A 254,230-nucleotide genomic window follows, 5' to 3' on the forward strand; every position below is an offset into this window, starting at 1 on the left:
ACAGCTGTTGTCAACTGTGTAGCAGTTGAAAAACCATGACTCCTACTGGTCCATGTCTTATGAAGAGACAAGGAGTAAGAAAAGGAAAATGAACTCCAGAAATGGAAACAAGTATTCAGGATTTGGGGCAATTAGTGTTGTGATTGTTGGAAAACTAGATGGCCAGGAAACCAGTAGGTCTAAATTAGTGGCACTTTCTGCCTGATAACCCATATGGATATTAATCCTAATGGTAGACCATTTGATAATGCTGTGAAAGCAGCAGTGTAGTTACCAGATTAAACATCTCAATTCTGCTCTAAGAAATTGCCATGTAATCATTAATTTGTGTGAGCTTCAGCTTCCTTGTCAATCTTCTTCAAAAGTGGAGACAAAGGACCTGATAATGGAGTAAAGAATGATGGCAAGGAGGGGATGGAGAGATGGCTTAGCAGGTAAAGTGCTTGTCTGCAAAGCCAAAGACCTCATGTTCGATTTCCCAGAACCCACGTAAGCTAGATGCACAAGGTGGCACATGCATCTGGAGTTCGTTTGCAGTGGCTGGAGGCCCTGGTGTGCCCATTCTCTCTCTCTCTCTCTCTCTCTCTCACTCTGCCTCTTTCCCTGTTTCAAATAAATAAATAAATAAAAATTAAATTAAAAAAAAGAAACATGGCAAAGAGATGATAACTACATGACAGTTGGACCAGAAATGGGCATGGTAGTTCTGGGGAATTTAATTGAAATAAAGACATTTGGAAATTAAATGGAAAAAAAATGAAATTAAATATTAAAATTGATGGATATGATTATATTTTTTAAATTTTTTCATTTTTTCGGGCTGGAGAGATGGCTTAGCTGTTAAGTGCTTGCTTGGAAAGCCTAAGGACCCCGGTTCGAGGCTCGGTTCCCCAGGTCCCACGTTAGCCAGATGCACAAGGGGGCGCACGCGTCTGGAGTTTGTTTGCAGTGGCTGGAAGCCCTGGCGCGCCCATTCTCTCTCTCTCCCTCTATCTGTCTTTCTCTCTATGTCTGTCGCTCTCAAATAAATAAATTTAAAAAAAATTTTGTTTTTCATGGTAGGATTTTACTCTAGCCCAGGTTGACCTGGAATTCACTGTGTAGTCTCAGGCTGGCCTTGAACTCATGGCAGTCCTCCTACCTTTGCCTCCCGAGTGCTGGGATTAAAGGCGTGTGCCACTATGCCCCACTGATCATGTTTTCTTTCTTTCTTTTTTTTTTTTTTTTTGGTTTTTCGAGGTAGGGTCTCACTCTGGTCCAGGCTGACCTGGAAGTAACTCTGTAGTCTCAGGGTGGCCTTGAACTCACGGTGATCCTCCTACCTCTGCCTCCCGAGTGCTGGGATTAAAGGCGTGCGCCACCACGCCCGGCTTGATCATGTTTTCTTTAAAAAAGTTATTTATCTGGGCTGGAGAGATGGCTTAGTGTTTAAGTGCTTGCCTGTGAAGCCTAAGGACCGTGGTTCGAGACTTTATTTCCCAGGACCCACGTTAGCCAGATGCACAAGGGGGCATACGCATCTGGAGTGGCTGGAGGCCCTGGCGTGCCCATTCTCTCTCTCTCTCTGCATCTGCATCTTTCTCTCTCTGTCTGTTGCTCTCAAATTAATAAATTTTTAAAAAATGAACAAAAATTATTTATGTATTTTTATTTGCAAGGAGAGAGAGAGAGTGAGAATGAGTGGGTGTACTGGGGCCTCTTGCCACTACAGGTGAACTGCAGCTGCATGCTCCACTTTGTGCCTCTGGATTCACATGGGTAATGGGGAATCAAGCCCAGGCCAGCAGGCTTTGCAAGGAAGCACTTTAACTGCTAACCCATCTCTCTGACCCATGATTATCTTTTTGATTTTCTTTTCTTTTTGTCATTTCTAATTCCTTGCTTTAGTGAATTCTTTATTTATTTGGTGGATGTAATATCTCCATTTCTTTAAAAATTAAGAACATACTTTGTATGGATACATCATGTGTTGGTGCCATCTTTTCCCTCCTCCCTGCCTCCATTCAGCAGGGGGATTTCCTCAGTGGGATTGCTGGTATTTTCCATGGGGTTGTGGGTTATGTGGTGTGGGAGCTGTACTCAGTTATTGGGGGAAGGGAATGCCTCTGGGCATGACATCCCAACCTGTGGCTCTTACAATCTTTCCACCCTCTCTTCTGCAAATTCCCTGAGCCTTGGTGGGTGTGTTTTAAGTCTACTTGAGTGATGAGCTCCAAGGAGCCTCTGGATGTAGGTGTTTAGTATCTTCAGCATCTGTCTCCTTCACCCTGGCACTAATTGTCAGGCTCGCCATGGAAGCAGCACTCTTGTTTCCCCACTTCCACTGTGGTTTCGCCTGGACCTTGACTGAGATTCCAGGGGTGGTTTATCTCCTCTGGCACTACTTTTGAAAAAGAAAAAGATTTCTGTATGTGCACCCTCCAGAGAAGCTTTGATTTTTTTTTTTATGTGAATTAAAGACCCTTCCTCTTATCTGACTCTTAGTTGAGCCTCCCTCCGTTGAGTGACTTTTCATAGAGAGATGTGAACAAATGACTACTCTCCCCAGATAAGACATTAAGGATAGATAAAAGAAATGGTTCCACTGAAGACCAGCTTGGTAGGCCAATGAGTTTATGGAGTTACATACAGGAGTATGGGCGAGGGGTTAACAGAACAGCTATATCACCAACAAGCCCCACACTAGTATGGGCGAGAACACGCAAGAGCTGCGTCACTGGGCTCCGCTGCATGCAGCTGTTACATCACTGGCGAGGCTTCTCTCCCCCCTCCACTGTATACTGCTGACATAACCTCAGGAAGGCTTCTCTGGAGTGTTTTTTGTTTTTGTTTTTTTAATTTCTTGAGCCTCACAAACCTCCATGTTCAGTCCAGGAGAGAATGTTTCAGTTTGGAAGAAATAGCTCTCCCCCTTCTCTATACCGCTCTCCCTCTTTCTTCCTCTCCTCTCGCCACTCTAACTTTTATAGATATAAACGAGAAAATGGGCTTGGGAGCTCAACAATGTTTACAATAGCTCAAAATCCTCTTAATTTGGAATGCTCCTTGGAGTCCTCTTCCTGCCCCAGCAACCTCCAGAACGCCCTCTTTACCTCCCTATTCCTCCAGGTATCTACAAGAGGGTTGAGTGTAGGAGTGCCCACTGCATAGACGAGACCAAAGAACTTGCCCCTCTCTCCAGCATAAGGGTTTTGGGGCTGCAGATAAACAGCAATGACTGAGCTGTAGAGGAGGGTGAGCACAATAAGATGGGAGGAGCAAGTTCCGGAAGCTTTTTTGCGCCCTGTTGCAGAGTCAATCCTCAGCACCGCCCGCCAGGGCAATTGCGCCTTAAGAGAGAAGGACGGGCTCAGAGGCACAACGAGTATGAGGCCACTTGCGACAGCCATCTGGATCTCGGTGCAGGTTGTGTCTCCACAGGAGATTCGAATTAGTGAAGGGACCCCACACACAAAGTCATCCACCTGATGGTGGGGGCAGAAGGGCAGGCGGAGGGTGGGAGGCGTCTGGACCATGGAGTGGACCAACCCCATGACCCAGGCCACAGCTGCCAGCTGCCAGCACAAGCGGGGACGGACGACGGCACCGTGCAGGGGTGGGCAGACGGCACGTAGCGGTCAAAGGCCATCGCTGCCAGGAGGACGCACTCGGCGGTCCCCAGGGACAGGAAGATGAAGAGCTGGGCCGAGCAGCCCAGGAAGCTGATGGTCTTTGTGGGGCCCCAGAGGTTGACCAGCATCTGAGGGGCACAGCCTGTGGTGAAGCAGAGGTCCAAGAAGGAGAGGTTGCAGAGGAAGAAGTACATTGGAGAATGGAGCCTGGAGTCCAGCGTGGACAGCAGTATAATGGGTGTGTTGCCTGCCAGGGTCAGGAGGTAGGAACACAAGACAACCACAGAGAGAATCTTTGCCAGGTCTGGATGTTCAGAGAAGCCCAGAAGTATGAAGCCCACTGGGGAGCTTTGATTGTTTATGGTCTGTTTTGAAGGAATCAGGCTGTCAGATCAGTGTGATCTAATGGTCCAGACAAAAACTTACTCTGCGTGCTTGTCAGGACACACCAGGTGTTTCTCCTCTGACTCTACTCTTCTAGAGTCCATTTCCAGGTATATTTGCATTCAGCAGCACCTTCTCTTTCCTGCTTCATCTGGTCAGACTTTGTCTAGTGCCAGTGAGGAATGCAGATAGGTGTGGAAAACAGATGGATTCTAGTATTCATGCCTCTGGCTTCCTGGTTGAGGGCAAAGGAGGCTGATGTAAAGCATGGATTTATTATTTTAAAATATTTTTTTATTTATTTGAGAGAATGAGTGAGTGAGCATGGGCTCAGCAGGGCCTTCTGTCACTACAAAGGAACTCCAGACCCCTGCACGGCTAATGGTAGACTGATGCTATGTGAGTACTGGGGAATTAAACCCAAGCCATCAGGAATTGTAAGCAAGTGCCTTTCACCACTGAGAAACATCTCCAGCCTAATTCATTACTTTTTTTTATTATTACAAAGGACATTTATTAAGCATCTATTGTGATTTGAGAACTGGGCTACTATTGAATTTCTTCTTTATGGGTGTCAAGAATTATAAAGAATGATGTGGTTGGCTTAATGACCTGGTCATAAATATTCGTGTAGAATTGGTCTCATTGTTTAACAGTAGGCATACATCTTATGGGGGCATTGGTATTCTATCTCCAGTACTGTTTTGCAGGAGATTCAACCAGAGATTGAAATGCAGTTTACGGGGCTGGAAAGATGGCTTAGCAATTAAGGTGCTTGCCTGTGAAGCCTAAAGACCCATGTTTGATTCCTCGGTACCCATTTACGTCAGATACACAAGGAGGAACCTTGAGTTTGTTTGTAGTGGACAGAGGTCCTGGATTTGCCATTCTCTTTATCTGCCACATTCTCTTTCCCTCAAGTAAATAACTAAAAATAAAATATTTGAAATGCAGCTTATATAGAAGGGTTTGGGAGAGAGCTCAGTGTGTAAGGTGCTTGCCATGCAAGCATGAGAATTTGAGTTCAGATCTCCTGCACCCACATAAAAGTCAGGCACTGTGGTATGTGCTTGTAACCCCAACACTAGGGAGGCAAAGGCAGGAGGATCTTTAGGCTAGCCAAATTGGTAAGCTCCAGGTTCAGCAAGAGATCCTGTCTCAAAAGCAAAATAATAATAAAAAGAAGGTGGAAAGTGTCTGAAGAACACACTTGACAAGATCCTCTGGCCTCATACACACATGTATACCACACGCACATACGCCCGAAACAAACAGCCTATGGAGGGTATTGAACATCATCATAAGACATAAGGACTTGAAGGCAAATGAAGTAAAAGGACAAATAAAGAGATCTGAAAAGAGATCTGTGCATGAATCAGGAAATGCTTCTTGCAACTGGTAGCTGTATTGCAAAAGAAAGGAGAGTTGGGGCATGGAAACCACACTGGATGTAATGTAGGTTCTCTACAGGCTTGTGGGTGAAACCTGGCCCAGTCTCGTGTGTCTAGAGGCTGCATGCCATCTTTTACTTCTACAGCTTACCTCTTCTTGTATCTTTCCTCCCTCCCTCTTCCCTCCTTCCCTTCCTCCTTTTTTCTCTCCCTTCCCTTCCCTTTTCTTCCCCTCCCTTCCTCCCTCCTTCCTTCCATTTTCTTCTCATTCTGAAGAAAGATTGTTCCTCTTTAATTAAAAAAGTAATTAATTTTTTGAGAGAGAAAGAGAGAGAATGAATGGGTGTGCCAGGGCCTTTAGCCACTGCAAACAAACTCCAGACACATGCGCCACCTTGAACATCTGGCTTACATGATCCTGGGGAATTGAACCTGGGTCTTTTGGTTTTGCCAACAAGTGCTTTAACAGCTAAGTCATCTCTCCAGTCCTTTCCCTTTAATTTTTAGTGTTTTAAATTTTTAAAAAGAATTATTAAGTTCATTGAGGGGAAAATCACGTATTCAGGGGGTTCAGGAAAGTCCTTGAACCTCAAACCCTAGGTTCATTTCTTTTATCTTTCCTTTTTTTTTTTTTTTTGAGGTAGGGTTTCACCCTAGCTCAGGCTGACCTGGAATTCATTATGTAGTCTCAGCGTGGCTTTGAACTCACAGTGATCCTCCTACTTCTGCCTCCCAAGTGCTAGGATTAAAGGCGTGTGCCACACCAGGCCCAGCTCATTTCTAATTTTAATCAAAGAATTGAATAATAATAAAAAAAGACTGAGGGGTTGGAGAGATGGCGTAGCCATTAAAGTGCTTACCTGCAAAGCCAAAGGACCCAGGTTTGATTCCCCAGGACCCACGTAAGCCAGATGTACAAGGTGGCCCATGCGTCTGGAGTTTGCAGTGGCTGGAAGCCCTAGTTGTGCCCATTCTCTCTCTCTCTCCCCCAAATAATCAAAAAAATTTTTAAAAAATTAAAAAAATTAAAAAGACTGAGAAGGATAATTATTAAATTATTATATTTATTGAGGGAAGTACAGAGCCAAGGAAAAATACCCATATGGCTAGAGATCCCACATGGAGGGCCTGGAAACACTGTGGAAAGAAGAGAGAGAAGAAAGTTCAAGGAGCTCTTGCCATGTGGGGAGCTGGTAGGGGAAAAAGGAGCCCGTATGAAGAGTAAAGGCTAGGGGTTTCACTGTCATTTCTCAATCTTCAATTTCTGTCATCCATTGACTTTCTGTTCTCTTTTGTGCTGTTTTAAAAATCTCTTTTATCTTATTTCCCTGTTAGCTGGTGTTCTATTTTGTGAGACACCAATACTCAAGTATTACTTTACTCTCTTCCAATTAATTCTATAGTCATGGATGTATTTGTTTCTTTTGTGATCATGAAAGACCTCATTGCATATTTGAAGGTATAGGGAAGGAGATACCACATCAGCTCTTTCATCCAACAATGATGGCCATGATACAACTGTGTCTGTCACCATCTGCTGAGCTCTTTGTCTACACCAGACCCAGTGCTACACATTTCCAGAAGATTTAGCTAGTATCATCCTCCCTTACAGAATAAGGCACAGTATTAGAAAGTCAAAATAACAGTCAATAATACCAGGCCTGGATTCTGAGCCCTGTTTAAGTCTCAATCTGGTGCTCCAGGTAGCTCCACTGCTAAAGACTGTAGACCAGGTGTGGTGGTATATGCCTTTAATCCCAGCACTATGGAGGCAGAGGTAGTAGAATTCCAGGTCAGCCTGGGCTTGAGTGAGACCCTATCTCAGAAAACAAAACAAAACAAAACAAGACATTCAGGCTTTGATGAATTATACAAGAAAAGTCTCAGGACTTACCATGATCATGTCAGAATCTTCTCATCTTTTGCCAACAAGGCTTCTCCATGCTGAGGAGCTTCTGGCCTGGTCTTAGTGTCTCTTTGCTCCTCACAATGAAAACTAAAAGCAAATGGAGCTACTTGGGCTCTTTTGAAAGAACTGGAGTTAGGGCTCAGCAGCAGTGGAGCTGCTATTGCTACTGCCACACTTCCTGAAGCACTCTGCAGCAACTGTATGACCTGGATATGACTTCTATATTCCTTATTTTCAGATGAAGAGACAGAAAATAAACTGAATACAATCAGGAGAATACAATGCAGGCTGAGATTTGAGGTAAAGGAAGCAGGTTGTACTGTCATGAACTCACATCTCACCACTATCTTGCACTGCAGTGAAGAAAATTAACTTCCCTTTTGTTGGTACTGCAGATAGAAAGGAGAGCGTGGTGGGAGAGGTCCCAGGATTCCCATCCCATCGAAACACATGCTCATTAACTGTGCCAGGACTCTGGGGTCTTTGCCCATAGACAATTAATTAGCCACTGGCTCTAATATTAAGAGTGAAGAAGAGGGTTCATGCTTGTGCCTGTGTTAAATAACAAGGTTACTTGTACTTCTGTGTGTCATTATGGGAGTAGATGACACTGTTTTGTCAATGCCATATCTTTAGGTGTCCCATCCTTTTTTATTTGCAAGTCTCATTCAACTCATTCAATACTCAGGTTTTATAGTCTAGTTCTATTAAAAAATTTTTATGAGTTAGGGTTTTACTCTGCAGTCTCAGGGTGGCCTTGAACTCACAAGGATCCTCCTACTTCTGCCTCTTGAGTGGTGGGACTGAAGGTGTGCACCACCACACCTGGCCTTTAATTTGAGGTGGTGGGGCAGATAGAGAGAGAATTGGTGTTCCAGGGCCTCAGCCATTGCAATTGAACTCCAGATGCTTGTGTCACCTAGTAGGCATATGTGACATTGTGCTTGCCTCACCTTTATGCATCTGGCTTACATGGGATCTAGAGAACATGGGTCATTAGACTTTACAGCTAGTGCCTTAACCACTAAGCCATCTCTCCACCCTGGCTCTTATAATATTTCCTCTACCTCTTCCACAATGGACCCTGAGCCTTGGAGGGTGTGATATAAATGTTTCAGTGCAGAGCTCTCCTCTGTCACTTTTTCTCAGCACTATGGTGCCTTTTAAGTCATCCCAGGGGTCACCTACAACTGAAAAGAGAAGCTTCTCTAACCCAAAAGAAAGAGTAGCATTAATATATGAGTATGAACATTAAGAGAAGTGCTTACTCAGGCAATTTGGTGAGCATAATATATGCATTTAGCCAGAAACCAGTAGGCATTACACCCTTAGAGCTCATGACCTCCCCTTTCATAGTTTTTTTTCAGTACCCTCCTGTGGAACTTTTTTCCAGCTTTCTGTCAGCTGATCTACAGGGAAGAGATTTTCAACTCAGCTCCAGCAAGATTTCTCAGTGCCCTTACAGACCAAGTATGTGGAGTCATAAGCAATAGGGTCTTACCATCTATTCCTGGTGGGAAACCAAGAGCCTTGGCAATGGCCTGTAATGTTTTGGGGGCATCATGGACCTCCCTGACCAAAACCTCACTGGAAAGTATCCCATCTCTGGCACTATCATTTTTCTAGAAACAACTTATGGCTTCTTGGCATGCCATTGTCCAAAAAAGAGGTTTTCCATTTGGCTTATTCATACCCTTTAAAATTTTGATCAACCCCCCCCACCCTTTTTTTATATTTTATTTTTATTTCTTTATTAGAGAGAGAGGGAGAGAGAGAGGGAGGGAAGGAGAGAAAGAGAGAGCGAGAGAGAGAGAGAGAGAGAGAATGGGCACTCTAAGGCCTCTAGCCACTGCAAACGAACTCCAGATGCATATGCCACTATGTATACCGAGCTTATGTGGGATCTGGAGAATTGAACCTGGGTCCTTAGGCTTCACTGGAAAATGCCTGAACCACTAAGTCATCTCTCCAGCCTGATCACCACATTTTTCAAGCCAATTAAGAGTCCTTTTATTAAGCTGGAAATTGAGAGGGGCTCACATTAGGAAGACCTCTTAGTGAGGAAGCTCAAGGGTACAGCATTTTTAATGTCAAAAAACAAAACAAAACATAAAAATCACAGTAACATTGGTGCCAGGCATAGGTCAGGGTATCCTTGGAATTACAGGTATTTCACTCATATATCCTGGAGTTATCATGAGTATACACACCTGGGTCAACGTATACTCTGAAATCATGTTGTGTTTATACATCCATGTCATGCTCAGGGTCAAGGGAAACTACGAGAATGCTATAAATGCAGATGTGACTGTCTCGGGGGAGGATGGGGGAGTTAGTGGTTGAAAGGTGCCTGAGCAGGCATGCAAGCATGCACAGGGCCTAATTAGGACAGGATGGCATTATCTTAGCTATTTCAGTTAGTTATTGATTTTGCATTGGTACAGTCTTCCTTTTTTATGCCTTATAGCACTGAAAATATTTACACTGTGCCATTATATGTTGGAATAAGTCTACTGGGGGTCAGGGGTAGACTGTTGTAGTTTGAATGTATGTGCCCCATAAACTCATGTGTTTTATTAATGCTAGAAACTTGGGTCTCCAGCCTCTTGGCTGGAGGAAGTGTCACTGAAGACAGATCCTAGGGTCCAGCCTAAAGGTGGGTTTGTTTGGGGGTGGATCTGATTTCCAGCCCAAAGGTATACGGAGCAGTATGAGCTTTGGGGTCCTGCCTGATGTTGGTTTGTGGCTGGTTGTTTTGTTTTTACTTCTGTCTGCTTGAATGTGTGGAAGCCGCTTCTTCCACCATGGACGGAAATTCCTCTGGATCTGTAAACTTGAAATAAATTCCTTCCTCTCATAAACTGTGCCTTGGTTGGATATTCATCCCCACATTGTAGAGCTGTCTACATTTGGCTACTGCTTTTAAGACTTTTTATTGCCAATTTCCATAATTCCCTCCCACCACCCCTATTTTCCCCCTCCCAAATACACCCTTCATTGAATTCCTTCTTCTTTCCAATTAATCTCTCTTCTACTGCGATGTCATTATTTTTTCCCTCCTATTATGAGGTCTTGAGTAGCTAGTGTTAGACTTGATGAATAACAAGACCATTTTGTATCTGGGAGACAGCCTTGTAAGCAGACCTACCCTTCCTTTTGGCTCTTAAATTCTTTCTTCCACCTCTTCCACAATGGACTCTGAGCCTAGGAGGGTGTGATAGAGATGTCTCACTTAGTGCTCAACACTTCACTGTCACTTCTCAGAACTAGGGTGAATTTTGAGTAACCCCAGTGGTCACTGACATCTGAAAAGAAGCTTCTCTAACCCAAAGTGAGATTAACATTAATATATGGGTATAAACATAAGCGTTTAGAGGGCAGTTAGGTGGGCATAATATATCAATTTTGGCTACTCTTTTAATTGTAAATTCTCAGATTCTCTGTAATTCTTTTCCAGTGCAGTGAATCATATTTATTTGTTCTTTCTTTGTTTCTTTCTTTGCTTCTTTCTTTCTTTCTTTTTTGAGCTGGGGCCTCACTCTAGCTGGAACTCTCTGTATAGTCCCAGGTTGTCCTCAAACTTGCAACAATTCTTCTGCCTGTACCTCCTGAGTGCTTGGATTAAAGGCATGTGCCACCATGCCTGGCCACATTTATTTTCTTATTCAATTTTATGTTTGCTTGTTTTTTGTTTTTTCAAGGTAGGATCTCACTCTAGTCCAGGCTGACCCGGATGGAATTCACTATGTCTCAGGGTGGACTTGAACTCACAATGAACCTCCTACTTCTGCCTCACGAGTGCTGGGATTAAAGGAATGTGTCACTACACCTGGCTTCTTATTCAATTTTTTTTCCTATTCAGTTTATAGTTCTTTTAGTTTATTCTGTGTTATCATGTGTTTTGAGGTTATTCTGTTCTACTTCCTGGTCTAAAGTGTGTAAGACAAGTAATGGCCTTACCAGTCATGATATTGTGCTTATTCATGACAAATCATTTAATGTAGATGCTTTCCCCCATTGTAACAGACTACTCATGGTTTCCCTAGAAACATTTCTGCTCCTCACATACTGTTTCCTATTGTTTTGACAGAATTGCCTCCTTTTACTATCAGACCTAAGTACCAGGCTCAGTGATTCTCCTAGATTTATTTTTCTTTTGGTCAGGTTTTGCCTTTGATTTTAGTTAACTTTAGAGTTTGCTTTCACATAACATTATACAACAGATGATCAATTTTTCCTTTTTTGGTATGTAAAATATCAGTAGGACATTCTTATTTAGGGGTAGGGAAGGCACAAAATTACAACAGCTAACAATACAGCCATTAACTTTACATGGTCATATGCCTGATAAGAAATGATAAGCACTGTAGCTAGTTCCTGTTGGTGGAGAGCTCTGTCCTCAGCCAACAATAGCGAGAAAAAAAGATACATATCTTCTCTTCTTTCTCTTCTCTTCTCTCCTCTCTTCTCCTTTCTCTCATTTTTTCTCACCTCTTCTCCTCCTTCCTCATCTTCTTTCAACTTCTCCCTCCTGTTGTAGTTACCTTCTCATTGCTGGGATAAAGCACCTGACCAAAAGCAGCTGATGGGAAGAAAGCTTGTATTTTGGCTTACAAGTCTCAAGGAGAAGCTCCATGATGGCAGGTGAATGCATGGCATGAGCAGAGGTTAGGCATCAGCACTGCTTTCAGTGCAAAACAGCAACTGGGGGCTAATAAGCCTCAAGGTTCACCCACACCCAGCAACTCCCCTCCTCCAATAAGGCTCCACCTCCCAAGTTGCCATTATTTGGGGAACAAGAATTCAGAGCACTTGAGTTTATGGGGTACATCTGAATCAAAGCACCACACCTCCCTTCTTCCCTCCACTCTTCTCCTTCCCTTACTTCCTTTCATCCTTTTGGTCTTTCTTCCCATACATCATCTTTTTTTTAAATTTTTTTGTTAATTTTTATTTATTTATTTGAGAGTGACAGAGAGAGAAAGAGGCAGATAGACAGAGAGAATGGACACGCCAGGGCTTCGAGCCACTGCAGACAAAATCCAGACGCGTGTGCCCCCTTGTGCATCTGGCTAACGTGGGTCCTGGGGAATCGAGCCTCGAACCGGGGTCCTTAGGCTTCACAGGCAAGCACTTAACCACTAAAGCCAACTCTCCAGCCCGCCATACATCATCTTTAAAAGAATTTATTTATTTGTTTTCATGTGTGTATGTGTGCTCCAGTCTTTTGAAGCTGCAATTTAATGCCTGTCTTGCTTTATGTGTGTGGCTGGGGAATTCACTGCCAACTGGGCTTTGCAAGCAAGCACCTTTAAGCTCTGAGCTGTCTCCCCAGGCTCCACCTATCCATCTAATTTAGGTAAAGCACGTATAAGTTGCAAAAAAAAAAAAAAAAAAAGACAAGACATAACAATGATCAGACTCTTTCCAATTCTCATACCTCAGGCAATTCATAGGCAATATCTTCTCCTTGGAGTTTTATATGCAAGTTTCAGCATACATTCACATTTTTCTTCATTTCTTAAATAAGAATATTTGTTACTGGAGTTTTAGAATAAAGGCCTCAGCTCTGAAAGTCTCCATTCTGGAGGGCTGCCGGTGCGGGCCGCTCCGGAGCAGCGAGCGCTCCAACGTGCCGCAGGGGGTGTCGCAGTACCCGACCCCGAACCCGCGGCTGGCCGCCACCGCCGCGCGCTTCTGCCCGGAGGGCCGGGGCCCTTGCTCCCGCCGCGGGCGCAGAGCGGGACGCGCCACCGCGGCTGCAGCAGCTCGTCGCCTTCTCCATGGCCCAGGCGAGCCACGGCTTCCTAGGGCGCCGGTACCCTCAAAAAGTTATGGATAAAACTCTTAGTATGGCTGAAGGCATCAAAATGACCGAGGCAGCAATCCGTACAAGAGACAAACTGGTTGCCAAGAAGGGGTAGAAGAGCCATCCAAAAACACAGTCCTAGAAGGAGGAAACAGTTCTTCAGTTGAGCGAGATCATGGACAAGTGTTTACCAGAACAGGCCGAAGTCAGCTCGGCAGGAAAACCGTTCACGTCTGCAGGTCCCCCGCAAATCCGAGCCGCCGAGCTCAGCGGGGAGCTGCGGAAGCTCCAGTCGGAGCGCGCTGCAAGCGATGGAGGTCTGGCTGCCACCGCAGCGGCCGAAGGTTTCCTCCCGGGCGCCTGCGCCGCGGCAGGACCTGGGAAAGCTTCCCACCCAGCAGCCCCGGGCGCACGTGGCTCGGCGTGATTTGTCGCAGCGTTGTTGAAACCGAGTGTGGCCAGCCACGCGACCCGGTCCACTGATTGCCGAAGCAAAGCGGACCACCTAAATAAAGTGAGCGCTCTGGAAGGGTCTTCAGTCCCAGCTTCGCAGAGCAGCTCCGACATTGAAGCGCCCCCGCTGGGTTCTTCTGGAAGCTCGGAAGGAGAGTTGCCATTGTTGTCTTCTAGATCCAGTTCAGAGACAGCGCCAAGTGGGTTAGCTTCCAAAAGTAGTTCAGAGGCAAACACTTCCTCATCGGGTACTAAGAACTGTTCCTCACCAGGCACACGTTTACTAACTCCCAAGAGCAGTTCAAGTGCATCCCTGCTAACTTCCGAAAGCCCTTCCCAGGCAGCTGCCTCACTGTTGGCTCGAGGAGCAGCTCCCAGAGCAGCGGACCTCTGGTTCCAAAAGCACTTCCTTAGCGAGCACGTCTCAGCTAGCTTCTGAGAGGAGTAGCACTTCGCAGTTGCCTTCTAACAGCACTTCACAGCCAAGGGAGAGTCCCCTCAAATGCTCTTAGCTCCAGTTAACTAAGGAAGATGTGAAGCAGAAGCAACCTTTCTTTCTTCAATAGACTGTACAAAACAGTGGCATGAAAGTTAGTGGCTGTTGATGGCTTTAGTCCCAGTGTGAATTATGGAGGGCTCCAAAACGCAGCTATTGAAGCTCTGAAAGCAACACTGGATGTGTTTTTTTGTCCCACTAAAAGAACCGGCAGACCTGCCTCAAAATAAGAGCTCTCAAGAAAGTCTTGTTTGTGAATTGAGATGTAAGTCTGTATATTTGGGCACTGGCTGTGGAAAAGGCAAAGAAAATGCAAAAGCATTTGCATCAAGAGAAGCATTAAAGTTATTTCTCAAGAAAAAGGTTGTGGTTAAAATATGTAAAAGGAACTACAGAGGCAGTGAGATAGAAGATCTAGTACTCTCTGATGAAGAATCAAGACCTGTAAACTTACGACCACCTTTCAAACATCCTCAAGAACTGCTATGATTTGTCCAAACTGTCACTGCATTACAGTATCTGGCATGTGAAGAGAAAAAATGGCTCACTTTTGTTAGGTCAGGACAAAATGGAGTCACTGAGGACAGCAGGAGGGCAACAGAGACTTAAGAAGTGGGTCATCCACATGCCTCAGGGAACTGCCCAGCCATCTTCCCTTCCCTGCCTAAAATCGCCAGGCCCAGGCTTCCTGCCCCCCACCTCCCACCTGGGCACTGCTCTGCGCTCACACCTCAGCCATGTGAAATGGCGAATGTAAAGAGCAGAGGAGTTTCTTTGCCCTTCCTCACCTTCCCCCAACTGACAGAGTGGTCTCCGTGGTCCTGGTCACTCCTGAACCTTACACTGGTGCTGTGACTTGGATAGGAAGGCTTCTGGTGGCCCTCTTGGGTGGCCAGACCTCCTTTCCCCCATCAGAACACAGAGCTGCCATTTGACCCTCTGAAGGCCTTGGACCATCTCTGTGTGACACAGGCTCTCACACTCACCATGATTTGGCCTCACTGTTCTTCCCTTCTCCGTCTCCTCCCTCCTTCTTGGTAAGTGTCCCTCTTGGGTTGGCCTGCTTTCAGGTTTCGCCCTCCTTGTGGAAGCCTTGCTGGCATGCCAGGCTACACCCCTCGGCTGCTAGGCCCCAAACCCAGGTCTCGAGAAAGATGCACTTTTGAAACCCTGGGTCTATTGCTTTCTGGTCTACTGTACCCTATGGGGCAGGTTCTGTTGCACCATCTTGGGACACCCCCTCTCCCTCCCTCCTCTTCCTCTCCCTCCTGAGCTCTCATCTTCCACAGCCAGCAGCTTTCGCCAGCAGAGCACAGTCTCCCTCCTCACCCACTAACAGGCTAAAAGCCGACAGCTGTGACCTGGACAGCCTCTGCCCACATGGGAGGTGCAGCCCCATTCACACTAACAGGCCAGGGGGGTCATATTGGTGTTCTGTGTAAACCCAACTTAAGCTCTGGTTTACTTTTCTCTCACCCTTGTTTGACTATTTCCCTGTCTCCTTAAGAACTTAAAGCCTCTAGAACTCTTGGACGACATCTTGTCTTTCTCTGAAACTCTGCTTGGCCACATCCATACGCTGGACAATGGATCCAAATGGCCTGAGAATGATACTTTTGATTTCCAAATTCTCACTGATTAAAAGAACTTCTGAGCTGGGCGTGGTGGCGCACGCCTTTAATCCCAGCACTCAGGAGGTAGAGGTAGGAGGATTGCCATGAGTTAGAGGCCACCCTGAGACTCCATAGTGAATTCCAGGTCAGCCTGGGCTAGAGTGAGACCCTACCTTGGGAAAAACAAAACAAAACAAAACAAAACAAAAACCCACAAAAAAATCCTGCCATTGTATAGGCAAATGGTCCAAAATACTCTATTTTTCACTCCACGTGTTTGGCTTTCTGTGTGCTCTACCTGCTTTTCTCACCAGGTCCTTCTAGCCTCTTCACCCCCATAGCTCTTTGGGCTTCTCCAGCTCCCTCAGCCTCTCCTGCCAGGTAACAAGGTTTGATTTTAGTCTCCAGAGTTGTAAATAGAATAGAAATTTAAAATGGGAATGCATAACTTCTGAATAAGTGAATGGATGAATGAACAAATGTGTGAAGGGGAGATGGTTGTCTAGAGTCTATGTGGAAAGTGCACTTGAATGTGTGCGTGAGTATGTGCATTGTTCACCGCCCTAAGGCAGCAGAATGACTTCTGTTCTGAGCAGTGCCACTTCATCGTGGGGTTGTTTTCTGCTAAGCCCACTGTACTAGATGGCATAGCCATTTTTTACTGTTGAGTGCCCCCCAGAAGGAACGCTAAAAATAATTAAGATCATAGAAAAAAATGCAAGATTCTCCTACTCTTAAAAGATTTGTAAAATGGCAGGATCAAAAAGCTGCCTTGTACCCCTGAGGGAAGACCAAACCTCTCCCTGGAATTTAAAAGGGGAAAAAAAAAAGGTTCTTTCTTAAGCTTCCTTGCCTTGCAGAGCCAGGGGCCTGCAAGCACAGGGAATCTCAGGATCCTGGCCCAGCACGATGATAGGAAAATGCCAGCCACGTCACTATAAACAGATGGGACTTCTTATAAGAAATATGTAACTGTTTTACGCTCACTTTATCTTTCTATGCTTCTCTGGAGCTACTGACAAACAACAGCCTCAAAAGTTATGCTTAAAGTTTGAAGTACCCAAGACAGTTTGTAAAACATTTTCTAAAGTTTCTAATAATGTTTAAATCTGCTTTCATATTTTTTAAAAAGTGTTTCAGGAAAGTCATAAGAAACAAAGTTCCCAAATCTATATATTTATTCTGGGTAAATAGCATAAGTCAAATCTGATCTACTCTTTCTTTAAAAAAGTTATTTCAGGAGGCCTTTTGAGGAAAAATAAAATGTTATGGTAAGAACAATAAAAGTTTTTGTGGGTAATTATGAGATGAACTGACTGAAAAGATAAACTGGAGAGAAAACATTTATTTTTATTTTTTTCTTTTCACAATTTTTATTAACATTTTCCATGATTATAAAAAATATCCCATGGCAATACCTTCCCTTCCGCCCCCCCCACAGAGAAAACTTTATATGTTGGATGTTAAATGTTTGATGAAAAAAATTGTTACAGAGTGGTTCCATGGATTGTAAAGTAAAAGTATGTAGATGAAGTTATGAGTATTTAGATGAAGATATGAATAAGCTTAAACAGGTTAAAGACAAAGTACTTAATCAGATTACAGATATGACATGACTTAGCCTGGGGCTTACATCACATTAACAGAGCATGGCCCTGGCTGGTAGCAGGTTGCTATGGTATTCAGGTTGTAAGCTTAACTTTAACTCATCGATGTTAATCTGGTCATAATAATGGTTATAAAAGACTGAATTTAGAGTACCCAACCAAGGTAACTAGGTTCCTCTATTTGTCAACCCTTTAACCAAGTCTTAAGGTTAAAATGGACTCATTAGTATTCTCTCCTAAGGTTATTATATCGAAAACTGTGCCTCAAAACAAAAAAAAAAAAAAAAACTCACAGAGGAACTGTTTACTTCCCCCCTCCATTTTATAAAGTAAATAGACTACATTTAAAACATTAAACAGTATTTATCTTCCACACACTTGAAAACTATTTACTTCATGGTGAACAGTAAAAGGAAATTCTAAACAAAGTTTTGTTGTGTCTTAAGATGTAATTCCTCAATTCTTCCAACAATCAGTCTTAATACTTTAATTTTAGCTTACATCATTACTGAATGAGTTTACCAAATTATCACAGACAGAATTATAGAGTTGGTTAAGGTTCAAATAGTTAAAGATTGTATCATAAAATTTTATGTATGTTGAGAGATTAAAAATATTTCATTTTGGCTCAGCAGTTAAAGGTGCTTATTTACAAAGCCATATGCACATAGTGAAGCATACATTTGGGAATTGTTTGCAATAACAAGTGGCTCTGGCATGCCTATTCCATTCCCTCTTTTCCATGAGACTTGTCTCCTTTTTTTTTTTTTTTTTTTTAATCAGATCATGGCAGTTTAATCCAATTCTTCTACTGGGTATGTTAAATATAGCTAAATTAATTTCAAAAGCTGACATAGATTAGATGGACATCTTATTTAGCTTTTAAGAGCGCTAAATCTTCTCAAATATATGTATGTGTGTGTGTGTCTCAATTCTGATAACCTTTAAAAGTTATATAATTTTTCATGTGTTCATATTTAAGCCAAAATGTTACTACATAATAGAGATTTCTTGTTTATTTTAAATTCTGTCAGCAGATCTTTTGTTCATAGTTCACTCTCTATAGCCTCGTGTGCCTTAAATATGTAAACTCTGCTTCTTGTTAATATCAGACTTTTTCAGATATCAGAATATTGTAATTTGGTTTATACGAAGTCCATGATGTTTAGCTATCAATAAGCATGTATCACCATGCCTGTTTAAAACTGTAATTTTAAGATAGTTCTTAAAATGCTGGTTTTGCTAGATGGTTATCATTGAGGTTATTATATAAGTCTTATAAAAAGTGACTTCATTTCTCAGCCTTTTGGCCAAGATCAAATGTGTAAGTGACTTTTTGTGATTTTGTTCTTAGAAAAACTAAAAAAGCTCCCTGTATCTTAGAAAAATCCACTATATACAAACAATATTAACATAGTTTGCCTAAGATTCATAGAACAGCCATAAATATTTCTTTAGTTAAGCCTTAAAGTTGTTCGGTGGTAACAAGATATTTATTTAAGAAATTGCTTTGTGTCTGTCATATTGTCTCTAATGCATGTTAAAATCAGGCTTGCTTAACTCAACAATGACCAAGTTTTATTTTATTCTTGAGCTATATATAATCAGTCTCAGTCAAGGTTTCACTTAATTAATTGTTTCATTTCTGGTATAAGTTCATTGCTTATAGAGGCATCAGTACTTAAAACATGTTTCCTGCCCTAGAAACATAATCTTAAATTGCTGTTCTACTTCCAGTTTGGGAGGTAATTGGTACTTGCATTGATATACAGACTAGCCAAAGATGTTTTCAAACACAGATTCCAAGTTTTTATACTGTCTTGTCTTTTTCCTGGCACACAATTTCTAGATTAAATCAATTGCCTTAAAGTTATTGATAAAGTATTGTTTTCAGGGCTACTAAAATGTTCTACCTATACTTATAACTGAGAGATACTTAAAAGATAGAATGTGTGTGCTTTCTATGGCTCAGATATAGCTTATACTGTCACCTAACAACTACACTTAAATATTAATCAGAACAACTTTAAACTATTGTGTCATTCTCTAACCAGATCTGCTTTGCTAACCAGATATGTTCTGCACCCTTTTAACTAATCTGTTTTGCTAATTGTTATGCCCAGTTCTCGGCACCCCCAGTGACCACCAAGGAGATCCAAACACGTATGCAAGGTCAAGGAGCTTTATTTTGGGCTTAAGCTTGGTCTCTTGACTTCACCAACGCAGTGGATCCATACAAGAGCCTCGAGTAATGGGAGGGCAGGGTTTTTATAGGGATTTGAACATAGAAGAAGGGGATGGGTACATGATTGGCTGATTTAAACAGTCTACTCTTCTGGTTGGCTTAGGATTTTGGCCGGCAAAGTTGGCGGGCTGGAGCTAGGGGAATTGAACTTATCTATGACTACAGGAATGTATGGCATAATCAGTTTCCAGTGCTAAACCCACCCTTACCAGAAAATTAAAAGAAACTTAGATCTTGCCAGGAAACAGAAACTTAGGCCTACTGAGGACTCTGAAACCTGTCATGGCGTCCATCTGGTTCCTGAGTCCTTCACTAATCAGATATGTACAGTCTCTCTGAGTGATTAATAACCATATGTAGAAACCAAAATGAATTGGAAAAGTTGGAGTTAAAAGGATAACCAATGTTTTGGTTCCTGCTCCCAGGTCAAAAGACCACAGGAGATGATGGGACACTTGAACTTCTAGCCCCTGGTAAGTTACCTGTCTTCTTGATCAGAGAGGATGTGGAGACCCAGAAATGAATTCCAAGTCAGTGTATCTGCAACAGGAGAGTCACATTGGAGGAAAATCAGTCCTCCAGGCTTTCCAAAAGAGGGAGGGCCACTTGGTCAGCACAGCCTTGACTTATCCTAGCAGATGATAATGCTGAGGGTCACAGAACTCTTCACAGGTCCCTGAAGGTCTCTCCTACAAACCCATTCTTGGCCTCCAAAGTATACAGTTAATTCTGGCAGCTTATATGGTCTTAATCACCCAGTAAGAAAAATATAACTACAATATAAACAATAATTCAGACTAATAGGCTCCTCTGTCTGATGCTGACTTACAATATTAGACTCTAACATTAACTCAAGTCTTCTGCCTCTGCCTGTCTCTGATTAACTTCACCTACCCTGACCTCATGTCCTTCTACATGCCTTAGCCAAAATCAGAGCTATTGCTCAGGCCCTCTCCTTCCTTAGCCCGTACCCCTTCTCATCCAGGGATAAGTACACTGCCACCCCAATGGGCACTTTCAAACTTAAACTCTCGTGTTCCTACTCTTCCCTGATCCCAAAATGCCCCTTTGCCTCCTCTTGGCCCAAGCCCTCTATCTCTCACCTCTGAATGCTCATCCTCCCTTTACACCTGGCGTTTTCATATCATAGCTGTTGACAAGAGTAACGAGCTCCTTTATTCTCCCTTCTGCCTTCTCACGAGGTGCACAGGGCCCATCACAGGTGTCTGCTAGTGACTGCCCTGAAGCCAGAGTAGTACAGGGGTGGAATGAGAGAAGTCTCTGCTTCACTCAGGACCAAGTTGTAACATGCTAAACTGGTGCTGTTGATCTCACCACTCTGCCACCTCTACCCACCATGAAACTGCCTCCTTGTCAACCTGCCCTGAAGAGAGACCCATCGACTGCATTATTTAACCTCTCCCACAAGAACTCATCACCCTTATGGTCAGCATGAAAAAATTAACCTTCATCTCTTTTTTTAAAATAAGTTTTTTTGTTGACTTTTGTTTGTTTATTTGAGAGTGACAGACACAGAGAGAGACAGGTATATATATATAGAGAGAGAGAATGGGCAAGCCAGGGCCTCCAGCCACTGCAAACGAACTCCAGATGCATGCACCACCTTGTGCATCTGGCTTACATAGGTCCTGGGGGGTTGAACCAGGTCCTTTGGCTTTGCAGGTAAATGCCTTAATCACTAAGCCATCTCTCCAGGCCCCTTGAAGTTCTCTCTTTCCTTGCCTCCTGAGTGCTGGGATTATAAGTGTGCACTACCACACCTGGGTTTTTTTTTTTTTTTCTTGATTTTTCAAAGTAGGGCCTTACTCTAGCCCAAGCTGACCTGGAATTCACTCTTGTCTCAGGGTGACCTTGAACTCACAGTGATGATCCTCCTACCTTGGGCTCCCAAGTGGTGGGAGATTAAAAGCATGAGCCACCATGCCCAGCACTCCTGTCCCCCCCCCCCCCACCACCACCAAGGTAGGGTCTCACTCTAGCCCAGGCTGACCTGGAATTCACTGTGTAGTCTCAGGGTGGCCTCGAACTCATTGTGATCCTCCTACCTCTGCTTCCCAAGTGCTGGGATTAAAGACATGTGCCAGCTCAGGGGCTCAGGTTAAAGGAGATGATTGAGAGAGTGACTTCTGGGACCCCCAAGACCAAATTGTGACTTACAATGGAAAGAGACTGGAAGGTGGGAAGATCATGGCTGATTACAACATCAGAAAGCGCAATTTGCTCTTCTTGGCAAGGCATTGCATTGGAGGGTGGCCATGGGGATGGGTGATGACAGCAGCAAGAGCTTATTTCATTTTGCTTCTTACCAATCACATCCTTGCTGATTTCTAAAAGCTATGAGAATGGGATTGAGTAGACAAAGATTTGGATGGGATGGATGAGATGAACATTTGTCAAGTCTACCATTCTTTGTTTCTATAAGAGCTGATTAGGCAGGATTATTTATGTTATGGAGAAGATAAGATGAAAATTTAAGATAGAGACAAAATTCATAGCTTGAAATTCAATCATTTCTTTATGTCTTCCAATAAAACACTACTTCATTTTCTACAGGATTATACAGTACATCTTGGGTTGGAATTTGTGTTCTACCGATTTTCTTTTTTTTCTTGAAGTATTTTTTTAAATTTATTTATTAGAGACAGAGAGAGAGAGAGAGAATGAGAGTGAATGCACCAGGGCCTCTAGCCACTGCAAACAAACTCCAGATGCATGTGCCACATTCTTCATCTGGCTTATTGGGACTGGAGAATTGAACCTGGGTCCTTAGGCTTCACAGGCAAGCACCTTAGCCACTAAGCCATCTCTCCAGCCCATTTTTTTAAAAAATAACTTTTATTTTTATTTATTTATTTGAGAGTAACAGAGAGAGAAAGAGGCAGATAGAAAAAGAAAGAGTGAGAGAATGGGTGTGCCAGGGCCTCCAGCCACTGCAAACGAACTCCAGATGTGTGCGTCCCCTTGTGCATCTGGCTAAGGTGGGTCCTGGAGAATTGAGCTTCGAACCTGGGTCCTTAGGCTTCACAGGCAAGTGCTTAAAGGCTAAGTCATCTCTCCAGCCCTAATTTTCTTTTGTAAAAATTATTTACAAGAGAAAGAGAGAGAGTGGGGAGGGAGGGAGGAAGGGAGCAGCAGAGAGAGAAAGAGGTAGAGAGAGGAAGAGAGAGAGAATGGGTGCACCAGAGCCTTCAGTCACTGCAAATGAATTCCAGATGCATGTGCCCCCTTGTGCATCTAGGTCCTGGGGAATCAAACTGGGATCCTTTGGCTTTGCAGGCAAATGCCTTTACTGCTAAGCCATCTCTCCAGCCCTGTTTTACCAATTTTCAATTTACTATATTAAGCTCAGTACTTCATGAAGAATATCATAGAATAATTGTCAAGCCAAATGAATTCTATTTATGGAGAACAGTGAGGTGATGTATAAAGAAACGAGTGTTTTACTACAACAGGGTCACAATCTAATTAATAAATCGGTTAAAAATTCATTCAAATGTTTCTCTGTCTCCTTATGTAAAGCTATTTGGTATAAAATAATATCCATCACCTTGCCCCTCTCATTCTCTATGTCTCATGTCCCATTGAATTGTTCTTATTTTTGAGGGTGGGCATGGAAAGATTCTTCCCTTGAAGATGTAGGCATTTTGGTCTTTAGAGGGGCTCCTTTGGGCAGTTGTGCTTCAGGAGGGAGCAGACTCTCTGGAAGTAGGGACTGTAGCTCAGCTCCTGCTTTGCCTTTGGGTCTAGCAGTTCTTTCTGGGTGAGGGGAGGAAGGAGCTGGGTTCCTGGCTTGCCCTGATCTGCACTGACTCTGACTGACAAAGATTTTTTTCCTCTGCTTCCTTCATCATTAGAACCCTACTTCTCTCTAAGAAACTAGAGTCTCTTTCTCCACCTTCCTTTGTCTAGTTACTCCTCTGTCTCACCGCTCTCCTGTCTTGCTCCTGGTCCCATGTAGGCTGCTTCTAACAGCCTGAAACATGGCTGCCTTCTTCCTCACCACTTGGGGTCTCCTTGTTAAAACGTGTTCGGGGGCGGGAGAGATAGCACAGCGGTTAAGACTCCTGCCTGCAAAGCCTAACAACTCCAGTCCGACACCCAGTACCCATGTAAAGTCAGATGCACAAAGTGGTGCATGCATTTAGAGTTTGTTTGCAGTGGCTGGAGATCCTGGTACACCCATTCTCTCTGCCTCTCTTCTCTCTATCACTCTGCTTGCAAATGCATAATTTTTTTTTTAAATCGTGTTCAAGAACCATCTCTTGCAGGCTGGATTCCCAACTGAAGCCCTCTCAACACACATTGGACATTCCTTGTACAGTTATGGGCCAATGTCTTGTGATGGACACTCTAGGTCTGTGTTGGGCTGGACTGACTGCTGTTTCTGGAAGAAGATTCTGAAGGGCTGGGCTACTACTTCCCTGTTAACTTGTGAGAGCCCAGAAAGTCGTGACCATAGATTTTCCCATGGTCTTTTGTCAGTGTGAACAAAGGTAAAGGTGAGCATCAGGTTGCCTATCATCCGTGTGGATTCTTTAGGTGTGGTCAGTGTTTCCTTCTTCAAGTTTCTCTTCTTCATTAGCTTAGGACAAAGCACAAGAACCACTTACTGTCGAGAGAGAGAGAGAGAGAGAGAGAGAGAGAGAGAGAGAGAGAGAGAGAGAAGAGAAGAGAAGAGGAGAGGAGAGGAGAGGAGAGGAGAGGGGAGAGGGAGAGGGGAGAGAGGAGAGAGGAGAGAGGAGAGAGGAGAGAGGAGAGAGGGATATTGAGATTTCCCCTCAATAATCTGAACCCCACCTGATGAGAGAAAGGAATTCATACAGAAACGAACGGCCTAAAGGCTAGATTGACTACTGCCCAAATGGGTATCCTCGTCCCGGTGCTCTGCGCCCTCCCCAGCCTCTCGCTGTCTCCCCAAGACTCCGCAGAAGCCTCCTGGCTGCCTCCTTCACCTCCTTATTCCGAAGAGTGTAGATGAGCGGGTTGAGAGCGGGCGTAACCACGGTGTAGAACAGCGACACGAACTTGCCCCGGCCCTGGTTGTAGCTGTGCGTGGGTTGCAGGTAGGTGTAGGTGGCCGAGCCATAGAACAGGCAGACGGCGGTCAGGTGCGAGCCACAGGTGCCCGCTGCTTTCCTCCGGCCCGCGCGGGAGCGCATGCCCCAGACCGCGCGGCCCACCGCGCCGTAGCAGGCCAGGATGACGGCGGAGGGCACGAGCAGGATGACCACGCGCGCCGCGAACATCTGGCGCTCGGTGGCGCCCCGCCCGCCGCGGCAGGCCAGCTGCAGCAGCGCGGGCAGCTCACAGATGAAGTGGTCCAGCCGGCGGGCCGAGCACAGCGGCCGGGCGGCCAGCAGCGCGGTCTGCGCGGCGGCGTTGGCCAGGCCGCCCAGCCAGCAGGCGGCGGCCAGCGCGCGGCACCGGGGCGGCGAGGCGAGCGCGGCGTAGCGCAGCGGGCGGCACACGGCGGCCGCGCGGTCCAGGGCCATCACCGCCAGCAGCACGCACTCGGCCGAGCCCAGCGCCAGCGACGCGCACAGCTGCGCCGCGCAGCCGCCCCGGGACAGCCGCAGCGCCAGGCCGCTCAGGCTGGCCAGCAGCGCGGGCACCACGCTCGCGGTGAAGCCCGCGTCCACCAGGGCCAGGTGGCAGAGGAAGTAGTACATGGGCGTGTGCAGGCGCGGGTCGCGCACCGCCAGCAGCACGAGCGCCGCGTTGCCCGTCAGGGTCAGCAGGTAGCAAAGCAGGACCAGCGCGAAGAGGACTGGCTGCAGCGAGGGCCAGTCGGAGAAACCCAGGAGCAGGAAGAGATCCTCGGAGCTGTGATTTGCCTGAGAGGAGAAACTCCAAGAAGGTTTGGAAGTACGAGACAAAAAAGGGTAACGCTACCCATGGCTAGCAAGGAAGGACCCAGAGTGTGGGATGGACTGGGAAAGAAACGAAAGCGCATAATTTACGGTTGGCATCCAATATACAGAACTACTGGGCATTCAAATAGCCACAGGCCATTCTTTTTTGTCCATAAAATTATTTGAGAGAATCAGAGACTGCCTAATTGATGAACCAAGGCTCACAAAGTTAAGTTGTCCTAAGGTCTTAGCCAATCAGGCCTGTCTGATTCCCAAACTAGCGTTCTCTCCACTATCTCCCTGGTTCCGATTGTACTCCCAGGGGTCAAAGAAGAAACGCAATGTCTGTCTTAATGACAATCCTTCAGATACTGGAAGAGGTTCCACTCTGGGCCTCGTTCCTCCACTTTTCCTTGAAAAGTTAACACAATACCCCAACCCTGTCCTGACTGACACTCGATGGACTAGAATCATAACATTTTTGTTTTAGGTGGTGCCACTTTTATCTATTTATCTATTAAATTCACAGGACTATGGCCAGGAGGATCTCTGAGCAAAGCCTGTAAGGCCTTAATCTTGCTCCATGTGTAAATCGAAATGAGATTCCTTTGAGTGGTGTCTTGTAATGCCTACATTACAGAAAAATAGTACATAACGTCAACCACGTATGAGCAACCAATGATACATAACCAGGGAATTCCGGGGCTTTAGATGAATGGCAGTTGTATAACTGAAGCTAATCAAGTTCTCTCCTCTCTCTCTTTTGCTTTTTAATTTTTTGGTTTTTTGAAGTAGGGCCTTGCTCTAGCCCGGCTAACCTGGAATTCACTATGGAGTCTCAGGGTGGCCTCAAACTCACACCAGGCCTCCTGCTTCTGCCTCCTGAGTGCTGGGCTCAAAGGTGTGTGCCAGTGCTCTGTTTCTGAGACAGGCCTCAGATTTATTATGCAGAATAGAATGACTTTGAGCTCGATCTTCTTGCTTCTACCTCCCAGTGCTGGAATTGTATGTGAGTTCCACCATGCCTGACCTCCAATCACGTGTTTTCTTTGCTTTACTTCTATGCTTGTCCTGTACAAATCTCCCTCTGTGGCTCACCCCAGCTACTTCTGCCTGATGTATGAATAGTTGTTTTCTAAACTAGATTCCTTAAAATTTTGTTGTGCCTGTTTAATTGTTTTTTGTTTGTTTTTTGAGGTAGGGTCTCACTCTAGCTCAAGCTGACCTGGAATTCACTACGTAGTCTCATGGTGGCCTTGAGCTCACAGTGATCCTCTTACTTCTGCCTTCCGAGTGCTGGGATTAAAGGTGTGTGCCACCACACCCGGCTCTCAGTTTATTTTTTATTGAATTCTAGGTCTTGTGCTCTACCACTGAACAACATGCTCAGTCCAGACAGTGATTTTGTTTTTCAAGACAGGGTCTCACAATGTAGCCCAAGCTGGCCTCTAGCTCCTGCACTTCCTGCTTTAATCTCCTGAGCCATGACTTGCAGGTGTGTGCTACTACACCTGGTCTGGGAAACATGTTTTTCAGAGGTTCCTATATGAGGGGGTGACAGAAATGATGTAAAAATCCATTTATCTTTTATGCATTATCTTTAATATTTACTTGTTTGGAAATTAGACAATAGTCTTACTGTACAGAGCAGGACAGGGAGGTAGTGAAAATAAAACAATTTGTCCACAGTCACATTGTTTGTAAATGCTTAACAGAATTTTGATTTAAACCTAACTCCAAGGATTTCGGATGTTTAAAAACATGAAACTAGGGTCTGTTATGTTAGAGACTGTGGAGAATTAAAAGGACATGCAAACCCTAATCTTTATTTCTAAGGAACTTTATAGCACTGTGGTCATAGTGGACATGGATTAAATATAAGATCTGGCATTTAAGTTCATTCAACAATGGTGGCTAGAAATACTAAATTCATTCACATTTTGAATACATAGCCACACACCAGCTCAGCCAAGCAAGTCTTAGAGCATTCACTTTTAAACACGCCACAGCATGAATACAGGCACACACACAAAACTACACAGGCAACATCTTCATTATCTATGTGCACAAATCCCCAAAACATAGCTACAAAGCTCCAATCCCCCCCCCCCCACTATTATTCCTCAGAAGGCAAATCTTATGCAAAATATATAACATGCTATGTTCCCAAACCTCATTTGCTATTCTAGAACATGACCCTCAGCTGTACAACTATTTCTTCCTAGGCCAATATAATAATAAACATACCTTCATATTTAACCATTGGCACCAGCATTTAAGGCTTGAGTTTTTAGATGATATACTGGTCTCTTGCCCCTTCTTTGGATTCTCTGGGTTTGAAATGACAGGGGGAAAGATTAACAAAAGACAAAGTTATTTGACCATGTCCAGTTCTGACATGAGTACCTGTGATCAGAGGCAGGAACCTCAGGAAGAAAATGGTGGGTGGGTGCTGTCCTGCTGGTCAGTAGAAGAATGAAGACTGTCTGCAAATAAGGTGCCTAAGTGTTTGAAATGCAGGGCCCAAGGCAGATGTGGAGTCCATCTCTGGAGACCTTTGTGAGAGGACATAGACAGGGCAAGGATTTTAGCCTTGTAGTGGAATCCAGTCATCATTAGGTGGTAATGACCTCAAACATATCCTTCCTGAATCTAAGGAGAGAGGAAAGGAAAGGTGCTGATGAGTCCGCTTGCTAAAGAGGAAACAGAGGAATCAGTTTCCCCTCTTCCTTAGAAAAGTGGTTGCTACTCTGGGGAATCTATGTCTCACTCCCATAATTAGCACTTTCCATAGCAGTGTCCAGAGAGAATCCCCCCCACCCCAGGGAAGAAGGGAGAATTATGGAGAGAAAGTCCTTCTAGGCTATTGTGTCTCTTGCTCAGTGTGGAGGCCAGAAGCAGCATAATTTCAAGCCTTTCAAAACAGGATCTTGCTATGTAGCACAGGCTGGCAATGAACTCGTGATATCCCTGCTTATCTCCCCAGGTGATAGGTATAAAAGTAGTAAGAGAAAGATTAAACTAAAAGGTCAGTTTGGTAGAAAGAACCATAGAGATGGATTTCTTTGGAGGGGAAAAGGTTTAGTAGGCCTTAATGATAGCATCCATGCTCCATCATGCCCGGCCGACTCATGCCATAGGCTGTTGCCCACCACTATACTGTTGTCACCCCCACCTGTCCTCCATATTCTTGAATATTTTGTGTCTGCTCCACTACCTTCTCATGTCATAATTCTTGGGAAAATAATTATCCATTCAAATTATACTTCTATCCTTCCAAGTCTTTCCTTACTACTATGGACGTTTATCGCTGTTCCCTACCCCTCTCCTGCCTTCACTTTTCTCTCTACCCGCTCAGATTGCTTCCAGCTATTATAATTACTTCTTTGTATACTCTCAATGCTGTTTTTGCTTTGTTGTGCCCAAGAGGCTGAACTGCCTTCTCATTTTAATCCAACTCTAATTTGATTCCCTACTGTGGTGGTTTTAATGTAAAATATCCCATATAAACTTATGTGTCTCCATACTCAATCCCCAGTTGTTTGGGAAGTTTGTGGAACCTTGCTGGAAGAAGTGTGTCACTGGCCATGAGGTGTTACAGCCCATGCTCCCAGCTGATGTGAAGATGTGACTTTTTATTTATTTATTTATTTCTGGTTTTTTGACGTAGGGCTTTGCACTAGCCCAGGCCAACCTGGAATTCACTCTGTAGTCTCAGGGTGGCCTTCAACTCATGGCAGTCCTCCTACCTCTGCCTCCTGAGTGCTGGGATTAAAGGAGTGTGCCACACCACACCCAGATAGATGTGACCTTTTAAAAAAAATTGTTTGGTTTTTCGAGGTAGGGTCTCACTCTAGCCCAGGCTGACCTGGAATTCACTCTGTATTCTCAGGGTGGCCTTGAACTCATGGCAATCCTCCTACCTATGCCTCCTGAGTGCTGGAATTAAAGGCATGTTCCACCACCCCTGACAGGTGTGACAGTTTTTTTAAAAAAATATTTTTATTTATTTATTTGAAAGCAGGGGGAAGAGAGAGGGGAGAGAGAGAGAGAGAGAGAGAGAGAGAGAGAATGAATGAGCATGCCAGGGCCTCTAGCCACTACAAACTAACTCCATATGCTACTTTGTGCATCTGGCTTATGTGGGTACTGGGGAATCAAACCTGGATCCTTAGGCTTTGCAGGCAAGTGCCTTTGTAAGGGTTCAAGAATCACTGAAGAAAGACCCCAGACTCAAATAGTATGTAAAAGCAAAGAGCATTTATTGTGCAGAATCAGCCAGCATGCAGATGTCAACCATTCACACAAAATGGTGACCCTAAGAGGAGCTTGCAGGCTCCTTTGAAGCACAGCTAGAGGAATTTTGGCAGGCTTAGTCTTTTCTAACATGATTGGCTAATTTGAACAGTAGCTGTACTTGCACTCTTTTGATTGGTCCTAAGGTTTTGGCGGGCGAGGTCTAGGGGAATTTCAGGCGGGTAGGCAATTTTTAAAATGATTGGCTAGGCAAGCAGCAATTAGAGTTGTGCATCTCTGATTGGTTGGGCCAGAAAGGTTGTGAAAGGTGTGAAAAGGGACATGTCTCCAGGAACTGACTCAGCCTCTGGGCAGTTATCTTTTCCAGCCATATGTCAGGATCAGGGCCCGCCCTTTCTCAGAAGTCTTGCTTGCCTCTGGGAACTGGAACTTTGGCCTAGTTAGGGTGGCACCTTACTGAAGCCTGCCACTGTGTCAGTTTGGTCCCTTCATTCCTCCCTTGAGTATGGTCCCATCTCGAATCCTTGAGATGTATCTAAAGGTTGGTATTGGTGTCTCAGAACCATTAGTTGTACTGTGGCTATGCGATCCTTAACAAATTTGACCAAAGCATTAATGATACGAGGTCCACAGGCAAGCAGTAAAAGGATAAGGGGACCAGTTAGGGCAGAAAGTAAAGTCGTTAACTGCCGGAACCTGCCAGCTGAAAAGGTTCGAGCCTGATAGGGAGTGAGGATTAAAGAAAGACAGGAGAAAGAATGAAAGCAAGGACTCCAGTCCAGGACTGAAGCACTGTTTATTTCTCAGTAGTCCTCTTTAATATCTTCTTGCAAACAGTTTGCCCATGTATAAAAATTCCATGACCTTCACACAGGTTTCTATCAAAACAACTTCTTTCTGTTACAGAGTTTTGCATCTTGACCACTTCTCAGTACAAAAGATTATTTCAAGGTTGGGAGAGAAACAAACCTTCTCTGTTCCCAGCAATACAAGCACAAAGGTTCAAGGAATGGCCAGCTCTTGCCAGTAACACTGGATGTACACAATCTTGCTTACTTGCAGGTGCAAAAGTCTTGTTGCCAAACAGCCCAAGGCTATGGATTAAAGGCCAGCCCAATGGCCCCCAACAGTTAACCAAGGGACCAATTGAACATGGACTCATACCATCCTTGAGATTGTTCTCTTTCCAATATTCTTTCATTGTAGTCTTTTTCTAAGTGTGGCCACAGATTCTTTCATAACCCAAGAGTGATTAACATAGAAATGATGTTCTTCCTTTGAGGTGGCACAGGGACCACCTTGCAGGAGGAACAGCAGGTCCAGTTCCTGTCTGTGCTGTAGTGCTTCCTCAGCTGAGGAGGAGAGAGAGTCCTGTAAGAGGGTGATTGATTTTTCTAATTGTTCTAAATCTGCATCGATGGCTGACCTTAGGTATTTGTAGTTTTTGTCTTGAAGCACCAGAGCGGAGGTGCCAGTGCCTATTGCCCCAGCTACACCAAGGCCTAGAAGAGAAGACAATAAAACAGCAGTAACGATTTCTCATTTTTTCTCATCCCACTGGTGCTAATTGTGAAGGAACGTTTTGGTCGGGGCAGTAGACTATCCAGGGGATCATCTGTCTTCTGGGGGAGTTAAGTACCCAGAGGCAGTGGGACATTGGGTTTAGTTATATAGGTAGAATTAGGCTTGGGGAATCTGATCTCCAATGCAGAGTCCCTTCCTGTCTCTGACTGAACGGTTATTTTTCCTTTTCCCTATTGTTGCCAATGACAGGCATTGCCTGTGCAGCCATGGAGTAATTTTCTGGTATTGCTATGCCTTCGTAGAAAGGGGGCTGTGGGTTGAGACACAACCAGCAGGTCTTAGAGGAGTTGAGGACCTTATAAGTTTGCCTCTCAGTGTTGGCCCAATGCCGAGTGGAGGGACGACATGAGTTGCTGGTTCAGTGTTGGGGAATGGGGATGGGGCTCTAGAAGCTTGAGTGATTAGGGAGGGGGCTGAGGTTCTTTGAGGTGGCCTTTGTGGTGGGGTCAACACTTTCTTGGGCTTTAGGGGTCTGGGGGGGCATTGGGTCAACTGCCAGTCTAATAGTGAAAAGAGCACCAGGATCTGTCCCTATTACATATAATTTGAGTCCCAATGTCCTACCATAGGTCCAATTTTGAGTCCTCCCCCCCCCTGCGAATCTGATGGTTAGGGGGTTGCATTGTTTTTTCTTACATGCCCTGTTTATAAGGTGTTCTCCTGTATCCTTCCTCCATGTGGCCCTCTGTGTCTTTGTTGGCAGATGCCCATGTAAAGGTGCCAGTTGTTTCACATCCCCAGGAGGCACAGTAGTACTGCCTAGGGTCCCCACATATTGGTTTTTGTTCCCTTGTCAGGCTATGCCCAGGGCAAACATAGATAGTTAAGACTCTATTTCATTGCCTCCTAGCCAGGTAGGTGCACCCAAAAGGGGAAAGGGTTGTTGGTCACTGGGTTCCCATTCCCCTTCAAAAATATTACATAAGTGTACCTTGAGTTCTGGCCACCATGTATATGGTGAGGCCAGTCGGGAGGTGGAGTTAAAGAATAGTCCCAGTGGTGGGGTTGGAGATTATCCAGGTGAGATTATAAGGCTCATGTGGGGTGTGGCGATGGGCGGCGAGGTTCATGGGGCATGCCTAAAGTTCTGAACAGCAAGCAAACATAGTAAGAAACATAACCATAAACATTTTTAGTATCATTGTTGAGTCTCTAGCTTATGAGTCCTCAGTTTGAGTGGATCCTACACGTGTGCAATGGCTTGCCACAGGCCTGCCTTCTCTTGAGGTGTGTGGTCATCTGGATCTGCTGTGGATCAGCAGGCTTCACATGGGAGTGAGGTATCCAAGTGGGGATGCCATCCATCTTAACAGCAGTTGGGGTGGTCAGGATCATGGTGAAAGGTCCCTTCCAGCTGGGTTCAAGAGTCTCTTTTCAGTGTTTTTTGATGAGCACTAGATCTCCCCTCCTGAACCTGTGGGGTGTAGGTGGAGGTGCCTTCTCATAGATGACCTGTAGCTGAGGCCAGAGATGTTCTTGCACCTGAAATAAAGCTTGTAGGGAGGAGAGAAATGTTTCATCATCAAATTCAGTTAACATTTCTGCTTTTATATTGGGCAACAAGGGTGGGGACCTTGCATACATGATTTCAAAAGGGGTCAGCCCCATGGTATATGGGGAGTTTTGAACTCGGAAGAGGGCAAAGGGAAGGAGAGACACCCAGTCACTGCCAGTTTCAAGGATTAATTTAGTTAGGTTCTCCTTTAGGGTCCAATTAATCCTTTCTACCTGTCCTGAACTCTGGGGACGATATACACAATGAAGTTTCCAATTTGTCACCACAATTTTAACTATGGCTTGGGTTACCTGTGAGATGAAGGCTGGTCCATTGTTTACCCCAAAAGAACAGGTAAACCATACTTTGGGATGATGTCATCCAATAGTTTCATGGCCACAGTTGTGGCAGTCTCATTCTTAGTTGGAAAAGCCTCAGTTCATCCTGAAAAGGTGGCTATAAATACTAGTAAATACCTGCATCCACATAAACCAGGTTTTATCTCTGTAAAGTCAATTTCCCAATTTACTCCTGGTCGGGTTCCTCTTTTCCTGATTCCCGACTGAGAAATTCCGCTTTTTACATTTACCAGGCGGCAGGCATGGCATTGGGCTATGGCTTCTGCTGCCTTTTGTCTTAAGTCAAAAACTTTAAGGTGGGCCTGTGTAAGGAAGACCTCAATCTTCTGTTGTCCTGGATGAGTGCCCCGGTGCATTTGTCTGATGCGTTGGTTAGCAAAGTCCGATGGGTGGGTGATCCTTCCGTCAGGAGTCTTGTACCGTCCTTGTTCCTTATAGGCTGCTGTGCAGGTCTTAAGCCTCTGTAGTTCTGAATCAGTGTAGTTTGGTGTCTCTGGCAAGGTTGGTGCCACCATTGGAGGCAATTTTGCCACCAGGGTAGTAGCGAGCTGGAGGGCTGCCTCTCATGCTGCCTTGTCAGCCCTGTTGTTCCCTTTAGAAGTAGGATCCTCCCCTTTCTGGTGACCAGGGCAGTGAATGATTGCTATCTTTTTGGGGAGACATACAGCCTGCAGGAGGTCCAAAATCTCCCACTTATTTTTAATGGTTTTTCCTTCTGCTGTCAATAGTCCCCTTTCTTTATAAATGACCCCATGAACATGTACCATTGCAAAAGCATAATGGCTGTCAGTATAGATATTAAGTCTCTTTCTTTGGCCTAGTTGCAAGGCCTTGGTCAGGGCTATCAGTCATCTTTCTGGGCAGACATACCTGGAGGGAGGGCTTCTGACCATACAGTTGTTTCTTCCATTGTCACTGCATTATGGACACTCCTGCATACTGGACACCATCCTTAAGGAAGCTGCTTCCATCTGTATACCAGGTCAGCTCTGCCCCTTTAAGGGGAACATCATTGAGATCTGGTCAGGTCCCTTGTAAACTGCTCAAGATCTCCAAGCAGTCATGTATGGGACTGTCCAGATCCGGGTCAGGTAACAGTGTTGTGGGATTGAGGGACTGACAGGCTAAATAAATAATAAATGATAAATTGGACCTATGGGGGATTGAGAAGAAAGGCCTGAAAATGAGTCAGTCTGGCATTGGTTAGCCAGCCACCTGTCAGGGGGCTGCTTTAGCATTCTTTCAATAGCATGAGGAGTAGTCACTCTCAGGGTTTAGCCCAAAGTCAGATTATCTGAGTCTTTGACCAATAAGGTGGTGGCTGCTATTATTCGGAGGCGTGGGGACCATTCCACTGCCACTGGGTCTAATTTCTTTGATAGGTAAGCAGTCAGCTTCTTCCAAGGGCTGAGAGTTTGAGTCAGTACCCCTTTAACTATGCCTTTGTTTTCATCAACATAAAGAGGGAAAGGTTTGTGGATGTCTGGCAAAGCTAATGCCAGGGCTACAAGGAGGGCCTTTTTCAACTGGAGGAAGGCCCTATCCCTTTATTGGGTCCATTCAAGGAAATTTTCCTTGTGGTCCCCTCGTGGCCTCATAGAGAGGCTTGGCAATCTCTGTTTCTGAGTATCCAGAGTCTACAAAACCCCACCAACCCCAAGAACTCACATACCTGTCACTGGGTCCTGGGGTGGGGAATGTTAAGGACTGTCTCCTTGTGGGCTTGAGACAACAGGTGTTGGCCCTCCTTGAGTATGTACCCAAGGTAAGTTACTTCTCTCTGGCAGAGCTGACCTTTTCTGGCTGAAACTCGGTATCCCATGAGGTCCAGTTCTCTCAGCAAGGCCTCTGTGGCTGAGCGGCAGGCTTCTTCATCTGAGGCTGCCATAAAAGGGTCATCTACATATTGCAAGAGGGTTATTTGGGGATGGGCCTGGTGGTACTCACCCAGGTCCTCATGGGGTGCCTCATCAAAGATGGTGGGTGAGTTTTTATTTATTTAATTTTTTGCTTGATTTATCTATTAACGTATTTTTTTAAGATTATATGTGGGGCTGGAGAGATGGCTTAGCAGTTAAGCGCTTGCCTGTGAAGCCTAAGGACCCCGGTTTGAGGCTCGGTTCCCTAGGTCCCACGTTAGCCAGATGCACAAGGGGGCGCATGCGTCTGGAGTTCGTTTGCAGAGGCTGGAAGCCCTGGTGCGCCCATTCTCTCTCTCTCCCTCTATCTGTCTTTCTCTCTGTGTCTGTCGCTCTCAAATAAATAAATAAATAAATGAAAATTAAAAAAATATTAAAAAAAAGATTACATGTGACTTTATTTCCTTTTTTCTCAATTTTATTAAACATTTTCCATGATTACCAAAAATATCCCATGGTAATACCCTCCATCCCCCCCCCTTTTCCCCTTTGAAATTCCATTCTCCATCACATCCACTCCCCATCTCAATAAGTCTCTCCTCTGTTCGGATGCCATGATCCTTCTCTCCTCTTATGATGGTCTTGTGTAGGTAGTGTCAGGTACTATGAGGTCATGGATATTGAGGCCAATTTTTTGTCTGGAGGGAGCATGTTGTAAGGAGTCCAACCCTTCCTTTGGCTCTTACATTCTTTCCACCACCTCTTCTGCATTAGATCCTGAGCCTTGGAAGGTGGGATCGAGATGTTGCTCAGTACTCTAGTTACTTCTTTCCAGCACCATGATACCTTTTGAGTTGTCGGTGGGTGAGGTTTTAAATCCTTGTGGCAGTTTGGTCCAAGTCAACTGTTTGTTGAATCCACGTTCTGGATCACTCCATTCAAAGGCAGACAGAGGTTGACTGGCTGGGGCCAGCGGCAGACTGAAGAATGTGTCCTTGAGGACCAGCATTGTGTACACATTGCATTCAGGTGACAGAGTGCTTAGCAGAGTGTATGGGTTCGGCACCATGGGGTGGATGTCCTCCACCCATTTATTAATTTCCCTCAGATCCTGCACAAGCTGGTAGTCATTGGAGTGGGGCTTCTAACTGGCAGGAGAGGAGTATTCCAGGTGGACTGACCAGGTACTAACATCCCTTGTTCCCAAAGTCGGTTTATGTGAGGTGTTATTCCCAATTTGGCCTCTTGGGGCATAGGGTATTGGTGGACTAGGATTGGGCTGGCATTAGCTCTCAGTTGGACCATGACTGGGGCCCAGTGTTTGGCCATCCCAGTCTGATTTCTTCTGCCCATACACCTGGAATCCTTTCCCATAGTTCCCTTAGATATGGGTTTTCAGGGGTGGCTTGTGAGGGAGAGGTATACAGTTTATATTATTCCTCCAGGGACACAGTCAATACATGTACAGGACCATTCTGATTGAGAACTTATACTCCCTTGGGACAGAAATGGATTTGTGCTGCCATTTTAGTCAAAAGGACTCACCACAAGAGGGGATATGGGCACCCAGGGATGACCACGAACGAATGGGTTACCTGTCCCATACCTAAGTCCACTTCGGGTAGTCCATGAATATTGATTTGTCTCAGTGGCTCCCTGGACCAATGTCCTTTTGGTGGACAGGGGTCCCATGGGCTATTTCAGGATTGAATGCTGAGCCCCAGTATCAACTAGAAAGTCTACTGGTTTCCCCTTCACCTTCAAGGTTACCCAGGGCTCATGGAGGGAACATGAACCCTGATGCCCTCAGTCACTGAGTTCTCCTATCTCCAGGATTTTAGGATTTTTGTCCCTTTGTCTTTGCATATATTCATTTTTTCAGTGTCCCATCTCTTTGCAATAAACACATTGGTCTTTTTGGAGATGGGGTTGGTGTTCCCTTCCCCTTTCAATTGTGGGGCTAGTTTGCCTGGTTCTCCCATAAGCCATGTTTTTTTAATTCCCTTGGATCAGATTTTCCTGTGGCAGCCAGTAGTATTTTGGTGAAGCCTCTACTTTGTTTATCTTCTGGAGTCTCTCTATCATTATAAACTTTTCCAGCTATTGTTACAAGTTCTGACATCTGCTTATCCATGAAACAGTCCAGTCGTTGGAGCTTTCTGCGGATGTCTGGCACTGCCTGGTTGACAAAAGCCATGTTCATTGCAGACTGGCTTTCTCTTGCTTCTGGGTCCAGAATCAGAAAAGGACAAATAAGACACAGACATACAGACACAAAAACAAATTTCCCAGGAAGTGAAAGAGAAACCAAAATGCTACAGATGGAGGCCTATCTCGTAAACGGGCTCTGCCAGATGGGCACAACTCATCAGCATTTACCAAAACCAGAGTCAGACTAGAGCTTTCAAGCTCGGCCAGATTGGAGCTTTCCAACTCCACCAGATGGCAGCTATCCCATGAATGGGCTTAGCCAAACTGGAATTCTCTGGCTCCACCAGAAGGGGCTCCAGAATGTCCTCAGAATTTCCCGGCCCCGAGGTAATTACTGGCTCGTCAGCCTCACCTCCATGGGCCTCCAGACCATGCCTGGACACCAGATTTACTGAAAACGAAACAAAGAACAGAGAAGATCAAAGACACACAGTACAGAGGTGTGCCCTGACTCACTGATCTGTGGAGAACCAAATGCTCTCCTGGAAATGCTCCACTATTGAACCTGAGGGTCCCTAGAGATCCAAGATAAGCCCCCAAATCTAAGGGTTTGAGAATCACAGACTCAAATAGTATGTAAAAGCAAAGAACATTTATTCTGCAGAATCAGCCAGCACGCGGGTGTCAACCATTCATACAAAATGGTAACCCTGTGAGGAGCTTGCAGGCTCCTTTTAAGCACAGCTAGAGGAATTTTGGTGGGCTTTCCTAACATGATTGGCTAATTTGAACAGTAGCTGTACTTTCACTCTTTTGATTGGTCCTAAGGTTTTGGCAGGCTAGGTCTAGGGGAATTTCAGGTGGGTTAGGTAATTTTTAAAATGATTGACTAGGCAAGCAGCAATTACAGTTGTGCATCTCTGATTGGTTGGGGCAGAAGGGGTATGAAAGGCGCAAAAAGGGTCATGTCTCCAGGAACTGACTCAGCCCCTGGGTGGATATCTTTTCCAGTCACATGTCAGGATCACTGTTGATTAACAGCCTGCCCTTTCTCAGAAGTCTTGCTTGCCTCTCTGGGAAACTGGAACTTAGGCCTAGTTAGGGTGACACCTTACTGAAGCCTGTCATGGTGTCAGTTTGGTCCCTTCACCTTAATTGCTAAGTCACCTCTTCAGCTCAAGATGTGACATTTTTAGTATTTGTAGGGTTCCGTTGGTCACTGTGTGTGGCAGGTAGGTTCACTAATTTAGTATACAATGATTGTGTTGAGATCCTCTTTCTTTCTTTTTGGTTTTTCAAGGTAGGGTCTCACTCTAGCCCAGAGTGACCTGGAATTCACTACATAGTCTCAGGCTGGCCTCGAACTCATGGTGATCCTCCTACCTCAGCCTCCCAAGTGCTGAGGTTAAAGGTATGTGCCACTATGCCAAATTGAGAGACTAGTAAGCATGCAGACGATCCTCCTATACAGAGCATGTGTGCCTGATTTTTTTTTTTTTTTTTTTTTTTTTTTGGTGCTGGTGTTTGTGCCTCATGATAAGGACTAGAAAACCATGCATTTGAGGCCTTTTTAGTTTTAGGCAGTTAAAAATGGTTCCAAAGTGACAGCATTACTCCTAGCCTACTAAGAACACACTAGATGTCCTTACTTATAGAAGTCATCTGTAGGGCTGGAGAGATGGCTTAGCGGTTAAGCGCTTGCCTGTGAAGCCTAAGGACACCGGTTCGAGGCTTGATTCCCCAGGACCCACGTTAGCCAGATGCATGAGGGGGTGCACGCATCTGGAGTTCGTTTGCAGTGGCTAGAAGCCCTGGCGCACCCACTCTCCTCTCTCTCTCTCTCTCTCTCTCTCTGACTCTTTCTCTCTGCCTGTCGCTCTCAAATATATAAATAAAAATAAACAAAAAAAATTTTAAAAAAAAGAAGTCATCTGTATATATGTAGGTTATTGGTATGTATAGTGCAATGAATGTTTCTGTTAGTTGTTTTTCTGTCAGTCAGGGTGTATACACACACACACACACACACACACACACACATCCCAGTTTCCCACCACCTCCTGATAGAAAAGGCAGAGTACAAATATAATATAATGTCCATGCCCTGTATCACTGAAGTGCAGAATAATATGATATATATATATTCTGAACTCAAAGTCATAGAGGAACTAAAAACTAACTATATATGTGTAAGATATGGTTAATGGAGCCACTTTCTTGCTCCTTATGTTGATGGAAGGAAATAATTACAAAGACAGCCCAAGACATGGGTAAGATAAAGTAATAGTTTCTATTTGGCTTTGGAATGTGGTTCATCATGCCTTCAAAAGGGAACAAGGTGGGGCTGGAGAGATGGCTTAGCAGTTAAGCGCTTGCCCATGAAGCCTAAGGACCCGGGTTCAAGGCTCGATTTCCCAGGACCCATGTTAGCCAGATGCATAAGGGTGCGCATGCGTCTGGAGTTTTGTTTGCAGTGGCCAGAGGCCCTGGCGTGCCCATTCTCTCTCTCTCTCTCTCTCTCTCTCTCTCTCTGCCTCTTTGTCTCTCTGTCTGTCACTCTCGAATAAATAAATAAAAATAAAAATAAATTAAGAAAAAAAGGGAACAAGGTGGATCAATACTTTTTCCACTGGGTTTGGTAACAGACGTCTGTACTAGCAGGTGGCTGAGACAGGAGGATCATGAGTTGGAGACAAACTTGGATTAGAAAATGAGACCCTGCCTGAAACACCTCCCCTCAAACAGAGAAAGTTTCATATAACTATACACACCAGTAATGCTCATATACAGATGACCTCCATAAGTAGACTATCCCAATAACCACTGAGCTAAGAAGCTCAGGGTTTGTATTTGGATCAGCTTTGCTTTTTGCTGTCCACTCAGACTTTTAACTTTCAGTTAAGAATCCAGAATATTCTACACTTCAGTGACACAGGGCATGGACTTTACATTATATATATATTAAAATTTTATTTATTTATTTGAGAGAGCAAGAGAGGTAAAGAGGGAGAGAGAGAAAAAGACAGAAAGAGAGAGAGAGAAAGAGAGAGAGAGAGAAAGAGAGAGAGAGAGAGAGAATATGGGCGCACCAGAACCTCCAGCTACTGCAAACAAACTGCAGATGCATGCACCACCTTCTGTATCTGGCTTAAGTGGGTCCTGGGGGAACTGAACTGAGGTCCTTTGGCTTTGCAGACAAATACCTCAACCACTAAGCTATTCCTCTAGCCCTTGGATGTATTTGAAGTTATCATTTACAGAAACTTTGACTTTGTATTTCTCCTGAACTTTCAGAAGCCTTACCAATTTCCATCTGAAATCCTCTTTTGCAATGCTTTGCGGCCAAATGTCAGGATAGCGGTCCTGTCCTGCCACCTCGTGGTCAGCCTGTGAAACTGCCTGTTCCACAGGACTGGCAAGGTACTCATCCTGAACTGTGGCGACATTCCTGTGAATTCAGTGAGACCTAGGGCAGAAGTTCTCAGATTTTTATTTGGTCCTGCTCACAGGATTCCGGATTTATCTGGTCATTTTCATTCCTAAGTTCCCTGGTGATGTTGTGGTCGTTGATCAGAGATGGCGTTTTGAGAACCACAGACCTAGTATCCTGACAGGTCAGTAGGTAGCTTTGAACTCTGCTCAAACACCACAGACTCTCAACTCACTCCAGATAAGCAGTGATCATAGTGTTAGAGTTGTGCACACTGTTGAAGAAGTGGCCCATCCCACTATGGGGCGATGAGTCAAGTTGCCTATCTCTCCTCTAGGTTATCAAGAAAGCTTAGCAACCTTGGCAAATAAAGAGAGGAGGTGAGGCCACCCAGGGGCTATTGTATTGTTCACTGGGCACAACTGTGGAATTGAGAGACTTGGACTTGCCTCCCTTTTCATTTTGTAAGACCCTTTCTGTCTTTGGCATCCTTCTAGCCATTCCTTCCTTGCAAATCTAGGGTACAAGTCCTGTAAATATTGGTGCCCAGATATCCCCCCAAGCTCTAAATAATAATGGCTCAGGTAATCCACCTTCTCAGAAATACCTTAAGTAAAACATTATCTGTGACCCAAAGGCAGAAGCCTGTGTGGATAAAGAAAACAGGTCTCGTGTCAAAGCTGTGAGTTGACAATCTTCTTGCCTATTTTTTTTTCTTTTTTTCTTCTTTTTCTTGCCTATTTTGACAAGCATTTGCCATGGCAACTAAGTGGCTCAGGATCAGTGGAGTTCTAGATCTCTACATGGTGGTAATGGCGGTGAAGGACCATTCACTACACTCTTCGGTTTGGTTCTTGGTGAGATAATCAGCCTCAAGAAACAGAGGATAAGCATAGAACCAGTGCAGCTCCTTTAGATCAGCTTTCTGTTTGCTTATGATGAAGCAAAGAACCAATGGGAGTTTGACTTGAAATGCTAGTCACAGTGGAACTTATAACCCAGGGCTTCAGGCCCCACTCGTTTTTTGAAACAGTGTCTCTTGCAGCCTATGCCATCCTGGAACTTGAGGCCATCCTACCTCAGCATCCTGAATGCTGGAATTTCAGACCTAAGTCAACGAATCATCATACCTGACTCCAGGTCTTTAGTCATAACTTTTTTTTTTTTTTTTTTTTGAGGTAGGATCTTGCTCTAGCCCAGGCTGATCTGGGATTCACTATTCAGTATGTAGTTTCAGGGTAGCCTTGGACTCATGGCACTCTTCCTATCTCTGCCTCCCAAGTGTTGGGATTACAGGTATGTGCCACCTGCCCAGCTAATCTTAACTCTTACCCCAGGGCTTTCCCCATTTGAAACTACCATGTGCCCTAATAATAAATACATGTTTATCTGCTGATGGCTTTAAACCTTTGTTGCAATTGGGTTCACATTGCTGGCAGAAATCACCCGACCAAGAGCAGCTTTTGGGAAAAATAAATAGTTTATTTTGGCTTACAGACTCAAGGGGACACTCCACGATGGCAGGGAAAACATTGTCATGAGCAGAGAGTGGACATCACCCCCTGGCTAATATAAGGTGGACAATAGCAATAGGAGAGTATGCCAAACACTGGCATGGGGAAACTGGCTATAATAGCCATAAAGCCCACCCTCAACAATGCATGCCTCCAGGAGGTGTTGATTCCCAAACCTTCATCAGCTGGAAACTTAGCATTCAGAACACCTAAGTTTATGGGGGACACCTGAATCAAACCACCATATTCTACCCTTGGCCCCCATAAACTGACAATCATCCATGATGTAAAATGCAATGCATTCAGTCCCACTTTAAAGGTCCCCATAGTCTGAGTTTTTTTTTTTTTTTGTGGTCATTATGCTTTTAATGAAGTTATAAAACTCATCAATGCAAAAGGATGTTTTTCATTAGCATAGTGATTGATGTAAATTACATTTTAATTATAATGCAAGATACAGTGTTAGACCTAAAAAAAAAAAAAGCACAGTTTCGTGCAACCCTAAGCCCTAAGATGTTGGGAAGGGTCCCTAACTTGGTGCCCACTTCTCCTCTAGAGTGGCCTCAGTGGTGCTGGGGCGGGGGCACGAAGGCCAGGTCTTTTCTTTTTTTTTTTTTTTTTTTGGTTTTCGAGGCAGGGTCTCACTGTAGCCCAGGCTGACCTGGAATTCACTATGGAGTCTCAGGGTGGCCTCGAGCTCACAACGATCCTCCTACCTCTGCCTCCCGAGTGCTGGGATTAAAGGCGTGCGCCACCACGCCCGGCAATGAAGGTCTTTTGAACTGTGGTCCGAACATTCTAGTGAAGATGTATGACAGTGTCATTGTATGGCAAGGAGTTTCCTTGGAACTATTTCTGATAACATGGGAGTTAGGTTTAATAGTTTCAAAGCCTGAAAACTAACTAAGATCCTTACCCTGGAGAATTTTCAAGCATTATAAATCCCACTTCTCTACAGAGAAACTTCTTACAACGTGAACATTACTAAGGATAGCAGTACCTTATGAAGTTTCAGTAAACACCCCAAGGCACAAATATTGAACACAGTCTGTTCACTAAGATGGCACGGCATTGTACTTCTCGAGGTCCGTGAATGCTGTGCAGGGGGACAAGACGGTGACTTTATCCCTAGTTAAGAGCACCAGATGTCAAGCTCAGCCTCCGTTTACACAGGATGCACCAGTAACCCCTAGGACAGTGAGTGGTTGAGTACTGTATTTCCTATACATCTCACCTTTTCTGCTCTTTAAGCCTGGAGGTCTGCAGGATAGCAAGGCTATTACTGCCCTGAAAGTGTTCTTAAAGCAACAGAATCCTTTTCAGAGCACTCACAGCATACCTTAACACTCAGAAATAAAGGCAAAATTTGTGGTGGCTTAATTTTCAGATGTGGAAAAATACAACGTAAGCTAAAATATCTAATGACTAATGTCAAAAACTACAGGATAGCTAATACACACTTTGGTGAGGAGAAAGTACACTGTATTGGTAAAGTTAATTATGTGTGTGAAATGTCCTACATATGAACTCCACAGAAGCCTTTCAGAGCACTAGAAGAAAGCCCACAGCAAGAGAACATCTAGAGTAACCCAAAGGTCAGGGAAGTGACTAGTTTGAAACACATTAACACACTCTGATTATAGAAAATTTCACTTTTGTAACTACAGTGTTTAATTTACCATGGAAGGAGGTGAAGGCCTATGCACCAAGATGCTATTTCTAGTGTGAGAGTAATCAAGTCAGTACTTCCGTAAGAAGGAAATGAATCACGTTAGCATCAAAAGCCTCTTACAAAATAACTCATAAGTTGGTGATTGTTCTTCTAGTTCAGAGTGAGGCAGGACAGGAACAGAGCCCACTAATCAGACCCAGAATACACAATGATTTGGCAGGTTGCGGTTGCTCAGCTCAAGGACGCATATGATCATCTGCAAAGGCTGCCGAGTCTAATGGTCCTTCTCTTTACATCTGTAGAGGAGTTCGATATAACCACTTGTCTTTATCAACTTGAAGCTGCATACAGGCAAAGAGATCACAAACTGCTGGGAGGCCGTAACAGTCTGGGGGAAAGTTACGTTCTTCTTTTAGGGGTGAATTAAGAAATACTTCCTGGGCCTTCTTCCGAAGTAGCCACTTGTCCTCTCCAGGGCAGAACTGGCTGAGGTTTCCCATCTTCTTTCCTGGCAGGACCCAGTCGGCACCAGGAAGGGGCACCAGGAAGCAGTCACAGGGCTCTTGGGCTTGTCTTTGGCAGCTCTGCCCTCAGCACCAAGCACTTCCTTGGGACTTCCTTTGCAGAAAGGCCTGATGAGCCACTGTGGCAAGGAACTGTTCCGGATGACTTGGAAGGAGTCAGAGACTCCAGCAGGAGCCACTGCCTTTGGGGCCTTAGTTGGGTCTGTGAGCGCTCTCCTGTCAGGATGCAGCCACTTAGCCAGGGACTCTCTGTGTCTCTCGGGCTCAGATTTGGGCTCCACGGGCACGCCATTCTTATCCTTTCCTTCTTTCCTCAGAAGCCATCTGCACAGAGCTTCCTTCTCACAGTTCTCGTCACACACACACTCTGCAAAGCTTGTGCAGGGCTCGTTGGCTTTGCAGACTTCCTCGACTTTACATGGGTCCTGATGGTTCTGGACAAGCCAGTCCTCAGCAGCCATGCTGGGGAGGGAGAGTGGTTTCTTGGCCTCCAAGTGCTCATTCAGACACTTCAGATTGCCCAGGTTTTCGATCTCCACACCCTTGGGTTGGTTACCCCGACAGTTGGTACAGGAGTCGGACTTTACGAGCCACTCACTCACACTGTAGGGCTCCCTGAACACCTGAAATAGGAGTTTCCACTTCTCACTGGCTTCAGGGTCGCCATTCTCAGGCTTCTCCACTTTGAGGGGATCCTGAGGCGTCACCAGCCAGTCTGACAGGCGCAGCTCATCTTGATCCAGGAACTCCATGTCTTCTGCCTTTTCAACTTCACTGGAGAAAGTACTGGTGGTAGAACTGCTGTTACACTTTGGGGAACTTGATTTTCCAGGAAATTCTTTTTTGCTGACTCACGAGGAGCCAGTTTTCTAAGCCCTTTAAGTTGCCCCAGACATTACTGAAGAAACTGCAGGCTCTGGCAGGAGTCTGACTACTCTCGGAGGTCCGCTTTGGGGTGAGCCAGTCCTGGGGGTTGGTGCTGGGTACATATGGAGACTGATGCCCAGTGGCAGGTTTGCTTCCAAGAAGCCATTCGCTGAGAGGAACAGCTGTGCCTCTGCATGCTGACTTCTGCTCTGGCACTGGGATATAACCCTTTTCTCTAGGAAAGGGCCAACATTTGATGAACTAGCATGAGACATCAGGTGCTCTGGAACTTGAATGGTCTTGAGGGAGCCAAATGTGGTGATAGTCTGGTGCAGAGCAGCCGTGTCGGCTTCAAAGAGGAGAACAGTTGAATCTTCAGGCTTAAGGGTCAAACTGCCTAATCTCTCCAGGCAAACAGAAACCTGATTGGCAAGGTCTTTGTTCTGGGTGCACTCCAGTTGATGAATGAGACAATTGAATTGGCCCAGTAACCAGTAGAGCTGCTGAGCCTGCTGCTGGAGCGTCTCCTCTTTGAGCTGGTAGATGAGATCCACCTGCTCATACAGCCACACCTCACGGCTTCGGAGACATTCCAGGTGACGACTTATGCAACTGTGAATCTGAGCTTTCACCTCTTGCAGGTTGTCTTTAATTTGCTTATCGGCCCGGAGCACTCCGCCAGTAGCAAGCTCCAGCTCCCTGCGGGCGTCAGTGCATCTCTGGAGCGGTTCTCGGTTATTGCAGCCACCACTCTGTTCCAGGGAGGGATTCATCCTGCTCACTGTCCTCGGACGGGATCCGCCAGCCTGAGTTTTTTTTTAACTGAGCTCTAATACTAGAAGGATTTTAACATGGCTTACATAAATAGGCACAATAAGGATAAAGGACACAATAAAAGACAAAATAAGGTGGAGCAGTAAATGTGGTATTTTGAAAGTTTCCTGTGTCTTTATTGACATGGATAATATAACACATTGTTATAACATGCTTTGTAAAAATTAACAATTAAAAATATTTTATTTATTTATTAGAAAGAAAGAGGGAGGGAGGGGGGAAGAGGCAGATAGAGAGAATGGGTGCGCCAGGGCCTCTAGTCATAGCAAATGAACTCTAGACACATGTGCTACCTTGTGCATCTGGCTTACGTGGGTACTGGGGAATTGAATCTGGGTCCTTAGGCTTCACAGTCAAGCACCTTAGCCACTAAGCAAACTCTTCAGACAAAAAGTATCAATTTTATACCTGCTATTTTGGCAACAGTCTGGATATAAGTAAGCTACCATGGTATCTAGTTAATGGATTACTAATAGTTTTTTTTTAATCATTTATCCCACTTTATTTATTTTTTCTTTTCTTTTTATTTTTTGGAAGCAGGGTCTTGCTCTAGCCCAGGCTGACCTGGAATTCATTGTGTAGGCTCAGGCTGGCCTTGAACTCACGGCGATCCTCCTACCTCTGCCTCCTGAGTGCTGGGGATTAAAAGAGTGTGCCATCAGGCTCGGCATTTGGCCACTTTCCAATTATGTAATAAAATTATTTGTGTGTGTGGTATGTATGCATGTGTGTATGTGTTCATGTGTGTGTGGATGCACTTATGTTCAGGTGTGTGTGGAGGCTAGAGATTGACATTGGTTGTCTTCCTTGATTATTCTCTACTTTACTTACTGAAGCAGGGCCTTCCACTTAAACCCAGAGCATGATTTGGCTAGTCTAGCTAGCCAGCTTGCCCTGGGGATCCTACCTTTGCCTCCTGAGTGCTGGGATAACAGTTTGGCTACCAGGCCCGTTTATGTGGGTGCTGAGGATATCACCTCTTACCCTCACACTTGCATGGCAAGTGCTTTATCCATAGAGCCATCTTCCCAGCCTTGTAAAAATTCTCTTTAACACACAAACAAAAAGTATACAGCAAGAAGTTGCCAATTTCTTGACACAAATTAGGAATTAGGAGGAAGTGCCCTTGTTTTCATGCACAGGAAAAAGTGACAACTCTGTTTCTTAAATGATTAAACATATGCCACCTTTCAAGTTATGTAGCCAGTCCACACGTGTACTTGTATATGATAATCAAGAGCAATGAACACATGCCATAATTATACACAAATGTTCACAGACTTCCTATGCAAGAAAGCATGGGACACATCCCACATTTCCATCAGCCAGTGGATGGACAAATTGCAGTCTATCTATCTGCTGGAATACCACTCATGTTCATCTAACATGAATGAGCTGTTACACACCACAGCCTGGATGAGTCCAGAAATAATTATACTAGATAAAAGAAGACCAGAAAGTACAGGTTGCAGAGATGGCTTAACAGTTTAGGTGCTTGAAGCCTAGGGTCCCAGGTTTGATTTCTTAGTGCCCATGTAAGCCAGATGCACAAGGTGGCATATGCATCCAGAGTTTGTTTGCAGTGGCTAGTGGCCATAATGTACCTATTCTCTCCTTCTTTGCTCCCTCTCTCAAACAAACAAACAAGTAAATAATTTACAAAAGAAAACAGATAGTTGTTTGGGAAAGAGAAATGCAGGGTAGGGTGGAAGGAATCTGATATAGTGGGGCATGAAGAAACCTTTGAGTGATGGAGATTTTCTTTCATGATTGTGGTGATGGTTTCATGGTGCATACATATGTCAACATCAAATTGTACACTTCAGTATGTACAACTTATCATAAAACATCCATAAAATGAGAAAAAATCATCACTAGCTGGGCATAGTGGTACATGACTCTAATCCTAGCATTCAAGAGGTTGAAGCAGGAGGATCTTGAATTCTAGGCCAGTCTGAGCTATATAGCAAGACCATGTCTCAAAAAAAGAAGGTATTGCTTATATGATAGGAAGAGTATTGTTGTTCCTATCATGGAGATATGGGGTAAGTTTTCCTTTGGGTTTCATAAAGCTACATCTTGTGAACTTCCCAGTGGAAACCAATGGCAGAATGCCAAAGCACGGGCTAGAAGAACAAGCCTCTCTGAAGGATGAGTAGGTGGAGATAATTAGGAGATAAAAAAAGATGCATTTTAAATGTGCAGATTTTTGCCATTTTGCTTTATCCTGGGAATAGGATCTTCAATGATCTGAGGATAAGTTGTTCTGGTGATCCTTTAGACAGCTCTTCCTAAATGCTCTTCTTCTCTCTAGAAGTTCTCATAGGTGCTGAAAAAACAACAGTGCTGAGGTTTCACTCATTGATAAAATACATGTGGTGACTGGCCATGTTGTCCTCTGGGGAGTGGGGAAGTAATTATCCACGCGAAAACTTCGTTGTTTAGTTATGCGAATTGCACCAGGACCTTAGGCTTGCTAGGCAAGCACTTTTCCACTGAGCCTGGACCCCAGCCCTACTTTAACGTCCTGAGTACAGTATTTCTTTACTGTTTTCATCGTTTGCTGACAGTTTCTTGGGAATCAGTGTTTTCTGTCCAAACTGTCTAGACAAAATCACCTTGTGTTTACTTGGTATTCATCAGTGTCAAGCAGAGCAATGAGTACATAGAAAATCCTGAATAAATGTTGGTTAATAATAAAAAGTACATGACCGGGCATGGTGGCACATGCCTTTAATGCCTTGAATTTGAGGCCAGCCTGAGACTACAGAGTGAATTCGAGGTCAGCACGGGTTAGAGTGAGACCCTACCTTGAAAAAAGCATACAAACAAAAAAAGTATATGGACTATATTTTTACCTTTTAATGGGTTCCATTTTTCCCTAAATTAAATATATATATATATTTATTTATTTATTTGGGAGAGAGAGAGAGATACAGAAATAGGAAGGTAGACAGAGAGAATGGGCACGCCAGGGCTTCCAGCCACTGTAAACGAACTTCAGACACGTGTGCCCCCTTGTGCATCTGGCTAACGTGGGTCCTGGGGAATCAAGCCTCGAACTGGGGACCTTAGGCTTCATGACAAGTGCTTAACTGCTAAACCATCTCTTCAGCCCATAAATTATATATATATATATATATATATATATATATATATATATATATATATGGTGGTTTTTTTAAGGTAGGGTGTTGCTCTAGCCTAGGCTGACCTGGAATTCACTCTCAAGGTGGCCTTGAACTTATGGCAATCCTCCTATATCTCTGCTTTCTGAGTGCTGGGATTAAAGGTAAGTGCCACCAGACCCTGCTTTAAATTCAATTTTATTTTTGAGGTAGGGTCTTACTGACCTGGAATTCACTATGTAGTCTTAGGGTGGCCTTGAACTCATGGTGCTCCTCCTACCTCTGCCTCCTGAGAGCTGGGATTAAAGGCATGCTCCACCACACCTGGCTTTAAATTCAATATTTAAAAAATATATTTATTCATTAAGACAGAGAGAGAAAGAGAGACTGATTATGGGTGTACCAGGGCCTCTTGCCACTGCAAATGAACTACAGAAACATGTGTCACTTTGTGAATCTGGCTTTATGTGGGTACTGGGGTATTGAACTTTGCTGATTAGGCTTTACAAGCAAGTACCTTTAACTGCTGATCAATCTCTCCTATGCATTCCTTTTAAAAAGTCTTTGTGTGGGCATGGGTGTCACATATCACATTGCCTGTGTGGAGGTCAGAGAATAACTTCAAGTGTTGGGTCTCTTGTTCACTGTGGTCTGTGTGCCAGCCTAGTTGGCCTGAAGCCTCCCAGGGATTCTCTTGTCTTCTCCTCTCATCCCATTGTAGCAGCACTGGGATTATAGACAGGCCGGCTTTGCATGAGTTCCTGAGAGGGAGGTACAGTTAGGGTGTCTGGACTCCTGAAAGTAAAAGAGACTGAAAAGTTTGCACTTGCTAGAAATCAAAGATGATTTGACTTAACTCTTGCCTAGTTCCCTAGACCTGTTTTTCCACAAAAAATCTGGATCCCTCCTGGGAGGGAGGTTTTTCATACCATTTAAACATTGTGGTTGATCAAATTTAGCTCCCAGAACTTGGTGTCAGGGCTAACCTCTTCCTGAGACAGCCCCTAGCCCTAACCAGCTAGCTGTCCCTCTGGTTCACCTGAGCCAGAAGACAGCCCACCACATGACGTTATAAATACCTTTACAAGGGGAGGGCAGATTCTCTGACCACTTGGAAACTTCCAGCTGTGGGTGAGTTTTTCCCTCAGCTGGGCCTAGGCCCAGCCAGGTTGAATGAAGGAGAAGTGCCTCAGCCCTTACTCTTTATCCCCTCCAGCTCCCCACATGGGAGGAGCCCCTTGAACTTTTTTTTTTTCTCTATACTTTCTATGGTTTTTCCAGGCCCTCCACATAGGATCTCTAGCTTTGTGGGTGCCTTTCCTTGGCTCTGTACTTCCTTCAATAAATATAATAATTTAATAATTATCCTTCCCACTCTTTTTTATTCAATTCTTTGATTAAAATTAGAAATGAACCTAGGGTTTGAGGTTCAAGGTCATTCCTGGACTCCAAGCACCCAGTTACATTCTGAGTAACTGAACTCAGGTCCTTATGCTTGTACAACAAGCAGCTTATCCACCAGGCCATTTCTCTAGGCCTCTATTAGTGATTCAGTGCTCATTTGACTGACTCACTAATAAAAACCCAAGATGCTTGCTTTGTGTCAGGTAATAAGCCTGGTGACTTGCAAGTCAATGAGTCCTCATAAAGCCCCCAAAGAAATAAACTTTGTTGTTACCTTGGCTTTGTGGATAAGGACATGAAGGCTCACAGAGATCACACAGCTAATTAAGTTGAAGAATTAAGATTTGAATTCAAGCCTGGTGTGGAGGTATATACCTGAGAGATAAAGGAAGCAGGGTTAGCAGTTTAAGACCAACTTTACCTATGTAGTGAGTTTGAGACCAATCTGGGCTACATCAGACCTTGTCTGTTTTCTAAAAAAAAACAATTTTATTTTATTGTATTTATTTATTTATTTAACAGAAAAAAGGGAGGGGGTGGAGAGGGAGACAGAGGAAGAGAATGGGCATGGCAGGGCCTCCAGCCGCTGCAAATGAACTCCAGATGCATGTGCCATCTTGTACAGCTGGCTTACATGGGTACTGGAAAATTGAACCTGGGACCTTTGGCTTTGCAAGCAAATGCCTTAGCCACTAAGCCATTCCTCCGGCCTCGACCTCGTTTTATAAGCCCCAAACCACAACCATCAACACCACCAACAAAAAGGTTTGAATACAAGTCTCTCTGAAATCACAATCTGTTGTCTCAGTGTTATATTGTTTTCAATAAGAATTTCTATCCATGATTCTGTTTTGGTCTCTCTTCACCTCTTAAGAGCTTTGTTGCTTTCACTTAGAGACAAGTTTATTAGGTACAGGAGTACATGCTGCCGTGTTAACAAGGAGCAACTATCCATGAAACAGATTTTCCCTGCTCTAGCCAAATATCAAAGAAATGTAAGATAATTGCTGTGGTTACAGTTTTATTACCTTGATGGGGTTGATAGTTTATAACTTTGCTCCTAATTGTCAAATTGACCCTCCGTCCTGGATTTCTTTGTATTTGTAATAGCAGGCACAACAGAATGTTGGGGCAGGTTGAGGGGATTTGAGGGAGTTGGCTCCAGTAAGCACAGTCTGGTCCTCTCCATGACTCCTCCACTTTAATTTGGAGCGGATTGGGTGCTTTACAGGAATCACTATCCACTCCCCTTTTAAGTCTCTGCAGACCCCATTTTCTGGATGCTTCTCTTTAGAGCAACCTTAAAGTCGGTGTTCCTCAGGCTGTAGATGATGGGATTGAGGAGGGGGGTGACCACAGCATAGAAAAGGGGAGGAGGGGGTCTGCGGCTGAGTCATAGCTGGCCTTAGGGCGGATATAGATTAAGATGGCAGTTCCACAGAAGAGGAGACGTCGACCAGGTGGGAGGAGCAGGTGGAGAAGGCCTTGCGGCGGCCAGCTGCAGATGGGATCCAGAAGACGTATGAGCTGAGGATGAGGGCGGCCAGCATGATCTGTAGCTCACTGAGCGAGGTGTCCACACACCAGCCGCAGCACGGCTGGATCTCACAGAAGTGCGGGCTGGCGTTGGGGCCGCACAAGGGCAGGGAGAGGATGACGGCGGACACCCGCGTGGGCTCAGCGGCAGCGGGCAGCGCAGGGGCGCGCAGACGGCGGCCGGCAGCACAGGAAGAAGGACGTCTGGACCGCGCAGCCCGGGCGCGGAGCGCGGCGCTGCCCGGTGAGCAGGTGGCGAGGCAGCAGGGGACCCGGAGGGACGTGTAGCCAGTCTCCAGGCCCGAGAGCATGCGGAGGATGAAGTACTTGGGGGACTGGAGAGCAGCGTGGGTGGAGACCAGCGCCACGATGAGGAGGTTGCCAGCCGCGGCGAGCAGATAGACGGCCAGGAAGAGCGAGAAGAGCGGGCCCGGAAGGTGAGCCAGCCCGGAGAATCCCAGCAGCACGAACTCGGTCACCTGGGAGACATTGGTACCCATCTTGCCACAGCCCGGAGTGCAGGAGGATTGGCAAGAAAGAGAGCCCCCTTTTCCTCCTAGAGGATCAGGGATCAAGGCCTTTGGTTGGAGGCTCCCAACCTTGAGCCCATGTTGCACCCTGGTCATCCTAGGGAACCTGGGCATGCGTGGGTCTCACTGAACCTGGTCCGGCTTTTTGTCATTGTGCTCATCCATCAAAACGCAGACTAAATTCTATTTTCAGATCCTCTTGCCTGGGAAAGTCTTCCTCGGACTTTATTTTTTTCTTTCTTTCCCTTTTTAACGGTCTCATCTTGTATCCCAGGCTGGCCTTTACTCATCACAACCCTTTTGCCTCAGCTGCTGGAGTGCTGGGATTACAGGCAGGAGCCACTAGTCCAGCCTTTCACTCTGCCTGTCCTAGGGTGGAGGGTGGAAATTTCCCTTTCAGCAGATGTTTTGCTGTTCAGAGCCAGGATCTGATCTATGTTCGAGGCAGGAAAAACTCAATTCTAAGTCAAGAGGCTTTCCTTCCCTGCTCCCTCCAAATCCTCTACTGCTTTCTTTCTTTTGTTCTTGAACTTGTTTTTTTGTCTTTTCCTTTCAATGTGAACCTTCGCTCACCCAATTTTCACATTTCCCCCCTTTTCATCTGTCAGGCAACCTGTCTTCATCGTCTATCGCGCTAACATTTTGCTAGGGAAGACATCTGATCATCTCTTCCAAGTCTCTGTTGGTGGTTAAGCTGTTAGGTGTCCAGAGAAGAAAGGATCTCACGAATAAGGTAAATGCTGCGGAAGGAGATGACAAGGCGTTGCTCAGCTGATCACTTCTGTATCTTAATGCTTTTCAGACCTCATTCGTTCACACCATAAAATAGGTACAGAAAACCCGTGTACATCAGCCACACAGATGCATATACTAACCCCTGTACATCAGCCACACAGATGCATGTACTAACATAAATGCTGCATTTCTAATGCCCTCAGAAGCCAGTGGGTAAATCTTGTATTATACATATGCAAGCATCACTGCAATTAGCAATGAAAGTCTATAGAGCAATGCAAATACCCGAAGATACAATAAACAGATACATAAATCCAAATTCTGCAAAAAAAAAAATGTAATTGCACATTAGAAACACAAGCCCACATATCAGTCCTGCTGTGGTCCAGGCCTTGCTTCATCCCACCTTGAGGGCTCCTACAAGTGTCTTCCAGGCTATACTACTTAGAAATTTTGCAAGATAACACTGCACCAGGGACACTGTTCAGGCTATCCTACTTGGAAAAATGATCACTGATAAAGGCAGGTGGCATTTGATGATTTCCTTCTTTATTCTTCCCTCTGCATTGTGAGTCCCTTATGAAGAACATTATTAGGTTTGTGTCTCTGAGGACCTGAGTATCCCAGGATATTCTGTCCTCCAATGGGGAATGTTTTCAGACAACTAATTAATCTGTTATGTTGGAGTCTGTTCCTTAGATCATAAGAAGCAAAGGGTGCACTGTAGAGAACATTTCAGAGGCAATGTCCAGCGCTTTGGACCTTTCTTAGCTCTCCCATACTACTTCTGTTAATCCATTTTTATTTTCTCCTCTTATAATTTTCTTCTATTGCTATAGATGTCCTATCTCACTTACAAAAACTAGTAATTCAGGGCTGGAGAGATGGCTTAGTAGTTAAGCACTTGCCTGTGAAGCCTAAGGACCCTGGTTTGAGGCTCAATTCCCCAGTACCCACATAAGCCAGATGCACAAGATGGCGCATGTATTGAGATTGTTTGTAGTGATTGGAGGTCCTGGTGTGCCCATTCTCTCTCTCTGTCTGTCACGTCACTCTCAAATAAATAAATAAATAAAAATTAAAAACCCCCAAACAAATAAATATTTTAAAAAACTACCAATCAACTTGTTATTGACTATCTTATTGATATAGTTCAATAATAAATTAATTTTTATTTATTCTTTTTTATTGACAACTTCCATAATTAGACAATAAACCATAACTCCCTCCCCCTGCACTTTCCCCTGCACGACTCTATTCTCTATCATATCCTACCCCCAGTTAGTCTCTCTTTTGTTTTGATGCCATCATTTTTTCATCCTATTATGAGGGTCTTGTGTAGGTAGTGCCAGGCACTGTGAGGTAATGGGTATCCAGGCCATTTTGTGTCTGGAAGAGTGCATTGTAAGGAGTCATATTCTTCTTTTGGCTCTTATATTCTTTCCTCCCCCTCTTCCCCAGTGGACCCTGAGCCTTGGAAGGTGTGATAGAGATGTTTCAGTGCTGAGCACTCCTCTGTCACTACTCAGCACTATGGTGCCTTCTGAGTCATCCCAGAGGTCAACACCATTTGAAAAGAGATGCTTCTCTAACAAAAAGTGAGAGTAACATTAATATATAGGTATGAACATTAAGAGAAGTGCTTGCTGGGCTGTTTGGTGAGCATAACATATGTATTTAGCCAGACACCAGCAGATGTTACACCCTTAGGGCTCATGACTATGAAGTTGTAGGTTTTCAGTGTCAGGCATGTATTCCCTCCCATGGAGTGGGCCTCCAGTCCAATTAGAGAGCAGTTGGCTTTCCCATAACAGGCGTGCCACTATTGCACCCGTTGGCTCATTTGGCCTGGACAGCTGTATCAGTCAGGGTTCTCTACGGGAACAGAACCGCTACAATGAATTATATTACAAAGGGAATTTATTGGATTATTTTACCGTAGTCTAATAGCAGTTGCAGGCCCAGGAATCAAGGAACCTGGTAGCTGCTCAGTCCATGTGGCTAGATGCCTCAGTGGTGCCAATCCAGCACTGAAGGCCTGTCGGCTTCCTGAGGAGCTGCTGGTCTTCAGTCCACATGAGTCTTCAGTTGATGCTGGTCTTCAGTCTGCACCAGTCTTCAATCCATGCTGGAAGACAGCAAGCAGCTCTAGCAGCCAAATGGAAGGAAGGGAGCTATTTTCTCCCAGAGCTTCCTTATATAAAGTTCCCATCTGAAACGGGCCACCCACTCTGGTGGAAGGGCTCACTCTAGGGGAAGGGCTTCCTCCTTCAATTAATCCTTCCTGGAAAGGAATTTCTGTGGATTACTAAACAGATCAAGTTAACAACACCTTAACCATCACAAGTCCACCCTTGTCAACTTCACACCAAACCATATCTCCTTACATCATACTTAATTTCCAAATGAAAACAGTAACAAGCTCATAATTCTGCCTGACATGGTATAACGATCCTACATACAACTGGCAATGCAAAATCTTTCCCCCAACATAAAGCAAAGTTCCTTGATGAATGCTTACTCTCTAATATAACAGGTCAAATGTAAATTTAATAACAGTTAGGTAGTGATAAAATCTTAATATTGGTGTAGATATGCACAAGAACTTTGTATCAAGGTAGGACAGAAACATGGAAATTATAGTCCTCATTTTTATAACTGGTCACATGGCCTTAGCTGGTATTTATAACTACCTTCTTCTACTGCCCATTCTATATTTCCTTCACCTTCAGCAAGCACCTCAGCAGGTCTTGGTTCTTTACCTGGATGGGTGACCCATACCTTCATTCCTGAAGGATTTGGGCCATTTATCACACTGTGTAGATTGGGTTGTCGCAGTTTTCCATTGACTTTGATTACAGGACATGGTAACACTAAGAGGTGTCCTAAAGGATCTCCTGCACTCCAGACACTCTTCCTTACCTCCATTGTGGAGGAACAGAAAAATTTCCCCTGGTAGTGTGTATCAATCACCCCTGCTAACACTGTAACTCCTCTCTTAGCCTGTTGACTAGAGGCCATCAGGAGCCCAAAGTGGCCAGGGGAAAGTCTTAGCTTCTAGTTCAATGGCATGTTCTTTGTGTCTCCTGGCAAAAGCACTCCCTGCTCTGGCACCAAGACCTATAGGCCAGCAGAGTGTAAGGTTGTAAGAACAGGAAGCAAAAATTTGGCTAACGGGTCACTTGGGGTAATGGTAAGTAGGATCATTCCTTTTTCTACCCCTTGATTCCTGGACCTGTGAATCTGGGCTATGGGAGAAACTGCACCATATGTAACATGCTGATTCAGAGCATATAGAGCCAACTGGAGGACATTCCCCCAGCCCTCCAAGCTATTGCCACCTAGTTGGTGCTGTAGTTATTTCTTCAAAATGCTATTCCACTGTTCGATCAAGCCAGCTCCTTTAGGGTGGAGGGGCACATGGTAAGACCAGTGAATTTCATGATCATGAGCTCACTGCCATACTTCCTTGGCTGTGAAGTGAGTTCCTGGGTCAGAAACAATGCCATATGGAATGCCATGATGATGGATAAGGTATTCTGTAAGCCCTGAGCTCTAGAATAATTGGCTGCCTTTGTTTCCCATGCTGGCTGGACATGAGAAGGAAGGCAGCCCCTGCGCTAGGATGATAACCTGCTCTTTCAGTGTGTTGACTCTATGAATAAAGCACAGCCCTAACCCTAACTAACTGAAAAATGGAATGTGAAGGGACACAATAGACCTGGCGAAACATCCTCCTGTGCAGCCCTGGCCTTTAGGCACACATAACGGAGGCCACTACCCAAGTTGATCTTCCTGACAGATAAAGGAGTTTTAGGAATCATTACCACAGGCCTTATTGCAAAATGTGGGTGTTTTCTGTTATCTAAGAAATGGGATGACTCCTCTGTGCAATGTACCATGACCTTTCTGCACCTCTCTGTTCCTAAATACCTTTATGATTACATAGCATAGAATGGTTCTTGTCTCAGTTCTGCCTAACTTTGTATTTTAACTCCCATCCTGTTTTTACAATGAACACCTTCTGGTTTTCTCCAATAAAAGCTGACGCTTCCAGCAGGTCATGGCTGCATCCTGAGATCTTGAACTCTGGGATGAAGACCTAGAGCACCAGCTTTCTTCTTTTTCTTTCATTTTACCCAATACCACTTTGCCTCACAGTCCGTGAGTCGACGGTCTTACCTGTGTGGCACAGGGCCCCATGGCGCCAACATCTGTGTCTTCTCTGGTCCAGGCTTGTGCACAGTGCAGATAGTTCACACATGAGCAGCTTTGCTTCTCTTCGCTTTCTTATGCAAGGTGTTCCGCTGTCTGAAATGTTAACTTCCTACTGCAATGTTTTTAAATGAAATGGGTTAACATAATAGAAGCTAAAAACTACAAGTACAAACAGGCCAATAAAAACACTGTGGGATCTTACTTTTATGTGAATGATTTAAAAAAAATTAGGGGTGGGAGAGATGGCTCAGTGGCTAAGGTACTTGTCTGCAGAGCCTGATGACCTGGGTTTGATTCCCCAGTATTCACATAAAGCCAGGAGGCCCTGGTGTACCCATTCTCTCTCTTTTCTCTCACTTTCCCTCTCTCTTAAATAAGTAACCCCTATAAACTCGTTTGTTCACCAAACTAGTATTGGTGCAATTGTAAATTGGTCTGTTACCTGGGCCTTATCTGGGATGAATAGATGTGTGTTTGCATCTTCCCAGGGAAAAAGTGTCCCATGACAATTTAATTTCCCAGTATTTTACGATGAGTATATAGAACTGTGTTTACATCTTAAGGGGCTGGGTGATGGTTCAGTCAGTAAAGTAATGACATGCAAAAAGACATATATTTAAGTCTTACATTTTAAGTAGTATACCACTTTGCTATAATTTGTTAGTTCTCATGAGTTTTTGCTTTTATTGATTCCCTAGGAGTTTTCTACATACACAATGTTAATATCTGTCAATAAACCTTTTTATTTTTAAACTGAGGTAAGGTCTCACTCATTCCCAGGCTGACCTGGAACTCTCTTTATAGTACCAGGCTGGCCTCAAACTGACAGTGATCCTCCTACCTCTGCCTCCCAAGTGCTGGGATTAAAGGCACGTGCCACTGCACCCAATTCAAATAAACTTTTTGCAATGATGTTTTATTCCTTTTTCTTGTCCTAATTCTTTTGTTATAATTGTAGAGCAACGTGGCTGTAAATGGAGTGGGCATTTTAATTTTTTTTTTCCTGGAACCAATGTCTAAGTCCTATAGCTGCTGTCAAATACCCTGTTGAGATGATGTAGACAAGAGCTGATGGGAGAATGAAGCCATTTCTGTTTTTCTGCTTTCCTTTCTCCTTCTAGTGCCCTTTGTTGGTAGAAAAAGTCAGAAACATAGAAATTTAGTTACCAGCATCCAGGTTTACCCAGCAACACAAATCAGAGTGTGGAAGAGTGTTTCATATAGGCAATAGATCAATAACTGTCAAATATGTACATGCTGGAAAGTCAGAGTCAATGAAGTGAGAAGGCTTTAATCCTGTGGATGATGTCAGTGATAGACTTAGCTGATTTTAAGGAAGACATATAGAATCTAAACATACAAAAAGTATAAAAAGGAAGGTGACAAAGTAAGACCCATTTTAGATAAAAAGTTACAAGAAACAGAAGTCAATAAATCTATTACCACAGGATGAGGAAACTTTAAGACCAGATTAACTAATAAATACAAATGACACCATACTGTTAAATAGAAAACATGCTCCATGTAGAGGTAAGTGCATCATATGACATAAATTTCCAATAAGCTTTTAAAACTTTATTTAGAAAGATTACCATACATGTGTTTTAAGAGTAAGAATACAAAAACATTTATTTACCCTTTACCCAAATTCATCTATAATTAACAGTTCACCTGATTTATTTTATTACTGAAATTGACCTTTAATTCTTGAGTGTTATTGCTAATGTTGGCAAGAAGCCACCACATACCATTTATTTCTAAACTGAATAGCTATCCAATATTATTTATCCAATCATAGACAATATTACAGTTCAAGACAAATAAAATTTGAAGGTTGCGGTTTTCTCTCCTACAGCCCTCAGGGCATTTCTGATGTCCTTATTCCTCAACGTGTAGATCAGTGGGTTTAGCATTGGGGTAACGATGCTGTACAATACTGAGATGAGCCGGTCTTTTGCCAATGAATAAGTGGAGATGGGCCGCACATATGTGAAGATGGAGCTGCCATAGTAGAGAAGGACAATGAGCAGATGGGAAGCACATGTAGAAAAGGCCTTCTGCCTCCCCTCTGAAGAGTGAATTCTCAAGATGGTAGAGATGATGCACAGGTAGGAAAGGATGATACCCAGGAAAGGAGCCCACCCGATGAAGACCCCAATGACAAGTAACACCAATTCATTGATGGACGTATCTCCACAAGACAAGATCAGCAGAGGGGGGATATCACAGAAGAAATAATTAATCTGATTGTTTCCACAGAAGGGCAGGCGGAAGGTTAGAACTGTGTGCACCACTGAGTTGAGGAAACCACAAACCCAGCAGGTGGCTGCTAACCAGCTGCACAAAGCCTTGTTCATGATGACTGGATATCTTAAAGGCTTACAGATAGCAGTGTATCGGTCATAGGCCATTGCTGCAAGCAAAAGACATTCTACCCCCACAAAGAAAAGGAATGCAGAGAGTTGGACCACACAGCCCCCATAAGAAATACTTTTCCTTTCGGATAGAAGATGCACCATCATCTGGGGGACATTGGTGGTGGTGTAACAGATGTCAAGAAAGGCCAGATTCCTTAGAAAAAAATACATGGGAGTGTGTAGTCGAGAATCAGCCAATGTTATCACAATAATGAATATATTTCCTCCTAGGGTACAGAGATAGATTATAAGAAAAATGGTGAAGAGTAAAAATTGGAAATCATTTAGGTTGGAAAATCCCAAGATGATGAATTCAGACAGAACTGTTTGGTTTTCTCCTCCCATGATGTTTTCTCTTGAGAATTATAAAAGAGGCAGAACAAACTGCAGTATTCATATGCTGCAAGCGGAAAAATCTACAAAATAAGAAAATACAGCTGTTGTATGTAACATAACCATTGTCTGTAGGAGGAAACATACATGAATTTGTAACCCATGACCAATTATGCTGGTGCCAATAATCATCACATTGGAAAAACATTTTCTATGGAGCACAACTCTTAGGGAAGATTAGCAGAACCTTTATGGGGCAAAGTAAGCATTGAAAAGTCTGCCTAGAGTGCCAGGTTCTTCATGGAGATGCGTAGTGATGGTTCCATCCCTCACACTCAATAGTCTTAGTAATAACAAAAGTGTTACAGTAGGTAAGAATCATGGAGTTATTTGAGTCTCTCCCATGACGTCATTGTGTCTTCCTTGCACAATTAAAGACTGTTTTTCATATTTACTGTAATGAATTATATTTTATGTTTATTAAGGAGAGAGAATATTAAAGACATGGAGCTATATCCTTTAATAAAATTCAAATATAGCCAGCATGGTGGCTTAATCCCAGCACTTGGGAGACAGAGTTAGGAGGACTGTGGTGAGTTCAAGACCACCCTGAGACTGCACAGTGAATTCAAGGTCAGCCTGGGCAAGAGAGAAACACTACATTGAAAACAATCAAATATAAACAATGTGGGAACTAGCCAGAGTCCTGGGACGCACGTCTGCAAATCTCTGACTGTGAGAGTTAAAGATGAGGTTGGCATCAGCAGCATTGTTTGTTGAAGCTGCTTCCCCGAGAAGGGACACTTAAGAATAGGAAAAAGAATGAAATCTTAAGCCAGGTATGGTGGTACATGGCTTTAATGCCAGTACTTAGGAGGCAGAGGGCAGAAGTAGGAGGATCATTGTGAGTTCAAGGCCACCCTGACACATAGTGAATTCCAGGTCAGCCTAGACCAAAGTGAAACCCTACCCTGAAAAACAAAAGACAAAAAGAAAAAATATGCCAGCTGGAGAGATGGCTTAGTGGTTAAGCGCTTGCCTGTGAAGCCTAAGGACCCCGGTTCAAGGCTCAATTCCCCAGGACCCACATTAACCAGATGCACAAGAAGGTGCACACATCTGGAGTTCGTTTGCAGTGGCTGGAGGCCCTGGCATGCCCATTCTCTCTCTCTCTCTCTCTCTCTGCCTCTTCCTCTCTCTGTCACTGTCAAATAAATAAATAAAAATAAACAAAATTTTTTAAAAAAATCTGGTAATCACAGGATCACAGGTTTTCCCAAAACATGTAAGTTATTTTCACATGTTTTAACCTCAATATCTTGGCCTGAATTCTTTCTGTTAGCAAAGACAGAAAAAAAACGTTTTATCTTGTCTACTAAGCATGATCAAAGTAGGCACTACCTAGAATATTGCTTAAAGAATTAGATAATCTTGTCTTGCAGAAAAACAGGTGTAAAGAAATAACTACCAGGAAAAATAAAGAAAACACTACCAAAAGGTATCTTATGTTTTCACCATTGTGCAATGTCATGATACTATTCTGCATTCAGGGTGCATACCTTGGAGGAGGTAACTTTAAAGTGAAGCTTCCTTCCCTCTCTAACTGATGTGGTCAGCAGCTCCTATTGGACTCTGTAGTGGTCAGTAATCATATGGTCAATATGTTTCTGCCTTTTGACTATGCTTTTCTAGTTCTTAGTAGTGTGGTTTCTGGTTCATTCAAAACAATTCCCAATTGGTCACAATCAATGGTCTGACTCAGATAAATATTCTGAATCACTGTCTGACACTAATCACTCTCATTGAAGATATTTATACTACCTTCCCAAGTACAAAAGTACAACCCTTGGTGGCAAAACAGTCAAAACTTAATGTGAATTTGTCCTGATTCAAACCCTTTGTTACATAGCACTTTAATAACAATTATGAAAATGTGTGAACATTTACATCTTTTTGTTTCTGGACATTCACTGTTGGTCATTTTTTTTTTTCCATTTTCTAAATCACCTGGTAGTCTCAGAGTCCCTGAAGCCTCATTTTTGATGATGGAGGGTATGAGAGAATTAAAAATTAAATTTACCAGTAGAAGATAAATCATCTTGGGTCTACAGGGATGGCTTTGTGGTTATGGCATTTGCCTGCAAAGCCAAAGGATCAGGTTCTATTCCCCAAGACCCATGTAAGACAGATGCACAAGGTGGTGCATGTGTCTGGAGTTCATTTGCAGTGGCTGGAGGCCCTGGCATGCCTATTCTCTCTGTCTTGCTCTCTATTTCTGACTCTCTCTCTCTTAAATAAATAAAAGCTTTTAAAAATCATCTGTAAATACATTTCTCCACTTTAAGAGAAACTGGACAAGTTTCACATTATTTTAAAAAATATTTTATTTATTTATTTATGAGAGAGGAAGAGGCAGATAGAAAGAGAGAATGGGCACACCAGAATCTCTGGCCACTGCAAATGAACACCAGATGCATGCAACCCCTTGTGCATCTGGCTCACGTGGGTCCTGGGGAATTGAACCAGGGTCCTGAGCTTTGCAGGCAAATGCCTTAACTATTAAGCCACTTCCCCAGCCCGCATTATTTTACATACCTATTTTTTTGTGTGTATCCTTTCTTTTCATAAAAGTAAACATGTAGATTATAGAATACATGAAAATAAGAAATATTTTAAAAAGTAAGTAAGTCCCAAACCAGTCTGAATCCTATGTTCATTTTTATGGACACCCTATAGTAATTTCCTGTGATATACAAAGAGATGTGATCATAAATTTGCACAATATTATTTTTTCTGACACTGAATTTCTACAATATGGTTTTTGGTAGGTATATCTGAATGCTTATGATTGATTATTATTTTTTAAAATTTTTGTTTATTTTTACTTATTTGTTTGATAGAGAGAGAATGGGCATACCAGGGCCTCTAGCCACTGCAAATGAACTCCAGATGGATGTGCCACCTTGTGCATCTGGCTTATGTGGGTCCTGGGGAATCGAGCCTCGAACCAGGGTCCTGAGGCTTCACAGGCAAGTTCTTAACTGCTAAGCCATCTCTCCAGCCCAAGTGATTATTTTTTTAAAGATCAAATCTTAGTGGTGCGAACATTTTTCTTTTTATTCCTCTTTGCCTTCCTCCCTCCCTCTCTTTCTTTCTTCCCTTCCTTCCTCCTTCCCTCTCTTCCTTATCTTCTTCTTTCTGTTCTCCATCCCTTCCTCCCTCCCTTTCTTTCTTTTTTATTCAGTTAAAAAAAAGGAAAAATGAATACTGTAAGTAATCTTATTAAAGTACAGATTAAGGCTCCCATTTTTCAACATAATTGGATAGTTAAGTATTTAATCAAATATCATTTTATTTCTAGTTTATGGAAGCCACATATGAGCTTTTAAGAATAAGCCCTCATGAGTTAGTTCACAGGGCACAGTACTTGGCTGTAGACATTTTAGTGAAGAACTGTGTGGAAAATAAAAAAGACATAGCCAGGAGTGGTGGAGCATGCTTTAAATCCCAAAACTAAAGAGGCAGAGGTAGAAGGATTGCTGAGTTCGAGGCCAGCCTAAGACTACATAGTGAATTCCAGGTCAGCCTGGGGTAGAGTGAGACCCTACTTCAAAATCCCTCCCCCCAAAAAAACCCTTTAAAAAAGAAATAAGACACAAAAATGTTAGGCCCAAAGCCAAGAAAAGTTATAAATTGGCTTTCAGAATGTCTGTTAATATTAAAGTGATAAATTTAACTAGAATTCACTTACATTGACTTTGTTTGAATCTGATTTTTTTTCATATATACAACACTGAAGTCCCACTTTGGAAAGTGGTTTGACTTCTATTGTTTGAATCATTGTATTGTTACAGAATATTCAGAGTAATAACAAAGTCAAAAATACCTTCATATCAGAGTACTTCTTAGTAATCAGAATTTATAACACTGAATATATAAATTGAAAAATCACAAATAAGACAAAAATTTAAATTTTTATCTGCATCACCCTATCTCTAACTCCTCTCCAATATTTGAAGACTGAGGCATACTAACCATGTATCTGTATATGTGTTTTTGTTTGGTTTTGGTTTTTCGAGGTAGGGTCTCACTCTAGCCCAGGCTGACCTGGGATTCACTATGGAGTCTCAGGGTAGCCTAGAACTCATGGAGATCCTCCTACCTCCACCTCCTGAGTGCTGGGATTAAAGGTGTGCACCACCACACCCAGCTTCATGTATATGTGTTTCATATGCATGTAATATACTGATCACCAGGTTTTGTGCATGACACTGAAAATTCAACAGCACATCTTAGACAACCTCTCATGGAATTTACATACGGAGAAGCTATGGTTTCAGTTTGGAAGAAGCCTGTAGAAAATGTCTAATCTGGACTGAAATACCCGGTGCACTTATGCTGACTGATAACCTACAATGCCACCGAACACTGCACTGATGGACAGTACAAAACAAGTATGGACAGCTTGCTCTATCTTTAGATGAATCCAACATTTGTAATTTCCCATTGTGCTGTTATCTTAATAATGGGTAGAATGGTTAAATTCAGATTCTTCCTGTAATCTGTGTGAACAATAAAAATTGTTAGTCTCTTTGACTCCCTATCAACTGTTGCTAAGTGATTAGTAAAAAGCTATTAAATTTCTGTTGCCTAAATGAAAATCACAAGCTTCCTCATGGAGAAGCTGTGAGTATTAAGTAGGGCGGGGCCATGTGTCCCTCTCCATCGTAAACTTAGTGATAAGGTGGTTGATATTATTTCACATATTTAGTCTTGGTCTGCCCTCTAAAACCATAAGTAAAATTTGTTTCCTGTTGCACATAAAAGACTTTACTGTGTTAAACTTTGACTGTTAAAGTACACAAATCCATTCAGTTTGTTTCTTACGTAATATTGATTTGATAAGCATCACTTATGCTAAAGCATATCAAAATATTCTATCATCTCATGGAACTTTTTATCTTTGTTAGCATGAGCTGGAAAGTTTGTTCCTTATTTTAAGAATCCCCAAATTTGACAGAGTGGATGAAGCAAACGTTTTGGGAAACCAAACCTCTTTCATGTAGGTAAAAGATAGCAAACGACGAAAGCCACACAATCTGCATTCACTTGGGCTGATCCCTATGCTCAGAGCCAGCACAGACACCTGCACATCTCTTCACCTAGAACTTCATGAGATTCTTAATTTCCTTTCTTCCTAAACATTCTCTACGATCCAAACAGCATGATTTAAGAAAGTCATAAATGTAAAAGATAAACCAGGAGAGGGCAACTTGCCTGAATAGAGAAGAGGGCATGGGGGTAGACGATAACTTCCAATTCTCAGAGCCAAGACCAGCCTATGGTAACGGCTGTTCTTATTTATAAGTAATCAAACCACTGTCCCTGGATGTCTACACTATTAGAAACATTTAATGAGAGTCAGGGACCCCTACCTGTGCGCAGTGCTCTGAGAGTCAGAGAGAGGGTGTGCAGCTTCAGGGAGTTGAAAAAGTCTCAAGTGGTGTCTGTACTTCTTCATAGAGACTAATTTGAAAGGCTTATAATCCTTTAGACATTCATATTCTGGACATATTTACTTAATAACATTATCTAATTGCTGATAAAAAACAAATTGAGTGAATTCAGTGAATACTCATTCATCTTTGTATGATCCAGATCATGTAGCTAACAAATAACGGTTTACCATCTTAGCAGTAGAAACTTAGCTTAGAGTTTAAATTTAAATAATACTGAAAAGGTAGTCAAGGATATTAATTCAAATACTATGTGATTTCTAGACAACGTATTCTAGAGGCAAAGAGCAGTCTTAGAATTTAAAGTAATGATGTAGTTTTGAAAAGCAGGAAGTTTGATGATGTGACATCTGGAGAGGGTGATTCAGGAAAGGAAAATATAAAAGTTAAAAATCACTGTCAAGAAAAAAATATCAAGTTTTGCTGTAATAATTAATTTTAGGCTAAAAGAAGAGAAGACCCAAAACAACAGTAGAAACAACAGAAGTTGAACATTAAATCTTGGATGATGATGGCTAGAGAATTGGAATAGCATTAACTTACAATGGCTTTCAGAGAGAGAGGGGATTTTGGCCAAGGAATGAATTTCAAATAAGACAGGTTTTGAAGTTGTCGCACACAGTGTATAAACAGAAAATAGTGTACATGATACAAGAATACTGTTATTATTATTATTATTTATTCAAGCAAAAGGCTCCAAGGGACATTTAGATACATAAGGTGAGATATAAGATTTAAGTAATAGTTTTATACACTCATGTTATTTGGAATGAAGATAATGTTGGATTCATGGGAATGAAGACACAAGAGCATGAAATTGAAGCATCTTTTTTAATCTACTAAAATCAAACACACGAAAAGATTTTAAGGGACTAGAGAGGTATCTCAGTTGGTGGAATGTTTGCCTACCATGCATAAAGCCTTGGGTTCAGTTCCTAACACTGCATAAGCCAGACCTGGAGGCACAGGCCTGTAATCCTGTAACTCTAGATGTGGAAGCAGGAGGATATGAAGAGCAAGATCATCCTCAATCACATAGTGAATTTGAGGCCATCGTGAGCTTGAAGGATACATGAGACCCTGTCTCAAAAAAAAAAAAAAAAGATTTGGTTTTTCTTAGGAATGTTGCTTTCTAAATAAACAGCTGTGTGATTCAGCCTAAACTGTAACATTTGGTTTTCAGGTTGGAGACATGGGAGAGTCAGTGCTCGTGAGCTCAGCTATGATTATTATTACCTCAGGGCCTTTCTACTTGGTTTTAGTTTTTTTATTTTTATTTATTTATTTGAGGGGGGGGGAGAAAGAGGCAGAGAGAGGGAGAGTGTGAATGGGTGTTCCAGGGCTTCCAGCTACTGCAAATGAGCTCCAGATGCATGTGCCCCCTTGTGCACCTGGTTTATGTGGGTCCTGGGGAATCGAACCAGGGTCCTTTGGCTTTGCAGGCAAATGCCTTAAGTGCTAAGCCATCTCTCCAGCCTCTCTTCTTGTTTTTAAAATCATCTAGGGAGAAGAGAGATACCAGAAACAGGAGATTGAGATAAGTGCTATCAGCAAATACTATAATTTTAAAGATTGTACTCTGGTGTAAATCATAGGCAACAGATAATTAGACAAAAAGGCACATAAATAATTAGAAGTTATATTATGGCTAAGAGGAAAACTTCTGAATTAGGTGTTCTTTTTTCCTCAGTGTGGCTTACAGTCATGCTATAAATATATTTTTTATTGTGTTACTTGCTGATGTAAAACTTAAAGAAATCTACTCATTGCTAGAATATAACCAAAATGTTCACAATGATCTGTAGAGATTTACTGATCTGGCTGTATTCATTCTAGTGATTCCTTATTTACCATGTCTCTTGCTGCCCATTTTTATTCATCAACTATAAAGGTCCATCTATACTGCTTTTGCTATTTCTTCAAACAAGCACCTTTGTGTCTATTTGGACTGTTTCAGTTAGGGTTTTATCTATCACCAAAGATGTTATGAAGACTATTGCATATATCTTAGTGAACTGTCATTTATTTGCATGTGTACTTCTGATGAATATCTATACATTTTAAATATCTAGTTTTATTTATTTATTTGAGAGAGAAATATATAAAGAAAGACAGAATGGGCATGCTGAGCCCTCTAGCAAATGCAAACAAACTCTAGATGCATGCACCACCTTGTGCATCTGGCTTACTCGGGTCCTGGGGAATCAAACCTGGGTCCTTTGGCTTTGTAGGCAAGGACCTTGGCCACTAAGCCATATCTCCAGCCTGAATACCTGTAAATTTTATATCACACACATGGGAGGAAAATTACTAGATGATAGAGATTCATCCATCAGCTATTACCAAATAGTTTTCCAAACTGACTATATACCAATTAGATTTTTGCTAGCAAAATATGAGAGTTGCAGTCATTCTATGCCTATACTACAGTTCCTCCTTTTCATTTTAGTTATATTAGTGATTGTGTAGTCAGATCCTGTTAAAAGATTAGTTTTAATTTCCCTTATCATTAAAGAACTTTTTTCATATGCTACATACACTGGCCACTTGTATGTTCCTACATCTTGCATGTTTAAGTGTTCTTCCTGATTTTCTTTTCAGTTATGTTCCCACTGAGTCAACCTGATGCAAGTCTAAATACTAACTCTTTTGTTTTTTTTTTCTGAGGTAGGGTCTCACTCTAGCCCAGGCTGACCTGGAATTTACTATGTAGTCTCAGGGTGGCAAACTCATGGTGATCCTTACTATCTCTGCCTCCTGAGTGCTGGGATAAAAGGCATGTGCCACCATGCCTGGCTAAGTACTAACTCTTGGTGAGACAAGTAGAATGACAAACAAATTGTCCACTATGTAATTGGCTTTTTGATGAAGAAAAATTTATGTTTTATATGAAAATACATAGTTATCCACATAATGTTTTTAAGGATTAAAGATGAACAAAAGTTAATAATAAATGAAGTCAATTCACTATAATGGAAAATTCAAGTATTGTGACTTGTTCAATTACAAAGATATTAAAGAAATAAAAATTTTCACATGTCAAAATTTTAGTAAACTTATTTCAGTTCAACAGGAGTTGGTAAAAGTTTTAGTCCCAATAACAGTATTCATGGTGCCAAAGGAATTTATTTATTATATCTGCAAGTCAACTATTGACTACCACTTTTAATTTCTCTTTGTTTTGGTCAGTGGAGAGAGGTTGACCAAATAGGTGGGGGCTGTCTCTAAAACCCTGGGGGAGGACAGTCCAGGTGAGTTGAGAGGCAGTATGAGTATCAGGGTCCTCCCAGGTAAAAATGAAGAGATCTTAGGAATCCGGATGCAAGGGAATGGAGAAGAAGGCATCTTTGAGGTCAAGAACTGAAAGTGAGTAGTGGAGGAGGGTATGTGAGAGAGGCGAGTGTGGGGCTGGGGACTACTGGGTGAATGGACGTAACGCAGCATTGATGGGTGCTAGTCTTGGAGTAAGTGGCAGGCAGGCCCCATCATAACAGGCAAGATCGGGATATTGTACGGGGATGAATGGAGTGAAGGAGGCCAGCTTGGAGCAAGTGAGAAATTAAGTGAGAGTAGGTATTGAGGATGGCAGTGAAAGGATGTGGGGTCTCTGATCTGATGATGGCAGGTGTGTGGAGAGAGGCTAGTGTCAGCGAGGAAGTGTCCCACATTGTGGGATCAACCTCGGAGACAGGGAGGGGGAAACTTGGATTCTTTGTAAGGAAGAAGCTGGTGTTAGGAAAAAGATAGAGTGTGAGTGGTGAGAAAGAGAGAGGAGAGGGAGGGAGGGAGGAAGAGAGAGAGAGAGGGATCGAGTGAGAGCGCTTTTGTATAAGGTCTTAGCCCAGGAGAGGAACAGGACAAGAGGGTATTATGAAAAACGAATAGGAGAGGGAAATGTCCCAGACTTCACAGGGTAAGGGGGGGTGATGCATGGGGAGTGGTTTCGGCACCACTTTGCTGTGACCTTCCTGACCAGGATAAAAATGACCAGCAAACAAAGATCCTTCTCGATCACACTTTATTGGAGAGCCTCTTGGTTAACAGAAAAGTTGATGGCGAGGGGGCCGGGGCACAGGAGTGTAGCTGCTTTTATAGGGTGTAATACTACTAGGCACCTACGGATTGGCCGCCACCTGCTCCCCCATCACCCAGGGCCACGGGATAGGCCCAGGATGCATTACATCATGTGCACGCGCAGCATCAAGCAAGACTGTCGCCAGGATATGACCAAGTAGGGGGTTGTTCGTCACCACTCTCAGCAGGAAGTCAGCGTCATCTTGTAATGGCGTCTGTAGCCGCTCCCTGCAGCGATTGGTCATCAATTCCCAGCACAGAAATCTGAGAGGGAAAAGTCTTATCAGAGCAGGATGGCAGGACTGACCAGCTGGCCCTCATAACAAATGAGACAGGCCTTCCTGCCAGCTGCACTGTGACCCTGGGCTCCTCCATTGTGATATAGAGTGCTGATGGGGGCCAAGGTCCCAGGGCACCATCAATCTTTGGCAGCCAGGCCCAGAAAATCAGTGTTTGGTTCTTGTGGGAAATGAGGGGAAGGGGCTGGACCACCTTGTTGAGGCAAAGAAGGACAGTCAACTTTCCAGTGATCAGCAAGTCTGCAGTGGGGACAGGGTCCTGGCGGCGGGTGTGGTTGTCCAGTGACTGGTGTGGCCATACTTGAAGCAAGGTTCTGGTAGTGAGCATTGTGGCACCATCATCTTCTTTGGAGGAGGCCTTAATGCCATGGCCAGGAATTGGAAACTCTGCCTGGCTCTGGCCACCCTCTCAGTCCTTTCCTGGTCCTCTCTGTTATTAAAAATTTAAATACCAGGTCAAGCAGATCTCCCTGAGGGGTTTGAGAGCCCTTTTTTAGGTATTTCAGTTTTTTGTTTTTTTTTTCCTGATGTCAGGGGCAGATTGGGACAGGAAATGGGTATTGAGAACTATCATGTTCTCTTGGGAATTGGGGTTGAGGCAAGTGTATTGGATGAGTGCCTCAGTTAGGTGTCCCATAAATCAACTGGATTTTCATTAGGCCTCTGGGTAAGTGTCTGGAGTTTGTCAAAAAATGACAAACTTGTGGGATGCCTTTTGGAGGCCAGCCAGGAGGCAAAGAACCATCCTGTCATGGGCCACCCATCTGGGGGAGTTAGTGGGAGCATGGTATTCCCGGTCAGGGTCCTGTCTGGGGATAGCAAGCATCCCCACTGGGAAAGTGTTATCAGTTAAGTGAGCCTCATCAGCTTGGGCTTGAGTGGCCACCCAGACACCTTCTTGTTCATCAGAAGTGAGAATGGAGGACAGAACTACAAAAAGATCATGTCAGATTAGGGCATAGCCCTGGGTGAGGTAACAAAATTCTTTGGTATAGTGTATTGGATCAGTGGAGAAAGACCCTAGACATTTCTCAATCTGGGTTAAATCAGACATGGACAAAGGAACATGAACATGAACAATTCCTTCAGCACCTGCGACTTCACGTAAAGAGAACATTTCATCCCTGTGAGAACAAGGATGTTGGATAGGAGGGGAAAGAGGAGGAGAGGAGATGGGAGGTGGTAGTGATGGGAGGCATGGAGACAGAACAGGAAACAGATGAAGCTGTTGGGGCCAGATCATCTGTGACATCTGGGTCAAATGCAGAGGGTGAGGACAAGTATGGGGGAGGGGTTGAGACCTTGGCTGGAAGGACCTGGTGAGAAGAGCAGGTAAAGGAGAGAGAGAGAGAGAAAGGGAGAGAGAAATGCGAGCACAGAGTGAAAAGTGCCTGAATATAGGGCATTTTTGGACCACCTGCCTATATGTTGGCAGAAGTTTTCTAAACCAGTGAGAATTTGGAAATCAAAAGTACCATTTTCAGACCATTTAGACCCATTGTTCAGTTTATATTGTAGCCAGGCAGTGTTGCAGAGAAAGAGAAGATGATGAGGTTTAATGTCATCCAAGAGTCATAGAGGCTTAAGTTCTTAAGGAGATAGGCCAGGGGAGTAGCAGAAATTGGTTTAGTGGTTTTATTTGCCATGGAAGCATAAGAGTTTAGTGAAAGGGCTAGTGAGAGGAAACAAAGAAAGAGCAAACCAAGGGTGAGAGAAAGGAGCCAGGGCTTAAGCTGGGTTTACACAGAACACCAATATGATCTCCTGGCCTGTTAGGGTGAACAGGGCCTGCACCTCCCATATGGGCAGAGGTTGTATGGGTTGCAACTGTCAGCTGTTTAGCCTCTTTTGGGGCAAGGCAGGCATCTGTGCTCCTGCTGGAGTAAGTGGCTGGCAGTGAAAGATGAGATCTCAGGAGGTAGAGGGAGAGGAAGGAGGGGAGATAGTACAACTGAACCAAAAGGCGCCCCTTAGGGTACAGTAGACTGTAGAGTGAGAGACTCAAGATGTTGGGAGTATGTCTTTCTTGAGGCCTGGGGTTGGGGTCCAAGAGCAGGTGAGAGATGTGGCCTGGCATGCTGGCATGGCTTCCATGAAGAGGGAACATCCTGAGAGCAGGCCAACCTGAGAGGGACGTTTACTGAGAAGGAGGGAGGAGACAAAGAAGGAAAGAAGAGTCTGATTGTGGTAGGTGTGAGAGCCGGTATCAGGCAGAGGTGGTCCGAAGTCTTCAGAGTGTCAGTGGCAGCTTAGTGGTCTGACCAGGGGAAAGGAGGTCTGGCTGCCCAAGAGGCAATTGGGAGCCTCCTATCTGAGTCACAGCACAAGATGTAAGGTTCGGGAGTGACCAAGACCATGCAAGCCCCTCTGAGGCAAAGAAGTAAGCTTTTATTCAGGAAAAGCACGAGCTGCCAGGGCCGACTCACAAGAGAGGAGAACAGCCAACCTGAGTGTTCAGGTTGTGGGCTTTATATGGCTTCACCAGAATGGGAGGGATCAAGGCCACACAAACCACTCTTAGGCAAAAATGAAAGCCTTTTTTTTTAAAAATTATTTATTTATTTATTTGAGAGTGACAGACAGAGAGAGAAAGACAGATAGAGGGAGAGAGAGAGAATGGGTGCGCCAGGGCTTCCAGCCTCTGCAAACGAACTCCAGACGCGTGCGCCCCCTTGTGCATCTGGCTAACGTGGGACCTGGGGAACTGAGCCTTGAACCGGGGTCCTTAGGCTTCACAGGCAAGCACTTAACCGCTAAGCCATCTCTCCAGCCCCAAAATGAAAGCTTTTATTTGGGAAAAGCACGAGCTGCTAGCGCTGACACAAGAAAGGAGCACAGCCGACCTGAGTTTTCAAGCAGTGGGCTTTATAGGGCTTTTTCAGTTGGCACATGGTGAGGAAGGAAAAAGAACTTGTTTGTTAAGTTGAACAGAAAAGTTCTTTTAGGGGAGATCATTACATTAGCCATTTAAAATAGCTAGGGTGTGGCACCAGAACAGTGACCATGTAACTTACAAGATAAGGGGAAGGAAACCACGACCTGGGACATTGTTAGGCAAAGAGGGGCAATGACCAGGTAGTTTCCTGAAGAATGTGGCTAATCCACTTCCTTCTACCTTTGTCACCATTCTGATGACCTTTGTGACTCTGTCTTGGGAGCTTGTCTTGACTTAACAAAAATAATGAAGACTGGCTGGACATGGTGGTGCACACCTTTAGTCCCAGCACTCGGGAGGCAGAGGTAGGAGCATTGCCATGAGTTCAAGACCACCCTGACTCTACATAGTGAATTCCACATTAGCCTGGGGAGAGCAAGACCCTACCTTGAAAAACCAACCAACCAAACCAAAAAAAAAAAAAAAAACAAAAAAACAAAAAACCCTGAAGATTGGCTTATGTGGTGACTACGCACTATCGAGTAACAAGAATGTAAACATAATAAAAGGTGGTCAAAATTTTTATATCTGTTATTTAAATCCCTCCATAGATGGCAGATCATGTGTATATACCTGTTGGATTAACAGACAGAAATTTCTCTTTATACAGAAGACATAGAGGAAGAGAGGATACAGATTAGAAAAGCCAACATCATATCCCTACACAGAGAAGTTAAGCTTTGGGATCTCAAAATTAGAGAAAAAAAAATCGCTACTACCAAAAGGGAAGAGTCAGATTTGAAAGAAACAACAACAAAAAAGGCAAACTTTTTGTCTCTCCTTGGTATCCATGAACCATAGATATAAATAGATGATCATTCTGTACTGATCAATTGGACATGGACAACAGGCTTATTTTCATTGTCAACTTTCTTTTCACTTTAAATTCTAGCATGCTTTCCAAGGTAGTCCTCAACAAAAGAAAGTGAAGTCCCTGCCTCATCTGAGGTAATGAAAGGATTTGACCAAGAACATTTTAACCATAGAGATTTGTGTTGTCTGTGGTTCTCAAGACAAGGATCAACCATAATTAGACAAGAGTAATCACAACAAAGCAAAGGAGCTCCACAGAGGCCTTCAGAAGTCAGCTTCCTTCACGCAGGTGTGTAAGAGTCCCCTGCCTAGCCCTAAAACTCTAGCACTGGGGGACAAGCTCCCTCAGGCTTTTTATGCTTAAAGACTCATTAGCTGTTAAAAAGCCTACAGGTCTTTAGAAGGCAAGAAAGAAGCTCAAGAAGGCAAGGTATTCTTCCTGTGAGCCCAACATAAACTATCATCCCAAGTAGTTTTCTATTGATTTTACTCACTAAAAGCATAAACCTGAAAATTCTTACTTGTAGTCAGGTAAGACAGTGAAATTGTAGAAAGACTGGGAAGTTGCCTATATTTTCTGTGTTGTGATCTGCCTGTTCCTTTCTGGATTTACAATGACCTGATTTAGAGCTGGTTTCATATTTTGTAACAGATGTTCTCTTGTGGCTGTGGTTATCAATAGCACTTCCCCACTTCTTTTTTTTTTTTTTTTTTTTTCTCGAGGTAGGGTCTCACTCTGGTCCAGGCTGACCTGGAATTAACTCTGTCATCTCAGGGTGGCCTTGAACTCATGGCAATCCTCCTACCTCTGCCTCCCAAGGGCTGGGATTAAAGGCGTGCGCCACCACACCCGGCCCACATTTTTTTTTTTTTACCCCATCTCATTCTCAATTCAACATGTTTTTTAGACATTTTCCAAGACAAATCTGAATCTGCAGTGAAAGAAATGTCAGAGAGAAATGTGACTATTGTTCTTTAGAAGTTAGGAAAGGTTGGTATGTTACTTGGTTTATACTTTTGGGGTTTTATTTTTTTCTCAGTGAATTTCTGGTACAATTATATTTTATGAGTAAGAAAATTAAAAATGTTTTGAAGATCATTTTGCTTGACAACAGACTTTCATGGGGGTGGATTAAGGATTAACTTCTCAAAATCTTCTCCAGGTATAAAGTGAAAACCCATGGGATCTCTGTAAGTTTTCCAGTTTATTCCTTTTTTCACTCTAGCCACATCAGGTTAGTTTTTTCTCCCCTCAGTCTGAACCCCTGCTTGAGGAAGCACCTCAGTGTGAGCGCCTCTCTCCAGACTTCCTGCAGTGCTTGTTCTCTACCAGGCTTCCCGCTGTGATTTTCCAGCACGACCTTGTTTCTTCCTCCATAAAAGGGGCAAGCAACCCACGGCATTGGTTTAAAAAGAGAAGCAATAACAAAACTAATTTACATAATCATATCTGCTATTGTCAATATAGCTAAAGGACGTGATATTAGGTACTTCTCAAATAATATAGGAGAAAAAACTCAAAAGAACTTTCTTTGCCAGTAAACAATAGAAATTTAGTCTAACATCATGTCTTAGTATAATGAACTTATTTATAATTGCTAAAGACTTTAAACATTCACTGAATAAAATGCTATTATTTTAATTCTATAAAAATGAAGATTCATGCATTTCTTTTTTTTTTTAGTATTTCTTTTTCTTTTTCTTTATTTGAGAGAGACATAGAGAGAAAGAGGCAGATATATAGAGAGAATGGGTACTCCAGCAACTGCAAACAAACTCCAGGTTGCATGTGCCATCTTGTGCATCTGGCTTACATAGGAATCAAGCCTTGAACCAGGGTCCCTAGGCTTCATGGGCAAGTGCTCAACCTCTAAGCCATCTCTCCAGCCCTTTTTTAAAATTTTCTTTAATGTATTTCTTAATTTTTTTGTTTATTTTTATTTATTTATTTGAGAGCAACAGATAGCAGACAGAGAGAGAGAAAACGGGCGCACCAGGGCCTCCAGCCACTGCAAACAACTCCAGATGCATGCGCCCCTTTGTGCATCTGGATAACGTGAGTCCTGGGAAATTGAGCCTTGAACCAGGGTCCTTAGGCTTCACAGGCAAGTATTTAACCGCTAAGCCACCTCTCTAGCCCCAGTGCATTTCTTTAATAGAAATGTGTGCTGTGAAAAGAAAGGCAAAACAGAGAAAACTTATTTTACAATTGAGAATAGCCAGCAACTTTGGAAAGACTGATACAAACCAGATAGATTTCTAGGGCAATGAACACAATATAACTGCCATGACTCATTAAAAAAACCGTAAGTGAAGAACGTGAGTTTGACTTAAGTAGAATTTGCTTTGCTAGTTGAGTAGTAGGGTTATTTCTGTAAAAATAAAATAACTAAAAATAACTCATAAGAGAAAAGAGGATTTTCAAGGGGCTAATGGCCTGGATACTTAAGAAATCAGTTTTTGGTGCAACAAGGGAGAAGTTTGAACTCAATGGAAGTAGAATTTTCTTATCCAGGGATTTAGAGATCTCAGAAAGCAATCTTAGCATAACTAGACATTAGAGGCACAATAACATTTGTAATCAAAGATGCCATTTGACACTCTGTTAGAACATGTTAGGGCTTAGGATTTAGTAAGAATCTATACCCACCATGTAACACAGCAATGATAACGTTTAAAAACTACTTCAGGTTTACACTGATTACGTGGTCTTGTTTCCTCTCTTAAAAGGGCTATGTGACTAATCTAATGATGTGGATCAGGAAGACATAAATAAGATAATACCCTGGCATTTATATTCTAAGGAAGAATGATTAAAAGTATTTTAGGAGTTTCCACTTTCTTAAGGACTTTATAATGGAATGGTTTCAGTCCTGACTCTTTTTCTTAAGTTAAAATTATTCAGGTGATATCCCACTAGGTCAATAGATAGTGATGTGTTGGAGTATTAAAAAATCATCATCTCCTGGAGCTAAAAGGAAATGAAAAGAAAATTGTATCAGGAAATAGTTGGTCATAGCCAGATAAAATGGCCCATGGACAACGTGCTCTGCATCTTTAAAAGAAAGGAAGTGTTAATGATTAATCTAATTTTTTGAACATGATTGAGTCATAGACCCCAGGTATTGATAGTTGTAGATCTAAATGCTCTACTATTACACAGCATCCGAGATGGGATTCTGTAAAACAGAAATACTGCCTTCAATTTCTTTTTTCTTTCTCCTCTTCCTTCTTTTTTAGTAAAAAAAAGTCATGTTTTGGAAAAAGTAATTAGCGCCCATTATGGATAGTAAATCACAAATAACTTAGTCTTTTCTTTTAGGTGATGTTGAACCAGACCTCTTTCTCTGAATTTTTCCTCCTGGGAGTGACAGACATACAAGACCCACAGCCTCTTCTCTTTGCAGTTTTCCTCAGCATCTACTTTGTCAATGTGACTGGGAATGGAGCCATCTTAATGATTATCATCTCTGATACAAGACTCCACTCACCTATGTATTTCTTCCTGGCAAACCTGGCATGTCTAGACATTAGCTTCTCTACTGTGACTATGCCAAAGATGCTGGAGAATTTCCTGTCTACCAGCAATGCCATTTCTTTCTTGGGATGCATAACTCAGCTTCATTTCTTCCACTTCCTGGGTAGCACAGAGGCCATGCTGTTGGCAGTGATGGCCTTTGACCGCTTTGCGGCGATATGCAAGCCGCTTCACTATCCTGTCATCATGAGCCGTCAGCTCTGTATCCGGTTGGTTATCACCATCTGGACTATGGCTTTTCTCCACGCCCTGCTTCACTCCATCATGACATCTCGGTTGAATTTCTGTGGTCCCACCCATATCCATCACTTTTTCTGTGATGTTAAGCCACTGCTGGAGCTAGCCTGTGGGAACACGGAACTCAACCAGTGGCTGCTCAATACTCTCACAGGGACCATTGCCTCAGCCTCCTTCTTTCTGACATTTCTCTCCTATTTCTACATCATCACCTATCTCTTCCTCAGGACCCATTCTTGCAGCATGCTTCACAAGGCACTGTCCACCTGTGCCTCTCACTTTATGGTAGTTCTTCTTTTCTATGCTCCTGTTCTCTTCATCTATATCCGTCCTGCTTCGGGGAGTTCTCTGGACCAGGACCGAATCATTGCCATCATGTACAGTGTGGTCACTCCAGCTCTCAACCCACTCATCTATACCTTGAGGAACAAAGAAGTGAGAGGTGCCTTGAACAGGACCATCAGAAGACAGCTCTGACTTGAATCTAAAGCATTCCTCTAAGGCAATGAGAAAGTTGAGATACCATTGTTTTTCAAATTGTGAGAATTACAGCAATAATGGAAAATATGGTCTAATTGTTTTAAATAGTATTTTTGCAAGTAATACAAGGAACTTGAGCATACGGAGCTCTAGCTACATATAGATCTTACTACCAAGTTTGTTTTTGGAACATCAGTTGAAAACACAGATTTGTGATGTATTCTAATGTACTCTTGTGAGTAATTAGATGTAGAAATATGGTTATATTCTCCATGTTTAGCATGGATGAAGAGTACTTATATTTGTTTATCTGTGTGATCCCTTTTGATTGATATGTATTAGTTAGACAAATAAAATTATTATGGTTTCATATGTTCATAGTTAACTGGAAAAGTTAATTCCAACTCACATGTGAACATGGAAAATTCAGAGGTAAATCATGATTTCTTTTTAATTTTTTTTTGTTCTTATTAAAGTTGGGTTTTTTTTTTTGGTAAATGGGGGTGGTTATTTGAGTTTTTACATTTTGGTTTTTTGAGAGGGTCCTATGTAGCCCAAGAGGGCCACAAACTTTTGATTGTCCTGCCTCCTTCTCCCAAGCTTTGGGTTTATAGTACCACTACACTAAGCCTCCTCTCTCTCTCTTAGTTTTGTTTAGTTTTGTGAGGTAGGGTCTCCCTCTAGCCCAGGTTGACCTGGAATTCACGGTGGAGTCTCAGGCTGGCCTCGAACTCACGGTGATCCTCTCACCTTGCACCATGCCTGGCTCTTTTTTTAGCTTTAACCACACATTATATCAAGTCAACATATCAAAAATGTACCAACATGTGATCATACAAGAATATTAAAGAGATTTTACAGCTGGACTCTCAAAGTCATTAGTATCCAGTTAGTATTTTCTCAATTCAGGCCACATTCTAAGTGGCAATAGCCACAGCTATTTGTAGAACACCCCTGAGCTGAAGAAATAAAAGTCCAAGGTGAGAATGTTTCCTTTGGTTCAATTTTCTGGAACCTTCCTGCACCTTCCAGAGCACTTGGCTTTACCCTTTCAAGGAAATGTTCGATTAAATAAACAACCAATAGTAGTAGAAGGGGAAAAAATAACTTTATGACTGAAGCAATCTTGTTTTTGTCCTAGTAAAGGTGAACCAAATTGTGAGAGGCAACGTCACACACAGAGAATTTTCCTCAGTTCCCAGTACAGGGCACAGAGACTACAGCGCCTATAGCCCAAGTCAGGGAGATGTGCGGGTGAGCAGCAATTGCTGTCACAGTTTGCTGTCCTCAGCCAGCAAATTCTTTCCTGCTGAGACCAGCCTTCCTATGGCTGCAGTTTTAAGACTTTAAGGGCATCAGTGAATCCTTATGTAAACACTGCTGTATACCCACCTTCATTCATTCCAGTTCTGATCTTGTCTGCACTGTATGACTGCTGCTTACCCTGAGATGGGATTATTAGACTTTTCTTTTTAAAGAAGTGCTCTCCATTTTCCATTTTTTTTTTCAAAAAGTTCATTTATTTATGTGTGTGTGTGTGTGTGTGAGAGAGAGAGAGAGAGAGAGAGAGAGAGAGAGAGAGAGAGAGAGAGGAAGAGAGAGAGAGAGAGAGAGAGAGAGAGGGAGAGAGAGAGAGATAATGGGCATGCCAGGACCTCTAGACAGTTCAAATGAGCTCTAGACACATGCACCACCATGTGCATTTGGCTTACATGGGTTCTGGGGAGTGGAACCTTACTCCTTAGGCTTCACGGGCAAGTGCCTTAACCACTAAGCCATCTCTCCAGCTCCATTTTCCATTTTTAAGTGTATAGAAACGTTTTTTTTTTTTTGAAGTAGGGTCTCATTCTAGCCAAACTGACTTGGAATTCACTATGTAGTCCCTGGCTAGTCTCAAACTCACAGCCATCCTCCTACCTCTGCCTCCCAAGTGCTGGGATTAAAGGTGTGTGTCACTATTCCCAGCTTAAAGGACTTTTTTGGTTATGTTTTCTTTCTCTTCTTAGTGGGATTATCTCATGATTTTGGGTGTCCTTACTCCCTTCTCTGAGAGTGAATGGATTCTGAACTTGGTCTTTCTTGGAAGACGAGCAAACTTTGTCCTTTGCAACTCTGTGCAGTTCTTCTGAGTGTGCTGTGACATAATTCTGGCAGGGGCGGTTCACTTGCAGGCTACAGGCTTCGTACATGTTGTGTGCCCTACAGGGAAAGAAGAGACATCCTCTGGAGGTTAATTAGATGTTATTTTTATTGCCTTTTTTTTATAGTTAACACACCAAGACAACATTTAATTCAATCAATAAATGGGCAAATGAACCAGCAGTTCTCAAAAGAGATCTAAATTATCTACAAATATATGAAAAATGTCCAATATCCTTAGCCATAAGAGAAATGCCAATGAAGAGTACATTGAGTTTCCATCTCATTGTGGTTAGAATGACTGTCATCAGGAGAATAAATGGTAACAAGTGTGCAAAGATTCAGAGAAAAGGGAACCCTTATATACTGTGGGTGGGAATGTAAATTAATCTAGCCATAGTGGAAATCATTATGGAGGTTTCTAAAAATAGAATTACCATATGATCCAGGTATACCATCCTTGGATATAGAGCCAAAGGAAACAAAGTCAGCACACCATGGAGATATTTGCACACACACGTTTATTGCAGAATTTAGAATAGTAATTTACATGTAATGAGTGTACAATAAATGTTATTTATTTGTGTTAGGACTGGAGAGATGACTCAGCAGTTAAGGCGCTTACCTGCAAAGCCTAATGACCTGAGTTTGGTTCCCCAGTACCCATGTAAAGTCAGATGCACAAAGTAGAGCATGCATCTGGAGTTTGTTTTCAATAGCTAGAGGCTTTGACATGCCCATTCTGTCTTGATCTCTGTCTGTCTCTCTCTGCTTGTAAATAAAATATTTGAAAAATTTGTGTCATTTTTGTAGCATATACAGTGACAAGGAGTAGTCAACATGATGAATATATAATGACCTCTTTTTATGCAATAATAAAAATGAAAATAGCAAAATGACAAAGTGCTTTGCACATGTAACTATTTTTATAATATTTGAATAGATGATAGATCACATTGGTATTTCTTGAAAACATCACAGAGGTCATCATTATGTACCTCAAAGATGTGAAAGCATATGCTTTGGAAAGACCAGTGTTTTTTTGTGATTTTGATCACAACATTACAGGAAATAGTTTTTTCATTACTAATGGTGAATTGTCAGATTCAGAAGGAAGAAAAGCAAACTGCATCTCTCTATTCCTTTTCTGTTGGCATGCACACACACACACAACTTCAATAATTGTGAATAGGCAAATGAGTAAGGCTGGTGTGATGTATGCTAGGCTTTTGGTTACTTAGAAGTGATAGGCACCTAGGGTGGCTACAATGAGGACCAGTGTTAACTTTAAAAAAGATGAGGGAATCCAGGCATGGTGGTGCACGCCTTTAATCCCAGCGCTCGGGAGGCAGAGGTAGGTGGATTACTGTGAATTCAAGGCCAGCCTGAGACTACATAGAGAATTCCAGGTCAGCCTGGCTAGAGTAAGACCCTACCTCAAAAAAACAAACCAACAAACAAACAAACAAAAAAAGATGAGGGAGAGGAAAATTAGGATACTGTTGAGGTCCACAGATTATAGAGGTTGTTAACACTATGGAAGGTTGTAGTTATGAAGAATAAAGAGGAGGCAATAAAGAGAAGAGAATATGGAAAAGAGGCTGGAAAGAGAGGGAAGTATCTGAGCTGTAAGTGGAAGAGTAATAGGAGAGAGAGAGAGAGAGGGAGATTTTTTTAAAAAGGCACTAAGCTGGGCATGGTGGCTGATGTAGGAGGAGCACCATGAATTGGAGGCTGGCCTGGGCTACAGAGTGAGTTCCTGGTCAGCCTGGGCTACAGTGATACCTGCCTCCAAGAAAGAAGATACTAAAAGATGATAAAATATCAAAATGACAATATTTGACCCTAACTTTCAAATGATTAAAAGAAGACAAAGCATAGTAAATGTACAGCAGATCTAACCAGTTGTATTTCTTCCCTGGTGGGATGGGTTCTGAATGGTTTTCCTCCCTAGGATTTTTATTTTTAAAAAAATTTTTGGAGGTAGGGTCTTGTTCTAGCCCAGGATTTTATTTTTATTTTTTAGCAACTGTCCCCAATACAGAAGATCAGTTAGTGTTAGGAAAAATTAGAAAAGAAACATGAGGGGAGACTCACCTTAACAGCAGAGACAGGCTTTATTAGGGGAAAGCCTGAAAAGGCCTATATGAATACTTATGGAGCTGTGGGGGTCACTGGAATTCCTTGGTTACAGAGCAGTCCACCTTGCCTCAGGGCTTGGGTGACTACAGGAAAGTGATAATGGGGATAGGTGGTTTGGATCATTTTAGGAATGTGATAATTGGGAGATTGGATCACTCTTGGGAAACACAGTTACAATGAACATGTTAGTCAGAGTCTAAAAATGGAGTCATTCTGGTCTAACATTCCTAACTCATTATATAGAAATCCCAGGGTAGGAATGTTGCAAGAGCTAGTTTTGGTCGCATGGTGCTAATTGTGGGGGTCAAGGTAGTTGTGTGGCCCAGTGGGACTGCAGAAGGAGCACGGATTCAGTCTTATCCCAGGAGGTGGCTCTGGAAGTAAAATATACTGGGAGCAGTGTATGAATCCCATGTAGAAAGAGGTATTCTGAAGCTATTTGGAACTGGAGCTGCTGAAATAAACTGTGTAAATAGTCAAATAAAAGATTGACTTATAATATTGGGAAGCAGAAAAATTTTAGTAAATGTGAGGGAGCCATAGCACAGCAAAGAATAAGTTTTATCCCAAAGAATAAGTTTTATCTCAGAGGAAATAAGCAAGGTCTCCTATATAGATCTATTTTAACAGGAATGTGTCTATAAAAAGACTATAACCCAGAACAGATATTCCAGCTGATCACAGAGTTGTCAAGTAATATACAGAAAAAGATAATAACTTGGCTCTTTTAAAATGATAATATAGCCCCAAATTATTTTGGCTTTGGAACGGTAACATTTACTTCTCCACAATTGCTGTAGTCATCCTTGAAATTCTAGTCACACAGCTGTGGCTTCTGGGAGCCTCAGCTTTTGGTTCCTCAGCTGCCAAGCTTCACTTTGCACTTTGTGAACATGGAAGGCTATTGTCCTACATGGCTCTTATGAGCATGCAAGGAGGCAGCTCTTCAAGAGAGTGAAACTTACCAGAGCCAGTAGGAAAGAAACTCCTAGATCATGTAAAATCTACCAGCCATTATTATCTGGCCATTATCTATATATGAATTTTCTTGTATGTGACCTGACATTTATAGGTGACACAAATATATCTAAGGTTGAAAATAATAACAATAGGTGGTAGGTAAGAAAACAAGGAGTGTTGTCTGCAAAAGTAAGGAAGAAGTTGTTAAATTAGATAAGGGAATTAATTAAAATTTCTGGAACTATGAAGATGTGGTTTAGGTAAGGTAAGAAGTATAAGAAATTAGTATTGAAGCAACATTTGAAATATCTTAAGCAATTTTAAGTTTAAACATGATAGAGATTAAGAAATTAACTAACTTTGATAATTTAGTTACTAAGTTTAAAAGTTCTTTATAAGTCTTTTATATAGAAGGCTTATAGTTTTTACTTACTTGGTCCAGAGATCAAAAGGTCTTAGTTTCAGAAGAAATAATGAAAGTATGTTAGGCTGAAAAAGCTAAAAGTTTGATTAATCTTGATAATCCATTATTATCAGTTGTTCATTTTATATACACATTGAAATTTTATAGTAGGTACAACTTTTAACTATTAGAATAAGTTTACAGCAAAAAAATTACCCAATGGGAAAACATATAAGAGCAGTATATTTTAGAAATCTATTATTGTAAATAGATGTTTTATCAAGCACAATAAAGGCTTTATCAGATGGAAAATATATAAGCTTAGTATTTAGATATAATTAATTATAGGTTTTAAGTATCTCATTTAACATAAAATTTCTTTTTGTAACCCATTTTGTGAACATAAGTAGAATAGTAACTATAAGGTCTGTTGTTGTAACAGAGTCCAACACTTTGTAAACTTTTTTTTTTCAAGGTAAGGTCTTACTAGCCCAGACTGACCTAGAATTTACTATGTAGTCTCCTGTTGGCCTTGAATTCAGATGAATCCTCCTACCCCAGTCTCCCAAGTACTGGGACTCAAGGCACGTGCTACCACACCCAGCTATAAACATTTTAAGAGTCGATTTATATTTAAGAAAGCTTGAATCTTCACCTTAGAGCCTTAACAATATATAATATACACATGTTATCTTTGTTTAACTTTCAAATATATCTCAGTCAAAAATTTAGTAAAAAAAAAAAAAATAGTAAAAAATTCAGTGCTCCCCTTGTGCATCTGGCTAATGTGGGTCCTGGGGAATCGAGCCTCGAACCGGGGTCCTTAGGTTTCACAGGCAAGCGCTTAACCACTAAGCCATCTCTCCAGCCCATAGATTTTTTTTTATATCCTTATTTATTTGCAAGTAGAGAGGATGGTGGGGACAGAGGGAGAACATGGGGCATGCCAGGGCCTTTTGCTACTATAAATGAATTCCAGATGCATGTGCCACTTTGTGCATCTGACTTCATGTGAGCACTGGGCAATCAAACCTGGGCCATCAGGCTTTGCAAGCAAATGCTTTTAACCACTGAACCATCTTCCCAACCCATAGCTAATGAGTTTTAAGTATTTTTTGTTTCATTCTCACAACATTATCAATATAATATTCTGCTTAATTAGTGATTTTTTTTCCAATTCCATCTTTTGGCAATTTTCTCAATGGAAGATTCATCCAGATTTGCCACTAATGAGTAATCTTGGGAACTGGGTCTCAAAGGAAAGAAAGATTTCTTCTACAACCAAACCCTTTCTGATCCCAAGAGAGACAAGATAGATAATATTAGGCTTCATCATCTTTACCTCATACATGGTGATGCAGGCAAAGGGCAGAGTGTTCTTCAGTCCTTCCAGGAACACTGGATAGAGTGGATATTTCTCAGATCATCACTCCTAAGGTGAAAATGAAGAAGTCATAAGGGAAGTGTGAAATGTGGGTAACATTTGGAATAATTGATATTTCAGATTTGAACATAGAGAATATAAATGAAAAGACATTCCATTTGCATTTTCATAGTTGTCAGTAAATCAACCCAGCTAAAGAAAATTCTTTCATGGTAAAATTGCTTCAGTGGAAATAGCAGGAAGACTAGAGATAGAGATAAAATAAGAGATAGGAAGAGAGAGAGAGAGAGAGATACAGTTAGAGTTAAGGAAAGAAGTTGGAATTGAAAATCTAATAACTCCACTAAAGTGATTTGTTTATATATATTCAACATATGAAACTGGAGCTAGAGGAGAGGTATAAAACTGAATTCAAAGAGGATAATGTAGCCAAGGAGACTGAAGTGAGTCAGTGAAGCTGGTAGAGACCAGGAAAGTGTATGGTTGTCCTAAAAACAAGAACAGGAATGTGTTTGAGGTTGAGCAAGAAGGATCAACTGTATTAAATCCTGTTTAGAGATAAAGTAATAGTTTAAGAACTGAAATTGCAATTTGAAATTGATGAGAGTTCTTTTGTAGATTATAAGCACAAAAGTTTGATTTTAAAAGGTTAAGAAAACACAGAGGTAAAAATAATTGGATTATTAAGCAAAGAGATGAATCTTTTAATACGTTTGTCAGAAAAGCAGAAAAAGCAATAGCTTCTATAAGTAAGGGGATATATCAAGTAGTATGATGTAGTCCATCTGAGGCTAAAATTTAAAAAAATGGATAAATAAAAGATCATTTTAGAGATGCTGAACTATTTTTCAGACAACCTCAGGGATGAGACACAGATGTCATGGGATTGAATATAGGCCATATATTTTCTATATTAACAGTGAAAGTATTCAAACAAAATCATCAAAGAGATCCGTGGGAAAAGAGTGACATCATGAGAGACATACATTGTTTGAGTTGAAGGTAGTATTGTTCTGAAGGGAGGATAGTAGAAGAGTGGGCTTAATGTTCTACGGGGAGAGCAAATCCCAAATTTCCAATGCAAAGGGGAAGAGAAATTAAATACATGGAAGAGCAAGAGCTATACAGGTGTGATTGATAGGATGACCCACCCTTTTAATACTACTCAGTCAATTTATAGAATCATCATGTAAGAAATACAAAATTCCCGTGTCCTACCTCAAGCCTAGTAAATCAGAATCTGCGGGGTAAGTGTGGCACCTGTGAATTAACAGTGTCTCTAAGTGAGTAATAGGAATGTGAAACTTTGAAGTGCTCTGTTGTCATGTATTCAAAAAACACAAACAGGAACAAAACTTATGTCTCTATCCTAAAACATTTATCCATTGGAACATCTACAGAGAAACCAGAAGTTAATAAGTATATGAATGGAAAAAGGAAATGATACCTGCCACAAGAACAACCATATGGCATTGACCGTAAATTCCATAAGTTGAAAAGGACAATACAAAAGGATATAATAGCATGTACCTTTAGACCCAATACTCAGTAGCTGTGACAGGAGGATTTCAGGTTTCAGGCCTTGGCTATATAGCAAGGCTCTCAAGAAAAAAATAATGTGGTCATACTTAAATGGATCTTTTATTCAGATATGATCCATTTTTCCAAGTTTATAACACAAAGCATCTCTTTATCGTGTATGATCCAAAGGGAACTTTCTCTCCTATTGGAACACGTGAAGTAGAAATATAACATCCATGGTGATAAGCAGTCACTGATCAATAAATAATCCTTTTCTTTGTGTTAGTATTAGGAATTGCTTTTTTACTGTGTTGGACATGATGGATTCTCTCCTAGCTCTCTCCTTTGTTAGTCTGTTCCTCTCATGAAATTTATTCCTTGTATTCTCATGGTTAAGAACACAGAAGTCCAGTCATCTGTAGCTAGAATCCACATATGAGAGAGAACATGCAACGGCTTGGCTTTCTGGGCCTGGGTTACCTCACTTAGTATAATCCTTTCCAGATCCATCCATTTTCCTGTAAATAACTTCACTTTTCTTTACTGCTGAGTAGAACTCCATTGTATAAATGTGCCATATCTTCTTTATCTACTCATCAGTTGAAGGACATCTAGTCTGGTTCCATTTCCCAGCTATTGTGAATTGAGTGGTAATAAACATGGTTGAGCAAGTATTTCTAAGGTAATGAGATGAGTCTTTAGGATATATGCCTAGGAGTGCTATAGCTGGGTCATATGGTAGATCTATTTTTAGCTGCCTTAGGAACCTCCATGCTGATTTCTACAATGGCTGGACCAGAATTACAAAGATTTTGTATGGCAAAGGACACTGAATAAAGCAAAGAGGCAACCTATAGAATGGAAAAAAATCTTTGCCAGCTATAAATCTGATAGAGGATTAATATGTAGGATATACAAAGAACTCAAAAAAGTAAATAATAAGAAATCAAATAAGCCAATTAAAAAATAGGCTATGGAACTAAATAGAGAGTTCTCAAAAGAAGAAATACAGATGACATATAAGCATCTAAAAAAATATTCTACATCCCTAGTCATCAGGGAAATGCAGATTAAAACTACATTGAGATTCTATCTCACTTCTGTCAAATTGGCCACCATCATGAAAACAAATGACCGTAAATGCTGGCAAGGATGTGGAAAAAGAGGAACCCTTCAATTTTTTCTTTTAAAGTTTGGGTCTCTCTTTAGCCCAGACTGAGCTGGTCTCACTCTGTAGTTCTAGGCTGCCCTCCAAGTCACAACAGTCCTCCTACCTCTGCTTTCTGAGTGCTGGGATTAAAGGCAAGTGGCACATGTTTGGCTTTCTGTCAATTTTAAAAGATAGCTTTGTTGGAGAGATGTGTGTGTGTGTGTGTGTGTGTATGTACTTTTAGGGCTTTAAATATTGCTCTAGCTCTCCTAGACTTTATGGTTGCTGATGTATTTCTGATGTGTTTGCCCTTATAAGTGAACTGACATTTCCCCTTAATTTTTTCTTTGCTTCTATTTAAAAAATTTTTTTTTAGCTTTTTGATTGTTTTTATTTTATTTTATTTTTTTATTTTAAAGAGAAAGAGAAAGAGGCAGATATATAGAGAGAATGGGTGTACCAGGTCCTTCAGCCACTGTATAGGAACTCCAGATGCGTGGCTACCTTGTGCATCTGGCCTACGTGGGTCATGAAGAATCAAACCTCGTCCTTTGGCTTTTCAGGCAAACACCTTAACTGCTTAGTCATCTCTGTAGCCCTGCTTTCTCCCTCTTCTTCTTCTTTTTTCTTTCTTTCTCTCCTTCTTTCTTTCTCTTTCTCTCCTTCCCTCTCTCTCTCTCTCTTTCTTTCTCTCCCTCTTTCTGTTTTTCAGGTAGGGTTTCGCTTTAGCCCAGGCTGACCTGGAATTCACTATGTAGTTTCCGAGCAGTCTCAAGCTTATGGATACTCATATCTCTGCCTCCCAAGTGCTGGGATTAAAGGTGTGCATCAATACACCTGGCTTTGCTTTCTACTTTTTTGTAGTTTGACCATGGTATGTTGTGGAGAGGTTCTTCTCTAGTCATGTCTATTTGGAGATCTAAATATCCTTTGTGTTTGTCTCTATATATTTTGGGAACTATTTCATTGCGTAGAAGGGTTAGTTTATCTAAACTCCTTTCCATCCCGTGGATTCTTAGATTTGGTCTCCAGTTGTATCTTAGAGTTCTCTGACATGATATCATGATTACTTTTCTTTTTCCCTATGGATGTTTGAAGCAGTACTTCATCGACCTTGTTCTTCATCTCTGTTACTCTTTTATTTTCTTTGTTGAGTATATTAGTCATGATTTCTACTGCACTTTTTATTTGATTCATAAGTTTTTCATTTCCAACATTTCTAATTGTTTTAACAGAACCACAATTTCCTTGTTAAATTTTCTTCCATTTTTTGCTAACTTTTACAACAATATTCCTGATTTTCTCATCAGTTTTGCTTACTTTTTGTTTTCTATATTGCTGACTTCTCTTTTCAGCTCATCGACTGCTTTCTTTTTTTCAGATCACTGACCATTTTTAAAACTAAACTTTCAAAATCATCCAGTGTGGCGGTTTGATTCAGGTGCCCCCCCCGCCCCACCAAACTTAGATGTTCTAATGCTAGGTCCCTGGCTGATGGCAATTTGGAAATTAAAGCCTCCTGAAGGCAGTGTATTATTGGGGGCAGGCATATGGGTGTTATACCCAGCTTCCTCTTGCTAGTGTTTGGTACACACTCCTGTTGCTACTATAGTCCACCTGATGTTGGCCAGAAGGTGATGTCTACCCTCTGCTCATGCCATCATTTCCCCCTGTTATCATGGAGCTTCCCCTTGAGTTTATAAACCAAAATAAACCCATTTTCCCCCCACAGGATGCCCTTGGTCAGGTGTTTTCTGCCAGCAATATGAACCTGACTGCAACATCCAGCATTTTACCTATTTCACCATGGTTTAGTTCAGTGTTATGAAGTTATGATCTTTTGGAGGAGTTATGTAGCATTGCTTTTTCATGCTTTTATTTTTTCTTTCTGTATTGCAATTTATACATCTGTTGGTTAACATAACTCATTTTATTTTTATTTGAAAGGAGGGAAGAGAGCAAGAATGAGAGGGAGAAAGAGAGAGAAATGGGCACCCCAGGGTCTCCAGCTGCTGGAAACAGACTTCATACACATGTGCCACCTGTGCATCTGGCTTATTTTGGTTCTGGGGACTTGAACCTAGGTTCTTTGGCTATACAGACAAGCACTTTAACCATTAAGCCATGCCTCCAGCCCTCAGATACCCTTATTTATTTATTTATTTATTGGTTTTTGAAGTAGGGTCTCACTCTAGTTCAGGCTAACCTGAAATTCATTATGTAGTCTCAGGGTGGCCTTGAACACACAGCAATCCTCCTACTTCTGCCTCCCAGGTGCTAGGATTAAAAACGTGCACCACCATGCCTGGCTAGATACCCACTTTTAAACATAAAAGGTACATGATCATAGTTACTTTTCTGAAGAGGTTATCTTGATTGCACTAGGAATACTTATTAGACAAGGTAACAGTGGGCACAGCAAATCACTTGGTAGACCAGTCATACTCTAGCCCATCAACTGTAGCTTCATGCAGAGTGGCAACTCTGGATGGACAGAAATGTGTCTGGCCAAGCACTAAGCTCAACACTAAGATGCAGCCTCTCCCTTCAGAGAAAACATGATCAAAAGAGATTCACAACATGCAATTATGCCATTACAGAGCACAAAGATTTAAAAAACACAGCTCATTCACGTTTAGAGAATTCCAGAAAGGTACTGTTCTCACCAGCCACTGTCCTTATGCTTCTTCAATGAGCCATTCTTCATGAATTTCAACTCTTGTCTCTCCTATTGTCCTCCTGGTTTTCCAGTGTTCTTTGATGGTTTGACAGTGACCATTACCAAGGGATCAGTTGTCCTCAGTTTCTGCTCATCTCAGTGTCTGCAGCGGGTGAATCCTCTTCACACCAACTCCAACTTGAAACACAACAAAGCCCAGGATGAACTGCAGCCATGCTCCTGACTTTGTCCTCTTGGGACTGTTCAGTGATCCAGACAAGTGGCAACTCCTATGTACTGTCTTCCTGGCTCTGTATTTGCTGGGTCTTCTAGGGAACCTGCTGTTTCTGTTGGCTATTGGTGCTAACATCCACCTTCACACCCCCATGTACTTCTTCCTTATCCAGCTCCATGTGGTAGATCTTTGCTTTATCACTCACAGGCCTTAAAATGCTTGAGGGTCTGTTGACCCATGATGGCTCCATCTCATTCTCTGGCTGCCTGATCCAGCTGCATTTCTTTGCTGTTTTTGCAGACATGGACCACCTGCTTCTGGCAGTTATGGCCATGGACTACTATGCTGCTATTTGCTATCCACTGCACTACTCTCTTCTAATGACTCCTTGTAAATGTGGGATGCTGGTCAGGGGGTCATGGAGCGTGGCTCTCTGTGTTTCACTGGCCCATACCTTGTTGCTCTCCCAAATATCTTTTGATACTAATCCGGAGATTCCTCACTTTTTCTGTGATTTATGGTCCACTCTTATGGTTCTCCTGCTCTGATACCCACCTCAACAAGGACCTGATAATGGCTCTGGCTTGGATTTTAGGAATCAGTGCATTTCTTTGCATCATAACTTCTTACTTTCATATTTTCCATGCTGTGTCTAGAGTTCCATCAGCACAGGGAAAAAGAAAAGCTCAGGACACGTGCAGTTTCCCCCTGCTTATGGTCATCCTCTTCTATAGCACAGTCTTTGCTAGTTACCTGAAGCCCCCATCAAGTTCTCAATCCTTTGGGGAGCTGGTTGCTGCTACCATGTACACCCCAGTAACTCCCACTTTGAACCCCTTCATTTGTAGTCTGAGAAACAAAGATGTGAAGAGTTCATTGAGAAGGATCCTGGGAAAAAAGAATTCTCAGGACTCATGGTAGGTGGATACTCGATAGATGATAGAAAATAGATGGATCTATAGGTAGTTGATAGATCATAGAGATGATAGATAAATATAAGATAGATAATAGATGATAGGTAAAAATTAAACAAACCCACAAGTACAAAATGAAGTGGATTTACGTGATGGAGAATTCTACCCTGCTAAAAAATGTCTCTAGTAAGTTGTTGTCTAGACAAGCAATGGAAATGTCAGTTATGAAGAGACTACAAAAACCACATTAATACAAAGTATCTAGATCCTAATTTTAAGAAATCACTTAAAGATTACTAGAGAAATTTGAACATGTCTTGTGTGTTGTATATATTAAGGAAATATTGTTAATAGTATTAAGTATCCTAATGGCCTGGTTGGCATACTTAAAAAAAAACAAAACTTGGGCTGGAGAGATTGCTCAGTGGTTACTTAAGGCACTTGCCTGCAAAGGCTAATGATCTGAGTTTGACTCCCCAGTACCCACATAAAGGCAGAAGCACAATGTGGTGCGTATGTCTGGAGTTTGTTTGCCGTGGCTAGAGGCCTTGGTGCACCCATTCTCCTCCCCTGCCCACTCTCTCCCAGTACTTGGGAGGCCAAGGTAGGTTCAAGGCCAGCCTGAGACTACATAGTGAATTCCCTGTTAACCTGGGCTAGAGCAAAACTCTACCTCAAAAAAAAAAAAAAAAAATTAAAGAATTGATTAAGTTTACAAACCCTCTTTAAAACAATGTGAAGAGGAAGTGAGAATGATCCCTGGGCTGACCAAAGTCATCTCAGTGTTCAGTGCCTATGTGCTTTAGCTGTCACTTTACCACAAAGAAAGGCTGAAGGTGAAGATAAAGGAGATAAGACCAAGGTGAAGGATGAGTCACAGAGAAGGCCGACAAGATTGTTTGCTAAACCCAATCCTCCAAAGGTAGAGTTCAAGCCTAAAAAGGTCCAACTGGGAGAGGTGGTGCCCAGATGGAAAAGGAGAACCTCTGATAGAGGCAAGCATGGAGACATCCCTGCAGAACATGGAGATGCCAAAACCGACCAGGCACAGAAAGCTGGAGGTGCAAGTGAAATGTGTTTTTGATAACTGTGGATTCTGGTAACTGTACAGTTTGAAACACTGTTTTTTACCAAGTTTTATAAAAATGAGGGATTTTGCTTAAAGCTGTGTTAGCACATAGAGTACTATATTATTTTGGGTGTGAAGGAGATGGGGAAGAAACATGTGTCACTAACAATGTCTCCCCAGCTGGATTGCTGGGGAAAACACCTATCTCTGTCAGCTTTGAGAGACCTGTTTTTGACTCCCAGGCAGATGAGCTTTATGACAATGACACACTCAGCCACTTTGACAGATACTTTGTGCTGTGGGAAAACTCAAACTTCATTTTGTGTCCTCCCCCTCTACGATAGACTTAACTCCTTAAAAAAAATAGGGACCCGTTGTATTCTGACCCCTAAAATTGGTTTTGCCATTGTGTCAGATGACATGAACATTGCAATGACATCATTGAGATGATTGTGATGATGTTCTTGAAAACAGCAGTGACTTCCTTTTAGAAAAATTGTGCATCTTCAGATTGGTACTTCTCCCATTTTCATTTTTTTTCCTGAAAGTCAGGGTCAGCTCATGAAAAGTTGTTAAAAACCATATTTAAAGTGAAATGTCCTTTAATTCCTGCACTTGGGAGGCAGAGGTATGAGGAAGACCATGAGTTTGAGGCTGCTCTGAGACTACATAGTGAATTCCAGGTCAGTGTCTGGCTTAAGTGAGACCCAACCTCAAAAAAAAAAAAAAAAAAAAAAAGTGAAATGTCAATCTTTGTTCTAAACTTTCCCTATTCAGAGCATCTAATGGAAACTCATTGAATTGTATAGTGGCTTTCTGTTTTTAGCAGCCCATATAAGAAGGGAGTTTGAAAGTTCTTATGTACCATAGATGATTGCCCATATCTTGCATGAAATACTATGATTATTTATGAAAAGTATCTTTCATAAAGCCAGGTACTGTTTTACTTGGAATAAAACAAAAAAAACCAGTCTCATAAGTGGGATAACATATGAAATATTTATATCTGGAATATTTATGCACAGTTATTTTAGATTTTGTTAATTTTCTTTTGGTTTTTGATTTTTCGAGGTAGGATCTTGCTATAGCCTAAGCTTACCTGGATTCACTATGTAGTCTCAGGGTGGTCTAGAACCCATGGCAATCCTCCTACCTCTGCCTCCCAAGTGCTGGGATTAAAGGCATGTGACACCATGCCTGGACCACAATTTAAAAAATATTTTATTTATTTGAGAGAAAGAGAGAAAGGGAGAGAGAGATAGGGGAGGGAGGCAGATATATAGAGAGAATGGGTGCACCAGGGCATTTAGCCACTGTAAATGAATTCCAGATACATGCACCACCTTGTGCATCTGGCTTTACGTGGGTACTGGGGAAATTGAATAGGGGTCCTCAGGCATTGCAGGCAAGCACTTTAACTACTAAATTTTCTCTCTATCCCTGTATGCACATTTTTTTTTTTTCAAGGTAGGGTCTCATTCAGGCCCAGGCTGACCTGGAATTTACTTATGTAGTCTCAGGGTGGCCTCCTCGAACTCATGGTGATCCTCCTACCTCTGCCTCCCAAGTGCTGGGATTAAAGGTGTGCACCACTATGCCCGGCTCCGTGTAATCACAATTTTAACAATTCTTTCTTTACCCAGCATCTGGAATTGGTTTCCAGCAAGAAAACCAGAAACAAATGACAGGTGATTAAAGCAGGATTAGAATACTTGTATGGAAACTGCATGATGGCCTGTAGGGATTCACTAAACTATTCTCTCTCTACTTCCCTGTATTTTTGTATTTTCTACAATAAAAAGTAAGTAAAATAAATTCACCTTTAATATTTTTAAATGTACATATCCCTAGACTAAGCAATTTATGACCTTTTTTTTTTTTTTTTTTTGAGGTAGGGTCTTGCTTTAGCCCAGGCTGACATGGAATTCACTATGTAGTCTTAGGCTGGCCTTGAACTCACAGTGATACTCCTAATAGGCCTCAAGTGTATTGGGACTAAAAGCATGTACCATCATGTGGGTGAGGGGAGAAAGAAAGAATGGGTACACCAGGTCCTCCAGCTACTGCTACCAAACACATGTGCCACCTTGTGCATCTGGTTTTATGTGAGTACTGGGAAATCAGATTTAGGTTGTTAAGCTTTACAGGCAAGTGTCTTAACCACTGAGAAATCTCTACAGCCCCTGAACCTGAAATTTTAAAACCTGAATGTATACAATGTTGATTTAGTAAGAAAAAAACAAATATGACTGAAAATTCCCAACAATACAAGGTTATTTAAACTTGTCCTAATTAGTCATACTATGAAGCCCAGAATGAAGTGTCTACTCAGTGACACAGGGAGATGATTATAACATATTTATTATTCAGTGGGAAGCCAGGTTACAAACTTCACTATCCAGTTTGTGTGTGTACACACACACAAGGAAAGAAATATTTTTTCTATTTTATTTATTTATTTACTTGAGAGAGAGAGGGGAAGAAAGAGAGAGGAAGAAGAAGAGAGAAAGACAGAATGGCATCCCAGGGCCTCCAGCCACTGCATATGAACTCCAGATGCATGCATTCCCTTGTACATCTGGTTTATGTGGGTCCTGGGGAATCAAACTGGGGTCCTTAGTCTTCACAGGCAAATGCCTTAGCCACTAAGTCATTTCCCCAGTACCCATAGGAAAGAAATCTTGAAATGCCATACTACTATAAAGAAGCAATCTTTTTAGACTTGTTTCAGTATTACTGTCTTGTTTAGAATCTTTTCTCAATCATTATTCCTATTGTGCATACTAATGGACTATAAAAATTTGCATGCAGTATGTGATGCTCAAATTAGGGTTATATTTATGGCACATTATATCCAATAACTCATATAAGACTACATACTTTTTACACTAACACTTGACAATTGCTATCAACTCATTGGGCATAACTTAGAAGAGCTAAAGAGGAATACTGAAAATGTTAACTCATCTTGAGCCCATTTTGGCAGACTTCTCAATCAAGAAGAAAGTCTTCACTACCCTCCTTCTCCTCCGGTCACATGTCAGCGGGTTTGCAGCTGAGAAGCCTTTGTAATGCATGGTGCACCTCTTTGTTCCTCAGAGTGTAGATAACAGGATTGAAGACAGGGGTGACCACAGTGTAGAGCAGGGCAAAGACCTTGGAGAGAAGCTGGGAGTGAACAGCAGAGGGTGCAATGTACAAGACCATGAAGGTTCCATAGAACGTGGACACTACAGCCAGGTGAGAGGAGCATGTGGAGAAAGCCTTCCTCCTGCTGGTCCCAGGGGGGACTCTTCGTACGGCCACCACAATCCGAGCATAAGAGATCAGAACCAGGCCAAAGGGAACAGTGAGGAAAATCACAGAAAGCACAAATGTTGTCACCTGGGCCACTTCAGTATCTGAGCACGCCAGAGCCATCAAGGGTGAGAAGTCACAGTAAAAGTGATCAATGTAGTTGAGGCCACAGAATCTCACCTGGGCCATCAAAGCCACAACCAGTCCATCTACCACAAACCCAGAGAGCCAGGCTGTGATGACTAGCCCCAGGCACCACTGAGGCCCCATCAGGAGTGGGTATTGCAGTGGGTGGCAGATTGCTAGGTAGCGGTCATATGCCATCACCGCCAGCAGGAAACACTCATCTGTGGCTAGGGAGCCAAAGATAAAGAACTGGAGCAAGCATCCAGCCAAAGAGATGGCTGCCTCCTGCAGAAAGCCCTGCAGCATTTTGGGCACCACTGTAGAGGTGTAGAGGATCTCCATGAAGGATAGGTTTGCCAGAAAGAAGTACATGGGCATGTGCAGTCTCTGGGAGCTGACCACCACCACTATGATGAGCATGTTTCCCGTGATGATGAAGATGTAGACAACAGTGAACACAGTAAAAAGCAGGAGATGCAGCTCAGGAATATCATGGAAGCCAAGGAGGACAAATTCAGTGACAGATTTGTTTTCTGTGGGTTCACTTTCCATGGGGTCATCCAATTTTTTTTTTTGCTTCACAGTAATTGGAGAAATTTTAGTGTGTCTTTTCATGTTCCATAGCAATTTTTGGTTCAACAAAGATAAAACAAGAAAGGTAAGACTACAGAATGAAAATCACTTAACCAAGTCTTTTGGGTGTTACTGCTTCCTTAGTTTTTATCCTTTTCTATTCTCTTCAGTGGAGCTTTTTTATTTTTACATGTAGTGTGTGTGTGAGAGAGAGAGAGAGAGAGAGAGAGAACAAGAGAGAGAGAGAGAGAGAGCATACGTGCATATTTGTAGGGGTTAGAAGTAGATATCTTGGATGTCTTTCTCCTCAATTGCTATTCACATATTTTTTATGACAGGGTCTCTCACTGAACCTGGAGCTTACCAATATGGCTAGCTCGCTACCAAGTCCCAGTGACTCTCTGTCTCTGCCTCCTCAGCACTGGGGTTACAGGACCACATTACCACTCTTGGCTTTCACACGGGCACTGGGGGTCTAAATTCAGGTCCTCATACTTGTGCAGCAAGCATGTTATCAACAAAGCCCACTCCCCAGCCCTGACACATGTTCTTAAGGCTCAGGAGAGTTCAACTAAATTCACAATTCAATCTTTCAAAATTCCTTAACCTGTGAATTCCATCTACTGCTTCTACCATACAACGAATTCTAACATCCTCATCAGTGTCATCAGCCAGTTCCTTCATATGTACTGTGTAGAGTCCTCCAAATGCATGTTGCATGTGTCCCACAAAAACCACATCTTATGTTTACAGCTGCAGCTAGCACTTCTTTAAGGCAATTGTAAATTCTGTCAGAACCCCATGGCTGCAGTCTCTTAGTCATCCTTACCTCAACAGCCTCATTCTCTAGTTTGCATTCAGTGAAGTCTCATTAACATCCTCGGAAAGTTCTTAGTGATTTCTTTCTCCTCATCCCACTCTTATGTGAACAAACTGACCACTAAGTAGCCTTCTAGGCCCCGGTTTTTATTTTCTTTCATCCTGAAGTCCAAATTTCTTTTTCTTCTTCTTCTTTTTTTTTTTTTAGGTAAATTTTCACTCTAGTCCAGGCTGACCTGGAATTTACTATGTAGTTTCAGGGTGGCCTCAAACTCATGGTGATCCTCCTGCCTCTGCCTCCTGAGTGCTGGGGTTAAAGGCGTGCGCCACCACGCCCGGCTCTAAAGTCCTAGCTTCTTTAGTCGCTCAAGCATTTATAGTTAAAGTGCGGCAAATGATAGTGAGGGGCAAGGTGTAAGAGCTATGGGCACAGAAAGAAAAGAAACTCAGACTGAGGTTGTGGGGTGGTGAGTATGGGAATGAAGGTCAGAAAAAGTTCCTCAACACAGTAGCTTTTAAGGTTTCATTAAGCTAAGTTTTGAAAACCAAGTGACAGTGGGCCAGCTGAATAAAAATGCCTGCCTCGCAGGAAAGCAGAGGATTGAAGCACAGTGCTTCTGGAGATCTGGAAGTGAAGTTGGTATCAGCAAGTAGAATAGCATATGTAATCAAAAGTAACTACAGACACAGCATGTGGAAAGGTTGGGAGCAGAACAGAAGGCTGAGGGGAAAGAGTCAATCATGTATATATCGTATAAAACTTAAACTTACTTTGTGCATTGTTATTGGTAATAAAAATCTATCATATTAACTACCACAAAGTGTAAGTTGTCTAATGCAAGCATTTCAAACAATAGGTGCTTAAGAAGTAGAAAACTGAATGGCTCAGGGCCAAAAGGGATGGTAGGCTGCATGCTATTTTAATGACTTTGCCTCAGATAAAATCTGTATTTTTGCATAGAAAACTATTTTCCACTATTTTGCTTTTACTACTTACACATCCTCAGAGATCCACCTTAACTTTCAACTCTTCTTTGAAGCATCCTTCATTAACAGCCTTTATTTCCTGAGCAATCTGGTACTAAGTATCTGGAATGTAGAAGGAATTACGTTTGTTGCTGAAGATACCAAGGCAAATAAACCAGACCAAGGCCTACAGGACCTACATTTCTATGGAACAAATGCATAGGCCAACAGATAATTGTAATATACCAAAGATAGTTAATGAATTCAACCTGAATGAAATGTTTATGTAAAGAAGTGATGCTACGTAATTTACCATTGCTATGGAAAATGGAAAGAATGGAGGTGAAAGTATCTCAGGTAAAAATAAGACCATATCTGGAGCCAATAAACAATTTAGCATATACAGAGGAAAAAGAGTTATCTGGGGTAAGTAGTCAAGGGTAATTTAAAAAAAATCATATCTTAAAGAACATTAGGACACGAGGATAATGAAAGCAAACCCAGAAAGGTAGCCAGCATCAGAGCATGGGTGCCTCTTCTGGTAAAGCCCAGCATGCAGGCATCAAGGCTTTTAAACAGCAGAGTGTTATGATCCTACCTAGACTGAGATCACATTAGGGTAGAGGCAAGATCCATGCTAACAAGAAGGAAAGAAAAGCTAGCCACTAAAATGAGAATGAAAGGCAAACACATTGCTTAGGCAGTGTTTTACTGTGAACATTTATTCCCTTCCCAAAAGGCAAGTTCATTCAGGGCAGGAGCTAAAATTTTAACATTTTGCATTGAACAACAAAGTCTTACTGAAGGTGAAGTAAATAAATATCTAACGTGTAAAATTACCTCTCACCTAACCCAAACTTGTGTGAGTTTTCCAAGAGAGGACTTCTGTGCTTCTCAGAAAAATCCCACAGGCTGTGTGGCCATCCTCACCTCCTTCCTCCTTGCACCCTACTCCACCTGCCTTTCCCTGTACTGCCTCTCTGCACCTCCTTCAACTCCTGGGTTATTTTATCTGGTCCAAGTTCAATTACAACATTCCTCCATAGACACAGTTGAGCTCAGAAGTCAGGCTAGAGCACCCTCAGAAAAGAAGTGTTCAGCAGCACCAGGACCCTAAGAAATTGAGGCCACTATTGAATTCTATTCACTGTTAGCAATTTTTCCTATACTAAGCCAGAATTTGTCATCTTGAACTTTCTGCTCTTTTCTGTTTTAGGTTGTAGTTAAGGAAAATTTCTTCTTTGTGACAGACCTTCAGCTATTGACATCAGAAGAGAAGGAACAGAAGACAGGGTAATAAGGACAAGCTTAAACTTCAGATTCTATTGTGAGACTGATGCATTTGTGTTCTGATACATTTCTTTTTTTAAAAAGTATTTATTTATTTATTTATTTGAGAGAGGGAGAGGAAGAGGCAGAGAGAAAGAGAGAACGGGCACACCAGGGCCTCTAGCCACTGCGAACGAACCCCAGATGCATGTACCCCCTTGTGCATCTGGTTTATGTGAATCCTGGGGAATCAAACTGGGGTCCTTAGGCTTCGCAGGCACTTGACCATTAAGCCATTTACCCAGCCCTCCATGATTTTTTCTAAGAAACATTTATCATCCTTCTCATTCCAACCTTCATGGAGAGTCTCTTTGAAGAAATGCAGAATGAAGACAAGAGCAAATCAGGGGGTCAAAGGAAAGGACGTTCCTAGATGCAATAGTAAAGAGGGCTGGCTATCAGAGTCTGAGGCGCAGACTATGTGACATGACAAAGACCACAGTGCATGCAAATTGAAGCCCCTATCCAATATATAAAGACAGAGCCATTACACTATCCCCAGGCACCACTGAGGAAATGCTAAAAATTTTGATTTGTCTATGAATGTGGCTGGAAAATAATATCTTAGGTAGGCATGTAAGAAAAGAGTGAAATATAAATATTATGGGTAGTTTAGGGAATGAAAATGTTTCAAACTAGGCTATAATATATCTGCACATGAATTAGTCAACCATAAGCAAAAGAAAATTTTCATGTCCTATTTCTAAATTGTATTCTGTGTGTGTGTTCAAAAGTCTGCAGAGTGTTTAAAAATTCCCCATATGGAATCTATCTTATAAAAAATAAAGGTCATCCAGGATTTTCAGAACAGGATAATACCAACCCTATCATTCAAGATGTGAGGAGTTATGAGAAGAAGAAGATAAAGGTTGCAGGATGTGAAAAGTACAGAAAAATCAGGATAACACAGCAACGGAAGTAGATGAACAGCAGAAGTGTCACAGGCTAATTGAAGTTGCTGAATTTACAGTGGCAAAACTCCAAGGAAGTTTGAACAGTTTAAAAACAAAATAAAAACAATATGAGCTTCTTCCAATTAACTGATAGGATAACAGTGCAAAATATCTGTGTGCTGTCTGGAGACCACCAACTCACATTCTTAGACAAGAGTGCAGCTTTTCTTCAGCTAAGACTCTGAGACACATGGAGCCCTCAACTAAAACCATCTTAGATCCTGAAGGATGAAGGGATTTCCTGGAAAATACACTAAAAGGAGACATTTGAGCTCTCTAGGTTAATTAAAATCTGTTGCAAAGTAAAGGAGAAGTGACTGTGAAAACCAACCTTTTAGCTTTTGTAACGTGTCTATGAGCTAAGCTGCAAAAGCTTTCATAGAAATAGGAAGCTTGCCTTACAGAAAAACTGAAGAGAAGGTAGGCTAAGGTTTGCTGAAGCCTTCAGAAGGGCAGAGTTCCTAACCTTCCGTTACTGCTTTGGAATGCCCTCCCTGCCAACCTCCCCTCCTGAGCTGTTCTCTTCAGCCTCCACGCCTGCTTCTAGAGCCCAGACTCTCTTTTCCTTTCACAGGAAGCCCTTATATGGTGAGGGGCAAGAAAGAGGGAGCCAACAACTGCCAGGCAGAGAGCAGGAGTTCCTGAGAATTAATTACAGATTTACTACAGAGTGATATTAAACAAACAAGACACAACAGCCCACTGAAGTACCTGTCAATTTTTTTTAAAGAAAGTCCCTGAACGGTTGACCTCACCACAAATGAAGCAGAAACTGACCAAGCCATATCCCTCTTCCCAAATCCTTAGGGACAGATGCTCTACAGCTCCCCAGGCCTCTCATTTCCCAGTTACCTGTCTCTCCCCAAGAAGTCACCACTAAATTCCCTCATGACTCCGTAGCATAGCTAACTCCCAGCTCCCAGACGGTAAAAGTCTCTCCGGAAGTCTACTGTCAGTCCTCCTTCCCCATTCTGCAGCTCCCGGCCCTTTCGGTGCTGTAGGCAATTATTTCAATATGTACTACCGTCAGTAAGGAAGTTTATCTGATTATAACGTCTTTGTCCATGCTGAGTCCATTTTAAAGAGAAAGAAAGGCTGTAGAGATGGCTTAACTGTTAAGGTGCTTGCCTGCAAAGCCTAAAGACCCAGGTTCAACTCCCCAGAATCCATGTAAAGCCAGAGGCACAAGGTTCTGGAGTTTGTTTACAGTGGCTACAGGCCTGGTGCTCCCGTCCTTTCTCTCTCTCTCTCTCTCAAATAAATAAATAAAATATTCCAAAGAGAAAGAAGCTGGCAAGATGTACAGAGTAAAGGTCAAATACTCATGTGGTATTGCAATCTCCTCCTGCCCTGGTGACTGTCTCAAGTCATGGTCCCCACAGATTTCCACAGAAAGCAAGATGATCTGTCTACTTTCCTCAGGAGTGTGGTCAAGACACTCCTGTCTTTTATGAAACCAAGAGATGAACTCAGCCACTCGTTCTTCGTGAACAATGAATCCACCAAGGAAACCCAGTTCTTGGAGCCACTGTAGGTCAGCTCTTCATAGTCTACTGAATGTCGTCTTCTTACCCATGAGATTGCAACGCACGACGGGAAAGGACACATAAATACGTGTATCGGGAAAACCAGACTACGGACATTGCAAAGACTATTTTACCTATCCTGTAATAGTTAAATTGATAAATAAAAATTGCATGTTCTATGATGTATAACATGATGTTTTGACACGGGTACACACTGTGGAGAGACTGAAGCAAGTTAATCAATGTGTGCATTACTTCATTCATTAGCTCCACCACCAAGCTGTATGAGAAGTATACTTAATATATTTTTTAGCAACTAGCAAATTTACGATGCATTGTTAACTAGAGCTACGCTGTTGTACAAAAGATCTCCCAAGCCCCTCATCTCTTCCTTGCCCGGCTCCCATTCGATGCCTATTTGGGTCTTTGACCATTTACTTTTTTCTTCTCTCTCTCTCTTTTGCCTGCATGTGTGCATGTGCTTGTATGTGTGTATGTGTGGTGTGATGCATAGTGTATGTCCCTTTTGGTGCCCCATATGCTTGGGATCACGACCTGTGGTAGCTGGAAATTTTAAGTCTGGCAGTCTCGGGTCCCATCAGGTATTCATGCTTTCTCAGAAAATCCATTTAATTGCTAAGCCATCTCTCCATGCCCTTTGCCCATTTTTCTCCCCTGGAAATCACTATGCAGTCTCAGGCTGGTCTTGAACTCACAGCGATCATCCTACCTCAGCCTGCTGAGTACTGGGATTAAAGGCGTATGCCACCATGCCTGGGAGAAAGAGAGAGAAAGAAGGAATATGAGCACACCAGGGTCTTTAGCCACTGCAAATGAACTTCAGATGCATGTGCCACATTGTGCATCTGTTCTTTATGTGGGTACTGGGGCATTGAACTCCCGTCATTAGGTTTTGCAGGCAAGCACCTTAACCACTGAGCCATCTCTCCAGCTCCCTTTGCCCATTTTTAATTGAGTTACTTTTTTCCTATTGATTTGAGTTAGCCTCTTGTCTTATGTTTAGGAATCCATGGGCTATCTCTTCGTTCTGTTGCTTCCTTTATGGTGCAGAAACTTTTTAATTTGATGCAATCCCACTGATATTTTGCTTTTATTCTTGTGCTTTTTGTATCATATCTAAAAAATGTTGCCTAGGCCAATGTCATGGGCTTTTTTCCAGTGTCCTCTCTCTCCTCCTTCTTCTCCCTCCCCTTCCTCCTTTACTTTTTCTGTGAAGGCATGTGTGTGCATGTGTGTGTTGTATATGTGTGTAGTGTATGGCATAGCATCCCATTTGCATGTCTGCAGGGGTGGCGGTTGGGTTGGAGGGTGATCTCACTTTAAGTGGCCAGAGAGGATGGGCTGACGTCCCACTCCCTTGCTCTTCCACAGGTCTTGTTCCGAGCCAGCGTCCCTTGCTGAGTCAGGAGCATGCAGGTCTCCGCAGGTCTTGAGTATCTGCTTCCTGCAGGACTGGGGCGACAGGCACTGCGGTCACACCCAGCTCTTCACATGAAGACTAAATGTTTGAACGCTGGCAGCCGTGGGCCCCTTCAAACCCTCAGTGTTTTTGCAGGAAGCACAATCTCTGAGCTATCTTTCCAGTCTTTTCCTGTGTTTTCTTTCACTAATGCTATATCAGTCTTCAAAGTTTTATTCTTGGGTAGGTGGATATCCAAGTTCCTAGACACCATTTATCAAAGAGTATCTTTTCTCCATACGTGTTCTTTTAAGCTAGCGGTATGGTTTTGATCCTTTGTTCTGCTCCTATTGTGTGTCAGATTTATTGATTTTAGCATATTGAACCACCCTTGCATCTAAAAACAAATCTCATTTGTTCATGATGGGTGCTTCTGTCAAGATGATGTTGACTTTGGTATCTAGTGATATTTGCATTGATGTCCATCATTGACCCTAGCCTTGGAGCCACACTGTCTTTAATAATTTTATTAATAATTAATAATTTAATGTATTTTAGTTTAATAGCATAAATTCCCTGAGCTGTGGTGAGTGAGTTTTAAGTAATAAGCTCATAGGAGCCTCTGGATTTCTGCTTTGGTAGGTATTTGGTAGGTATTGGGTATCCTCAGGATCTGTCTCCTCCTCCACCCTGGCACTGATTATGAGGTTCAGCATGGAAGCAGCGCTCATGTTCATCTCCCAGATCCTCTCTGGTTTTAGCTGGGGCTTGGCTGAAGCACCAGGCATAGTTTATATCCTTGGGTCTCACTGCCTTCTGAAGAAAGAACAGATTCTCCAGTGGAGAGTGAAGTCAGCATAGTTTAAATGGGATAAGCATTATTAATTTAGGGAGAATTTGATGTATGTAATCCCTCTTTTAGCAAAAGACTAGTGAGAGCTTGACACTGGAGAGCATAATCTTTGTCTCGATAGGATTCTGATCTGGTTCCTAACTCCAGATGTGGGTTCCTTTACGCTGAGTGGATCTCTTAGCCAATCAGAAAGCTATTGGTTACCCAGCTGTGTTACTACTACTGCACTGGCGTGTACATCCTGTCAGGGTGTTTGCTTCTGAGTAGCTTAGACCTCTGGCTGCTTAGACCATTGTTGGCCACTTTCCCACAGTAGCTCATGTAGTGCTTTTCAGCATTAAATGGGCTGTCCAGGGACTGGCTGTCTTTTGGATTCCAGCCAGGTCTCCTTATGCTCTGTGTCAGCATCATATCGTGCCTTCAGCAATACGGCCTTACCTTTTGCCTCAGGCAGGTGGTCAAGGGCTTTGACAGAAAGCTGTCTTGATTTGGGAAACTTGTAGGTCTTTATAATCAGTAGCTCAGTGTGGGTAGCAACCAATTTCTGGTACTGAGAGTTAAAGGCCAGAGACAAAAATTTATTTATTTATTTATTTATTTTGTTTTTTTAAGCGTAGGCTTCATCCCACCTTCTCCAGGACCCTTCTTCCTAGGTGCTCCCCTTACTCCTACTGAGGGATATATCTTTTAGTCTATCTTTAAGGATAAATTTTTCTATAGTACCAGTTCATTTTTATTTAGTTTTGTGTTTGTTTTATCCCCTCCCCCAAACTCTTCCATCCCTATCATCTGGGCCTTGAGTTGCCTTTCAGGTATATCAGCCACTCAAGATGATCTAGGTTAGGAACTGCAGATGAGTGAAAACATGCAGCATTTGTCTTTCTGTGATTGTGTGAGTTTGCTGAGTATGATCTGTTCCAAGTCTGTCCATTTTTCTACAAATTTCATTGTATCATTTTTTTCTTACTGCTAAGTAAGATTCCATTGTGTAAATGTACTGCAACTTCATTATCCATTCATCCAATGATGGGCACCTTGGTTGATTCCAGCTCTTAGCTATAAAATGAAATGAAGAGCTATAAACTATATAGCTATAAACATGGTTGAGCAAGTATCTCTGTAGTGATGCATGAGGCATTTAGGATAAATGCCCAGTAAGGGAACAACTGGGTCTGTTGGTAGCTCTATGTTCATCCTTTTCAGAAATCTCCATATTGATTTCCATAGTGGTTGTACAAGTTTACATTCCCACTAACAGTGGATGAGAGCTCCCCTTTCCCCATATTTTTGCTAACATTTGTTGTTGTTAAATTTTCTAATTATTGTCATCCTTACTGGAGTAAGGTTGAATCTAATGATTGTTTTAATTTGCATTTCCCTAATGATTAGGGGTGCTGAACATTTTCCTAAATCTGTGTTAGTCATTTGTGTTTCTTCCTCTGAGAACTCCCTTTTCAGTTCTCTGTGCCCATTTTGGAGTGGGTTGTTCAATATTTTGTTGTTTAGCTTTTGAATTCTTTGTAGGTTCTAGATATTAGGCTTCTGCCAGTGGTGTAGCTGGCAAAGATTTTCTTCCATTCAGTGAGTAATCTATTGGCTCTGCTTACAGTATGTTTCTCTGTGCAAAAGCTTTTTATTTTTTTGAACTTTGATCATTTATTTTATTTTATTTTTTAATTTTATTGACATCTTCTATAATTACAGACAATAAACCATGATATTTCCCTCCCCTCCCCCACTTTCCCCTTCACAACTCCACCCTCCCATCATATCCCCCCCTCTCTCCATTAGTCTCTCTTTTATTTTGATATCATCTTTAGACCTTTCCCCTCTCTGTAATCTGTTCTTCTATGTACATATATACAATACCACCCCCTTAAGTCCTTCCCTCTCCTCCTTCCCTAGTAGCCTTTTTGGAGCTTACTGGCCTACACTACTGTTTTTTGGTTTCAGCTCACACATGTCTATACATTTGTAGCTAGGATCCACATATGAAAAAGAACATGCGGGCTGGAGAGATGGCTTAGCGGTTAAGCGCTTGCCTGTGAAGCCTAAGGACCCCAGTTCGAGGCTCGGTTCCCCAGGTCCCAGGTTAGCCAGATGCACAAGGGTGCGCACGCGTCTGGAGTTCGTTTGCAGAGGCTGGAAGCCCTGGCACGCCCATTCTCTCTCTCTCCGTCTACCTGTCTTTCTCTCTGTGTCTGTCGCTCTCAAATAAATAAATAAAAATTAAAGAAAAAGAAAAAGAACATGCAACATTTGGCTTTCTGGCCCTGAGCTACCTCAGTATAATCCTTTCCAAGTCTATCCATTTGCCTGCAAATTTCATTTTTCTTTAAGGCTGAATCGAACTTCATTGTGTAAATATATCACATCTTTATTATCCATTCATCTGTGGAGGGAAACCTAGGCCGGCTCCATTTCTTAGCTATTGTGAATAGAGCAGCAATAAACATGGTTGTGCAAGTGCAAACATCGAAGCTTCTCCAATAAATGGAGATGTTCATTTTATACATCTACATTTGTGAAAGATAAAATTCTCAAGATCTTTTTTTTTCAGTGGCTGGATATTTGGTGGCTATCTACTGGGTTCTGATTCATTCTGTCAAGACTTTGGTTGTCTGTCACAGTATTTCAGCCACAGTGCTAATGTTCACACATCTTTTTTGTTTGTTTATTTTATTTATTTATTTGAGAGTGACAGACAGAGAGAAAAAGAGGCAGAGAGAGAGAGGGAGAAAATGGGCGCGCCAGGGCCTCCAGCCACTGCCAACAAACTCCAGATGTGTGCGCCCCCTTGTGCATCTGGCTAACTTGGGTCCTAGGGAATTGAGCCTCAAACCGGGATCCTTAGGCTTCACAGGCAAGAGCTTAACCGCTAAGCCATCTCTCCAGCCCATGTTCACACATTTTACTTGTTGACCAATGCTTTCACTAAATATAGTTCCATCTGCTCATTATTGCTGTATCTATGTAACTTCCTTTAGTTTATCTGAGTGCTTATACATGTAAAAAATATATGCTTTTGCCAATTTTATGTTTCACAAATAAATCTCATCTAAAATATAACTGTTTTGAAATAAAAATTTTTAATTATCTTGGGTGAATTGTATTTTTTGGATTTAAACATTTTGAATTATAGCATTCAAACTTGTGTCTTTTGGGATTGTAAGCCAAACACCCTTCCCATCACAGAGGCAGAGAAAACTTTTATTTGGAATTTTCTGTCCACAAATGGGAAATTCAGACTGCTCTTTTGCCCATCTGAGCTCCTCTTCTCCACGTGACAGCAGCACTGACCACAGTTTCCAAAAGAACCAAGCCAGTAGTGACCGCCAAGATGAGGATGGTAGGCTGAGTTGGCTCTGAAAAGGGAAGCAGAAATACAGGGCCTTGACCCCCACAGCGCAGCCCTGGCCCTGCTCAGGATGGTCTTCTGCTTTCCCTGAAAAGAGGCTTTGCGCCTACACCCCTCCTCACCCCATCTCAAGGTGAGGGGCTCAGGCAGCCCCTCATGCTGCACAAGGCACGTGTATCTCTGCTCCTCCCCAGAAGGCATCACCATAACTGCCTGCTTCCGGAAGTTTCTATCTCCTGCAGTCCTGGTCAAGTAAGGGTCATCTCAGCAGGGTAGAAATCCAGGGACCAGCAACCTCAGACCTTCAGGTCTGGGGTGATGGGTCACACGAGTCTTTGGGGGATCTAAGGGCAAGAGGTGAGAAGTTAAGGAATTTTTACTGCAGCAGTGCTGAAGATCATCCTAGGATTAGAGAGAGCTAGAGTGGGGGACAGGTGAAAACTCCACAGTGGGCTAGACTCAGGAATCTGGGATCATTTATTTTTGGGGAAAGAGTGGGCCAGCACGGGATAGGTAACTCCAGGTCTCCCACGAGGAAAAAGGGAACTTTATGACTTTCTGAATGGTTGGGGGCTGAGAGACAGCATAAATCAGACCTCCGGAGACACTGGGTGTGGGGAGAGAACCTCGGCCTGAGCGAGGTCATGGCTCACGGTGCACAGATTGAAAAGAACCTGGGGACCTTTTCTCCTACCCTCGAGAGTCACTCTTTGATGTTGGATCAGAAACTACCGAGAGCTAATCCCAGTGTCCTCTCTCCTCAGGTAACGCGAGCCCCATTCGGAAGGCAAACAGAAGAAAGTTCTGCGGCTCCTTGTGCCTGACCGCTGCAGCTTCTCTTGCGCTTCCTACAGGTAAGTGCGAAGTGACTCCCGCGAACCTCCAGAACAGTTAGAGCAGCTTCCTCCCGCTCTCGCAGGGTGATCTATCTGAGCTGCTGTGTCCATCGCTGTCCTGGCGGACAGGTCCTCGTTTAGGGAGAGGTAATTGTGGCCGTCATAGAACTGACGGGATGGGTGGAGGAGGCGCCCATCAGGCCCAACGTAGCAGCCGGTCATCCTCTGGATGGTGAGAGACTGCCGCGTGCCCGTGACCAGTCCGGTCCAGTCCATCCGTCCACCTGCGGAACCTCGGACCTGGCGACCCGGGGTGACTTAGGGGGCGTGGACGGTTCATGATCTCCGCCCTTGCTCTCGATGTTTCTGCAAGTTGGCTGGAATCATCTGTGCGGCGACGCTGCAGACCCGCTTCTGGTCCTCGCAGTCCCTGCGCGAGGTCCCCGAAGCCGGCAGTCACGCGTGCCCGGACCGCCCGAGGCCACCGCACGTCGACAGCGAGGGAGCCGGTGCGCGTCCCCGCGGCGAGCAGCGCGACGCGGGTGGCCAGGGGCTCAGTCCTCGCCGCCGGGGCCCCGCAGACCCCCGTTTCCCTGCCAGGTCCCCGCACTCGCCCACCCGGGTCTTGCTTGGGCAGGGCAGGGCGGCCGCGAGGAGCGGGAGGAGCGAGCGCCCTGTCTCTGCCGCATCCTGGGGACTGGGGGTGGGGGCGGGTGGAGAGTGGGTGGGGGCTGGTGGATTTTATAATCTGGGCCAGCGAGACGCTGATTGAGAACAAGCCAAGGGTTGCTTCATCAATGTCCAGGCAAACGACCTACTTGACAAAAGTTTGTTGATCGAAAAGTGAAACTCAGGGACATCTCCAACTTGGCTGTCTTCATCCCCTGGGCATTTGGGACTTTGTCCCTGACCTCTGTCCTCCTGCACTTAGCGCTCGTTATCACGTTTCCCCGAGTCATTCCAGCGTTTCAGGATCTCTGTATACTCATGAATTAGGGCAGACCCCAAGCATATTATAAATTGAAGCAATTTTAGAGCCGGGCGTGGTGGCGCACGCCTTTAATCCCAGCACTCGGGAGGCAGAGGTAGGAGGATTGCCATGAGTTCAAGGTCACCCTGAGATGACAGAGTTAATTCCAGGTCAGCCTGAACCAGAGTGAGACCCTACCTCGAAAAACCAAAAAAAAAAAAAAAAAAAATTGAAGCAATTTTAAAATAATTCATTTAGAATATTAGCAACCTATTATGTGGTAACATAATAGTTGATGAAAAGTAACTATTTTCCAAAATTAAGCACAGTGAGAAGGGTAGATCTCTTTTTATATTTTATAATTTTTCAGGTCTATTTCTTGTTTATTGTGTTAGAAAGCTACTGGATTTTCATTTTAACTTTGCATTTAACCTGCTATCTGGTTAAAGTGTATAAAAAGTCAGCCTGAAAAATATGTAGGAGGAATTATTATTTATTATTATTTTTATCAGAGAGAATGAGAGTGAGAACGAGAGAGAGAGAGAATTGGTATGCCAGAGTCACCAGCCACTCCACTCGAGCTCCAGACACGGGTGCCATTTTGTGCGCATGTGCGGACCTTGAGTGCTTGCATCACCTTATGCGTCTGGCTTAAGTGGGACCTGTAGAGTCAAACATGAGTCCATAGGCTTCCCAGGCAAGCACCTTAATAGCTAGACCATTTCTCCATCCATAACGTGGTTATTCATCTTTCACATGACACCAAAATGACACCAGTGTTAGCTTCTTTAGGGTTTGCAAAACCAGAAAAAGAACCAGTTAAACCCATCTGGACAGATAATGAGCCAGAGGCATTGTGTCTCTAGAGTCTGAAACCAAACGAGGTGTGTGGGAGAGAATCTGTAAAAGACCAGGTAAGATCCATAAATGCTGAAGTTTAGATTTGTTAAGGAAATAACAAAGACAAGCCTTGACATCAAGGAAGGGAAAGAACTCCTTTCTGCAGAGCTTTAAGTAAAAGACAAGAGGAAAACTATGGAAGTGCACAAGTGGAACCTTGCAAAAGGGTCCTTTAAGACAGATCTGTCATCTGGGCAGCAAACACTTGAGAAGGGGCCCTGGTGTGGTAGAAAAGAAGCTAAAAGTTGAACTGATTCACTGAGTTACTGTGAGTTAATTGCTGGGGAGCTAAAACGTACCTTTGTCAGCAGATGGAAAAATCCCAAAGAAGGAACTGTCCAGAAAGGGTCCAAAGGGATGATAAGAAGGAAAGACAGTTTAGGCTAAAACAAAGTAAAATGGAGTTCATTGTTAGGGGGGGCCTGACTATAGAAATGATTGATATGCAAATTGCTGCATCTTGTTTATTCACTTACTCCTCGCCTGGGCTATGAAGACTATAAAATGGAAATAAAAATCTAGGCTTGGGGCCAAAAGCTTCTTTGGAGGGCTGCCTCAAACTTCTTGGCCTCTGGTAATAGCTCCTCTACTTTCAGTCATTCTGGCTTTGGAGTCATCTTTCCAGAGCGTTCCTACAGCACTTCTCCTAGCTTCACTGACTCTCCAGTGGGAAAGCGTCTTCAAAACGATTGTGTAGTCAAAGGGGCACATGCATCTGGAGTTCGTTTGCAGTGGCTATAGGCCTTTGCATGCCCATTCGCTCTCTGTCTCTCTTCTCTCTCTCTCTCTCTGCTTGCAAATAAAAAAAAAAAAAATTTAAAAAAAAGATTGTGTAGTCAAACTTTTTGGCTACCCAGAGCAGAACTCCCTGAATTTTTGTATCTCAAAGCCTTAAAGGACTCTTCTGTCTCCTGAGTAAGCAAGAAAATACTCTGAGGGCTGGAAAAATGACTTAGTGGTTAAAGGCACTTACTTGCACAGCCTTGTAACTGGGTTTTGGGAGCTCAGTTCAGGAAAGTCCTTGAACTCCAAACCCTGAGCTCGTGCCTGTTTTTTAACCAAAGAACAAAACTGAGGATAAATTATGAACCCTTACATTTTCATTTAGGAATATATGAGGGAAATGAAGGGGAAATGGAACTCATCTGACTGAGGCCTATCTACAGCTCCTGCTGCTGTCCAAAGGCTAGTACGCTACTTGGATAGACAGTCCAAATGGGCTGGCTCTAGGATCTGGCGTCCTTCTCTACAAACAATCAGGTCTTCCCCTTGCCTATAAAGGCTGCAGTCTTCTTCCTGTTGCAAACTTTGCCCTGCTTCTCTCTGTTCAGCTCAGCTCTGCTTTTCTGGCTCTGCTCTGCCTGCCTACCTTCTTTGCTCAGTCCACAGGGATGCACTTGAGTCCAGCTTGACTGGGGCAGGGGGAGGTGGAGAAGAACATAAAACTTTTCTTGGTTTGTACACAGGTATATGTGGTAGGAACTTTAACATTGTTCAGAACTCCCAAGAGAAGCTAAACATTTGACTTTTTTATGTTATCTAACTTATTTAAATGTAAATACCAATAATATAGGTAGCAGTCATCATTTTGATGGCATATACATAGAATGCTTATAGCTTCTAATCCTTACCCACTTAAACTTCCTTTGCTGTACAAAAGCTTTAATTTCATGAGGTACCATATGCTAGTTAGTGACTTTGTTTCCTGAGTCACTAGAAGCCTACTGAGGAAATTTTGAAGAGTTTTCTCTAGTTTTTCATAAAAAAGTTCCAGAGTTTGAGTCTTCCATAAAGGAGTTTGTTCCATTTGGAGCTGATTTTTTAGTGGGCAGGATGAAAGACATAGATCTAATATTATTCTTATACAGGTGGGTATTTAATTTTCTAAGCATTATTTGTTGATGAGAATATCTCAAATGTTTATTTTTGACATCCATTTTAAAAATCATTTATATCTGCATGGGTTTATCTGGGGTTTTATGCTATGCCATTGGTGTGTGTGTGTGTGTGTGTGTGTGTGTGTGTGTGTGTATGTGTTTTGCCAATACTGTGCTGTCTTTTGTTACTGTTACTCTATAATATACCTTCTAAAGTCTTTTGTGCTTCTATATAAATTTCAAGGTTGTTTTTCCATTTCTGTGGTAAACAAGATCAACAAACATTAGCCAGACTAAACAAAAGACAAAGAGAAACTAAATTTAAAGATGAAAATGGAGATATTATAATAGGTATCATTGAATTCTAGAGTATCAGTAGGACATACTTATGCTTCACTTAATCATAAAATCTAAAAGAAATTGATGAATTTCTACATTTATATGACTTATGAAAACAGAATCAGAATGTGATGAAAACTTAAAAGACAGATATAAAGCAGGCACCAAAACTGAAGAAGTAAAACAAAATCTTCCAAGCTAGAAAAGTCTAGGGTCAGATAGATTCACTGCTGAATTCAACCTGACCTTCAAAGAAAAACTAACTCCAATGTGTCCCAAAATTTTCCATGAGATAGAAAAGGGATACCATTAATCTCTTTATTTCTTATACAAATCCAGTATTCCTGTGACCACCAAACCAGATAAACAACAGAATAAGGAAAACTATAGACCAAGCTCCCTGGTGAACATAGACACAAACTTTCTCAAGAAAACACTTGTATCCCAAATTCAAAAACAAATAAAAACCCAGTCATCATGAAGTTTGTTTAGTTTCAGGGATACAAATATGGTCCAACATATGAAGATCAGTAAATGTAGTACATCACATAAATGGACTCAGGGACAAAAATACATGTTCATTTTAATAAATGCAGAAAAGACATTTGACAATATTCATCATCCCTTCATTATAAAAGCCATGAAGACACTAGGAATAGAAGGAACATTTATCTATGTAACAAAGGCTATACACTACAAAACTATAGCCAACATCTTACAAAATAAGGAAAACTTCAAAGCATTTCCACTAAGACAGGAACACAACAAAAGTGTTTACTTTCTCCACTCTTATTCAATATAGTAATGGCATTCTTAGCTAAAGGAATAAAACAAGAGGAGGAAATAAAAGAGATAGAAATACGAAAGGAAGAAGCCAAAATATACTTTTAAAACCATTTTTATTAAAAACTTTAATAATTGAACATACTGTACATCGATCATATTCTGGTCTCAGTATTCTCTTTTGCAAGCAAGTGCCTTTAACTGCTGAGCCATCTCCCCAGCCCCTCATTACCCTCTTGTGACCTACCTTTACCTCATTCCACTGAACAACCACCTCTCTCCAAGTAATCCTTTTTCTATTTGGTGTCTCATTCCTTTTTTCCTCCTTCATCCTCTATGTCAAAATGTTGATGGGCTCAGAACTTTGTGGGTCTTATGGAGGTAATGACAGCCATTGTGATGTCATGAATGCACCAATCATTTCATGTACAGAGAACAGTGCTCCTAAATATACCTTCCCATCATGTGGATCTTACATTCTTTCTGCCTCCTTTCTGCAATGTTCACTGAGCCTTAGAGGGAATGATAGAGATGTCTCATTTAGTGCTGAGCACTCAACAACTTCTCCTGCAATGTTCTATGGCCTCTAGAAGGTATGATAGAGATAATGCCAGCAGTGCTAAACTGGCTTTTGTCTTCTCTTAACTTTGATGAGTCTTCTTAGTATTTGCTGCCATCTTTATTTTTTTTAACAAATGTTTTCTTTTTTAAATTAATTAGTTTTGTATCCAGTGAATACAGTCAAGTTGGCCTCCTCCATGTCCTCCCTCCTCCCTCTGGCCCCTCCTTGTTGAGGTATATGGGTCATGCATTGTGGAGTTAGCCTACAGCTATGGGTAGGAGAAATGTCTCTGCATATCATGACCCAACGTGTGGCTCTGACATTCTTTCCGGCCCCTCTTCAGCAAAATTTCTGTGAGCCATATTGGGTTCATTTGGGTTTGCTTCAGTGATGAGGTGTTAGGAGCCTCTGTGTCTCTGGATGTCTGATTTGATAGGAGTTGATTGTTCTCTGGATCGATCTCCTTCACCCCTGTGCTGGTACCAGGTTCACCAGGAAAACAGCACCCTTGCTTGTTTTGCCAATAGCACTTGCTGCCATCTTTAAAAGGAAACATCTTTCAACAAATGTGAGAAGAGCATGAGTCAATGGACATGAATATATACATTTAGAATCCAGTTTGATGGGCTTAGCATATCCATTTAGCCAAAGAACAGTGGTAGTTTCCCTCTAGAGCATATGTGCTTCCAAGCCATAGGCTTTTGACTTAGTATTGAGTAACAGGCATGAATTTCCTCCCACAAAAGGGCCTCAAATCCAAGATGAGAGCAGTTGGTTTTCCCTATAACTTATGTGCCATCCTTGCACTCATGGACACATCTGGTGTGGCTGGTTGATTGTGTAGCTTTCAGCATGCACTGTTTGTTGATGATTTTTCTCCTCTTGTAACCTACGTAACACTTTCCAGCAGTATGGCAGCTAGCTAGCAGTGGGGTGGTTTAAATCTCAGTTCTAACTTGATTTCTCAGTGTCCTGTGACCACAGCATGTGATGTCTTTAGTAATAAGGTCTTACCTCCTAGCTCTGGTGGATAACCAAGAACATTGACAATAGCCTTCATTGTTTTGGTGGCTTAATGGACCTTCCTGACTAATTGGGTTTTTGGTGGTGACCAATCCCTGGTACTGTGATTTACCTGCAACAACTTATGGCTTCAGAGTAAAACTTTCTCCATTCTAGCTGGGTACTTCTACCCAAACATGCACTCACTCTCGGTGTATTTAAAAATATTTTACTTAAACTAACAAAGAAGTGGGTGACTTATTCATAACATCTTTAGTCTTGTATATGTGTGTCCCATTTCCCTTTTTCCCCTCCCTACCTTTCCCCTGTTCACATTTAGACTTTTCCACTCCCCTGTATTCTGTCCCTCCACCTGCCTGTCCACTATACTCTCTTCTAATCCCTCCATACTTCACTTCCCTCCAAGCCTTATTCCAGCACCTGGCTTCTTACTCCAGTTTATCAGTTTATAAATAAATCTAAATATTCAAACTAGCATCCACATATGAGTGAGGACAAGTTATGTCTGTGTTTCTGAGCCAGAGTTCCCTCACTTAGTATATTTTTCCAGATCCATCTGTTTTCCTATAAATTTCATGATTTTATTTTCCTTTACTATAGAAGAAAACTCTATGGTGCATATGTACTTTTTTATAATCTATTCATAAGTTGCTGGTCATCTAAGTTGATGCCATTTCCTCACTATTGTGAGTACAGCAGCAACCAACATGGCTGAGCAAGTATCTCTAGAGTAAAATGCAGCGTCTTTAGGGTATATGTTCAGGTCACATGGTAGATCTATTTTTATTTTTTTGAGAAACATCCATACTGATTTCCATAATGGCTATACCAGCTTACATTCCCACAAACAATAAGTAAAACACCCTCTTTCCCAACACTATGGCCGGCATTTGTTGTCATTTTATTTTATTTATTTATTTATTTTTATTGATTAGTTTTGTACTCATTGAATACAGTCAATTTAGTACCATTATTAGGCTCACCCATGACCTACTCCCTCCCCTTGAGGTATATGGGTCATGTATTCTGGAGTTAGCCCACAGTTATGGGTAAGGATAAATGTCTGCATATCAGGACCCAACATGTGGCTCTGACATTCTTTCTGGCCCCTCTTCTGCAAAATTTCCCTGAGCCATGTTGGGTTCATTTTTGGTCTGCTTCAGTGATGAGGTGTTGGGGGCCTCTGGGTCTCTGGATCTCTGATTTGGTAGGCGTTGATTTTTCTCTGTGTTGTTTGTCATTTGATTTTTGATGATAATCATTCTGAACACAGTGAGATGGAATCTTAAAGTAGTTTTAATTTTCATTTCCCTGATGGCTAAATACATTGAACATCTTTTTAAATGGTTATTGGCTGTTTGTATTTTTTCCTTTCCCTGCCCCATTTTTTTGAGTGGGTTGATTGCTTTTTATTGCTTAGTTTTTTGAGTTCTTTGTATATTCTAGATATTAAACCTCTGTCAGATGTACATATGGCAAACATTTTCTCCCATTATATAGGTCTCAGTTGACAGTTTTGTTAGCCGTATAATAGCCTCTCAGCCTCATGAGATCCCATTTGTTGATTGTCTTATTCTATGAGCTGTTGAACTCTTTTTCTGAAAATCCTTCCTAAGCCTATATCTTGGTGTTCTGCATACTTTTTCCATTATTCATTCCAGGGTTTCAGGTCTTTCATTGAGGTCTTTGAACCATTTGAAGTTATTTTTATGCACTGTGAGAGGTAAGAACCTGAATGAATTCTTCCACATGTGGACATCCAGTTTATCTAGCACTACTTAATTGGAAATGCTGTCTTCGACCCAATGTGTGTATTTAGCCTCTGTCAAAAATAAGGTGGCTGTAGTTACATGAACTTATGTATGGATCTTCTATTCATTGATCTATGTGTCTGTTTTTGTTCCTGAAGAGTTGAACATGAGTCCTTAGGCTTTGCAGGCAAGAACCTTAATCGCTAAGCCATTTCTCCAGCCCCTTTCCTTTAAAAAAAATTTTTTTTTGTTTATTTTTACTTGTTTATTTGAGAGGGACAGACAGAGAGAGAGAAAGGGAGAGAAAGAGAGAGAGAAAATGGGTGTGCTAGGGCATCTAGCCACTACAAACAAACTCCAGACACGTGTGCCCCCTTGTGCATCTGGCTAACATGGGTCCTGGGGAATCGAGCCTAAAACCGGGGTCCTTAGGCTTCACAGGCAAGCGCTTAACCACTAAGCCATCTCCCCAGCCCCCCATTTCTTTTTTGTAAGTAATTTTACATTTGGTCTTCTCAGGGTGTCCTACATTTCTCTTGTGTTCTGCTCACTCATTTTTGAATTTATCATTGATTTTACCATTGCATTTTGTACATTTATAAAAATTGTCAATAAATAGGTGTGAAAGTATTGCGATATTGGAAACTATCAGAGGGAGACCTGCAGTAGGGAGACTTGAATTTGAATACTCCTAAATAATTCTAAATGTTAGCTCAATGTTTGTCATGTTTCTATAATTTGATTTTTCTTTCTATAAAATGAAAAATAAAATAATTTTGAAATAACTGTAGAAAATAACACATAGTCATTATAGTGGATAAATAATGAAAGCCACTTCTTGAATGTTTATTATTTGTGATTGTATTTAATATGATTAGTATTATCAACTCATTTAGCCTTCATAGCAGTCTATAAAAAAGTTACTGTTGTTATCATTTTTGCTGATAAAATATTGAGTTCTAGAATTGTTACCTAGTTAATAATTCTTTCCCTAGGCTTCATACCTAATAATCCATGATTCATTATGCAAACTGACAAAATCTCATTCTAAACCTATGTATTTAGCTAGCACTTATACTACTTAACATTGAAAAATTAGAAGCAGAGTTTATTGTTTTAAAGAATATTTAAAAAGAATAAAGGATTAAGTCTAATAGTTATAGTTCACTAGATTATTTTAGCCTATTTAAACAAAAACACACTATTTAATAATTTGGAGTTAAAATTATTTGTCCCAATGTAAAGTGAAGGTCACCAGAATAATCTAAGACTAGATACTGTAACAGCTGTTAATCATTACCAACATCCTGTATTCACTTAAGACCTCTCCTGCGAATAGTCTATCTGTTGTACACAAAGCAAACAGAAGCTAGGTAGAACCATAGTTTTGAATTTGTCATGCAAATATAAATAATCTCCTGGAAATTATCTCTCTAAAAAAGTTTTTGCTCTACTGGTAGGTCACTTAGGGGCTCATTAGAAAGCTCACAGATAATCGCATTATTAAAGATTTATAAGGTTTTAATGAGGTCTGTAAATACGTAATTGTGTAGGTACCTTAGAACTCTTTTCTCTGTAGAGACAGATGATTCATCAGGACATAGACACACCATTTCCAAGTTGTCCCAGAGGCATTAGCCTTGTTAGATAGACATAGTGTCTCTCTCTTAGTTTTGCCTCATGGCTTTAGCAATTATTCTTAGAAGAGGCCTGTTGGGGCAAGTCACTTAAATAATGAAACAAAGTTTCTCAGAATTTAAACCTCCTAAGGGAAAAGACATTTTCTTCTTTTTAAAACAGAAATGACTTTTGCGTATAGTTAACTGGTGCTTTGTACACAGACACCTCAGTAATTTCTATTGTAAAAAGAAGAACATTCAGAAAACTTCAAAGTTACCTGTTTTTTTCCTCTGAAGCCATTAAGCCCAGAATGATTAAGGCTTAGAATCTTATTCACAGCAAATACATACCTATATACACATATGAATATACATAAATTCATGTATCAGAATAAAAAGCTGAATACCTTAAATGAATAAATTATATTTTGACATATCTTTATAAAAAACATACATATTTATATACAGATTTATTTATTTATACTTTTATTTATTTTTACTTATTTTTGTTATTAATCTATACTAGACAATTGTTATAAATAGCTTAAGCTGTAACTAAAGTAATAAAAACAACATAGCACCAACACAAAAACAAACACATAGATCAATAAAATAGATAGAATATCCAGGTATAAGTCCATGTAACTGTCGTCATCTAACTTTTGACAAAGAGGTCAAAAACATGCATTGTTGAAAAGATAGCATTTTGGGGGCTGGAGAGATGGCTTAGCAGTAAGGTGCTTGCTTGCCTGCAAAGCCAAAGGACCCAGGTTCAACTCCCCAGGACCCACATAAGCCCGATGCACAAGGGGGCACACACATCTGGAGTTCGTTTGCAGTGGCTGGAGGTCCTAGTGTGCTCATTCTTTCTCTCTCTACCTGCCTATTTCTGTATCTCTCTCTCTCTTTCAAAAAAGGAAAAGATAGCATTTTCAACAAATAGTTCTGCAAAAACTTAGTATCTCCATGTAGACTGATGAATCTAGATCTTTATCTCTCAGAATAGACAAATACCAACTTCAAATGAATCTAAGAACTTAATGTCAGGCCTGAAACTTCCAGAGAAAAAAAGTAGGAGAAATACTTCAACATATAGGCATAGGCAAAGACTTTCTAAGTAGAACTCTACTTGCTCAGGAAATAAAGCAAAAAACCATCTCATGAGACCTCATGAAATTAAAAGGTTTTAATACAGCAAAGGACACTGTCAAACAAAGAGGCAACCTCTAGAATTGGAGAAAAATTTTTCCAGCTATACATCTAGAATATACAAAGAACTCAAAAAATTAAATAATAAGAAATCAAAAACCCTATAAAATGGGCTATACGTAGAACTATTAGAGAGTTATTAAAAGAAGAAATACAAATGGCCAATAAATATTTAAAACAATGTTCAACATCCTTAGTCATCAAGAAAATGCAAATTAAAACTACTCTGAGATTCCATCTCACTCCTGTCAGAATTGTTATCAACAAGGATTCAAATTATGCTATTGAGGGTGTGGGGAAAGAGGAACCCTTCTCCATTGTTGGTGGGAATGTAAACTGGTACATCCATTATAGAAAACTGTGGAAGTTTCTAAGACAGTTAAAAATAGATCTACCAGCCGGGCGTGATGGCGCATGCCTTTAATCCAACACTCGGAGGCAGAGGTAGGAGGATCACCATGAGTTTGAGGCCACCCTGAGACTCCATAGTGAATTCCCGGTCAGCCTGGGCTAGAGTGAGACCCTACCTCGGAAAACCAAAAAAAAAAAAAAAAAAAAAAAGATCTACCATATGACCCAGCTAGCCTACCCTTGGGAATATACCCCAGTGACTCTACACTTCATACTGTAGAGATATTTACTCATTCATGTTTATGGCTGTTCTATTAATGATAGCTGGGAAATGGAATTAGTCTACATGGCCATCAACTGCAGAATGGATAATGAAGATGTGGCACATATACACAATGGAATTTCATCCAGTTATAAGGGAAAAATAAAATTTTCTGGAAAATGGATGGATTTGAAAAGATTATACTAGGCTCAGGAAGTCGAATGCTATGTGTTCTCTCTCACATGTGAATCCTAGCTTCAATTTTTTTTAAGATTTGTATGTAAGTTGGAGAAAGAGTCAGTAGAAGAGTCCCGAGAGCTAGAAAGGAGCCATGGGGAAGTAAGACAGGAGAGGACTGAGGGGACTGGACAGGATAGGGGTGCATGCCGGTGAGAGGATGGCTTAAGTAAGGCCAGGGGAGCGGGCTGGAGGTGAGGAAGGGATGGGAGGAGGGTTAATCAAAACTGAAGATATGATGAGTAAGCCATGTGGAGACAAACTATTTTGTCAATTTTAAATTTTATCATAAAAAAGAGTTTAGGCAAAAGTATACTGTAGGGGTGGCTAATGCTGTGTCCAGAAGCCATAAGTGGATACAGAAAAACCTTAGTATTAGGGATGGTATAACTCCCAGTGAGTTGTTGATCAAGGAGGCCCCCATTACAATAAGGCTCTTTCTTGGTTTCCCACAAGAACTAGATGGTAAGACCCTATTCCTGAAACCGTCACGTGCATTGGTTATAGGACCCTGACAAATTAAGTTAGAGCTGAGCCGGACGCCTCCTCCCTGATGGTGTCATAGTGCTGAAAAGTGTCCTGTAGCCAGCTGTGGCAGAGCAGTCATCAACAGTCTTAACCAGCAGTAGATCCTGCAAGCTACACAACTGGCCAGTCAGGCAAGATGTGTCCTCTAGTGCAATAGTCACATGCAGGTTATGGCATAGCCAACTGCTCTCTGATAATTTGAGGCTCACTGTAAGAGAAAAATTCATACCTGATACTGAAAACCTAGCCAAAAGCCTAAGGTTGGGAAGGTTATAAGCCCTAAGAGGGAAACTACTACTGTTCATTTTTCAAATGGACATAGTATGTTCACCAAATTGCCCTCTAAATATTTTGTTTTATGCCCATATAGTAGTGGTGATCTTACTCCTTTAGAGAAGTGGCAGATGGCAGTGATGACAGAGACTCACACCTCATCAAAATGCTAAAAGAAGTGACAGTTGAGGGTTCAGTACTCATTGCGACATTTCTAGCACATCTCTCAAGGCTCAGGGACCACTGTGGAAGAGGAGGAGGACAGAATGTAAGAACCAAAGGAAAGGGGAGAAGTGATTTGGAACACTGTCTAGCAGAGACAAAGTAGTTTTTGCATTTACGACCTCAGTGGCTGTCATTACCTGCACAAGACCTGCATAATATTAGGTCCATCAGCTTATCATCATGGATGATGAAAGAGGGCAAAAAAAAAAAAACAAACCTGCAACAAAATAAAGAGTATAATTGGAAAGAAGAGGGTATCTAGTGGTCAGAGAGGGAGGACGTGATACAAAGGAGAGTAGTGGAGGTGATTTGTACATTTTTAAATTTTTTTTTTTTGGTTCATTTTTTATTTTATTTATTTGAGAGCGACAGACAGAGAGAAAGACAGGTAGAGGGAGAGAGAAAGAATGGGCGTGCCAGGGCTTCCGGCCTCTGCAAACGAACTCCAGATGCGTGCGCCCCCTTGTGCATCTGGCTAAGGTGGGACCTGGGGAACCGAGCCTCGAACCGGGGTCCTTAGGCTTCACAGGCAAGCGCTTAACCGCTAAGCCATCTCTCCAGCCCGATTTGTACATTTTTAAATAAAGTTGTAAATTAACAATGTAATAAAGAGGGACTGAGAAAATTGTTTTATCACTATAAAACCATTATTATATTCATACCACTTTTCACAAATAAAAAGAAAAATAAACATAAATTTAAATGGAAAATTAAATATGATGACCAGTTATACATTATAAATGGTTAGGAAAGGTTAAAAAATTGTCACAATAGTAAAACTCCATAATTTCTTATGCTATGTATACCTTAAGGTATTTATGCTGTTCAAATAGTTGGAACCTAAGATGATCATTGTTACATGAAATAATAAAATCATGTGAGAAAGAATACCAAGTCATGTCATATGCTACAAATTAACACATCCAATTATTCCATATTTTTGAAAAATAATAATCAAATTAAGAAGATATTTCAACATTTTGTACAATTTCATTCAATAACTTTTTTTTTTTTTTGAGGTAGGGTCTTACTCTAGCCCAGGCTGACCTGGAATTCACTATGTAGTCTCCGGGTAGCCTTGAACTCACAAGAGTTCCTCCTACCTCTGCCTCCCGAGTGCTGGGACTAAAGGTGTGTGCCACCATGCCAGGCTTAATAACTTCTTTTGTGAAGTGAATAAAAGGGTATCATTTTTCAAAATACAGTTAAAAAATGAAAATGATTCAAATTATTTTTGTTTGGTTTTCAAGGTAGGGTCTCACTCTAGTTCTTCATTAACTGTATTCTCAGGGTGGCCTCGAACTCATGGCAATTCTCCTACTCTGCCTCCCAACTGCTTGGATTAAAGGTGTGCACCACCATGCCTGGCTTCAAAATTTTTTAAGTCTTAAGTAATTTCAATACAAATCAAGTAGAGCATTGTTTATTCAATAGAATTATTATAGCTAAGCTGTGAAGTTGTACATAGTAATAGCATTCAAATTTGTACTTTTATGTAAAATCCTATAGAGAGAAAAATTGAAATGGACATTTGAAATTAAATGGTAGAAATGACCATTTTGATTTGTTTGGTGAGTGGAATTGTAGTAAAATGGTCCCACTATTTACTTTTCTTGTTGTAATATTCCCCATCCCAGGTGCCAAAAACTTGTGTTATGATTCTTGGTATAGCCAAGCTTTTGCTAGTGTGTACATATAATGGGAGTATTAGGAAGCACTGGTTCTAGATTACTAGCTTATAACTATTCATCATTTTAAAAAATATTTTGTTTGTATTTATTTGAATGAGAGAGAGAAAAAGGGAGGGAGCGAGAGACAGAGAGAGGAAGAATAGGTATTCCAGGGCCTCTAGCCACTGCAAACAAACTCCATACACATAAGCCACCTTGTGCATTTGGCTTACATGGATCCTGGGGAAATCTAACCTGGGTCCTTTGGTATTGCAGGCAGGTGTCTTTACTGCTAAGCCATCTTTCCAACCATGTTCATCTTTTTTTAAAAAAAGAAAACTATTTTGTTTATTTGAGAGAGAGAGAGAAGAAAAGGCAGATAGATAAAATGGGTGTGCCAGGGCCTCCATCCACTCCAAACAAACTCCAGATGCATGTGCCACTTTGTGCAACTGGCTTATGTAGGTACTAGAAAATCGAACCTGGGTCCTTAAGCATCGCCAGCAAGTGCCTTAACTGCTAAGCTGTGGGAAGCTGCGCTGGCTTTGTCAGGCTTTGCCACGTCAGCTTGTTTACTGCTTTTGTATCCTAATCATCTGTGCATGAGCATATGACGTTATCTTAATATGGTTGCTCACCTACTCCTATTGGGTGATGCAAAGTCGTCCGATGAGATTTAAGCCAATCAGATGACGCTGCATATCCACATGATTACAAGTATATAAGCTTGGTGCTCCATAGGGTTGGGGTCCTTCTCTCTTTCAGCTTGGAGCTCCCAATAAAGTGTGCTTGAGAAGAATCCTGTTGTTGTCGTTCTTCCTGCTGGCGGGACGGGCGCAACAAGTGGTGCCGAAACCCGGGAATTGTCAACAAACGGCCAGTCGAGAGGACCCCTGAGGATACTTCCAAGGGAGGATTCAAAACTCAACACACAGAGCAGTGGTACTGGTAAGTTCCCCTCTTTAAGGATGTGCTATATGATAAGTTTTGGCTTGTAACTGATCTGTAAGTCTGACGTAGATAAGTCAGCTGATCACCCCAAACGTAGGTAGACCGTATATAAGGTCGCAGAATGGGACATCACCACTCCACCTTTTTGGAGCCACTACAGGAATTATTAAAACAACACAAACTTAAGATATCAGATAAGACTATTAAGGGGTTCTTGGAAGAGGTGGATATGATAGCGCCTTGGTTTGAGCTGACTGGGGGATTAAATTTGACCTGCTGGGATAAGCTAGGCAGAGACATTGACCGTGAGGCAGAAACGCGAAAGTTGCGCGCAGGTACACAGCCCTTATGGCGCTTGGTGCGATCATGTTTGGAGGACAAACATTGTGAAGAGGTGATCAGGGAAGGCCAACGTATATTAGCACATCATCAAGATAGCATGTCAGAGTCTGAAGAAAATAAAAGGGGAAAACAAAAAAAGGTTAAAATTAAAAGAGAACCTAGGTTTCAGATAGAACAGAATAAAAGTGAAACACAAAAGGGAGGGCCAATTTCAGGTCCGAAGCTATATCCAGATTTGACAGAACTTGCAAATTTGTATATAGAAAGTTCTAGTGAATCTGAGGGAGAAGAATTAACCCCAGAGGAAGAACAGGATCTTGAGGAAGCAGTGGCCAAATGCGGTCGGGAACGTTATGGACCCGGAGAAGTTGGTGTCATTGCTCCTCCGCCATCTTATACCTCTACGAGCAGGAGGTGTAAGCAAGATGGCCTACTTCCACCCGGGGCGTGTGCTTCATCCGATGTAGTCTAGTGAGACCCGGCACTTGGAGTAAATTAATGAGTGCCTATCCTGTGTTTGAGAATCAACAGACAAATGCTAGATATCATGAGCCTGTAGGATACAAGCAGATCAAAGATCTTGCTGAGGCCACTAGAACTTATGGAGTGAGTGCCTCTTTCACTCTGGCACTGGTGGAGCGCTTAACGCATTCCACTATGACGCCAACAGATTGGATGGGAGTTGCCAAAGCATGTCTAAATATGGGACAATATTTAGACTGGAAATCTATCTACAATAATGGAGCACAGCATCAGGCTAGGACCAATGCTGCTAATGGACAGCCTGTTTGGAATGCAGATATGCTTTTAGGACAGGGACAATAGGTTAATAATCAAACTGCATATTCTGCACAAGGTTTTCGCCAGTTTTGTAACATTATGGGAGTTACTCATACCACTGGCCTTCCTTACAATCCACAAGGGCAAGGCATTGTTGAATGAGCCCATCGTTCTATCAAAGAATGCTTACAAAAACAAAAAGTACAAGGGGGAATAGGTCAAGGCCACACCCCAAAGAATAAACTATCTCTAGTACTTTTTACTTTGAATTTTCTGATGATTGATGTTGTGGGTCTAACAGCAGCTGACCGCCATATGACCCAATCCCCTCCTTGTTACGAAGATGCAAAATGGAAGGATGTACTTGAAAATGTCTGGAAAGGCCCGGATCCAGTTATAGCCAGATCCAGGGGAGCTGTTTGTGTTTTCCCACAGAGCCAAGCTGATCCTATCTGGGTGCCAGAGCAGTTGACTCGAATTGTACGTCATGAGAAGACAAGGAATGACACCCTCCTTACTACTGTTGATGATCCTGAGCCTGCTCCTGCCGATGATGATAAAGGGGAATAAGATGCAATTTTGGGCTGTGGCCAGAACATGGCCTGTCCCTATGCCGGTTCATTCTTATTCTGGTGTCTTACCTACTTTATTCTCTATATCCTGCCAAGGGGAAATGCCTTGCATCAGGGATCCTATGCAAACACCAAAAATTTATAATCAAACCTCTTTTCAACTGAATGGCACTTTGTGCTTTTTCCAGGGTAATAAGAATCAGGCCCCCCCATGTATTGTATTACAGAAACAAAATCTTAGTGCTTGGCAGGACCCATTGGAAAAGTCTAAAGTTGATATGAGCATAATAATCGCAGCTTTAACCCAGATAACTAAGGGAAAACAATATGGGTCAGGAGAGGGAGGAAATGTTACAAATGTTAACATTACCACGTTATTGTTACAGAGTGAAGTGACCGTCCCCTCTAGACAGTCAAATCTTAAGATAAATCCTAGTAATATAAAAAGTGGCCCCTGGTGTGAACCTAATTATGCCTTCCCCCCAACTTTCACTCCATGTCAGAGTCCAGACAAAATCCAGAAACAGATCCTGCAGGGATTCCAAATGACCCCCCCATTAAGGCGCTACCAATTTAAGAGTAAAGGAAATAATACACTTAGTAATAGCGCTGGATGGCCCTGGTATCAATGGCTTCTGTCCAACGAGGTAGGTGCAATGGCGGATGTGTCAGCCTTAGCAGGATTATTGGGTGCTAAACATGCATTATGGAATATTTCAGCAGTTCGAATCAATAAGAATGATAAAATCTACATTAAGGATATAACCAAAAATCACCAATGGATTAATAGTAGCTTTAATCCAGCCTCAATTTGTGTGCAAGCCCCATTCTTCTTTCTAACAGCGAATGTTAGCACCAACACCTCTTCGATAGATTGCAAGAACACCACGTGCTGGCTTGCAGAGTGCTGGAATGCCAGCGTCAACCTGGCTTTAATAGTAAAATTACCTACTTTTGTCCCCATTCCAGTAGAGGCGGATCCAAATAACTTTCCTTTAGTAGGACTTATTCGTCATAAAAGAGATTTTGGTATTACTGCAGCAATCATTTCCGCCATAGTCATTTCAGCTGCAGCAGCAACTACTGCTGCTCTTGCCATGACATCTCAAGCTCAAACTGTGGAAGTTGTTAACAACATCGTGGAAAAGACTTCTGCAGCACTAGAAACACAAGAAGCAATCAATAAGCACCTTCTTGCTGGTATTCATCTAGTTAATCAAAGAGTAGATCTGGTGCAAAATCAAGTAGAGGAGCTATATAAAATAATACAACTTGGCTGTGTTTCCCAGTATCAACATTTGTGCATTACTCCCTTGCAATTTAATTTTACTGCTTCTTTCAATCGGAGTCGCAAGCTAGCTGAATTTTTGGCAGGAAACTGGACGCTCGAAGGAGAGCAGTTATCTCGGAAATTACTATTCCAGATTGTACAGCTGAATGGAACTCGTCTGGAACCAGTCTCCCTGGGAGATTTTACCTCTTGGTTATCATTTTCCTTCTGTAAGGAATGGGTGGGGGTGGCTATGTCCGGAGCAGCCCTTCTGTGTGGTATGGTGTTCTGTCTCTGGCTTATCTGTCGAATCAGACGACAACATAAGCAGGATAACGTAAAGATTGTTCAGGCGCTTATGGCTTTGGATCAAGGAGCATCTCCATAAGTGTGGCTGGCGAGGCTGCGAGATGGTTAGTTCCACCCTGCCAACTGTAAGGCCTTTGCACACCAAGTGACCTTGTTGTCATTGCACCTTGGAAGGCTTACATCCCTGCATGAGCAGCCTTTGCACCCCGACGGGGTTTTTCCCATTGCACTCGGGAAGGTGCTTAAGCAGGCTCTTGGTCTTGGGCTCTACCCTCGATCGGACCGGCCATCATGAGGGCTGGTCCTGGATCGGGTATCCTGAGGATACAAAACAAAAAGTATAGGGGGAACTGTGGGAAGCCGCGCTGGCTTCGTCAGGCTTTGCCATATGAGCTTGTTTACTGCTTTTGTATCCTAATCGTCTGCGCATAAGCATATGATGTTATCTCAATATGGTTGCTCACCTATTCCTATTGGGTGATGCAAAGTCGTCTGATGAGATTTAAGCCAATCAGATGATGCTGCATATCCACATGATTACAAGTATATAAGCTTGGTGCTCCGTAGGGTTGGGGTCCTTCTCTCTTTCAGCTTGGAGCTCCCAATAAAGTGTGCTTGAGAAGAATCCTGTTGTTGTCATTCTTCCTGCTGGCGGGACGGGCGCAACACTAAGCCATTTCTCCAACCCTATAACTGTTCCCTTTATCATGAGAGAACAAAAATGTTTTGAGTAACTTAGGTAAAGAAGTCATAAAAGCAAAGGGAATAAATTATGGTTATTAGGAATAAATATGAACAAAATACATTATATGTACAAAAATGTTAGAATGAAATTCATTATTACATATGACTAACATATGCTAGTAAGTTAAAACAAAAGAAACAAGATGAAGTGGTTCTATAATGTTAACAGTTATATATTTATAGGAAGTATTTTATTGCTATTCTTCACCATTTTATGTTGGAGAAATTCTAATGACTCAAAATGTTCCTTGTGTATAAGATTGGGCAGCCACTAACAACAAGACAAAAATGTTCCTTTTCCTGTGAAGAGCTCCCTGGATTCCTTACACTATAGATAACATGGCTGAGTGTTAGAGGAAGCACTATGTAAAAACTAGGGACATAAGGACTAAAACAGTTGGAAAGTCTAAAGTTGGCTTTAGATTAGCGTGAGTGCCAGTGAAGAGAAAAAAAGGTGGGGCAGGCATGTGGAAAAGTCCTTAGACTAGCCTTTAGCAGAGGGTATCCTGAAAACTATGGAGAAGATGTGGACATAGAGAGGGCCATGCCGATGAAGCAGGTGAAGGCCACCACAGACACGAAAGCAGTGCTCTGATGATGCCCAGGTAATCGCTGGAGCAAGAAAGCTTGAACAATCGTAGTGCATCACAAAGGCACTGGGGGTGATTTTGGTCTGGAAGCATGTGATGGAGAAGGGGGTTACGCATACAAGGTTTCTGAGATGCTCCCACTTAGCCATACAGCCGCTACAGCCCACCTACTCTTTCTGGGATCCAAGACGACCTCCAGGATGAGGCAGATGGCCACAGTGGAGTCATAAGGCATAACTATGAGAATGGCTTCAGCTAAGTTCTGGACAGGGTCCCAAGGACTGCTGCTACTGGTGGTCTGCAAACCATTCATGGGAAACTACTGTATAGTTAAATTGTGCATATCTTGAGAGGCTAATAGGAAATTTTAAAAAATATATTTATTATTTATTTATGTAATTGAGAGAGAATGTGTTATCCAGGGCCTCTAGCCTCTGCAAACAAACTCTAGGCACATGCACCACCTTGTACCTCTGGATTTACATGGGTACTAGGGAATCAAACCTGGGTCCTTTGTCTTTGTTGACAAGCACCTTAAGTGCTGAGACATCTCTCCAGTCCCCATGGAAAAATTTTTATGTTGTCTCTTTTTAAAGTATTTAAATCTCTAATGCCAGGCCTTTTAGAGATCTGTACATCAATGACGATGTTTATGTTTAAAATTGAAGTGTGTATATAAAATCTCAGATTTTAAAAAAATATGGATTTCTTTTATTTTGGAGCACAATGTGATATTTATGCTCATATCCCCACTGCATTGTAAATTAACACATTTTACTACAAAAAGCTGCATTCAAAAACATACCAAAATCAATACTGCGCTCTTTGTCTAAAGAGATAAAGAGTACAGTAACATCACAATATTTATATCAGTGTTTTTCTTTTATTATAGCTAGAGCAATGTTTGCTAGTTCCATAGGCACATAAGAGAGACTAACATTAGAGATAGAAAAAAATTACCTGGCAATAAATTACTGCCTTTCCTCCCAATTCTTCTAACCAAATATTTATTCAGGCTATATAAATATAAAATTGATTTTGGCCAATTAGAGGCAAAGCTGAGTGAAAGGATACAGTGTGGGTAACATGTATTGTTTTGCAGTCACCAAAATTAATATTCTTTCCTTCTTAGTAAATTGTATAAATTTTCCATACCACCTTTCAGTCTGACCAGTTAAGTCATTTCTAGCTGGGAAAATGATGGTAGAAAGTGAAGCACGTATATCCAGGTCTGACTCACAAAAATCTCACACAAAGCTGTTTTTTTTTTTTTCTTTTAAGTTGAACGCATAATTACCACTTGATCTAATAATTGTACTCTTGTTCATTTGGGCCAGGAAAATGAAAATTTATGTTCACATACTTATCTGTGCATGAAGGTTAATTGCTACTTTATTTTTTGTAGTTTCAGACTGGAAATAATCTAGATGTTGCCTAATATGTGACCTGCCAAATAAAAGGTAGTAAATCCACATTGTAATAATTTCTCAACAATAGGAAGAGAGTGGACTATTGATATACAACATGAGTTGATCTCAAAGGAATCTTCCATATTAGTTACTTTTCTTGTTGCTGAAGGGGGGGAAGAACAATAAAGGAGGGGCTTATTCCAGCTTACAGTTTGAGGGTTCAATCCATCATGAAAGGAAATCACGGTGGCAGGGGCTGGAGGTTCACTTTACTTCCGCAGTAAAGAAACGTAGTGGTGGATGCTGGTGCCATGCTCAAGTTGTCCTTTTCAAACCGCCCAGGATTCCCACGGGATAGGTGCAACCATGGTTAGGGTGAGTCTTAACTCTCACTTAATGTGATGTAGAAACTTCTGCACAGTTTGTTTGTTTCCATGGTGATTCTCAGTTCCATCAGGCTGACAAGATTAACCATCGTTAATACTTAGTGAAAAAAGCCAACCTAGGAATTCATGCGATGTATAATTCCATTTGCATAAGATTCCTAAATGACATTTTAAAGCTGGACAAAATGCTTTTGAATGTTAGGGACTGGAGATGTGGGGAAGAGAGGGAAAGTGAATTAACCACATTAAAAAAAGGTAACACCGCGGAAGTCTTTGTGGTGATAAAATAGTTTTCTATTTTGAGTTGAGGTGGCAACTATAGGAATCTATATGTGATAAAAACATAGTTATATACAATATCAAGTATCTGGGTTTGATATTATAATTATGTAAAATAACCATGAAGGAAGCTAGTTTAAGGCTGCAGGAATTATATCTGTATTATTTTGCAACTTCCTGTGAGTCTAGAACTACTACAAAATAAAATGTGGAGAGCAGCTTCACTGCACAATCTTACTCCCTTTTGTTCCATCTAGTAGCTGAAGGGAAAGGACCCAGGAAACACATAGAAAGATGAGAGGGTCTGCTTCTTAACACCACATTCATAGTTTACTTTCTCAACTGACACCATTTTGAAAAACAAATTTCTGTTGTGTGATTTTGAAGTTCATTTGTTACATGGTAGTGTTGTCTTCAATTATATGGTACACAAGAACAAAAATCCCATCAAATGTAAAAAAAATTAAGGTATATTTCCTAAATTATTTTATATTTAAAATTTAATGAAACAAATGTAACTTGGTTAATTTAAATGAATGGGCAGAATATTAAAACTAATATAATTAAGCAAAGTATTTCATATAGAATAAAAGAATTCATATACTATTTCAATGCCTTGAACAGCTTAAAAATTTACTTGTCTTAGCATCATATGAAAATATCTTAATTTTAAAAAATCTTGCCAGACACATGTGTGTGGAATCTCAGCCACTCAGGAGACCAAGAGAGGAGGGGTGCTTTAGTTGAGGAATTTGACACCTGCCTGGGCAACATAGTGAGAGCATGTGTCAAAAAATTAAAAAAACAGGGCTGGAGTAGCTTAGTGGTTAAGTGCTTGCCTGTGAAGCCCAAGGACCCTGGTTTGAGGCTCAATTCTCCAGGACCCATGTTAGCCAGATGCACAAGGGGCACACACATCTGGAGTTTGTTTGGAGTGGCTGGAGGCCCTGGCATGCCCACTCTCTCTCTCTCTTTCTCTCTCTATCTGCATCTTTCTCTCTCTGTCACTCTCAAATAAATAAATAAAAATGAACAAAAGTATTTAAAAAAATTAAAAACAAATATCTGTCCCATAGTTATGATGCCCAGCTAAAGCTAAGAAACTTTAGTAAACAATTTATCTAAGATAAAATTAATCCTGTTAATAAACTATGAATTGTATATTCTGCATAAGGCTGCTAATTTTCTAGAAAGCCCTGACAATATAAAGACACTTTACATAGCCAAAAGTTATACAGAAGGGAAAAATACTTGTAGTTGCATTGAAATTATAAAACTTTACTGAGAGGAAAATGATTAAATTTTTAAAAACACTATTTATTAATAAGAAAATTTTACACTTTAAAGATATGTAAAGTCTTCCACTATGTATTAATAAGTTATCTCCCAATAAAAATCTCATCATAGCTAATTATTAGAACTTAAAAACCAAATGATATAGAAAATCAATGAAATCAAAAATTGTTTTATCCAGACATAGTGGTGCACACCTTTAATCCCAGCGCTCAGGAGACCAAAGTAGAAGTATCACTGTGAGTTCAAGTCCAACCTGAGACTGCATAGTGAATTCCAGGTCATCCTGGGATAGAGCGAGACCTTACCTCAAGAAAACCAAAGGAAAAAAATGTTCTGGGTTGGAGAGATGGCTTAGCAGTTGCTAAGCACTTGTTTGCAAAGCCTAAGGGCCCAGGTTTTATTTTCTAGGACCCACATAAGCCAGATGCACAAGATGGTGCATGTGTTTGGAGTTCGTTTGCAGTGGCTAGAGTCCCTAGCATACCCATTCTCTCCCTTTTGTTTGCTTCTTTCCCTTTCTCAAATAAATAAATAAATAAATAAATAAATAAATAAATAAATGTTTTGTTGGGGAAAGACTTAATTGGTAAAGTATTTGCCTCATAAGCATGAAGACTTGAGTTCACATGCCCAGAATCCATGTAATAGATGGATCAACTCCCAGCACTGGGGAAGCAGAGAAAAGAGAATCCCGGGGAGGGGGGCCTTGCTGGCTAAGCAGTCAAGCCTAACTGGTTGATCTCCAGGCCAGAGATAGACCATGCCTCAGAAAGATGTGGACAGTGTTCCCAAGGAATGACACTTGGGGTTGTCCTTTGGTCTCTCCAAGCACAGGCATATGTATACTTGCATCCCCCCACCCACACACGTGCCCACATATGTATACACTCATATATACACAGCACATAGACATACAAAAAATAATTTTATTGAAAGAACTCATAAAATCAATAAACCACAAAAGGGAGACAGCCATAATTAATTAGGAAATAAAATATTTTTATAGTCTCTTTTCAAAGTTACTGAAAATACCACATCATTTGTAATACATATATCTTACAAAGGAATTGTGTGAGAGTTGTATAAAGAATCCCTACATATTGCTCATGAGCAGACAAAAGATAAAATTTGTCTAACAATTGTTGCTTTAGTGAAGATGAGGTCTGCATAGCTAATAACCACCTGAAAAAGGTTTATTATTACTAAAATAATTATAATCAAAATGAAATATCATGATATACATGCTTTGTTAAAAAATTATTAGTGTATATTTGTGGTAGTTTTAATGTAGAGTGCCCCCCCTCCATTGCCTCATGTGTTCATGATTAAACCTCATGGTTAATCCCCAGCTGATGCAGCCTTGCTGGAGTTTTGTTACCAGTGCTAGGTAACTCACTCTTGCTGCTTCCTCCCTACTGACAAATGATAAATTGAGCCAGTTTTCCACTCTTAATATACTTTCTCTGCCATGGTGAAATTTCCTCTTGAAACTGTAAGCTAAAATTCCAAAAGTTTCTCTGGCCATGTTTTTTCCTAGCAATGAGAAGGCTATAGAAAATTGGTGCCAGGAGTGAGATTGGTGCTGCAATAATCCTGACCATGTGGGGTTTTAGTCTTTTGGCACTGGTTTAAGAGAAGAATATGGAAACATTTATAACTCTGAACTAAAGAAGCTTTACAACTTCTATGAGCAGAACTTAATGGGCAAGTCTGGTGACAATTTAAAGACCAAAACACAGAGAGAAGTACTGACTATGGAGGCTTGGTTTATGAAATTCCAGAGGAGAAAGACAGGGCTTTACTAAGAACTGAGCTAGAGTAAGTTTAGCTGCCTCTGCTCATTCTGTCTGCATTCTACTAATGTCTTGAGAACTTGAGAAAAGTTGCATTTAGAAGTAATTGACTGATGTGTTTTGAGCAAAGTGCATAGCAGAAAGATATTAAAAATATAAAGTTTGGTACAAGATTCTTCCTGCGAATAGTTTTCAGGACTTGCCAGAGATGGCAGCTGCTTCTGCTGCAATTGTTTGAGTGATTACAAGCCTTGAAGATGGGTCATGTGCTTTGCATTTGGACAATAGGAAAAGTGCTGATTCTTTTGAAAGAAAGGAGCCTGAAATAAGAGTGCTAAGGTTTCTACTCCTTAAGGTTGGGCTTTATCCACCTGGCTTACCAAACATGGCAATGTTGTTCTCTTTGTACTGGTTTTGTAAGTGTGACAAATATAGGAAATAGAGTGTCATGGGATTGCAACATGGTTCTGAAGATTGCCACTAGGTGATGTGTGGCAAGTGTGAATTCCCTGCATGGAGGTCAAGGGGAGCTATGACATGGAGTTGTAAAGTTGAACTGTGGGTTGCAGTAGAGACCCCAGGAGTTTGGAGATGCCAACACTTTCTGGCAGCCACCAAATAGAGCTTTAGGCTTGTGGTGGATTTTGCCTGGTTTGCAAGTAGTCCAGCTTGGTGGGGGGGGGGAGATTACCTGAGTGTTTTGGAGCCTATAAGATTTCATCATAAGTCCCAGGTGCTGGACACAGAGGTACAGGATTTGATGTTTGCCTTGCTGGCTTTTGAGTATATATTAGCTTTATGTTGTCTTTCTATGGCTTCATTCATCCTATTTGGAATGGAAATGTTTATATCATTATATATAGAGGTATATAACTTGTGTTTTGATTTTACAGGGCTTACAGTTTTAAGAGGGTGCCTTGAGTATCAGATAAGACTTTGAACTGTTGAATAATGTTAGAACTGGTAAAGATTATAAGGACCTTAACATTTGAGCTGAATGCATCAGTAGATGGCTGTGAGTCTACTGAGGTCAGGGACAGAACGTTGTTTGAGTGTAGAGTGTCCCTCATAGAGTCCCGTGTTTGTGATTAAGCCTATTGGCTAGTTCACAGATGGTGGAGCCTTTGGTAGACAGACCTTGCTGGAGGAGGTGTATCAATAGGGGATACTCAGCCCCACTTTCCAGTACCAGTTTTTTTCTCTTGCTGCTTCCTTCCTGCTGATATATGGCAATGTGGACTAGCTTCTTGCTCTTGCTATGCTTTCTCTGCCATGAGGAAACTTAACCTCAAAATTGGAAGTTGAAATAAACCCTTCCATAAGCGGCTTCTGGTTAAGTGTTTTGTCCCAGCAATGAGAAGGTAACTGATACAATATTCATGTATAAAACAATGGATTAAATTTTTTTGGTTTATTTTTATTTATTTGAGAGTGACAGATAGAGAGTGGGGGAGAGAGAGACAGAGAGAGAGAGAGAGAGGCAGGAAATGGGCGCATCAGGTCCTCCAGCCACTGCAAATGAACTCCAGATGCACACTCCACCTTGTACATCTGGCTTATGTGGGTCCTGGGGAATCGAGCCTCAAACCAGGGTCCTTAGGTTTCACAGGCAAGTGCTTAACCACTAAGCCATCTCTCCAGCCCAAACAATGGATTTCACAATGATATTTTCCTTCAAGTATATAATGTACTTTGAGTATATTCACTCCCATTACTTTCTCTCTTGTCCCCTATTTCTACCCCACTCATCCCCTTCCTCATCCCAAATTATCTTCAATTTCTTTCATGTTATATGTGTGTATAATCTAGGGTCCACATATAAGAGAAAAATATATTTTTTCTTTCTGATATTGGCTTATTTTGATTAATATGATGATCTTAAATTCTACTCATTTTCCTGGAAGTGACACAATTTCATTTCTATTTATGGCCTAATAAAACCCCATTGTATATATGTACCACATTTTCTTTGTCCATTCACCCGAACTGGCTTAAAATGTGCTACGTATCACAGGCTTCCTTTAAAATCCTGCCATAGGACTGCTGAGAAATAAACAGCGCTTCAGTCCTGGACTGGAGTCCTTGCTTTCACTCTTTTCTCCTGTCTTTAATCCTCACTCCCCATCAGGCTCCAACCATTTCAGCCAGTAGGCTCCAGCAGGTGGCGCCCAAACGTGGGGCCTGAAGACCATCTAAAGTGAAAGACACCGCTGGATTGGAAAGGCGCGCTAGGGAAAAGAAAAAGGGAGCAATGAGTAATATAAGTAAATATGGGTCAAGGTAATAGTCGTTTGCTCTTTGTAAATATGCTTAAGAATATGTTTCACGCTCGAGGTGCAAAAGTAGGACCTCAACAGCTGTGTAATTTCTTAGACTTTGTGGAGAAGGTATGTCCTTGGTTCCCAGAAGATGGGACAGTATATTTAAAAACCTGGCAAACAGTAAGTTAAAAAGGAGATATAAAGGGAAGAGAAAGGAAGGGAGGAGTGTACTTAATAGGTTGGTATTGTATATATGTAAGTAGAATGATTGAGATAGGGAGGGGATATAATGGAGAATGGAATTTCAAAGGGGAAAGTGGGGGGGGGGTATTACCATGGGATATTTTTTTATAATCATGGAAAATGTTAATAAAAATTGAGAAAAATATAAAAATCTGGCAAAGAGTAGGGACTAAGCCTCAAGATTATTATGATGCCCATGGGCCAGGTAAAGTACCAATAGAAACTTTTAGCTTATGGGCTTTAGTTAGAGATGGTTTAGATCCTAGACATGAAAGAGATAAAGTTCAATCAAATTCAGTTAAAGGCAAAGGACTGCTTCTTGGCATGGACTTAAAAAATCAAACTAAGCCTTCTGCTCTGCCTGAGGGAAGAGCCGGAGTCCGGATTTAAGCTTTTATTAAGAGAAGAAAAATGCTGTCTTGATCATTTAGATTCAGCTGAGGAAGCAGAATTAGAGGAGGAGGTGGCAAAAGATCACCAAGAAGAGGACTTTCCACCTTTTATAGTCTTTACGAAACCTAAGAGTGAACAGAAAGACAAATATTCAGAGGAGGTGAACATCTACAAAGCATGGTTGACTCACTGTCTTTACAAGCACAGCAATGTCAGGGAAAGCGGGCTCCAGCCCCTCCCGATCCTCCCGCTACAATGAAAGCTCCCGTTACAGCAGCAGTGTCAAAACCAGCAGGTGAGTTTCACCCTTTATCTTTGATTTGTCCTTCTGTCTCCACCCCGCAAGCCACTCTTGTAGGAGCAGTGCAAAGAGAAGATATGCGGGGACTTAACGTATATCCCCTTTTTGAACAAGATGATGGTCGCGGGAATAGAGTAAGATCACATCAACCTATGCCTTCTAAGCAGCTGAAGGAATTAAAAGCAGCTTGTGCGCAATATGGCCCTACGGCTCCTTTCACGCTTGCTATGATAGGCTCTGGCATTTGAGGCGCTCCCTCCTGGGGACTGGAAGCAAGTGGCAAAGGCATGTTTGTCAGGAGGAGACTATTTATTGTGGAAAACAATATATGGAGAACTGTCAGGCCACTGCTGAGGTGAATAGGGCTCGGGGGGTGCCTATTACTGTTGATACGCTGGCAGGAGAGGGACCTATTGAGCACTTGAGAATCAACTACAGCTTGATGCAGGTGCTTATGCTCAGGTTAATGCACAAGCTAAAAAGGTTTGGCGTAGCCTTCCATGTACTGCGGGAAGGACTGAAAATTTGTCAAAAATTAGACAAGGACCTGATGAGTTATATCCGGACTTGTCCATGACCCACCGATCTTACGCCCAGCAACTGGGGAAGATAGAGGAATTACAGTCCTGGTATGTTGGGACTGCAAGTAGATTGCTGGGAGATTCAGAATCAGGATTTCTACCTGTAAAACAATTGGCTTAGACCTCATTTAAAGATTAGTACTGGAGAAGTAAAGCCTCTCTGTGACATTATAAAGGAGATCCAGATCCAAAGTCTGTACATCAATTAACAGATGAGGGACATAAGTCTTAGTAGAGCATGCTATTGAAAAACATCAAATTCACTATATAGATTATTCTCGGGGATAGGCTGCATATGTTCTGGCCACTAAACATACTCCAATTGGAGTTTTATGGCAAGAAGGACCTCTATTGTGGCTGCACGTACCTGTTTCTCCTGCTAGAGTGTTGACTCATTATGAAGCGGTAGCTTGTTTAATTCAAATGGCTCAAGTAAAGTCGAAAAAATATTTTGGGAAGGAACCAGTTATTATAGGGGTTCCTTTTACAAAGCCACAAGTAGATTGGTTATTTCAAAATGTGGATTCTTGGGTTATTGCTTTTGCACATTATCCTGGTATTATAGATAATCATTACCTTAAGGACAAATTGTTGCAATTTGCAAATTCTCATCCTTTTATTTTTCCCCACACAGTCAGGGCAGAGCCTATTGAAGATGCTTTAGTTGTGTTTACAGATGGATCCTCTAATGGCAGAGCAGCATATGTTATTCAAGAACTGTCTTACTCAAGCACGCAAGGTCTCACATGCGCACAGGTGGTGCACGCATCTGGAGTTCAACTGCAATGGCTAGAGGCCCTGGTGTGCCAATTCTCTCCCTCCCTCTCTCCCTCTCTCTCTCTCTCTCTCACACACACACACACACACAGATCTGGGGCTGGTGGGATGGCTTGGAGGTTAAGGCACTTGCCTGCAAAGCCAAAGGAGCCAGGTTCAATTCCCTAGGACCCACATAGGCCAGATGCACAAGGTGGTGTATGCATCTGGAGTTTGTTTGCAGTGGCTGAAAGCCCTGGCTATGCCCATCCCCCACCTCTCTCTCTCGCTCTCAAGTAAATAAAATAATTTTTTTAACTTAAAAAAAAAAAAGAACTGTCTTATTCGTTTTCTACTCCCCCAGTATCAGCTCAAGTAGTGGAACTTAGAGCTATAGCTACAATATCTAATATTTTAGCTGCAACTCCATTTAATTTGTATACTAATAGTCAATATATTGCTAGAGCTTTTTTTAAATCCGGGTGCGGTTGCCCACACCTTTTTTTAAAAATTATTTATTTATTTATTTGAGAGCGACAGACATAGAGAGAAAGACAGATAGAGGGAGAGAGAGAGAATGGGCACGCCAGGGCTTCCAGCCTCTGCGAATGAACTCCAGACGCGTGTGCCCCCTTGTGCATCTGGCTAACGTGGGACCTGGGGAACCGAGCCTCGAACCGGGATCCTTAGGCTTCACAGACAGGCGCTTAACCACTAAGCCATCTCTCCAGCCCGATATTGCTAGAGCTTTACAGGTGCTTGAGACTGTGTCTTCTATTGAAACTGCTAATACTCAAGTGCAAGATTTGTTTAGTCAAATACAAAGATGCATGCATGCTCGCTCTCATCCTTGTTTTGTGGGTCACATACAAGCTCATTCAGGCTTGCCAGGTCCTTTAGCATTGGGAAATGATATGGTGGATAAAGCCACACAGATCATAGGCATATCTCAATTGGAATTAGCTCAAAGATCTCATAATCTACATCATCAAAATAACCAAAGTTTAAGAAAACATTTTCAAATTACTAGACAAATTTGTGCGACAGTGTAATACCTGTCCTGAATTATCACTCAGTTCCTCAGTATGGAGTAAACCCTAAAGGATTGAAGCCAAATCATCTGTGACAGATGGATGGAACTCATATTCCTGAATTTAGAAAGTTAAAATATGCTCATGTATCCATTGATACTTATTCAGGATTTCTGATGGCTACAGCACAGACTGGGGAAGCTACTAAACATGTCATAGCATATTGCATCAAATGTTTTTCTGTAGCAGGTATGCCATTAATTATAAAGATAGATAATGTTGCAGGTTACACTTGCCAATCTTTTCAGTGCTTTCGTGCCCAATTATCAATTGTTCATAAAACAGGCATATCTTATAACACTCAGAGACAATGAATTGTTGAACATGCTCATGTAGCTTTAAAAAATCAATTACAAAAATAAAAAGGGCCGGGCTTTAATCCTACGCCTTTAATCCCAGCACTCGGGAGGCAGAGGTAGGAGGATCTCCGAGAGTTCGAGGCCACCCTGAGACTACATAGTGAATTCCAGGTCAGCCTGAGCCAGAGTGAGACCCTACCTTGAAAAACCAAAATAAATAAATAAATAATAAAAAGGGGGGAGTTATACCCTTGGTCAGCACAGAATGCTTCAAATCATGTACTCTTTATTTTAAATTTTTTAATGTGGATGCATCCAGTCATTCCACTACAGACAGATTATGTCATCCTAGAACATTGGACACTTATGCTCAGGTTAGATGGAAGGACCCCACTGATGGACAATGGCATGGCCCCAACCCAGTATTAATATGGGCATGAGGGCATGTTTGTGTTTTCGCATAGGACACTGACAATGCCAGGTGGCTGCCAGAGAGGGTGGTCCAGTACGTGGGGATTGAACATCAGAAGAATGATGCCTCTGCTACTGATGATGTGGGTTCAACTCCCGATAACCCACAGTTAGCTGTATTGGGCTTATGTTCCTGATCCACCCATCTTACACCCAGCAACTTGGGAAGATAGAGAAATTATAGTCTTGGTATGTTGGGACTGCTAACATCATGTTGAAAGTTAGAACTCGTTTGGAGTGTCATGCAGATTATCAATGGATTTGTGTTACTTCTGAAAAATATAATGACAGTCAACAGCACTGGGAAAAGATAAAAATGCATTTAAGAGGTATTTGGCATAATGATAATATTTCCTTGGATCTGATTCGGTTGCATTCAGAGATTTTGACTTTGCAAAACAATCATCTTACTTTTGATGCAGCTAAAGCTGCCAATGACTTATTATTTGCTTTTAAGTCTGTCTTGCCAGGATGGAATTTTCTCACTTCTTGGATAGGAAGCTTTGCTGCTACAGGTGTTTGTCTTTTGCTTATTCTGTGCCTCCTGGCCAAACTCATTAAATGCTTTTTGAGATTCCTTATGGACATCCATGCAGAAGTACATGGGATACAACTATGGACCCAACCCTGGATTCCTGAGGCATTGTCTTAAAGTCCCTGCAGAGGCTGGTAGTCAAAGATTCTCTCGAGTTAGGTCAACCTAAGACAGGGCATGAATTATGGAATTCATGTACCAATGATGGGTAAGACCTAAATATTGCAGAGGACAACCTAAGACAGGCACAGTCATTCTACACCAAGGTCCAGAAGGGCCTGGTTCATAAAAAAAAAAAAGAAAAAAAATTTAAAGGGGGAGCTATTGGGGGCCATTGGGCTGGCCTTGAATCCATAGCATTGGGCTGTGTGGCAACAAGACTTTTGCACCTGCAAGTAAGCAAGATTGTGTACATTCAGTGTTACTGGGAAGAGCTGACCATTCCTTGAACCTTTATGCTTGTATTGCTGGGAGCAGAGGGTTTCTCTCCCAACCTTGGAATAATCTTTTGTACTGAGAAGTGGCTGAGGTGCATAACTCTGTAACAGAAAGAAGTTGTTTTGGTAGAAACTTGTGTGAAGGTCATGGAATTTTTGTACATGGGCAAACTGTTTTCAAGAAGATATTAAAGAGGACTGCTGAGAAATAAATGGTGCTTCAGTCCTGGACTGGAGTCCTTGCTTTCACTCTTTTTGTTTGTTTGTTTGTTTGTTTTGTTTTCTATTCTATTCTGCAAGTACAGGCAGTTTGGTACCATTATTAGGCTCATCCGTGACCTAACCCCTCCCCACTGGCCCCTCCTTGTTGAGGTATATGGGACATGCATTGTGGAGTTAGCCCACAGTTATTGGTATGATAAATGTCTCTGTATATCATGACCCAACATGTGTCTCTGACATTCTTTCTGCCCCCTCTTCCACAAAATTTCCCTGAGCCATGTTGGGTTCATTTTTGGTCTGCTTCAGTGATGAGGTGTTGGGGGCCTCTGGGGCTCTGGCTCTCTCATTTGGTAGGCGTTGATTTTTCTCTGTGTTGATCTTCCTCCTTGTGCTGGTATCTGGTTCATCAGGAAAACAGCACCCTTGCTTGTTTCACTAATTTTCCTTAGTTTCAGGCGGGGCCCTTTTGAGGTAGGTTGGGGTGGCTCTCTCCTTAGGATCTGCATCTATCTGAAAAAGAGAAGCAGATTCTCCAGTGGAGAGTAAGTTAGCACCAGGACAAATGAGATAGCCCTTACTTTTTTTATAGAGAGTTTAATAGGTGTAGGCCCTCTTGTAGCCCATGATTGATGGTAGCTTGATATTGGAGAGTGGTCTTATGTTTGGATATGGTTCTGACTTGTTTCCCAGCTCCAGCTATGGGTCTCGTACCACTGAAGGGATCAGTTAGCCAAATCAAGAGTAGTTGGTTCCCCACCATGGCTGTATGCCACTATCACACTTGTGTGGGCATTACACAATGTTATTTGCTGCTAAGTAGGTTGGACCATGAGTTTCTTGGACAAATATTGGTCGTTTCCCCAAGCTGCCCATGTAGCACCTTCTGGCACTAGACACACTGACTGACTTTCACTCTTTTCTTCTGTCTTTCTTTAATCCTCACTCCCCATCAGGCTCGAACCGTTTCAACCGGCAGGCTCTGGCAGTTGGAATTTACTCTGTATTCTCAGGATGGCCCAGAACTCATGGTGATCCTCCTACCTCTGCATTCCAAGTGCTGGGATTAAAGGCATGTGCCACCACACCTGGCTGACCCAGCTGCTTTTGATAAAGCTGGCAATAGTTTTTTATAGCTTCAATGTGGAGAAATTTGCCATACAGCAGAGAGAATGAATGGATGAATGAATGAATGGGTATGCCAGGGCCTCTAGCTGTGGCAGATGAGCCCCAGATGCATGTGCCACTGTACATCTGGCCTTACGTGGGTACTGGGAAATTAAACCTGGGTTATCAGGCTTTGGAGACAAGTACCTTAATCACTGAGCAATCTCTGTAGTTCCTGTTTTTTGTATAAATCTTATCATAATAAAGTTGATGAAGAACATAAATCTGAAAGAAACATACTGTATTCAAAATAGAATGTTTTTTTGGAATTGCTTGAAAACTGTTACAGTGATCCAATCTAAGATAATGTTTGTCTTTACCACTAGAGTGTCCTTGAAATAAAAGATGTAATCAAGACTGGTTGGATTGGGCATGGAGAGATGGTTTGTTGGTTAAGTCACTTGCCTGTGAAGCCTAAGGACCCAGGTTTGATTCCCCAGAACCCAGGTAAGTCAGATGCACAAGGTGGCACAAGCATCTGGAGTTCGTTTACAGTGGCTGGAGACCCTGGTGTGCCCATTCTCTCTCAAAACAAGTAAATAAATAAAATATTTTAAAAGAAGATTAGCTGGGTTGGTGGTGGAGGTAAAGAATTTTCAAAAACATAGCCATTGGGTAGTCAAAGGAGTTATATACTTAGATGAAAAGAATTTATAATAAACAAATAAGCTGAAAAATGAAAAAAAATGAATTGCAGAGGCTGCTACCAATACCCTGATGACTGGTGAGCAGAGCCTAGAAGGTTAAACTGTCAATTATCTGCAACATTGATGGGGCAGGAGGTGGGATGGACAGAAGAATCAACTAAAGCAAATTTATTTGAAAAAGCCATAATGATGACTAAGACTAACTAAAAATAAATAATTACATAAACAAATTGAAAATAGTTCATTTTAATAATGAGTAATTGTGAGAAATAACTAACAGTAATGGTGAGGATCCAAAAATATTTCTTGTCAAATTTAGTTCTGGATTATCAGTTACTTTCTCATTGCTGGGACAAAGCACTGACCAAAGCAGCTTATTGGAGGAAAGAGTTTATTTTAACTTACAGATTTCAGAGGAAGCTTCATCATGGCAGGGAAAGCAGCTCGGTGTCACATCTTGTCATAACAGCAGGAAGGAAGCAGTCAGTGCAAGTTACCTTGAATACCCATTGGGGTGGACAAATAAACCTCAAGGTCCACTCCCCCACCCCTCCCCCCTCCCCCCACCCCCCGTGACATAAAAGATTCCACAACCTTTCTTAGTTGCCACCAGCTGGGGAACAAATGTTTGAAACCTGTGCGTGAGCCTATTGGGGAACATGTCATTTGAACCACAACACATGGGCAGAGACACTTCCACAATGTCATTTACCTTCATCTAGTATCATTCCGTCTTTCTCTCTCCCTCTCTCTCATTGTAAAAAATTCTGTGAAAGAAAACAAATATAAATAAAATTTAGTATTAGTTGCCAGGTGTGGTGGCGCACGCCTTTAATCCCAGCACTAAGGAGGCTGTGGTAGAAGGATCACTGTGAGTTCAAGGCCACCCTGAGACTACATAGTGAACTCCAGGTCAGTGTGGGCTACTGTGAGACTCTACCTTGAAAAAACAAACAAAACAAAACTTAGCATTAGAAATGTTATTCTTTAAAGGTTTTCTGTTTTAGAGGAAAAAAGACAGAAAGGTACATGTGTTGAGCACGTGTGAGAAGTGGGGAATGAGGAAGAGGCAATCATACTATTGAAGGAGAAACAGGAGCAAAATAGCTTTTAAGGCAGTCAGATAGGGATACAGTCCCATAGAAAATAAGGAGATACCATCCAGCCTGCCCTGAAAGGACTAAGACCCCCATCAGATCCAGTCTTTTCCAAGATGGCTTGTCTCTCCTAGCTCAGCTCCTTGAGTTCATGAACCAATCAGGTCTTTCCTTACATACCTAAGTCTGATAATAAGGATCAGGCTTCTTGGATGTCTGAGCTGTAAAAGAGCCTAACCATGGTGTAAAGAGAGTTCTGGTTGGTTCATAGACTCAAAGGACTGACTTAGGAGGGACTAACCATTCTAAATGTGCTGAGCTGAGGCATTAGCTGGATGAGACTGGATCAGCAACCAGTCCTAGTCCTGCTAGGACAGCCTAAATAACTGCTCCTTATTTCTTTGGGCCTCTGTCTGCCTATGAAAAGCATTTTGCTCCTGTTTCTCTATGAAACACATAGCATGCGAAGTTAACATCTCCCTCTCTTTCTTTCTCTCTCTCTCTCTCTCTTATACACACACACACACACACACACACACTACATTCATGGATTCTGATGCTCATCAAATAAGGTTTACAGTAATGAATACAAAGGTAAATATTTAGCTGAGCATGTTGGCCCATCCCCTTAATCTTAATATTAGGGAGGCTAAGGTAGGAGGATTGCTGTGAGTTCAAGGTCAGCCTGAGGCAAACGCCAGGTTAGCCTGGGCTAGAGCAAGACTTTAACCTTGAAAAACAAAACAAAGATAAACATTTGAAATAGATCAAATATAGCATATAGTCAGTAAAAATATTTTACTTATTGACAGAAGTATTCTGATCATTATGTACAGTCACATTATAATATAATGATATAATTAATATATTCACATGGCCATCTGAACAAACATGACAGAAAAATGTCAAGACTTACATTTATATATAGCATATTAAACATTCCAATGAGTACATGGCCAAGTTTTGAACTTTTCTTCATCTCTAGTTTGGAGCTTAAAAAATATATAATCTGTTTAAATTATATAAACCATTTGAAATGTGCATATAAAAGTAAATCTGAGCCGGGCGTGGTGGCACATGCCTTTAATCCCAGCACTCGGGAGGCAGAGGTAGGAGGATTGCCGTGAGTTCAAGGCCACCCTGAGACTCCATAGTGAATTCCAGGTCAGCCTGGGCTGGAGTAAGACCCTACCTTGAAAAACCAAAAAAAAAAAAAAAAAAAGGAAAAAAAGGGAAAAAAGTAAATCTGGCTTTTGAACAAAATGTTTGCTAATCTATTCTAACTTATTAGATACTAGGGCTGGAGAGATGGTTCAGTGGTTAAGGTACTTGCCTAACTTGATACTAGGGAGAAGAAAAACACAACCTTTATAAACAAGAAAAATACATGCATATGTATATATTACAGTCTGAACTACTGATTCAAAAAGCTCAGGTAAAACCCTCCCCCATTACTTCATCATTGCTCATTCCAATGTCATTAGAACATGCACAACGATTCACTTCAAAACTGAGGGAACCAGTCCAAGTTTATCTTCTTATGACTTCTGGAACTTTACAAAAGATTGTTAAAACATTACTCAGCAATGACACAGACATTTGGATCCACAGTGCTTGAGCTGACGCACTCATAGACATTACTCCACATGGTTGTGTTTTAGGGTCATAAGATGTATGATGGTGACAACATCTTGCTAGTCTTGTTTTGTATCAGAACAGAGCTGATATAATGCAAACCTCCTCAGAAATGGAAAAGAAGATAACCCAATGTCCAGCTCACTATTGAACTTTAGTCATATGTTCCTATTGTTACAAATGTGAGGACACACAAACTCACATTTGGGAACCAAAGCATTTGTGTTATAAATTGTACAAAGCACTAGTGAGTAAAAGAGCTATTAGTCTGATTCAGAACTTTATAATTTTTTATTTTAGAAATGTCAAGAAAATCTTAAATTTTGGTTTGTCATTATTAGAAAAGGGACAATGCAGTATAATTAGAAGTGTTGTTTTCTTTACATAATAAATGAATAAGCCATATGACTTTTACTAGGGACTGAATAAATTGTGGAAACAGCTAACATAAACTTTAAAAGGAAGAAAACATTGTCCTTAATACAAAGGAAATTAAAAGACCCACTGAAAATTATACACACATGAGGAATATGCTATCACATAAATTGTCTTATCTAAGGACAATCTGGGATGTACTCATTTAAATCAACCTTTTTTGTTTTTGTTTTTGTTTTTGTTTTTGTTTTTGTTTTTCGAGGTAGGGTCTCATTGTAGCTCAGGCTGACCTGGAATTCACTACGTAGTCTCAGGGTGGCCTCAAACTCACAGCAATTCTCCTACCTCTGCCTCCTGAGTGCTGGGATTAAGGGCGTGCACCACCATGCCCGGCTAAATCAACCTTTTGCTGGCCATATCACAAGCTTTTCCCTTTTATTTCAGAGACATTCCTAAAAGATGACTTGACTTGGGAGAAAGAAGGCCAATATTCTTAGAAGTCAGACATTTTACATTCTACCAAGTAGAATTATCTCTGAGAAGAACATAAGGAGTAGAAAAGTTGGGGCGTAGTCCTGTAAGGAATTCAAACTCATCCCTCTTCCCACCTGGCACATATTTACAGTGCCTTTGATTTGTTTGTCTCTAGAGTTTGAACAAGGATTTTAAATACATTGTTCTCTTAGACAATTCTTCTTTTGACAGCACCTTCCTCAGAGCTGCCTTCATGGCTTCATTTCGTAAGCTATAGATAACTGGATTCAGTGTTGGTGGTATCACAGTGTAGAATATGGAGAACATAAGGTCCATAGCTGATGGGGAATCTGAAGGGGGTCTTAGAAATTCAAATCCTGCAGCTGAAAGGAAGAAGGTGACTACAAATAAGTGTGGTAGACAGGTGGAAAAGACCTTGGCCCTACCATCAGATGATGGAATTCTCAGCACTGCTGAGAAGATTTGGCTATAGGAGAATATGATGGAGATCAGGCAGATAAATGCTGTCGAGGTCGTGAAGGCAGCCACTGCAATCTCATTAATGAATTCATAAGAACAAGCCAGTTTCAGCATTTGTGGAATGTCACAGAAGAACTGGTGAATAATTCTCTCCCCACAAAGAGGAATCGAGAAATTAACAGCTGTGTGTATGAGCCCAGAGAGGCCTCCTGCAATCCATACAGCCATCACTGCACACCTGCAGGCACTGGGATCCATAATGGTCTCATACTGGAGTGGCTGACAGATCGCAACATATCGGTCATAAGACATCACGGTGAGGATGGCCACTTCAGATGAGGCCAGGGCTATAAAGAAAAAGACCTGAAGAATACACTGACCAAGGGAAATGAAACCACTGCCCATAAGAGAGTTTGCAATGGACTGAGGGACTGTGACAGAGATGAAGCAGAGGTCCAAAAGAGAGAGGTGCTTCAAGAAGTAATACATGGGAGAATGCAGACGGTTGTCCAAGGTAATTATGGTGATAATCAGCATGTTACCTGTGAGGGCCAGCAGGTATATCACCAAAAAGAGCATTGCATGTAAAATCTGAAGCTTACGATCATCAGAGAAGCCCATGAGGAGAAATCCAGTTGTGAAAGTTACATTTACCATGGTCAAGCTGAAGATTCAAAGTTTAGCCCTGTATAACAAAAGAACATATGATAGCATGGAGCTATGGATATCAAGATGTATTTATTATTACTGGGATTTGTTAACATTAATTCTATAAATATTTAGCAAGCATCCATTAATAAACACCCTAAGTGTGATTGACATGTCATGGGAATTTTCTAGAGCAGTTTGAGATGTCAAAGTTAGAAAAAAAAATCAAAGGAAATGATGGAAATAATGCTTCCAAAAAAGTAGTATAATTTCTTGTACTTCATAGCATCTTAGTATAGAGAAGACACTTTATAGTTTACTCTGACAAGCATTGAAAATGGAGTTACTGATAAAAGTCAAGAGGGGGAGACATGAGTTCAAAGAACAGTCATGTTTCTGACTTCTGAAAGGCTCTTAAAATTTTTGAAAGTTACATCTAGTTTGCATGATCTTCTGAGATCAATATTAAAGCATAAAAAGTCTCAAAATGGAACATTTTACCATATTCAATAAGTACATACAATTATTAAGTATAAGTCAGAGAGAATAAATAAAAGTAAATTTAAAACACTGAAAAAACAAAGCAAATAAAATAACTTTAACACATGGTACTAGGCATTGAATCCTGAGATTTGGAACATAGGATACCTTACAATAGATCCTATGCTCAGACAACACCTTTCAATTTTCAAAACCCTTAGGAGAAGTCAAGATTGTACATTTTCAGTGAAAGTCATTTGAACAAATAATGATTAAAACATATATATATATATATATATATATGTAACTGTTTCTATACAATAGGCAGAATGCTGGGCAATGGAGTATATGTCTTTGTAGCATCATCTCTTATTGAGACTTACTCAACAGGTTGGACATACTAGAGAATAGAATTCAATTTTTTAAGATAACTAAATAGGCCAAACCTTGACACCAGATATAACATAATTTTTACAGAAGTTGAGTAATAATTTCCTATTTTATTCTCCTGCACTATTACTTTAGACTAGTTCAATAACTATGCATATCAGAATCACTGTAATCCAACCTTGACAATGGTTCCTAACACACAGGACTAAATATTTATTTAATTTTTTATTTAAATTTATTTGATATTTATTTGAGTATTATATATTTGATTTCATTTGATCAAGATACATGAAATATTCCATTGGATATTGTAGTTTGTCCCATTTATTAATCTCTGAGCAGCATCACTTGGATAAGGCTCTTACTGTTGTGCTGAAATTTATTTTGAGAAATTGTGGAAGCAACCTTTAGGAGACTTATTTATCAACTAGAAGTTTCTATCATTGAGCTTCTATGGTCCCAGTCCACAGCTTACTCAGTGCAGCAGCAGTAAGGATTAAAGAGATGTGGCTACTTTTCCTCAAAGGGCTTTTTGCAGCCTTTTCATTAATGCCATTTTCCTGTTCTTCCATAAAGCACAATGGTCTTCACTCCTGACAACTCTAATACCTCAATAACCTATTACAAATATTGGGCAACAGTTTTTGAACTTAAAAGAAAAGATGGGTGTATCAACTGTGTTATTTATTTATTTTCTTGGTTTTTTGAAGTAGGCTTTCACTGTAGCTCAGGATGATCTGGAATTCACTATGTAGTCTCAGGGTGGCCTTGAACTCACAGTGATCCTCCTACCTCTGCCTCCTGAGTGCTGGGATTAAAGGCATGCACCACCATCCCTGGCTAAGTTGTGTTTTAAAATTTATTGTCAATGGCTTGAAAATTAAAGTATTAAGTATTTTCTGTCACTATACACATTATTAATGTAATCTAAGAAAAATTTTCATCTTGTAGGCTGTACATTAAGGGTTCCTTCATAGAAGGGGAATAAAAATCCCTAGAAAACTTTAATATAACACACACACACACACACACACACACACACACACACACACACACACACACTACTCCCCATATTCTCCTGTTAGCAACTTCTATCAATATATTTAAAATTTTCCTTTTTTTAAAGAAAAAAATTTTTTTTGATTTTTCAAGGTAGGGTCTCACTCTTGTTCAGACTGACCTGGAACTCACTCTGTCACCCCAGGCTGGCCTTGAACCCAACAGCAATCCTCCTACCTCTCCTTCCTAAGTGCTGGGATTGAAGGTGTGTGCTACCATGTCTGGCAATTTTATTTTAATTTCATTATATCAATTAAGTCATCACTTCTCAAACAGGAAAGGAGAGAGCTCTATATTGAGATTCACTTAGAATAAACAAAGATAGCATGAGATCAAATTAAACTTGCATAATAGCATGAAATATTCATTTGTTTGAACTACCAATGCTGACCATCATAGTTACATTCAATGTTGTTTGATCCCAACGATTATCTTTTGTATTATTTTTAAATATTTATTTTTATCTATTTATTTACCTGACAGATAAAGAGGGGGGAGAGAGAGAATGGGCATGCCAGAGCCTCCAGTTGCTGCAAATGAACTCCAGACGCATGCGCTCCCTTGTGTATCTGGTTAATGTAGGTCCTGGGGAATCAAACGTGGGTCCTTTGGCTTTGGAGGCAAATGCTTTAACCACTAAGTGATCCCTCCAGCCCTCTTTTCCACTATTTACATGAAGCTTGTGTTTTATTCTAGAGTTCACCAAGAAATGTCTCTGAAAAACTTGGGTCAATTCTGGTGTTCACCATTTTCCTGTTAGGTCCTGGAAAAAGGTATTGTTAAATCACTTTTGTCAGAACATGTAGGCAATTATGTGTTAAGTTCTCCAATTTCCTACATACATATGATTAAAATTATCTCCATTTTTTTTTATCCAAATCAGCAACTGCCCCTGGGTTCAGGCTGGCTCTATTTCAAATGACTACTTTGCCATGGTGTGCTGTGTTCTTATCCTCACCCCCTCTCTTTCTCCCTCTCCATGTGTATATAAATAAAGCTGTCTATCAAACTCCATGCTTAATAATGTTCATGTACTAAGATTACTTTTAATGAACCAATCATATTGATTATTATAATGTTTTATGTTCATACATGTATAATAGATAATAGGTAGGTTTTCGGTCTCACCCCTCTTGGAAAATAAACATGCAGAAAAGCACATTAGCTCTACCCTACTTTTTCCATAGTCTCTTTTCTTTTCATTGCTGTGCTCCTCAGCACAATAGTCCATGATAGTCTTCAAATCTTTGCTCCCTCTCACATTGTATTATTTTTATTTATTTAATATTTCATATATATGTATTGTATTTTAATCTTCAACCATATTTATCATGCCTCTACCAGCTGGAACAAATTCACAAATGACTATCCCAGAGGTGAATTTAATGTGCTCTTGTTATTTTATTATCTTAAATTTCTCTTCTCAAATTTGTGACATTATTGAACAATCTTCCCTCTAAAATATCTCTCTTCTATTGTTTTTATGCTACTCACTTCTTTTTTTTTTTTCTACCTTGATGAGTACATTTTATTAGTTTCCTATCTAGGTCCTCTTCTGCACATATATGAATGGTCCCTTGGCCCTAGGGGAGAACCCAATAGCATAGCATGGCTATCTTATTAGGATAGCATGTTAAACTGCCTTATAAACATTGGTGTTTGCTCTCACACATTGGTACTGCTTGCAACCTTGAATACAGAAATTTATATGAAAGGCAGAGGCTAGTATAGTAATGTATAACTGGCAAAGTCACCAAGATTATGCGATTAGTGTGTGCTCAGTCCTAAACACGACATCTGAACTAAACCCTCCAAGGCTCCAGAAACTTGGTGGAGGAGCAGGTGGAAAGAATGCAAGAGCAGGAAGATGGGAAATGGGGCTACACAGCACTGTCTAGGTGTGACAAGTGTTATGCTCATGATGTCACAGCAACCAAGATTAAGCCTGTCAATGCTTCATCATAGATGGAGGGGTCCACAAGAGCCCATACCTCCAGAATAAATAGTAGCAATGAATGTCTGCTGTATGAGGGGAAAGCTCATTTTTAGGTGGTGTAACAATAGGTTGGTTGCCTATTTTCCAGTAAATAATATCCCACCCATGATCATACAAACAACCCTAATTTAATTTAACTCAGGGGGTCAAAAAGCTAACTAACTAGCTATGCATGAAAGTAGGATGGAGATCTAATGAGAAGAGTTTTTAATGGGATGAGTAGGGGGAAGAAGGAGAGTAATTTGGAGAAATGGCATCAAAATACACTGTAAACATATTTGAGAATGTCTTCATTTTTAAAAAAAATTTAAAAAGAAAGTGGATGGTCTCCAAAAAAATCTATCCTCAGACTGTCTTTCTTTTTTTTTTAACTAGTGTAAGTACCATTTAAAGTAGCCAGGTTAGTTGCTTTTATGCACATTCATATGTCTTTACTAACTAGCGGGTGGATATTTAAAGCATGAACACAGATTTCTTAAGTTCCAGGTCCTCATTTCCAGCTTCATAGTAGCTGCTGCATCTAGCTGGCCCATCATAGCTCTGTCTTCTCCTAACCATCTTCCTGTTACATGTCTCTTTCATCTTTACATTCACGTAAATAATTAAATTTTATCTGCTATTCACCTCTTTAGTTAACCTCTTATTGCCCTCATACATTAGTTCAAAGCTTTGACAGGATTCTGTTCTTCAGTTTACATAATTCAAATATCCACCCTGTTGCTCGGATGACCAGAGATGAAAATCACTTTTTGTAACATTCTTAACTTCATATTTAATTCTCTGTTGATCTTGCTCATTATGGAATGATGAAAATAATATCTTAGGATGTCAAACACTACCTCCCACAGTAAGTTCCTGGACTGGCTTTCTTCATCATTTCACTGTGATTTCTCCAGCCCCTTGTCAAACTCTTGTCTACTGATGAATTGCTAGGATTACTCTTAATGAGCCAGTCACATTGTAAAGCTATGGTGTTTTTAAAAATCATTTCATCTCCAATGCTCTCTCATTTTTCCAGATGGTCACATTATTTTTCTTCATTTAAAATTCTCCTGAGTTTAACTTCCAGACTAAATAGTGCTGACTGCTCTTCCTAGTCCATAGTACATCCACTGAGGTGATGGCAATTCATTTAACTTTAGCATGCTCACTTTCTTGTATGTATTTTTCAGCCCACCCAAACTATTTTGGGGAAGAAAATTGTATGTCATATTTAAAGTCACATCTGTGATGAATGTCATGGGCACTGGCACCTGGCAAGTGCTACTTGAATGTCTGTTGAATGCCATAAAATTTGGAGAAATTTCACTCACCAGGGTTGATCTTAATCAGTGGTAATAAATTTCACTGAATCCCCGAGATAGGATGTCTTTGTTCTAGAATGAAGGTGTGGTTCTCACGTAAGGAAAGGACTTAAGGTACTTTCATATATGATTAAACCGGAAGCCAGGGACACTTCAGCTTCTAGTTAAGCCCATGATACCTGAAATGAAGCCAGGCTGCCCAGGCACCAGGGAAAACTTGAGGCTGGGTATCAAATAAAGTCACACGTTCAGAGTGCAGGACTTCATGGAGCTACCCCTCAGGGAATTGCCTTAGTAGAAAGTGGCTAATTAGCTTCTTGGTATAAGTGAACCTTACAATCTATGTATTTCAGGTAAGGAAAAATGGATGGTCTTCATAACTCATTTTTTATAGTGTATATTCACTGATTTCTGTAATGAAAAGTGTTTTTTTACATTTATTATCATTTTCAATTTAACCGATAATGGCTAAAATGCGTTTGTTGTATGGGCCTTCTATAAAAGAGGAATATTTAGTAATTATTTGCTTACATGAACGCATAATTACAAAGAAATTTTAGCATGAAGCAAACATTGAGATTTAATCTTCATCTAAACATGTTTCTTTCAACATAACTCATGTTGATATCAAGCTTTCATTTTAGTAATTGATGTGATTTGCATGTGAAATGTACACCACAGACTCATGTGTTTTTGCACTTGGTACCCAGCTGGTGGCGCTATTAGGGAAGGTTGTGGATCCTTTAGGAAGTAGAACCAGAATAAGCACTTCCCTTCCTGAAGTTACTTGTCACACTTGATCACAGAAAGGAGAAGAGAGGGCTGGGTGGACTATGATCAAAGTACATTTTGTACATATGTATGCATAAATGTCTACACATGTATTGGCTATATATATTTTTCAATAAAAATGTTATTAAAAGGAGAGACTCTAAGAACTGCCCCCCCCCCACAGTTCTGGCTAAACTATAAGCAAATCTATTTTTCTCTATCAGAAAAATAAAATGCGGGCTGGAGAGTTGGCTTAGCGGTTAAGCGCTTGCCTGTGAAGCCTAAGGACTCCGGTTCGAGGCTCAATTCCCCAGGACCCACGTTAGCCAGATGCACAAGGGGGCGCAAGTGTCTGGAGTTCGTTTGCAGTGTCTGGAAGCCCTGGCGTGTCCATTCTCTCTCTTGCTTTCTGCCCCCCCCCTTTCTGTTGCTCTCAAATAAATAAATAAATAAATAAAAATAAACAAAAAAAATTTTTTAATGCAAGTAAATAACTTAAAAAATAGGAAATCTCAAACAGTATTATGGCTCTCCATTCTGTTTCCTAATTCTGTTGATCATTTCCTGTGCTGTGCAGAACATTCTTAGTTTGTTTCAATCCCATTCTCTACTTTTGCTTTTCTTGCTTGTTCTTTGCAGTGTTTTACCAAAAACTACCTATTCTGATATCTTCAGGCATTTCTTCTATGTTTTCTTCATAGCTTCAAGTTTCACATTTTAATGTGTGCTCAATTCTAGTTTCATTCTGTAATGAGATACAAAATTTTCCAGCACCTCAACTGAAAATATATCTTTACCCAAATACACGTTCTTAGCTCCTTTGTCGATAACTAGTTGACTACAGAGGCTTCTGCTTTGTGAATTTTGCTGAGATGAGTTTGGCTATTTGGTCTGGTGTGTGTGTATGGTGTATGTTCTTACAGAAATCACAGGACTGCCTTTTCAGTTATTTGAGAAATATCATAGATATTTTGATGAGGATTGCATTGAATTTGTAGATTGCTTTGAGTTATGGAAAGATTTTAATGGCATTGATTCTTCCAATGCATAAATATTAATTTGTTTTAGTGTCCTATTCAATTTCTTTTTTTAACCACATAAATACCTAAACACTTTATTACATGTCTAATTAAAAAACAGGTATACATTCTTTATATGCTATATTTGTAAATGTGAAATATAAAACCAATATTTTAGTTTTAGGATGCTATAACACAAAGGGTAATAAAAATTGCTAAGGAGAAGGGATGGAGAGATGGCTCAGTGATTAAGGTTAAAACTTAAGGACCTGGGTTTGACTCCCCAGTACCCACTTAAAGCCATATGCTCAAAGAGGTGCATGCATCTGGAGTTTGTTTGCAGTGGCTGGAGGTCCTGGCATGCCCATTCTTTCTGTGTCTCTATTCTCTCTACTTTCAAATTAATTAATTAATTTAAAAAGTAGTAAGTACACTATCAATCACATTTAAAAGTTCCAAGGATGTCTTCCTGCCCCATTTCCTTATAGAGAAGGAAAGGAATCATACAGAGGATATGGGACCACCATTAGGTTGTAGGGGCAGGAGGGTTACAGCTCTATTTCTCCAATCCCTGAGCCTCACAAAGTCAGATGATGGGGAGAAGGCCAGTTCACATCTGCTGGAAGGCAGCATTGACACTGACAGGCACAGCTTCTAGCTGGATCAGTAATGACCATTCACAAAGGACAGAGGAGACTTCTGCTGGTTTAGAAAGGTGAGTGAACCTCCCTCAGGGGGCTCTGATACTTATCCATGTCTTCTGAATTTTTTTTCTTTTTTGTACTTATTGAGAACTTTATTATATGAACATATTGCAAATTGGTCCTAATCCCATCTAGTTGTACTCTTTTAATTTTTATTATTTATTTATTTATTATTTTTTATTGAAGACAATAAACCATGGTATTTCCCTCCCCTCCCCAATGTTCCCCTTCACAACTCTGCTGTCCATCATATCCCCTCCCTTTCTCCATTAGTCTGTCTTTTAATTTGATGTCATCATCTTTTTCTCCTTATTATGAAGGTTTTGTGAAGGTATTTCTAGGCACTGCAAGGTCACGGATATTGAGGCCAATTTCTGTCTGGACAGTTGCATTGTAAGGAGTGGTGCCCTTCCTTTGGCTCTTACATTCTTTCCGCCACCTTTTCTGCAATGAACTCTGAGCCTTAGAGGGTGTGATAGAGATGTTTCGGTGGTGGACACTCCTCCATTCCTCCTTATCAGCACTATGTTGCCTTTTGGGTCATCCCAGTGGTTGCCGCCATCTGAAAAGAGAAGCTTCTCTAACCAGAAGTATGAATATGAACATTAAATGTAGTGCTTTCAGGGCAGTTTGGTGAGAATAATATATACATTTATCCAGACAAGAGCAGTCTTTATACCCCTAAGACTCATGACCTCCCCTGCCATAAGCTTTTGATTATATTTTCAGTACCAGGCATGTATTCCTTCCCATAGAATGGGCCTCTAGTCCAATTAGATATCAGTTGGTTTCCCCCAGAGTAGACATGCCACTATTGTACACGTTCAGTCATTTTGACTGTCTGGCAAAACTTGAGGCTTACAGTGTCCACTTTTTTCACTGCTGATGACTTCTGTCTCCCATAGAGCTGCATGCAGTATAGCTTTTTCCAGCTTTCATTTGGCTGGTCTATAGGGAAAAGGTTTTCTGCTCAGCACCAGCTTGATTTCTTAGTGACTCTGCAGCTCAGGCATGTGAACTCTTCAGCAATAGGGTCTTATTATCTGTTTCTCAAGGAAAACCAAGGGCTTTGGCAATAGCCTGTAACAACAGGGACCTCACTGGCCAACAACTCACTGGAAGGTATCTCATCCCTGGAACTGAAAATTCTAGTAACAATCTATAGCTTCTGGATGTGCCATTATTCAAGAAAGTAGGTTATGCTATGTTTTGTTAAGAATACCTTGAATTTTGATTGATCTTGTCCCCTGCCATTCTTTTATACAATCTCTTCCCCTGGCCTCGCTTAGGCCATTTCCCCTCCCTGTAATCTGTTCTTCTACTTACATATATACAATACCATCCCCTTAAGTCCTTCTCTCTCCTCCCCCCCCTTGTAGGCTTTTTGTAGCTTACTGACCTCTGCTACTAGTTTTTGGTTCCAGCTCACACATATTTATACATTTGTAGCTAGGATCCGCATATGAGAAATAACATGCAATGTTTGGCTTTCTGAGCCTGGGTTACCTCACTTAGTATAATTCTTTCTAGATTCATCCATTTGCTTGCAAATTTTATAATCTCATTTGTCTTTGCTGCTGAATAGGACTTCATTGTGCAAATATACCACATCTTTATAATCCATTCATCTGTGGAGGGACATCTAGGTGGGTTCCATTTCCTAGCTATTGTGAATAGAGCAGCAATAAACAAGGTTGTGCAAGTATCTCTAACATAGTGAGAAGAGTCATTAAAATATATGCCTAGGAATGCTATAGCTGGATCATAAAGTAAATGAATTTTTAGCTGTCTTAAGAACCTCCACACTGATTTCCACAATGGCTGTACCAGATTACATTCCCACCAACAGTGTAGAAGGGGTCCCCTTTTTCTGCATCCTCACCAACATTTATTGTCATTTGTTTTCTTGATTTTAGCCATTCTGACAGGAGTGAGATGGAATCTCAAAGTAGTTTTAATTTGCATTTCCCTGATGGCTAGGGATGTAGAATACATTATTAGATGTTTATATGCCATCTGGATTTCATTTGACTACTCTCTATTTAGTTCCATAGCCCATTTTTAATTGGGTTGCTTGGTTTCTTATTGTCACTTTTAAGAAGAATATTTTATTTTATTTTTAAAAGTTTATTTTTTTATTAACAACTTCCATGATTGTAAACAATATCCCATGGTAATGCCCTCCCTTCCCCCACTTTGCCATTTGAAACTCCATTCTCCATCATATCTCCTCCCCCTCTCAGTCAGTCTCTCTTTTAATTTGATGTCATGATCTTTTCCTCCTATTATGATGGTCTTGTGTAGGTAGTGTCAGGCTGTGGGGTCATGGATATCCAGGCCATTTTGTGTCAGGAGGAGCATGTTGTAAGGAGTCCTGCCCTTTCTTTGGCTCTTACCTTCTTTCCACCACCTCTTTCACAATGGGCCCTGAGCCTTGGAAGTTTTGATAGAGATATTGCAGTGCTGAGCACTCCTGTCACTTCTTCCCAGCACCATGATGCATTCTGAGTCATCCCAAGGTCACTGCCATATGAAAAGAGAGGGTCCTCTATCAAAAGTGAGAGTAGCATTAATATATGGGTATGAACATTAAGAGAAGTGCTTACTGGGCAGTTTGATGAGCATAGTATATACATTTAGCCATACAGCAGCAGATGTTATAACCCTAGGGCTCATGACTACCCCTGTTGTAGGTTTTCAGTATCAGAGATGTGTTCCCTCCCATGGAGCAGGCCTCCAGTCCAATGAGAGGGCAGTTGGTTTCCACCATGACAGACATGCTACTATTGCACCTGTTGGCTCATTTGGCCTGGCTGGCCAAATATAAGGCTTGCAGTGTCCACTGTTCAATATCTTCACTGGTGATATCTCTCTCTCCCATTGAACTGCATGCAGAATGGCTTCTTCCAGCTTTCTGTCAGCTGGTCTACATGGAGGAGGTTATCAGCTCAGTTCCAGGAGGACCCTAGCCCTAACTCTAACCCTAACCCTATTTCTCAGTGGCCTTGTAGCCCAAGTATGTGGAGTCTTCAGCAATAGGGTCTTACCCTCTATTCCTGGTGGGAAACCAAGGGCCTTGGCAATGGCCTGCAATGTTTTGGGGACATCAGGGACCTCCCTGGCCATCAACTCACTGGAAAGTATCCCATCCCTGGCACTAAAAATTTTCTAGTAACAATCCACAGCTCCTGAGTGTTCCGTTGTCCAAAAAAGTAGGTTTCTATATGATTTATTTATATCCTCTTAGATTTTGATTAGCCCTCCCTCCACCTTTCCTTTACTCAATCTCTTCCCCTGACCTCACTTGGGCCTTTTCACCCCCATTAATCTATTCTTCTACACACACACACACACACACACACACATAAAATACCATTCTATTAAGTACCCCCTCCCTTCCTTTCTCTTCCCTTTATATCTCTTTTCCAGCTTACTGGCCTTTGCTACTGAGTTTTCTTCTTACACAGAAGTCCATTCATCTGTAGTTAGGATCCACATATGAGAGAGAACATGCAACGGCTTGGCTTTCTGGGCTTGGGTTACCTCACTTAGTATAATTCTTTCCAGATCCATCTATTTTCCTGCAAATTTCATAACTTCATTTTTCTTTACTATGGTGTCAAACTCCATTTTATAAATGTGCCATATCTTCATTATCCACTCATCAGTTGAGGGACATCTAGGCTGGTTCCATTTCCCAGCTATTGTGAATAGAGTGGCAATAAACATGGTTGAGCAAGTATCTCTAAGGTAATGAGATGAGTCCTTAGGATATATGCTTAGGAGTGCTATAGCTGGCTCATATGGTAGATCTATTTTTAGCTGTCTTAGGCACCTCCACACTGATTTCCACAATGGCTGGACCAGATTGCATTCCCACCAACAGTGTAGTAGGGTTCCTCTTTTTCTGCATCTTCACCAGCATTTATGGTCATTTGTTTTCATGATGGTAGCCGATCCTTATTTGGCAGGTACTGACCTGGTGTAATCCCAGTTACATTTTGGGATGATTTTGGTCTCAATTATGTTGTGCTCATTCTTGGGTCCCTCTTTGGTATGCTGTGGGTTCAGGTAGGCTTGTTGGATTGCTGGGTTGCTGCTCTGGTCACCCGTGCTGGGTGCTGTGATCTCCCTTCCCCATGTCTCTGGTGCTTGCTGGCACTTTTGCTGGTGGTGGGGGAGGGGAGGCTATGGATGGTGGTTCTAGTTCTCCTGCTGGTCCAAGTGATCCTCTACCTCGTGATCTGCTCCTCTGTTGATCGCTACGGTCCTCCCTTCATGTTTCTTGAGTCTGCAAGGAGCTCCAGTGTGGCTTTTCCTGCGGCTCAAGCTGAGCCTTGCAGCTGTGGCCCTGAGGACCTGCTGCTGCCATGGACCTGGTGCCGCTGCTGCTGGAGCCTCTTCTGCCTGCTACTTGGGCTCTAGATGCTCTGGCTCTCTCTTACTTCTTTGCTATGTCTGGTAATTTCTTGTACACCTCACTTTTTAGTAGAAGAGTGTATTTTGCTGTTTTTGTTTGTTTGTTTGTTTGTTTAGCTTTTTTTCACCTAGTCTGCTTTGGCGTGGTTCCTACGCTGCTATCTTAACCAGAAGTCCCCTGTTCTTCTTATTTTGTTTTTTTTTTTTTTAGTTCTTTGTATATTCTGGATATTAATATTCTGTAAGATGTGTAGCTGGCAAAGATTCTCTTCCATTCTGTAGGTTGTCTCTTTGCTCTATTCAGTGTCCTTTGCTGTACAAAAGCTTTGTAATTTCATGAGATGCCAGGGGTTGATTAGTAGTTTTATTTCCTGAGCAAGTGGGGTTATATTCAGAAAGTCATTGCCTATGCCAATATGTTGAAGGGTTTCCCCTACCTTTTCCTCTAGCAATTTCATTGCTTCAAGTCTGATATTAAGGTCCCTGATCCACTTGGACTTGATTCTTGTTCATAGAGAAAGACAAGGACGTATTTTCATCCTTCTACATGTAGATATCCAGTTTTCCCAGCACCACTTGCTGTAGAGGCTATCTTTTCACTAATGAATATTTTTGTCAAAAATCCAGTGACTGTAGCTGCCTGGATTAACAGCTGGGTCCTCTGTTCTTTTATACTGATCTACATGTCTGTCTCTGTGTCAATACCATGATGTTTTTTGTTACTGTTTTTGTTACTGTTGCTTTGTAATATAGCTTAAAATCAGGCATGGTGATACCACCAGCCTTATTTTTGTTGCTCAAAATTGTTTTGGCTATTTGAGATTTTTTTGTCCTTCCAAATGAATTGTAGGATTTTTTTTTTTATTTTTGTGAAGATTTCCATTGGAATTTTATTGGGAATTGCATTAAATGTGTAGATTGCTTTTGGTAAGATTGACATTCTTACAATATTGATTCTTCCAATCCAAACACTTGGGATATCTTTCCATTTCCTTGTGTCTTCTGCAATTTCTTGCTTGAGTGTATTCAAGTTGTCAAGTTGTCATCGTAGAAATTTTTCATTTCCTTGATTAAGTTTATTTCAAGATACTTCCTTTTATTTTATTTTATCATTTATTTATTTCATAGGGAGAGAGAGAAAGAGAGAGAGAGAGAGAGAGAGAGAGAGAGAGAGAGGGAGAGAATAGGCACACCAGGGCCTCCAGCCACTGTAAATGAACTCCAGATGCATGTGGCCCCTTGTGCATCCAGCTTACATGGGTCCTGGAGAGTCAAACTGGGATCCTCTGGCTTTGCAGTCAAATGCCTTAACCACTAAGCAATCTCTCCAGCCCCTACTTTATTATTTTTTGGGTCAATTGTGAATGGGAGAGATTCCCTCATTTCATCCTCTGCATATTTGTTGTTAGTATATAGGATATCTACTGATTTCTATGTGTTTATTTTGTATCCCACTATGTTGCTAAAAGTATTTATCAGTGCTAACAATTTGCTGGTAGAATTTTTATAATCATGTCATCTGCAAATAATAATTTGATCTCTTCCTTTCTTATTTGTATCCCTTTTATGAGTGTCTCTTGCCTTATTGCTATCGCCAAGACAGCCATTACTATATTAAATAAAAGTGGGGTCAAAGGACAATCTTGTCTTGTTCCTGAATTTAGTGGAAAAGCTTCCAATTTTTCCCCATTTAGTATTATGTAGGCTATAGATGCATCACAAATAGCTTTTTTTATGTTAAAATATGTTGCTTCTATTCCCAGTTTCTGTAGTACTTTTACCATGAAGGGATGTTGGATTTTGTCAAATGCCTTTTCTGCATCTATTGAGATGATGTGATTTTTGTCCTTCAGACCATTTATATAATGTATTACATTTGTTGATTTGCATATGTTGAACCATCCCTGCATTCCTGGGATAAAGCCAACTTGATCAGGTGAATAATGTTTCTGATATATTCTAGTATTCTGTTTGCTAAAGTTTTGTTCAGAATTGTTGCATCTATGTTCATGAGGGAGATAGGTCTGTAGTTTTTTTGTTTGTTCTGTCTTTGTCTGGTTTTGGTATCAGGGTGTTGTTGGCTTCATAGAAGGATTTTGGTAGAATTCCTTCCTTTTCTATTTTATGGAAAAGTTTGAGAAGCAGTGGTGTTATTTCTTGCATGAAGGTCTGGTAAACCTCACCAGTAAATCCATCTGGGCCTGGGCTATTTTAGTTGGGAGACTTTTTATAAATGCTTGGATCTCCATACTTGTTATAGGTCTATTTAAGTGGTTTATCTTATCTTGATTTAATTTTTTTAGGTCATATGAATCAAGGAAATCATCCATTTCTTTCAGATTTTCAAACTTAGGGGCATATATATTCTTAAAGTATGTTCTTATGATTTTCTGAATTTCTTTGGTATCTATTATAATGGTGCCTTTTTCATCTCTACCTTTATTAACTTATGTCTCTTCTTTCTTTATTCTAGTCAGATTTGCTAAGGGTTTATCAATCTTGTTTATCCTCTCAAAGAGCCAACTCTGTTCCATTGATTCTTTGGATTATCTTCTTGATTTCTATTTCATTAATATACGCCCTAATCTTTATTATTTCTTCCCATCTACTGATTTTAGGTTTGCCTTGTTCTTCTTTTTCCAAGGCCTTAAGGTGAAGCATTAAATTGTTTACATGTGAACTCTCTAATTTCTTAATATAGGCTTAATATAGGCTATTAATTTCCATTTTAGGACTGCCTTCATTGTGTCCCAAAGGTTTTGGTATGTTATATTCTCATCATCATTTGATTCAATGAATTTTTTGATTTCCTTTTTTATTTCTTCAATGACACATTCATTATTCAATATGTACTGTTTAGTCTCCATGAATTTATGTATGCTATGTAGTTTTTCTTGTTGCTGACTTGCAGTTTAATCCCACTGTGGATTAATGTGTGTGTGTGTGTGTACAATTTTTTTTTTTTTTTTTTGGTCACTTGGCCTTGTTACCTTTTGGGGTGGCTTGCATTCTCACTAATGCGGAGTGCCCACCTCGATCTCTCTGTTGTGCTATGGTACTGGAGTTCTGATCATCTGTGCTGGATGTGCTGCCACTGGGCGGGCTAAATGCTGGAGGTTCATGGTTCTGATGGTAGGGAGATGGGAGAGTGCAGAAAGCCTGGGGTTGCTCATGCAGTCCCGCCTGTATCCCTTTTAGTAGTTCCTTAGTTGATCTCAGCTGTCTTTCCTTCAGATTTCTTGACTTTGCAAGGAGGCTTATAAGGTTGGAAAATCCCCTTGTTTGGTCTCTGCTGCTGCTGCTGCTGCTGCTGCTGCTTGGTGAACCTGGCGGGAGGTGCCATGTGGGTGTGTAGATTGTGTGGATTCATGGGCCGCAAAAGCCTCAGTGGGATTCTGGCCATTTTCCTACTTTCTGGTGGATTTTTGTCTCTCCTGCTTCTCTACTGTGTCTAAAAATAGCCTATACTCCTTCACTTTTCAGAAGAGTGCATTTTGCTGTAGTTTTGCTTAAATCTCTCCCTAGGCTGGTTTGGCATGGCTCCTATGTCACCATCTTACCTGGAAGCTCCTGAAAATATTTTTTAATATTTTATTATGTATTTGAAAGACAGAAAAACAGGGAGGGAGGGAGAGAGAAAGGGAGAGAATGAGCACATCAGAGCCTCCAGCCATTGCAAATGAACTCCAGATGCATATACTACCTTGTGGCTTTTGTAGTTCAGGGGAATCAAGCCTTGGTCCTTAGACTTTGCAGGCAAGCACCTTAACCACTAAGCAATCTCTCCAGCCTCAACTTATGTTCTTAATAATAAAAATGAGTTATCTGAAATAGAAGCATAATAGGAAGCAAACCCATTAACAATAGCTACCTCAAAAGGTACCTGGAAAGAAAATTAAGCTTAGACAAAAGGTCTACTGAGGGGGCTAGAGAGATGGTTTAGTGGTTAAGTGCTTTCCTGTGAAGCCTAAGGACCCAGGTTCGAGGCTCCATTCCCCAGGATCCACGTAAGCCAGATGCAAAAGGTGGCGCATGCATCTGAAGTTCATTTGCTGTGGCTGGAGGCCCTGGCGCATCCATTCTCTCTCTCTCTCTGCCTCTTTCTCTCTCTCTATCTGTCGCTCTCAAATAAATAAATAAAAACAAACAAACAAAAAAAGGTCTACTGAGTAGAAATTGTAACATTCATGGAAGAAAATAAAGAGGGGAAGTGTGCTCACTGGGTGAACCCAAGAGGCTGCCCTCTGAGACTCCTGAGGGGGATTGGGCCCAGCCTGCAGACTTTCTCTCTACCTACAGTAAATAACTAAAAAAATTTTAAAAGAATAAAATTTTTATGGACACATCATGTGTTGGTACTATCTTTTCCGTCCTCCCTGACTCCTTCTCAGAGGGGTTGCTGGTATTCCCCATGGGGTTGTGGGCTATGCATTGTGAGAGTGACACAGGAATTTTGGGGTCCTTGTACACCAATGTGTCAGTTATTTGGGGTGTTCCTGGATCCTTATCCTATGAATTTAAAGAATGAAATACATGGACCAGAGGATAAGGTACAGAAAGATTTTATTACAGTTTAAAGCTTAGGAGGATGAGGAGGAGGGGACTTCAGCCTAGAACATAAGGGAAGGAAGCAAGGTGAAGCTTTTGCCCAGAGAGACAAGAGGGGGTTTGAGAAGCCCACCTTGAGTCTCAGATCTGGCTTCTTTGGGGGTGGGAGTGGCTATGTGAGGAAGACCAGGTCAGCAGGTTGCTATGGACAAAGACCAGATATTACAGCTTTGCCAGTAATCTTAGGTAAGGATCAGAGTTTCTGTCCTCTAGAAAGTGTGCAAGCTTAATCTAGATAGAAATCTTTCCTACAGGGTGTAACAACCAGGTGTGTGTAAGCTTTGTGACTTTTCCTGCTTTTAGTCAAGGAATAAAAACCACTACTTTTGGGGTTCTGTTAGCCTGACCGCCTAGCTAATTTCTGTCTTCTATCAAGAGCAGCAGTCAATCAGTGTGTGTATGTTCCTCTGGATATGCTTTTCCAACCTGCAGCTCTTACAATCTTTCCACTCCCTCTTCTACAAAATTCCCTGAGCTGTGGTGACTGTCTTAAGTCTATTAGATAGTTCATTTTTGGATTTAGCAATGATAGTGATTGCCATGGAATGTCAGGGCAAGCGTGCTTATTAGGAATTTAGCCAGCATCCAAAGAAGAAAAAGAAAGGCAAAGTAAAACTTTTTGAGTTTGAACTCAGAAAATCAGGCAGACACCAGTGAGGATCAGTGAGTAACTGCAAGAGAGAGGGGCTTTTGCCCTTCAATAACACAAAGTATAATATCTGCCTAGACTCCTGTTATCCTGTGTTCAAGAGTTGAGACCCTAACTTCATTTAGGAGATGAGTGTCAACTCTATCTAGCTAGTTCAGTCTCAAGTGAGGCAAGTGGAATTGTTGACTTTTATAAACGCCTTAGAGAACTATCAAAGGGGTCCAGCTAGATGGAGTCAGAGACTCTTGTATGACCATCTGAGATAAATTTTAAATGAGATGAAATAAAATTATTTTTAAAGTCCAGACATTAATAGGATTAATATTAAGATTATCGTATATATAGTCCATTTATTTGGTTTTTTGTTTTTTTTTTTTTTTGAGGTAGGGTCTCACTCTAGCTCAGGCTGACCTAGAATTAACTATGTACTCTCAGGCTGGCCTCAAACTCATAATGATCCTCCTACTTTTGCCTCCCAAGTACTGGGATTAAAGACATGCATCACCGTGTCTGGCAGATAGTCCATTTTTTATAATGAAGATCTAGGAATCTAATTCTAAAGTTGTTTACAAAACAGTACAGTGAGCTGGAGAGATGGCTTAGCACTTAAGGCACTTGCCTGCAAAGCCTGAGGACCCAGGTTGATTCCCCAGTACCTATGCAAGCCAGATGCACAAGGTGACATAAGCATATGGAGTTCATTTGCAGTGGCTGGAGTCCCTGGTGTGCCTATTTGCTTTCTCTATCTGCCTATTTAAAAAAAAGAAAGAAAAAAATGGTATGATATCAGTGTTGGCATCTCTTTCCTTATTTGGGGGAAATTTTATTCTGTGATTTTGTTGAAAATACTACTATGCCTTTGGGGTGAAATTTTTCTCCTACTATGCCCTGAATTCTTAGGTTTTGATCTCTTCAGGGTGCCCTGAATTACTTGGAATTCTTATTCTTACCTTCCTGTTAGTTTGTCCTTTTTTTTATTGGACAAACTAGATCTGATGACATGTCTTATAGTTTAGGTATTCTGTCCTCTCCTTGATCCATTCTATTGGTGAGACTTTCTCTTATTAAATTAAATTTAATTTATTTGAGAGAAAGATGTACACATATATGGTTGGGGAGAGAATAGGCATGCCATGGCCTTTAGTAGTTATTTGGGGCCTATTTTATTAGGAGCACTTGTTATGAGCACAGTGCTGAAAATCAGGATTGTAAACATGAGTGCTATTTGGACTTGGGAAGGACAAAATGAGGTACTCAACTCGAGGAAACATTTGTTCATTTAAGGGAAGGACAGCTCACATTGTTGGGGCTAATTGCGAAAGGAAGCAATTTTAAAATGTGGACAAGTATATGAAGAAACAAATAGAATTCATACTGACAATGTGGAGAGAAAAGGAATGTGCATAAGAAATACCTGATTGCATTTGGCATCTCAATTTGCTATAGCACTTTATCTTTTGGATGAGATTTTATGCATGTTTTGTATTAAATCTCATCTTAATCTTTTTTAATTCTAGGGACTTGGAGAGATAGCTAGGTGGGTAAAGTATTTGCCATTCAAATGGAAGCACCTGACTTTGATAGCCAGATCCTACTGAAAAATCCAAAAGCTGATATAATTTGATAGTGAATGTTGAAAGATGCCTAAAATACAGCAATATATGTTGGTTAAGCTTCAGTCAGGATTGTAGCAGCATATTTTCCTATTGAGTATTAATAACAATTCAATTTAAGAATTTATACTAAATTTATTTCCTGAACTTTTAAAATAGTTTCCTTATCCAGCACTAGATTAATTAGTATTTGAAGTTAAAAAACTGACTTGACTCTTACAATCTTTCTATCCCATCTTCCACAATGTTTCCTGAGCCTTGGCGGGTGCATGTAAGTATCCTTTAGTATTGCGCAGCCCCTGACTTTCTGCTATGATGAATTTTGAGTCTACTCAATGTCTAATACCATCTCCCTGAAGGAGGCGCTCAGGCTAGCAGTAAAATTCACAATTAATAAAAATAAAAGAACTGTTTTAAAAAGGAATAAAAAGTGAAAAACTCACTTTATAAAATTCAATATTATGGGGGTTGGAGAGATGGCTTAGCAGTTAAGGCACTTGCCTGAAAAGCCAAAGAATCCATGTGATTCCCCAGGACCCACTTAAGCCAGGTATACAAGGTAATTAATACATGTATCTGGGGTTCATTTGCAGTGGCCAAAAGCCCTGGCATGCCCATTCTCTCTCTCTCAAATAAACAAAAATAAAATAAAATTTAAAAAAATCAATGTTTTAAAGAACATATAATTTTTCCCTTTTATCAATGATCAAGGATTTCACTTTCAAAGATTAATTATAGTCCAAACATATTAAATGGAAAATTGTAAAAATAAATGATTTATGCACTTGAAATTGGCCATGAAGTGTCATGATGAAATCTCACATTATTCCTCTCTCTTTCTTTCTTTCTTTTTTTCTTTCTTTTTTTCCTTCCTTCTCTCTCTCTCTCTCTCTCTCTCTCTCTCTCTCTCTCTCTCTCTCTCTCTCTCCCCCCCCATCTCTTTCTTTATTATTTTTTTTTCAAGGTAGGGTCTCATTCTGGTCCAGGCTGACCTGGAATTCACTATGTAGTCTCAGGGTGGCCTTGAACTCATGGCAATCCTCTTACCTCTGTCTCCTGAGTGCTGGGATTAAACGTGTGCACCACCACGCCCAGCTATTCCCCCTCCTTGTCTGGACGGAGTCATCCCCCTTTTCCAGCATATCACAATGTGTGCACTCCCTATCTGTTAGTCACTTAGCTTTCCTCTCAGCTATCAGATCGTATGTTGCACAATCATGCTGCTTGTGTTTAAGTACCTCTCATTTTATTGATGGTTGTGAAGTGCAACAGTAGTTTGTCTGGTGACTTGGATGTGCCACGGGAATCCGACCAGCACTTCCTTTAAGTGTACCAGCTCTGCCACACGACTCCAGTTAGTAAAGAGAAAAAACAATAATATTGATAAGGTTGATAAGATCTGTTTGTAAGAAGAAACTGTCTATCCACGAGACTACGAAGAAGGAAAAAGAAAGTCATACTAACTATTCTCTTGCAACTCAAAATGGTAAATGTATTGGCCACAGAGTGTGGAGCCTGCCACAACTTCAAGCATCCCTAGCTTCTTACAAAGTTAAAGGAATTACTGCATTTTCAAAAGTGGATAGGTACCATATGGGTTTCACTGAGTTGCTTCTTTCTTTCTTTGTCCTGTTCCTTTTGTGAGTCTGTCACTTAGTGCATGGTTTCCTGTCAATTCCATTTTTGAAAGGCAAAGACACCCACACTTGTTTCTTGGATGTTTCTTCAAGCATCACCTTGTCTTGATCCAAAACTCCATTGTCAGTGCCCTCCACAGGGCAGCCTTCACATCCTTATTCCTCAAGGTATAGATGAATGGGTTGAGGGTAGGTGTGACAATGCCATAGAAGAGAGCCATGATCTTACCCCTGTCTCGGGAGTAACTAGAGGGGGGCTGAACATACATAGTGATGGCTGTAAAATAGAACAGGAAAACCACAAGCAGGTGTGAAGCACAGGTGTTAAAGGCCTTCCAGCGACTCTCAGCAGAGCGGATTTTTATCACTGTATGAGCAATGAACACGTACGTGCCCAGGATGAGGCTGAGGGGCACCAAGAGCAGCAAAGCTCCGAGAACGTTGAGCTCAGCTTCGTTCACAGTCGTATCAGTACAAGCTAGCTTCAAAAGGGCAGGAACTTCACAGAAAAAATGGTCTATCACCCTCCGTCCACACCTTGGGGCCACTACAGTGAGAGTAGATTGGACAAGGGAGTTTGCAAAGCCACTTACCCAGGTCCCTGCAGCCATGTGCATGCAACGTCTGTGGTTCATGATGATAGGGTAGTGCAGGGGCTTGCAAATAGCAGCAAATCGGTCAAAGGCCATGATGGCCAGAAGAATGCATTCAGTGGAACCTAAGGCCAGGAAGATGTAGAGCTGGGCAACACAGCCCCCGTAGCTAATGGTCTTTTCTGGTCCCCTTAAGTTGACTAGCATCTGAGGGACTGTGCTGGTAGTGTAGCAGAGGTCCAGGAGGGAGAGATTCGAGACAAAAAAGTACATGGGGCTATCAAGCTGGGGATCGAGGCAGGAAACTAGGATAATAGAGATATTTCCAAATAAGGCAAAGACGTAGGCCACCAGAAAGATTACAAAGAGGGGTGTCTCTAACCAAGGTCTGTCAGAAAATCCTAATAAAATGAAATCATCTAGCAAACTCTGATTGCTGGTCCACATATTAACACTGAGGGGGAATTGCAGCGATACCCCGTCAATTATCTGCTGCTGGGCCTTGTGTCAGTGGTATGAGGAAGCCACTGAGAAGTGAGGCCAGAGGTTCCGGGACAAAAGCTTCCATTTTGCTCGTTTGTATCTATAAATTGATGATGAAATTAAGTATTTGCATCTATGTCCTGATCATGGTAAACTATTATATAATATGGTTGATATAATATGAGATCTTGCTGAGAAAAGAACAAATGAACTGCCAGTAATGTACCTGGGAAGTGTTGTTGTTTAATGGTTGTCTTCAGGTTAGCGTCTCATGCCTTTCGGATTTTGATATGTTTTCTTCTAAAAAGCTATCGTAGTCTTAGCATTAATGCTGTATGTCATGGGTATTTAGGATGATAGCACAATGTGTATTAATGCACATTGGGAAAAGACAGAACTTCCTCAAAATAAGTTGAACAAAGGACTGCAGGCAGAAGGTAGTGGTCCATGGCTGAGGCAGGGCTAAGTCACCTTGGCATGTCCATCTTTGTTACACAGACCCTGGCCAGAGACATCATGGAGCTGCAAGTACTTCATAAAACCTGTGTGATGAAAGTATGGCATGTCAGGAGTCCTTTTGCCCCTTCTAAGCTCTAATGCATGCCCAATTTAGAAATTAAAATTTAGAAGGAGAAAGAAAAGCATCCAAACAAGATCCCAAAACATTCAGGCCTAAGAAATTTGAAAGTTATTGAGAGGTTATTTAACTATATCTGGATAAACCTGGAATTTTAGTCTCTGAAGAAAATCACCAGAATTTCAAATATTTATATCCTTGAATTTTGGGCCTGTATATAAATTTCTAGCCACTTAATGTTATCCTTCAGCACGCATAAACTTATCTGTTTCCCTTCCACCTCACTTAGTCTTATGTTGCACTCATTGCTTCTATTGCACTGCTCCATGGCCCCCCTTGAGTCATGGGATTCCTTCAGTTTATGAAAAGTAGCCTCAGCGACCAATTACATGTTTTTATACAATCTTAAAGTTATTTTTGGTGAGACCCCTGCATTTTGGTTCCTCTGTATACTTTTCTCTTGTTCTTTTATAACAAGCACAATCATTCTGTTCACTATGACTTTAAAGCTGTCATTTTACTTTTTTGAGCTTTAATGTTATCATTTTTTAAATGAAAATATCTCATAGAGGTAAACAGAGTAAGTAACATAATTGACCTCACAATGATCTCTGCCTCCCAAGTGCTGGCATTAAAGTCGTGTGTCACCATGCCTGGCTGAAATTCCTTATTCTTTTTTTAATTTTTAATTTTTTTAAATTTTTATTAGCATTTTCCATGATTATAAAAAAATCCCATGGTAATTCCCTCTCTCCCCCCCCCACACTTTCCCCTTTGTCTTATTCTTGATTTTCAAATTCAAACAACTTATTTATTGAAATGGTAAGCCTTTTAGAAGTAATTTGATTTTTAGGCAAAATGAATATTTTAACACTCACAAACTTTGTTATGTGAATAGTTGAAATCCAGAAAAATGGCTAAAAAGGGCATACCTACAAAATTTCAAGGTAGTTTTGAGGTCCAAAGGTCATAAAATGAACAGAAACATGTATTTTCCCATAGCTTTCCTAATAAAATAGTACATGACAAGGATTTAGTAGGTACCAAAATGCTCACATCAATTTTTCTATAATCCCACATTTAATGTCATACCCACACAATCATTCTAATGGGCATGTCTGCTTTTCTCTCACAATAAGCCTCTAAACAAAGGGGTTTTTTTTATTGAAGAGAAAGAACTTAAGGACAAAGATGTTATAACTTGCACAAATTTGTAGATCTACCAAACTAAGAAACAAAGATCTGAGTAGAATTAGATTTTGATTTGATTTTGAATACTTTATCAGTGTACTTTCATTATCCTATTATTTTCTCAGAAACAAAAAATGCAGGTGACTGGATAGGATAAACTTTAAAGGGTTTAAAAACTTATCTTATAGCTCATTCTGTGAGCTCTCCACCTGCCCCAGTGACTTTGATTTGACTCACCTCCCCGGATCCATTCTTCATTTTCCTGGTGCCAAGATGCCACAGTTTGTGACCAAAAGATGAGAAGTGATAGAGACTAGCCTGAGACTCATACATAACACACAGATGGTTGGTGTCTGAATTTCTTCTTTCCAACTTACCAAAAGTCCAACTTTAAGAAGTTAGTTCCAATTTATGGCCACTCACAGACCCTGTGGATTATCAAAAAGTTCTGTGTTTCCTTGAGTTACCATCTTGTAGCATCCTGTCTAAGCCTGTGAGATTCAAAATAATGACCACTGCTGTTGCCAGAAAGTGTAGGAGAAAAGAGCCAGAGGGACCAGAAAGTGGAGAAACCTCAGATACAATCAGAAAATGTCTCTAACAAAATGTGAGCTTTGGAGAGTCATCTAAGAAAAAAACAAATCAATTCCAATAGACTTGGTCTCAGGAGATGCTAAGATGATTGTTGAAATATAAATTAGTAAATAAGTCTTTCCTTCAAATGTGCTATAACATAGTGCTTGGAGTCTTATAACTATGTTCAGGTTTCCCCCTATAATGGCTTCTTATTCTTGATATCTATAGTTTCAATATATGATATTTTATAAACATTCTTTTTGCAGGCATTGTTACTGTATACATTAGGGAAATATATAAAATACATTTTAAAGTTGTATTTATTCACTTTATTTGACAGAGAGAAAGAGGGAGAGAGGGAGGGAGGGAGGGAGGGAGAGAGAGAGAGAGAAAATGGGCACACCAGGGCCTTTAGCCACTGAAAATGAACTTCAGAAGCATGTGCCAGCTTGTGCATTTGACTTATATGGATTCTGGGGAATTGAACCTGGATCTTTTGGCTTTCCAGACAAGTACCTAAACTGTTAAGCCATCCCTCCAGCTCAGGAAAATATATTTTTATCATTCATATTCAGATAGGGACAATTTTAAAACAGAAAATTAACATCAGTGACAGGAGCACAAACGAGTGCCGACAAAACTAATCTAGCTTTGTCTATGACTGAACATGTATAATTTAAATTTAAAGCCAAATTTGGAAGTCCTTTTTTGTAACTTTTTTTTTTTAATTCAAGGAAGAGTCTTACTCTAGCCCAGGCTGACCTGGAGCTCATTCTACAGTTCCAGACTGGCCTCAAATTCACAGTGATATGCTTGCCTCTACCTTCCCAATGCTCAAATTTAAGGCATGCACCACCATACTTGGATCTTTTTTTGTAACTTTTTATTGAAAGTTTTACATATGCACATAATGTATTTTGATTATAATCTCCCACTTTCTCTTGCCACCCAGCCCTCCATGCCACTTTCCAGAGAACCCCTTCCTCCTTCCAAGCAGTCCCTTCACTATTCTATTTTGATGCCTTGTTTTTTTTTTTCCTTGGCCTTCCTTCATTATCCATGATGTTGATGGGCCTAACATGGTGCATGTAATGACACCCATTGTGAGGCCATCAGTGCAACTGCCACCTTGTGTCCAGAATCCAATATTCCAAAGCCTGCCTCTATTCCTGCCATTCCTAGCTATGGCTCTCCCACAATGCTCCCTAAGTCTTGGCAGGTGTAATAAAACTGTCTCATTTAATACTAAGCATTTAACTGTTGCTTCTTCTCAGCACTTTGATAAGTTTTAAGTCCCTCTCCAATAGTCACCTCAATCTGTGAATAGAAGCTTCCCTCATGAAAAATAAGACAAGCACTACTATGTGAGAGATGATAGATTTTGGGTTTGGGGAGGGGTCCCCAAAACTTGTGAACCCTGACTTTGGGTCCTTATTCTATTTTAACAATGAATTGGTAAAATGGATTTGAGAAAGCTAACTTGTGAATTATTGAGTTTATTTAGGGAGAAATCATAATTCATAAAGTTTATTTAGGGGAAATTGGCATCTAGGAAAAGGCTGGGGCAGACACACACACACACACACAAGATCAAACATAGAATTCCCTTCAAATAACAGAGCAGAAAGGATTAAGAAATAGTGAAGAACTCAGAGATCAAAGATAAATCTTACATATAATCAAAGTTAAATAGTACCCCCAAAACACAACACAAATAGAACACAAGAAAATAGCCAAGCCAAAGTATTTCCCTCCCTTTCCCAGCCAGGCTGGGAGGGAGGGACAGACTCATGTGATGTTTAGGCTAGGCCACCTGGCGGAAGGAAGAGAAGAGAGCCAGTAAGACCCAACCAGGAAGAAGAGAGAACTGGGAAAATGGGAAACCTCTTCTATAGGGTTCAAACATTCTATAAGCAGAGAACTGATGGGTTTGGACTGAAGGAGGGGCTAAGATCTAACTGGTTTGTGAACTCAGAGTGCTGATCCAGGGAGATTGAGCTGAAGAAGAAGCAAGAAAGTTCTTGCTGGGTGTGTCACTGGCAGCCATCTTAGAGAGAAAAGATGAGACCCAAGTTTCAGTTTTGCCAAGATGAACAAATGGCATCTCCTTGTTCTCTATTTGGGCTTCTATACCTAACTAACTGCCTGAAAGAAGTTAGCGTTCTCCTATTTCTTCTTCATAATGAAGATAAATAGAAGTATTTAGAGCGAGTTTTATGGGCATAGCATATCCATTTAGCCAAGTAACAGTAGTAGCTTCTCCCACAATCAGGCCTACGGCCTACTACCCCATGGGGTTTTGACAGTGTTTTCAGAACTAGGCATGAATACCTTACTGTGGAGGGAGCTTCAGATCCAATCAGAGAGTAGTTGGTTATTACCATAATTGTCAAGCTACTATTAGATCAGATCAGTAGACTTAACTTACTTGGCTGGTCAGTTGTATAGATCACATGATAAGAGTCAAGTTTATATATCAATGTCTGTGCCAAAATGTGAAAAAAAATCTCAAACAATCTGTCACTTCAAGAGAAAACAAAAATAATGTAATGAAATATTAGTTCATGGAAATCAGTAATAAAGATTAGAGCAGAAATAGAAACTAACAAAATCCCATAAACATCAATGAAATGAATAATTGTGGTTTTTTTAACAGATTAAAAAATAACAAATGTTGGGCTGGAGAAATGGCTTAGCAGTTAAGGTGCTTGCCTGCAGAGCCAAAGGACCTCAGTTCAATTCCCCAGATACAAAAGGTGACACATGTGTCTGGAGTTCATTTGCAGTGGCTGGAGGCCCTGGTGCGCCCATTCTCCCTCCCCCTTCCTCACTCCCTCCCTCCCTTTCTTCTTCTTCTTCCTCTCCTTCTCCTCCTCCTCCTCCTCTTCCTTCTTCTTCTTCTTCTTCTTCTTCTCTCTCTATCTCTCTCTCTCTCTCTCTCTCTCTTTCATAAATAAATAAATAAAAAGAACAAAAAAATTAAATTAAAAATAACAAATGTTGAGTATGGAGAGATGGCTCAGCAGCTAAGGATCTTTCCTGCAAACCCTAAGGACCTGAATTTCATTCCCTAACACCCATGTAAAGCCATATGCACAAAATGGTTGGTGCAGGCTTTCAGAGTTAATTTGCAATGACTAGAGGCCCTGGCATGCCCATGTTCTCTCTCTGTCTCTCTGTCTCTCACACTCTCTCTTTCTTTTTGTATGTGTCTTCCTCCTTTCTGTCTCTTTCTGCTTACAAATAAAAACAATTTTAAAAAACCCAAATGTTGGCTCTGGAGAGGTGACTTAGCAGTTAAGGCATTTGTCTGTAAAGCCAAAGGATCCCTGTTCGATTCCCCAGGACCCACGTAAGCCAGATGCACAAGGGGGGCGCATGCGTCTGGAGTTGTTGCAGTGGCTGGAGGCCCTGCTGCGCTCATTTTCTCTCTCTCTGCCTCCTTCTCTTTCTCTCAAATAAACAAAATATATTTTAAAAGACCCTAAATGTTTAGACTAGTGAAGAGACAAGACTGAAATGACGTCATCAGAGATGAAGGAAGCACTAGAACTGACACCACAGAGACACAGACATCATCATGAACTGTTACACACAAATTATAGCCTAAGAGATTTGGTAACCTGGAAGAAATGGGTCCATTGTGGCATACACATGCTTTATCTAGATCAAATCATGACTAGAAAACCTTATCAAACCAATAATGCATGACCATATTGAATTAGTTACGATATCACCCATCAAAGAAAAGCAAAGGACCGTGAAGCTTTTCTTTTTGTTCTTTTGTCTTCTTATCAGTGTGTCAGTGAATTTACTAAAAGTGTTCATAACAGACAGAAAGGCTGTGCTTGCTGACATTCTAGACCCCTTATTTGGTGATGTGATCTGGGAAGCTATCTGCACTTTAGGCAGAGCTACAAATTGTTCAGAATTTAGCCTCTCTCTTTAATCTTCCTTCTGACATTAATTATGTTACTTTTCAAGGTCTCTGCTGTTTCTAGGGTTAGCTGTTGCCAATTCCTTGACAATTCCATACACACAGTTAGGGGTGGTCATGTATGTTAATTATTTATTTTTTTGCAAAAGTACATTGATTTAGCCTCTGCACTCAGCTCCTGTCCAGTTCTATCTGTTTTCATAGAGTCATAGCATTATTTATTTATACTGTGATTTTTTAAATTGTACATGAAAGGGAATGGAAACAACCACTTCTGTTTTAATTGATCATGTTTGATCAGGACTTCACAGGTAAGTACCTTAACTGCTAAGCCATCTCTCCAACCCTAAAAGGCAATTCTTTTTTTAAATATTTTATTTTTATTTATTTCACAGAGAAAGAGGGAGAGAGAGAATGGGCACGCCAGGGCCTCCAGCCACTGCAGATGAACTCTAGATGCATACACCCCCTTGTGCATCTGGCTAATGTGGATTCTGGGGAATCGAACTTGCATCCTTTGGCTTTATAAGCAAATGCCTTAACCACTAAGCCATCCCTCCAGCCCTGCTAAAAGGCACTTCTTAAGGGACAGAGATCATAGGTTTATTTTCTTTCATGTATACATTAAAAATATGCTATTTATATATTTGAGGGGGGAGAATGAATATGCCAGAGCCTTTAGCTACTCTAAACAAACTCCAGATGCATATGCCACCTTGTGCATCTGGCTTACATGAGTATTGGGTAATCAAACCTGGGTACTTAATCTTAGCAGGCAAGTGCCTTAACTGGTAAGCCATCTCTCCAGCACCTTTCAAATATACTTTTGATTGAGTTTGGATTTAAGGGACTAAACAAGAATGCTATAAAATAAGAAAGAGTAGCTGAGAATAATAGAAATATATTACTCATTGGTATAAAAATTAAACATGAGGAAGAGATAATTATGGATAATTACACAGATACTGTTTTGTGTTAGCACGTCTCCTCAGGGTAGTGTTGCAGTCAGGGGCATGCACGTGATGTTGTTGGAACGGTTGAACACTTTACAGGTCAAGAGGTGAACTGGCTGACTAAACATAGTTTGCACCATAATGATTGGTGAGAACAACTTTTAGAGTTCGAGTTTCATGATAGTATGAGAAATGTATTTCTTCCAACCTCTAAGAAGGTGAAATCATAGAAGTCAAAGCAAGAACCATGTTATAAGTGAGTCACAGTCATTATATTGTAGCTGATCAAAGTGATGATAATGGCACACTAATTGCTCTTGGCTAATCTGTAAAAAGCACACATTTACATAAAGCATATGACAAACATAATTCACTCAATTATTATAAGTGAACTACTAAAGTATTATTAGTGACCAGTGACTATTCAGACAATTTATGCCTGGAAAACATATGTGTATTTTCCATCAAGTCTACTTAACCTGACATAATGATTTTTGCTAACAAAATAGTCTATTAATGGCACACAACATTTAGTGGGTCCTTGTGTTTTCTTACTTTAAAAATATATATATGGGTTGGAGAGATGACTTAGGAGTTAATACACTTGCCTGCAAAGCCTGAGGACCCTGGTTTGATTCCCTAGTACCCATGTAAACCAGATGCACAAGGTGGCATATGCATCTGGAGTTTGTTTTCAGTGGCTGGAGGTCCTGGCATGCCCATTCTCAATCTCTCTCTGTGTCAAATAAATAAATAAATAAAAATAAACTTAAAAATCCAAAAATAGGCCGGGCGTGGTGGTGCACGCCTTTAATCCCAGTACTTGGGAGGCAGAGGTAGGAGGATTGCCATGAGTTCGAGGTCACCCTGAGACTCTATAGTGAATTCCAGGTCAGCTTGAGCTAGAGTGAGACCCTACCTCAAAAAAAAAAAAAAAAAATCCAAAAATAGCCAGGTGTGATGGTGCAATCCTTTAATCCCAGTACTTGGAAGGTAGGAAGATCACTGTGAGTTCGAGGCCACCCTGAGACTACATAGTGAATTCCAGGTCAGCCTGAGCTATAGTGAGATCCTTCCTCAAAAAACAAACAAACAAAACAACAAAAACAAAAAAATCCAAAAATAAATAAATAAAAAGTAAATGTGACACACTTTTAAAATTGAATGAAATAATTTTTTCACATAACAAAGAGAAAATGAGACTTACCTCATTTTGTCACATTTCATATGTAGACAAGTAACTACAGATTAAATAAGAATTTTAGGCTGGAGAAATGGCTTAGCAGTGTAGGTCCTTTGCCTGTGATGCCTAAGGACCCAGGTTCAATTCTTCAGAACCCAAGTAAGCCAGATGCACAAGGTGGCACATGTATCTTTTCAAGTGGCGGGAGGCCCTAGGATGCCCATTTTCTCTCTCTCTCTTTCTCTGTGTCTTTATCTCTTTAAATAAATAAATAAATAAATTATTTTTTAAAAATAACTTTTAGTAGAAACTAAAAATAGAAATAGTAACTAGAAATAGTTAGCCCGAATTAGATCAGCAGTACTATGATAAGAAAAGTAGGAGACTGAAACATGTTAACTTATACTAACCAGTCATCAACACTTAATTACTTACATTGAAACTTAAATCTTTAATCACAATAATGGTGACTCTCATCACTTTTTAGCTTGGATACAAAGAATTCAATAAAATTTCCATGTGTTTAAAAGGGACGTTGGGGAATTCAAATCTGAAGTCTAATCTTTCCACTGTTCTGAAAGGCTGGTGGTAGTTTTTTTATTTTATTTATTTATTTATTTGAGAGTGATAGACAGAGAAAGAGGAGAGCGAGAGTGAGAGAGAGAGAGAGAATGGGAGCATCAGGGCCTCCAGCCATTACAAATGAACTCAAGATGCATGCACCACCTTGTGCATCTGACCTACGTGGGTACTGTGAGCCTCAAACTGGGGTCCTTAGGCTTCATAGGCAAGTGCTTAACTGCTAAGCCATCTCTCCAGCCCCCACTGATGGCAGCTTTTATTGTGATGAGTGGGAAGAGTTGCTTTCAGAGATTTTTAGAACGCTGGTGTTAGAGACCTCGGGAAAAAATGTGCTTAAAGCACGTCATACACACGGGAAGAAAAGAAGGAAGGGAAGGAAAAGAAAATGGAGAGCATGCCAGAAACAGAAATGATATGAGTTATAGACTTCAAAGGGCATTGGGGGATATGGTGCCTTTTGTGGGCCCAAAAGCATTTTGGGAAGAGAGTGGAGAGGACAGACAAGTCTGAGGCCAAGCACAAAGCTGGCTGTGAAGCTCAGTGAACCTCAAGCTGGTGAAGATCTTGAGGAAGGATCTTTAAAAGTTGATCTTTAAGAGCCTCTTGTAATAAAAATGCTGTCAGCACGTGTTCTATTTCATTTGTTCACTCCCAGGTCTCTGTGAAATAGCCTCCCCAGAGCTCCTTTTACCTCCTTATTCCTCAGTGTATAGATGAGGGGATTGAGGGCTGGGGTCATGACTGTGTAGAAGAGGGAGATGAATTTCCCATGAGTGCGGGTATAGGAACTATTGGGCTGGATGTAGATAGCTGTGATGCTCCCATAGAAGAGGGATACCACCATCAGGTGAGGTCCACACGTACCCAGGGCCCTGTGCCAGGCCTGGGATGACTTGATCCTCATAACTGCATTGGCTATCTGTCCATAGGATGTCAGTATCAGTGCTAAGGGCAAGAGCAACAAGATCAGCGAAGCAACAAAGAGCTGGACCTCATTGGCCCTGATGTCCACACAAGCAAGCTTGATCATGGAGGGGACCTCACAGAAGAAATGCTGCAGCCACTGGTGTCCACAGCGTGGCAGACAGAGCGTGACAGTACCCTGGATGAGAGCATTTCCTGCTCCACTTAGCCACGAGAGCCCTGCTAGAGTTCGGCACAGCTGTGGGTTCATCACAGCTACATAGCGGAGAGGCCTGCAGACAGCAGCATGGCGGTCAAAGGCCATGACAGCCAGGAGGACACATTCTGTGGAGCCCAGAGCCAGGGAGACGTACAGCTGCACAGCACAGCCCAAGGAAGTGATGGTCTTAGCTGGTCCTCCTAGGTTCCATAGAAGCTGAGGGACAACACTGGTGGTGAAACAGATGTCAACTAAGGAGAGATGAGTAAGAAAAAAGTACATGGGTGTTTTCAGTTTGAGGTCTATGGAGGAGATCAGAATAATTATTGTATTTCCCAGCAGAGTAAGGAGATAGGATACCAAAACAATTATGAAGAGAATGCTTTCGAGTTTTGGCTGGTCTGAGAAGCCCACCAAAATGAAGTCTTCTTGGACACTGCTATTGCTCATCCCCATCACCTGGCATAGATGGAGGAAAACATTACTAATTAGCAAGAGTTATCATATCAGCTTTTACAAAATAGCCATTTAAAGCACTGCCTCTAGGGATGATACAATGACCAGTATGCAGCATGAAAAAGAAGGTATTCCACAGAGAGGCATGAGGAACCAAGTGCAAAAGCAAAGCTTCTCTCTGAATGGTAACTACTAGAAACTGAGATACTGTGCCAAGAAGAAAACAGATTGTCAAAAGAGCAAAATACTTTCAACCCATGTATAATTGATGTCAATTCATAAAAATTAAATGGAAAACCCCACTTTCCTCAAAGCTTAATATAAACAAATAATATTAGCATCTTCATTCTTCAATCACAACCTTTGAACTGGACTTTTAAAAAAAAAAGACTTTCTTTAGAGAAATGACATAAAGGCTGGATCATAAAGGCTATTTTGGCTGGAAGATGTTGAACATTTGTCTATTGAAGTCATGGTGTAAACAATTGTATTTGAATGTTTAATTATGTGGACATGACTTTAGAAGTGTGTTTCCTGTGCGGATCATGAGCTCATTCTTACACCTGTGCAGGATGTGACTCAGACTTGGTTCAGAATGGCTATGCTACTCTGCAGTTTTGCGTGGGGAAGAGGGATGGCATTCTGCTCTTTATGTTGAGTGAGAAGATGAGTGAATCTGGATACCTGGAGTGAGGATCAATGTAAGGAGAACTCTTCAGGCAGATAGATGGAAGAGGGTGCTTCAATGTGCACCAGTCCACAGAGAAATTTTAACTTCTTGAAGATGAAATGCAGCTTTAAAAAAACTTGAAATTGTTAAAACACTATGCCCAAATACCATAAATTAGCATCACGTTTAGTATAGTAGAGAGTCTGTACATGTCACCTGAAAAAAAATCATTCAGGCCTTAAAAGTATTTCCTAATCACAATTTCTTATTCTTTAATCCTTTTGTTACTTGTGAAAATTAATGACAAAGTAAATACATGAAGCAATTCATAAGCATCACTACCTTGTTTCATTTGTCATGTAAAACTGTTAATAGGCTCAGTGTATATGAAGTCAGTGGGTCAGACAAGGCATCTGGACATGCAATAGCTGATACCACACGAAGTTCCTCAGTGATGGCTCAGATTAGGGAGAAGGCTGCGCAAAGATGAACAGGAGATTGCAAGAAGAAAATCATAATGTATGCATACATGCACAAAGAGTATTATATATACACAAACATACGTGTAAACACTAAATTTTATTTGTAAATGTATAGTGTTCATATGCTTTATCATTTATTAAATATAGCAGGTATTGAACACACATATGTATTTCTACTCCTAATAAAAGTACTTACACTAAACATATATGCACCCTACAAACACAAATATATGGAATCCATGCATAAATTTCCAGTTTCTCCTTTTATTTCCATTAAAGGAATAAAGTAAAGCTAGATGCATCACTCCTATTCTACCCCTGTCCATTGGCATCTTACCCATCTCAATGTGGAATGTCAGGCGAAACATTCCCTACCGCTCTTAGCACACACACAAGCAACTTCCAAAGAATATAATGAGAAAGCAATGGACAGTCATGGGCCAGATACTTTTTTTGTCAGAATATGTTCACTTCAGATTTTTAGACAAACTGTTTTTATCTTTGATGCAAAACAAAAAATCTAGCTCACACATTCTTTAATCATATCCCTTCACCTAGATGAGCCTCACCTTAATAAGAATCTCCATTTTCTGTTAATTAAAATGCATATAATATAGACATAAAATGAAGACATAATAGTACTGGATTAGTTGAAAAATGAAAACTTTTTCAATTTTTTTCATAGTGATGACATTTTGAGAAAAGAAGGAAATTTGATCCATAGAGCTTAAACCACTGTTACCTTGAAGGGATATCCGTTCCTCAGGCTGAGTGCTGGCTGTAGGGACTGATATTTGAGGCTGGAGGTCCCGGAAGACCAGCAAATCAGGAGAGATCGTACAAGGACATGGACCAATGTATCCTAAAGAGCCCAGGGACACAGTTCTCCCAGAATAGCAATTCATCTCAGGCTGTGTTGTATCCAAAGCTGAACTGTCTGAGGAGTTATTCTGAAAGAGATTACATTTCCTTTCTGGTCTTTCAGTATCATCTAAATTTGTGAAAAAAACAAAACAATATTTGAGCTTTTCTTCATAACTTCCATATGTTGAGTTTTAAAAAAATTAAAGCTTTTTAAATGCTAAATTTTTATCAATAATTTAGCATGCATTTGTGTGTTTGTATATGTATATATAAACCTGGCAGACAATTTCAAAATCATTTCATCATAACTAAATTTTCTGTCACTGTATGTATCTTTCACATCTATCCTCACTTTTCTTTTTCTTTTCCTTTCTTTCTTTCTTTTTTTTTTTTTTTTTTTTTTTTTTTTCTTTTCGAGGTAGGGTCTCACTCTAGCCCAGGCTCACCTGGAATTCACTATATAGTCTCAGGCTGGCCTTGAACTCACAGTAATCCACCTACCTCTGCCTCCTGAGTTCTGGAATTAAAGGCGTGTGCCACCACGCCCAGCTAGCTCATCCATTTTCATATGCTGTACTTGCCCCCATGTGTTACTAATTTTTAAGTACATAATTAAAATTATTCATCATTAGCTTTTATCTCTATCTTTATTGTCTCAGAGATCCACCTACCTCAGTCTTCTGAATGCCAGCTGTAACAGTTCTGTGACTCCTTGTGACTGAAGGGGACAACTTACTGGATTGGATTAGTTAAGCCACCACATCAATGGTCAGGAGCCAGTTGTCAAGGGACCTCAGACAGGGCTGTTATGGACTTACTGGACTTATGTAGGAATGACAGTTGGGTTCCAGGTCCAGGATCAAACCAAAGCAATCCCAATTGTTAAGAAGGACCTGAAATTGTCTGGATGGTCCTAAGATTTGCCTAAACTGAGACCTATCATTCCTCATGACTTAAACCTCCCAAATATGCCAAATTCTTAATTTGACCCACTGCCTCCTCAGTGAAACTAACCCCCAGCTGGCTAATGATTGCTGGCTTTGGTGATCTCTAGGGCGCCCCTGGTATGTACTGACTTCGTTAGCTCTACCCTATCTAATCAAGTCCAACACCACTTCCGCTTCTCTGCTAGTAAGCCCCTGAGTGCATCTACAACTTTGAGGGGGACAGCCAGTGAAGAACATGACAGGTGACCAGTGAAACTAAACCTTGGCTATGTGAAACCTGGTAATTGTATAGTGTCGCCAGTGCTAAACTCATTAGTCCAGAGGCGGTTAGGTTAATTCAGTTTACGCACTTTATTCACATGTTAAGCCAGTTCCCTTATCCTCTCAACTACTCCAGTCTCCTTGCCTAATCCCCTGGGGCACTCACGTGCGACCTCACTTGGTCCACAGGCTGAGCTATGGAGTCCAGGCTATGGCATCCCGTCTGGGCCTTGCTCCTCTCCGTGCCTGGCTGCCAAGGAGGTGCCACTGGCTGCTGCTTCTTCTTGCTGTGGGCATCAACACAGAGAGAGATGTGGAGTCTGCCTCTCTGAGTTGAGTGACAATTTCCTGAGCTTTCGCTGGGGTTCTTATATCCACTTTTTCCTCAGTCTTCCTGGCTGCTGATCGCTACCTTAGGGTTAGCTTATTCACGTATCAGCTCCATAAGGGTCTCTGGTCAGTCTCTGGGCTTGGCCCCTGGTTGCCATGGCGCTCTTGTCACTGCTGAGTGAGTGCTGTTTATCAGAGCAGCCAGTCTCTAGTCAGTTTTTGGTGTCCATCCCTGGTTGCCATGGTGATCTTGTCACTGCTGAGTGAGTGCCCCATTTCTACTTCTAACTATTGCTTCTAGCAGTCCCCGTTTTTACCTCTAACTATTGCTCCTAACATGTACCCACCTTGCCCTGGTATCAAATCCATACCCAGGAACCTTCTTTACATGTGGAACAAATGCTATCTATGCCTACCAGCAAACTGACAGGCATCTGGACCTTGGCCTTCCTATAACTCCAGTTAAGTATTATCCCAAATAATCAGTCTCTTAAGGTGCCCAAGACCATGCCCTTCCCTCTGCCCCTTGCATAGCTACTAACAGGTAATCTTTCTAAACCCTTATACCAGCTGTTGCAGTCAGGTTCGCATTGCTGGTAGAAATCATCCAACCAAGAGAAGCTTCTGGGTAAAAGAGCTTTATTTTGGCTTACAGGGTCAAGGGGAAGCTCCATGATGGCAGGAGAAAATGATGGCATGAGCAGAGGGTGGACATCACCCCCTGGCCAACATAAGGTGAACAGTATCAACAGGAGGGTGTGCCAAACACTAGCGTTTGGAAACTGGCTATAACGCCCATAAGCCCGCCCCAACAATACACCGCCTCCAGGAGGCATTAATTCCCAAATCTCCATCAGCTGGGGACCTAGCATTCAGAACACCTGAGTTTATGGGGAACACCTGAATCAATCCAGCACACCAGCCAACTGCCTACTTGAACTATGTGACACAGCCAGAAGCGATCCCTTTTTCCACCTTGAGTCCCTATATTAACAGCCCTCCTAGAAAAAAAGGAAAACGATGACAGCTGTGTGTACTTACCAACCATTTTTTTTTGAAATGTGACAACTGCAAGTCTGTTTGCAATACACTTAATTGCCATAAAGTCTGAAATGTGCCCTGTATATCTACACTCATTAGCCATATAGTAAAAATGTGCCCTATAGCTTGGAATGTGCACATAGGCAACTTAGAAATGTAAAATAACCTATCAGAATGTAATGAATCTTATATGGGAGACAAAGAGACCAAGGTGTGTATACAGAAATGCCCCACTACACTCAGGGCTCAGCCTTGGGAGGTGACGTCACTGGGCCAGCACTGGCATACAAATAACAGTTTTTCTTTCTGATCCTCCAAGTACAACTGGCCTGCCACTTCCCACCAGCCCAATTTTCTCCCATAGCATGAATATAAATAAAACAGAGTGGGTAGAATGTCTAGGAAGTAATCTTTTTGGGTCAGAGAAAGAAATCCGAGTTGTTTGGCCTTAGGCCAGTGAGTTGTCATCTCAGATAGTCATTTTTTATCTGTTCATTAATGATTAAAATATTACATATATGTGTATGTGTATCCCAGCTATTTGAAGTCAATGTGATCATATGAAAAGCAATATTAACTTGATCTAGTTTAAAATATTTTATGGTGGTGGTGGTTGTTGAAATTTTTCATTGAGAAATATTTAAAGTTATCATTAAAATGAAGTCTCCAGGGAATTATTTCTGAAACAGAAACTTTGATCAATTATTTCCCAAATATATTTTTGAAGTTAATTATATTAGATTCTCAAAAACAAAATGAATGCCTCTGAATAAGCCATTGCTACAGAAATCAGTAATGGAGTTATTGATCCTAAAGAAACATAAGTATTTTCAATATTCAGAGATTTTTTTTTTAAGTTGCATTTCAAGGTCTAGAGAAAAATTGAGCAGTTTTAATACCCCCACATTATTTAATGTTATCTAAATTGAAGTTGAAAATATATTAACTTGTTCTAAGCCTTATTTTCTGTGGAAATTTGTATGTTTCTAAGAGAAAACATTTTTTTTCATCTAAATGTGGTTAGGATGTGATTATGTATTTCATAAGAAGTATAAATTTCAGAAGAAAATAGTGAATAGCCTAGAAAGACCATGGTAAAGAGCAATCTGCAAATTGTTTTGACTCCTCAAGTATTTGCAAGAGAGATTTAACTGTAGCCTTGGTTACACAATAACAGGGAAGCTGAGAAGGTAGAGGGTAAAACTTGGATGAAACTGAGATTAGATGCTGTGGGAAGCCATTGCCAAACACAGGACTGTGTGACAGAGACAAGGACTAAAGGTCAGAAATATTTTGGCATTTTTTTGTCTTTATTCTAATGTCTCTCCACTGGCTGTCATTTGGAAACTAGTTGCTGTAGGACCAGGTATGTTGTAATGTAGAACAAGGCTGGTAAACAACAAGAGTGAGTCTGCAGACAAACCCAGAGCAAGCAAGCACACCCAGTGAACAGATCCATCCCCTTTGGCACTGTAGGTGAAGGAAAGATTATTCCAGGAGAAATCTGAAGCATCTGTGTGGCAATTTTTGGTGACATTTATTATCATGCAACTTTCACGGGGTGGATGATTTTATGTGTGAGGAGCTTGCCCTGATAAAAACTTCCTGTGTGGGGCTGGAGAGATGGCTTAGCGGTTAAGCGCTTGCCTGTGAAGCCTAAGGACCCCGGTTCGAGGCTCGGTTCCCCAGGTCCCACGTTAGCCCGATGCACAAGGGGGCGCACGCGTCTGGAGTTCGTTTGCAGAGGCTGGAAGCCCTGGCGCGCCCATTCTCCCTCCCTCTGTCTGTCTTTCTCTCTGTGTCTGTCGCTCTCAAATAAATAAATAAAAAATTAAAAAAAAAAAAAAAAAAAAAACTTCCTGTGTGGACCCAACTTTCCTGGAGAATGAACTCTGCATCCTTTGTCCTCGGTGTGGTGTTATTCCTGGAGCCTCTCCTGGTTACTCATGCTTGCATTGTTAGGAGTGTGCTGAGCAGAAAATGTATGGAAGGCATGAGGAAAGCATTTGGAACCTCTGGATCCCCACCTGATTTTTGTGGTTTTGTTTTTTGGGACTATATAACTATCTGTAGCCAACAGTTTTCCCATTACTGTCCATTTTCTATTTCAAGATTCAATCCAGTACACCAATAGTCATTTAGTTGTTAAATCACACTGTATTCCAATTTATTAGTATTGAAGAGAGATTGTCAATTATCTTCTTGGAATGTTGCTTAGAATGTGTCTAATGCTTTCCCTTTTGATTTGAGGCTGCACATGTTCAGCACAAACACCACAGATGTGGTGTGCTTCCTTCACTTCATCATGAACAAGGGTGCAGGTTATCCTTAATTAATTGGTTAAGGATCTCTTTAGTATCCATTATAAAAAACATTTTTCCCTTTGTAACAAATAATGTAGAAGAAGTAATTTGAGACTATGGAGATATATCTCCCCTCAACTTTCTCTCATATTTTAATATTTTTGAGTGATTTTCCCCCTACTATCTAAAGGTTTTTATTTCATGTGAGAAGACTCAGTATCAGATCTAAGGCATGTGTAATTGTTGCACATTAGTGAATCTTGCCTTCAACAATTAGTACTTCAGTTTTCATCTAATTATAACTTTATATTTGCTCCATTTTTTTTACCTTGTTAATTGGAAATCTGCTTCTTTGTCTCTTTAGGTGAATATTAAGTTATAGCTATTCATCTTATTTTGTGGGTTATAGTGAGTTCTACCATTATTTGTTTTACTGCTCAAACTGCTTCAACTTTGGCCACTGGGAGTCCATTCATGTTAGTTCCTATGTCTTGTCAATAGATACCTTACTTTCTTGCACTTCAGATTTCCAGGGTCATTTATCCTTTCCATGGGACTCTGCCATTTCTCCAAGGAGCCCTGGCTCCTTTCACAGGGATGGCATTTAGAAGAAAATTACGTGGGCATTAGCTGTACTCTTTTCCATCAGTGTGTATTGCTTCTTAGACTCACACAACAAAGAAACACATATGAGATGCCAATGTCCCCCACATCCATGCTGTTTCCCAATCTCAATAAATAATATGTGATGTAGACATATTTCATACACACATATATCTAAAACCATTATGGTCTGTCCAGATAGGAATCATGGGTAGGGGTGGTGAAGCTCTTCTCGCTGGCAACCCCAGATCTTGAGTATACAAAGCCAAGGGGCTGCATTGCCCATTAGTCATAGAACAAATGTTAACATTATCCCTACCTGAGAACAAGTGCTCGATGTCCAGGTACTGCTTGTGCGTTTGTGGAGGAGTACCAAATTACATGACAACATAATCAATTCGCTTAAGAGTAAATTGCTGGAGCACCTCCATATATTGAGTCAGGATCCCTTTGTACACATGAAGTTTAATTAACAGCATGAGATCTTACAATATTGAAATGATTTTCAGTTTATTTTCTTTCCTCTTTTGAATACCAACATTACTTCAAATCACTAAGATATCTATGGAGTCTGCTAAGTGAGAAGCCTTGGCCCGAGTTCAATGACCAATACCACACAAAATGGCACACGAGTCTCTGGCCACAGTGCAGCTATGGCAAGGGGAGGTGGAGCCTGGAGAATCTGAAAGCTGTGGGCTAGCTAGGCTGGAGGGTCAAAACAAAAACAAAGGAGACCTTGTCTCAAGCCAAGAAGAAGGAGAGGACTAACACCTCAAGGTTGTTGTCAGACTTCAACATGTGCTCCATAATATACACACACCAATGCACACAGAGATTTATCTTGTAAAAAATTACAAAAAGGTTGAGCCAGGTGTGGTGGCGCACGCCTTTAATCCCAGCACTTGGGAGGCAGAGGTAAGAGGATCGTCGTGAGTTCAAGGCCACCCTGTGAATTCCAGGTCAGCCTGAGCTAGAGTGAGACCCTACCTCGAAAAACCAAAAAAAAATATAAGTTACAAAAAGGAAATAGTTACAACTGAAGAATTTTGAGACATTTTTTCCTTTTTTTTTTTTTTTTGAGGTAGGGTTTTGCTCTAACCAAGACTGACCTAGAATTCACTATATTGTCTCAGGGTGGCCTTGAACTCACAGTGATTCTCCTCCCTCTGCCTCCCGAGTGCTGGGATTAAATGCGTGCACCACCACACCCAACCATTTTGAGACATTTTTATGGAAAAAAATAACATACCTCATAGAGTTATTAGTGCATTCAGAAAGATGTGGGACAGATCTGTGTGGAGGACAGAAGATGCATGGACCAGCAGGGTGGAAAATGGCCGAGAATGTGCAGCGATGTACACCAAACTTTTTGAATATAACCAGGTGATTTCATACGTTCAGCCTAGACTAAAATATTCAAATGTTGGAGTCACCCACTAACATTCCTTAGCAGCCAACTTCCTTCCAAAATTTGCAATTACAAAGTGGTACAAGTTCAGGATGACTCTAAAACCACAGTGATGGCTGTTACAGAGCTCTTTTAAGAGAGATGGATGAGTGCACAAGTTTGTCTGTTTACTCTTGGTGTGTGTCCATCGTTTCCAAAGGGCAGATTTGTATGGTCCTCTATTCCCTAGTCATTGTCCCAACTTTTCTCTTTCCCAGAGTTCTCTGCAGAGCCACCTTGACTTTCCTGTTCCGTGAACTGTAGATGACAGGATTGAGCACGGATGTCGCCACTGTGTAGAAGAGGGCCAGGAGCCTGTCCACTCCTGGCGAGTGGCTAGCCTTGGGCCTCAAGTAGGTGACGATGCTGAGCTGCAGAAGAGCGTTACTACAAGAACATGGGGCAAACGGGTGGGGAGAGCTTTATGTCGACCCCTAGTGGAAGGCATTACCAGCACAGCAGCTAGAATTCTGCCATAGGAAGTAATGATCAGTAAAAATGGGCGGGAAATGCACAAGACTGCTGCCACAAATACTGCAGCCTCGTTTTGAGACGTGTCCTGGCAAGTGCCAGGACTGGTAGGGGGTCACAGAAGAAGTGGTCTATCTCACAGGGGCCACAGAAGTCCAGTGAGAAAATATAGGTGGTCTGTCCCAAGCCTACTATGCACCCAGCTCCCCAGGACACCATTGCCAAATGGGTGCAGACTAGTTCATTCGTGTTGAATAGTGGAGTGGGAACATATGGCTGTGTAAGGGTCAAAAGCCCTGGCTCCTAACAGGCAGCACTCGCTGATACCGAGTAATGTAAAGAAAAACATCTGGGTGGCACAACCCTCCCGAGAGATCCCTTGGGTCTCACTCACAAGGATCTGTAGCATCTTGGGTACAACAGAACATGCGTAGCCAATCTCTAGGACTGACAAGTTAGCCAGGAAGAAGAACATGGGGGTTTGGGGAACTATGTTGGTCCAGATGGCAAGAATTATTAGAGCATTTCCCACCAGTGATGCTAAGATCATGAGAAGAACCAGGTAAAACAGGAGGAAGCACTCTTCTGTGACCTCAGAGAATTTGGCAAATGCAAAGTGCTGGACAGACAAGCTGTTCTCCTGCCACGAAGAACAATTGAGACTCATCTCCTGGAAAAGAGAATGAGAAATATTAGACAAATTCGTTCAGATAAGGGAGGTGAGCCATTCTATTACACTAGAGCTTCAACTGAGGCAGAGAGACACATTTCTTACCTGCAATTCTAAAAGTAGTAAGTCCAGAATTAACTACTCATAGACTTCTCAAATCAAATCTTCTTTTTTTTAAACTGCATTTGGTGATTTTTTTCCAAAGTGTCCTTAGTTTCCAAGCATTAGATGGAAACACATTAGTAAGGCATGAAGGTGAGTGCATGTAGTACCAGCACTGGGAAGCCAAGACCAAAGCCTTGCTGTCCTGGTGCTCACGTTATGCAGACAGGCGCACACTGAGCACAAGGGTGGCTAAGAGCATTCTGGAGAGACGGGAGGAGGGTTAAAATCTTAGTACAGACAACTAAGGATGGGCCAAAGTTAATATTTGATCAAACTTTCAGTCCATCAGTTAGATAATTTATAAAATGAGATGAGGATAATATATTCCCCATGAAGTTGCTGTGATGAGGATTGAGTTAATTTCTAAACTTACTTGGTATCATGTACATCCATGTGCACCCTCTTTTAGAATTTTATTCCTCATATTTGTTCCTAATTCATTAATTTCAACTCCTTTTTCTATAATTTTTCTACCCATTGTACAATATGCGATTGTAGAGAAAGCAAAAACAAAGAATATGTACACACATATATACACAAAAGTATCACTTGAATTTTAGGTCTCAGGAGAAAATAGTTTGGTACTATAAATCATTTTAATCCATTAACTTGAATATACACTGGTATATGCAAAAAATCTAAAATATTAAGCATAGTAAGCAATGGGGTTGACATAAATTAAAGCATGAAACAAAAATTTTATGTGAATGCACACACCCTCAAGTGCATTCATCCATCATAAAAACTACCTAAACACTGAGTAATCTTCTAGGATGCATTTACAATTATTATAAAGAATTTGCAAATAGTTTTGTGGCATTTTAATCAATTTATATATCTCATGCATAATAAAATTCATAGGAGGTTGAGAAAAAGAAAATGGCTTATTAACTTCTTAACCCAAAGGATATTTTTAGATGTCCTGACTGCTTAGCAATAGTTTTGCAGTTATACAGAAAGCTCTGCCTATGTAAATCTATGTAAATCACTCATCAGTTACATTCACATATGTGTTTTACACATCACATATTTCTGCCACTGGAAGAAACTACAGTTGTGGTGGAGGGACCAAAGGGCATAGTCTAGCCAAAAAAAAGAAGATAGTCTGACCCTTGTTTAGCTGGTGGCATCACAAGTGTATCCTAGCCTAAATGCTACCATTCCACTTTGACTGCAGTTGCCAAATGCAATTATTTATGTTGGGGATGAGAGTCAGAGTAAACAGCAAAATGGTGAGTTAAATGTCACATCCCCAGCTCTTTAAAGCTTACATAAAGGCAATCATGGGTTATTCCTCTGTAGCAATTAATATATAGACCCATATCAATAGTCAAAATGAATCTTTCAAAAAGGTATTGTGATAATATCAACACAATGATTTGATACCAATTATAAATTAGATTTTATAGGTAGGTCTTCAATGTTGTTTTTTGTTGTTGTTTTTTGGTTTTTCGAAGTAGGGTTTCACTGTAACCCCAGGCTGACCTGGAATTTACTCTGTAGTCTCAGGGTGGCCTTGAACTCACAGTAATCCTCCTATCTCTGCTTCGCGAGTGCTGGGATTAAAGGCGTGCACCACCACACCCAGCTAAGGTCTTCAATGTTTTAAAGTTAGGTGTGTAATCAACATTGGCAAGCTTATAAAGATTTATATCAGCAAGCCGGGCGTGGTGGCGCACACCTTTAATCCCAGCACTCGGGAGGCAGAGGTAGGAGGATCGCTGTGAGTTCGAGGCCACCCTGAGACTACATAGTGAATTCCAGGTCAGCCTGAGCCAGAGTGAGACCCTACCTCGAAAAACCAAAAAAAAAAGGAGACCCAGCCTCCTGCTGTTGTTGGTGGAGCTCCTCAAAAAAAAAAAAAAAAAAAAAGATTTATATCAGCAGATGTATTTTTAGTGACAGTTGAAAATATGTGTGATAGTGTGAGATGGTGTACATTTAAGAGGTCAGTAAGTGCTGGAGAGATAGTGGTTAAGGCACTTGCCTTGAAGCCTAAAGACCCATGTTCAACTCTCCAGATCCCTCATTAGCCAGATGCACAAAAGTGAGGCAAGTGCAAGGTTGCATATGCCCACTAGGTGGTGCAAGTGTCTGGAGTTTGATTTTAGTGGCTGAGGCCTTGGGTGCCAATTCTTTCTCTCTGCCTCTGTCTCTAAAACTAAAACAAAAAGTTGAAGCTCAATGACTTTCTTTGTGTGCCACTTAAGCCTGGAAACCTAAGACAAGTACACACTGCATCACTGTGCTGTGAAAATGACCCTGCGTCATTGATGAACTGAGTTGGTGTCATATAATTACAATGTTCACTGAAGGAGTCATTTCCTTACTTATTTTTTATGGCCAAAGGTTTCTTTACTTCCTGTCAGCTGAACAAAAACCTGTGATATATTATTTGCTTCTGTATTTGAAATAGTTGAGTGTCAATATCTAGAAACACTCAATAAATATTTATCTGCATTTTTATGAAAGTATTATTTCTCAAACTTGTTAGTAGAACATGCAATTTCTGCTGTCTTGAGAAGAGTATTAGGAGAATCGCTCATGGCTTTCTCGTTTCCTCAGAGCCCCTTCGTTAAGGACCATTTATTTAGCTGAGTGGTGATGTAACATCACATAGCCAGAGCTGTCCTGATGCCCATGTGCAGAGTAATGTAGGGTTTCCATCCCATAATAGCAAGTGGTACATTAATTTCTCATGGTGTTCAGAACAACTCGTAGCTTTTTTTCTGACAAGAAAGGTAGGAATTTGAGTAAACATATTTCAGAGAAGAAATTAACTCATTAAGATAGTGACAGGAGGACTGGAGAGATGGGTTAGCAATTAAGGTGCTTGCCTGCAAGGCTAAAGGACCTTGGTTCGATTCCCCAGGGCCCATGTAAGCCAAATGCACAAGGTGGCACATGCATCTGGAGTTTGTTCTCAGTGGCTGGAAGCTCTGATGCACTCATTCTCTCTCCCTCTCCCTCTCCCTCTCTCTTTCTCTTTCTCTCTCTCAAATAAATAAATTAAAATATTTTTTTAAAATAGTGACAAGAACTGAAAAGTGCCTTGATTATCTGCTGTCCACTTCCACAGTGTAATTCACTCTCCCCAAGACCTGCCTTCACAATAGGGTGTCACACATACCTTTAATTACCATATCTGAATGGGAGAAATAGATGGTCACTGCTTCAGATGAGCCACTCTCCAACTTTCTCTGCACTCTCTCCTTATAACACTGCAAATTTCAGAGGATGAAAACTACTCCCATTCTCATCTCTGAGGCTTCACGCTGAGAAAACTATGTTGCAGCCAGGAAGCATGTCTGATATCGGGAAGATTGAGTGTCTCATAAGATAGCATCATTTCCCTCATAGCAATGTCCCAGTGTGTACACACACACACACACACACACACACGATTGCTCTAATCACATGATGATACATTTGAGCTTTCTACTTTCCTGGAATACTATGGGCTATTAATATATTATACTGTAATCTGTGCTCTGATTCCTTACCTTTTACTTTCCCCAGGAGGCTTACACTATTTTTCCTCACTGGAGAGTGTTGGGAGCACTCTGATTCCCCTTGTGAGAGTTGTGGACAGCTCTAGTTTTGCTTACAGAAACATGCTAGTAATTGGGAGCCAAAAGAAGTGAACATAAATGGCAAAACAACCAGCAATTTAAAGTAATGAATGTCAGGCTGGAGAGATGGCTTAGCGGTTAAGGTGCTTGCCTGCAAAGCCTAAGGACCCAGGTTTGATTCCCCAGGACACCATATAAGCCAGATACACAAGGTGGTGCATGCATCTGGAGTCTATTTACAGTGGCTGGAGGCCCTGGTACACCCATTCTCTCTCTTTTTCTATGCCTCTTTCTCTCTTTCAAATAAATCAATAAAATAAAAATATTTAAACAGCCTGGCATGGTGACACATACCTTTAATCCCAGCACTCGGGAGGCAGAGGTAGGAAGATTGCCATGAGTTTGAGGCCACCCTGAGACTGCACAGTGAATTCTAGGTCAGCTTGGGCTGGGATATCCTTACATAAAAAGATAAAAAAAAATTTTTTAAGTGATGAATGTCTTGAATTAATGGTAATTGCTATTCTGTTCTGTTTACACAGTACTGTTTATACTGTCCAGTGCATTGCTTACACCATCTAGCAGTGTTTGGATTAATGCAAAATGAACACACAACATGCAGAATATTATTTAAAGGAGGGCCAGGTGGTTCCCTGGAGAGAGAACCTTATATTGACTGTACTCACAGCTTTTATTTAAGACTCATTAATAGAAAACTATGGGGTGCTGTAGTTGAAAGAATGCTTGAAGCTACTGATATATGATGAATCACAAATTGATTGACTCATGTATGTCCTCAGAGACCATGAGTTGCTTGTCTCGTGCTTATCAGTTCAGGTCACATTCATGAGTTGTTTGGTACATAATCATTTCATCAGGAAGTCTTTGGAGAAGCTGCTTTCAAGATACACTACCCAAGATGCACATCCTTCCATGTGCTCAGATTTAGTTTGTGCAGATTACCCTGTTGTGAATTAGCTTAATGTCCACATCTCCCTGATTTAGCTTGCTATCCACATAGTATGATGTTAACTTAAGTAAAATATATTATTTCAACCAATTCTTTGACCCCTATGACCTGCTATTATAGATTATTAAGATACTAATTTTTCAAATAGTCATCAAAATATTTTCACTTCCATATCATATTTTGTTGATAAAGTTAATATTTATACTGAAAATTATAGTAGATTCAAATAAATAATGGAATAAGTTCTTTTCATAAATGAGTTTGACAAAGCATGTCTTTATTTTAATCAAAAGTACACACAGGGCTGGAGAGATGGCTTAGCGGTTAAGTGCTTGCCTGTGAAGCCTAAGGACCCCGGTTCGAGGCTCGATTCCCCAGGTCCCACGTTAGGCAGATGCACAAGGGGGCGCACGTGTCTGGAGTTCGTTTGCAGAGGCTGGAAGCCCTGACGCGCCCATTCTCTCTCTCTCCCTCTATCTGTCTTTCTCTCTGTGTCTGTCGCTCTCAAATAAATAAATAAATAATTTTAAATAAATAAATAAATAAAAAGTACACACAATAAAACTGAGAATTAAAATCATATATGTGGATTCTGAAGAACTGAGTAAGGTATTGAATGCTTATTGTGTTAGAAAGAAAAGTTTGTATCTGAATATTTATGATTTTAATATTACAAAAGAGCAATGGAGAATAGAAAAGTGTTACTTGGATAGGGAAATCTCTTCATGGTAACCCCTTGCATTACATAGGCACAATGTCCTCTTTAAAATTCAACACATATCACATTTTGTCTCAAGTCATGGATTTTGCCTATAGTTTTTCTGAGTTAGTCCTAATTGCTTGAATATGGTTAAAATGTAGGTTTTGAGCAGTTATTATTCTCTGAGTTAGATAGAGCTAAGTGAGTTTACACTGGATTACGGTGAATCTTAATTCTACCTAATAATATGTGAAGTATTAGTGTTACCAGAGGGAAGATATAAACCTTTAATCTGGGGGGAGTTCAAAGTAGGGTCTCGCTGTAGCCCAGCCTGACCTGGAATTCAGTCTGTAGTCTCAGGCTGACCTCAAAATGATAGCAATCTTTTTACCTCTGCCTCCTGAGTGCTGAGAATAAAGGCATGCATCACTATGCCCAGCGACTTTAAAATTTTGAGTTACAGTGGATTGGAAATTTTTTTAATTATTTTTTTCTAGAATCCAGTGCTTACAGGAACAGAAGTAACCTTACTAGCATGTGATTCAGTTGGACTGAGAAAAGCCTCTACGACTGTATGCTCTTCCTGTCTTTGACACAAGAGGTCAGCTCTCCCCACATCAGCACCAAAGAGCAAACAGACTTATCGGGAGCTTTCAATATCAATATTAAGTGATTTATCCAAGAACTGAAAAACTGCCAAAGCAGTTGTCAAGAGAGTTGAATTAATAAGTGGAAAGTTGGTGATAGAAATGAAATGAATGTTGAGAAAGAAAAATAAAGGTGAATCTTCAGAGTTCCTGAATATGGTTGTATGATTGGAGCATTGTACCATCTATGGCTATTTGTGGACAAGCATTCAGACACAGAGTATCATGTTCAGAAGCATAACTCAGTAGAGCTAAACTTAAAGTCCTTTAGATATTTTGTCACTCAGCTACATTTGTTTTTCCTCCAAATCTGTTGTTGAAATCTTTGAAGCTCTCCAGCCCCGTGCTTATTCCAAACTTGCTACTAACCCTCAGGAGCATCTGGCACAAATTTTAATATTCTTTCTTATAGCAAATGTAGATAATCAATCATCACTCTCTTTGGCCAAATTGGGGCCTCTTCTCAGAATCCTCCCAAGTTTGTATACAAGGAAAAGACTCCTTGAAGCCTCCATCCTGGACTACAAAGGGCATGGTGGTTGTTTTTATAGGCTGTGCAACCAGGCTCTGTTGCCTCCCAATGTTCACTTAGTATCTTGCTTTTACCTTATAAGCTCTAGTTTTAAGATATGCCTATGGCAAATAGGAGACTGTAAAATTGAAAATAATGAGGATTTTGGAGTGGGAAGTTTTGGGAAATTTTTTTTATTGATTCGTTTGATATGAATGTTGAAACCCTGCAGGTTAGGCAGTGGTTAGCATCTTTGGCGGCAATATCCTCAAGGCCAGAGTGTTCTGGGATACTTCAAAATGGCTTCTTCTCCTCTTCCCCTGCTCTGAACGGGTCTTGCAAGAGCTTTTAAAATCTCAGTTTGTTCACACAGAGCCTCCAGAATTTCATGATCTATCATTCATGGTTTTCAGTCTCAGTTTTGTTCTCACCATGTATTTTTCTTATGAGTCACTGCTCCTGCAAACACAGATTCCTTTTGCTCACTTCCTCTATGACCTCACCAACCTTATTGAAAATGGGTTGTTGGTTTCTTAATTTTCTCAGTGTCATGTTATTAACCCATACAGGACATAAAACAAGCCTGAACAAATTCAGGAAAACAAATAATTCCTTGTATTTTATTTAACCACAATGCACTAAAACTAGAAATTAACAAGAAAAAACCCTACAAACAATACACAAACTCCTAGAGGTTATAAAGGCACACTGCTGAATAAACAATAGGTCATCAAGGAAATTAAAAAAAAAAATCAACAACTTCTTAGAAGCTGGGTGTGGTGGTGCACGCCTTTAATCCCAGCACTAGGGAGGCAGAGGTAGGAGGACTGCCATGAGTTCAAGGCCACTCTGAGATTAAATAGTTAATTCCAGGTCAGCCTAAACTAGAGTAAAACCCTACCTTGAAAAAACAAAAACAAAACACAAACAAACAAAAAAAATTCTTAGAATTGAATGAAATAAAAACACAATATATCAAAACCTATGGGACAGACTGTTGTCTGTGACTTGCAGCCATGCCTGGCAGATCCATACTTCACCCTGAGCGTCACCCTGAGCTCTTGGCCACAAAGCAAACTGACTGGGACTGAGGCACCTCGTGCCACAGAAAATGCAGACCTGAAGTTGCAAAATCCTTAGGAAAGCACAGACAAGCACCAAATTAGAGGATTGGAAATTAGAAATTAAGAGAATTCCACTGAACACAATCCTCCACTCCATCTTGCCGCAGACCCAAGGAGAAAGGAGGAAGGGACTACTTCCAGGCTCCACAGGCTCCCAGACTAGGTAGAAACAGTTCAAACAGAAATAATAAAACTCTCCAGCAAGCTGAAAACAAAGAACTATGCACACCAACAGTTTTGGCTCTAAAACAAACGGGAGATTTCAACTCTACGCAGTGGCCTTCCTTAGAACTGTGACTCTGAATGAAAAGAATTGCCTGTCCCAGACAAAAGTAGAATCCTCAGAGAAGGAGTTTCCATTCCAAGAGCTGAGGATATTCATACACAAGCCAAATGTCAGGTCAGTCAATTTTCAAATCCTATGTCCATTCGCCTTTTTCTGCCTCTCCACCTACCCTGTTCCTAACACCTATTTTTACTTTAGCGAGTAAGCTTGGTTCTTGCTCTACACTTACCCTACATGGCTTTGTTTTAGACGTGCGTGCACATGCGTGTGTGTGCGTGTGTGTGTGTGTGTGTGTGTGTGTGTGTAGGTATGAGGGGGCTATACTTTGTTTTGTCTACTCTGTGTTGTTCAATTTTCTTTCTTCCTTTTTCTCCTTACTTTTCCCCTGAACATTTTTATCTCCCAAAGTTCTAGCGTGCAGAAACTCTCAAAACTAGCCTCCTGAGAGACAGAACTTGCATAACTTCACCCTATCTCTTTAGGACCTATTATTAGATAAAATTCTTTCATCTTCTCTGATTTTTTTCTCTTTAACTCTTACCATTCTACCTTAGACTCCTGTTCCCCTCTTTTCCTTTTTCTATAGCAACCCAATACTAACTACTTGTTCTACATAGCTTTTCCCTTTATCTTTTCCTCTTCTTACCAACCTGCGATAAGTAATAAATGAGTGCACGCAGTACTGCCAATGGTCTCTTACTCTTTAAGTGGATTAACATTGAAACGGCGATTATTTTACAGTCTATTTCTAATATTGTAGTGTGTCTATTCCAAACTGAGACTATTATTACTGACAGTACTCTACTTCAGCGGGAGGAGAGCCTTTCCTTGCCGTGTTCTCATTACTCCCTTTTGGAGTGGGAATGCTTACTTTGTGCTATGATGTGTTGAAGTTTATATAACTTGTGTTTTGATTTTACAGAGCTCAATATTAAAGGAATATCTTAGTGTCAGCTAAGACTTTGGAACTTTGAACAGTGCTGGGACTAGTACATGTTTAATGTTGGACTGAGTGCACTTTACATCATGAAATGTGGAACAGTCAGTGGAGCCAGGCTTAGAGTGTAGTGGTCTGAATGTTAAACATCCTCCAGAGAATGAAATGTCTGAATCCTTAATCCCTAGTTGGTAGTTCTCTTTGGGATGTTTCTGGAGCTCTTAGGATATGAAGCTGTGCTGAAGGAGGTGTGTTGCTGGGAGCATGCCTGGGACTCTTAGCCTAACCCTGATTGTTATATTTTCACTTTCTACATCCTCCATGCTGATGTGAAGATGTGTCAGTGGCTACATGCTCCTGCCATAATTTCCCTGACATTATGGATACTTCCCTTCAAGACTAAGCTGAAATAAACCCTTTCCTTATACAAACTGATTCTGGTTGGATTTTTTGTCTCCGCAGAAAGTAGAAGTTAGTAGTTCTAAGTACCTAACATTACAAAAACAGAGTTCTCAAATAGATAACTCAGTAATGCACTTGAACACCTTGGAAAAGCAAGAACAACCTAAACCCAGAAGTACCAGACAGAAAGAAATAATGAGGATCAAGGCAGGAATCCATGAAATTAGAGCAAAGTAAACAATGAAGAGAAACAGTAAGCCAAAGAATTCATTCATCAAAAAAGCGAACAATATCAACAAAACTTTAGTCAAATTAATAAGTGGGAGAAGACCCTAATCAATAAGATTAGAGATGAGAATGGAGATAATAGAACAAATACCAGTAAAATTGAAGAAAAAAATAAGGATATAGAGTTTAAAATATTTTATTTACTTATTTGAGAGAAAGAAGAAGAGAGAGCAAGAGAGAGGTAGAGAATAGGCATGCCAGGGCGCCTCACCACTACAAATGAACTCCAGATGCATGTGTCACCTTGTGCATCATCTGGCTTTACGTGGATACTGGGGAATCAAACGTAGGTCCTTAGACTTTGCAGTCAAGAACCTTAACCACTTGGCCATCTCTCCAGCCCAGGAAATATTTTTAAAAGCTTATATCCTAAAAAATGAGAAAATTTGTAAGAAATAGATGATTTTCTAGATGCATATTATTTACCAAAGTTAAACCAAGATGAAATAAAAAGAGTTAAATAGACCTGTAACAAGCAAGGAGATTAAAGCAATGATAAAAAGAATCTGGCACTTCAAAAAAGTCTAGGTCTAGGTGGGTTCACCACAGAATTCTATCCAATCTTTCAAGAAGAATTGAAAACCAAATTTAAAAATTAAGAATACCCAAACCAGATACATTCACACAAAAAAAAAAACTGTAGACCAATATCCTTGAGGAATATCAATGCAAATATTCTTAATAAATACTTTGACTATTGCATTCAAGAACCTATCCAAAGATCATTCACCTCAATTAAGTCACCTTTATTCCAGAAATACATGGACATTTCACCATACACAAATCAATAAATTGTAATTTATCATATAATTGACTCAAGAACAGAAACCACATGATTATTTCAATAGATGCAGAAAGACCTTTGACAAAACTCAATACTCCTTCATGATAAAAATACTGGAGAGACTAGAGATGGAGGGAACATATCTTAACATATAACAAACTAATATACTAAATGGAGGAAACTCTCAAAGCCAAACAAACAAACAAAAAACCTCAGAGTATCCACTCTCTCTACTGTTATTTAATATAGTGGTTGGAGTCTTAGTCAGAACAATAGGCAAGAGAAAGAAATAAGAATTGGAAAGGAAGAAGTCAAATTTTCCTGTTTTAGCAGGTGATATGATTCTATACACGAGACTCTAAGGACTCCAGAAAATTTCTGGAGCTCATAAACAGTTTCAGCAAAGTAATAGGATCTAAAATTAACACATAATAAATTTTTTGTAATATTACTATTTGGTGTGCACTATTGTCTCATGTCTACCTGTATTTTTAAAATATTTTATCTATTTATTTGAAAGATGCAAAAAAGAGAGAGAGAGAGATACTGGGATTGCCAGGGCATCTAGCTACTGCAAATGAACTCCAGATGCATGTGCCACCTTGTGCATCTAGCTTTACTTAGGTACTGGGAATCAAACCTGGGGCTTTTGGCTTTACTGGCAAATGTCTTAACTGCTAAGCCATCTCTCCAGCCCATAACTGTTTTTTTTTAACTTTTAATTAATTAACTAATTTATTTATTTATTTGAGAGCCACAGAGAGAGAAAGAGGGATGGAGGGAGAGAGAAAGACAGAGAAAGAGAATGGGCATGCCAGGGCCTCCAGCCACTACAAATGAACTCCAGATGCATGTGCCACTTTGTGCATCTGACTCATGTGGATCCTGGGGAATTGAGCTTCGAACCGGGGTCTTAGGCTTCACAGGCAAGTACTTAACTGCTAATCCATCTCTCCAGCCTCCATAACTATATTTTTATGTCTAACAATATAAATTTTAATTACATTTAGTATTTGGATTACTTTAGATTTGAAAAAAAAAATTACAATGATATTACCAAGAGATCTCATGTATCTTGGCCATAGTTTACATAGATGCTAGTATCATTTAACATAACCATTGTACGTTTTCACACCTAACAATTATACATCACAATTAAATAACATAATGATTAGTGGACTGCAGACTAATGTCAGTATCTGGATATTGCCATCTTTTGGAGTAATTTTGTTCTAAGATCCACTGCAGGAAGTTACAATTTAGCCAATTTTTTTTTCAGAGAGTCTTGCTATGCAGTCAAGGCTGATCTCAACATGATTCTCCTGCCTCAGTCTTCCAAGTGCTGGTATTAAAGATGTGTGTTGGGCTGGAGAGATGGCTTAGCGGTTAAGCGCTTGCCTGTGAAGCCTAAGGACCCCGGTTCGAGGCTCGGTTCCCCAGGTCCCACGTTAGCCAGATGCACAAGGGGGCGCACGCGTCTGGAGTTCGTTTGCAGTGGCTGGAAGCCCTGGCGCGCCCATTCTCTCTCTCTCCCTCTATCTGTCTTTCTCTCTGTGTCTGACGCTCTCAAATAAATAAATAAATAAAAATTTTTAAAAAAATAAAATAAAGATGTGTGTTTTCCATCTGTACCAGATATATATAATATATATTTTTTACGTTGTAATTAAGAATTTTGCAAACAAATTTTTTAATTGTTTCTTATGAGTATATGCAGACAAAATTTCTTGAGATATAGATCTACATTTTTTACTTTTCTAAATTCATTTATTAATGATAATAACTTTGTATATTCTTTGGAGGTTCCTGCCAATTGTGATACCATGGATGAGCTTAGAGAACATTAAGGGACCTAAGCCAGGCACAGAAAGGCCAATCCCAATAATATGTCACATATATGTGGACTCTAATAACTTATATAAGTGGTGGGCACCAGAAGCTGACAGTGAAGTAGCAATGTTGAGAGACTGGAAAGGCAGTGGTTTAAGAATGCAAAGTTTCAGTTAAATAGGAGTAATAATGTGGTGGTTTGATTCAGGTGTCCCCCATAAACTTAGGTGTTCTGAATGCTAGGTTCCCAGCTGATGGATATTTGGGAAGTAATGCCTTCTAGAGGGAGTGTATTGTTGGGGGAGGGCTTATGGGCTTTATAGCCAGTTTCCCCATGCCAGTGTTTGGCACACCCTCCTGTTGCTGTGGTCCACCTTCTGTTGGCCAGGGGGTGATGTCCACCCTCTGCTCATGCCATCGTTTCCCCCTGCCATCATGGAGCTTCCCCTCGAGCCTGTAAGCCAAAATAAATCTCTTTTTCCCAGAAGCTGCTCTTGGTTGGGTGATTTCTAACAGCAATGTGAACCAGACTGCAACAGTAAAGTGGTACCGAGGAGTGGGATTGCTGCTAGACACCTGACTGTGTAGCTTTGGCCTTTTGGAGCTGATTTTCAAGAGGAATGTGGAAGGAGTTGAAACCTTGGCCTAAGAGATGCCTTGCAGTGCTGTAAGTACAGCTTGATGGACTAATCTGGTCAGAGCTGGAAGACCCGAAGGCAGTAAGAACTATGGACTGTGAGGTTTGGCTTATGAGGGTGAGAAAGAGCTTTGCCTGGACTGGGTAAGCAGTTTATGTGAGAAGCTTGCTCTTATGCCCATATCCTGAGAAGTTGTGCAGGGTTGCTTTGCATAGAAATGAACTGGTGTGTGCAGAGGGATATGGCACAGAAAGAAAAATCTTTGGGTGAACTGTTGCCCATTCAGCTGCAACTGAGAGATTACAACCTTTGAGACTGGGCTAGCTGACCTGTGCTGGGGCAACAAGAAGAATGTAGACTCTTTTGAAGGGGCCCCAGTGCTCAAGGAGTGTCCTGTTCTTCAAAGTCTGCTTTATTCCCCCCTGGATTAACAAATTGGCACCCTACCTGGTATCGTGGAGTATAAGAAATGCTGGAAAGAGGGTCATTGACTTTGCAACACGGTCTTGTGTTTTGGAAATGGCCATGGGCAGTGTGAAGCAGGTTTGCTGGTTGCCTGCATGGAGACCCCTGGGGCCATGAGGATGAACTGTGGCTTGCAGTGGAGACCCAGTAGAGATGCCGGGACCGCCGGGCGTGGTGGCGCACGCCTTTAATCCCAGCACTCGGGAGGCAGAGGTAGGAGGATTGCCGTGAGTTCAAGGCCACCCTGAGATGACAGAGTTAATTCCAGGTCAGCCTGGACCAGAGTGAGACCCTACCTTGAAAAAACAAAAAAACAAAAAAAAAAAAAAAAGAGAGATGCCGGGACCATGAGATGGCTGCCAAGGAGCTGCCAGCCCCGATGAAGTTTCCCAGGACTGTGAGTAGCTTTGCTGGAGGGGCGGAATTGGAATGCCAGAGACTTGTTGCTGGTTAGAATTATCGGACTTGAAGATTTGTCACTGGCTAGAGTTGCTGGACTTGAAGCTACAGAGTTTGATTTTTGCCCTGGTTGTTTTAAATCTTGTATTGCTTGAATGTTTCTTTGCTATGCCCAATGCCATCTTTTGCAGTGTGAATATTTATTCTGTGCCATTATGGGTTTTTTGAGGTTATTTTTTGGTATTATGGTTCAGTTAAAAGATCTTGGACCATGGGGATGTATGAACATCATTGGAATTGATAAAAACTATGGGGACTTTTAAAGTCAGACTGAATGCATTGTATTTTACATCATGTATGGATATCAGTTTATGGGGGCCAGGGGCAGAATGTGGTGGTTTGATTCAGGTGTCCCCCATAAACTTAGGTGTTCTGAATGCTAGGTTCCCAGCTGATGGATATTTGGGAAGTAATACCTCCTAGAGAGAGTGTATTGTTGGGGGCGGGCTTATGGGCTTTATAGCCAGTTTCCCCATGCCAGTGTTTGGCACACCCTCCTGTTGCTGTGGTCCACCTTCTGTTGGCCAGGGGGTGATGTCCACCCTCTGCTCATGCCATCGTTTTCCCCTGCCATCGTGGAGCTTCCCCTCAAGCCTGTAAGCCAAAATAAATCTCTTTTTCCCAGAAGCTGCTCTTGGTTGGGTGATTTCTAACAGCAATGCGAAGCAGACTGCAACAAATAATTTCTCAAGATTACTACTGCACATCATAGTAACAATAATTAAGACCAATATTCTGTATACTTAAAAGTGGTCATAAAATACATTTCAAGTATTCATTTTGTAATTCTAAGTATTCTTAACATAGTAACAAATGGTAAACATGAACAGCAATACATGTACTAATTTTATGGGTTTCACCATTCTACAAATGTATGCCTATATCAAAAGATCAGGTATCTTCCATAAACATACACAATTTTGTTAAGTAAGAATGATTTAAGGGCTGGAGGTATGGCTTAGCAGTTAAAGTATTTGCCTGCAAAGCCAAACAACCTAGGTTCGATTCCCCAGGACCCATGTAAGCCAGATGCACAAGGTGGTGCATGCTTCTGGAATTCATTTGCAGTGGCTGGAGGCCCTGGCGTGCCCGTTCTCAACCTCTCTCTCTCTCTCTCTCAAATAAATAAACTTGAAAAAGAATGATTTAATATTTTTAAAGAAATATTCTATATTTTTATTTATTCATTTGAGAAAGAGAGAGAGGGAATGTGTGCACACATGTCCATGTGTGTTTGTGTTTATGTGTGAGTGTGTGTGTGTGTGTGTGTGTGTGTGTGTGTGTGTGTGTAGTTTTTGGCACTCCGGACTCATGAACCATGTTGTACATCTTATTTTACATGGGTACTGGGTAATTGGACCTGGCTTGGCAGTCTTTGCAAGCAAGTTCCTTTAACCACTGGGCCATTTCCCTGGCCTAGTATTAATATTTTAAAAGTAAAAAAAAAAGCAGCTAGAGATTGATCTACCATATGACCCAGCTATAGCACTCCTAGGCATATATCCAAAAGACTCATCTCATTTCCTTAGAAGTACATGCTCAACCATGTTTATTGCTGCTCAATTTATAATAGCTGGGAAATGGAACCAGCCTAGATGTCCCTCAACAGATGAGTGGATAATGAAGATGTGGTACATTTATACAATGGAGTTCTACTCAGTGGTAAAGAAAAATGAAGTTATGAAATTTGCAGAAAAATGGATGGACCTGGAAAGTATTATACTAAGTCAGGTAACCCAGGCCCAGAAAGCCAAGCGCCACATGTTCTCCCTCATATGGGGATCCTAGCTACAGATGACTGGGCTTCTGTGTGAGAATGAAAATACTTAGTAGCAGAGGCCAGTAAGTTGAAAAGGAGACATAAAGGGTGGAGAAAGGAAGGGAGGAGGATACTTAATAGGTTGATATTGTATATATGTAATTACAATGATTGTAATGGGGAGGTAATATGATTGAGAATGGAATTTCAAACGGGAAAGTGTGGGGGTGGGGAGGGAGGGAATTACCATGGGATATATTTTATAATCATGGAAAATGTTAATAAAAATTTAAAAAAAAAAAATAAACAAACAAAAAAAATGACAAAATGAAAACATACAGCATATTAGCAATAGAATCAGACATCCTTAATTTGATAAGATGCCCATATCAAAATCTTATAACAAAAATCACCTTTGAAACTGGACATAAGATACAGATAGCAAGAACCAAGATGATTTTGAAAACCAAACAGTTGAGTACAAATTTTCCAGAGTTATTGCTACCAGATACTACCAGTAAAGGAGAAAAAAATCATTATCCACATATGCAATGATAATAGTCAAAATATCACTTTGCCTTCTTAAACACAGAAAATCACAATGGATGCTAACCAATTATAGAAGGGACTACCCAGTAAGTCTTGCTTTCTGTGATGTTTTTTAAAAATTGTTTTATTAATTAATTTATTTAAGAGATAGTCAGAGAGAGAAAGGGAGAAAGAGAGAGAGAGATCCAGGACCTCTAGCCACTGCAGATGAACTCTAGATGTATGTGCTACCTTGTGCATCTGGCTTTACATGTGTACTGGGGAATCATACCAGGGTTTCTAGGCTTTGCAAGCAAGTGCCTTAAACCCTGAACTATCTTTCTTGCCCCTCTGTACTGGTTTAATATCAGGTCTCCAAATCGAGACTATAACTTAACTGTTCTTACAAATTCTGTGTATCCAATATCCTACCTTGCTATCAGTCTAGTGGTAAGTAATTAGAGATAAAATTTTATTCCAAAAAGGTGGAATATAGATGAAATCAATATATTTGAAAAATCTGGAACGAATTATTTAATCTACTCCCCATACCTTCCATCAAATTATAAATACCCTAAGTGTGAAAAATACTAAGAAAATATAGTTATTGAAGTTGTCTTAAAGAAGAACTGGGGGCTGGAGAGATGGCTTAGTAGTTAAGGTGCTTGCCTGTGAAGCCTAAGGACCCATGTTCAATCTCTCTCCAGATCCCACATAATCCAGATGCACAAAGGTGAGGCAAGGTTGCACATGCCCACTAGGTGGCACAAGCATCTGGCATTTGATTTCAGTGGCTGAGGCCCTGGAGTGCCAATTCTCTCTCTCTCTCTCTCTCTCTCTCTCTCTCTCTCTCTCTCCCTCTGTCTGTTTCTCTCTGTCTGTCTCACTCTCTCTAAAATAAAAAAATATAACAACCTAGTATTGATTAAAATAAAACTAGATATAAAAACTCATCTTTAGAACCTTAACCCTCTAACCCTAACCCTAGCTTTATCCCTAACCCTCTAAACCTAACCCTATCCCTAACCTAACCCAAAACCTAACCCTGCCTAGCCCTAGCTCTAACCCTATCCCTAACTCCTAATCCTTAACCCCAACCCCCAACACCTAACCCTAAGTATAATCCCTAAATCTAACCCTAACCCCTAACCATATCCCAAAATAGAAAAAAAGAAAAACATTCATCTTTATAATGTGGAAAACCTTGGCAAGGAAGAAATAATACTTCCATTTGTGTGTTTTCATTTTGTGGCATAACTTGGACATTTCAAGCAGACACTATTGTGCTTTTAATCAAATTCTAGGATTATTCCCTTTGACACTTAGATGACAAGAAACCACATTTTAAAAATACATTAGAGAGCTTGAGGGATGGCTCAGCAATTAGGCTGCTTGCTTGCAAAGCTTCACTACCCAGGTTCAATTACCCAGTACTTATGTAAAGCCAGATATACAAAGTGGCACATGCATCTGGGGTTTGTTTGCAGTGGCTGGAGGCCCTAGCATGCCCATTTTCTCTCTCTGTCTCTCTTTCCTTGCAAATAGACAAATAAAATATTTAATAAATATTTAAAAATACATTAGAAAAGGCAACATGTACTAACAAAATACAATGTTTTACCGAAGCTATTTAAGTATTAATTATTTTTAATACTCTGTTTCACCTTCTAGGGAAGAATAATTGGTATTTGGTCTCTGTGAAATATGTATTATTACACATAAGTCAAAGCCATCTGTTCCAATCACCCACTGCTATTTCTGGTAGGAGAAGTAGTGGTGGATGTTTTTTGTACTGTGGGTCTATTGATTCCATTGAGAGAAGACCTGCATTTGACTAAGCCAAGTTCCATCCCTGCTTCCATTCTTTTCCTAGCAGTTTCCTCTCTACTCCCTTAACATCCTTGTTTCTCAAGGAGTAGACAAGAGGGTTATGAGTCTATAGGCTGCCAGGAGCTGTCCTTCCGTCTGGCTGAGCTGCTCTGAGGAGCCGTGCCCGAGCAACAAGCGATGGCAAAGCTGAAGAGCAAGAAGACCACCAGCAGGGGACACTGGCGTTTTCACGCACCTGCCACCGTCCTTTACAAATCTCTTGTTTCAACCATAATCAATATGGCAAGTAGTCATTAGAAGTTACTTTTCAGACTTAGAAATAGGATTAAATTTATCCAAACACAGATTTTTTAGGAAATGCAAACACCTCACTTATAATTCCTATCCAGTGGAGTCACCTTCCAGTCCTCAAGGTCTTTACATTTCCCCATAGTCAATGCAGTGGATGACTGCATCTGTACATTGACCACACAGAGATGAATACAGTTCCCTGTCCTCAGGTACTGATTCCTATAAGATTATTCAGGCAGCACACCAACAGAATGACTAAATACATTGTAGAACGCATGGTTCATTTCATCCAGAAAAGAAGTAACAGGACCACAAGAGCTTTAGATAGTTGCATCTTGCCGTGAAGTATGTCAAAGAACAGATGCAGGCATTGAGCAGATGAAAGTGGAAACCCGAATATATTTAGGAGACAACATATGGATGAAAAGTTGCAACATCTTGATAAGGGAGAAAGGAATCTGAAAGGCAAATTTAAGCCAAATTATTGAAAAGCTGTGAGCTGTGAATTAAATTCTCTTACATTTCCTTGGTAAGTGGTAACTTTTTTGTGGGTACATGTGTGTGTGTGTGTGTGCGTGTGTATACAAGCTGGTTGTCTTTCTAAAATTCTCTTACCTTATTTTTTTTGGTATTTTTATTTATTTATTTATTTATTTGAGAGCGACAGACAGAGAGAAAAAGAGGCAGATAGAGAGAGAGAGAATGGGCACGCCAGGGCCTTCAGCCACTGCAAACGAACTCCAGACGCGTGCGCCCCTTGTGCACCTGAGTAACATGGGTCCTGGGGAATCAAGCCTCAAACTGGGGTCCTTAGGCTTCACAGGCAAGTGCTTAACCACTAAGCCATCTCTCCAACCCTCACCTTATTTTTTGATACAGAATTTCTTACTGAATATTGGACGTATAAATTCTGTTAGATTAGCTACCCAGGGAGCTCCATGGACCCGTCTGCCCCTGACACCCCAGTGCTGGGGTTACACGGCTGCGCTTTGATGTTGGTGCTGGCAAGCATTGTACCCCTGAGCCGTCCCCCCAGTCTGAGTAGTGACTTTTTGTTCCTATTACTCATATCTACTTTCTTTTTTCTTTCAAATGGTACTTTGACAAATTCACCTTTGGTCATTGTGAAAATGGCAACTGTCCTCTAACTTCTATAATAGCCACGTTTTGCAGTGTTACTTCTTTCACATATATATACACTGACACAGCCACAAGCAATCAAGCAGATATGTGAACACACACTGGCACACATACATACAAGACTAATGGCAAATTGCACACTTGTTGTGACTAAGCATACATAACAGGCTTTGAGACAAGTTGCCTTTGCCTTTCACACTGACCTTTATGAAAACATGGATACACTGTCTCATGGCTGATGCTGTCTGGTATAAACGACTTGAGTGGATTATAGGACAATGTGCTCCGAGCTGTCATAGTGCCTATCAGAATGTTTGACCTGTTTGTGTCAGGACACAGGACATAGACAAGGATGCTTCACTCCAGCTCCCAATTCTATTAATTTCTGAGAAACTCATTGTATGAAGCCATAACATAGCCAGCTATTTTTGGAGTAAGCCATTAACCTAAGGAAATATCTCCTATTGGGTCTACGAAGGAAGACATCACTGACTTGTTCATCATTTTATAAAAGTGCTTGACAGTAACTATTCCAGGATGTTTTCAAATAGCATTAAATGAAATGAAGGTTGATAAAAATGTTTGTAGCTATTCACAGTGCCTCTGATCCATGGTTTCCTGTTGTTAACAGTTCTGTGTCATCTGTATTTATATTGCTCTTTTTTCCTTAACAGAATCCCTTTCCTTTACCACAAATCCACCTCTTTCTCTAATCTTCCAATGTAACACTGAAATATCATGTTTTATGATTAAGAAACTTATTTATACCTTCAAATTACTGATTTCACATTGTCTGCACCCCTTGATATTAATTGAAATGAGAATCTTCCCTGAAGACACTACTTTATCCCTAAGTTCCTTATGACAGGATAATTCGATCCTCAGTACTCACCTTGTGATAAAGGCACTGCTGCCCTTATCCCATTTCTAGACTGTTTTCCCTTCAGTTAGTTTTTTAAAATGACTGCTCATTTGAAATTCATGACATTTTGCCTGATAACTCTCCAGACTTGAATTTCCTCTCTATGGCTGGTACCAGAATAATACAGTTACAAAAGTGCCCATTTCATGGCCTAATCAGATTATTTAAATAAGAAATTCTGGGATCTGGAGAGATGGCTCAGCAGCTAAGTGTTCTTTTTGTTCAAGCATGAGAGACCACTTGAATTTAATCAGCATCCATATAAATAGCTGGGTGTGGCTCTGTGTGCCTGTAAACCCAGTCATATAGGGGAGCAGAGATTTAAGAAGCATCTGACACTCGGGGGGGGCAGAGGTAGGAGGATCGCCGTGAGTTCACCCTGAGACTACATAGTGACTTTCAGGTCAGCCTGGGCCACAGCGAGACCCTACCTCAGAAAAAAAAAAAAAAAAGAATCATCTGAGATCATGAAAAAACACTGCCAGCTCTGATCACTAAGAGACTTCAGCTCAAGAACTGGGACATGAGAAGTTCTGCTCTGGCCGTGCAGGGCAAACACATGGACACAAATGCCTGTACACACCACACAAACACGCGCACACTCATACACACCACCGCCAGCAGCACACCACTCAGCATATTTTACACACACAAACAAAAAAAAGTGTGGAGAAGATGAGTCATAACAAGTGTACCATGTAAATTTTATGAATTCTTAAGGTAAAGGAACTTTGCTCTTTCGGTTTTTGCTGCTTTAATTTATTGGAGTCAGAACGCTCACAAAATTTATGTGAATTTTAACATTAGGCTCATCATTTTCCTCTGGGTTCTTCGGGGATAGTTTGGGAGAAGGTGAACCTTAGACACGGCCCAGCCCAGTGGCGCTGCAGCTGCAGCGAGGCAGGGCCCGAAGCGCACGCAGCATGAGTGGCCCTAGACTCCGGTTCCTGACTCCCCGTTCCCCTGTGCTGAAGATAGTGAGAACAGAGGAGACAAACCACCCCTGGCACGTCAGCCAGGGCCGAGGTGAAACCCCGAGGAACTGGGGCGATGAGCAAGAGTGGAGCTTCAATGGGAAGCCTGAAGACCAGCGCCAGGGTGATGGAGGCAGACACTGAAGATACTCACAATGTGCCAAAGCAGAAATCCAGAAGCTGCAGAGAGCTCAACACTAAACTAGACCTCAAACACACCCACCACGGCTCAGGGAATGTTGCAGAAGTCGTGGAAAGAGTGTAAGAGCTACAGAGTGGAAGGGAATGTCCAGAGGCGCTGTCCTTCCCCCGCCCCCGCCCCCCGCCCCCCGCCCCCCGCCTTGCCAGGACCGACTGCTGCTCTCACATCTCCTGACCCACAACCCCATTGTGAATACTGGCAATGCCACTGAAGAGGACTCCTAGCTGAATGAGGGCATGGAGGAGGGAAACAATGGTATCAACACACATGTCCATACAAACTTTCTACTTAATAAAACAACGACAACCACCCCAAACAAACAAACAGCAGCAACAAAACAAAACAGCCCAGCTCTGTTTCCATCTCCAGGGTAATCGCCCCTTCTCACCATCAAGAGCACATTTCTATCCACACTAGAACCTCTTTATCCCCAACTCTGCAACCTTACTAAATCTTACCAACCTTACCAAAACACCAGAAACAGCCTTCATGCTAAGGTGACAAAATGCATACTTAAGTATTTATGTTCCTCATAGTGATTGTGACCAACTTAGTTTGGTTTCAAAATATTGACTATGAAATACATAATTCTGAAACAAGTGGCCTAAGTCATTTGGAAAATGGGTAGGTGGCCTAACCCTAGTTCTGTCTTCACATGCTTCAAGTAGCAGTCCATCAGAGGCATCCAACACTTAACAGAGGGTTAAAAATCTATATAGGAGGACATATTTTGCAATATGTTCATATATTAAAGTTCTCAATTTAAGAAAGCATTGCTTAAGGGGGGAGGTATTACCATGGGATATTTTTTATAATTATGGAAAATGTTAATAAAAATTGTGAAAAAATAAATAAATAAATAAAGGTGTGTGCCACCAAAAAAAAAAGAGAGAGAGAGAGAGAGAAAGCATTGCTTAAAATGTGAAAAATGTATTTAAAAAGAGAGCCTACATAGGATAGTGAACATTTATAGTCATAATTTCAGCTAAACAAACTAGTAGTTAAATGCAGTTACTATAAAGAAGCAAAGAAGCAATAAGTCTAGGCATGGTGGCACATACCCTTAATCCCAGCACCTGGGAGGCAGCGGTAGAAGTATCTCTGTGAGGCCAGCCTGGGAGTAAAGAGTGAGTGCCAGGTCAGCCTGGGCTAGAGTGAGACCCTACCTTGGGAAAAAAAAAAAAAAGAAAGAAATTTAAAAGAAGCAATAAGCAGATCTTGGTGGAGGATAATCAAAAGTTAAAAATCAAGAAGTATGTGGGCGTGTTGGCACACGCCTTTAATCCTAGCACTCGGGAGGCAGAAGTAGGAGGATTGCATGAGTTCAAGGCCACCCTGAGACTACATAGGAAATTCCAGGTCAGCCTGGGCTAGAGTGAAACACCTACCTCGAAAAAAAAAAAAAAAAATCAGGAAGTATGCTTACTATCCTTGCACAGGAGTTAGCAAACAAGAATTTTTACCCTAAGATATTAATATTTATTTAAATAAAACTATTTGGGGTAAAGTCTGTCTCTGCCAATTGACAAGTTACATAATGTTTGTGACTTTCTATGTTTTACCTGTCATTATGTCCCTAGCATCTTGTACATAATAGCTACATAACAACAAACTGATAAATATCTATAACATGAAGGAATATGAATTAGGTAAGACAGACTTTCATTAAAATAGGGACTTATAATGAAGGAAACAAACTAAGTCTAATTCTATAAGTGCAGGCATAGAAGATCAAGTTTAATTGAGAAATGAGGTCACAATATTCTTGAAGTAGTAGCACCAGGAAGCAGTAGGAGAAGCTTAGTGGACGCTCTGCACAGGCAGTAGAAGGGGAATGACACGTCTACGATGGTCATTCTGAGGTAAAGAGGCAGAAGCAACTCAGAACACAGACCACTAGATCATAGTATAGAAGCACATGCACATTTCTCCAAAAGTCTCCCTTTCAGAACTTTAGAAATCTTTTGGTACTAGCTGAATGTGGAGAGAAATAGAATTTAAAAATTTAGGGGCTGGAGAGATGGTTTAGCAGTTAATGCGCTTGCCTGCCAAGCCTAAGGACCCAGGTTCAATTCCCCAGTAGTCACATGGCCAGATGCACAGGTGACAAGTGCATCTGAAGTTCGTTTGCAGTGGCTAGAGGCCCTAGCACACCCATTCTATCTCTCTTTCTCTTTATCTGCTCTTTCTGTCTCTCAAATAAAATAAATATAAAATTTAAAAATGTTTTTAAAAAGTGAAATAACCCAGCCTGGTAGCACAGGTCTATAATCAAAGCTACTTTGGAAGCAGAGGCAGGAGGATTATAAATTCAAGGTCTCCTGATGGTGAGATACTATCTCAAAGTAAAAAGAGGGCTGGGGATGTAGCTCTGAGATAAGACATTTTCCTCACATGTATGAGTCACTGTGTTCAATGCCTAGTACATTAAAGAAAAATAAATAAATGGAAAGGCATGAAATATATTACTTGTTCTTTTTTATTTTATTTTTTTTTATTTTTCTTTTTTTGGTTTTTCGAGGTAGGGTCTCACTCTGGTCCAGGCTGACCTGGAATTAACTCTGTCATCTCAGGGTGGCCTTGAACTCATGGCAATCCTCCTACCTCTGCCTCCTGAGTGCTGGAATTAAAGGCGTGCGCCACCATGCCCGGCTATTTGTTCTTTTTTAAAAATAAATTTAAGTATTGTGTTTCTTTACCACAATTCAACTGCACTGCAATTTTTAAGACAATTACTATTAAAAACTTGAGTTCTGTATCATACTGGCCTGAATCAGCAGCACATGAAGAAGTTAAATGACTGGTGAGTGAAGCTGAAATTACACCCAAAACAAGATACATCTCTCTTTCCAAGTCAAGCAACGGGAACATGTCAGCCTCCTTAGTTATTCTTGGAATCCCAAGCTCTCTTTCCTAATCTTATCAGTGCTCCTTTTACTTCCTTGTTCCTCAGGGTATAAATAAGGGGATTAAGAGTTGGAGTTACAACAGTGTAGAAAAGGGTGAGAAATTTTCCTTGTTCATGAACATAGTGTGTCTTAGGTTGAAGGTAGATACCCGTGACGGTACCATAGAAGAGGGAGACCACAAGAAGGTGAGATGTGCAGGTGCCAAAGGCTTTATTCTGCCCCACAGTTGACTTTATCCTTAGCACAGCCTTCACAATAGCACCATAAGATAACAGGATGATAGTCAGGGGTATCACTAGGAGAATAACACTGGCTACAGACATTTGGACTTCATTGTAGGTGGTGTCTGCACTGGAGAGCTGAATCAGGGATGGAACTTGACACACAATGTCATCTACTACTCCATGGGAGCAAAAGGGCAATCTGAGGGTAGCAGAGGACTGTATGAGAGACTGAACCAGGCCAGTAACCCACGCAAGGACAGCCAGCTGTAGACATACTTTGGGGGGCATGATGGCAGTGTATTGCAGTGGGTGACATACTGCTACATAGCGATCCACAGCCATGACAACAAGAAGGATACACTCAGTTGCTCCAAGCCATAAGAAGATGTACAGTTGTGTGGCACAGCCAATATAGCTGATGGTCTTCTTTGGACTCCCCAAATTAACCAACATCTGAGGAATGCAGCTGCTGGTGAAGCAGAGATCTAGTATGGAAAGGTTGGAAAGAAAGAAGTACATGGGGGTCTGAAGTTTTGGTTCCTTCAAGAAAACCAGGATGATGACCATGTTTCCAGCAAGAGTTGAACAATAAAAGATCAAAATGACCCAAAATAGTACCTTCTCTAAATATGGCTTGTCAGAGAAGCCTCGCAGAATAAAGTCCCTATGACTGTCATTGCAAGTTGAGATCATAGCTTCTTGGACCATTGTCTGTTTGCCCGATAGTTTATGAAGGATTCAGTAAAGACAAGACACAGCACAGGGTAAGTTGTTTGATGCCTTTTTGCTCTAGAGTTGGATTGTTGACCTGTTGTGTGTAGGGAGGAAATACAGATATAATGAAGCGTTCTACTCTTAGACCTCCTCCATCCATTATTCCTCTCTTCCTTCTGTCTCCAACTAGACTTCTGACTAAAGCCTTTTGTTATACTGTTAAAAACATTTAAAAGTCTCTAATAAAAATCACTTTGCTAAACATTAAATATGTTGTATTTTTGTTCTTAAAGACTCATTAACAAAGCTATTGAATATGTTGTGCATATATACAGTACTACTTAATGCTTATTACATTTTTATGTATTTGTTCTTTACTTCTATGCAACTCAATTATCTCTCTTTCTCAGGTTTCTATCTTTTCTATATCTCAGCTTTTCATCTATCTTCCCTGCTTCCTTCTCTTCACCTCTTCCCTTTATCATATTTTCTATTCATCCTTTTTACTCTGTTAATTTCTGAGCTTCAATGATCACTCAGGCACCTTCATATTGTATGTTCTTATGAATAGTAGTTAACCTTTTTTGTTTTTACTTCATTTCTTAAGATTCTGTATTTGGAAATTTGAGAAATCTAAGAATGTACTTATGCTTATTAGAAGAACTAACTGGGAAAATAGTAAAAAGAAATTTCTGACCCATACTTACTTTTCAAGGTATGTTATCTACAGTGTTAAAGATATTCAAAAGGATTGTATCAAGTAAAAAAAAAAAAAATCAGTCATCAAGTCAAATTCCCCTTACACAAATTGACAGCAATCTACTGCAAGGATCCAGTATAACCTCCCTTCTCTGCCCTAAAGCTTTCCTGATACCATGAGAGCTGGAAGCCCATTTGGCACATTGACAAGGGCTGCCCAAAAGTACAGAGATTTAATGACCCAGAGTTAATTGCAAATATGTAAGTGAGATCATACTTATAAAAATACTGTCATATTTCTGTATTACCTTCTTTTATAAGAACTTAAAAAAAATAAGTGTACTCATTATCCTGCCATAATAAATTACCCATTATATAGAGCAGACATCTGTATGTAGTGTTCTCTTCATTCAATGAAGAATGCCACTTGGTTATTAAGTATTTCAAGTTTATCATTAATGGGGAACTAATACTAACATATACAAATGCATATATATAAATTATTCTAAGATGATGATATGAGGAATATTATTGAAAGAAAAAGAAACTTAGAATTAATATGAAAGCAGCTAATGTCATTACAGTAATATACTTCATTGCATCTAGTGTCAATAACAGAACTCAAGTCATGATTTCAGAAAAAATATGGTGTAGCTTAAGATTTATAACCTACTACATACAGTTAAACTTTTAATTTTATTAACATACTTGAAGCAGATTCAGTTGAAGTTTTCACAATCCTTAGTTCTCATGATTAAAGAATACTAAATTTCAAGCCACCCAAGACAAGTACTTTTTCTGTGCATTTATCTGCATTACTCTTTCACAGTATAAATTATTGAATTTTTTTTTACTTTATTAAATTTTTCTTTAGTTTTACATGCATTCTGGAAATCTTATATGTTGTCTTTGTGACTCAACCCTCTTTCAGCTATCATTGCTCCTAAATTGTGATAAATGTTAGCACTTGGTTGTAAATTTGAATATGATACAATAAGGGAAAGATTGATTGACATTTTAATAAATTTCAGTCTTACAGACTTTCCTGTGCTCACAATCAACTGCCAATTATTCCAGTCCTTGAGTTTTATCCATTTCATAGTAACTAACTTCTGATTTTTAATCAACTTATCCAGATCCTTCTTGCCTTTCTGTCTGTAATACCAGTATCTACATATCTATATTTATCTGATTCTACATACTTATTCATAACTATTTTTAAAAAGTATTTTGCTAGAGGAAAGTCTTAGCTTAGCTTATTTTTGCTTTTCAAAATGTAATACTTTTCCTCATCTATTTCCATTGAGATTGCCTTGCTCCTAAAAATGTTGACTTAGTAGCAGAGGCCAGTAATTTAAAAAGGAGACATAAAGGGAAGAGAAAGGAAGGGAGAAGGGTACTTAATAGGTTGATATTGTATATATGTAAGTACAATGATTGAGATGGGGAGGTAATATGATGGAGAATGGAATTTCAAGGGGGAAAGTGTCAGGGGGGAGGGAGGAAATTACCATGGAATATTTTTTTATAATCATGGAAAATGTTAACAAAAATTTAAAAAAAAATGTTGATTTTTTTCCCTGCTTATCTCTTCTGTTTTTCAAAATACTACCCTGTGAGTACATGCAGAAATACAATGTCCCCTGACCCCTGTGCCCACTGATCCTGTTGGCAGTATATACAGAACACAGTATTTTAATCTCACCCTTAAAATCTATGCCTCTGGCACTAGCGTAGCTCACCTTCTGACCCCAGCCTTATTCTAGCAGAGTTACAGTAGAGTTCTGCAGGAACTCACATTCCCTTCACGTATATTACTGCAATCTACTTCAAGGGTCCTATATATCCCCCCTCTGCCATAAAGCCTCCTGATACCATGGGAGCTGGAAGCCCATTTGGCACATTGACAAAGGTTGCCCAGAAACACAGAGATTTAATGACCCAAGGGAAACACTCAACAGAAGATGATAGCACATATATAAATATTTCTGCCCCTTCTCCTTTAGATGCAAATGTTTGTTTCCAGGATGGGCTTCAGAGAATTCCATATACCCTAGATACCAACCTAGACACACACACACCAAAAAAAAAAAAAAAAAACAATGCTGGGGGATGGCTCCATGGTTAAGAACACTTTTCATGTAAGCATGCTGAACTCCGAGGCCAGAGATTACCAAGTTCATTTCTTCAGAAGCCATATTCTGAAGGAAGCTGGAAGTGGCCAAGCATATCTGTATCCTCAGTGTGCCTGAGGGTAGAAGTTGGGAGGAAGGATACAGGAGAATCATTAGGGCTCACTGACAAAAAGTAGCTCTGTATGTTTGGATTGAAGAAGAACGCTCAGCTTCAGAAAGTATGTGGCTGAGTGGTAAGAGGAGGGCACCCAAGGTTTCCTCTTATCTGTGCATGCAAGTGCATGGTGCATTGAACCTGTACACACATGTGTATACCACACATCACATACAGAGACATGCAGAAAAATATTTACAGTGGATGATACAGAGTTGTCTCTTTCAGAAGCACCTGCATAAACCAATATGCACACCGAAGCTGTGACATACAAGTTAAGACTACTCATGATAGTGACATGGCCACAGAGCTCGAGCATCTGCATTTTGGCACATAAGTGGATTTCTTCTAATATCCAAGTGCACACAGGACAGTAAACTAACTTTCTCATTCTCATTTGGAAACCAATAGAATTCAGCCACAAAGTAGAACCCTGTAGTGACTAATCCAGGACACTAGGTCTTAAAACAGGGTGACCAGTAGACAATCACAACACAGATGGGACCCTGATAGCATGGTGAGGCTACCGTCCCCACATTGTCATAGACACTTCAATACCAAGACAGTATCACTTGATCCAACCCCAGGATGCGGGCACAGCATTTCAACCTGGCCTCAACCAGGCCAGTCCCTTCTGCTTCCTCCTGGGGATAAACAAGTCTCAAAAAGCTGCCAGGGGTACTGGAGTCATCCTCAGTTACATCCACCCTGGCCCAGAGCAGGTGTGGGAAAGTCTCACCCAGTGCTACAGAGTCCTATTTCTGAACCATGATTGCAAACAAAGGTCAGTTGCTCTCATTTGAAGTTTATTTAGATTTTGAAATCCTGCAGTCACTGGGCAAGATTGATCCCCCAGTGGATGCAGGTTCTTCTGGGCTGCAGATTGCCTTGTGATTTCCATCTGTGACAGGGTTTAGTGGGTTGTCTTTTCAGTGGCTGATATGCTTTAAAGAGTTTTCCAATTGCAAACTGTGACCGCAGCCTTCAGAATACCAGCTCTGGCCAGGAATAGGGGTCCTTCATGAAACATGCTATCCCAGGAGGCCAGAGCCCAGGATCAGTTTCTGATCCTCACAGGACAGGACAGCCAGCATTTGCTCATCTACCACATGCATGAACCACAGAAAGCTGCAGTTGGAAGTGTCCTGCAGAACTCAACAACACTCTTCAAGGACATTTCTCATAGCACTTAAATAACTTACAAAAGGTTACAAAACTCAGGCCCTGGTGTGGGGCACACACCTTTAATCCCAGCACTTGGGAGGCTGAGGTAGGAGGATTGCTGTGAGTTTGAGGACAGTCTGAGACTACATAGTGAATTCCAGGTCAGCCTGGGCTACAATGAGACAATAGCTCAAAAAAAAAAAAAAAAAAGAAGGTACAAAACCCACAATAAGCAGGACACATCTGCTAAATAAAAATGTTATTTAAGGTTACTCTAAGTACAGTACTCCATAAAATGGGCCTGGTTTTCACCATAGAGGGGAGTGAATGGTAGATACCTTGTCCTCCTCACTCCTTCACTGGCTCATCCTGTTCCCCCATACTTTTAAGCTAACCAGTTACTCGATCTGTGTTCTGATGTCGTTTCATTCTTTTTCTCTTTAGAATAGTATATTCTTTTCTATTCAACATGTCACACTCAGGCAGCTTCTAGTCTGCCACTTACACCAGAAATTTTATTTTTCATATGTTTACAAGGTAAACACATGGGCTGGAGAGATGACTTAGCAGTTAAGGTGAGTGGTAGTTTGAATAGATGGCCCCCAATAAATTCAGTGTTCTAGTAGTTTGTAGTCTGCATCTGCAGCCACCTGGCTGGAGGTGGTGTCATTGAAAGGTGTGGTGGCAGGTTTGAGATTTCAATCTAAAGATATGCAAAGTATGCCTAGCTGGAGTTCCTGAAGTATGCTGTGCTGTGTGGCTTTTGGTTTTTTTGGCTTGTGCTTCTCTATATATATCTGCTTGGACCATTGAAGGCAGGTCAGCTTCTTCTGCATTATGGAACTTCCCCTGGGTCTGTAAGCTTTGTTGCGAGCACTCTCAAAGATGATTGGTTGAGAGGATTCCGCCCACGAAGGTCAATAATACTCAGACGCTGGTGTACTCGCAAAGGAGTTTACTGGGATGAAAGTCACACACAAGCAAGTCCAAACTATCACAACTAATATTATAGCTAATATAATATATATCCAAATTATATTCATCACTACTAACACAAGAATATTTCTAATGAGTCTAAAATGTATACAACCTGATATCGCGAAACTTGGGCTCAACGCGAGACTCGGTCTGTGAGATTTCTGACATCACAACCTGGCGACGCGGGGTCCGTGCTCCGACTTTCTCTCGGTTCGCAGTTTTCAAGGCGAGTCTCGGTCGTCTCGGTCGTTCGGACAGCGTGTCGGGCAGATGAATTCGGATCAGTGATGCGTCTCGCGGAGGTCTCAGTCCGGACCGCTGAGCAGCCGTTCAGTCAGTCATAGTGTCGGGAGGACTGGGACAGCGGCTGCTAAGCAGCTGGGTTTTTTGTATTTTCCACTACTTATCTAGGGTTGCGCACACCTTCTGGTAATCTCTTACTATGTCATTGTACTCAGCTTTTTTCTTAGATTTTTGCTTACAAAGGTTGACTTTGCAATTTTACTCTCACACACAAAGAAAAACAAACTTATTTATCTAAACTGTCCCTGGACCATATGCTGGTCCTTACATGCTCATAACAAGCTTCAATAAATCCCTTCCTCCACAGCTGTGCCTGGTCTGGAAGTTCATCTACCAGGAATGGGGTGAAATGAACCTGACTATGTGGATTTTGGTCTTTTGGAACCTTTATTTTGGAGGAATGAGCATGGACTTGGTGCTTGCAAATGAAGATGCCTTCTGGAGCAGTAAACCAAGTATTATGGACTATTCTTGTGAGAGTTTGAAAGTGCAGACAGTATTGAACTTTGAGGCTTGGCTTATGAGCTTTCTAAGGGGAAGGAAAGACTGCAGAGGACTTTGTTGGAACTGGGCTACTGGCATAAAAGCTGGCTGCATCCTGCTGGCCAGGCCCAGAGAGTTTGATCAAAGTTAAATTTGTAATGGACTGAGGTGCTTGGCTAAAGATAATTGGACTGCGAGATTTAAGATTTTTAAACTGAAAAACCTCAAGCAACTTAAAATTACAAGCAGTGAGACTGGCCTTAGGTTACTGAACCTGCTATTGTCAAACACACTAACAATCTTAAGAAGATGGCCTAACTGTTTTACATTAAAACAATGGAGGGATGCCTGAGGAAAGCCTATCATAGAAATGTAAACTCTTTTGGGAAGAGTTGGCTGGAGAAGAAACCTGCTTTTCAAGGTTGCGATTTATTTTGTCCCTAAATTAAGAATATGGCTGTGTCCTGCACATCTGGTATTGGTTTTGGAAAGATTAAAAAAATACATGGTGTAGTCATGAATTACACACAGTTCCAGGAGCCACTGCTGAGATGTGACATAAGGCAAGCCCCAATGCCCTAATAGGCTAAAAGAACCTTTAAAAGATGGACCATGGTTTACATGGAGACCTAAAGATGTTTTGGATATACCAGGACTATGCAAGAGCTACCATGGAATGCATGGTTGGCCTGGGATGGAAAGAAATGTTCCCTAGCTACTCTGCCCAGCTGGAAGGGCAAAATTAAAAAATTTAGAGACTGTCAGTCTCTGGTTATATTGAACTTAAACTGCAAAAGTTTGATGTTTGTTTGCTGATGGTTGAGTTTACATTGTTTTAGTCTCTCCTTACTATGCATTATACAAATTAAAAATGTTTACTCTGTGCCTTTATATGTTAAAAGTATTTAACTTTTTTTCATGTTTGATACATGACTCACTATCTTAAGTTAGTCAAGACTGTGGGAATCTTTAAAACTGGACTAAATACAATTTACAATGTATAATGTTTATGAATCTTCTGGGGGCCAGGGGCAAAATGTTGTAGCTTGAATATATGGCCCCCAATATATTCAGTGCTTTATTAGTTTGTAGTTTACATCTGCAGCCACCAGGCTGGAGGTGATGTCACTGGGAAGATCTTAAGGTATGGTGGTAGGTTTGAGATTTCAACCTAAAGATATACGAAGAATGCTGGAGTCCCTGATGTGTGCTGTGCTGTGTGGCTTTTGGCTCTTTGGCTTGTGCTTCTCTCTCTCTGCTTGGACCTGTGAAAGCAGGCCAGCTTCTTCTGCCATTATGGAACTTGCCCTGAGATCTATAAACTTCAATAAATCCTTTCTTTCGTAATTGTGCCTGGTCTGGAAGTTCATCACAGCAAACCTAAAGCTGTCTGCTACAAGGTGCTTGCCTGCAAAGCCAAAGGATCCAGGTTCAATTACATCCTGTAATACCTATGTAAAGCCATGTGCACAAGGTATCGCAAGTGTCTGGAGTATTGTTTGTAGTTGCTAAAGGCCCTGGTGCACCATTATTTTTCTCTCTCTCTCTCTCAAATAAATACATAAAAAGTAAAATATTTTTTAAAAAGGGAAGTACATAACAACAATAAATGCAGATTATTAGGCATTAAATACATAGATATGTAATAAATAGCAGCATTGGTGGAGATAAGAACAGGGATTTCATATGGTATTGAAGTGACTTGGTCACAATACAAATAGGATTGCTAAAAGTTTGGGATTCCAAATGGAAGTCTTGTGCAGCTACAAATGAAAATACAAATATACAAAAGATACCACAAAAGGATCAAAAGCATTCAGTCTAATATAAACTGAATATTAAAAAAGTAATAAGGGGGCTGGAGAAATGACTTAGTGGTTAAGGCACTTGCCTGTGAAGCCTAAGGGCCCAGGTTTGATTTCCCAGTACCCACTTAAGCCAGATGCACCAAATAGGGCATGTGTCCGGACTTTGTTTACAGTGGCTGGAGGCGCTGATGTGCTTACTCTTTCCCTCCCTATCTGCCTCTTTCTCTCTCTCTCTCAAATAAATAAGTAAAATGTTTAAAAAAGAAAAGCCGCCGGGCGTGGTGGCTCATGCCTTTAATCCCAGCACTGAGGAAGCAGAGGTAGGAGGATTGAAATTAGCTCAAGACCACCCTGAGACTACTTAGTGAATTCCAGGTCAGCCTGGGCTAGCGTGAAACCCTACCTCGAAAAACAAACAAACAAAAGAAGAAGAAGAAGAAGAAAAGCCAAAAAAGTAATAAGCGCATAAATTAAGTACAAATAAGTTAAGACATGCAAGAATGAATGAGCAAAATGTCAGAAGATTTTCCCTATCAGTAGCTACTTTTAAGTTAAAGTTAGAGCTTGGTAAGAGATATAAAATTAGATCCAACTATTTGCTATCTACAAAAGACTCATTTTAGATATGAAGGCATCAGCAAATTAAAATCAGAAAATTGAAAAGCAAAATCCATTGTAGTCAAATTAGTTGGATGATTTGGAAGAAATTTGTTGTGAGCAACCCTACTCTATCTGCTTTGTGAATTTTCAAGAAGTGCCAATGTATTTTGTAAGTTTTAAAGAAGTCCATATATTTAGCCTTTCTACTTCTGAACCACCGAAAATTTATGAAAAATTTGAGAAGTATTGATAATTTTATCACAATTTCTGCTGTCATTTCTCTGCAACAGAATCCATATATGAAAATATACCCCAGTGATAAATTTTGACATGTGATTCATTCACATGTGTTCAGCTTAGTGGGCCTTGGAATATATGTCCCGATTATACATGGTGGTAATGTTGAAGATGCTATGGTAATCGGGCCCTTCTACTTGTGCCCTGCAGAGAGCAATAACTTTATTTTCACTTTTTACAAGATCTTATTCCAGCATGTGGACTGACATCTCATGTTGAAGATCCACCAGCTCAAGGTTATTATTCTCACACAATTTCCCAGGAGACCTTTGCCCTTGGTCACTCTTGTGCCTGGTGCTAATTGCCCTGTTGGGAATGTAGAACTCTCTAGGTCCCAGCCGGGGCCTGGCTTCATTTACTGCTGCAGTAACACATTTCAGCATAACCTGGCTCTGGACATAAGCACTCAAATACAGTATTTAGCCATGGAGTCCAACATTCATTTTCAGATTTATGTATTTCTGGAAAAGCCATCTTTTCAGCTTATGGAAATAATTAGGAGGGAAGGGGACAAAGTGAGGTGAGGATGCAGCCATACCCCTTTGTCTTCCTCATCTGTGTATACCACAAACTCTGCATAGATATACAATTTTTTTTTTTTTTTTTTTTTTTTTTTTAGTTTTTGGTCACCTTCAACCATGCAGCTAGTAATTCACCTTTCTTTTGTCTTGTTATCTAAGTGTTGCTTTTTTAAAATTTCTGAATGACATATTAAATTGACTTTCACTACTTTATAAGAGGATTGGATTTGGAATAACTCATATTTTTATAGTCACATTAATTTTGAAGAATATACATTTAACAACAGGACAATGCAGAATACAAAAAGCAGTTCCCCTGTTTGGGGTAATTTTCTTCTGGCTCAGCTTTCTTAGGTTCTTTTCAATTCCATTATCTGTCCAGGTATGAAGTCTTTCTGACATGGGCACAACTGTGCATACATACATGTTGCTGAGATGATAGCTCAAGTCTATATGTTTATATGGTTATGTTTGGTAATCATTCTTGCTGCATTGATGCATTCCAGTTTCTCATAAATGACAGATAATTAAAAACACTCTATATCAAAATATTTATATTTAAATATGTGGGAAATTATGATGATAACAGATTCTATTTTCCCAGGGAGAAGTTAATGAATCAACCTGGGTTGAGCAAACCAATATATATGTGCCTAATGTCTATATCAGAAGCAAAGCCTGAAGGTACATTTTTTTTAACTCGCTTTTTTTTCTTTTTTCCAAGGAAAGGTCTTGCTCTAGCTCAGGCTGACCTGGAATTCACTATGTAATCTCAGGCTGGCTTCGAATTCACAGTGATCCTCCTACCTCTGCCACCCAAGTGCTGGGTTTAAAGGTGCCACTCCACCTGATAATCCTCACATTTCTAAGTGTTATTTAACAACATTAAAATATTTGACATAATTCTTAAGGATACTGAACTGTCTTGTCTGAATTTCATGTTTGGACAGCAAGAAATTAAGACAAAATGCAATCTTTAAATAATTTTAATGAGTATAATTACATATATTTTCCTTTCAAACAATTATTTTGGTTTGGGTTTTTGGTTTGTTTGTCTTTGTTTTGAGGTAGAGTCTCACTCAAACCCAGGCTGAACTGGAGGGATTCACTCTATAGTCTCAGGGTGATCACAAATTCACAGCAATCCTGCTACCTCTGCCTTCTAAGCGCTGGAATTAAAGCCCAGCCTTTGAAACAATTTTTAATGAACATTATCTTCAGTATGTCATGGTTCTATATATATAATATATGCTTTAAACAATTTTTCCTACTTAAGAGAAAAATTGGAAGAATTGAAGTTTAATACCATGGTTAATGTGCCAGCCAAAATTCATTTATTCTGTGATTGTCCTATTTTTGAAGCTTTCATTCTAAGAATAATGATAGAAAGCTTTTAAACAAATATATCTGCCCACTAGGAGTTTTCTTTCCATTTTTAGGACCCTTGGCATGCTCAGTGACATGGGCCATTATATAAATTGATGTATGTTACAAAATAATTCAGAATTTCACAACAGAAGAATTTTTTAAACTTTTTAAAAAATTATTTTTATTTGCGAGTGACAGAGAGAGAAAGAGGCAGGGAGAGAGGGAGAGAGAGAGAGAGAGAGAGAGAATGGGCTTGCCAGGACCTCCAGCCACTGCAAACAAACTCCAGATGTGTGTGCCCCCTTGTTCATCTGGCTAACGTGAGTCCTGGGGAATAGAGCCTCGAACCAGGGCCTTAGGCTTCACAGGCAAATGCTTAACCACTAAGCCATCTCTCCAGCCCACAACAGAAGTATTGTGTCAAGTGAATGATACCACTTTTATTTTTGGAAGATGTTCCTCCAGAAATAAATATTAATAGGTGAATAAAACTTGGCAAAAGGAAATAAAATAATCTTAAGAAAATAGATAGGATTCACAGTGAAGTTAGAACTTTTTTGATTTGGCCATAGGAAGTGTTTTATTCTTGAAAATTATTCTTGAAAACAGAAAGGAGGATCAACATTGTTCAGATGAGATGAGCTGGAGCTGGGAAACAAGTCAGAACCATATCCAAACATAAACCCACTCTCCATTATCAAGCTACCACCAATCATGGGCTACAAGAGGGCCTACACCTATTAAATTCTCTATATAAAAAAGTAAGGGTTATCTCATTTGTCCTGGGGCTAACTTACTCTCCGTTGGAGAATCTGTGTCTTTTTTTCAGATACAAGTAGATCCTAAGGAGAGAGCCACTCCATCATACCTCAAAAGGGCCCCGGCTGAAACTAAGAACAACTGGCGAAGCAAGCAAGGGTGCTGTTTCCCTGATGAACCGGATACCAGCACAAGGGGGAAGGAGATCACCACAGAGAAAAATCAACTCCTATCAAATCAGAGAGCCAGAGCCCCAGAAGCCCCCAACATCTCATCACTGAAGCAGACCAAAAATAAACCCAACATGGCTCAGGGAAATTTTGTGGAAGAGGGGGCGGAAAGAATGTCAGAGCCACATGTTGAGTCATGATATGCAGAGACATTTATCTTACCCATAACTGTGGGCTAACTCCACAATGCATGAGATTTGTGAAATGGAATTTTAAGAAATACAAATCACATCTTGATAATGTCTTATTTTCATGGTTCTGATTGCCATGTACAAGCAAGTAATGAAGACTAAAAAATAAGAGACAACCACGAATAGGTTTCCATCTAGGCTATCCATGAAAAGTTTTTGTTATAAACAAAATAAAAGGTAAGTGGATGGGTGTATCAGGGAGGGAATCTGCTTAACATATAATATATATTTGTATGAAAGTGTTCTCATATAACATAGTACCATGCAAAATAAATATGCATACTGACAACTAAAAACACTAAATGAGGAAGGAAATCAAATGGACTTCTTATTTTGTATTATACAACAGAAGTTCTAATAAAGAAAATAAACTTTATAAATCACAAACTCAAAGGGATCTGCTGAAAATGAAAATGTAAAAGCATCAGTTACCTTAATATAAAAATTAAAAGCCTGGCATGGTGTGCATGCCTTTAATCCCAGCACTCGGGAGGCAGAGATAGGAGGATTGCTGTGAGTTTGAGGCCACTCTGAGACTACACAGTGAATTTCAGGTCAGCCTAGGCTAGAGGGAAACCCTACCTTGAAAAACCGAAAGATAAATAAGTAAATACACAATACTGAAAGAGTTTTACTGGGTACTAAATCATTCACAACTTACATGAGTGCTCTCTGTATACTTAACACATTCTAAACTACCTATTGAAAATATTTTAATTGATTTATTTGCAAGAAGAGAGAGAGAGAGAGAGTCAGATATATAATGGGTGTATTAGGGCCCCTAGCCACAGCAAACGAATTCCAGATGCATGCACCACTTTGTTTATCTGGCTTTATGTGGGTATTGGGGAAGTGAACTCAGTTCGTTAGGTTTATCAAGCAAGCATCTTAACCACTTAGAAATCTCTTCAGTCTCATAGACTGCCTATTTTATATAAAAATATATTAAAAGAAAACTAATCTCTAGATTATTAATAATCAGTAGCCAGACATGGTGGTGGACACCTTTAATCCCAGCACTTGGGAGGTAGAGATAGGAGGATTGCTGTGAGTTCCAGGCCAGCCTAAGACTACTTACTAATAAATAATAAAACATCAGAATTATGTGTTTCATCCTTAGCACCTTGTTGACAAATGGATGAGTAAGGTAAAGTACTGAAATAATCCTGTCTTATTTTTCCCAAATTACATCATATCTTTAGTGGCTAGTTTTACTATTCACAATAGGATACATGCAAAGAACAGATGTGAAGATTTGACACCTCCACAATTCCCTTTGCTTATAGTCTTATAAAATGCTGTTGAGTAGGCAAAGAATGGACCTCCAGAAAAAAAAAAAATTTTTCAGAAAAGCTGAGTAAAAATTAATTATCGATAATTTCCTGTATGGTCTGTCTTACGTTGCTTAACTTTAAACAGCTCTAAGTGTGCAGAGTATACATTTACTTTCCTCCTAGAGCCCTAGAAATTGGTGTCTCTCTCTCTCTCTCCTTTCTCCTGCCTTCTATAAACAACACACCTCATGTTCTAGCTTTAGGGTCCTTGTCTCTTAAGAACATTTCTGACCCTACTTGTGTTCTGGTATCTAACATCTGTATTTGTATGCTTGTTTTTCCTTTTTGTGAGTAGGGTGATAAAGATGAATAACAAGAGTTTAGGAGGTGATTTCATCCTGGTGGGCTTCTCTGATCAGCCACAACTTGAGAAGATCCTCTTTGTGGGGGTGCTGATCTCCTACCTCCTCACGCTGGCAGGCAATACAGCAATCATCCTGGTCTCCTGTCTGGATTCTGTGCTGCATACACCCATGTACTATTTTCTTACCAACCTCTCCTTTGTTGACCTCTGCTTTTCCACCAGTATCGTTCCCCAGCTGCTGTGGAACCTCCATGGTCCAGCCAAGACGATCACTCCCACAGGCTGTGTGATTCAGCTGTATGTGTCCCTGGCTCTGGGGTCCACTGAGTGTGTTCTCCTCGCAGTTATGGCATTTGATCGCTATGCGGCTATTTGCCGACCACTCCATTATGCCACAGTTATGCACCCACGCCTATGCCAGGCTCTTGCTGGAATGGCATGGCTAAGTGGAGTTGGCAACACACTGATTCAGGGCACTATCACTCTTCGCCTGCCTCGCTGTGGGAACCGTAGGATTTATCACTTCCTCTGTGAAGTTCCTGCCATGATCAAGTTGGCCTGTGTAGACATCCATGCCAACGAGGTCCAGCTCTTCATGGCTTCCTTGGTGCTCCTTCTCTTCCCCCTGGTACTCATCTTAGTCTCATATGGGCATATTGTCCAAGCAGTGGTGAGGATCAAGTCAGCTCAGACCTGGCATAAGGCTCTTGGAACCTGTGGGTCCCACCTGCTGGTAGTAACCCTTTTCTACAGCACCACCATTGCTATCTACATACAGCCCAGCAGCTCCTATGCACACAGCCAAGGAAAATTCATCACTCTTTTTTACACTGTTGTAACTCCCACTCTAAACCCCCTCATTTATACTTTGAGAAACAAAGACGTGAAGGGGGCTTTGAAAAGGCTGGTGAGAAAAGATAAGCATCCAGGAGAGTGATGAATTTTCATGTGGTGAAAATGAAGACCTGTTCTAACTAAAGTGGAGGAGCTGACGGACAACTATCATAAGGTATTACCTAGGGTCAGGTTCACAAAAATGTTCCAAACTCAATCTTACAGCCTCTCTGGAGAATCTGCAAGCAATTTGCTTTCCTTCATTTCTCTATTAATATATTCAAACGTTTCCATCTCAACTGCTGTCTTTCTTATTATTCTGTCAATCAGTTTTCTGAAGAAAGTTCAATCAAGGCTTGTTATCACTCTGTTAATTTTTCATTTTCTGAATTTTTATAAAAACTGGTTTTACTTATTATATTAAACATATATATTGCCAGGCATGGTGGCACACGCCTTTAATCCCAGCACTCGGGAGGCAGAGGTAGGAGGATCACTGTGAGTTCAAGGCCACCCTGAGACTGCATAGAGAATTCCAGGTCAGCCTGAGCTAAAGTGAGACCCTACCTTGTAAAGCCAAACATATCTATATATATATAGATAAATAGATATAGATATAGATAGATAGATATAGATATAGATATAGATATATAGATATATAGATATATATGGTTTAATCTCTTCTTCACAAAATAAATATTGTGCTACTAACAAGGTGGATGTCTTTGACCTTCTTTGGCACTGCATTCCTGTGATTCCAGTGACATATGGCCTATATACATCCTATCCTTGGAACCAGAGAGATGTGTCCCCTGAAAACTTCTCCATCAACACACAACTTCTCAGTCCTCTCTTTCTCTCTGCTGCTCTTATAGATATCCTCATAGAGCCTTTTTTGTATCATATGTTTGTTTCTTTGCCAAGCTAGACTTTTCAATGAAATTTTGGTTGTTTATATCCAAGCATATTCACTTTGATGGGGATGTTGCATTCTGATTCCTGAATGTGGATTTTTAGTTTATTTCACAGGAAAGATCATAGGAATCCATTCATTGCTAGACAAAAAGGGACAAGGAACTTGAACCTAATCCATTTGGATAACATGCACGCACATGTTTGTCTATTCAAAAATTCTAATGTCTCTCCTGGGAGGGAGGTCTGTCCTCGGTTTTAAACACTGTTGTTGGACAAGTTCAGCCCCCAGAATTTGGCATCATGGCTAGCCTCTTCCTGAGACAGCCCCTAGCCCAGACCAATTGCTGTCCCTCTGGCTTACCTGAGCCATAACTTAGGGCCCACCACCATAAGGTTATAAATATGTTTAGGAAGGGAGGCAAGGTTTCCAACTTTTGGTGGGTTTCTCCTTATCTTGGCCTGGCTAGAATATGGCAAACTAAGAGCCCCTTAACCCCTACTTTTTACATGGGCTTTACCCCTCCTGCTCTCCACATGGCAGGACCTCTCTGTAGTACTTTCTTGTCTATCTTCTCCACAGTGCTTCCAGACCTACCACCAAATGAGCTCTCAAGCCACATCAGTGTATTTATTTTCCTTTGTTTCTGTACTTTCATAAATTTGTGTGTGTGTGTGTGTGTGTGTGTGTATAATTTTAAAAGAGGGGCTGCAGAGATGGCTTAGCTGACAACTAGAGTTCCATCCCCAAGTATCCACATAAAGCCAGATACACAAAGTGGCACATGCACCTGTAGTTAATTTGCAGTGGCAGGAAGCCCTGGTGTGTCCATTCTCTCTCCCTCCCTCTCTCTCTCTCTCCTATCTCTCTTGGCTTGCAAAAAAGAAATGAAAATATTTAAAAAATAAATTATAGGGCTGGAGAGATGCCTTAGCAGTTAAGGTGCTTGCCTGTGAAGCCAAAGGACCCAGGTTCGATTCCCCAGGACCCACATAAGCCAGATACACAAAGTGACCCACATGTCTGGAGTTGGTTTACAGTGGATGGAGGCCCTAGCATGCACTCTCTCTCTCGCTCTCTCCCCCACCCCTCTCTCTCTCTCTCTCTCTCTCTCTCTCTCTCTTGCTTGTTCTCAAATAAATAAGTTAAAATAAAATAAATAAATTATAATGCCTCTAGCAGTTATATTTCACTTATGGAAGATGTAGGGTTAAGAGATTATGAGGGGGCTGAAAAATTATTCAGCAGTTAAGGTGTTTGCCTATGAAGCCTAAAGACCCAAGTTTGATTCCACACTCCCCATGTAACACCAGATGTACAGTGGAACATACATCTGGGGTTTGTTTGCAGTGGCTGGAGGCCCTGGTGTGCACATTCTCTCCCATTCTATCTGCCTATTTCTCTTTTTGTCTCTCAAATAAATAAATAAATGAACTATGTCAAAAGAGATTATGGGTTAGGGTTAGGGTTGTTAGGGTTAGGGTTGTTAGGGTTAGGATTAGGGTTAGGGTCAGGGTTAGGGTTAGTATCAGGGTCAGGGTTAGGGTTAGTATCAGGGTCAGGGTTAGAGTTAGGGTTGTTAGGATTAGGGTTAGGGTTAAAGTTGGGGTTGTTAGGGTCAGGGTCAGGGTTTGGGTTAGGGTTGTTAGGGTTAGGGTCAGGGTCAGGGTTCGGATTAGGGTTAAGGTTAGGGTTTTTAGGGTTAGGGTTAGGGGTTAGTGTTAGGATGAGGTTGAGGGTGTGGGTTAGGGTTAGGGTTTAGGGTTCGGGTTAGGGTTGTTAGGGTTAGGGCTAGGGTTGTTAGGGTTAGGATTAGGGTTAGGGTTAGGTGTTAGGGTTTGGGTTATGGGTTCAGGCTAGGGGTTAGGTATAGGGATTAGGGATACGGGTTAGAGTTAGGGGTTAGGGTTAGGGCTAGGGGTTAGTGTTAAGGGTTAGGGTTGGGGTTAGGGTTAGGGTTATGGCTAGGTGTTAGTGTTAGGGGTTAGGGTTGGGGTTAGTGTTGTTACGGTTAGGATTCTTAGGATTAGGGGTAGGGTCAAGGTCAGGGTTTAGGGTTAGAGTTAGGGTCAGCCTCAGGGTCAGTGTAAGGGTTAAGGCTAGGGTTCTAGTTGGTTTAGGGTTAGGTTTAGGGGTTAGGTGTTAGGGTTAGTGTTAGGGGTTAGGTTTAGGGATAGGGATAGGGGTAGGGTTAGTGGTTAGGGTTAGGGGTTTGGGTTTAGGGCTAAGCCTAGGGTTAGGGTTAGGGTTTAGTGTTAGGGTTAGGGTTTGGGATAGCTTCAACATGCAGAGCTTACAGGTGAGAAACTACCAATGAGTCCTTAGTCCCTTTCTAGAAGGAAGACTGATGTCTGTTTGAGGTAGTTGACACACAGGAGTCTCTCGAGTTCAAAAGGGGAAAGAAAATATGAGTAACGTAAAGCGCATATGCAAGTATTGACATTCTTTATGCCTTATGGGCCCAGGGCAAAATTGCTGAAGCCAGGTCAGAAAGAATTAGTAGTGTCTGGTCCAAATTTATATTCTGAGGGTTTCTGTACCCATTCGCAGGCTCTCAAGAACCACAGTGTCCCGACAATAGATGCAGGTGGAATGAAGGACCAAAAGGGTATTGGAAATCATGGACATGCCCCTCATTCACTGAATAACGTTCAGAGATATCAAAGAAAATACGGTAAGTACATAACACTCGGTCCACTGTGAACACAGTTAGAATTAGTTGTGGCCTTACTTGCCCCTCACAATCATGAGAAATTCCCATGTGACATGGAAGATAAATAGCAGGCATGACTATGCTTTATGGTGACATTGTAGACCACAATGCACCAGCATCTCCAGTTTTCCAAACAGGTTCTTGAATATTGCACTGGAATGATATCTTTACTTGCCAGAAAATGATAGCAATGTCTTTGGGGACAAATGGAAGTCATATACATATTTCTTTCTAGGGTATCCCTGTGGAAGGACAAACATTTGGCCTGTGTGCAACCTTTGACCCGTCTTGCAAAGTATTCATTTTATCTCTGATATTTAATCATCAGAGCAGTTGCTTTTTATCAACACATAGAGCTTGAAGTCATGGCAGGCCCCATCAGTGCCAGCAGAGATCAGAGAGAATAGGCACACCAGGGCCTCTAGCTACTGCAAACAAACTCCAGACACATGCACTACCTTGTGCATCTGGCTGTAGGTGGGTACTGGGAAATCGAACTCAGGTCCTTAGGCTTTGCATGCAAGCATTTTAACCACTAAGCAATCTATCCAGTCCAATGAAAAAAGAAAAAAATAACTGTTTTGGGGTTTTTGAGATAGGGTCTCAATCTAGCTCAGGCTAACATGGCATTCACTAGTCTCGGGATAACCTTGAATTTATAGCAATCCTCCTATCTCTGCCTCCCAAGTGCAGAGATTAAAGGTGTGTGCCACCGCACCCAGCTCTTATATTCTATTTTAAACAATTTGTTTTTTGTTTTTTGAGGTAGGGTCTCGCTGTAGCCCAGGCTGACCTGAAATTCATTATAGAGTCTCAGGGTGGCCACGAACTCATGTAGATCCTCCTACCTCTGCCTCCTGAGTGCTGGGATTAAAGGCGTGTGCCACCATGCCCAGCTTAAACAATTTTTTTTTAATTTTTTTTGTTCATTTTTATTTATTTATATGAGAGTGACAGAGAGAGAAAGAGGCAGATAGAGAGTGAGATTGAGAATGGGTGCGCCAGGGCTTTCAGCCACTGCAAACGAACTCCAGACGCGTGCGCCCCCTTGTGCATCTGGCTAACGTGGGTCCTGGGGAATTGAGCCTCGAATCGGGGTCCTCAGGCTTCACAGGCAAGTGCTTAACCACTAAGCCATCTCTCCAGCCCTTAAACAAAATTTTTTTAAGTAGGATTGCTATGACTTTGAGGCAACCCTGAGACTACATAGTGGATTTGAGAGGGAGAGAGATAAAGGGAATGGGCACACCAGGGCCTCTAACACTGCAAACAAGATCCATGCACCATCTTGTGCATTTGGTTTACGTGGGTATGGGGAATCAAACCTGAATCCTTAGGCTTTGCAGCCAAGCACCTTGACTCCTAAGCCAACTCTCCAGCCCTTCAAGTGAAAAAAATAAAAAATAAAGTTTTTTTTTCAAGGTAGGGTTTCACTCTAACCCAGGCTGACCTGGAATTTACTATGTATTTTCAGGCTGGCCTCAAACCCTCAGCCATCTTCCTATCTCTGTCTCCTGAATGCTGGGATTATAGGCATGTACCACCAGGCCCAGCTATCAAGTTAAAAAAATTTTTTTTTTTCTTTCTTGGGGTAGGGTCTCACTGACCTGGAATTCACTATATAGTCTCAGGGAGGCATTGAACTCATGGTGATCCTCCTACCTCTGCCTCCTCAGTGCTGGGATTAAAGGCGTGCGCCACCATGCTCAAATATAAAGTAAAATATTTTTAAAACAGCTTATCATGGGCTGAGGATGTGGTTCAATTGGTAGTTGCCTACCATGCTTGAAGCCATCGGTTTGATCCTCAGCACCACATAAACTGGTACAGTAACCACACCTGTAGTCCCAGTTCTCAAAACGTGGAGGCAGAAGGATCAGCAATTCAAGGCCAACTTCTGTTACATATCAAGTTAGTGGCTAGCCTGGGCTACAAGGGACCATGTCTGACAAAAAAAGAAAAAAGCTGGGCGTGGTGGCGCACACCTGCAAACCCAGCACTTGCGAGACTTGAGGCAGGATTGCTGAGTTCGAGGGTAACCTAGGTTACCTAGGGAGTTCCAGGTTATCCTGGGCTACAGTATGAGACCCTGTATCAAAAAAGAAAAACAAGGGGCTGAAGAGAGGATTTAGCGGCTAAGCGCTTTCCTGTAAAGCCTAAGGACCCCAGTCCAAGGCTCCATTCCCCAGGACCCACATAAGCCAGATGCACAAGGGGGAGCATGCATCTGGAGTTTATTGGCAGTGGCTGGAGGCCCTGGTGCACCCATTCTCTCTCTGCCTCTGTCTGTCACTCTCAAATAAATAAATAAATAAATTTAAATTATTTTAAAAAAAGAAAAGAAAGAAAAACAAAATGAGCCAGAGCACATGACTGTAATTCCAGAGGGATAGGAGGTAGGATTACTGTGAGTTTGTGGCCAGCCTGGGACACAGTGAGTTCCAAGTAAGCCTGGGCTAGGGTGAGGCCCTCCCTACTTCGAAAAGACAAACAAATAGGTTGGAGAGATGGCTCAGCGATTAAAGACACTTGCATGCAAAGACTTATGTCCTGAGTTCCATTCCCTAGTACCCACATAAAGCCAGATGCACAACATGGAGCTTGCATTGGAAGTTCGTTTGCACTGGTTAGAGGCCCTGAGGCACTCATATACTCGCATACTTTCTCTTTACCCTTGCCAATAAATCAGTAATTTTTTAAAAATGGGCTAAAACCGGGCGTGGTGGCAGAGGCCTTTAATCCCAGCTCTGGGTAGGCAGGGGTAGGAGGATACCCGGGCATTCGAGGTCGGCCTGAGACTACATAGTGAATTCCAGGCCAGCTCTGAGCTGGAGCAAGACCTACCTCGAAGTCGACAACAAAAATTAAAAAGGGGCGGGAGGGGAGAGCCGAAGAGATGGCTCAGTGGTTAAAGGCTCTTGCTGGCAAAGCCAGATGGCCTGAATTCAATAACCCCCTCCCCCAGTACCCACTTAAAGCCAAATGCACAAAGTGATTGGTGTATTCATTCTTTCTCTGCTTTCAAGTTAAACCAACTAAATAAATAAAATAAAAGAAGGTAGGGGCGGGAGCGCGCGCAGCGGCTCAAGCCCGCGCCGGCGGCGGGATCCGCGGGCTCTCCCGCCCCCTCGGCCTATCCGCTGAGGCCGCCTGCAATTTTTTTTTTCTTTCTTGTTGCTGTCATGGTGGCTTGTCAAAATTTACAAAGCAACCCCGGCTCTTTGCCGGGAAGACTAGGAAGCGTCTTTTTAGACCCCTGCTTTCATCGTGTTTCAGCCACGCGGCCGAGCCCATCCGGTCAGGCGCCAGCGAAGACAGCCCCGCCCGTGAGGACCCCGCGGCGGCGCGGCATAAAGGGCCGGGGCGGCGGGCGCGCGGCCTCTGTGCGCGGCGGGCTCGCGGCGCGGCTGGCTGCCGGCGCCTCGCAGCCGCCCTCCGCCATGGGCCGGAGTCGCGTGCTCCCCGGGCCCCGCGGACCGCACTCCGGCGCGGCCCCGTGGCGCGTCCTGCTGACCTGGAGCCCGCGCGGACGAGGTGAGTTTGCAGTGCGAGCGGCGGGGCTGGGGGCCCGGCCGGGGGTGATGATGACGCCACGTGACTCTGAGTGTCCCGCTGATGCCATCCTCGCAGCGCGCTGACCGCCCCGGGGCCCAAGCCCCCCACCCCGAAGGTGGGTTCGGGGAAGCTGGGCACTGGAGACCCTAATGGTTTGTTTTTGTGTCGTGTTTTTTTTTTTGGCAGGAGGTTTTTAAGACGTGCACTGATGTGCTCTTGAGCAAAGGTTAGTATTGCATGCCTCACATGGTTTTGGTACCAAGTTGTTTCTCACGAATAGTAACATATCTTTTTCGAGGTAGGGTCTCACTTTGGTCCAGGCTGACAAATATGTAGTCTCAGGATGGCCTCGAACTCAAGGCGAGCCTCCTACTGACTCTGCCTCCCTACTGCTGGGATTAAAGGTCTGTGCCACCACGCCGGCTCAAGTTTTTTTTTTTTTTTAATTTTTTGGTTTTTCGAGGTAGGGTCTCACTGTAGCCCAGACTGACCTGGAATTCACTATGGAGTCTCAGGGTGGCCTTGAACTCACGGCGATCCAGGTGCTGGGATTAAAGGCGTGCGCCACCATACCAGGCTCAAGTTTTGTTTTTTTTTTAACTAGGGTCTCACTCTAGCCCACAGTGGCCCCGAACTCAGTGATTCTCCTACCTTTGCCTTCTGAGTGTTGCTGATGTTAAATCCTCTTTTTTTTTTTTTTCGTGGTAGGGTGTTTATTTTCATTTGAGAGCAACAGACAGAAAAAGGCACGCCAGGGCCTCCAGACACGTGCGCCCCCTTGTGCATCTGTCTAACGTGGGTCCTGGGGAATCAAGCCTCCAACCCAGGTCTTTATGCTTTACAGGCAAGCACTTAACCGCTAAGCCATCTCGCCAGCCCTCTTTCTGTTTTTGTCTAGGCTGTTTTTCTCTTTGCTTCCCAGGCTGCCCTTGCAGTGATCCTCCCCTCAGTCTTCTCTGGGTGTTAGGATTTCAAATGGCGCCACCACATCCATTCATTATGACCTGTTTCTGTGGGTGTGCAAACTCCCATTGTCGTGAGCACATTGGTTGGGATGACAAGACGCATGCTCCAGCTTGTGTTCCCCTTTGTGCTTGTGCTGGGAATGGCAGTTAGGCGCTGAGCTCTCTTCTCAGCCGTTTCCTTGTTTCCACGTTGTGTCATGCAGCCCAAGTTTAGGTGCGTACTCTCTGCAACTGAGGCCCACCTTTAACTGATTAGATGTGGGAATACGAACTTTTCCCTTCTTTGTCTTTAAAACTAACCTTCCCTGAGTTCATTACTGAAGGTGTCTTGAAAAATGCCCTTGGCCTTGGTCCAGGTCTCCCTCAAGTGGGAATGATGATTAATCAGACTAGAGTCTCTGACACTGGGCCTGATGTCAAATAGAAGTCCTGACTCATTTAGGAGACCTGGAAATTTGGGCCTTAGGAAGGGCACTTTGCCTCTAGGATACATGTTCAGCCCCTGCTTGTAATTACTGGCTTCCTGGTTTCATATTTTTAGGCTGAGTTCTGGAGCCTACGTCTACACAGAGATGGCATGCTGACCCGAGGCCTGCATTCTTGGGCTCTCCTCTGGTCTTGATCTGTCTTGAGTCTGACAAGCCCACTGTCGCTGTGGTGAGTCTTGTTTTCACTTTCCTTATCTTAAGAGTGGTAATGATGACTCCGGTTGGACTAGAGTCTCCGAGCTCTTCTCTGAGGATCTTTGAAACCGCCTGATCCACTCTATCCTGTGTAGCATCTCACCTGCCTGCCCACCTTCCCATCCTTACTGTCTGAGTTCTGGTATGTGTTCCTTGCCTTACATTTCAGGAGTCTGCAGGTACAAGGGTTCATCTGAAGTTGTGCTGGGCCTATTAACCGGTGGCAGATAAACATTGCTGTCTACATTGGGCTGTGAGCCAGAGCGTCATATGTCAAGATCAGCCTGAACATCTGAGAGCTGGTTCATCACCTACAGTTCGACCAAAATGATTAATAAACTTTATGTTCATAATCATTGTATCTTGCCTTTGTATATATTACTAGATTGTTTTAAATTATTTTACTTGAGAGATGATGGGCTCACCAGGACCTCTACAGCTACCTCAAACTCCAGATGCATATTCCACCTTGTGTAGCTAGGGATACTGGGGAATTGAACCTGAGTCCTTAGGCTTCTCCAGCAAAATTTTGTGCTTCAAAAAATATTTGAGGTCACAGGTAGGAGGAAGGCAAATTTTCTGATTGAGGAGCATACAAGATATATATAATAGGTTTCGTTGTGACATTTCCCTTTTGTTTTTGAGACAGTCTCACCTGAAACTGGCCTCAGATTTACAGTAATACTTAGTGCTTGGGTTGTAGGTCCAACTTACCTGCCTCCTTTTGTTCGGTCTAGAGAATAACTTGAACGCTGTCAGTGACCCACAAAGGCATGGTCCACAGAATAGCTCAAGAATCATCACATGCAGTTTTAAATGGGTTAATTCCATTTACCGGTTTGTTTTTTAGTTTTTTGAGGTAGGGTTTCACTGTAGCTCAGGCTGACCTGGAATTCATTATGCAGTCAGGGTGCCTTTTAACTCAAGGCAATTCTACCTCTATTTCCTGAGTGCTAGGGTTAAAGGTGTGAACAACCACACCCATCTGAACTTTACAGTTTTAACATTGAAATTTTGAAGGGGGCTGGAGAGGTGGTTGAAGTTTGAGTATCTGAGTTCAAATACCCAACACCCACATAAAAGCATGGGCACCTAAGGTGAGAAGGGAGACAGACAGATTTTTTTCTATTTGCTCATAGGCCAGCTATCCTCATGAATAGAGATCCTGCGTCGAGATGCAAGACCAGAAATAACAAGTTACTTCTGACTTCTACATGGGCACTGTGGCATAAACACAAAGTTTGGGTTGGCAGGAGCTGAGATGGTATGAGTAACTGAGTTTGGCTTCCTAGCATCCATGTAAAGGCAGGCATTGCTACACATGCCTTCAGACCTCAGCACTGAGCAATAATAACAGGATCGCTGGGGTTCCTGGGTCAGCCTGTCTAACCAACACCCAGGAACTTCATTGAATTGAGAGACTGTCAAGGAAATGAAATGGAAGAGGAGGGTGCCTGACATCCCCCCACGTGCACATGGTGTGCATGCCTCCTGCACACAGGTTCATTAACCACACGTCTACTAAAAATTGGCCTGGAAAGATGGCTTGGCAGTTAAGGCACTTGCCTAAGGACCCAGGTTTGATTCCCCAAATACCCATGTAAAGCCAGAGCTATACCTGAAGTTTGTTTTCAGTGGCTAGAGGCACTAGTGCACCTATTCTTTTTTTCTTTTGGTTTTCTGAGGTAGTCTGGTCCAGGCTGATGTGGAATTCACTATGTAAATCTCAGGGTGGCCTTGAACTCATGTCGATCCTTCTACCCCTGCCTCCCAAGTGTTGGGATTAAAGGCATGCACCACCACTCCAGGCTCCACACCATGTATTTTTCATGCTTCCAAAGCCAGTACCAGCTGTGCAGGACCCATAATTCAGGGGCAAAATAAATCACCTTGAAAAGCAAGAACCTTCCAGTCAACTTTTTCCAAAAGAGTTTGCATGTCTATGATGGTCTTTCTTCAGGCATCCTTTCCACTGTGTCAATGTAAAGCAGTTGGACCATTTTACTTAAACACATTGCTAAGGTATTTGGCAATAACAGCTTTGGTAACCTAAAACCTATCTGTCAGTAAATTTTAAGCTCAAATTTTTCCAATTTAAAATCTTAAATCTAGCTAGGCATAGTGGTGTACACCTTTAATCTCAGCACCCAGGAGACAGAGGTAGGAGGATTGCATGAGTTCAACACCACCCTGAGACTCCATAGTGGATTCCAGATCAGCCTGAGCTAGAGTGAAACCCTACCTCAGAAAACAACAAAATTCTTAGATCTCTCAGTCCCATATTTATTTATTTAACTTTTATCAAACTCTTCATCTGGGCAGCATAAAGCACCAGCCATTTACACCAGTAGCCCAGTTGCAACAAGGCTTTGTGCAGGCTTTTCTTCCCTTTCGAAAGTACATAAGCCAAGACTCCAAATATAGTTCTCTCTGCCCTTAGCATTTTCTTTTTTTTTCTCTCAATTTTATTTAAACATTTTCCATGATTATAAAAAATACCCCATGGTAATACCCTCCTTTTCCCCTTTGAAATTCGATTCTCCGTCACATCCACTCCCCATCTCAATAAATCTCTCCTCTATTTGGATACCATGATCCTTCCCTCTTATGATGGTCTTGTGTAGGTAGTATCAGGCACTATGAGGTCATGGATATCGAGGCCAATTTTTTTTTGTCTGGAGGGAGCACATTGTAAGGTGTCCAGCCCTTCCTTTGGCTCTTACATTCTTTCCACCACCTCTTCCACATTAGACCCTGAGCCTTGGAAGGTGTGACCAAGATGTTACTCGGTACTCAGTTACTTTCCAGCATCATGATACCTTCTGAGTTGACCCAAGGTCACTGCCATTTGAAAAGAGAAGATACTCTACCCAAAGTGAGAGTAGCATTAATATAAGGGTATGAATATTAAGAGAAGTGCATACTGGGCAGTTTGATAAGCATAGAATATACACTTATCCAGACATCAACAGATGTTACAACCCTAGGGCTCATGACTACCCCTGTTTTGAGTTTTCAGTATCAGGGATGTATTCCCTCCCTTGGAGGGGGCCCCCAGTCCAATTGGAGGGCAGCTGGTTACCACTATCACAGACGTGCCACTATTGCACCCGTTGGCTCATTTGGCCTGGCTGGCCAATTGTAAGGCTTGTAGTGTCCATTGTTGAATATCTTCACTGGTGGTGTATCTTTCTCCCATTGAACTGCATGTAGAATGGCTTCTTCCAGCTTTCTGTCAACTGGTCTACATGGAGGAGGTTATCAGCTCAGTTCCAGCAGGAGTTCTCAGTGGCCTTGCAGCCTAAGTATATGAAGTCTTCAGCAATAGGGTCTTACCATCTATTCCTGGTGGGAAACCAAGGGCCTTGGCAATGGCCTATACTGTTTTTGGGGCATCAGGGACCTCCCTGGCCAACAACTCACTGGAAGGTATCCCATCCCTGGCACTGAAAATTTTCTAGCAATGATCTATTATGGCTCCTGAGTGTTCCATTGTCCAAAACTGAAGGATTCCTTTCAGATTTTGATTAGCCCTCCCTCCACCTTTTCTCAATCTCCTCCCCTGACCTCACTGCCCTTAGCATTTTCAAACTCTCATCAGAATAGTCCATAATACTTGGCTTACCACCCCAGAAGGCATCTTCTCTTGCAGGCACCAAGTTTCCCACTCCTCCAGCATACAAGTTCCAAAAGACCAAAAATCCATATGGTCAGATTCATCTCAGCAACTCCCCACACTCTGGTTCCAATTCTGTAGCAGTCAGTCACACATCGCTGGGATAAACTTCTTGACCAGGCACAATTATGTGAGAGAGGGATTTCATTATTATCATTATTAATTAATTTATTTAGTTGAGAGTGACAGAAAAAGAGGCAGACAGAGAATGGGCACACCAGGGCCTCCAGCCACCACAAACTCCAGATGTGTGCACCCCCTTGTGCATCTGGCTAACATGGGTCCTGAGGAATCGAGCCTTGAACTAGGGTCTTTACGCTTCACAGGCAAGCACTTAACCAATAAGCCATCTCTCCAGCATCCAAATTCACCCCCACACCGTAGGGATGGACCCTATAATCCATCTACACATCCACAGTGATACTTCCTCCAGCCAGGTGGGTGCAGATCTAAAGAACAAACTTTAATCCTAAATCTATTGGGGGCCATCCATTCAAACTACCACAACATCTCTCCAGCCCCCTGTCAATCATTTCTTATTCCAAAGTTCACTTCTAACTTTTGTTCCTTTCCTTGCATGGTCCAAATCCACCCCTTGGTGGGTCAGACCTTCCCTGAGGCCAGTTGAAGTTTGAGATGTAAGACTGAGCTATGGACTGAAGAGATGGCTTAGTGGTTAAGGCGCTTGCCTGAAAAGCCAAAGGACCCAGGTTTAATTCCCCAGGACCTATGTAAGCCACATGCACAAGATGGCACATGCATCTAGAGTTTATTTGCAGTGGCTAGAAGCCCTAGTGCACCCATTCTCTCTTTCTTTCTCTCTCTCTCTCTCTCAAATAAATAAGTGAAAATTTAAAAAGAAAAAAACAATTTAAAAGACACTGAGCTATGATCATGGTGAAGACAGCCATGTGACTGTGTCTGCTGCAAGGAATCGTGGTGTAGTGATTCCCGTCCTTGAGCTTCACAGCTTCCCCTGCAGGGGAGATGATGACTTGAGGCCTCTTCCCCACCAGGCTCTGTTTCCACACCAGGAATGGAGCAATCTCAGAAGTTACCAGCCCTACCAACCTTTCTCAACCCATCAGGCCAACTTCCTCGCAGCTTTCTTCTCTGAGCAGAGATGAGACATGAACCTCAACAGCCTGGGCCTGCCTCCTCAGGCCTCATCCTCGGAATCTGAAACTAGCTAGTCCCTCCACTTAACACTTCCTTCCAGGGGCTCAGCCAGAGCCGTTAGCATTTGCCAAACTCGTCCCCCTTTCTCAACACAACATACCCAATTTCTCAGCAAACTGTATGAGTTCTGCCATAAAAATATACCAGCCTCTGACTGCACCCACACCTCCACTGCCACTCCATCCTAGACCACCAGCCATTCTCCACCTAGAAAACTGCAACAGCCTCTCGGCTCCTGGTTCCCCCCACCCTGTCACAGATGTCTCCACTTAAGGCTATCAGGGGTTAAGAGCCAGGGTTAGTGGTACACATCTGTCTCTCAGGACCAAGGCAAGAGGATGGCTGTGAGTTTAAGGGCACTCTGGCTGTCTATAAAAGCTGTTTATAAAAATAATATTAACTTGTAATAAAAAACGGTAGGGGCTTAGCCAGGCATGGTGGCACACACCTTTAATCCCAGCACTGGGAGGCAGAGGTAGGAAGATCACTTTGAGTTCAAGGTCAACCTGAGCTAGCTAGAGTGAGACCCTACCTCAAAAAAAAAAAGTCTCAGTGCATATTTTTTTCAAAAATGCTTAAAGAGGGAGAAGTAAATATGAATTTATGAACTTTACTTTCTAAATGCCATCTCTCTGCTGAGTGTGGTAGTACAAGCTTTTTTATTGTTTGTGTTTTTGTTTTTCGCGGTAAGGTCTTGCTTCAGCCCCAGCTGGATTTGTAGTCTCAGGTGGCCTCAAACTCAAGATGATCCTCCTACCTCTGCCTCCCGAGTGCTGGGATTAAAAGGCGTGTACCCTATACTCAGCTGGTACACACTTTTAATCCCAACATTTGGGAGGCTGAGGCAGGGGATTGCTGTGAGTTCAAAGCCGTACTGAGACTACATAGTGAACTCCAGGTCAGCCTGGGCTGGAGCAAGACCCTGCCTGAGGAGCTGGGGGGGGGGGTGGAGCAGAGAGCTGAGGCTGAAGAGGAGTCTCCGAGTAGCCCGAGAAGAGAAAGCAGCAGTCCACTCCTCGAGGCCATGGGTCTCAGACAGCCTGGATGAGGGCTGGAGAGGTGGCTCAGTGGTTAAGGCGCTTGCCTTTGAAGCCTGAGCACCCAGGGGCCTTCCCCAGGACCCACATAAGCCAGATGCAGAAGGTGGCACACACATCTGGAGCTCCTTTGCAGTGGCTAGAGACCCTGGTGTGCCCATTCTCTAAGTGCCTCACTCTTTCAAATAAGTATATATACATATAATTTTTTTAAAAACAAGGCTTTAACACTGGCTGCTAAGGACTTAGGAGTCCCAATACTTAGGCCCACCTAGAAGCCACAGGGTCACCCTACAACATTCCTAACTCCCTAGTTCTACACACCAGCTGTAACACAGGGCTCAGGGACCAAATACCCCAGGCCTGTGCAGTAGAGGGCGCCACTTGCTGCTGCTCCTGGCCGCCTCCAGCCACTGCCCTTTGCGAGCCAGACACCAGCACCTGCAAGGCTCTCAGCGCCCACACACAATCTCAATCTCCGTCTGGGTTGAGCATGAGGACTCTAGCCAGGTGATTGGTGAAAACAAAGCCAGGGTTTGAGGCCGCCTGAGACTACAGATTGAGTTCCAGGTCAGCCTGGGCTAGAGTGAGACCCTACCTTGAAAAAAAAAAGCAAAAAAAAAAAAAAAAAAAGCCAGGGGACAAGGCTTCCCATAACCAGGAAGTCAACCTTCCAGCAGCCCAATTTGGAAAAAGCCTGGGAGACATTTTCTGCACCCCAAAAGAACATTAACCCACAAAGTTCTTTAGCCCTGAGAGGATCCATACGTCCTTAGTTTGACATGGATAAGACTCCAAAAAGAGAAAGCGTGATGTTATGTGGATAAGATGGATGGTGCCAGTTTTTGTGTGGGTGTGGAAGATGCTTTAAATAATTATTTTTTAGGGGGCTGACGAGATTGCTCACTGGCTAAAGGCGCTTGCTTGAAGCCCTGGGTCCAACCTCCAGCACATGACGCCAGGGATGGTGGTGCACTACTGTGGTTCAAGTGTATGGGAGGTGGAGGCAGGGGATCAGGAGTTCAAGGTCATTCTCAGCTACATAGCAAGTTCAAGGCCAGTCCAGGCTACATGAAACCCTGTCTCAAATAAATAAATAAATAAATAGAAATTTAAAAAAGAGTCGGGCATGGTGGCACATGCCTTTGATCCCAGCACTTGGGCGGCAGAGGTAGGAGGATTGCCATGAGTTCAAGACCACCCTGAGACTACCTAGTGAATTCCAGGTCAGTCTGGGCTAGAGCAAAACCTGCCTTGAAAAATAAATTTAAAAAAAGGGTGTAGTGCTGGAGAGATGGCTTAGCAGTTGAGACATTTGCCTACAAAGCCTAAGGACCCAGGTTCAATTCCCCAGTACCCATGAAGGTCAGATGCACAAGGTAGCTCATGCATCTGGAGTACTTTTGCACTTATTCTCTCTCTATCTGACTCTTTCTCAAATATTTTTTTTCCACAAAAGCTGGGTATGGTGGAGTATGCCTTTAATCCAGCACTTGGGAGGTGGACATAGAAGGATTGCCATGAGTTCAAGGCTAACCTGAGACTACATAGTGAATTTCAGGTCAGCTTGGGCTAGAGTAGTGAGACCCTACTTTGAACCCCCCTCCAAAAAGGAGGGGCAGGCCAGGGTGGTGGCTAACACCTTTAATCTCAGCACTGAGGAGGCAGAGGTAGGGGAATTGATGTGAGTTAGAAGCCAGCCTGGGAATCCAGAGTAAATTCCAAGTAAACTGGGCTAGGATGAGACTCTATCTTGAATAAAGAAGAGCACAAAAGAAAAAGAAAGGCGTGGTGGCGCACGCCTTTAATCCCAGCACTTTGGAGGCAGAAGTAGGAGGACTGCTGTGAGTTCAATGCCACCCTGAGACTCCATAGTGAATTCCAGGCTAGCTTGGGCTAGAGGGAGAATCTACCTCCAAAAAACAAAGAAGCAAACAAAAAAATCTGGGCTGAGGAGATTGATTAAAAGCACTTGCTTGGGCTGGAGAGATGGCTTAGCGGTTAAGCGCTTGCCTGTGAAGCCTAAGGACCCCAGTTCGAGGCTCGGTTCCCCAGGTCCCACGTTAGCCAGATGCACAAGGGGGCGCACGCGTCTGGAGTTCGTTTGCAGAGGCTGAAGCCCTGGCGCGCCCATTCTCTCTCTCTCCCTCTATCTGTCTTTCTCTCTGTGTCTGTCGCTCTCAAATAAAAATAAATAAATAAATAAATTTTAAAAGCACTTGCTTGCAAATGCTCCTAGCAGGGTTCAATTCCCCAGATCCCACATAAAGCTAGATGCATGAAGTGGTGCATATGTCTGGAGTTCCTTTGCAGTGGCACCCTGGTTATCGTTCTCTCCCTCTCTTTCAAATAAATAAAAATATAAAATGAAAAAATACAAATATCTGAAAGAAGGGAGTGGATGGCCAGTGACCACAGAGCAGCAGGTAGTAATTGTCCTCCCACGGCCAGCAAGCGCTTGCTATGGGACGGTCCTCCAACATCCCAGCTGTCCTCACAGACAGCATCCTCTCTGCTTTCTGGCAGATGTGACTCCCGCACCCACCACGTCACTTTCTCTATTACTAGTAGTTTTACTGGTTTTGGGAGCAAAGAAATCTTTCTCAGCTTGGGTTGGGGGACCCTCAATGATCACTAGAACTCCCCCAGGCAGTGTGGCTCCTCTGTTTTAGGACATGCACTGAATCGACATGTGTAGATACACAGAAGGGTAAGTCAAGGAAGATTTATTTCAGGAAAATAAAGTGGAAAAGCTCCCAATCTGGGAGGGGTCCCAAGTGCGTGGTCACTTGGATAGAATTTTCTTTCTTTTTCTCTTTTTTTCTAGGTAGGGTCTCACTCTAGCCCAGGCTGACCTGGAATTCACTCTGTAGTCTCAGGCTGGCCTCGAACTCACAGCAATCCTCCTACCTCTGCCGTCAGAGTGCTGGGATTAAAGGTGTGCGCCACCAGTGGAGTTTTCCTATAACTTTGGAGATATGTAAATTAGGCATTCAGCTGGGATACATTTCACTGGTTAACTTTAAATGTAGATGGAGGATCTTGACGAATTGGAGGGTCAGCGAGGAGAACACAGACTTGGGAAAGAGCCTGGGAAGTATTAAGGAGGGCTGGGCATGGTGGCACACAACTTCAATCCCAGCACTCTGAAGGCAGAGGTAGGAGGATCGCTGTGAGCTCGAAGCCACCCTGAGACTATAGAGTGAATTCCAGGTCAGCCTGGGCTAGAGTGAGACCCTACCTTAAAAATGCCAAAAAAAAAAATAAATAAATAAAATAAAAAGCAAAAAATGGGCTGGAGAGATGGCAATTAAGGCATTTGTTTGCAAAGCCAAATGACCTAGGTTCGAGTCACCAGGAACCACATAAGCTATATGCACAAGGGGATACATGAGTCTGGAGCTTGTTTGCAGTGGCTGAAGGCCCTGGTGCGTCCATTCTCTCCCTCTCTCCTTCAAATAAATAAATAAAAATAAAAACTAAAAAAAAAAAATTAGCCAGGTGTGGAAGTGCATGGTTCTAATCCCAGCACTGTGGAGGCAAAGGTAGGATCGCTGTGAGTTCAAGGCCACCCTGAGACTACGTAGTGAGTTCCAGGCCAGCCTGGGCTAGAGCAAAACCCTACTTCGAAAATGCCCCCCCACCAGATAAAATGAATAAAAAGAAAGAAAAAATCAAGGGGAACAGACTAGAAACATAAGCTTTTTTTGTTTGTTTTTCTCACAATATTTTCTTGACAGCTTCTGGATTTATGCAGTGATGTTTTGTTACTTCTGTATTTATAAATAAAATATCTTTTTTTTTTAACTGTTTCTAAACATAGAGTCCACTTGCTTTGAAATCAAGTAGTTGATGGAATGTTTCTCTGAGGGAGTTTTTTTTTAAATATTTTACTTATTTATTTGAGAGACAGAGGAAGAGGCAGAGAGAAAGAGAGAATGGGTGTGCCAGGGCCTCCAGTCACTGCAAATGAACTCCAGATGCATGTGCCCCCTTGTGTATCTGGCTTACTTGGGTCCTGGGGAAATGAACCCGAGTCCTTAGGCTTCGGAAGGCAAACTGTTTGTTTGTTGCTTTTTCAAGGTATGGTCTCGCTGTAGCCCTGGGTGGCCTTGAACTCATGGTGATCTTCCTGCCTCTGCCTCCCCAGTGCTGGGATTAAAGGCGTGTGCCACCACACTGGGCTCCTGATTTTTTATTTACTTACTTTTTATGAGAGAGACAGAGAATTGGTGTGCCAGGGCCTGTAGCCTCTGCAATCGAACTCCATGTGTGTGCCATCTTGTACATGTGTAACCTTGTACATCTGGCTTATGTAGGTTCTGGGGACCAAACCAGGATCCTTGGGCTTCACAGGCAAGTGCTTACCTGCTAAGCCAACTCTCCAGCCCAGCTATTAACTTTTTTGTTTTTTTGAAGTAGGGTCATGCTGTAGCCCAGGCTGACCTGGAATTCACTATGTAGTCTCAGAGTAGTCTTGAACTCATGGCAATCCTCCTACCTCTGCTGGGATTAAAGGCATGCAACACCACACCTGGCTTGAAATATATTTCTGTTTGTTTGTTTTCTTTTTCAAGGTAGGGTCTCACTCTAGCCCAGGCTGACCTGGAATTCACTATGGAGTCTCAGGGTGGCCTCGAACTCACGGCGATCCTCCTACCTCTGCCTCCCGAGTGCTGGGATTAAAGGCGTGCACTACCACACCCGGCTTGAAATATATTTCTGTATGATAATGTGAGCATCAATAAAAGTTTGCTTAACTAATAAGTCAGAGGGGAAGAACCAGGAAGCCGTTCTTGATTGCTGTCTTGAGTCAGACTGGCATTGCCTCCTACTCTCACCAGGGCAGATTAGCACCATGTTCTTTTGGGCTTCCTACAAAAGAAGAGTCCATTCACTCCTGATCTCTGTTAGTAGGAGCCGGTGGCCTGGGCCACTACAGCTCCTTCGTATGGTGGAGGAGAAGGCACAGGGCTGGGACCTCAACAGCTGAAGTGTCAGCTGGGGGAAAGTTCGGGGTCTCTCAGCAGATTCCATGTCTGGGATGGTTGCAGGCAGGGTGGGCCGTCTAAATTGGACCTGCATTCAAGGCCCTGAATCTTCAGCTCCTTCCCTGTGCCAGCAGGGTGTGCCAACTTTGCCATCTGATCTCATCTCCTGCCCTTCACGCTGCTCCAGCCACCAGGAAGAGAGCCAAGCACTCTCCTGTCAGGGTTCAGGAACTGGAGGCTCTGCTTCCTGGCTGGAGTCACAGCCATACACCTTGGGCACTGGCAGAGCCTGTGGGCATAGCTTCCCACCATCTGGGTTTTCTTCACAACCCTAATGCCAAGAAATAAAATAAAGGTTGCTTTAGAATTACATTCTTGTGCCTGGTGTGGTGGCACATGCCTTTAATCCCAGCACTCGGAGGCAGAGGTAGGAGGATCGCCATGAGTTCATGAGTTCAAGGCCACCCTGAGACTACATAGTGAATTCTAGGTCAGCCTGAGCTAGAGTGAGACCCTGCCTCAAAAAAAAAAAAAAAAAAAAAAGAAAAGGAAAAAAAAGAAAAAGAATTACATTCTTGTAGGGTTGTATCTCCACATAGTCCCTTTAGAAACAATTTACCAACAAATATGAAACCCACTGCTTCTACTACTGACCTTTGCTTGCAAGGCCAAAGAACCCTGGTTCGATTCTCCAGGACCCACATAAGCCAGATGCCCAAGGTATCACATGCATCTGGAGTTCACTTGCAGTGGCTGGAGGCCCTGGCCTGCCCATTCTCTCTCTTTCTTTAAAAAAGAAGGAGGAGGGGAAAAAAAAAAAAGGAGGAGGAGAAGAAGAAAATAAAAGAAAGAGCCGGATGTGCTGGCTCATGCCTTTAATCCCAGTACTTGGGAGACAGAGGTAGAAGGATCATTGTGAGTTCAAGGACACCCTGAGACTACATAGTGAATTCCGGGTCAGCCTGGGCTAGAGTGAGACTTCACCTTGAAAAACCATAATAATAATAATAAAATGAAGAATAAAAATTTTAAAAAAAGGAAGCTATGTGTGGTGGCGTATGCCTTTAATCCCAGCACTTGGGAGGCAGAGGTAGGAGAGTCACTGTGAGTTCAGGGCCACCCTAAGACTACATAGTGAAATCCAGGTCAGCCTGATCTACAGCGACCCGACCTCGAAAAACCAAAAAAGGAATTAAACATGAATCGGGGTCTGGAGTTGAAGGACTGTTCCTGGACTCCCAGCACCTGATTGCAGGTGAAAGTACCTGCTGACTCTTAAAATGTTAACCGTTACTGGCCCAGTCAGGTGAGCCTGCAGTGGGAGCAGGTCACATTCCGGACTGAGTATTGCCTATCATTAAACCATTAAAATCTTTAAAATGTGCTGAAGATAAAGATGTCAGCCAATAATCGCCAGTCCTACCACAACAGGCAATAAACTAGGTGAGGGGAGTTGTCACCGAAGGACCTCGTGACAAGGTAGACCCTGGGTCTGGGGCCCGCCCATCCCCCAGGACCACTCAGGGGACTGGCGTGCTTCACATTGAACTGATTTCTTCTAAACGAGGCTGAGCAGTGTGTGTGTGTGTGTGTGAGAGAGAGAGAGAAAGGCATGCACACCACACTCTGCTCTATAAAAATATTCCGGGAGGCCTTTCCCCTTCCTGCTCCTCCCTTGGAGCCGGAGCCAGCCCCGGCCCTGAGACTTGGCCTGCTGGAGAGGTTCCTCTCTTGCCCAAAGGCCTTGGTCCGGCAAAGGACCAGTGAAACCTGGTTTTGGCCGCTGTCGGGGATGGCACCGGGTAGGGACACAGAATGTAGGTGCCTGGAGGTTGCTATGAACTGAGAACCCTGAGGATGCCCAGCAAAGAATATTTCCAGGGTAGAATCCAAGTCAAAAATGAAGAGTGCTGGAGAGATGGCTTAGTAGTTAAGGCATTTGCCTGCAAAGCTAAAGGACCCAGATTCCATTCCCCGGGACTGCTGTAAGTCAGATGCACAAGGTGGCGCTTGCATCTGGAGTTCCTTTGGAGTGGCTGGATGCCCTGGTGTGCCCACTCTTTCTCTCTGCTCCTCTTTCTCTCTCAAATAAATAAAAATAAAATAGTAAAAGAAAACAAAAAATACAAAACAATCAAAAAAGAAAGAAAGGAAGGAAGAAAAGAAAGCAGAAAGGAAGGAAGAAAAAGAGCCAGGTGTGGTGACGAACACCTTGGGAGGCAGATGTAGGAGGATCACAGTGAGTTCAAGACCAGCCGGAGACTCCATAGTGAATTCCAGTTCCAGGTCAGCTTGTGCTAGAGCAAGAAAAAAAAAAGAAAGAGAGAGAGAGAGAAATATATATTTAAAAAAAAGACCTAGGTATAGTGGTGTGTGCTTTCTTTCAATAGACATTAAATACTGCATTGAACAAAAGAAAAAATAGTTGTATTTACTGAAGAAATCAACTACTTCTATAAGAGATGTGGGGGAGCTGGACATGGTGGTGCACTCCTCTGATCGAAGCACCCAGGAGGCAGAGGTAGGAGGATCACCATGAGTTCATGGCTACCCTGAGTCTACAGAGTGAATTCCAGGTCAGTCTGGGCTAGAGCAAGACCCTACCTCTGAAAACAAACAAACAAACAAAAAAAAAAGATGTGGAAAAAAGTTGGTGTTATAACTCAAAAATAAGAACAGGAAGAATCAAAAAGCCTTCCGTAAAGGTTGAAGTTATGAGCCAATTTTATAGGCCATTTTACCTTCAGCTGACCAATACGCCTTTTAATTAATTAATTAATTTGTTTTTTTCATGGTAGGGTCTCACTCGAGCCCAGGCTGACATGGAATTCACTATGCAGTCTCAGGGTGGCCTCAAACTCAACAGCAATCCTCCAACCTCTGTCTCCTGAGTGCTGGGATTAAAGGTGTGCACAACACCACCCTGTCAATATGCCTTATGTAAACTATTCTACCCAGAAGCCCTGCAGTCCATTTGATGTAGATAAGCCATCCAGCATCCAAAAGCAAACTCAGACTAAATCAAGAATTCATCTAGGCCGGGAGTGGTGGCGCACACCTTTAATTCCAGCACTCAGAGGCAGAGGTAGGAGGATCGCCCTGAGTTCTAGGCCACCCTGAGACTAATTTCAGATCAGCCTGAGCTATTGCAAGACCCTACCTTGAAAAACAAAAAAAGAAATTCATACAGATGGCAATAAGTGTTGTGGCGCAGCCAGTCATCCCCAGTTTAAAAAAAAGAGAAAGAAGGGAAGTGTGAATCTTGCTTACAGAAGCATGAAGATCTGCATGTGCACTTTTTTTTTTTTTTTTTTTTTCCGGAGGTAGGGTCTCACTCTAGCTCAGGCTGACCTGGAATTCACTGTGTAGTTTCAGGGTGACCTTGAACCCACAGGGATCCTCTTACCTTGGCCTCCTGAGTGCTGGGATTAAAGTTGTGCACCACCACACACGGCTCCTCATATTTTTTTTAATTTTTTTTTTTACTTATTTATTTGAGACCGACAGACAGACAGAGAAAGAAGAAGATAGAGAGAGAATGGGTGTGCCAGGGCTTCCATCCACTGGAAAGGAACTCCAGACACATGTGCCACCTTGTGCATCTGGCTTACATGGGTACTGGGGAACTGGGCCTTGAACCGGGGTCCTTTGGCTTCATAGGCAAGGATTTAACCACCAAGCCATCTCTCCAGCCCTAAAGTTTCCTATTTTATTTATTTATTTATTTATATTTATTTTTTGTAAGACCCTACCTCGAAAAACATAACAAAACAACAGCAAAAATAAATAAAATAAATTTAAAAAAATAACAAGAAATAAAAAAAAATCAATGAGGGCTGAAGAGATGGCTTAGCAGTTAAGATGCTTGCCTGCAAAGCTAAAAGACCCAGGTTCAACTTCCAAAAACCCATGTAAGCCAGATATACAAGGGAATCTAGAATTCTAGAATGCATCTAGAATTCTTTTGCAGTGGCTGGAGACCCTGGCAATCCCATTATATTTCTCTCTCCCTGCCCCTTTTCTCTCTCTCAAATAAATACATCATATATATATTAATTAATTATTTTTTTATTGACAACTTCCATAATTATAAACAATATCCCATGGTAATTCCCACCCCTCCACTTTCCCTTTTGAAACTCCACTCTCCATCATTTCCCCTCCCCCTCTCAATCAGTCTCTCTTTTAATAAAATATATTTTTTATATTTTATTTTTATTTATTTATTTGAGAGAGAGGGATACAGAAATAAGCAGGTAGAGAGAGAGAATAGGCAAGCCAGGGCCTCCAGCCACTGCAAACAAACTCCAGATGTGTGTGTCCCTTGTGCATCTGGCTTACATGGGTCCTAGGGAGTTGAACCTGAGTCCTTTGGCTTTGTAGGCAAGTGCCTTAACCATTAAGTCATCTCTCTAGGCCACATAAAATGTTTTTTAAAAGTCATCTCTCAAATAAATAAATTTAAACAAAAAAGGGGGCTGGAGAGATGGCTTAGCGGTTAAGCACTTGCCTGTGAAGCCT

General features: G+C 41.5%; 15 protein-coding genes, 1 long non-coding RNA gene, 2 other non-coding genes and 3 pseudogenes across 18 annotated transcripts; 9 read left to right on the plus strand and 12 right to left on the minus strand.

The window, feature by feature from the left end:
* Positions 1-3,017: 3,017 nt before the first annotated feature.
* LOC123462774 (olfactory receptor 2H2-like) lies at positions 3,018-4,099 on the minus strand. Its single transcript, XM_045156059.1, is given in 3 exon segments — positions 3,018-3,610; positions 3,613-3,995; positions 4,038-4,099. Coding segments are annotated over 3 exon segments (1,038 nt in total).
* Positions 4,100-5,427: 1,328 nt separating this feature from the next.
* Positions 5,428-14,542, plus strand: LOC101617885 (annotated as a pseudogene).
* Positions 14,543-24,389: 9,847 nt separating this feature from the next.
* Positions 24,390-37,142, minus strand: LOC101618183 (putative olfactory receptor 2I1). The gene is made up of 5 exons (XM_045156060.1): positions 37,001-37,142; positions 34,881-34,967; positions 30,947-31,150; positions 27,639-27,721; positions 24,390-25,427 (listed from the first exon to the last, which is right to left on the minus strand). The coding sequence occupies exons 1-5, from the start codon at positions 37,140-37,142 to the stop codon at positions 24,390-24,392; spliced, it is 1,554 nt and encodes a 517-aa protein (XP_045011995.1).
* LOC105944874 lies at positions 25,285-140,595 on the plus strand. Its single transcript, XM_045156064.1, has 9 exons — positions 25,285-25,404; positions 99,704-99,780; positions 108,691-108,780; positions 124,107-124,289; positions 125,850-126,924; positions 127,276-127,413; positions 133,883-133,982; positions 136,998-137,119; positions 140,452-140,595. Exons 5-9 carry the CDS (start codon positions 125,902-125,904, stop codon positions 140,593-140,595), a joined length of 1,527 nt encoding a protein of 508 aa, XP_045011999.1. The 5' UTR covers positions 25,285-25,404; positions 99,704-99,780; positions 108,691-108,780; positions 124,107-124,289; positions 125,850-125,901.
* Positions 43,506-45,881, minus strand: LOC123462820 (nuclear receptor coactivator 4-like). The gene is given in 4 exon segments (XM_045156837.1): positions 43,506-44,244; positions 44,247-45,066; positions 45,068-45,333; positions 45,336-45,881. Coding segments are annotated over 4 exon segments (1,869 nt in total). The 5' UTR covers positions 45,877-45,881; the 3' UTR covers positions 43,506-44,002.
* Positions 51,722-52,505, minus strand: LOC101593876 (olfactory receptor 10C1). The gene is given in 6 exon segments (XM_045156061.1): positions 51,722-51,840; positions 51,843-51,917; positions 51,920-52,132; positions 52,135-52,188; positions 52,191-52,262; positions 52,265-52,505. Coding segments are annotated over 6 exon segments (774 nt in total).
* LOC101594163 (olfactory receptor 5V1) lies at positions 59,300-60,250 on the minus strand. Its single transcript, XM_004671976.2, has one exon. The coding sequence runs from the start codon at positions 60,248-60,250 to the stop codon at positions 59,300-59,302; it is 951 nt and encodes a 316-aa protein (XP_004672033.1).
* On the plus strand, positions 77,201-78,127 carry LOC101601892 (olfactory receptor 12D2). The gene has a single exon (XM_004671924.2). The coding sequence runs from the start codon at positions 77,201-77,203 to the stop codon at positions 78,125-78,127; it is 927 nt and encodes a 308-aa protein (XP_004671981.2).
* Positions 90,710-91,644, plus strand: LOC101594454 (annotated as a pseudogene).
* Positions 91,790-92,721, plus strand: LOC101594739 (non-histone chromosomal protein HMG-17-like). The gene is made up of 2 exons (XM_045156063.1): positions 91,790-91,823; positions 92,444-92,721. Exons 1-2 carry the CDS (start codon positions 91,790-91,792, stop codon positions 92,719-92,721), a joined length of 312 nt encoding a protein of 103 aa, XP_045011998.1.
* LOC101595028 (olfactory receptor 11A1) lies at positions 95,740-96,681 on the minus strand. Its single transcript, XM_004671978.2, has one exon. The coding sequence runs from the start codon at positions 96,679-96,681 to the stop codon at positions 95,740-95,742; it is 942 nt and encodes a 313-aa protein (XP_004672035.2).
* On the minus strand, positions 107,812-109,038 carry LOC105945018 (annotated as a pseudogene).
* A 6,620-nt stretch (positions 140,596-147,215) lies between the features above and the next one.
* Positions 147,216-148,181, minus strand: LOC101602190 (olfactory receptor 14J1). The gene has a single exon (XM_004671925.2). The coding sequence runs from the start codon at positions 148,179-148,181 to the stop codon at positions 147,216-147,218; it is 966 nt and encodes a 321-aa protein (XP_004671982.2).
* A 20,735-nt stretch (positions 148,182-168,916) lies between these two features.
* On the minus strand, positions 168,917-169,861 carry LOC101595321 (olfactory receptor 2B6-like). The gene has a single exon (XM_004671979.2). It carries the CDS (start codon positions 169,859-169,861, stop codon positions 168,917-168,919), a length of 945 nt encoding a protein of 314 aa, XP_004672036.2.
* Positions 169,862-179,533: 9,672 nt separating this feature from the next.
* On the minus strand, positions 179,534-180,475 carry LOC101595615 (olfactory receptor 2G3-like). The gene has a single exon (XM_004671980.2). The coding sequence runs from the start codon at positions 180,473-180,475 to the stop codon at positions 179,534-179,536; it is 942 nt and encodes a 313-aa protein (XP_004672037.2).
* Positions 180,476-189,602: 9,127 nt separating this feature from the next.
* LOC101595914 (olfactory receptor 10C1-like) lies at positions 189,603-190,561 on the minus strand. The gene is made up of 2 exons (XM_045156065.1): positions 190,212-190,561; positions 189,603-189,789 (listed from the first exon to the last, which is right to left on the minus strand). The coding sequence occupies exons 1-2, from the start codon at positions 190,559-190,561 to the stop codon at positions 189,603-189,605; spliced, it is 537 nt and encodes a 178-aa protein (XP_045012000.1).
* Positions 190,562-214,869: 24,308 nt separating this feature from the next.
* On the minus strand, positions 214,870-215,814 carry LOC101596204 (olfactory receptor 2H2-like). Its single transcript, XM_004671981.2, has one exon. It carries the CDS (start codon positions 215,812-215,814, stop codon positions 214,870-214,872), a length of 945 nt encoding a protein of 314 aa, XP_004672038.2.
* Positions 215,815-229,161: 13,347 nt separating this feature from the next.
* LOC101596503 (olfactory receptor 2G3-like) lies at positions 229,162-230,100 on the plus strand. The gene has a single exon (XM_004671982.2). It carries the CDS (start codon positions 229,165-229,167, stop codon positions 230,098-230,100), a length of 936 nt encoding a protein of 311 aa, XP_004672039.2. The 5' UTR covers positions 229,162-229,164.
* A 6,939-nt stretch (positions 230,101-237,039) lies between these two features.
* LOC123462823 lies at positions 237,040-239,179 on the plus strand. The gene is made up of 4 exons (XR_006638548.1): positions 237,040-237,157; positions 237,365-237,404; positions 238,685-238,800; positions 238,996-239,179. It is a non-coding gene; the product is annotated as an uncharacterized LOC123462823 (long non-coding RNA).
* Positions 237,201-237,263, plus strand: LOC123463205. The gene has a single exon (XR_006638797.1). It is a non-coding gene; the product is annotated as a small nucleolar RNA SNORD48 (small nucleolar RNA).
* LOC123463202 lies at positions 238,513-238,579 on the plus strand. The gene has a single exon (XR_006638794.1). It is a non-coding gene; the product is annotated as a small nucleolar RNA SNORD52 (small nucleolar RNA).
* Positions 239,180-254,230: the final 15,051 nt, after the last annotated feature.

This window comes from Jaculus jaculus, chromosome 8, assembly GCF_020740685.1.
Source record: "Jaculus jaculus isolate mJacJac1 chromosome 8, mJacJac1.mat.Y.cur, whole genome shotgun sequence".
In the NCBI taxonomy this organism is placed as follows: Eukaryota; Metazoa; Chordata; class Mammalia; order Rodentia; family Dipodidae; genus Jaculus; species Jaculus jaculus.

What these genes read in the sequence shown, in the direction of transcription:
- LOC101618183 (XM_045156060.1), bottom strand. Translation starts at nt 37,142, where the DNA reads ATGGCTTTTGTCAACCAGGCAGTGCCAGACATCCGCAGAAAGCTCCAA. An exon ending in GACTCCAGAAGATAAACAAA is followed by an intron (nt 34,968 to 37,000) that starts GTAGAGGCTTCA and finishes CTTTTATGGCAG; the next exon opens with CCTCAGATGAAGAAGCCTGC. An exon ending in CCGAGTTTCAGCCAGAAAAG is followed by an intron (nt 31,151 to 34,880) that starts GTCAGCTCTGCC and finishes CTTCTCTTCTAG; the next exon opens with GCCTTGGTGTAGCTGGGGCA.
- LOC101594163 (XM_004671976.2), bottom strand. Translation starts at nt 60,250, where the DNA reads ATGGGAGGAGAAAACCAAACAGTTCTGTCTGAATTCATCATCTTGGGA.
- LOC101601892 (XM_004671924.2), top strand. Translation starts at nt 77,201, where the DNA reads ATGTTGAACCAGACCTCTTTCTCTGAATTTTTCCTCCTGGGAGTGACA.
- LOC101594739 (XM_045156063.1), top strand. Translation starts at nt 91,790, where the DNA reads ATGGAGAATTCTACCCTGCTAAAAAATGTCTCTA. An exon ending in CCTGCTAAAAAATGTCTCTA is followed by an intron (nt 91,824 to 92,443) that starts GTAAGTTGTTGT and finishes TATGTGCTTTAG; the next exon opens with CTGTCACTTTACCACAAAGA.
- LOC101595028 (XM_004671978.2), bottom strand. Translation starts at nt 96,681, where the DNA reads ATGGAAAGTGAACCCACAGAAAACAAATCTGTCACTGAATTTGTCCTC.
- LOC105944874 (XM_045156064.1), top strand. Translation starts at nt 125,902, where the DNA reads ATGAGAAGACAAGGAATGACACCCTCCTTACTACTGTTGATGATCCTG. An exon ending in GGAAATTACTATTCCAGATT is followed by an intron (nt 127,414 to 133,882) that starts GTACAGCTGAAT and finishes GTGGGGTTTTAG; the next exon opens with TCTTTTGGCACTGGTTTAAG. An exon ending in AAGACAAATATTCAGAGGAG is followed by an intron (nt 137,120 to 140,451) that starts GTGAACATCTAC and finishes GTTTTCGCATAG; the next exon opens with GACACTGACAATGCCAGGTG.
- LOC101602190 (XM_004671925.2), bottom strand. Translation starts at nt 148,181, where the DNA reads ATGGTAAATGTAACTTTCACAACTGGATTTCTCCTCATGGGCTTCTCT.
- LOC101595321 (XM_004671979.2), bottom strand. Translation starts at nt 169,861, where the DNA reads ATGTGGACCAGCAATCAGAGTTTGCTAGATGATTTCATTTTATTAGGA.
- LOC101595615 (XM_004671980.2), bottom strand. Translation starts at nt 180,475, where the DNA reads ATGGGGATGAGCAATAGCAGTGTCCAAGAAGACTTCATTTTGGTGGGC.
- LOC101595914 (XM_045156065.1), bottom strand. Translation starts at nt 190,561, where the DNA reads ATGAGTCTCAATTGTTCTTCGTGGCAGGAGAACAGCTTGTCTGTCCAG. An exon ending in ACATTACTCGGTATCAGCGA is followed by an intron (nt 189,790 to 190,211) that starts GTGCTGCCTGTT and finishes TCTGCAGCTCAG; the next exon opens with CATCGTCACCTACTTGAGGC.
- LOC101596204 (XM_004671981.2), bottom strand. Translation starts at nt 215,814, where the DNA reads ATGATCTCAACTTGCAATGACAGTCATAGGGACTTTATTCTGCGAGGC.
- LOC101596503 (XM_004671982.2), top strand. Translation starts at nt 229,165, where the DNA reads ATGAATAACAAGAGTTTAGGAGGTGATTTCATCCTGGTGGGCTTCTCT.